Source organism: Vanessa cardui, chromosome 16 (assembly GCF_905220365.1).
Source record: "Vanessa cardui chromosome 16, ilVanCard2.1, whole genome shotgun sequence".
In the NCBI taxonomy this organism is placed as follows: domain Eukaryota; kingdom Metazoa; phylum Arthropoda; class Insecta; order Lepidoptera; family Nymphalidae; genus Vanessa; species Vanessa cardui.
The window spans coordinates 11,483,681-11,739,825 of NC_061138.1; the positions used below are offsets into that span (position 1 = coordinate 11,483,681).

A 256,145-nucleotide genomic window follows, 5' to 3' on the forward strand; every position below is an offset into this window, starting at 1 on the left:
AATTTAATTATTGTTTTTTGTTTTTGTCACGCGGTCTCGTTTTCAAGCTGAAATATGAGGGCGATAAAACCCCGTCTTCACCTAGTACTGATAGCTGGCGATCTATTTCGAACATTTTATTTGGTATAAAACTTTTTACATATGACGTCATAATATCAGGCTATACAACTATAATCCTAGAACTTGCCCAATCGGATAGAAATGGCGAAGAGGCACGCATACCGAGAAGGTTGGTGAAGGGTTCGTTGGCTTTGATTGACTTAAACAAGTCGAATTTAGCAACATACATGTCTCAGTATGTTGTGTTCTTATAGCAGTATTTAGGAGGCATAAGGGACATAGCAACTCAGTTTTTTGGTGGTGCATTGACAATTTTTTATGCTATAGGTTTGTGGACGAGCATATGGGCCACCTGATTGTAAGTGGTCACCGCTGTCCATAGACATTGACGGAGTCAGAAAAATTAATAATTACTTACATCGCCAATACGCCACCAACCTTGGGAACTAAGATGTTATGTCCCTGTAGTTCACACTGGCTCGCTTACTTTTCAAACCGGAACACAACAATACGAAGTACTGTTCTTTGGCGACGCTCAATGTCTCCAATAGATGACTTACCGCGAACCTACAAAAGCCTACTTGGATAAAGTATATTTTAATTTCGATTAATTGCCTAACTTAAAAGTCAAAATATAATTATATTTGGTCTTTAGTTACGTTTCATTTAGAAAAATAATAGTGAAAATATAGCACCGCATTGGCTTGCCAATGAGCTGCTCATTGGCCAAGCTTATTATTTTGTATTTTATGTGTAAAATTAATTAGTTGAGTGATGGCTGAATTTCCTTTAGATAATCACTATATAATTTATACAAGTTTCATGTAGCATCTGTTGGAGTAACGTGTGTTAAAACTAGTTTAATTTACGACAAAATCTCTTCAAAAATATTTGTAAATTGTTATGACAAATATCAGTAACACTTTATTATTGTTTCCATTAACAATAATTAACGATAATATAGATTTATTCTTCAACCGGTTTTTTGTTAGCAGGTCGGTTCAATTTGATAAATCTGATTAGTATGTAGCGGCATGCTGAGTTAATGTTCTTTATTTATATTTTGGAGTAATTAATAATGGCGTAAAAACATATATGACATATTGTATGTTACACTGCCTCGTTAGATTTTGAGCTTTTGAGGTGCAAATCCCAAGGTTCTGGGACTATTACTAGGGTTAACCTAGCGAAAAATTCTCGGTACTAGTTTTTTTGATATTTGGTGAGATGATTGTTTGATGAGTTTTCCTCGAAACTGGCCAAAATCAATAAGCAGGTCATCATCATCCCCGTGTATGAAGTAAGACTTGGAGTATATGAAAATTATTAACACAACATTACGGAGCAACGAGATAATAATTAGGTTAAAATTATATTTATGTAACGTTGCATCCCATTCAAATAATAATAATAAATAAATAAATATTGGACATCATCACATACATTACTCTGATCCTAAATATGTAGCTAAAGCACTTTTGTTATAGATAATCAGAAGTAAAGACGGTACCACAAATACCCAGATCCAAGACAACATAGAATATGAACTTTTTCAACATCGATTCCGCTGGTAATCGAACCCGGGACTTTGGAGTAGCTTACCCATGAAAACCGGTGTACACACTACTCGACCACGGAGGTCGCTCAATCACCTTAAAGGCTCAGAGCCTTGAGCTCAAGCAGTTTTTTAAAACATACACTTATAGTACATGTACCAAACAGTGTTAGTATGTAAATAAAAAAAATTAACCGCGTTTGTTTTTATTGTAGCCTTGCTAATATTTGAAGCCTTGCTAATATTTAATCGAGCTGATTTGGTCATGGAACCAGCACCTGTTGGACTGTAAACACGTTAGCGGTTATTAGTAAGTGCCAATTATAAAGTCGGGCTTGGAAGTTTTTGACGAGTACAATGCAATATATCACTGACAAAGTCTATATTCGTTTTTGAAACATAGTTTTATTTAATTAATTTTATAAGAACAATTTATAAAGTCAGCAATATTTGGTATTGTTCTGGTCTGAAAGGTGTTCAATGTCTCAATAATTTGTGATAGCTAATTATCATCATCATTATTTCATATCCCCTTGGTCTAATTAGCAGCCTGCCTAATTATTTTCAAGAAACCACTTATCTTGTAATATATTCGTGAACTTTGCTAAGAAGAGGATACCTAACGCAACAGAGGAATTAAGGACGGTGAAAGTTCAAGACGCAGCACAGGAACAAAAGCTCTTACTTGCTTCCTGAGATTCGGGAATTGAAAGGAACGGAGTGTCATTTATTATTTACATATTATAACCCCTAGTGACACTGTTCAAAAAGGTTCTAAAAGTTCTAAAAGGTATTTGAGCAGATGAAATACTTGACTAAGGAATCGGTGTATTTTTTTACCTACGCTGAGGCTATTTCTTTTTGGTCTTATAAAACCATAAACAAAGTCATCAAATTTTACAGTATATTATGGTCAACTCTCTGAACAAGAAAATTTTGACGATACCCACTATTATATTCTTCAACACAATTGTACTTAAGTCTCCAGTATAATAATTCATCATCACCCTCCTGCCCCGTCTTCTTGTTCTAACTGTTTGATGTCTTCTTCATCCCTATCTGACGTCATCTCATAAGTAACATTCTTTCCAGGTATTTCATCTTTCACATAAACCATCCATCGTTTCATTGATCGTGCCTTATATTTATATCAATACTAGCAGACCCGGCCACGCGTTGCTGTGGCTGAGTGATTAATTAAAATAAATCACAGTTTATCACCTTAAAGTTTACTGAAGAGCCAGTCGATGTTCAATATTTTTGGTCAACCTGTCTTTTGTTAGCACAAATAAACTTGATGGTCTTCCTACACGTGAACAGGCTACGTATAATTGCCCATGGGAGAAACATGGATTCTCTAAATCTAAGCCGCAAATAGACATTGTTTGGCCTTGTGACTTATTTATAGTCATCGCGAAAGCTAAACGAATAGGAAATTGCAGTATTTTAAATTGTATTGGAGAATATGACGGTATCATTGGAATGCGTGGTAACAGAACGATTTCTCCTTTAAACTTTCCTGTCAAAATAGTTGCTTCGAGAACATTTCCGGTGATTTTTTTTATTACCAAACGTGTACCGTTGCATAGTTTAGGGGGGTTCAAATTACGCAGAAGAATAATCGGTGATCCAATTTTGATTCGAAGATTGTGTGGAGGCATTCCTGTTATGTCTAAAGAATTTAAAAATTCAATTGGAAAATTCACTGCATCATTTTCATCAACAGTAGTGTCGATTGACTTGAACGACATCAAATCACCTAGTAATAGTTGTTGTATCTGGTAGTTAATTAGATCTACATCAACATTTTTCGCTGCCATAATAGCACGATTACTAAGCCAATTATGATTTAGATAGTTATTTATTATATCTGGGAATACACTTTCGATCAGTTCATTTTTAGTTTGAACAACAGTACAGAATTGTTCTGGTAATCTTATGCATTGGGTATCTTGATAAAATTATACTTCACCGTTTCCAATATCTAATAATTGCTGAGAAAATACTTGTGCTGCCGGATCATTTTGGAGTTGTACTCGCATGTTTTTTGACAATCTTAGAGTTTTGACGTTTCTCCATAAAAATGATTGTTTTAAACATGCTGATTTCATCGGCAAAAGTAGAGCGAGGAATGACAGGCAATTGGCATTGGCATCAATGACCCTATTTTATGGTACACTTGTCCTTGTATTTTAAATGTTGTTTCAAAATTACGACCATCAGTTGAGAGATCGCAAATTTTTGATGCTCCGAATGATGTCATTTGAAAGCAAGAATTAAACTTTCGTGTCTTACGCAAAAATAATTTTGAATCATTTGAAATGCCAGAAAAAAGAGATTTCAAAGGTTCAGGCGGAGTAGGGAGTGGTAATAATACAACTTTCCCTGAGGCACAACACATGCCAGGTGATTCATTCCGAAATTTTAACGCCTGACAATGTTTGCATATTTTGTTCATCGCACCGATAGTAACTTTGGGATCAGCTGAGTAATTAATGTCTGGTGCATAATTAAACCCAAGACGAACAAATGATTCACGTGTTAATGCACGACTGGTTCGCTGCCTTTCTCGGTCTCGTTCTTTAATTGAATCTATGTGTTGTCCACGTGCAGCTCTTGTTCTCAATAAATATTCTTGGAGACGATTATCACGCTGTTCTCTTGATTCATGCGCATGAATATCAGCTATGCGAATTCTTTGAGCTTCATTTCTTTCTGCTCTTTGTTCGACTGATTCGTGAGCTCTTTCAAGACGCCGTTGTCGAGCTTTTTTGCTACGGGCATTGTTGAGGTTAGATTATTTTAGTGGCATTTTACTGAAAATTTTATGTGAATAAATTCCTTGTACTATTATTTTGTTGTTCTTAAAGGCGATGTCACAGAGAGTATCGATCAAAAAATGGCCAGCACCACGTGTAGTGGAAAATGAAATCTAAAATTCAACGGTAGCGCCATCTATGATAAGTTAATGATAAACGGTCTGACAAATTTCTGTAAAAAATCCTATGTGAGGCGCCATCTGTTCGAAATTTTCGTAACTTACAATTAATAACAACAATCAACTTTGATAATCAGTTTATTGTTATTTATAAATCATTGAGGCCATTAATCGAAATGAAAGCTATCCTATCTCTTAAGTTGGACCAAATTACACATAAATGCCAAATTTCATCAATATCGGTTGAGTTGGTGAAGAGTTCACTGGGAACATACATTGTGACACTGGATTTTTATATATTAAGATATATCATAAAAATATAATATTTTGTCAAAGGAAATAAACCAAAATAAATTACACAGTTTAACCACGTATATTTAAGATTCACAACGCGTATACCCGGACGTAGTCCACAACCAATTCTGGCGAAGTCCAAGTTGGGTACCACGAGAGTGTAGATTGCCAAAATTTGTACATAGCCTTGCTGTTACTATTCTTCCAGGGCTTGAATGGGCTATCTACGAAATCATTGACTCCACCGACACGTACTCCAAGTGAAATGTAGAACTGATAAAAAATAAGACTAATTAGTGGTAGATCTTAGACTATCAATAACAAGTGTATCACTTCTATATTGAATAACGATTTTTGACTTTGACTTTGAACACAGACGATCAATGTGGCCAAATATGGGTACTTAGCATTGTTAGAAATATTAGCTGTGTTCCTTACATCTTCCTCGTTATCAGTGAGGACTAAGGGGGACTAAAATGTAATATCCTTTATTCCCGGCTAACTTACTTTCTATAGGAATGTTTTGGTGATAAAATTGAGCAGCACCTACACTTCAACTCCTAGTCAAAGAGGAATAGGGTGTCAAAAATATATTTTAGGGAAGATTACAATGTAAGGTAATACTAACCATGTTATTTGACGAGCTATAACGTGATTTGTAATTTAAGGATATATTAAGAGCTTACCAATTGATCCAAAGGTGCAATAGGCGTTCCTCTTGCCCAGCTTTCTGACTGCGGCGGCAATTTAAAAGAGGAGTTTCCATAGAGATCAGTATTTCTTATGAATGAGCCATAAGATATATTATCCACTAATAGTTGAATACTATCTGTATCATAAATAAGGAAAGAAGTTAGTTTGGAAAATAATCATAATATATAAAAAAAGAATTTTGTTATGTAACAATAGCAGAAGCTAAAACTAAGTAGAGAGCATGCTGAGGTTGGTAGAAATTGTGAGTTGATACCCTGACTGGCTTGTACAACAAAAACGGCTTGTATATTTCCCACTGCTCGGCTAAGGCCTTTCTCCTTTTGAGCAGAAGGTTTGGAACATATTCGAGTAAGCTGTTCCAATGGGTTAGTGGAATACACATTTAGCAAAATTTCTACAAGATTAACCACATGCAGGTTTCCTTCACCGCCGATCACGAGATAAGTTATAAAAGCACAAAGCCTTACGCTAATTCAAGTATAGGTATGTCTTACCAGGTTTCCAAATTAAGGAGTAAACATGAAAGTCGTTATTCCAATTAGCAGAACTGTAGTGTTTTTTTAAAGGCAACGATCTCAAAGGCTCGCTATCGCATAAAATTGGACCCCCATATAGTTCCTTTGAAAATTCCTGATTTCCTTTCACAAAGGCAATTCGCATGAGCCCTGAGGCATAGTGACGTTTTCCATATTCGTGGGTTAATGGTTCGAGATTGATTTCTAAAAATGGCTAAGTTATTATCATCAATATCGTGTAATCATGAAACTATTTGATCTTACACAATTGTTTTAAATTCAGTTATTATTAAGTGAACCAGTTATTGTAATATTTCAATGAATGTATTTTACCCGGTATCAACCAATCTCCAACTGGTAGCTTGGCACGCACATCAATTCGGCCAAATTTGAAACTAAATAATTTTTTTGTGGATATTTTTCCACTTGTAATTGGTGGGAGGATTTGAGCACCTGATGAACTTTGAATACACTCCCTGGTACCAACTTCACCAGTACATCTGAAAATGTTTCAATTATATCAATACCATACTCGACGGCCTAGTTGATACACAGGCTCGATGTGTCCATGATACCTAGTTCCTGAGTTAAAGCTCCAGGAGTACGATGAAACGTTATTGGGTTCTATTGAAAAATTCTCAACCAAGAGATTGGTATATAAGAGTGAAGGAGATAGATAGATAGTGCACCTGTGTTTGCTGCATCTTATATGTAATAGACTAAGCCTATTTAAGTCCCAGTGAATAGGGAACGACGGCTGTAAAAATGTTGCTGGCCAGTCAGAGAGCGGTATTACGGCTATTAATAAAAAAAAATTAAAAACGTGAAGTAAAGTAAATTCCAGTTTCAACTGAACAAAGTATATTATTTCATCATTTGGCGTCAATTGTGACTTGCAATTTAATGGTCTCCCTTGAGCTGTGAACGTGGCCGATATTGGCCATCACATCATCATCATCATCTTTATCACTACCAGCATCACCGTCACCATGATCATCAAGATACTCTAATCTTGTAAATACCAGTAGTTCTATTAGAACTCTCTTGTTAATTACTAAGTAAATTATGTAAGTCGATTTACGCTCATACGCTATTTTGATACGTGTTTCCTATAAACGTTATTTATCTACGTTTCGTCTTCCAACACTGCGTCAACGTTGTACCAATAAGGGAACAAACAGGAAAGTTCTCAAACATATACTATTATTTGAGAACTTTCCTGTTTCAATTAAATTTTGGATTTATACAATTTTATATATTAATATTCCTGACCCATAAACGTGCAAATACAATTTGTTCATTAAGACTAGATATTTTAATTAAATAAGTTTGGATTTATATCAAACTTACTTTGTTCATCAAGATTCAATATAAATTTGCATAGGTAAATATATTATGTGTACTTACGAACTACCCAGGTCCCATTGACTGTAATCGTTTTCTGTTCTGGCATATACAGAAATCTCGGGTTTTATAATTAGTGTTCCATTCTCAATGCGTATTGCTTTTGTTTCGTATGCGTTGAACGGATAGTCCTTTTAAACAAAGAAGTAAATAATTAGAATAAAGATTCAGATACAATAGATAGTAAAAATTCCACAGCTGGTGAAGATACCGTGAAATCAGACAAACGACTAGATGAACTATATTGTTCAGCTTTTGTCATACAACAAACAACAACAACAACTGCCTGTCAATTTCCCACTGCTGGGCTAAAGCCTCGTCTCCCTTTGAGAAGAAGGTTTCGATCATATTTCACCACGCTGTTCCAATGCGGGTTGGTGGAATACACATGTGGTAGAATTGATATGAAATTAGACACATGCAGGTTTTCTCACGATGTTTTCCTTCACCGCCGAGCACGGGATGAGTTATAAAGACAAATTAAGCACATGAATATTCAGTAGTGTTTGCCTGGGTTTGAACCCGCAATCATCGGTTAAGATGTACGCGTCCTAACCACTGGGTCATGTCGGCTTTCATCATAGCTAACAATTTATTCTGATACGTGTAGGTTTCGCCGTGATATTCTTTGATAATCATTACAGTTGAAATATTAAATTAAATTCTAGAAAATTGTGGCGATTGGTTATGTACATAGTATGTTTTTCAGTTTGTCATCATCAGGTCCATTCTGTTCCCATATTTAAATTGATATTGGTTTTAGTTTTTTGAACATACATAAGAGTAACAATATCTATTAAAGAAGTGCAGCGATTATATTATTTATGTTATAAAATTATTATTTCTCACTTTACAATTGATTTAGGCCACATCATAGTGATAATATAACATACAATTTATTGCATATACGAAATAAAAACGAGTAAAAAATCTTATGACTATTAACTAAAGTCGTTGTATTGAGAGATAAACAAAGGGCATTCAAAGATCCCTTATTGTTAGAATATTCTTGATTTGCTAGCATTTTAATAATCCTAATGACTTATCCAAAGTTAGTAGTAGTAGTTAGTTAATATTGAGGTTTTCGATTAATGACATCTATAATATTCTCAACTGGTTTGGTAAATTAGATTTGCAAGCAATCAGCATACAAGTGAAGACACTTAGATGAGATAGTAATAGACAATAGATGAGAGAAGATGGCAACAGTATTGATGAAGATAGAAAGCAAAAGAGTACAGAGAAGCCCTGAGGAATAACAGCACTGAGACCGTTTCTTAAACGGTTTCCAAACTGTTGATATATATTTATGTTTATACGCGTACAACTATTCTATCAATGGTAAATATCTCATTATGTTATTAAATATAAGACTTACAGGCTCCTGTGGAAACATGACCTCCTTTTTCCACGTCAACTTATCGTTATTGAATTCTTCGCTGAAGATCAAACTATTTTTACAAATTTGATTCGAGCATGGTGTACGCGTTTCGGAGATAACACAATTTGAATATTCTGTATCCGGCACCAATTCTACACAAATAGTTAATAATTAACATCAACAAACGAGGATAAATGTAGTCGAGCTAGTGATAAACAAAAAAATAACTTGGTACACAAATAGTGTAGAGCCTGAGAAAGGACATAGACGTTTTTGGTAACTAGTTCATATAAAGTCAGTAGGGCATTGTGGAAGACCATTTGCATATAATATAAGCATCACCTAATCTCATATATTCTACCGCTGTTTTTCCGATTTGAAGTATGAGGCCCACGATGAAACAGATACAAAAGATATAGCATCTTAGTTCCCAAGTGGTTCATAGGCCTCATAGAATTGTTCCAAGCCATCAATAATCTTAATGTACAAAATGTTTATGTTATTTTAAGTTATAATTATTGATGTATTGTATATATTACGTAAGAGATTAAGGAAAATTGTGTAAATTATGTACACTATCAACACGGATACTTGCCACGAACAGTCCATATTCTATTTTCTTGTATTTTGACATTTTTTTTGTAGACTATTATATTGCAATATACCACGTCTCCTAAGCGTAAATCGATATTTCGGTCTACGGAGGTCCAAAATCCATTTTTCGCCGATGGTATTGTATTTTTCCACTGTGTCGTATGAAGGCCCCGTCTGAGATTGGCAGTGATCGTGAATGATGAAAATCCAGCGTCTAAAATTTGAATAGGATTAAATATATTGTAACTACTTACCCTATAACCAATTTGAAATAAAACCGACCCAGGTATACCTAGTATTGTGAAGGCTATCTATAAGACCTCTTTTGAATAAATATACATTCATTTCATTAATATATTAATATATTAATAATAAAATCAACAAAGATTAATAATAAAATAAATATACGAATAAATGGACGCATTTTGTTGATAAGTCGAATAATTTTCTAAATTTATTTAAAAAAAAAGTATTAATGAAGTAACACATTTTTACGTAGTTTTTCATGTCAAGAAGAGTAAGCAGGGAATAATTTTTCATTTAAAAAAGCTAAGACAAATTTGAAAAAAAATATTGCCTACCTGGCATTCTAATTTTTATCCCTCTCGGACTCATTGCTTCAATCTTTAAGTCTGGTAGATTGCTCATCACAAATCCGAAGTACAAAGACGTGAAAACAATTAGCAACATTTGCCATCCCATGATGTGTGACGTCTATCTCACGAGACCCGTTTAAGAGGACTGAGGATTGGCTTAAGGATAGGATGTACGCACCTATTGTTTCAGGCTGATAACAGCTATCACACGTTACGAACCGGCAAAGTCTGTCATTTTATTCAATGATACATTCTGGGTTCAATTACACAATTAAAATATTCTGGTTTTAGGGCGCCCAGAGTTCTATGATTATATTTTTTATAAATAGTCTTTGCGTATGATATATGTACGTGTGTGTATGTAGTCTATGTATATTATTTATTACATGTTTTATATTATTAGTATTCATTCAAGTTTGACTTATTATAGATTAAAAATTAGCCACTAAATTCTCAAGCTGTTTCTATTAAATTGGTTTAAAAAGTTTGTAATCTCGGCAGCTCTGGTAACGATATTTTTTCACACCATCTGATTCTGTGATTATTTTTTTTTCATAAATAAATTATAATTATTTCTCTTAATTTACCAAGTAAAACTTTAAGAGGAGTTCGATTTCTTACAATAAAAAGAAGTGGCACACAGATGTGCCATTACATTAGTGTGCAGACGGACCCTGGTCAGCGTATGCTAAATGTGAGATTTCAATTATCGACAAATGAATCTGAAAAAAGTTCAATTAAAATTGAATCAGAGCGTAAACGTTTTTGAGAAACTAAGGTTTTACTGAAGGAAGTATTCATTAAAAATAATTGGTAGTGAAAACAAATAATTTTGCGGATTTTAGCCATTGGTATTAAATGTGTCAGATTCGCTTAGACGCTTAGCGTGAAATCTCGATAAAAGAATATTGAGAGTTACTTAAACATATTATGTCGGCCGAGATTCTTTCCTTTATTGAAAAGCTGATATCAATTGGAAGTAGGTATAGACATAAATAATTAAACAGTGTATTATAATTAAAGTCTATTATATTATCAAATTACAAAGCAAAAACTTTGACGGAGTCCACGAGCATTTCAGGCGAGAACCAAGTTGGGAACCAGGAATCTTTACTTTCCCAGAACTTAAAGAGCGCTTTGCTGTTACGATTCTTCCATGGTTTGTCAGGACCGTCAGGAAAGTCGTAGATACCCCCAACACGCACGCCAAGGGATATGTAGAACTGTAGATATAACATGATATAAATAAACAAGAAGGCAAGTCAAATTCCATTGCAAAATCCTTCATTCAAATTGGTGGAAGTATTTACATGTTAAATTAAATGGGATTTGTGAGATATGAAGGATTTTACCCGATACCTTCACCCTACTTGAAGAATCAGTGTGATCCTTCCGGATTTTAATTCGTGATCACGTATTCTAATCTCTAGAACAATGAATTTACATTCATATTCAATATAACTCCATTTTTCCGAGTCATAGGAGCGTAAATACGGATAATCTCCAAATTTATGAATATTACGCATTCCTTGATAGACAAACTTAGTGAGTTTTTATTCGCTCGATCTGGAGTTTTAATCCTGTAGCTTACATACAGCCAAATATGCAGTAACTTAAATTAGTTTAACCATAAACCAAAATAACTCAAGAAGATTTTTGGTAATGTGTTTAAAAACAATGAATGTAAGCCATTAAAATTGTATAAATGGAATAATGACCAAAGTAAGTCCCGAATCGAATATATATTTTTTTAACGATAGTATACCAGTTGATCGAGAGGTGCCATTACGGTTCCCTTGAGCCAAATAGAAGCATGAGGTACAGCATGGTCTCGGCCACTGGAGTAGAAACCTTCCCCTGGATTCACTTCGCCATATTGTTTACCATCTACAAAAAGTTGGATACCATCTGGAAAACAAAAATACGATCAGTATTAGTGATTTTTTGTGAATAATATTTGCTTAACGATTGTTTAAATTTACATTCAACCTGACAAATCAATTTATTATTGATAGACTTTCAACTGGTTGGTTCATTTTGTTATTATTTATCAAATCGCGGCGGTGTGATGTTGACGTTTATTTTCAACATGTTATGTAGTACATTGAATTGGAGAAATTTGGTTTTGAATTAATATATTTTATATGGGTTAAAATGTAAATCAAGCGTGTTTTTAATGCAAAGTGTTGGACAATTTTGAGTTGCTCATTTATCGTCAGTTGCAAATTAGACGCATTATTTATCATACCTGAAATGTTACCTTTTTAGAATAACCATGTTAATAAAACTATTTATAAGAAGTTGTGATTGAATTCATTGTAAACAAATGAACAAGACTTTTGGAATAAAGTACAAGTGAATTATAGTTTTGGTAATTTTCTACATAAAACCAAAGCAACATTTTTTATAAACCCACCATGAGGTGAATCCCAAGACCTCGGAATCTGCAGTCTTATAATAATCTCGCTATTAGATCTACGTGCCATTCAAACATTGGTATAAATGTAAAGTTTTGATATCTATAACTTACTTGGTTTCCAAATTAAAGTGTAAGTATGAAAGTCTTTGTTCCAGCTGTTAATACCAAGAGCTTCCTTCAAAAGAAACGTTCTGTAAGGATCGGTGTCTGATAAAATTGGTCCAGCGCTTAACTTCTTTGCAAATGCTGGATTTCCCTTGGCATACGCTACCCTGATAAGACCTGATTCATAGCGTTGATTTCCATACACGTTATCACGTGGCTCCAGGTTCAATTCTGAAAAGAAAATTATTACATTTAGTAGTTCTAGTTGCATAATTGATGATATAATTTTGACGACCTCCTTGGTCGAGTGGTGTGTATACCGGTTTTCATGGGTACGCCACGTTGAGGTCCCAGGTTCTATTCCCAGCCGCGTCAACGTAGAAAAAGTTCATTAGTTGGCTATGATATCTTGAGCCTGGGTGTTTGTGGTACCGTCGTTACTCCTGATTTACCATAACACAAGTGCTTAGCTACTTACATTAGGATCAGAGTAATGTATGTGATGTTGTCTCATATTTATTTATTTTATTATTTATAATTAAAGCTAAAGTTATATATCGATCTAAAGTCACAACCAATTCTCAATTAGTACCAAAATTGAAAGTTATTTCATAGGAAGTCAAGTGACGTAATTAGCGCGTGTGTATTTGAAGCGCTTTGACAAAGTTCGAGCACAACATGTTAATTAAAAGATAGACTAAGTGACCTGCATTCCAAACATCGCCCAAAGAGCAATAAAATGGATCCAATATTGTTTTCCTTTGATAATCGGTTTGATTGTTGTTCTTTTATTAAGCATTGTGCGAAAAACAATTAGATTCTCTGTTTTATTAGGTAATTGTTTTTCTGACCCTATAGTATTTTATTTTACTTGTCAAACGTCCAAACACATGTGAAAGAAAGAGGGTTCTGAACACAAAGCGGCTCTATTTATTCCCGTTAAAAGTACTTGACTTACTAATTCATAATTTTAATTAGCGTATGAGCTTGTTATGGAATATTTAATCAAGAAGACAAACAATCTATCAAAAGCTGTATATAGGCTTCTGTTGAGGTTCGAAGTAAGGTGAACGGTTCCGGTTGTCCTTCCAAATCCAGTCTTCATCTAAGACGCCGGCCTAACGGTCCACGGTATGTAGAATAAAATAGTTTTTACTAATTACCTGGTATTAACCAGCTACCAGAGGGTAATTTGGCACGGATTTCAATTTTTCCAAACTTAAAATTAAAGTGATTCCGAGTGTTGATCTTTCCGGTGATAACTGGAGGTAGAATTTGAGCCCCAGAAGCCGTTTGAGAGCATTCCTTCGTGCTTACTTTTCCTGTGCATCTGAAATATTATTACGTATAATGTATTTGCCATGAAAAAATACGGAAAATAGTAAACTTTCCAAAAACAAACATTGTTTAAAAATTTTTGTGTAGTAAGTACATCAAATTATAATTGAAGCATTTCCTTTAAATGTCTAACTGTCTGTCTAAATGTCTAAGATACATATATACCTACTGGAACAGATAAATCATTCATAATTTGGCTTGATAACTCCAAACTCCTGATACATTTAGCGTAGTTAAAAGAGTATATCATATCCTTAATGACATGAATATAATTTTACACGTACATTATACATTAACGTTTAAGCAATTAGTATGTGTAAGGACTTACGTGTTAGTCAAATCCCAGTCTTCGTTCAAGAATCCTTCATGAAACTGCGATTCGGTAAGTAGGGGGTTTATTTTTAAGCTTCCGCGATCTAAACTTAAAGTATTGTCGCTTACATAAGCGTTAAACGGATAGTCCTGAAAGTAAAAAATAGAAATATTATTGATATAATTTTTTGTATGCAAATTTTAAGAGTCGGTGTGATCTAGTGGTTGGAAAGCATGTATCTTAACCGATGATTACAGGTTGAAACCTAGGCAAATATAATTAAGAAATCTGCATGTTTATAGAGTCAATATAATTCGCCCCCATATATCCATCAATTCAAAGCAACGTGGTGAAATAATCTCCAAAACTATTTCCTCGAAAGAAAAGAAGCTTTTATTTTATGAAATTGACTAACATTGGCTAATCTTATAATTTCGCACATAAGCGACATGACAAGCTTGAAATAAAACCTTGTTTAATTTTCTTTGAATAAAGATATTAGGAGGTACACTGTCCATAATAAATATTTGAAATCATTTGAAATTTCCCACAGCAATTAGAAGAGAATTTGAAATTGAAATTTGAATCATTAGATTCAAGGTCAACACGCTTAATAAAATAATTAACTATGATCTTCTATTTCGACCTGTACTAAGATAAGGCATAAGTGATAAAGTAGATCGGGAAACTATTAACTATTTTCCTGATAACATAAGGAAAATAAACAACTCTAATGTTTAATTGCTATTGATATTTAAAAATAGAAATGATGTTTTAGATGAGTCAAATAGAATAAATGTGTAAGGATCTATTTGGGTTAAATGAACGCCAGCAGCATTTCATTGATTTTAAAACAATACGTCGTGTTATTGTGTCCCGTAAGTGACTCACTGTAACTAGACCAAAGGAACTTATAATCTTAGTTCCCAAGTTTGTTGGCAAATTATAAAAAGCAAAAAATGAATTTGGGCGTTGGTGACCACTCACATACCTATTTTGAAAAAGTCTTTTCTGTAGAGTTGTTTGCAATAACTTAAGACTTTTTGTGTTTGTTTACAAATATGTAACAAAGTGGTGATTTTGTAAATATTTCATTCAATAAAGAAGCACGAATATACATGGCACGGATGACCCAGTACGAGATACGATACAAGATGGGACACCAAAAATTGCGTAGTCTACGCACATTAATTTATAAAGGTCAGGATATACTGTTATACCAGATAACATTTTACTTATTGTGTCCAATGAATACCCGAGTAAGCTACCAAGAATTTACGAAACAATGCGAGCTGGCCCAGTGGTTAGAACGCATGCATCTTAACCGATGATTTTGGGTTAAAACCCAGGCAAGTACCACTATATATATGTGTTTATATATCATCTCATGCTCGGCGGTGAAGGAAAACATCGTGAGGAAACCTGCCTGTGTCTAATTTCATCAGGAAACAGCGTGGTGGAATATTTTCCAAACCCGTTCTAAACACTCAGCCATCTCGGCTCGGCATACAATTAAGATGAAATTGTGATTTTCCTTTCGTCTATCGATACTGTATTTTATGTCCCTATATAATATAGGTTCTGGAACTATATAGTAAGATGTGGGCTGATGTGGGCTGATGTGTGGTTTAACTTTAACTTTACGTTACTACACTAATGAGCAATTCAGGTAATCTGGCACATTATATGCTTGTTTAGCTATTTATGCGTTTGTTTAATAACTTTTACATTGCTAAACGTACACGATCACATAAATATACATTTGTGACACAAAGAGGCAAGTAAGCGTTCATAACAAAAGGAATTTATGTATTAATAGCTTTATAATTTGATAATAAAATAGCAATTATGACACAAACGCTAAACGAAAACGTGTAATTTTTATTAAGGGTTATTAAAGATGGTAATATGTTACCTATACAAGCTAGTCGTCACCGATATTATAGAATATTAACACTAAAAAAGTTTAACTTGTTTAAGTGGTCTCTTAAGCAAGTTTAAGCATTGCAAACATGTTTTTACTAACCGGTTCTTGAGGGAACATGACCTCTGGTTCCCAATTGCTTAACTCATTAATATTTTGTTGGTTAAAATCTTCAGAGAAGATAAGTGCTCCTTGGCAGACTTCGCCAAGGCCCTGCACAACGGTTACAGAAAGGTCGCATTTCGGACGAGTGGTTACTGGCACGGGGGCAGGAGTTGGACCAGAAGTAGGTCCAGGTGCTGGTCCAGATCCAGGTCTTGGTGGTGGTGCTGGGGATGGGCTGCCATCATCGGTGACAAATTCTGGAAATATTTTATTATACTGGTTAAAATGTGATTAACACGTCGTAACACTTGTGTGTAATTGAATCATAAAATTCACACGTATCCAAAATATTATAATGGCAATTTGCAGATAATACCTTTAGTTACTCGAGAGAAATGCTTTCCTAATATTTTTCTCCGGCATTATTTCTTATCTCATCTTAGTTCTATATAAGATTTTACATTAACATGGTTATTTTTATTACTAAAGTTATTAACTGCGGGATATTTACCATGTTTTTTATTTTTATTCGGTGAACTCGACTCGTTCGACATCTACGAATGTCTGACATTCGTAGATAATGTCTAAATATCGAGCTTCATCTTAGTTCGTTTTAATTCTTCTCTGTATATGTGTTAGTAACTTATAAATGTATAAATTCGTAATATTTGTAATGATTTTTTTTTGCTTTGTTTGACCAAGCACCTTGTATATTATGTTTCTGATGTAATCTTATTTTGTTTACTATTTTTTGCTATCAATGAAATACTGAGTCATATTTATGTAATAACATAAGTTTTAAATTAAATAAGCTTATCTTTAAGCGTCCCTTATCATGTAAACGGGACTTTTTTGGAGTGATAAATTTACAAACGTTGATTAATTCAAATGTGGTTTCAGAGAAACTAAGAAAAACATTTTTTTCTTTCTTATCATAAAATATTTTATAAATAGTGTTTTTTATTGTAATTTTATTAATATTCTATAATTCTAAGTTATAAGAAATAAGTTAGTTAAGTACCACATGAACATAAAATATATTGTCATAGATTATTTAAATTATGATTAAAAAATATGTTGGACAACATCCCATACATTACTCTGATCCCAGTGGAAGTAGCTAAAGTAACGACGGTACCACATATACCCAGACCCAAGGCAACATAAAAAATTTTCTACATAAACTCTGCCGGGAATCGAACCCGAGACCTCGGACACACACTACTCGACCACGGCGGTCGTCAAACTATCGATGTCGATTACCTAATTGAATTAAATTAATGCTGCTAAAATATTGATTGTGATATATCCATATAACATGTTCAATGTATCCATACTTTTATCGGTCACTGTAGGCATATACTGCCGCAGATACAGCTATTTAAACCAACTTTATATATAAGTTATATATAGCTTATTGTACGTAAGGTTCTTAATGGGTGAGAAAGTTCCTTAACCTTTAAATTTATTCTATCCTACCAAAAATGTGCTTAAACTACCATATGTAATATTCAAGAACCAATATTGAGAATTAGCTAGATATGAACCAGCACAGAAATGTAACCAGCGTGTGGAGATAAATCTCAAAACTTCTTAAAAGAAGAGGAGAACTAACCCTTATTAACTTACCAGTAACTGTCCATTCTCCGTCATCCTGTCTGTAACCCAGCCCATTTTTGATCACATAAGTCCAGAAGTAAATTTTGTCACCGATTTTTAGTTCAGCATTACGATCTCTGAAGATCCATGTTCCATTCTTGGGTTTGGTGATATCACGTGACCACTGACCTGCTTCTAACCCTTCCATTTCTTGGTTCAAGTTTCCATGGAATGCGAATAGTGAAAAGCCATCATCTGTAAAACATTTTTAGTTTAGATTTAGCAAGCAAGTCGTGACGTCATTTGTTATTCGATTGAGGGTTCAAATCAGGGCAAGAATTATAAAGCTTTGCATATTTAATTTGCAATTAATTCATCAGAAACCTGTATATATTGTGTGGCTGAAGTTATACGTAACCTGCCTGATAGAAAAATGTTTGAAACCTGTGGATAACATTGTAACCACTGACTTATCGAAATTAGCTTGAAATGACTTATTATTTATTTGGTCGTAGAGCTTTGTGCTACAATCCACTCGTCATATATAACTTACAGCAATACTTAGTATTTTTATGTTCTGAGTACAGGCTGAGTAAGCCAGTGTAACAACAGGCACTAGGAACATAACATCTTAGATCTCAAGGCTGGTTGCGGTCTATGGGCAGTAGTGACTTATCAACAAGTATGGCATGAAATCAGAAAGGATATACCTATAAGGATGCTGATTTGATTTCTTAGGCTATTAATATTATTAATATTATATATTTGAACAACAATTTTCAAACCGGGAATTATTCTAAATGATATCATACAATCCGATGATATATTTAGATAAAATAACAATTTCCTTACAATAATAACTACAGTTCATTGTACATCTCTTAATAGGTTTTGAATAAATTAAATTAAGTATCGCGAAGATTTTTTCTCTATGTAATATATTTAGTTTAGTCCGGCAATTACATATAATAATCATTTCCATGTTTTTATATTAGAACCAGTTTATGAGCAAAAGAACATTAACTCGCGGGTTAACGAACGTAACAGATGATAAAAAAGCTGTGTCATCAACCTATGCTTGCTAAGTTACACTACTTTTTTTTATAATCTGACAAAATTTAATCGTAAACCTTTTCGGTGTTCCGTTACACCATGACAAAAACTCTTATATGACCAATTATTTGGGCATCATTTTTTCCAAAGATGATTCTTGATTTGGAATATCGTTTTAGATATATGATTATAACAAGAATACATGACAATGTACCAGTTGGTAAGTCCTATTACAAGCACTTTTGAATCGTCATTTTACAATTAAGTGAAGCTACCACCGGTTCGGAAAGTAGATTCTACCGAGACGAACCGGCAAGAAACTCAGTAGTTACACTTTTTTAACATTTAAAAAATACAAAGTCATGTTAGTTAAATACAATTATTTCAATTAATATACTTTGCTTGGAAGTCAACAGGTATTAACTCAACGCTTTTTTATCGTCTATAAAATCTTGTATCGAATAATATGCAGCTCTCTGGGTAGGTTACTCAATCCATATTTTACCAGCAAATAATATGACAATATGTGTTAATTTTGGGGAATGGTATAAATTATGGCAGAAATAAATGAAAATAATTGTTAATATGTACAGTGTTTAGAGCTAGAGTTCAGTTAGAGAGCGTTTATCTGAACTGAGGATTGGCGGATGCAAGCCCTAGCAAGCACAACTGAATTTTCATTATTATTCTCGAGTTCGGCGGTGAAGGAAAACATCGAAAGGTGTCCAAGCCTGCATGTAGTTAATTTCATAGAGATTCTACCACATTTGTATTCCACCATGCGGGTGTATTGGAACAGCGTGGTGAAATATGTTCCAAACCTTCTCCTCAAAGTGAGACGAGGCCTTAGCCATGCAGTGGGAAATTTACAGGCTGTTGTTGTTGTTCAATATGCTATTTAATAATTGAATTACCAGACAAAATTATTTTGTGATATTATAACGACCCATAAAAAGACAAAAAATGTAAAGACTATAACTGTGACAGAAATAGCAAAGTTGTGTGTTTTGAGTAATCAAAAGTTTTATAAAAATACTAGCTGTGCCCGGTACTTACGCGTTGTAGCCTTAGATACTCCCTATTATCTGCCAGTGAAAGTTCCGTCAAAATCGGTCCAGCCTTTCCAGTGATTAGCCGGAACAAACAGACAGAACGACAAAAGTTGTAAAAAAAATTATTTTGGTATATGTACCGTGTAAAGGTACATATGCATTGAATAAAAAAGGGCTATTTTAATATTACAAACAGACCCACCAATTTTATTGTGTGTATAGATATAGATATCTTTGTGTGTCAATAATCGCATAGTTCAATTGATTGTGTGTATAGATCATCAAATATACATAATCGAACATATTCATTAAATTATTTTCCTTACTAATTACCATATCACTTGAATTAAACACTACTAAATAAATAATATGCCAAAGAAATAGCTTACAATTTATGATAACCTTGTATATTTGAAACAAAAAAAAACATTGAAATACTTAGAATATTTAAGTATCATTTGTATGTTTGGTAGACACGTAGAACAAATATATATTTAAGTACGAAGGCAGTGTACTGTGTAATATTTCTAATAGTGATGATGCTGGTAGTTATCAACAGACCCATTTGGAAGTAAAGACAACTACCTATATTTTATTATTAAAAAAAAAAAACTCTCCAAACTCTATACCGGTTAGAACTAATTTTAACCGGTAATGTGGTTGAAAGTTTCGTAATTTTGCTCTAACATTAAATAGTTTTTATACCTAACTGTACTAAAGTGGACATCGTACGTAGCTCTGACTATATTATTATGAATCTATCTATGTAGGCTTCATTAAGGCCTCAATAGATTAGCGATATGATATGATAAGTCGGGAGTTCGATCCTGTCAGTTGAAAAATGAAAAATGAGTACATTGGTTATTCTTTCAAAACAAAAAATCCTAAATTTTCAACCGACTTCAAAAAAGGTTATCAATTCGGCTCCAAATATAACAATAACTATAACTTCGTTATATAATCGTAAATCTACTTTTGAGTAGTTTAATATTTTTCATTTCATTTAACTTAGGAAGACTCTAAAATATATGTTGAATACGCAATTATTTTTATTACTCTTTAGTGATTGTTTTAAAATAGTGGTTTGTTTGAAGTCGGTTTTTCTTTTTGTTAAAATTTCTATTTATTTCTAAGGATATCCTGTTGAAATTAAGATCGACCAATTGATGGAATGACATAAATGACCAATTGTGTATATTTTTTTTTATGGTTGTTGATAAATTAAGCAGTTGGTTTTCCTCACACAAAAAACCAACACACAAAATTAATTGTTTTGGTATAAAATTTTATCGAATTTCAAATCTCATTGATAAAATTAATTGACAAAGTATTAAGAATTTACAAAATATTATTGCCAAAAAAAAATTGAAATTGTATTTTTTAAACGTTGAAAAAGATTAACTACTGAGTTTCTTGCCGGTTCTTCTCGGTATAATCTACTTTCCGAACCGGTGGTAGCTTCACTTAATTGTAAAATGACGATTCAAAAGTGCTTGTAAAAGCCTACTTGAATAAAGTTTATTTTGATTTTGATTTTGACAAAATATTAACTTTTAATTAGTATTTGAAAGTTCTGAATATAGGTGATAGATTTTCAACCGACGTGTATGTACGATATGTTATATAGGTGACTTAATATCAGAAGATAAGAGAGACAATAATTGTTTTAAGCAGTTTAATAAAGCTTCTGGGACTCGTATTTGAAAGGGATTTTATTTTGTAAAGAAAATGTAAGATACACGTTTGACACAATATATCACATACCGAGATATACTAATTGGATATAACAAAATATATTACGATTTCACTATAATTAGTATCAATAATTCTGAAGAAAGTAGTTCTAACTGGTATAGCTACTGCACTACGTAAACGAATCAAAATATATTTTTGTTTTAATTAAATTAAAGCTACCGTAAAGAGCCGAGATTGCCCAGTGGTTAGAACGCGTGCATCTTGTCCGATAAGCAGACAAAATGACAGACAAGCAGCACTATATGTGTTTAATTTGTGTTTATAATTCATCTCGTGCTCAACTATGAAGGAAAACATCGGTAGGAAACCTGCAATGTCTAATTTCATAAAAATTCTGTCACATGTGTATTTCACCAAACTACAATGGAACAGCGTGGTGGAATATGTTCCTAACATTATCTTCAAAGGGAGGAGGCCTTAGCCCAGCAGTGGGAAATTTATAGGATGTTGTAATGGTTGTGGTAATGGTGCTATTCCATGCCTCAAAGAACACGATAACTTGGTGTTGAATAATACTATTTTATATAAATATCAGTGACTTCCTTAAAACATATTAGAGGCAATGAAAATTGCAGCAAATATATGTATCAAAATCGCTCCATTTTACTATATAATTGAATAATACAACCACGTCAAAACTAAACTAACAAAAAAACAGTTTTATGACAAATACCGTAAAAACATTTTAACAAGAAGTAGTAAATATAATATTAAAATAAAGTAACTTTATTTTACTATAACTGAGTAATACGTATAAATTACATCTCGAAAATACTTATAAAACAATTACGTAGGTATTTGAACAATGTTATTGTTTTCTTGGGATAAAATTATAAAGTACTTACCTGGGACTGATACTTTGAGTCCTTTGGGATAAATGGCTTCTAGTTTAGCGGGTGGTACTGTGTATGCGCGTGTTCTTATGATGTATAAAGCTGACAATACTACGAATAATGTAATCTTCGCCATCGCGACGTCCAGTCGTCAACACAGTCCGTCGCAGACTGTATACAATGTATGACTGTATGCAATGACTCGAGACGCTCGCCCTGCGCGTGGGCATCTGAGGAAAAACATAGCTGTTAATAAATTTAGAAGTGACATTGTATTTTTTGTATAAATTACAATAAATCTGTAATCGCACCTACATTTTAACGGGTTTATTATTTTACGTATTATTGTATTATTACGTGATATAATAAACTATTTTTTTTTTAAATAAAATATATTCTCTGAAAACTGTAAGAAGTATTTATTAGAGTATTGTTTTCATTTCCGGTCAGTCGTTTGATTATTAATTGCGCTGTTAAATATTATTTTTTTGAGTTATTCTTTTATGAGTCTCAAGTCTATGGAAAATTCAGAATGATGGCCGCTGGTTTTACCGGTTACTATTTATGCTATTATTTTCACACACAAACACAAAGGTGATAAAGTTGACAAATATTTTCCTTAACTTTATATGTTTCTTTTTTATCCAATAAATTAAAGATATTAATTGTTTTTTTTTTAATGTAAAGTGCATTGCTCACAAACTATTTATATTAAATTATATATTAAAAATTAATACTCAAATAAAATATTATTTTATATAAAGTAATAACTTTATGCGAAGACGGTGGGCTTCGGAACAAGATCTTTTAAATTTTCATGTGATCAATTTGAGTTTACAATTCATCTCGTGCTTGGTGACGAAGAAAAAGAAAACATAATAAAACCTGCATATTTAAAAAAAATGTGTATCCACAATCCCACATTGGTGTAGTATGGTGGAATTTCCGAACATACATTTTGCCTTAACTAATTAAGTGGAAAATTAGGTAAGGTATCGGAGCATTTCAGAACGTTACTTAAAACTGTCTAAAGTAACAGGAAATTATGATTTCCTACCTTACCACTGGGCTTAGACTGCCTCTTTTGTTGGTGAGAACTTTAAATTGATATTTGTACCTGTGGTAGAATCTGACATTAATTTCTTCACGATATTTTGCGATATGTTTTTTTACATGTTTTCTTTCACCACCAAGAAAAAGATTCATATTAAATCGAACTTAAATCATCGTATTTGTACTGTTGAAAGTTACGTATGCGTCGAGTGGACAATCTTAATAAATTATATTTAAATACTTAGAAAATTAATAAAAATCTATCACGGAACCTTACGTATTCCTCGTTCAATCAATCGTTGATTATTTATTTCTGTTCAAAGACAGGTTTTCATTTTAGAAATAATTTTGCGTGTTTTTAAATGACCGAATCTTTTTAAAAGGTGGATAGTCTAGATCGACCGTGACAATTATCAATGTTACATTCCATAAAAATATAATAGAATTCGATGCGTCAATAGCGCAATGGTTTATCAGCGGCCTACCTATGTAAGAGTCTAGTATAGCCCAAGGGGTCAGGAGGACAATAATGTCGTACTCAATCCCAACACAAGTGATAAGTTTAAGGGGGGTAAATAGGAATATTAGTAATTTCTTAATTAATTTGTGGTATTGTCGTAAGGCCTTGTTTGACCCCTCGATCATCAGATATTCTACAGCAAAACAACAGTACTTAGTATTGTTGTGTTCGAATTTGAAGGGTGAGTGAGCCAGTGTAACTACAGACACAAAACATAACATTTTAGTTCCCACCGCGATTTCAATTTATAAGTCTATGAGTGGTGGTGACCACTTACCGTCCGGCCTATTTGCCCGCTTGCCTACCAATTAATTAATTATAAAAAAAAACAATAATATTCATACATAGTATGATTTAAAAATAATGCTCGTTCTTCCAAGAGATTATAGAGGGATCATAAATTTGAATTTCGAATAGGTTTTAGCGATAGGCGTTGCAGCTGGATTACTAAGGATTTCAAATATCAAAATTGCCTGTTGCAATACACATTACTGATTGGCGGAATAATAATTGGCGTTTTAGTTACACACTCAGATGCATAGACCGATTCTTACTTAAGAATATATTATAAGTCCCTTACTTATGAAATTTTACAACTGACATTTGAATTTTGTGTGAGAATTTTGTAAGGATATAGTAAAAACAACATATTTCGCGAAATCGAATTGTTCGATTGTTTAGCAAAGTAACAGCCTGTAAATTTCCCACTGCCGGGTTAATCCTCTCCCATTAAGGAGAGGGCTTGGAACATATTTCACCACGCTGTTCCAATGCGGGTTGGTGGAATGCACATGTGGCAGAATTTCAATGAAATTAGACATATACAAGTTTCCTCGCGATTTTTTCCTTCACCGCCGAGCACGAGATGCATTATAAACACAATTTAAGTACATATATACTCGTATATAGTGGAGCTTGCCTGGGTTTGAACCCGAAATCATCGGTTAAGATGCACGCGTTCTGGGCCACCTCAGCTCTCGATTCGATTGTTTAATAAAGATGAAATTATGATGTAATTTATCATCAAGTTCAAGATATCCAGGCGTATAAAATAAAAAAGAATACTTAAAGATATCCTGTTAATAAATTCATATTAATGTTGTGTAACATTGATTACAACAAGTTTGTTGATTGTTTATAGAAACAGTGACGAAAATTGTAAACATAAATACCAAACTCGACTCCGATAACTCAAAACATCCTTTATTTTGAAGAAATGTACTTTTTTATGATTCCGCAGATAATATTAGATAATTAGTAAAACAAATCTATTTAAGCTATCAACAGATTTGACAAGAAATTTAGATTATTATCATCAGCCCGTACATCCCACAGCTGGGCTAAGACGTCCTCTCCCTTTGAGGATAAGGAATTTCATTGGAATTTGACATGAAGGTTACTTCACGATGTTTTCCTTAACAACCAAGCATGAGAAAAACTATAAATACAAATTAAGCACTTCAAAATTTAGTAGTGCTTGCGTTTGAATCCGCAATCATCGGTTAAGATGCACGCGTTTTAACCACTGGGCCATCTCGGCCATAACAAGAAACTTTAGATTATAGAATATAATTATAAAATGTTAATAGCTTAGTTTTTCGTTACTTCTTGTCGGTTCACGCTACAACTAATAATGATATAATTGTTAATATATATACTATTATTATAATTGTTGATTGTTTCAGGATGAATATAGCGTATTTCATATGTTTATGTTGTGTGTTATATCACTGTAGTCTTAAATGAAACAGTCGTAGCTTTATTTTTTTTAAAGAAATAATATTCTATTATAAAGTCTCAGTATTTTTTATATTTAAATATAAGTTCCAAACATCATTGGTAAATGTTCTAAGTGACGCAATGCAAGCTTTGAATTCAATAGTAAATGGAATAACAAACTCCTTCAACGACTATGAATCGCCCCAGTCACCGCCATTCGATCTAACGAAAGAAAAATGTCGCAGAAAATGCTTCAAAGCGCTTGAAACGTTAATACGTCAAACATATCAGAAAACTACTAAAAAATATAAGAAAAAACACATCGCTAGCAAACAAACATCAAATAATAAAAAATCTCTATAAAAAATGTTTTTATAAATACGTGTAGTATTTTGTTACATCTGTTAAACTATTTTTTTTTTTTATTAGAAATATCACTTACATTTCTCTGTTTCAAGGTTAGTAGCTAAGCCATTTAACGACGGTACTACACACACCCAGACCCAAGACAACATAGAAAATTAATAAAGTTTTTGTACATCGACTCGGTCGGGAATCGAACCCGTGACCTCGGAGTAGCGTACCCATGAAAACCGGTGTACACACTACTCGACCACGGAGGTCAATTAATTAAATTACTTAAAATTAATCGATAGTGCATCTTAAATGTAGGTCGTACGAAATGTATAAAATAATGTTACATTACTAATTCACCAGAATCATCTCAATATAAAGAGTTCTCTAAGACATCAACAGCAATCTGAATTGGAAGAGAGATTCTAGATCCTAAAATAAATAGAAGTTAAATAAAGCATTATAAGACTTAGTAGGACGAAAATAGAAGTTTTTTTTTAATCGACAATACGAAACTCGTTTTTTATATTTGTATTTAGTTTGATGAATCGTTTATATTTTAATACGACGCATTTTTTATTCAATGAAATATTAATAAATTAATAAATAATATTTCGAAGCGCCTGCGAATCTTTAATAGCAACTGCAAAACGATTGATTGATTAGATACACTGTATCTCAATTCAACACCTGTGCTATTTTCCCGGAGAAAGAAAAAGAAAAGTTTGTTTATTGCCACAGTACCTATAGAATGAAACAAAACATTAAAATTTGTCTGTGGTTTTTAAATGTCACTTAGTATTTTACCTCGGAAATTGCGCCAATAAACTGTTGACTTATCTAGTACGCGCTCATTGGCTGAAATTTGACCGATATTCGTTAATGATAAAAGTACAGATACAAAATATAGGCTCTAAAGGTCGATACCTTGTCATTATTTCAATAAAAAACCCAAATGTCAAAAGAAGCCTGATTGATTTTATCTTTGAAATGACGTATGTATATCGTCATTAGTAGTGTGAGCGTAAATTGTTAATGTTTATTTTAAATATGAATCCATAGACATTCTATTCCAATATCAGGATTGTTTATGATAAGCGGGCGTATATTAAAATTATTGTTCACAAATTTAATTGGTTTTTTAATTGAACAAATCAATAACATACAAAATAAAACAGTGGTCATAAATAGCATTTCGATAAAATATAATATACACAAAAATATAAATCACTCAATCTATTATAAAAGAATAAAGAAAATCGGAAATTAGCGGAAAAGATACGTCGCATACGTAGTGCACGGGAAACTTTGAATGTAACTGCATCCAAGATGGCTGCCTCGCTACCATCGACGCGACGCTACACTAGAGCACCATTTAACTCCCATTGACACTCTTTTCCAAACAGTATGAAAACAAGATGGCGCACCATGCGCTGTCAAATATCTGTGTCTGTTGTCAAACACATTATAGGTATTGTATTTTTGAGCTTCGCTTGCGTTAGCTTTGGTTGACACACGTGTTAGTGAGATATCTGTGTTATTAAAATCATTTTGTGTTGTTCTTTCAATAATTTTTTAGTGCAAATAGTTAATTTATATGGTTTCTGGATTTTACTAACATTATTCGGTTTCGGTAAGTGTTAATTTTCTTTTATAGTTAACATATATTAGTTAGTAAGTTAAAGTAAGTAGTTACATAATTAACCTTAGTGATAAAGCTAAATGCGTCTATTTGAATTTAATTAATGCTTTTTTCTCAGCAGGAATCGTCCCGGAATCTTGGAAGTCCCAAATTATTAATATATCCCCATCCTCAAACCAGGAAAATGCCCTTTGGACCCAAGTTCTTATAGACCCATTGCTTTATCATCTACATTAGTAAAAGTAACTGAACATCTCCTGAAAAACCGCTTGGAATGGATAATGGAAAGCAGGAATATTCTCTCGCCCTCTCAATTTGGCTTTCGAAAGGGTTTGAGCACTCTTGATAGTCTCAGCATTCTTACGACAGACATTCGAATAGCCTTTTCTAACGGAGAGTACTTTGTGGGTGTTTTTCTAGATATTACTTCTGCATATGTTCTGCATGTTCTTCTTCCGGTACTCAGGCAAAAACTGCAACAGCTGAGTATCCCTCCGAGGATTACTCATTTCATATGTAATCTGCTTTTTTGCAGATCAATTTCTGTTAAATGCCAAAATTGTATTCTGCCCCCCCCCCCCCCCCCGATTAGTCTGGAAAGGTCTCCCGCAAGGCTCAGTCCTCAGCCCTCTGCTTTATAGCATTTATACTCACGATCTCGAGCTGTCTGTTAATAACTTTTGTAACATTCTTCAATATGTTGATGACATTGTATTATATCTTAGATCTCCTTCAGTCCAAAACTTAACATTGCAATTAAACTCTGCTTTGCATTATCTTGACCTATGGCTCTCTGACCATGGCTTATCTTTATCAGTAGATAAGACTCAGGCAGTTGCTTTTACACGAAAAAGGTTAATCCCCGTCTTTGATCTGTTTTGTGGGGATCAGCGTATCAACTTTGTCAATAAGGCGAAATTCTTAGGCATCATACTCGATAACAAGCTGAACGGAATTTGTCACTCTGAGCATATTATCAAAAAATGTGAAAAAGGCATTAACGTCCTTAGAGCAGTCTCAGGTGTCTGGTGGGGAGCTCACCCCTATTCTCTCAAACTACTGTACAATGCAATAGTTCGTAGTCATTTGGATTATGGACTATTTGTTTTAGATCCATTTAATAAATCTGCATCGGATAAACTCAATAAAATCCAACATATAATATATGCCTTAGAATAATTATAGGAACTATGAAGTCTTCTCCTACTAACGCCCTGCAAGTTGAATGTGTTGATTCTCCACTTCAACTGAGAAGACAATTTTTATGCGACCGCTTTGTGGTAAAATCATTACAGCTGTCCTCTCACCCTCTCTGGTCCCGTTTAAACATACTGTCCCAACTATATGATCACCCTAATAATCTTTGCTATTAGACAGTTTTTTAAAATTTACAAAACTCCCTCATCCTATATTAAGATTCAATCTTAATCCTCTTTTTTCCACTCCATTTAGAGCTCTTGTCCATAATCCTCCAATTGTCACAGACCTTGGTCTAACCAAAGGAGCCCCTGATACAAATGTTAAGTTTCAAAAAATTTTTCATCAAAACTGGTCAAACCACCTCCAGATATTTACTGATGCCTCTAAAATATCCCCTGATAGCTGTGTCGGTTCTGCCTGTTGGATACCCAAATTCAAAATTATCCTCCAATTTAAATCCCCTCCTGAAACATCATTTTTTTCCGGTTTAGCGATTGCTATTCTGGAAGCAATCCTATTTGCCCACTCACATAACTTAAGACAGACTGTAATTCTGACAGACTCTCTGAGCTGCCTGCTCGCAATTAGGGAAAATCCGTTTCGTAGCAGGCGAAGATTTTTTATCATCCTTAAGATCAGGGAAGCTTTGCTTGCCTGCCATCAAAAAGGGTTGGAAATATTATTAGTCTGGATACCAAGTCACTCTGGTATAACAGGCAATGACTCTGCAGACTCGTTCGCTAGATCTGCTATATCATCTGGTTTATCTAATCATTTTAAAAATTCTACTCAGGACTTGTGTGCTCTAGCGAAAACTCACCTCGATAAATCCTGGAACTCTCTTTGGAAAGCATCATCAAAATCGAAGGGTAAATTATTTTATGCTTCTCTTCAACCAGACATTCCAAGGCGACCTTGGTTTTCACTTCACAGGCAAGCTAATCGTTGGGTCACCACAACCATCTGTCGTATACGCCTTGGTCATGCATGTACTCCCATACATCTGCGAAAAATTAAAGTTAGAGATCATTCTTTGTGTGAATGTGGTCTAGACGAAGGTTCCTTATCCCATATACTGTTCTCCTGACCCAATCTCATATATCCTATGTACGACGTTCTCCCTCCTAAAGTCCCTCGTCCTATTAACGTTGAATGTTTGTTAATATTTGTGTTTAGTCCATTTTGTAAATTTCTATGTAAATATATTAAACGTAATAAGATTAAGTTGTAAATTATTTTGTGATTGTTGTTATGCATTTTAATAGTAGTTGCCTTATTTTATTAACTTTTTGTGTAATTATTATTGTTGTTGTTTTAGGTTATGGGTCTCCAATTCGTCTAGTGCTATTATGCCTTCAAAATTAATTTGAGCATGTAATCTCGACCGAACCGATCAATCTCCATCGTGTCTTCTCCATCGCACGTGACATTGGCGAAATAATCTGTGCCTTTTCGGCACTAATAAAAGCCATAAAAAAAAATTTATTAATCTAATAAACTGGTGTACGTTATACAAACAAATTGGACGTTGCATATATTATACAACATTTATGAATAAAAAAATTGGGAAATCGGTTTGGAGGATGTAGGTAAGGGAACACTCTGACTAAAAAAGGGAGCGCTGAAATAAAAATACTTTACTACTTTAAAAAATTGAATTAATATATTTGATTTCGTGTGTGGCTACAGCACAGTACAAGCCTAACATAAAATGAATTAATGAAAAGCTATTAATAAAACAACAACTTTTGAAACTGAAAATATTGAAAATTATTTTTATTGTGGCTTTCATTTGGGACGAGAGGGTACAGATTATTTCGACAATGTCATGTGGTTTAGTAGATATTTGAAAACTATGTTGAAATGTTCACAGATGACAAATCATTCCATGGGTCAGACTATTGCGTTTTGTCAATAACATGGAATAGCTTTCTACATCTAGTTTTATATATTTTGAAGTCTATAAATAAAATTTGAACAAAAAAATATTTCCAAATCAATCATTGGTTAATTCAAATAGTGTTTTGAATAATAATTAAACATGCTTATACATTGCTGGGTTAAGAGCATTAAGAGCTAAGATGGCCCAGTGGTTAGAACGCGTGCCTCTCAACCGATGATTGCGAGTTCAAATCCAGGCAAGAATCTCTATATAATATGTATGTGCTTAATTTGTGTTTATAATTCATCTCGTGCTCGGCGGTAATGGAAACCTGCATGTGTCTAATTTCATCGAAATTCTGCCATGTGTGCATTCCACCAACCCGCATTAGAACAGCCTGGTGGAATATGTTCCAAATCCTCTCCTTAATGGAAGAGGAGCCCTTATCCCAGCAGTGGGCAATTTACAGGCTGTTATGTTACTTTACTTTGCTTCTATATTTAACGTTGGAAGGCAGAATTATAAAACAGAAGCCGGCTCGGCGACTGATTTAAATACTTAGACCATTAAACCTCTTAAAATTAGAAGACATTAAAGTAAGTAACACTTAGTTAATGGACTAAAGTCTTATTTCGTTTAATTAAGATTAAATATCTGCGTACTGATCTGTAGGCTAATTGTTATATTATGTTATAACCAGAAGTATTTAAGTAAGATCAGAAGTAAGTTGAGTAAGATAATCAGAAGTAATCAGTAAGATCTTCTAGCTATCTATTCTACCGATGTGAGACCTACTACGAACTAATAATTGGTCAGCTCAGGTTCACGCGTTGTATTGAGGTAACTTTACAATTGTTGAGAGCCGAAATAGCCCAGTGGTTAGAACGCGCGCATCTAAACCGATGATTGCGGGTTCAGGCAAGCGCTACTGAATATTCATGTGCTTAATTTGTGTTTATAAATTCGTCTCGTTCTCGGCGTGAAGGAAAACAACGTGAGGAAACGTGCATGTGTCTAATTTCATAGAACTTCTGCTGCATGTGTTTTCCACCAACTCGCATTGGAAGAGCGTGGTGGAATATGTTCTAAGCCTCAAAGGGAGGGGAGGCGTTAGCCAGCAGTAGGAAATTTACATGTTGTTGTTGTTACAATTGTACATCCTCGTATTAAAGCTTTTTTTATGAGAATGAAATCAATTTGCCTCTAGACTTTATCAATTTTGTTTGTAATGCTGAGCACGTGATGAATTATGAACACAAATTAAACACATGAAGCTATCAAAATGACCGTGAAACTTTTCTTATTTCGTAATCTCCGTTGTTTTAATATTGTAATTGTATCTATCTATCACGTATGTGTCCCTGTTTAAATATATCTTCTTTATGTTATTATAATATATCTGATTGTCTTTTATCTTAATATGTGCTAAAAATGAACTAATAATTCATTGATTTATAGTTAATACATGAAACGCACGTCTTTTAAAAATGTTTAATGGGTCAAATTTTTCAACTCATCAGAGTCGGTAATTATAATGATATGTTCGGGTGATATTATTTATGGCCGAGAACATCCTGGTGATCCATTAAAAAAATAAAAATGTATCTAAAATGAAATGAAAATGTTTAGAATGAAATATAACACACATCCTGTGTTACGATTAGAAATAAACCTGAGGGCGTAATATGTTTGATACAAAATAAAGTTTTTTCATGTATATTTAAAAAAAGTGAAGATATAACATTTTATTATTATCTACATAAATGTCAGTGTTGCCAAACATTATACATGATACAGAAAATTCATCGTCCATTTAATTACTGATAAAACGGGGATAAAAAACCACTGGAATTTAGTTTGTTTGACAAAGTATTCTTGCATAATAAAAAATATTATAATAATTTTAAATGTTTCATATAAATAATTTTAAATAAATTTGCAATTAAATAATATTGCATTTTACGCTTTCCTATGCAATGTTGTTTTAGAAATATTACGAGATATATCCATTAGCACTTACACGGGGCCTGTTGTGTGTTGTTGCGGATTTAATTTCAGAGGTGTGTTTTAAATTGCATATTAGTTTTTGAAGAAAAAATACCCTGTGCTTGTGATCATCTCTCTGAGAGTCGTGATGAGACTGTGAGTTTCCCACTGTTGGGCTGAGGCCTCCTCTTCCACAAGACTGACTGCAACGTTTTTTTTTGACATTTATTATCGTCACATATTCACCGCTCGTCTAAGGGAAGCTGCTTTGAATTTCGTGAGAGTACTTCAAAGTTGAATTTAATGCAACTTGCAACAAGTAACTTTTCAGAAAATTTTATTTCATCATGTATCCCAAACTGTTAGTGTTAGAACGTGACTTTGAGGTCAGATTTGTGTGCAGCTTTCCCAGATATAACATTTTAAAACGAAACGCTTCTGAAACAAAGAGATTTCTGTCACGTGTACCGAGTTGCACGCTCTCTTTTTATTCGAAAAAGTTTTATGTTACGGAATTTCCTGGAAATTGGTTTTGCTCGGATTCCATGATGAAGGTAAACAAATGAAGGCAAGTATTAAAAAAAAACAAAAACATTCATAGCATAATTGAAAATTATTGTGTTTCATATTTCTATTCTATATATTAATCTATGTTACATGTATATACATATAGAACCAATACATGTGACGAAAGGTACCATAAACCAAGACGGTATAAGAAATCGTTAAAGCGCTTTTGGCACGGTATTCACGGATTGTTTGAGGCATATTCTCTCATCACTCGATATGTTTGGCAATTTAAAATACGCTGTTACACTTCGCTTTATTTAATACTTCTTTAAGCATTTGACTATAGAATTCATATGCGACTCACTGTACGTTAATGGAACTATACCATAAAGTCCCATACATTGGCATTGACAACTGTTCAAAGTTTTTACTCAAACGAATATAACAATGCGAAAACGCATATAAAACAATAATAATATGTTTTTTTTCTATGTAACAGGATATAAAAATTCTTGTTGGTGAATATTGATATATTGGTAAAAAATTAACATCCTTAATTTTATTTCAATAATATAATCGGAACGATTACCTAGTCTATACTAATATAAAAAGCTATAATTCTTTACTTACGTCTTTCTTAAAGTTAGCTACTCTCTTACGATCAAATGTGATAAAATTTTGTAAGACGCAAGAAGGAACAAAGTCTACACAACCCCATAAAACGCGAGCAAAGTCGTGAGCCAGTACTAGTACGTAAAAAGTGGTAAATACTAATTGCTCACGCTTTCATCAGCTTTAACATTTGCTAATTTGGTTTAATATTGTGAAAAGTACATGAAATTCAGAACTTTTCGCTGAATTGATATATCGTTCCGTTTTATTATAAACTCCACGCGTAACATACGATCCAGTATCTATCAAGAATGTCGCGTATGATCATATGAATATTCTCAGAACACTTTGCTTTTTATGAATTTTAGAAAATTTAATCTTGAATATTTTGAAGATTTATAAATATGTAAAAATACAATATGTGTCAACTGTCGATCATAAACCTACGTAATAAACTAGCTGTGCCCGCGACTTCGTGTGCGTTGTTTTAGATAGATTTGAAATTAACATGGTTTTTTTAATTATTATAGTTATTAACAACATGGGATATTTACCATCGGTATTTGGTCTTTTTCATATTACATGAAAATTTGTATAATAAATAGTTGATATAGTAGAGGTGGAGACAGGAGACTTTTAGCACTAGGCTACCTAGTTTGGGCGTCGTCTCCTGCACACAATTGTACTTATTATTAAGATACGTTTAAACTGTAATGTCTGTAATATGGGAGAGAATAAATAAATTATTATTATTATATCATGTTCTGTTACATTAAAAATTATTTTCATAATTTTAACTTTTGTTTATAATTATATAAAACGTCAAAAAAGTGTCAATTCGCTAAATTCCGTGCCATTGACCCATTTCCCACTTAATTTATGTCGGTGTTGCTAGTATAACGCTTCGACATGGCATTTTCTAAAATTTTAATTAATAAAATAAATTACATTTATTTTAAAGGTGCATTAAAACAATTATTAAAATAAGATTTTAATCATCTAATTCGTTTGCTGAATTTGATTAGAGGTCATTTCACATCGTTTCAAATTTATTTAATAGCTGTCTTCCAGTTTAAAGGTTAGTTCTTCGATCTAGGTGTCGGAGTCTAGTTATGATAAATTTACCTTGCCTCATATTTGGCTTTTCTTAATTTTAATAATTATTTCCTTGATTTAATTATGGATATAATTCCTTTTTCATTAAGGGTATTTTGGTAGTGATACTGGTCACACTCGCTAACCTTTCAAAGGTTCGTGAACTTTCGATTTCGTTCTTTTTGAATTTTGGAACTATCGGCTTCACACCGATTCCAAAATTCTAATTCGATATACTGAATATATCGATGAGTTGTCTTAATAATTGAGTTTCTTAATTTGTGGTTGTTTAGTATTCAGTGCTTTAATAGCAGTTATCTTTTCAGAATTTATATTAACAATGAAGTTTTGAAGTTTGACAGAACTTTATATCATGTTTACCGACTCGTAAAAAATTGTAAGTCTTTATTCTTGTTTTTGATTAAATGCATTGGTTTGCAATTCGATAAGTCGTAGTCATGTGTAAATTGTGGTTTCCAGTGACCCTTTGAAATGGTTCTCCGGAGTTGAGATCGTCAATTTGTGTAAGCAGGACTTTGAACCTCCAGAAGGTAAATTCGTGCTTACATCTCTCGTTAAAGGTATTTATCATTTGCTTATTAGCTTAACTTATTGAACCTGTATATTTCGTATTACAGGAGGTATTTTTTTTTTAATCGGATTTACCCACCACGTGGACTTCTTGAATGGAAATATTAAGAGTGAACGGCTCCAGGTTCCTGGTTGAGTGTGCCCAGATAGCGGCTGGTGCAACTCCAAGGACGGCAGGCCTGTTCCCTAAGCCGTTGTCGGTATCCACGTGTAGCTGGAAACTTTGGTGATGTACCCCCTTTGAATTATATTATAAATTTCGTTTACACCGGTCTGGCGAACGGTGTATTCTTTCAAACCACATCAAGTAATTCATTCGTCAGTGGCGCCTAATTTTCAACCTTACATTTTGGATTAGTAACATTGAATTTTCAAGCTTGCCTTTTATCCCAAGTGACCCACGCTGAGTCTAGCTGGCATAATTTTATATAATAATCATTATAAGAAGTAACATAAGTAATGAGTAAATTAAGTAATTGGTTGTTTATAATACTATGTTACTGTGCATTAAAAATTTTATAACCTAATATTGTTTCTTTATACCCACCACCAGAAAGGTAACAGTTCTTTATTTTTATTTGGATGGAGCTCGATATTCCGATATTATCTATGAATGTCTTGTTCAAGAGGACAAGACACGAAACAAGACATTAGTCTCGTAAATAATAAAAAAATATATTGTTCATGTGGCAGATTTTATTTTATCCTAATAATTCTGTAGTAGGCAGATTTCGTGACATCAAGTTGATGGTTGTGGTGGCATGCGGTACTGGACGGTATTTGTACAATGCAAGGGATTATTTTTGTTTTATATCTCATTCTAAAATATAGCCTTAAAGTCAAATTCGGTCCAGCAGTTCCAGCCGGAACACACAGACAGACAAAAATTGTTAAAAAGTGTTATTTTGGTATATGTACCATGTACTTATTATTATGTATTATGTATTGTATACTGTATTGAAAACGGTTAGTTAATATTAGAAACAGACACTCCGATTTTTTTAATTGTATGTAAGTAACAATGTACATCCCTGCACAGTTAAAATAAATTTTATTAAAAAAAACTTTCTTATATAATATCGTCATCCGACCTAAAAGTTTACTAATCTATCATCATCGGACTGAAATAAAATTAGAAATTGAAAATCATAATCATATAAATTGTAAAATATATTTTCTTGTTACATGATACCAATAATAATTACATAGCATGACATGCCGTCATAGTGACGTATTTATTAATTTTGACATAAATAAATTTATATTTAACTTTAAGCTGACAAAGGATACAATGTACCTGCCACTTAAATATAAACGACATATAGCTACATTGTTAGCTTACAATATATTTGATCCAATTGTAGACACTACAATTAAAAAAAATATTATACCCTTGATTAGTAGTTGTGCTACTAACAATAATAAATTAAAAAACTAAGCAATAAGACAACGGATAAGCACTGTAAATATATTATTAGTATTGTACATCAGAATATACAGAGCTTATCCAGCAAAGATAACGAAATTGAATTATTTTTAAAGTACTATAATATTGACATATTTTGTATTAGCGAACATTGGATCTTGTCACATCAGCTACCACCTAGTATTAACCCTTCGGGTGCCTGGTGGGTAAAACTTACATGGCGTGCCTGGTGGGTCTGTGGGACCCGGTAACAAAATGCTTGTTTTTTACTTATTTTATTAGTCAGAACGCCAAATAATGTGTTTATATTTATTTTAGAGCTGTTTAGCTATATGAATGAAAAATAAAATTATACTAAAGTTCTTCTACAAAGTTATATTAAAAAAATTAAAAAGTCTCTAATTTTACGTAATAAAAATAAACACTCATGTTTAAATCGACAATATTAATTTTTTTAATTGAGGTCAACAATCAAACTTTACATTATTTTTAAGGCACTAAATAATTAACTTACAAACTTTTATATTTTGATATAAAAGTAACAAAGGTATTGCTTGTAACTATTCTGTATTTACGTGCCAATTTTCACAATCAAAAATTTCGTGTTCCAAGCAAATATGACTTGTGCAAGACACATAGATCTATTTAGACTTGTGATCTTTTTGGTTAGGACATACATAACAACGCTTTTTCGTACCAGCATCATGTTTTTTGGGTGATGGCTCTGAGGGTTCCCCTAAATGAGAGCTGATTCTCTTACGTAAAGTAAGATAAGATTTTGCATCTTACAACTATTACGTCGTTCAGTCTGATGTAGAGCAGTCAATACTATGCCCATTTTTTTATAAAGTTCCTTCTAGTATCTGAATTGTTTAACATATGAATAACTTTTGCGTTTATGCCAGTAGTGTTGAGAATCCAGAAATAATAATCAAGGACTTTATATATTGATCTGTGACCAAAATTACTTAATGGCTGGGGCATATAAATCAATTTTGATGGTTGTATATATGATATCCCTGTTAATTGGTTCGTTATAGACTTTTACTTCTTCCTTGTCAACATCAGAATTATGTATCTGACTCATCTTCACTTTCATCAAAAACTACATCCTGATCTTCATTTTCTTCAAAATTTCTCTCTAAAGCTTGGCGAATTTCATCATTTATTAATCGCCCAGTCATTATAACTGCATCACTATTTTTTCCATAAATAATTTACCACCCAATATAAATTAAAGAGACAAAACAAAAATAATAGCTAAAAGATTAAAAGTTACGCCGCGTGCCTGATCGGGTCCCTGAGACCCGAGCGCACACAAAATGCGTGTTGTTCGGATGGGTGTACGTTGTGGACAGCGGGAGAGTAGTCAAAATAGCCGTTAGTTTGTATCGCGAAGCTACTCGGGAGTGCAGCGGGTTTGCTACAAAAATTTAAAAGCTATCGTTGATTTTTTGAAGTGACGGGTCTGTCAGACCCACCAGGCACCCGAAGGGTTAATAACTATAAATTGTCAAGTGCGTTCTTTAGAAAATTAACTAAACACGGAGGATCATTAATATACACAAAACAGAATATACATTGTAAAGAGCGAAAAGACATTGTGGATCTTTCAATAGAGCGCACTGTTGAACTGTCATGCGTGGAACTCGAGCATACTATAGCTATGTGCGTATACCGACCTCCACAATCGGATTTTAACCTTTTTGAATGTGTGATGGAGGACGCCCTTAAGCGAGTCTGTCCTGGGCGAAAGAATATAGTTATTTGTGGAGATTTTAACATTGACATTTTAGTGCAATCTTCCATAAGTACTAGGTTCATAAATTTATTTCAATCTTATAATCTAAATAACATATTTTGTGAACCTACAAGAATATCAGCGACTTCCGCAACCTGCATAGATAACGTGTTTTGTAGTTGTGAGGCCGTTAATAAGAAAATCTTATCAAACCTTACATCAGATCACTTTGGCCAAATGGTGTCAATAGGTATAAAAAAAAATCAAAAGAAACGAAAAATCACTTGTAGGCCAATTACTGTGAAAGGTTTAATCAACTTCAATAATGCTTTACACTGTAGCCTTCCAAAATTGAATCTCAGCTCAAATGATCCCAACTCTTTATATAATTCTCTTTTACAACTAATTAATAACGAATTCAATAAAATATTTCAGTTAAAAACCTTTTATCAAAACAATGAAATGCAGTTCTCAGACTGGGCCACTACCGGTATCTATATAAGTCGAAATAAATTGTATGAGCTATATGAACTTAAGAAATATAATCGTTATTGTAAATTTATCAATTTTGTTAAAAAATATTCCAAGTTATTTAAACAAGTTTGTCAAACAGCTCGTTCGTTGCATATTAAAAATAAAATCTTAAAATCTAATAATAAAATGAAAACTACTTGGGATATTATAAGTTCGGAAACAGGTAGGTTGAAGTTTGATGCAGGGCAGTTATCCCTTAGTATAAAAGGCAAAATTGTAGGCAAAGATCTAGATGTGGCCAATGAATTCGAAGAATATTTCTCTAATATTCCTCTGAATATTACTAAAGGACTTAATGCGTCTCCTAATGATGCTTTAGACCTACTCAAGTGTTATGTTCCCCAGAATGAGTTAGAATTTTCTTTTGAGAATATAACTCCGTACGAAATATTAAAAATATTTAAAACATTAAATCTGAAAAAAACCTGTGATCTTTGGGATTTATCAGTCACAATTATTAACAATGTAATTGTTGACTTGGCTCCTTATTTAGCTATAATCTTTAATAAATGCGTACAATCTGGCATTTTTCCTGATATGTTGAAATTAAGTAAAGTAATCCCATTATTTAAGTCCGGTGATAAAAATGATCCAAACAATTACAGACCGATCTCTATTTTGCCAGTATTAAGTAAAATTTTTGAGAAAGTCATGCTTAATCAATTGCTATTATACTTTAACTCGAATAAGCTATTGCATTCTCAACAGTTTGGTTTTACTAAGGATCGCTCGACTGCTGATGCGGGTGTAGCATTTGTTAAGCACATTTATGATGCATGGGAAAAGTCGCAAAACGCTATTGGAGTTTTTTGTGATTTATCAAAAGCTTTCGATTGCGTTAGGCATGATATTCTCCTAGAAAAGCTTAAATATTATGGTATCAGGGGCCCTGCATTGAAATTAATTTCCTCCTACCTTAGTGAAAGAGTTTTGAAGGTTGTGGTTAATGGTGCAAAATCAAATGGCGCTGTGGCGCAAATGGGTGTACCACAGGGTTCAATTTTGGGACCTCTCTTGTTCTTAATATATATAAATGATTTACCTTATTTCGTAAAAAATACTTGCGATATTGTACTGTTTGCAGATGATACATCCCTAATTTTTAAACTAGATAGAAAAATAAACAACTATGACGTTGTAAGCAGTGCCCTGTCGCGGGTTCTTGGTTGGTTTGACATAAATAATTTAGTACTAAATGCTAAAAAGACTAAATGTGTTTTGTTTTCCTTGCCAAATGTCAAATCAAATCCTTCTGCAATAACTTTGAAAAATGAAAGGCTTGAGTTTGTTGAGTCGACGGTCTTTTTAGGGATAACCCTTGACTCCAAACTGCAGTGGGGCACCCATTTGTATGCCCTGGCAAGAAAACTAAGTAGTGCCATTTATGCAATAAAAATAATTAGAAAACTTACGGACATAAGTACTGCTAGACTAGTTTATTTTAGTAATTTTCACAGTATTATGTCATATGGAATGTTGTTATGGGGTAATGCAGCAGAGATTGAAGTTGTTTTTATTCTACAGAAAAGAGCTATCCGATCTATTTACAATATTAGCTCCAGGACATCATTACGCGAAAAATTTAAAGAAATAGGTGTATTAACGGCTGTTTCACAATATATTTATGATAATATAATCTTTATACAAAAGAATATTAAAAATTATTCTATCAATGCTGATGTACATACTATTAATACAAGAAATAAGAATAAACTTGTAACCCCCAGTTTCCGTTTGCATACGGTAAATAGAACGTTTTTGGGCAATGGTATACGCATATATAATAAGATACCGGAAAATATAATCAATTTACCATTTTCAAAATTTAAAAATATTATTAAGACTAAATTAATAAATAAATCATACTATTCATTAAAAGAGTACTTTTTAGAAAGAAACGCCTGGAGTTAGGCTCGGGTTCCATCATAGGACGCTAATTACTGTCAATAACAGCATTGTAAATGTGTTTATTTGAAAAGAGCAACTATGCGAGTTTCTTGCCGTTTCTTCTCGCTAGAAGCTGCTTTCCGAAACGGTGGTAGTATTTGATTATTGACGATTCAAAAACGCTTCATTATGAAGTTTACTTGAATAAAATTGATTTGATTTGATTTGATTTGAAGATATATTCTACAATAGTTCAATTAGAAAAACTGTATTATACACTTTAAAAAAAATGATATACCGATGTACCAACTATATACAGCCTACCGTAAGTATTCCAAATTGTTTAAAATATCATTATTACATAGCATAAAACAAAGTAGCTTACAGCTTACCTATGTATTCTTAGATCTTTAAAATTACGGAACGGATTTTGATGTGGTTTTTTTTTAGATAGTGTGATTCGAGAAGAAGTTTTTCGTATATAATATATGTATAGTAAAGAAACAAGAAAAAATTTGTCGTAAATTTAGTATCAGTTTCGCATTGCCGCGCTAAGCTGGGGCGAGTAGCTAGTATATTATACAAAGTCGTTAAGAATATTTGTACACAAAAGTATATTTGTTTTAGGAATGACATTAAATAGTTATTTCACAAATAGTTCAGAAGGAATGGTGATTTTCGTACTTTGAAATAGTTTAGTACATTCTCGAATCGCCAACCCTTGAATATTAATTGCAGAACGAAATCCTCTGATTCACTCCGATACGAATACAAAGTTTAGGTACTTAAATAGGTATAATAAAACTATCAATTAATCCTACTTGTATAGCAGAAGTTTCATTAAGGTATTAGAAAAAGGTACAAATTATGTTACCAACAAAAGTAATAAAGTTATCAAAATCTTTTCCTAGTAAAATAAAAACCTGCAAAAATATCACAACATGACAAAAATACATATATGTATAAGACTTTCTTAGATAGCTAATCACGTTCCGCATGCAATGTTTCATCTAAATGAATTATGACATACGTTAAAAGTTTAACATATTTTAAAGGAACTGACACAAAAATATACTCATCTCAAATTTCACATTTTTACTTCGCATGAAATCATGTGGAACACAATAAAGAATAACCGAAAACACTCTAAATTGTGCAAATATAATAAATTAACTCATGAAAACAAACCGACGATGTAATGTAAGCAATTGTATGAGTTAAAGTTCCGCCCGCCCAAAACAAAAGCTAGTTGGAATTAGTGACATTTAAAAGTGCTCTAATCTTATAATCCCGATGCAACAAGTACCGCCCAAGCGGGAGGGGGCCGTGAGCAGTCAGTATCGTCGCGACCATGGCTACGGACGGACGCACGAAGCGCTCGCAATCGATATGCGCGCCCGCCTCCGCGAGTATGGAAGCCCTCGCCGCGCCGATGGAGACGACTCCGGCGCCTCGGCGCAGGCCGGCCACGCGTTCCCAGTCTGCCAGGATTACGGGTGGTCGATCTGTGAGACACAGGCGGCAACAACAGCAGCAACAGTTGGATCGGGAAACCCGAGCTAGATATAGTTCGGAGCCGCGTTTAGCCGAAGCGGAAACTCCTCCTCAAGTCAGGAGACAGGCGTCCGCTCGTCGGCGTCCTCCCGCCGGGCAGCACAGCCAGCCTCGACGCTCGAATGCCTTCCTCGACGTCCCGCGGACGACACATCAGCAGCCCGAAGAGGAGCCTGACGAAGACTCATATAGACTACGTACCTTCAACATCACACAGAAAGGAGGTCAGTGCTACGACGTTCATTAACCTCTCCTATATTTAAACGTGAGAGTTTTTCAATTCGAAATACAAAACTTGGCAGTCGTCCGGCTCCGATTTTATGTATTCAGTACTCCCTTCTTGTTTTCATGAAAGAATATTCTGTTATGAAAGAGAATAAAGCAGACGTCTGTATTACTATTCGTGCTAAAAATGATCATTAAAAGTCTTGCTGTCGTGAATCACGCTGGAACAGCGTTTACGAGGCCACTATAAATCAAGCAATACATGAACACACGTGTTTACTTTTGAGGTAAAAATAACTGGTATATTGGAAACGTAAAAGTTTATGATGATGCCTTTAATGCCAGATTCTAAAAGCAATTATATAAATGTTTTCTCTGCAATTAAATTAACTTTTATATATAATTGGCGCATATCGTTTCGTTAAACATACAGTCTTTATAAATACTTTTTGATTTAACGGTAATAACTCAATTATATATACATACAAATAAAGGTATGTCCTACATTAAGAAACTAATCAAACGTTTAAAAGTAGTTTGATATGTACAACACTTATATAAATAAGATCATGTTTAAAAAATTAAATCTGTTCAGATTGAAGTCAAATCGAATAAAAATATTTGTTTATTCAAGTAGATTCATAAAAGCAATTTAAGATTTTGAGTCATCATATTAGTATGGAATTAAAAATAAAGTTACCACAGATTCAAAAAGTATCAGTAAATGTAGTGTACTGAGAAAAACCGGCAACAAACTTGGTTATTACTCTTTTCCACCATTTTAATTACAGAGACTCTCGAAATACGACGAAATAAACAAATATTATGATGATATTAAGCTTCTGAAAAGTCACTCAATAAAAATTATTGATATGATGTTTTTCTCAAATTATTCATGCTCAATATATATAACGCAATGTTTAATGTAGGATAATGAAGTTAGAGGAACAAGTATTTATGAAAATAACAGTATAAATCCGTTTCGTATAATATAAGCTTATAAGCGGCGAAAATAAATTAAGGCACATTTCTTCGAGCAATTAAGCTACAGTAAATATTAATTTGATATTAAAATTTATCATCAATCATCAACATCTGATGGGCAGTGACCTTCTCTCCGATTGGGTCAAAATTAAGCAGAACATTCTGTGTATTCAAACAAAAGCAGTGCATACAATATAAACATATTTGATTAAATTGCGATGTTGGATTTATAGCAATAGCTAATTAACTTTGAATTTAATCAGATCTAAATATTCTCTGCTCAATTAAGCGCTTAGGAGTATTAATGAATCATTTTTGTTTTAGATTATTGTTAGATCAGAGCTTTAAGTCGTTTAAAATATAATTTCACATTAAGTGTCTTAGATAATAAAGACTTAAGTCGTATAAAAACTATTCAGTAACTCGTCATTCTATAAGTATCATCAGACGCTTGTCTCTTCTCCGTGGGTCGGTCCAGTTTGTAAACATCATTAATAATATTAGACAGAATTAAACTTCTCTGATGGGAATCATTATTATGTGTATTTATTTTATTCATACCTACGCATAAAAAAATTGTAGGCTCTCGTGGATGATATAGCTCTCATCTACGCTAGCTTAAATGCACTTCTAAGCTATGAACAATAATATCCTTATTATCATAATTAATAAACATCTTATAGCCCAGACAGACATACTTGCATAAGTCCTAGTGGACTTATATCTGTCTGGGCTATGCCTGTTATTGTCTGAGCTAGTAAGTACAACAAACATAGTTTATCTAGTTATTAAATATTATATAATATTCTCATTTCGTTCACCACTAATGCATCTCCGCAAACGAATATGTTATCTCCCATGTGCCTGTAGTTTTACGAGCTAACGAACCCTTCTAACAAGAACGCCAATCAGCAATGCAAAATAAGGATTGTTTAGACAATTATAATTAATTTAGAAGCGCCGATTGATAAATTCAAATCATGTATATTTTGTTGCATATTATTCAATACCAGATTAAATAATAATGATAAATAAGCGTGGAGTTAATACTTGTCAACTTCCAGGCGATATATTATATGCATAAAAAAATTAAATGGTAAAAAAACTATTGCGTTTTTTGACGATTATTCTCGGTAGAATAATTATTTTGAATCGGGGGTAGCTTCACTTAAGTAGTTTGTCATTTTGTAAAATGACGATCAAAACTACATCTACTTAAATAAAGTATATTTTGATTTGATTTGGTACTTAAACAAATCAGACAAATATCACTGTGTAACTAAACCAATACTTCAATTCAAATGTAAATAGTCTAAACAAATATCTATGAAAATAATACCACAAGATTGATAATCAGGAAATATTGCATTATAAAAAAATTGTATTCATTTCTTTGATCCAAACATTACATCATATTCAGTAATCAAACGTCCAATGAATGAAATCGCGAGGGAATCGTACAGCTATAGTAAAAAAAATCAGTTATAAATTCACAATAGCCAAAACGTTTGCCTAGAACCGGTAATAGCGTTTTGTTAAAAAAAGAATCGACGCTCGTGGAATGAAAAGCCATTCTATCTTTCAGAGTAATGAAAAAGAACGATAAGGCATCCCTGTGGATATTTAAATATTTGAATCGTTTGCTTCATAAATTGTTAAGCACCGAAATAAAGGTAAATACGTATCTAAGATTAGGAAATATATTGACAATTTAAAACACATTACATCCTCCTTAGTAAGCCATATTTGATACTACAATAAGGCTGAAGATTGTCTTTCATTTGCCTATTAATAGGTATTTTTAAAAAAAATGTCCCATTAGTATTTTGTTGGTCATCAAGGATGATCAAATTTTAATTAAAAACTATTTATTCCAATCAAATCCATACATCTCGGCGATTGATGGATATGACTCGAATAATTCAAAGTTATGACAATACTCATACAAACAGACATTCAAATTTCTATTTCGAATCGATGATGAAACTGAAACTCACTTAAATGAAAAGAAATATTCAGTAGTTTTTTTTTATGTTTACAATATAAATATATATAAATAATATATATACTATAAATAACGAAATATAGTAGAAATGAGATATAAATGAATGTGGGATTAGCAAGACGATTAGCAAACATGGTATACGAATGCATAAAAAAAGTTCAGACTCCAGGGCGCGACGCTTAGTGCTCAATATTACAAATCTTAAGAAAAACTTAGCGGTTAATCTTTTATGACTTCTAAGATTAACTTTATAACTATCGTAAGGTATAACTAATAAGTAAGCGAATCCTAGTGCCGTGGGTGTTGGAATTGAAGTATTTACAAGCAATTCCCAAAAACAGAATAAATAAAAGAAATCAATCTCTTCGGCAGGGGCCACGGAATCGCTTTTGCATACTACCGTGGCGCCTTTAACTTCTAGCGAGATTCCCGGGTATATATATCATCCAAATAGTTGAAAAGCTTGCTAATAGTGTAAGAATTATATAGTTTGGCGGCCGAGCATATGGGCCATGGTAAATGGTCACCATCACCCATAGACAATGGCGCTGTAAGAAATATTAACTATTCCTTACATCGTCAATGTGCCACCAACCTTGGGAACTAAGATGTTATGTCCCTTGTGCCTGTAGTTACACTGGCTTACTCACCCTTCAAACCGGAACCCAACAATACTGAGTACTGTTATTTGGCGGTAGAATAATACAGACGGGCTTGCACAAGGCCCTGCCAATATAAAAATTAACATTTTGCAAATCTATCAGTGAACATCGAAACAGTTATCTGTATTGAAATAGTTTCATCTGAAGCCTCATAAACACTGCGCTCAAACTGCTCTTACAAATCATATCCAAATTATGTTACTATACAAAAATGTTAATTTAAAAGAGCTATGCAATAACCACAAAAATAAATAAATAATTAAAATGTTGTACATTTTAAATACGCGATAAAATTTTATTATTAAAATAATTCATTAATTTTAATCGCTTGTATGTATTATTATAATTAATTAATTTCGAATTTATTTTATCAATTAATAAAAATTTTATACAAATATTTTATAAGTAAAGTAAACACTAGCGACCTACTCCGATTTTACTCGGGAGCAATGCTGATATTAAATATAAATTACAAAACGTTTCACAATTTTCATAGCTTTATTGTCATAAAACAATACAAACCCCAGTCTAAATATATTGTGCGTATATTATACATATAAATGTTCCTCATTGATCAATCTATTTATTAAAGAAACCGCATCAAAATCCGTTGTGTAATCTTAAACATCTAAGCATACATAGGGACAGTCAGTAAGCAACTTTGTTTTATACTAAGTAATGATAATGATAGGTATCAAACTTACTCATTGTAAGTGGTTCAAAAACACAAATACACTGAATGTTACTACTTAACAGTAGAATACTTGATTAATCCTCTACTGGTCATCATATTCTACTAAGTAGTATTTACTTAGATGGGTTTGCACAAAGCCATACTACCATGTGAGTCTTAAGCGAAGATTGCAGATGAAAGTCAGTAACTTACGTTTGTTTTAATTTGCTTAGTTTCTACTAACTTAGTGTTGGTTAAAATCGTGAGGAAACCTGCATACGACTGATGAATATATTTCTAGGTGTATCCATCAATCCGCATTGTACTAGCAAGGTAGGAGCTACAAACTTTTATTGTATTAATCCATTTATACCTCCGATATAAATCTAGTTTTTAGCTACAATTTATTTTAATTAAACTCTAGTGCCTCTACAGATGCACGATAAAAGCCTATATTGATATGAAAAAGGTTTTAATATTATATCTGTTAACAGTATTCCATATTCATAGTTTTAAAAGTACAATAAAAACAAAACTGGCGGTTCAAACTTACACTTGTTTTTCAATGAAAAACAATGTTTGCGACCGAATATTTAATTTCGAGATACTGTTTATTAAACCTTTGAACCTTTTTGTATAAGCCGTTTTATCAACATCGTCGGGTTTTATTGAGAGACCAGATAGAAAGTTATCAAAATCGTGTTATAACAGCTGTTTTGATTTCAAATTATAAGCAGACAAATAGGGAATCGAATATGTAGTAGCGTTATTTCAGATATTACTTTGACAAAAAAAAATAACAAAAAGAAAAACCGACTTCAAAGAAAACATTATATAAAAAAAATTAACATTGACTAAAATGTAATAAAAATTATTGCGTATTCAAAATATTCTTTAAAGTCCTTCTGAGTACAATGAAATGAAACATATTAGACTAATTAAAAGTCGATTTACGATTATATAATGTAGTTACAATTACTGTTAAATTTGGAGCCGGCACTAGCTTCAAAAACGAAAACAAATATTATCAAAATCGGTTTACCCACTGAGAAGTTATGAGATAACAAACATAAAAAAGTACAGATGAATTGATAACCTCTTACTTTTTGAAGTCGGTTGAAAACAACATATCAAAATTGATGATCAATGACCATCAACCAGTCAAGTAGGCTTTTGAATTGACATTCAAAAACTATATTAAGCTAGCACCTGTTAGCATCGGTTTGGAAAGTAGATTCGACCAGGAAGAATTGGCAAGTAACTCATTAGTTACTCTTTTTCAACATTTAAATATAGTCTTGTTATTTAATTACAAATATATATGTATGGAATTGATCCTGCTGGAAAGTCAACAAGTATTAATTCCACACTTTTTTGGCTAGCAAAATATATATAACCGTAGATTTAAGTGTCTTTTACAATCCTTTTTAGTTCCAAAGTGTTCGATTTATTATGTTTAATTTAGAGCTGTTTTTTAAAACTACATAGAAACTATATATTTATATGTCACAGTAAGATTACAAAATTCCTTAGAACTGTAGAAATGTTGTGTTGCGTTAAGTGAATTGTAAATTCTTATGAGAAATAAAGTTCTTTAACCACAAATGCTGTGAACCGTGTAAAATGATTGCAATTTAACGCATTGTTTTACGCTATACTGTAATCTATGTTAAACTGTTAGATTACAATCTGTCCCCCGTAAAATTTTCAATTCACGAAAGTTCTTTAAAAGCTCAAAGATTGACCATTTTATGGATAAAAGTACATGAAAATCAGGATGCCTTAATTGTACATATATATTGGTTTGGTAGGTCTTTTTTACAAGAGAAAAAAGTTTTTTCATTTATTAATGTAGATTATACAAAATATATAATTTATTCGTTGATAAAATATTTTTCATCCATCATCTAATGAAATAGAGTGATCTATTTTTAATTATGACATTATGGAAATTGTTCTTTATATTACAACCTTTTTAGAGACAAGAAGCAGATGTGGATACTTTTTTTATGATAATATCTTAATCAGCCTAAGTGGCCTAAGGGCTATGAAAATTCTAATGATATAAAATTTTGTTTAAACACTGGGATGATTGTTACGAAATATCACATTACTATTAATTAAATGTCATAGTTTATTTGAAATACATTTCTATCCACTAGCTTTGAAAGAACGGCATTCAATTGTGTCGATATCTACAAAAGATAAAAAAGTATTGATTATATTTCATTTATAAATACGAGATATTTATCTTCGATTTCGTGATCAGGACATTCGTGGATAATTTTGAAATATCGAACTCAACAACAGCCTGTAAATTCCCACTGCTGGGCTAAAGGCCTCCTCCACGTATTGAACATATTCCACTGCGGGTTGGTGGAATACACATGTGGCAGAATTTCTATGAAATTTGTCACATGCAGGTTTCCTCACGATGTTTTCCTTCACCGCTGAGCACGAGATGAATTATAAAGACAAATTAAGCACATGAATCAGCGGTGCTTGCCTGGGTTTGAACCCGCAATCATAGGTTAAGATGCACGCGTTTTAACCACTGGGTTATCTCGACTCAGATTCAGACTAAACAAAAATAAAAATAAACTTGGTAAATATCCCGTATTTAATAAATGTCATAAAAAATAACCATGTTAATTTAAAATCTTATTTATATTTTCCTAATTTGTCCCGGTAAATAATTTAATTGCTCTGATTATACTAATATTAAGCAGTGATCGGGACAAAACTAATCGAGAAAGCGGTAAGGATTAAACTTAAAACTCCTTAATGAGAAAACAAATTCTGTTAATTGTTTGTTTCGTGATTTCAAGTGTTTGTCGACGAGTGGTAGAATTGCTGCGGTTTCGGTAGATCAGAGCCGTTAATTTGATGACCTACTCACAATAGGAACTTCCAGAAACTTAAGACTTATGGGATAAATTCTTTTGAAAACTACGATTATAGGATTTTCGGATGGAATAAACTTCGATGAAATACGAGTCTAATCATCGTCTCAATAAATTCATACTTCTTACTTAGATTGAGGCACTATGTTCTGTGGACTAGGATTTTGAATTACGAACGCTTTTGCAGAAATTCTAAAAGGGGGCGGCTTGGACGGTCTCTCAAAGCTCATACCTAAGCCACCACTGGATAGGATTAATTAAACGTAGCATAAAACCGCATTTGATAGTAAAATACTTATGCGTATTCTTTTGACATCTGACAACTTATTTATTTGAATATTAAATGTTGCGTGTCACAAAGTCGCTTTCTCTGTCCTTATATTCCTATGTATGCTTAAATCTATAAAACTAAACAACGGATTTCGAAGCAATTTTTTAATTGATAGAGTGATTCGAGAGGAAGGTTTTTGTAAATATGGACAATATAGTAAAGAAATACAGATAATTTTAGAACACTCTAAAGTGATGCCGTGCGAAGTCGGGTCGGGTCGCTAGTTTTTTTATAAATCCGTAATGGAATAGTTTTATGGGACAAATTCCTTGTTACATACACAGTAAGATAAACGTTTTGATTCTGTCTGATTCTACGTCTTAGTCAGATTTATTTGTCTTAAATCTTTTTACCTTATTCTTTAAAAGAGATCATGCCTCATATTTTTAAGATTTCATGTTACACGTGGTTTGTACTCTTTGGAGTGATATGTTTATGGACAATCTTTTATCTCTCCAGAATAAGCGCCCGTACCTTTGTTTAATTTAATTGCTATAGCTATTTCTTAATGATAATGGCAGACAATTCAAAACTATTAATTAAAAAAATATATTAATTTAAATAATTGTATTTAACTAACATGACTTTGTATTTTGTAAATGTTAAAAAAGAGTAACTACTGAGTTTCTTGCCGGTTCTTCTCGATAGAACCTACTTTCCGAACCGGTGGTAGCTTCACTTAATTGTAAAATGACGATTCAAAAGTGCTTGTAAAAAGCCTACTTGAATAAAGTTTATTTTGATTTCATTTGAATAGTTTTCTCCTGTCACGCTTCTCAAATGCGTCTTATTAGATTCTTATCAGATACATGAAGGTTTTCCTATCTCACCGTCGAGCACGAGAAAAATCATAAACATGAAATACGCACATACAAGAACACTGATTCTTTCCCGGGTTCTAATCCGTAATATTCTATTATAAAATTCCGAAGACATTTTTAACTTTACCGTTTCGTAAATTCAAATCGTTTATAAAAAATAAATTGGTAAGAAATGCATATTATTCGATACAAGATTTTGTAGATGATAAAAAAGCTTGGAATTAATACCTGTTGACTTCCAGGCAGGATACATTACATTCATATATAATTGTATTTTTTAAATGTTGAAAAAGAGTAACTATTGCGAGAGTTTCTTGCGGGTTCTTCTCGGTAGAATATACTTTCCGAACCGGTGGTTAATAATACTTAATTGTTAAATGACAATTCAAAAGTGCTTGTAAAAGCCCACTTGAATAAAGTTTATTTTGATTTTGATAATCATCGGCCATCTCATCTCTTTAACAATTTACTGCAACTAAAAATATAAACACTCTTGTTCAAAGATTACCTGTGTCGGTGTAGCGCCGTAACTAGGGTCTTAACTAGCTTTTAACTAATGAAACATACTTAAAAACAATTAGCAGTGGTTTACACCTAAACGTCCAATCATTCTAAATATATCATTTTATTTTATATTTAATCAACAAATAATAAAGAAAATGAATACGTATTGCTGAATTAATTCCGTTTTATATATATTTTAGCGTTTGTCTTCAACCTATCTATACGTATAACAAATTTTTTTGTGTATACACAGCACATAATATGCCAAAATATTTTTTTTTACAATTTTTGTCTGTCTGTTTGTCTGTCTGTTTGTCTATCTCTCTGTTTGTTCCGGCTAATCTCTGGCATGCCTGGACCGATTTTGACGGGACTTTCACTGGCAGATAACTGATATAATATGGAGTAACTTAGGCTACAATAATATATATATTTTTAATTCAAACGCGTACAAGGTCGCGGGCACAGCTACTTTAAAATAAATTTAGTTAATCTTATAAATTTCAATAAGCTAATTGTTTAGATAAGAATCTATAAATAAGATGAAAGGAATGTTATAAGCGAAATGTTCTGCTAAACGCTCGTTAGTGATAACATGATTCATAGATCTTTATAAAAATCGTTTACTTTTGCCGAAGCATGATCGCTAAATATGGCCGGGCGGGATACCGCTCATCCGGCTTCGGTTCTGAATCTAATTTCTTAGATTGAAGGGAAACGAAATTTGTTAAAGGTCTTACGAAATTTATGGAGACCGATGTGAGCTGATGCGATTTGACGAGTTCGTGACGTATAAAAAGGGGTGAACATCAATGGGATCACGTCGTATTTGCATTGTTCAATCCGGCACGTCAATTAATTCAGACATTAAGTACTCCGTTTAAATCCAATCTGTCTTTCGCTAAGTATTTTGTTTACTAAAGATTGGATATCTTCCACTGAGATACATTTTCGGTGTGATGGGACACTCCAGATGTTCTAGGCAAGGACGATGAACGCCTCCCCCCCTTACTTAAAAAAAAACATGGAAAAATGCGTAAGTATATAGTCATTAATGCTGTGGTACTCTAGATGTTCTAGGCACCGAAAAACGCTACCTTACTTGAAAAAAAAAACAACTTGGTAAAACTGCGTTAGACTGTTTCCATTGACAAAAAAAAATAACAGCATTGATAAGAGTTGAAAAAATTAAATAGTATATAAATATTTTTTAGTAGAAATAAAAGAATCGAAATATATTAGACAACATCACATACATTACTCTGATCCCAATGTAAGTAGCTAAAGCACTTGCATTATGGAAATCAGAAGTAACGACGGTACCACAAACACCCAGACCCAAGACAACATAGAAAACTAATGATAATCTACATTGACTCGGCCGGGAATCGAACCCGGGACCTCGGAGTGGCGTAACCATGAAAACCCGTGTACACACTACTCGAACACGGAAGTCGTCATTATATATTACGTATATCATGGCTCTAAATTTAATAAAGATCGAAAGGTACTATCATCAGACATTAAAATAATCTTTAATTGTAAACAAATGAATATCGTCTAGTGAAAATCAATGCGACCGAGTCTTGAAACAGCTCAAGCAATTACATATTTGAACGATTTCAGGGAGCAGAATCAAAGGGTATTACGAATCGTTGATTGAAAATAACGTTTTGTTATTTATACGAAAACGTAAAACGCGTAAAAGCCATTCGTAAATTCGCGAATATATTCAGATAAGGAACACCTGATGTTTCTCATTTATAAAGCAATTTGCTTCTTCCATCTTCTCTCGTATTTAATAACGAAATATAGGAACAAACGCATTTACAAAGTCTACAGTTGGTTAAATATGTTTTTGAAAGACCACAGTCAAAACAAGTTATTACAATAAATAAATATTATTTTTAACCGCCGACAATAAAAAACGTTCTTGGTAGAATTTTTATCGGATTTTGAAATTTAATGAATGTCTTTTGTTGTTGAGCAGGACAGTTGTAAGTTCGTTTTATTTTTTTTTTTATATTAAAAAAAAATTAACAACAAACTTTATTAAAGTATTTATAATTAATGAACATAAATTATCTATATTAAGAATATAATAATTATAAGTACGCTTATAACTGTTAAGGATACGCTGGATATAGACAGATAATTAAAACATTTCATGCGCCGTAATATTATATGGGGCCATAACCTCGGCCATTCCTTTTTTATTTAGCCCGACGTTTCGACAAAGTTACTTCTGTCATTATCACGAGAACACGACACGCGAATCGCAGTTGTAATCCGTATATATGTTTTAACTAGCTTTTGCCCGTGGATTCGATCACGTGGAAGTTAAAGACATTTATAGATAAACTTAAAATATAACGTTAATTTAAAACCTCTTTGTGCACCACATTGGTGTGTATCCCCCCCTTAGGGTTAGAAAATCTGGAAACGCTTAAAGATGTATCTACTCATTTTAGCCAGTATTCCAAAAATATTTTTTTTGTATCTGACGTAAAAAATAAAACTCGTAAAGATATCTATACTTATTTTAGCCAGTATCCAAAAAATAAAATGTTATGTGTCTGACTTAAAAAATAGCGAATTTTGATGCATTTTTTTAATACATGGGCCTTATATTCATATGGGTTTATATGCATAATAAATGGACAATATACTACAAAACTGTTAATTTCAGAGGTTTCTTATTAGGTTTGATTTAATGATATTTAAAATAGGACGCTGATGGAAGCTGAGTTGGATGTTTCAGTTATGTTTTTCGAAATAAAAATTACAAACAGCATCCCTGAACCTGAAAGTGCTGAAACAAACAAAAATCCGAATTGAAAATGAAATATCACGAAATTGTACGAGGAAATACTTTCTCAAGTAGCACACGGAAATGGAGAATGGAAAAGTTTTACTGTTAATGTCATAATGATTGCCGGAAATTATTTCACTGAGACTTCGAGTTCGAAATTCTTCCAACATAATAGTAGATTAATTCACTCCGGAGTCGAGAGGGCCCTGCGGTTAGAACGCGTAAGATTATTGCAGGTTCAAATCTTGGCAATCACCACTGAATTTTCATGACCTTAATTTGTATTCACAGACCTCGTATTCGGAAGAGAATAACCACATCATGAGAACAAATGTATTTCATGTTAATGACATTCTGTATAATGTGTATCCACAACCTGAATTTGAGGAGCATAGAGGAATAAACTCCAAAACTTCTCCTCCAAAGAGATCTTAGTCCAAAAGTGGGATATATACAGGCTGTTACTAATAATTAAAAAAAAAAACTTTGTTCGAATATTTATTTGAGGAGGTAAAACAATTGAAAATGGAAGTATAATTACGAACAAGAATGGTTGAACCATAATCATAGCTATAAGAAATGACGCGACGTCTTAACGAGAGTTGCAGCAATTGCATTCCTATGCAGTCTGTCTGTCCAGCCAGAGCGAACAGTCATAATGACTAGAGATAAAGAGCTAAGTTTATATACTAGTTATCTGTTACCGTCTATGTTTCGCTCACGTACTTCAAAATTTCCTGATATTTATCGGTGTAATATATTGATAGCGAATTATTGTCTTTATGTTAAATACTAGTACTAAGGCATACTAATATATTATTAGTTATAACAGTAATTATTGCTTCAAGCTACTCGTTAAAGAGTACAATCGATTTAACAACATAAATTCCAAATCGTCCAAAATGTTTAATTACAAAAAGTAAGTTATGAATTAAATTTAGGGTCGAATAATTATTCGGCACTAAATGATTATAATCAGTCGTAGTACATTTATCTCAAGGACTAGATTCCACCCGGGGCTTTATTCTTATGGAATAAAACTGTTTAGATGCCCTTAAGGGACTACTCAAAATCATATAAAAAGTTAACGTCCATGCATATGGAAAGAATATGGGAAGAGTATTATTCAGCAGTTGCAAAAATATATCAAACCAAATCAAATAAATTTTATTCACAGTAAACTTTACAATGAAGCGTTTTCGAATCGTCGATAATTAAATACTACCACCGTTTCGAAAAGCCTCTCGCGAGAAAAAAACAGTAAGAAACTCGCATTGTTGCTCTTTTCTAATCAGATTTACAATGCTGTTCATTACAATAATGAGTGTCCTGTGATGGAACCCGAGCTTCATCACTACAGGCGTTTTTTTTCTAAAAATAACTCTTTTTAACCGACTTCAAAAAAGGAGGACAATTCTTTTTTTGTTTGAAAGGGCATGTTTTACAGGTGGTCCCATTGTCAGGAGATCAGGATCTGATGATGGGATCCTGGAGAAATCGAGGGAACTCCTCAAATTTTATAGGCACACCTATAGTGATTTCGGTTTTATTCAAAGTGCCTTGGTCATATGCTCACGAAAAGTGAGATTTGATGAAGTGGAACTGATGATGAAGACCACAACTGGTAATCAGAACCTATTAGTAAGTAACTATTTTACGGGTTTAGTTCTATTTCTTTTAGATAGTCGTCAAGCAATTGATGTTAGTAAACATGCCTATGATGAAGTCTAGCTGATGGTGGACTACCAGGAGAACTCCTCAATGATTAACGGCATTAAAGTGAATGACAAACACTACCAATTGTAATTATAAATAACAAAACAACACTGAAAAGCAGTAAATAAATTTTTATAAATAAAAAAAAACCGCCTTCAAAAATGAACTAAAAAGAAAAAAATAATCAGTTACATCCATATCCAATTTACGATTTTTTAATCACCTTTTGAAGGCGGTGCCAACAAAGTAAATAAATTCCTATATTGAAATCATTTAATTTGTATCGATAGTAAGGTTTGTCTAATGGTGTCATCAATACAATAAATAGATTTAGTTTTTGTATGTAGGTATGTATTATGTACCTATATTAGCAATGTTGGCACCGACTTTGAGAGGTGATTAAAAAATCGTTAATTGGATATGGATGTAACTGATTATTTTTTTCTTTTTGTTCATTTTTGAAGGCGGTTTTTTTTTATTTATAAAAATTTATAATATACATTATATAAAATAAGAAGTTTTTACTTTATTAATACGTGTTTACAAATAATATAATTAGTAACTTAGATCACGAGGATGATGTCTGAGACATGATCCTCTTGATTATTTTTACTACGTAACATATTTATGTACACATCAATACACAATAATACAACTGTAAAGTAACAACCTAAATTTCCCATTTCTGGCCTCTCCTATTAAGGAGAGGGTTTAGAACATTTTCCATCACGCTGTTCCAATGGGGGATGGTGGAAAGGACAAAGAAATGAAATTAGACACACGAGATTTCCTCACGATGTTTTCCTTCACCGCCGAGCACGAGATGAATTATAAACACAAATTAAACACATATATAGTGGTACTTGCCTGGGTTCAGATGCACGCGTTCTAACCACTGGGCCATCTCAGCTCTCATATTACAACTGAATTGATCCTTATTTTTATAAACAAGCGCTCGAGTTCAACTTCGTATAAATATTCACAGAGCTGAAAGTTATTGAGTCGTTGCCGTACATAGGAATCTTTTTAGAGACGGAATTTAAGGCTTTAAGTGCATTTTAACAACTTAGTGAGCCGTGAAGCACTGTTTTTATTTACTAACAGTTCTATAAAATAGTTGAATTTTAGATTATTGGGTAATTTTAAAGGATTTTTTGGCATTGCAAGCAGTGTGACAACTCTTTTGTGTTGTTTTCGGATTAAGTGAACACTGTACTGTAAAAGGTTGTGTAAATTTATATGGAAAGACATACTTTTGACTTTTTGACAAATTTATGGTACTTCTTGACAAAATAGTTCCATATAAGATTTCGAAATATCGAGCTCCAACGGACAAATATAAAACATGGTAAATATCCCGTAATGAATAACTGTAAAATAGTTCCATCCGATTAAATAAAATTAAAGTAAAGTGACAGCCTATAAATAGGCTATTACTGGACCTAAGCCATTCCCTACCTTTGATAAAAAAAATATTTTTAACTAATTTGAAGGCCGCAATTCATCATCACGACATTTTCCTTCACTATCGAGCAGGAGATGAATTGAAAACAAAAATTAAGCCCATATTAATTCAGTGTTGCTTGGTTAGGAACATAACTCTTAAATGATTTCATAGATAGTCGCTATTTTACTTCTGATGTAATCCTAAAGTAATAAGTATATAAGAACACAAGACAGCTTGTGTTGAAACAAAGCTTGCTGTTTTCGGTAATAACCACAAGTCCGCGAGTAATATTCGGAGCATCTGTGCCATAAATTGTGACGTTCCGATTATTTTACGAAAAAAGGGTCGGGAAAAATAACATTCCATATTATATTAACTAGTGACCCGCCCCGGCCTCGGACGGATCAATGATACGACATCACAGTAGAAACTTCTAAAATTATCAGTGTTTCTTTACTACATCACTCATCACAATCATCCATGTATCATATATAAAAGCCTTCTTCTCGAATCACTCTATCTTTTAAAAAAACCGCATCAAAATCCGTTGCGTAGTTTTAAAGTTTTAAGCATACATAGGGATATAGGGACAGAGACGACTTTGTTTCATACTATGTAGTGATAATTACGTGTAACTTCCCGAAAAAATCTCACTGATAAACCAAGTTATTTCTGATAACGAGAGGGTTAATTAAAACCTATTCCACTACGCTGCTTCAATTAGGTAGATATTTGGCCGATTTTCATCCAATATCTGGAATTTTGGCATTGTGTAATCATTATAAAAATCTAAAGAAAATAAATATAAAATGTATTGCATTATACAATAAATAATTGCAAATTTATATGTATATCTTTACTTTATTATAATTCTTCATAAACTAGTATAGTTATATACTTGTATGTTTGTTTTTTATATGTGCCTTCTATTGGCGCGCCTTGGGGGTAAGGCTGACTCGTTTGCTTAACGGGAAAGTGCTTACCTATGTTACTATAAATTCTTTTAAATTTCAAGACAAAACTCTAAGATGGAGTCACAGTGGAATACTAGAGGGACAGTAGAACATAACGGTTCTGTATACTACGCAAATGATTCTCGTTTGCCAGTACATATAAAATGAGTTTAAAAAAAGAAATAAATTTAAATATGGAAGCAATCATGTTATAAAATTATTCTTCAAATAATTGAAACTTTCCGACCATTTGTGTGTTCACTTATTTTGAGTTTGAATTTATTTTAAATTTCGAATTCTTTATGTTCGAATATCAAGTGTTGCCATAGCGGAAACTTTACAGACGTTTTCGATTTCTTGACGATTCCGGGAAGTGACCGAGTGTACGGATGTTGAGCAACATGGCAGCTCTATATTAAAATGCTGTTGGTATTACTGGATATCAAGAGTACAAGATGAATATATTCATTACTATATGTTTTTATAATATTGACGGCCAACACCGGCGAATAGACGTTTTAAGAAATAGTCACTATTTATAGAGTCAATGCCATCAACCTTGAGAGTTAAGACGTTTTACCCAAATCATTACTATTATCTATATCATGATAGATACTGGAACTATTAGAAAAAGTGAATGTTATGGGTTAAAACAGGGTAAGTACCACTGTTGCATTTGTCCAATTTGTGGTTGTAATTCTGTCTGGTGGGTGGCGTTAAAGATTGTATTTGGATGTTTGATGAAATTGCACCGGCTGAGTTCTCAGTTAATCTTTAAAGTTGAATTTCTTTAGGCTTTTCCAGATGAATTCTTCGTCTCGAATATTTAAGAAGAAAAAAACTGGTCTCTAAATTGACACAATCTTATAAGACCTGACAACCATTGCATAATTACATAAATGTGTATAAAGCAAAGTCACGTACCGCTGTCTGTCCCTTGTATGCTTAGATCTTTAAAGTTGCGCAACAGATTTTGATGCGGATTTTTTATTAGATAGGGTTTTTTGAGAAGAAGGTATAATATAATACATGGAAAATATCGTAAAGAAACACTGATAATCTTAGAAGTAATATATTTAATTTTAGGATCAGTATTTATCCGTGCGAAGCCGGGGCGGGTCGCGTAGCTTAATATAAACTTACATTTAGGACAAAATCGTAATTCGTCTACAAATTCAAAGTCGAAATGTCATAAGTGACGTTGCATGTAACCAGCATTCTTTACCTGTAACGGTCACTTCAAATGTCACGTACAGAAATTCCAATTCGAAATTCGAATTTATTGCAGCAGTCTGTCGTTCGAATTTCGTATCGAATAAAAATCGACTGACGTAGCGATAAAGATTACGATTCGAATTTTAAATTACAGTCCGTTGTCATAGCTATTCATTGACAGTTCTAAATTGTTAATATTGCACTATCGAACAGATACTTTTCAAGCTTATCAGATAGGGAAGCGAGTGAGAAGGTCGAAGCATGGCTCATTGGTTACTGATTTATTACGCTTGACAAAACAAAACGATATTGCGTCTAAACATTATCGACAATTTTAATCTGAAATGCTTTTAGTTGAAATTAATTGGGAGTGAATATCAAGGGAGTTAGCCATTGAACGGAATTTAATCGATTCTAATATTAACATCGATTAAACGAAATAAATTGGCTACTAAGCAAATCCGATTATTAGGAAAAGAAAAGTACTAAATACTAAAACTAGAAGTCACATTAGGAAAAAAAAATACAGTGTATTCATTTTAGTGTTTACGTGTATTAAAGTTTTTTTTTAATTTGATACACAAATATAAGTTCTATATATCGTTTTAAAATAATTTTCTAAGAGTTGATGACTGTATTCTATTAATATTATTTATTTAAATATTTGTTTTTCTTTTTTTTTATTTGATTACTATGACCGATCATTGCAACTTTGGCGTCCGTAAAATTAAAAAAAAAAATTATAATCAAACTAAAGGAAGTATCTACTGCATAGAATACATCATAAAAGTTTAAAGTGTACAAGATAAAACTTGGGCATTTGAGAAAATGAAACAGACACACGAGTGACAAAACTTTGTATGTAATTTATTGTTATCTCAAATATTTCTTTACAAAAGTTTACACCAACTTCTTGTTAAAACATATTTGTAACAATGACACAATAACAATTGATTATTAAATTACAATAAAGGAACAAGATATTTCAAAATTCCTTCAAAAATGATAAATTTACATTTTGTGTGCAATATTGTACCACCAAACACCAATATTATGTACTGTTAAGTTCCGATGTGAAGGATGACCCAGTATAATGATGTACCAAGGTTGGTGGTAGATTGATGATGAAAGGAATTGTTAATCTATATTATATTATTAATACGAAAGTAACTTTGTTTATTGCTCTTTCACAGCCAAATTACTGAACTGAATTTGATGAAATTTATTACGAAGCAAGTTTGAACTTCAAAGGACAAGCTTATTGCTAATACCTGATAACTAACCCTTAAAACGTAAACGCCGTATGAAAACTTTAATTTCAAATAGTGCATATCTCTATATCATATCCATAATTTGTCGCTGATAACCGTTGGGTAAAACGTTTTATAGAGTGAAGACCGCGTCTCGGCAAACGTAGTATAGGACGTCCTCGGGCACGGTGGAGTGACGACTTATGCAAGACGGCTGGCAGGAGCTGGATGCGAGTAGCCCAAGAACGATCAGTGGCGTGCAATTGGAGAGGCCTATGTCCAGCAGTGGACGGAAATGGGTTGATTAATTGATTGATTGATATGTCTATGGTATTACTATTAAATTAAATAAAAAATAAAAAACTTTTGTTACTAACGTTACATTACATCAATATGAATATTTCAATATATTTATAACATCTATTTATACATCGTAAAAGGACTATAGCAATCGAATGATGTTACTATATTAGATGAATATAAAAAGTGTCATTTCATACATTTCAAAATAATAGTTTTAATTGTATGTTATATTCCCGTTGTGCATTGCAGGTTTCTTAAACGTTTTTAATTAAATTCGAATAGTTTAATTTCAAATATTCCCGCAATAAGTTAACCTATTTCAATATTGGCCGGGCACCAAGTTTTCGTAACGACTCTAGGCTAGATTCTGGCCAAGCTTTTATACCTATTGTTTCTCAATTGTATAAATTTGTGGCTTAGGTATCGGTTACTTCATACACGTTAATTCCTTGAATTGTTTAAATTTATACTTATTACTATTATACGTATATATATAGAAACAATAATTGTTTAAACAAGAGAAGAAAAGTTAAATTCATAACACTGAGTTTCCTGCTCTAAAAAGTCAATAGTCAATACATCCTGCTTGGGGCCTTCTTAGGAAATCCGCAGATATTTTATAACTTTGCCTATCTAAAGAGAAAACAACGACACAAAATTATGTAGATGATAAAAAGCGTCTAGCTGTTTGTACTTATTTACTTTCAGTAGCATACATTATATAAATTAAATTATATTTAATTAACATTTGTATTTCGAAATTTTATACTACGTTGCGCATGAGATGTGTCTTTATAAACACGAATAGACACATAATTATCACTGTAGTTCTTGTAATGATTTTTAAACCTACAATGTTTGTATAAGATCAACGTGTTTTAACTTCTTTCAGCTCTTTGCTTAATTGACAATAATTACTAAAAACTAAAATAAATACGTCATTTGAAAAAGTTTAAGCAAGTTATTTATAATAATTTTCAGACAACAGTTGTCATTACTGCATGAAAACAAACTAAAATCAAAACTATAAGTTTTGTCAGAACTACATCTAATATTCAAAGATTGTCGCAAACTTCAGACAGTATTACCATACAGAATTATTATTTAGGTAAGACTGAGGCCGCCAAACGAAACTATAGATTGATAGGCACGTTTCGGACCCTCGTACAACCTACCCTCTACGTGTTCGTTACGTGCTTAGAATATACCATAACACTTTTCCCTTAAACTGTTGTAGCTTTCGCCCGAAGACGAATAAAATGTTGTTCGACGACCCTAATGAACTTGCCTTCCTAATAGAATTTACTTTAACTCTTGTTAATTTGTTAGCTATTCACAATCCACAAATAATCTGACTAAAATAAATATTTATATATCAATAGATTAGTTTGTAGTTGAGCTTTGAGTCTAAGACTCTTTTTAAATATGTAAGATCATCATGTATATTATATTTTATAAATTAACTAGCGACCCACCCACCCAGGCTTCGCACGGGTGCAATACTGATACTAAATATACTACAGACTTTTTTTATTTACGACATCACAAGAAACTTCTAAAATTATCAGTGTTTTATGTGTGTTGTTAACCTTTCTCTCGAATCACTATCTATTAAAAAAACCGCATCAAAATCCATTGCGTAGTTTTAAAGATTTAAGCATTCATAGGGACAGAGAAAGCGACTTTGTTTTATACTATGTAGCGATTTAAATATAATTAAGTAGTGTTTGTACACCGATGTTTGTTTGTACACTTAGTCTATATTTTTAGGCCAAAATTTTATCACCTCTATAATGTAAGTCGTCAATAAATTATGTTGGATGATTGATTGATGATTATTAATTTGATCACCTGTATTTTATAATTAGACTTATTTTGATATAGATATAGATGGTCCAGTGGTTAGACCGCGTCTTAACCGATGATTTTTGGGTTCAAACCCAGTAACTATAAATATGTTCTTAATTTGTGATTATAATTCATCTCGTGCTCGGCGGTGAAGGAAAACATTATGAGGAAACCTGCATGTGTCTAATTTCATCGTAATTCAGCCACATGTGCATTCCACTGACCCGCATTGGAACAGCGTGGTGGAATATGTTCCTAACCCTCTTCTTAATGGGAGAGGAGGCCTTAGCCCAGCAGTGGGAAATTTACCGGCTGTTACTTTACCTTTTACTTTATTAATAGTTTTATATATATATATATATATATATATATATATATAATAATCTAATAATCTAATATATATATATATATATATATATATATATATATATATATATATATATATATTAGATTATTAGTAGGGTAGAGTTTTGTAATCATACTTTCGCAAATATAAAGACTTCAAAACATCTTAATTCAAATTCACGCTAAGTCCCAAATAGTAAATCTACCAAAATTTACCAAAATACACGTCTACCAGATCCAGATTAGTGCTAAGAATTTAGAAAGCCAATTTAAATACCTCGAGCTCCGTAATATATGAAATTACGTACTACAGAGAAATCAAAATAAATTGGTATATATTCGTCATCGGGTAATCGTGATCAAGATTAATGATTAAATACACCAAACCATAATTTGCTTCATCTTATTTTTTTTTATGGAATAGTTTGGCGGACGAGCATATGGGCCACATGATGGTAAGTGGTCACCATCACCCAAAGACAATGACCAAGACAATGACTAGAAATAAGATAGACGTATAAATATTAACTATTCCTTACATCGTCAATGCGCCAACAACCTTGTGACTAAGATGTAATGTCCCTTGTGTCTGTAGTTACACTGGCGCACTCATTCTTCAAACCGGAACACAACAATACTGTGTAGATACTGTTGTAGCGGTAGAAATGTAATGTATGTGTATGTAATGTTGTCTTAAATTTTAGTCTACCCGTGACCACGAACGCTGTAAAGTGCTCGAAACGTCGGGATGCCAAAAATAATTAATATACGCGATTCAAATCAGTTATAACTAGTTTTATTTCAATCTGATGAGTGGGTGGTACCTACCCAGGCGAACTTGCACAAAGCCCTACCACCAAGTAATTTGCTTAGAAATAATTAGGTAGATTTTATAGCCTATCTGCGTGTATTATAAACATATTAATGACTAAATTATAATTTGTATTGAGCCACATTTACAATTTAACGCAACAGTCAAATTAATCGTTAATGAAATGATCGTTACGAAAACCGCTTATTAGCTTGAATTTGCGCAAATATTCATATTTATATTTAAATATTTTTAAATACTACTAAGAAATCATCACATTTTTGGTACCTAAATTTTTAAACAATATGTATATTTTTTATCTGTCAAATTAAATGTACTACGTCTTGAAAAAAATGTACTAATTTTACCTAAACTAACCTAAAATGATTATATCTCAAATTTTGCGGTATAATCATTTTGCTAACATTGTTGCCATTTATCATTATCGTTTGTTCAATCGATGTTTAATTAACATACAAATTCAACTATCTCACTCACACTAACTATGAAAGACAAGGAACATCGTGAATATATCTCAAGGAAAATTTACCCTTTAGCCGACTACAAAAAGGAAGCTCTTATTTTCATTTCTTAATTTAAAAGGTAATTTTTTTTTATTTTTGTTGTTAGATGATACCTGTGTAATTTATGGAGCGATTTAAAAAAATCCTTTTTACTAGAAATTTTCTTCTAACTTCAGATTAGTCTCATTCAAATTTAAAAGAAAATCCAACTCAAATGGTGACTTATTTTTTCATAGTTCGAAAGAAATAAGTTGATTATATAATCTTATTGGTTAGACCAAACTGCTGAGCCGATTTGACGAGATTTAGTATGAAGCAAACTTGAAATCCAAGAAAGAACATAGGATTATTTTTGCCTAAAACATGACAACCAATACTCTAAAACGCAAGCGAAGCCGCGGGCGACTACTAGTAGATATATTGATTCAGCGATTTAAACGTTAAGACAGAACAGTAACAAACATAATTTTCATTTATAATATTAATACATATGTAATATCGGCTTATATTTTTAAAGTCGGCCGCCTGCCTGATACTAACCCTCCTTGGGAATACTATCGTGGTGGTTTACCCGCCACTGTGCGGGTGGCCCAAGTGCAGGTGATTTGCACTGGGCCCTAATATAAACCCTCAGTCGCCTCTTACGACACCCACGGGTAGAGTTGAGGAGGTCCTATTCTAAATCGGGACCACACGGAAAATATAGAGGTAGAGGACGACCAAGGAAACGATGGATGGATTGTGTGAAAGACGATATGGCTAGAAAGAATGTTACTTGTGAGATGACGTCTGACAGAAAAGTATGGAAGGAGAAGACATGATGCGCCGACCCCAAATAAAATTGGAATAAGGGCCTGCCCTTATTCCAATTTTATTTATATCAATCTCCTGAGATTGAATGACATATGTAATATGTACTTATATACTCATATGCATTTCAATCATTCATATACACAATACACACAACATATGCTGTATATATGTAATCAAGACGTGAAAAATCGTGTAATGATTAATATTATTTTCTTAGTAATAGTAAGTCACCTTTTGTAATAGATCACAGGAATGGTTGGCATTTGGCACGTCTCTGGAATTGTCAAGTCTGCCAAATATGTGAGTTCAGATCATAAAACTTGAGTCAAGTGCGATTGGAACTCACATGCCAAAGATTTCGTACCTATTTCCGACTGTCAAAATATTTTTCTATTATTATTTGAATATAAAATTTAAATTTATTATAAAATTTTATAATAATCACTGAAGATGAAAAAGGAACAGCTTTTGCAATTAATTGGAAATATAATTAAAACGTAATTATTTAAATTTATTCCGATTTACATTTCCGTACTTCAAAAATTGTATTTCAAATGAAATTTTCACATACTATGGGATTAATAAATGTTTTTAAAATTATAAAGTCAATATGTACATACATGTAAAATTATGCACAAAGTATACGGATTAAGTGCTTAATCTTTATTTTATTTATATGTGTATATGTAGTTTCATCTGTTATATAATAAAGTTTTAATTAACCTTTATAACATATATATATTACTAAAGTTATTAATTTCGCGATATTTACCATGTTTTTTATTTTTATTCGGTGGAGCTCGATATTTCGACATTGTCTACGAATGTCTTGTTCACGAGACTGAAGTTTGCGGGTAGATGATAATGTTAAAAGTGTCCATATCGAACTACTTCGAATGTCGAGTGTACATAAAATAAATATAACTAGTGACAATGGTAGGGGTGAAAGTGACAATAGTAGTGGTGACCAGTGTTTACGCAGCAAACGCACGAGAAAGGAAATAACTTTAGTATTAAAAATAACCATGTTAATTTTAAAACCTATATATAGATATAAATATAATGCGCAAAAAACTAAAAGATACAGACAGAAATGACAAACGGATATAGGAAAAGTGCAGCGTTGGATTAAGAGAAAAAAATGCATCGCAGTTTTATTCAACAGTAAAAAAAACAAAGATTTATTTTTTTACGCGTGAGTGCGCGAAAACGCGTCGAAATAAATGACGAGTAGCTATTGGGGATGAACTTTTTTTTTACTTCTAGTTTTAATTTACATTTGGTATTGCTGACGATACAACGACAACAGCCTGTAAATTTCCCACAGCTGGGCTAAGGCCTCTCTCCTTTTGAGGAGAAGGTTTGGAACTTATTGCACCACGCCGGTCCAATGCGGTGTGTTGGAATACACATGTGGCAGAATTTCTATGAAGAAATTAGACACATGCAGGTTTCCTTACGATGTTTTCCTTCTTTTGATGAATTATAAACACAAATTAAGCAGTGCATATTCATTGGTACTTGCCCAGGCTTGAAACCGCAATCATCGGTTAAGATACACGCGTTCTAACCACTGGGCCATCTCGGTTCATTGCTGGCCATATTAACTAGCTATTTGCTCCGGTTTACACGTGTGCAAATTATTATTTACTGTCAATCAGTAACAATGTAGCTTCTTGTTAGCTTATTCCGGAGATTACCCCCTACATACAAACGAAAAAAATACTTGTTTATAATATAAAAGTATGGAATACGTAAACATAGCTTTCCCTTTTTGGCTACCCTACCCTAAGATCCTGGCTGTACTTGCGCACTGGACTGCCTAACACAATCATACGTTACTACGTTCCTGAATAATATAAGGTTAATGACTATACTTGTATATCTTCAAGTAAGATAAGGCATTATTTGTTGTTTTAAAAAAAATCTTACCTGCCTGCTGACGTCATTCGCTGCTAAGTGAATACTAATAGAGACAGGCGCTTGTAATTACATCTAACGAAGCTGTAATTACTAACGCCGTGTCTATTAATTCTTGTTAGTCTGCTTCTAATTAGTTTTAGGATTCCAGACCTAATTGAATTCTGAAATCTAGAATCATATCTAGATTGTTTTGCTTGTGTTTGTTTAAATGTTAATACATCCAGGAATATACAATAAAACCCCCTTGGTATTTTTCTTCCCTTTTTTCCGTTAAGGAAAAGGATCGTAGCTTAGTCTGTCAAGCTTTTGCATAGTGGTAGGGCTTTGTGCAATGCGACATTAACTTTGAATGCTCAGATGTTTTGTCTCTCGTGTCTGTAGTTCCACTTGCTCTCTCAACTTCAAATGGGAACGCAACAATACTAATTATTGCTGTTTGAGGTTAGAAAATTTGTTGAGTAAAAGTAAAGAGTAAAGTAACAGCCTGTAAATTAGCCAGTGCTGGGCTAAGGCCTCCTCTTCCATTAAAGAGAGGGTTTTGAACATATTCCACCACGCTGTTCCAATGTGGGTTGGTGGAATGCACGTGTGGCAGAATTTCGATGAAATTAGACACATGCAGGTTTCCTCACGATCTTTTCCTTCACCGCCGAGCACGAGATGAATTATAAACACAATATAAGCACATATATAGGGGTGCTTGCCTGGGTTTGAATCCGAAAACATTGATTAAGATGCACGTGTTGTAACCACGACCATCTCAGCTCTATTTGTTGAGTGGTATGGTTACTCAGGTTGATTTGCAACCAAATCCCCACCAAAGTCTTCAGAATGTATCTCATTTCACTGCTTCCCCCAACTTCAATTCCTTTTATTGAAATAAATAAAACTGACGTCATTGTCAAAATTTACTTGTATGTGAAACAATAAACTTGACCATCAAATAGAAATAAAAAACAATTCATATTACATAGGAAGCGTTCGATATGAACAGACAGACAGCTGACTAGTTGTGATGTCGATATTCGCATCTCAATAACCGAATACACGTCAGCTCCAAACGTTGGAATGCAAATAGAAACACGGTCAATTTTCATCGGCTTCTACCTTACATATATGTATACATATACATTACATTAACAGCCTGTAAATTTCCCACTTCTGGACTAATACCTGTTCCAATGCGGGTACGTAGAATACACATGTGGCAGAATTTCGTTGAAATGTGTTACATGCAGGTTACTCAAGATGTTTTCTTTCACCGCCGAGCACGAGATGAATTATAGATACAAATTAAGCACATGAATATTCAGTGTTGCTTGCCTGGGTTTGAACCCTCAATCGCCGGTTAAGATGCACGCGTTCCAAACACGCCCATCTCGCCTCGCTGTGACAACAATACTATAAAACTATACGAGACGAGAGAAGTGAAAAAGAAATACAATGCACGTGTTTTAACCACTGGGCCCTCTTCATTTATTTTGTATGAATTGATGTATTTTATTTAAACGAACAATAGTAAACATGATATCACATTAAAAACAAAATTACATTTCGAAATAAACTTTGTAAATGCTCTTATAATAACAGGTACTCTCGGCGTGCAGCTTCGCGATATACATAAACGGAACAATTAAAATTAACAATTCTCATACATTTTGTGAATCTGAAAACTTTAATAGTTGAATAATAAAATTTAGTAACATTAAGATAGAGAAGTTTTGTATGTAATTATGCTATCAACCTATGTAATTTTATATTTAGTTCTCATATCAACAGAATATATAATTATAATATATAATAGAGAATACGTAAAGCAGGTGAAACTGCGAAATTATACAAAATACGTAAATCTATATTAATATTATAAATGTGACAGTTACCCTGTCTATCTATCGTCGCTCTTTCACGAGTAAACCGTTGAACCGTATTTGATGTAATTGACATAGGCTACTTCTTATACCTAACCACGACAACCAACACCCTCAAACGCTAGAACGAAACCGCCGGCGACTACTAGTATGACATATATTAAAACCTTTTTGAAACGCGCTGCATGTTGTTGTATATTTTTTTAAATAAATTGGCCTAGTTTTTAGTTAGGTAGTACAAAAAAAACTTCTCGTCATTATTGATACTTCGCAAGAGATATCTGAGAGCACGAATGTTGGCAAATAGTTGATCACTCAAATGACCGGAAGGAGATGAAGCGTGGAACGAAAGTTTTAGTTGTATATATAAGCGAGAGTGTTAACTTCCAAGTTCGAAACGCTGAAGTACTTTTCACAGAGAAACCCAATAACCTTATAGGTTTGCAAACAAGAGGTCTGTAAATTTTTATTCTTACTATTAAATTAACGTATGTTACTAAAATAATAATTAGTAATTATGAAGTTTATTCCTCCAAACCTCTTGTATGAGATGAGTAATTTACATTAAACAGAATTCCAACTAATTTGGAAGAGTTTTTTTTTTACAATATGACTATTATATTCATATCTGACAACAAAACAAATATATGGCCCATCTGGGAAAAGAGTATACGTATGTGTTCTTAAGACTATGTTTTGTGCCATTTTAAAAATAAACTAAACTCATATATCTAAATTAAAAAATAAAAATCTATATAATAGTAATATTTCGTATAAAATGTTGATAAAAGTGCAATCGCTGTGCTTGACGTTTATAATTAAAATCAAATAAAATCGAGATGAAAATTGTATGTAAAATTGCAAGTCACCTGTCGCTTTCTTATATACGATAAATTCACACGTTAAAAAGAGACAGCGACATTCAATTAGACACTCTTTCAATTTTTAGTATCACACAAAAAAAGACTTTCGTAAATATCTCAAAAGCGATTGAATGTTATTGCCGTCACGATCACCACTTCCTGATTCAATCTTGAAATCGTTGTTCCTAAATATAAATCGGAATTTATTTTGGAATAGGGTCAAGTATCTTGTGCGATCGAGATGTGTATCCTCAAGTTCTTAGCGTACATCGATATATGATTTGAAATACTATTCTTGGATTTTTCTTGATTTATATTAATTTGGAACAGGAAGGCAGACTGACGAATGTGCCACTGAGTTTAAATGACATGACAATGACATGAAATTCAAAATATGAACACTTGAACAACAATAAATTATGCCATATGATTTTCTAGATCATAAAACAACAAAGGCAAGAATGAATGGGTATACTCTATTCAAGAGCAAGTGTGTGCTCCTTGGTTCGTATTCGTAAAAAATATTCATTTATTATTTTTGCATACCTTATAAAAATCAAATCTTTCACAAATGGGATATTCCAATCAGACCAAACCTTGCATCGCAAATAAGTCTTCTTACATCCGAAAAAGCCCAGGATTTATTCAATGAAGATGACGAATAAACAAAGCATAAAATTTCCTATTCGTTGCAGGGTATGTGATCAGAAGTATGAGCTATCATCAACAGCTATCCGAGTACACGGTGGATACGGATGTCATTTGTTTTTAATCCTGATTTACGCTTAGTAGAATATTATTTTGTGCCAAAGTAGACCTGGGTTTAGATAAGTGACATAAATAGTTTATTACTGTACTATTTTAATTTATATTTGAGTAATAAATAATTTCTTTTTCAATAAATGAGATGGAATGAGATTAAAATATAATAATAAGTCAACATATCATATTTAAATGTTGCATTTAATTCAATATGTCTTTTTTGTACTTGGACTATGTACACGCCTCTTAAGATCATAAAATATTCTACCGCCAGACCGCAATACTTGAGCCAAGTTCTGTTTTTAAAGGTAAGTGAGCCAGTATCACTACAGGTAACTTTTAGTTCCCAATATTGTTTGCGCTTTGGTAATATAAGCGATCGTTAAAACTTCTCACAGTGCCAATATCAATGTGCAATGCAGATCAATTAATATCAGCTTATTTGCAAGTCAGCCATCGCTTTGAATAAAATAAAAATGTATTTTTACGAATGAGCCGAGATGGCCGAGTGGTTATAATATTCATGTGCTTAATTTGTGAAAACATCGTGAGGAAACCTGCATGTGTGTAATTTCATAGAAATTATGCCACATGTATATTCCACCAACCCGCATTGCAACAGCGTGGTGGAATATGCTTCAAAACCTTCTCCTCAAAGAGACAAGCTTAGCCCAGCAGTGGGAAATTTAGAGGCTGTTGTTGTTGTGTATTTGCGATATTACTATTCCGTAATATTTTTGTTTATTTTATTCAATACATAATTCATTTTATTCTATCACTTTTTCTCAATACACTGAGATAAAGACACGTACACACAAGCGGTTATGAAAGCAATAAACCCTTTACGATGTATGTTCTAGAAACACCGTATTTTTTAGAAAAATTGGTTCTCTATTGATAGTTCATTTATATATTGCATACAAATTACCACAGCATCAATGATTGCATTATTATTTATTTATTGTGGAGACAATTTAAAAATGGAACTATTTTCTTGTTCAATGTGTTTTTATGGCATGTGTTATAACACAACCAATTCTTGTTTTCCATTATATTGACTATAAAGCTACATATATATATATATATATATATATATATATATATATATATATGTATGTGCGCCCACTTGGATTACTTGTATCTTATAAATAACGTAATTTCACATTTAACAACTGGATAAATTAGTTTTACAATCGTTAAATAATTATTAACATCGATTCAGTCGTCAAATTTTATCGATTACAAACAATCTTTTCTCTTCATCTATCTATCTATATATCTAAGGAAAAAAAGTTACCACAATGTATTCGATCGTAAAAATACTACAATACAAATATTGATTATATTCCAAAGTAATCAATCACCTCCCCAGCTCGTGTAATCATCATTCTGCCAAATAAAGCGATGTGTAATATATGATTAAATATTTTATCTGTAACGCGATCGACATTTTGTGTCTGTGACAGCTATCGGATTGCTGCGTTACCGCCAATAAAGTCGAATTACTGCGAATGAACGCCGCCATTTTGGGAACTTGCTTTGTGTATTACATGCATTTAATAAATGATTGGATTTATTTTTTGTTATTTAGAATTATATCAAATATATCTCATGTTAAGTGAGAACGTTCTAGTTAAATATAACATTACAATATTCTATAATATTCTCTATTATCCATACTTGTATTATAAATACGAAAGTAACTCTGTCTGTCCGTCTATCTTGCTTTCACGCTAAATTTATTGGATCGATTTAAATTGAAATTTATATTAGACATAGGCTATTTTTTGATAACAAAGAGGTAAGACTTCTCTGTATACCAATCATAATTGTAATATTTAAAGTCAAATTGTAAATATAACTAACGTAACGTAACTGCTAGTACGATTATAAATAAACTATACGACATACTTATAATATAGAATGTTGTACGAGGAACTTTTTTTAAAAATAATAGTTGTTACAACAAGTAAACTACAAGTTAAAACATACTATCGTGAGTAGTTTGAAAAGTTTATTTTTAAATATTTCTAGCATAGTACGCTAATATATGTACATACAATTGTACAAGTACAAATAATTGTATCGTAAAGATAGGCTTTGTCTAATTTCAGTACTGTTGAATTAGCAGTGATGATGAATAGTCTAACTTTTCTTAAGATTTTTCAAATTATTGGATTAGTGTGTTTAAATAAACTAAGGAAAAGCCTTCAACTTTATTTTAGTAGAACGGATTTATACGAGAAATGTCAAGATTGTGTCATTTTGACTTTTCGGTTTAATCCGCAGAGATCTTATGTTCTTACATTCGAATTTCAAACCTGACATTCATTCAAAATATTTATTAAAATATAATTTGTTTTAGACACCAAAGAGGTGTTAATGCAATGCTTTATTAAAAATAATTATTTCTGAACGTTCCTAAAAATAATATGAGTCTATTGAATTATTCTACAATACCTATTAAAACAAAAGGACAATAAAATACTGTTTCATACAAGGATGACATAAAAAAAACAAAATATAAATTACTTTATCCAAGTAGGCTTTTACAGGCATCATTTTACAATTAAGTGAAGCTACCACCGTTTCGGAAAGTAGATTCTAACAAGAAGAACCGGCAAGAAACTCAGTAGTTACTCTTTTTCAACATTTAAAAAAAAAACTTTGGTTATTCATTAAAGGAGAGAGAAATTTATTTCTACATAATTGTTTTACCCCACTGCCCTTTACAGCGTCACCGAGGGGCGAGTGCAGGACTCCACCTTGATATTTGAGCCGTCTCGGGCTCCGAATGACGTCTTCTTTGATATCACACATAGAACACACACGTAGAACTTAAAAGCAGACACAATCCCTTTTTCTTACATGATTAAATTTCAATATTTATCGGCTTAAGTAGTATAACGGATATCTTTATATGCAACAGCCTGTAAATTCCCACTGCTGGGTTAAAGGCCTCCTCGCCTTTTGAGGATAAGGTTGAGAAGGAAACATATTCCACCACGCTGTTCCAATGCCGGTTGGTGGAATACACATGTACAATACTACAATTAATACAATTTCTATGAAATTTGTCACATGCAGGTTGCCTCACGATGGTTTCCTTCACCGCTGAGCACGAGATGAATTATAAAGACAAATTAAGCACATGAATCAGCGGTTCTTGCCTGGGTTTGAACCCGCAATCATCGGTTAAGATGCACGCGTTCTAACCACTCGGCCATCTCCACTCTTGGGCCATCTCGACTCTTTATCTATACATATCTTTATATTTTCATGTTAATAAAGTAATGTAGTACAATACAGTAATAGCCTGTAAATTTCCCATTGCTGGGGTAAGGCTTCCTTTGAGGAGAAGGTTTGAAGCATATGCCCACGCTGCTCCAATGCGGGTTGGTGGATGCATATGTGGCAACGTTTAGTTGAAATTAGACATGCAGGTTGCATTACAATGGTTTCCTTTACCGCCTAGCACAAGATGAATTTTTATCTGGGTTTGAACTCGCGATCATCGGATAAGATGCACTCGTTCTAACACTGGGCCATCGCGGCACATAGTGTCAGTAATGTAGTGATAAAAACATTTGTGATAAATATAATTGTACTATAAACATATAACTTTTTTATGACATATATGTTTCACAGCTTTGATACCTAGTCTAGACGTTCAACCCTGGGATTTATTTTATGCTCTTGAACGTCATAGATCTCACTTGTGATATATATTCCTTTCTGAAATTTCATTTCATTTTGAGAGAGTTGAGATCTATATTACTGTTAACATACAAAATAATGTTGTAAACATATAGTGAAGCAACTGTAAGTACATTAACCCACTGTAATAAAAAAATCCCGATGCTAACGAAAAGAAAATGCCTTAAAATATTTACTCACTTCTGAGACATTACTAAAACGTAGTGATAAAATGTTTATGATATTTAAAAACATTGTCAAACGGTTCCGTGATATAAATAACCTACAACTTTACGATACGAAAGTCAAGTACATTTTGAATACAACATTACTTTACGTTTTTGTAACATAAATGTTATAATAATTAAAATTAAAATATTTATGACTTTGGATCTGAAGTTTGACAAGCACTTTAAAGTTTATTCTTGCCGTGTAATAAATATAACCTTTCTCAGGGGAAAGGGAATCTTGAGGCATGAGTTAAAGTGGGGATAGGCATATATTTTATAGATAAGCTTGGTAGGAAAATCAGATAGAACCTTTGTTCAACGAGAAATAACCGTAGGTTTATGTAACATGTAGGTATATTATAATTAGTGTCATTCAGCCAATGACCACAACACTTCGATCGATTTCGAGTACTGCATCCATTCTCAATGGAGTATAGGCAAGTGATATACGATAGAAAGTAACGTGTGATATTTATTTATTTATTTATAAGGATCTCTAAAATAAATCTATAAAATATTTATTATCTATATTAAATACGAGCGCAGTTTTTACATGCAACCCTAGTAAATTTAGAACGACCAGATTATCGTCGACAACATCATTTAAAATTGATTGAAAAAACTGAACTTATGAAAAAAGAAGGTATGATATTAATGATGAGGTTTTATTGTGTTATATGTAGTCGGTCCGATACTGTCCATCGACAATGTTAAAAAACTATGATGTTAAATTAATTGTGCTATCAGTAACTTTGTAGGTTCTTTGTACCTTTCAAACTAGAATTGGAAGCATTGCTGTTTTGCTGTAGAATGTCTTCCAACTACTCAGGTGGTGCCTTCCAACTACCCACCCTTAAAACAATTAAGACAATTGAATGATTTATTATAGTATTTTTTTAATAGAAATATAATGAAATCAATATTAAACGAGACAAATTAAAATTTTGTACCGCGGATCAAAATCTTGATTTTATGATCGCGTGCAGCGTTTAATTTTGAATGAAATACTTGGTAGTAAAACCTCGCCTCTTATCCAACCGCCACACACTTACAGCTTCTTTGAGACGAAATTTTGTGTGCCAATTTAATTTACCAACCTAACATTCCAGTCACATAGTTGGAATTGACATTGTCTGACTGCCTTAATTCCGTCTGTAACGTATTTTGTGAACAATCTACGTCTGACGTTCGGGTGTATTCGTATCATACCAGTATAATACGACTCAACTTAGATGTAGCATCGTCAAATTCAATAAAACCTACTGTCGATTCGTACAACCAATAGAAATAGCTCCCTATCGTGCCATTCGATGCTATACGTCGCTATAGATTCTCTCGTCAGTTCAACTCGAGAAAGTAAGTGCATATAAATCGACATATAAAGCGTTAAATTGATGAATATATGAGGCCATATGATATTAGAAGTTATTACGTTTTTGTAAAGATCATATTCACATTAGAAATATATATTGATAATTTGGGATAGCGTACTTAATTCACTTGTGATTGTGAAGTTGTGTCGTACTGTACATAATATCTAAGCAACTTTTATCAATTATATCCTGTAATATCAAGGTGTCATTTCTTACATCTCATAAAAGCTTATACGTCATATCAATACGCTCATCGAATATTATACTCTATTCTTCATTAGCTAAGACTCACTATCATAATATTACATCCAACTTGAATTCAATTGTTTGATTCCCTTCACGCAAATAGCATCGACGAATCAAAATCTTTCCCGAACATTCATATTACAAACGATCTTTATCAAAATCGGATTCAAGTTGCAAATATATTTCATAGTTTAAGTTTAGATATCATAAGACCACACACAATTCATACTTATAAATGTGAAAGTACGTCTGTCCTTTGAATCATTTAAGCGATCAAAGTACACTGTGTTCAAAGTTATTTGGTTATAACGCTTGCATTTAATTTGCTCGGCTTTGGAGGAAATTTTTTTTTAATGAAACCTGCTTTCGCCTAATTTCAATGAAATTCTACAGCTCGTGTATCTTGGTTAGATGCGTGTATTGGAATCAGCTTCAAACCTCTTTCTCGAAAGGAGGCTTTATCCCATCATTTTTATATTTACAGGCTATTGCTGTTCTTTAGTTAATTACACATTATAATTAAATTTGATTTATTTTTTGTTTAACATAACCTATTCTTAAGTTCTTATTTTAATTATCTCAATTATTAGTTATAATATTTTATACTAAGAGTCCGTTCTGACGTCGCACGGAGATTTTTTCTACATTTTTTATACTTTTATGTATGCATTTTTTGTTGTTTTTTTACGACATGCTTAATAATGGTCATTCTATTTTAATTTATTTACACAAAAACCTTTACAAATCATATACCCAGTGAACCCTTCCATCTATTAGTGAAAACCGTATGAAAATCCGCTCAGTAGTTTTCGAATTTATCGCTAACATACAGACAGACGCGGCCGGGGGACTTTGTTCCATAATTTGTAGCGATAGTACTAATATACTATAGTATAGTACCTTATGATATGGGATCGGTAAACAAAGCGCTGAAACAACTGTATTTTACTCATAAACAGATTCAGAACCGATTTACATAATTTAAATATTGTGATCCCCAATTCCACTCCCTTAAGAGATGACTTTCCAAATCTTATACTTGTACACATTATGCAAAGCACGATTTTCATATTTCGAACATTGAAATAACTTTTATCCTCAATTTCACGAGTTTGAATAAAATATTATCAAAATTATTGTAGCAGCTGTCTCATATATTCTATGCTGTATATATAATGCCCATACGTACATATGTTATTAATAATATTATCAAAAAAATATGTTTATTATTGCTAGAATATTTCCGTGAGCCATTACTTATTATTATTCTCATAATCCCATGAGGCTAAAAATCTGTCACAACCGGATAGAGTTCAAATGCAAGGCGGATGCCACGGTTTTCCTGCTTTCCGAGATACGGGAATAAACATACTACCAAATTACAAACTACTAAGACTAAGACTACGAAATTTATATAGAATAACTAAATAGTTTTTTATCCGTCCAACCAGCGGACATCTCCAATCCATCTTTACTGAACCTAATAAAATAGGAACAAGTCAAATTTATTTTGCATTTATATTCTGCACAACAACAACAGTCTTTAAATTTCCCACAGCTGGGCAAACGCCTCCTCTCCCGAGTAGAAGATTTGGAACATATTCCATCACGCTGTTCCAATGCGGGTTGTTATTCGGTTGGTATATTCTGTAACCAATCGTGAAATTTCGAAAACTTATAATGATGCTCTATTCTGATGCGTTGTTCCATCGAATATAAAAACTATTATTATAGTAAATGTCGTATAATATCACTTTCTGACATTTCACGATCGTTTTCGATGATGAGTTTCGAGTTTGTTTTTCAGAATAGCTCTATTATAATTGAGTTTTAATATACTTTTTAATATCTAATTAGGCTTATGTATAATATTGATTTTAGAAAACTTCAATCTTTTTATTTTGAAATAAAAATCATTTAAATTTACAAGAGAAATCAAAATTAAAAACACATTTTTATTTAGAAACAATAAAAAATATTTTAAACGTGGTGTCGTCACAAACAAATTTTTACTATTATAAAATTAGTTATGATTGAAACATGCTACTATTGAAAGCAAAAAGAACAAAGTATTCGTTCTCTCAAACAAGTTTCATAACGTTTTAAATTACTTAAAAAATCTATCACAAAGGGATCTATTGAATAAAAGTTCAAAGGAAATTTTATCTAAACACGCTCGAGATTAAAGACGAAATTCGCTTCGATTTCGAAGAACTGTCACAACTACGTATCATTTCCACTAGAAATTGTACGATTCATAAACAAAACGACGTAAAACGTTCGTGTAATTCTATTCTTACGCCTATTTTGCAATTGATAACTTTTTCTTTAAACTAGTTATTACTAGTTAGTATGACTGACGGATCTTTTTCACTTTGATAATATTATGACTGCAACCTTCACCTACGTGCCAAAAACTGTACAAAGTTTGACTCGATCAGACAAACATGTATAAAGGCATCAAATACAAACAAATTTATTCGCGTTTTTTATATGGCAAAATGTGTTTGCTGATTGTGTAATTGTTCACTGATATAACCCTTCCCAATTCTAAACCACTTAATAAAATAGGCTACCTAATTTTATTTTAATCAGGGGTTACCAACATTTTTAATCATTCCTTACATCGCTGAAGCACCACCAATTTTTGTATCTAAGCTGTTATGTCGCCTGTAGTTGAGTTTTAATCTCTTTTTTATAAGAACATTCCAGTTCATTAATTTTGTGATTACATAATGTTCACGTGGCACCACAAATGTACGTTATATTATGTGGTCAATGAAAAGTAATAAAAAAAATAATTTATAAAATGATTTTGAACAATAATTTTCGCTATAATGACTAAAACCTTTTTACGATATTTTTTTCGACTAACCGTCTCAAAAGCGTCAGAAAAATAATAACGACCGCAAATTAATATATTTCTTCCTCTTTAAGCAAAATACATTAATTTTGTACATTTTGACATGATATGATGGAAACATATTAATTTTAAATGAGTAGTTTAGCTTTTGATGTAGGAAAATACTGCGCAAATTAATATGGAAATTGAAGAAGGTACGTCACCGTTGCCTAATTATTTTAATTAAGGTCGAGAATATGTGAACACGTTTCATGTTATCATTCTAAGAATATTTTCATATTTGTTAATTCCGTTGGTTAATGATTATCCAAAAGAATTACTTTATCTTTACATTATATAAAACAAGCTCTTCAAAACGCAATGGATTTTGATGCGGATTTTTTAAAAAAGATGGAGTGTTTCGAGAAGAAGGTATAATATATGGACAATATGGATGAAACACTGATAATTTTGGAAGTTCCTAATATGATGTCGCAAATAAACAAATTATGTAGTATATTTAGCGTCAGTATTGCACCCGAGTGTTTGAATTTTATGATAAGGCAGATTTAAATTGATAAAAAAAAATACATATAGTCGAATATTTATTTTACGAATGTTAAGTGTGAGATCATCTCGAACGCAAAACGGCATGGTCCTTTTTTTGTCTTGCTCGAGAAACGGATTACGCGTTGCTCCTATAAAAAGCGGACGAGAGGTCACCATATCTATGTGATGCTCACCGGTGCCAGAAAGTGTATCCTAGGCCTAGAATATTCACTAAAAAACCAACGACACTCCGTCTCTTCAGAAAACGATCACGGGATCACTCGTGCATGCTACCGTGATGTGGAATATCTCTTTGAGAACAGATGTAGTCTAGCGGCGCCTTTTAAAATTGGCGATACTTTTTTAATATTATCAAATACTAAACCCGAGATTTACTCGCTAAAAATACAATCTAAGAATATTAATCTGTTTGTTGTAATTATGTAATTAAGAACCTAGATTGACAATAATTCGACTTTAAAATAGATGCTTATCAATTAGTCATGTATACCGTTACCCATATTTCTATATTATATATTTACTTGGTGGTAGGGCTTTAAGCAAGCTCTTCCGAGAAGTAGGTTATACATTCTATCGCCAAGCAGTAGGTAATAGTTAATATGGTAGTGCTCAAATTTGAAGGGTTGACGTAATATTTTGGGTCTCTAGGTTTGGATACTTAGGGCAATGGGTGGCCATGGCTATGGTGGCCAGGTACCATTTTGTTGTTGATGAAGTGAGTTTTATGGTTTAATGAAGTTATTTTTGTTAGAATGTAGTTTGCTTACTTTTACTAAAATTGATCAAGTTAATTAAAAATATAGCTACATAATTAATCGACTGATAATAATGCCTGATATTTAAAAAATGAAATACGATCTTGGAAATCCCAAGATTTACAACATAAATTATTTATTTAAAATTCAATAATATTGAGTTACCTGAAAACCTTAGATTAGCGGTGTAATTAATATCATAATATGATATCGAATGATCTTAAAATTGTTAAAAAAAACTTAAAAAATATTTAAGATATTTGTAACAATTTTCCACCAGAAAAGCTTTTGTTTGTTTGTCTTCTTATAAACGATAAAACAAAGCATATGTTTTAGATAAACGTCTTATGTAACAAATACAAATTATACCTAAAAGTAGTGTTAAAATTAAAGGTCGCTAATGGAGAAGGGGCGATCAATCCACTATCGCTACAAGTTGATTTGGCGGAATTTCAACGAACTTACGCTGGTTTACGAAAACACAGATTATCTTTACATGTAATAATGGGACATGTTCAGCTTTAGTCCCCAATCTTAAGATAGGATTTAAGTATTCCATCTCAGTTTCTGAATCGAGTAGTTTTCCTCTATGCGTCCTATAATCTGATTATGACATATCTATATAGAATAAAATTAGAGAGCCTGTTTATAATATTAAAATAAAAAATGTATCTATTCACATATTCCAATTTTTGTCTGTCTATCTGTTTGTATGTTCCAGCAAATCTCTAGAACGGGTAGTTCGATTTTGATGGGACTTCCCCTGGCAGATATCGGATTTAATAATGAGTAGCTAAGGCTAGACTAATAACTTTTTAGTTAAATTCTAAAGCGCACGAAGTCGCGAGCACAGCTAGTCTAATAATATATTCTTTTACGTTTTGGACCATTCCAAAGAGCTCTATTCATGTAGTTTTCCTCTCAGGTATGTAATGGTCAATTTTATTGCGGTACGGCAATGAAATAAAGTTGACCAAAGTCGTTTACTTGAAAATATAAGATCTTCAAACATTACTCGCCCTTGATATTATAATAGGATACTTTACAAGAAAACGTTTCGCCCGATTTATGTCATATAAGCTACTTATTCCATTGAGGCACAGATATATTTTCGGTATAACATAACTTTGTCCAGAATATTGGGAAAATCTATATTCCTCTGATAATTTATGCTTTTTTGTGGTTTCGTTTTTAGAAAAGTATAAACAACACGTTTTTTAATTCCAGTTTTCATTGATTTACTATACATTTTTGCATTCGGTTTTCAGCGTTTAATTAAAAACTAGTAGTCGCCCGCGGCGTCGCACGCGTTTTAGAGTGTTGGTTGTCATGTGTATTAAAAAATTAGGCTATGTCCTTGGAGTTCAATTTTGGATCAAACCAAATTTCATCAAAATCGTTTGAGTGGATTGGTCGTGAAAGAGCGACAGCCAGACAGACAAATATAGATTATATTTAAATTTCAGTTAGTAAATAAAGTTATTTATATCATCCGAAATATATCCATTAATGCTATTTGAAGCGTCGAGTATTTGACTTGGAAACATTATACACCTTGTGTAATCAACAACAACAGCCTGTAAATTTCCCACGTCTGGGTTAAGGCCTTCTCTCCCTTTGAGGAGAAGGGTTGGAACATATTCCACCACGCTGTTCCAATGGGGGTTGGTGGAATACACATGTGGCAGAATTTTTATAAATTTAGACACATGTTTCCTCACAATGTTTTCCTTTACCGCCGAGCACGAGATGAATTATAAACAAAAATGTATTTATATAATTATAGTGCATGTAAAACCTTTTTTTATAAACATCGCTCGTCGTTCGTGCTCTTTGTATCCGGAACCACAACATCGCACTGGGAGCCGTTAAGTTTGGCACGTATTTATTACAAATATTTGTATAGTCAGCTTGAACAGGGACAATATTTGTTTAGACCACACGAAGGGTTGCGGTATTTGCATGTACATATTATACATATCGGTATTTGTATTGTGTGTGTAAAGAACCAATACACTAGGAAAAACATTAAAGTGTAATACGTATATTTTAAGTACTTCTTATCTTTTACTTGATGGTAGGGCTTTGTGCAAGCCCGTCTTGGCAGGTATGGTACCTGCCAAGACGGGCCAATCATCAGATATTCTACTGCCAAACAACAGTACTTAGTATTGTTGTGTTCCGGTTTCAAGGGTGAGTAAGCCAGTGTAACTACAGGCACAAGGGACATAACACCTTAGTTCCCAAGGTTGGTAGCGCATTGGCGATGAAATGTAAGGTTAATGTTTCTTACAGCGCCATTGTATGTGGGCGGTGGTGACACTTACATCAGGTGGCCCCTATGCTCGTTCGTCGACCATTGTCATAAAAAAAAAATCTACCGCGGTTTTGTTCAGCTGTTTGGAGGGAGAGTTTTCGTTATAACCTTTTTTGTACCCTTGAAAAGTATATAAAGTAAATAAAATGTCTTGGGTCAGTTGTGTTGTTAAAACTTTAAGCGTAACAAACTAACTTTTACATTTTTAATATAAGTATATTGTATCGACTTACCTACTTGAACGTAAATTTATTAATCGATAATATTATTTAAAAAGAGCTACTAGACATTTTCTTTAAACAAAACGATACAAAACGTATAAGCGATTATTAATTTGTTTTGGAATTAAATTTTAATTAAAAGATTAAGGTAAAGATTTTGTAGCTTAAGGTTTCTTGTCATAAAGGAATATTATTTGAGAATATTTGACAATTTATTAATAACACACGTAGTATTATTATCAAACATATTTAATCGGAATTTGCTTCGTTTGTCCTTTTTGTGTTCTAAATTCAAAATTTAGCGAAAGAAAAAAAAACATAGAGTGTCGCGCTATAAAATAATTTAAAAAACTTAATGTTGTCTTAAATTTTCGCGATTATTACACATTTAAATAAAACTAGTTATAACGGATTTGAATCGCGTAAATTAATTATTTTTGGCATCGTTTCGAGCACTTTACAGCGTTCGTGGTCACGGGTAGACTAAGGTGGCATTTGTCTATTTGAGGAACAAAATAAATATTATTTACAACTATCGCCAACGATTTCTCAATTGGTATCTCGAGTAACGTTCCGGTTGCACGCAGAAGGCACTGACTGTATCTTTAGGTTTTGCAGTTTGTTGGATTTGGGATTTTAAATTTTTAATAAGTGGATCCCAGGTGTTAGAAAGTCTCCAACCATCTTCTCTATTGAAGTTCGGATGTTTTTGAATTTCAATAGCCTCGCGTATCATTCTAGGAATGAATCTGTGTTCTTTAGCGAGGATCTGTGGTTTATCAAATCGAATAAAACAGTTGGGTTTATCCAGAGCATGTTCACAGACTGCAGACTTTGAAGAACGCCTATTTTTGACATCTCCTAAATGTTCCTTAACCCTGGTACCGATAAACCTCTTTGTTTGGCATATGTAAGATAAACCACACTCACATTCGAGTTTATATACTCCCGCAGTTTGTAAAGGAATATTACTCTTGATAGGTTAATTAATATACGTTACTTAATATACGCGATTCAAATCCGTTATAACTAGTTTTATTTAAATTAAAAAAACGATCTTACTTTATTATCTCGGTGTGTCAGCTACGCTTGACATATAAACGTCAAACGTCATACTACTTTACTAATGTTTGTATCTTAATCAAGGTCAACAGTTGGCCACTTTTTATTTATAAGCGTTCTCTGTTTTGACAATTGAATCTACGTATGAATAATAAAAAGCATTGACAAAAGTATTTTTTTTAATATTACGCCGGTAAGCGATTTGCGAAAGGGACGTTGGGTTCGCGTAAACTAATTGTTTATATATCATTCAAGATTTTATTAATATTATATATATTAATAAAAGGCCTCTAGGCCTACCATATATATTATAAATCAAATGATTTTGTTAGTTAATATTTGTAATTCGCTATCATTTTCATTTTATAATTTTAATAAATTCCCAACCAAACATTAAAATTTCGAATACCCTAACTTTTCTATTTGATGTTATCAAAAAGGTTTTAATAATTTGGAATAATTAAAACCTCTTTGGAAACATCTTATGAAATTCAATTTATCGATTAATTTTATCGGCAACTCTAACGTATTACGTACCTGGATTTGAAGGAGTAATAAGGATTTATTAAAAGGGTACAAAAGATTCGGTTTTCGTTATCTGTGTCCGATTCAATATTCAGTTTCTATATTTGTTCGCATTTATTTAATTTCATTTCAATCGAGGTCATTAACCTCAACACGGAGTTAATGTTAAAAACGTTCATTTTCTTCGTTGATTTTAATTTTATGACGATCAAAGAAATCTTTTCATAGCGCTAATGAGCAATTATAAGTTTTCATAAAATGTATAAAAAAATATTGAGTAAGATTTTATTTAAAGAAACTAAGTAATAATATGAACAGAGCATATGTGTGTTTATATGTATATATTTATATACCCATACAAACAAATTGAACATATATAACAATATATAGTATATTTTACTCTTTATACTAATATTACAAATGCGAAAGTAACTCTGACTGTTTTTAATGTATCACGACCAAACCATTGCATCACATTGGATTTTTTTTATGATATGCGATGGTGGACGGTTAAGTAGGCCACCCGATGATGAGTGGTCACCATCGCTGATAGACAATAGCGCCGTAAGAAATATTAATCATTCATTTCATCACCATTACGTCATCAACTATGGCTGGTGGGGCATTGGTGATGAAGGCTGGCTCACTCATCCTTCAACACGATATACAACAGTACTGAGTACTGTTGTTTGAGTTATATCTGATAAGTAGGTAGTCACTACCCGGACGATCTTCTACCATTTATTACTAAGTAATATTGTAAAGATGTTTTTTTATGAAGCTAGCTTGCATTCCACGGAAGGCAAACACTTATTATATAGTATAGTATAAATAGTAGTTTATATGACATTATTAATTTCTTACGTCTATTGTTATTATTATCACTACATAGTATAAAACAATGTCGCTTTCTCTATCCCTATATCCCTATGTATGCTTAAATCTTTAAAGCTACGGAACGGATTTTGATGCGGTTTTCTTTAATAGATAGAGTGATTCGAGATGAAGGTTATTGTATATAATACATGGACAACATAGTTAAGAAGTTCTATAGTTTTAGAGGTTTGTAATGTGATGTCATAAATAAACAAACTCTGTATATTTAGTATCAGTATTGCCACTAATTAAATAATATAAAAATATATTTGGAATGTAGCGATCGATATAAATATTATATTAATCATTTTTATATGGATTAAAATACTCAATATCGAAAATGATATCACCGCACGCCTTTCTGTTATATTTTGTATTGATTTGCAGTTTGAAAGGTCAGTGAACTGTGGCACGGAACGCACTAATACAGACTTCTATACCATTAAAGTAGGAAATGTCATTTAGTTTCAAGTAGCTTAGTTTGTTTTATTTTCTTATATTATATTGGACAACATCACTTACTCTGATCCCAATGTAAGTAGCTAAAGCATTTGTGTTAAGTAAAATCAGTAGTAATGACGTTACCACCAACACCCACCAAGTCAACATAGAAAACCAATGAACTTTTTCGACATCGACTCGGCCGGGAACCGAACCTGGGACCTCGGTGTTGCGTACCCATGAAAACCGGTGTACATACTCTTCGACCACAGTCATCTACATACTAACTTTATTATGTCATAATATATAATAAAATAGTGAGCCAGTGTAACTGCAGGCGCAATGGACATATTTTCACCAAAAAAGGCATTTCATTTAGGATTCACTCCCTACTAATATTATAGGTTAAATTTTATCACGAAAATCATCTTAAGGGTGTGAAAAGGGGTTCGAAATTATTATGGAGAATCAATCAATGTACTTATAAATATAAAATGGGGTGTCAAGATTCGTGTGATATTACATATATTTATATATAGATTATTGTTTGTAGAAATTATTCTTTTAACTTAAAATAAGTCATTTTCAATTCTGCCCCATATGAATATATAGTTAAGTTAGTACTGTATAATGAGTATGAACGTGTTATAAATCTCTTTATTGCGGCAAATATCCGGTCACTAGCACTCTCGTTGAATACCTACATAGCGCTTTACTTGCAGTAATTAAGTAGCTAAATCACTTGCGTTATGGAAAATCAGAAGTAACGATGGCACCAGAAACACCCAGACTCAAGACAACATAGAAAGCTAATGAACTTTGTCTACATCGACTCGGCCGGAAATCGAAGCCTTCGAGAAGCCTCGGAGGGGTACCCATGAAAACCGGTGTACACCCAACTCGACCTCAGAGTTCGTAATAAACAGTTGATAAAATTAATTAAATAAAGTTTTGCAACGTATAAGTATAAATATAATAAATTTGTGGGTGAATTTTCGAATTTGACGTTTTCGAATTTAAGAGTATTTTTAGTAACGAAAAATATAGCTGATACAATTTAATACCTTTGACAGGTATTATGACATGATTCGGTTTTCGGTTTCGGAAGTTTACCCAAACTTGTTGCTAGGTGAGTAACGTGTTTATCGATCTAACTTCTAAGTTCGAAGTCTATTAATCTTACAGGATGATTTAAAATAAATGAAATACTTCTTGACTATCTATAAAAGTTATAACGTTTTTAGGATGAATTCTGATGTATTTGTACTAGTTTCTTTATTCCACCTTAACTTTTAAATGCACAAATTTAGATATAACTAGCTGTGCCCACGATCTTGCACGCGTTTGAATTAAACAAAAAATATATATCAGTTATCTGCGAGTGAAAGTTCCTTCAAAATCGGTCCAGCCGTTCCAGAGATTTGCCGGAACAAACAGACAGGCAGACCGACCAATATTGTAAAAAAATGCTATTTTGGTACCATGTATACATATGCGTGGAGTGAAAAAGAGCTTTTTTTAATGTTACAAACAGACACTCCAATTTTATTATATGTGTAGATATGTTATCGGTAGAATCCTCATGTTATTTCAAGTGACTCTGGCTGTAGATTAATCATTCATTAAATTAGTCATGTGTTTCGATGACTACGATATATTTCGGTATTTTTGTGTTCCGGTTTGAAGGGTGAGTGAGCCAGTGTAACTACAGGCACAAGGGACATAACATCTTAGTTCCCAAAGTTGGTGGCACATTGACGATGTAATGAATAGTTAATATTTTTTACATCGTCATTATCTATGGGTGATGGTGACCACTTACCATCAGGTGGCCCATATGCTCGCCCGCCAACCTATAACATAAAAACAATGGATATTTATTCATGATTAAAAAATAAAAAACCTCTTTTCGTAAAAAAAATATTATTTTATTAGTTTGACTTTATAAAATGAAACACACGCGTTGAAATATTTACGGAAACGTGGACGTTGAACTCTCTAAGTGATGCAACCTTCTTCCTAGTTGCAATCACACTAATTTAACCCTTCGACTTAAAATATAAAGACTATTTTAGCATACCTTAATGGGAATGTTTGATCGATATTCCATTCAAGAGCCATCTTCATACATTAAGTCACGTCAGTGTCAGGCTGACCCGGATCACAAATAAATGGTTGGCAAATCGATTCCTTTGTGCCAGTATCTACACTAATCCTCAATTTGAATATTTTATATCCCATTAAGCATGTTCGATTTTTAAAATTTCAATTTTTTTTTTTTCGTTTTAAATTGTATTCCGAACGTTTAGTCTAGAGGTTGTAGAGCTTTAAGTTTAAATAACTATGTTTAATTATATAATTATAATATGATTATCTGTATTTAATAAAATATCTTTCACGATACGTACGGCAGATGTAGTTTAAAATTGACGGGTATTAAAAGAATTAAAAAAAACACAATTAAGTAAAAGTGGAGTAACGTAAGTATATAGTTAGCCCTTTGTACTTAAAATTTTAATAAATTATACTTTTACACTATGTCAACAAAATTATATCGGTATCCTTTTGTGTTCAAAATTAAATTGAATTTGACCTATTTTACTTAACCATATCTCTTTCCCCCACTCTCTCTCTCTCTCTTCCTCTCTTTGCATATATCTATAGATAGATGTCTATCTATATATCTTCCTCTACCTATTTGTATAAGTTTAAAAAATAATAGGCCAAGTTCCGATATTTATGACACACATCAAATATATGTATGTATATGTTATTATATCTTTAATTAATTTCGCATTCCCTTTATTCCGTAATGTATTGTTCGCCTAAACAAAAACGTCGCATTGTAAACAAAACAATAATTTATTTGTCAAAAATATCTCAGTGCCTCAAAGGGAATTAAGAAAGCCAAACCTTAACGCATTATTTTTCATGAAATAATCTTTCATTCTCATAAAGTAAGTATACACGATGGAGAATGAATTTTTCCCGAGAAATGTAGCAATTTCCATTTGCCTTTAAACAATACGGTGCTTAAATTGTAATTGTACGACCAAAAAACGTCTTTTCATACTTATCCTTGGCCTTTCTAATAAAAGCTTCAAGTTCTTTTAGGGAATTTATAAAGTTATGATGCGAATTGGTATATATTTGTATATGAACGACTTTAATTAATTATTTTTATAACAATATTTAGTGAAAATTAAAGTATGTATACAATTTATTTATTTCATACGGTTACAAATTCTAAATTAAAAAAAATAAAAATGCGCCCAGCAAAAAAATATTAAGGACAAAACTGTAAAATAATATTATAATTATTTTTTACACTTACGTTACGACACTATTGTTGGAAAAATTATTTCAAAATGAAGATTCAAATTTGGATGAATGTTAATCATTTGTACTAGTTCCTCTTTAAATAATAATATAATCTATGTGTTGTTCGAGTTTTGTTCGAGTTTCCACGACGCAATTCAGAATTCGACATATATTTTTATATAAGAAGGTCTCTCTTCTAAAGACAACATAAATTTATAAATGAATGAAAAGTGTATGGAAAACTTTAAGTACGACTATACTGAAATTATTTCTCTTGAAAACGTACCTTTGTAGTTTCCTAGAACGCAGGTGTAAATAAAATTTATCGCAATAGTCATTTTGATAAATGAATGAAATTTAAATTTGTGACAATTGACTCAGATTAGTATACATATTGTAAGGTTAATTAGCCAAGATATTATATTATGATGTATTTATTTAATACTATGTAATATATACACTAATAAGTTTCAAATTCATAAGTTATAACTGGCCATAGTCACATAATTATAGTATGACACAAATTAGATGTAGCATCAGAAAATGCAATGTTAAGAAAATAAAACCGATTCCTGCCGATTTACACAACCAATAGAAATAGCTACCTATCGCGCCATTCGACGCTATTCGTCGCTATAGATTCTCGCGTCAGAGAAAGCAAGTGCATGTAAATCGACGTGTCAAATTGACGAATATATTAGGTCATATGATATTACGAGTTATTACGTTTGTGCAAAGATCACAATTGCATGAGAAATAAATATTGATAATTTGGGATAGCGTACTGAATTCGGATGTGATCGGTTTTACGAATTTTGCCGATGTGACATCTGAATTGTGTCGTACTATACTTTAATTATGTAACTATGGCAACGAAAAAATAAATAAGAGGACACTGGACATTTTTTGTTGAATATAATGGTGAATTATAAAATATTTCAATAACAAAATAATCTACTTTAATTTAAGATAAGCTTAGAAACTTTTAATTTTTTTTGGCAAGCAGAAACGTGAAGCACACGAAATCAAAATCACAATTAAAATATACTTTATTCAAGTTGGCTTATAATAGCACTTTTGAATCGTCATTTAACATTAACTGAAGCCACTGGTTCGTAAAGTAGATTCTAACGAAAATAACCGGCAACAAACTCAGTAGTTTCTCTTTTTTAACATTAAAAAATACAATCATGTTAGTTAATTACAATTATATATGTGTATAATAATAACGTTCACAAGGAAAAATAAACCTATAGTATATAATTACTCACTGCAGGATACCTTATTAGCCAGAATAACAGAGGTTAGGGGCCTGGGTGTACTTTTAGACCACAAGTTATCGTTTACTTGGATTCATCTTAAGATTGAGTAAAGAATTTACACATTGCTCCACCCTTATTCTTTTATTCAACGCATATGTTAGGTCCATACTTGAATATTGTTCCACAGTTTCGAATCCCAAATTTTTTTTTTTTTATTTATTTATTTACTAAGAAAAAAAGTAACAAATATTTCATATAATCAGTGCAGCATAAACCACAGTCGGTTTTACTGTGCTCTGACGATTCTTAAACAGTAGTAAGTAAAAAAAATAATAAAAGTTTACAAAAGACAAAACACACAATACAGCTGTTATAATTTTTTGCACAAAGAAGATTTGTATTACGAATAATAAAATATACTTATTATAAATATGTGGGTAAATTGATTTTATTTTTATACAAAAACAAGTTTGACGCTGTTTTGCTCTCCTATACAGGTTGATCTATAAAGTATTTTTTAAGTACATTTTTATAATTTTTATGATTTATTTTTTGTTTAATATTTCTGGGTAAATTGTTTAATAAGGTAGGAACAATATATTCCAGAACTCGTATACCGTACAAAATAGAATATCTGGGGATCTCCAATGTTTGATTTATAATGTTTCTAGTAAATTTATTATGACATTTTTTTTATTTGTAATTTTGAATTTAAGTATTGTTCTGATAATATTGTATATTTAATTTTAGTAGATATTGGCATTACTTTGCAAAAATTAAATAACTGGCTAGGGTCGTTTCGAAATTGGTTTTTATTTTTTTTGGGTACAATAGTTTTAATAGTCTTAGTTGAAGGTTGTAAATACGTTCGATATTTGTTTTAAAGGTTAGGCCATAGCTACTTAGTCCGTATGATATTATTGATTCACCAAGAGATCTGTATAGCATTAATAAAATTGAAAAGGGAATTTTAGTTTTAATTATTGTTAATTTAGCTAATAGGGCTCTTAATTTGTCGCATATACTATTGATATGATCCTTCCAATTTAAATTACTATCAATGATTACTCCAAGATAGCGTTGATTTTTAACTGTGTCAATGCAAGAACAGTTGCAGCAATCAACGTATGGTTTGTGAAAGCATTGATGACTATGAGCAATAATTTTTATATTTCCAGTGTGTCTGTTGTGACTTGAACTTAGGTACATTGCTTTTGTTTTTTCTTGATTGATTACAAGACCAACGTCATGAGACCATTTCGCCAATTGATTAAAATCGTGTTGTATTTGTTTCGTTGCTTCTTTTATATCGCGATGAGCTGACAAGAGACATGTATCATCAGCGAATTGGTACATTTCGCATTGCCTGATGACATTTCCGAGGTCGTTAACATAAGTTATATAGTGAAGGGGTCCTAATACTGAACCCTGCGCTGTTCCTTCTGTCTCTTGTATCTCGTCACTAATAGTGTCAGAAATTTTAACTCGGTACGTTCTGTCAGTTAGATAATTAAGGCACCAGTTTAACAGTGGACCTCTAATACCGTTGTCTTCCAATTTCTCAAGTAGTGTATTATGTCGCAATGTATCAAAAGCTTTCGTATAGTCAACAAAAACTACCAAAACGTGTTTTTCATTATTTAAATGTTTATTAACGGAATTTGTAAACATTGATAGTAGTTGTGTGGTACTTTTCTTGGGCTGAAAACCGAATTGATTATTATATAATATATTATTTTCTTTATAAAATGTGTATATTTGTTGGCTAATGAACTTTTCCATAATTTTATCGATTATGGGGAGAATAGTTATTGGTCTATAATTTTCAAATTTATTACCATCTCCTCGTTTGAATATAGGTCATACAATGCCAGATTTTAGATCTTTGGGATAAAGTCCTGATATGACACTATTATTAATAAACTTTACAAGAATAGAAGTAAATGTTTCATATAGTTTTTTGATATCAACTGCTCTAATATTATCTATTCCGGCCGTTTTATTGATGTTAAGTGATTTTATGATTTTTGAGACTTCATATTCGTTAGCTTTAACAAATCTACACGTGACATTTACTGATTTTTTATAATTATTTATGTTTAGTAGTGGAATCTTGCACGAAGGAATTTTATTTTTTACGCCGTTATCAAAAGATTTTGCGAATTGATTAGTTATATCTTGAATTGAAGTTGATATTTTATTAAAAGATTGTAATATTATTTTATCTAAGCTTTTTTTTATTCTACCTGTTAGTGAATTTAATAACTGCCACAATTGTCTATAATCTTTTCTATGTTTATGTATTTCTTTTTTATAGTATTTATTTTTAAAGTAATTAATTTTTTTATTTGCATAATTTCTTGCTTTATTATATTGAAGTTTTAGTATCATATTGTGAACATGCTTTTTCCATTTTTTGAATAGGTTATCTCTGAATTTACATGCCTTAATTATACTTTCATTTATCCAATTATTATTTATACGCCTAGGATTATTTTTGATTTTGATTTTTACTTTTGATTCGTTATAACAATAAATAGAAAGATTACAAAATAAGTTCTTAAAACATTTGCGATTTAGAGCTGGTTTATCTGATAACAAAGATATCTCTAGAATAGTCCCATTAACTGTGCGTAGACAATTAAGAGACCAAATATATTTGTATAAAATAATTAATAACATGCTCGACTCTAAATATCTTCTAAGTAACATATTATTTAAATCCTCGTCTTAGTGCTAGAAATAATTCTTTGTTCTTTGTACCCTCATGTAAAAATAATTATCATGTAAATTATAATAATAAGTTCCAAAACTTAGATATTTTTTGCTCAAAAATTGGTGTTTATAAAAGAGCAGTTCGTGATATCTTAAAATGCTAATTATTTTTATCCTAAAGTGATAATGTATTTGCTGTTTTTATTTTTGTTTTACTTTCAATTTTAATTTTATTTATTTCAATTTGTTATTTTTTTTTTGTGTATTAGCTTTAAGTGGAAACTTGATTAATTTGTGATTTTTGTTATTTTTGTTTTATATAACAGTGTTTTAAAAATGTTGGTTTCCCAAATAAATAAAATAAAAAAAATAATTTGCCTGGAAGTCAACAAGTATTAATTCCACGCTTTTTTATCGCCTTCATAATGTTGTATTGAATATCAAAAACCAATACTGCAAACATCAATAACTATATAATATTCACTAAAATCAAAATGGCTTACGTGACCTCAATCATGACCAAAACTCCTTCTAACACCATCGTGCGTACAATACCACCCATGACAAGCAAATGTCAAATTCCATATGAGTTAGTTTTCGTCGGAGGTTAATGACGATGCATGAATACTCCCCCCTACAATATATTAATAACAACAATGAAATCAGATGTTTGAAGTTTGCCTTTATCGTTACTATACCAAAATCCAAATGTACTGGAGCCTTGGATGAATCCAAGAAAGTTTTGGATTGATATTTTACACGACTGTATCAAAAGTAAATCTACCATCGGTTCGAAATGTAGAATGTATATTTTCTACCTTAATGTTCGAATATCCACTACATTGCGATTTTAAGACATTTTCTCCCTCGCACAATCACTCTGTGGAAAGCTTTCGCTGACGGTTTTTCCGGACCGATACAACTGGGAACCTTCAACAAAAGAACGTACTCCTTCCTTAAAGGCCGGCAACGCACCTGCAAAACCGTTTGCCCCGTATATCATAATAAAAAAAGAAAGATTCTTCCGAGAAGAACTGGCAAGAAACTCGAATTGCAATAATAATAAAAAGATGTTTATATCTATATATATAATTCTATAAATACGACATAATGTTATATATGTATCTGTACAGTATAATTATATTTATAAAGGGCAATATCTTCATTAATTGATTAGAATTCTATAGAAATTTAAATTTGAAGGAGATTTTTTGCGAGCTATTCAGAAAGGGTGAATATTTCGAAAATTAGAATTTCTTTTCGGACGCTTCGTTCTTTCAATCTTCAATTTCATTCACAGTTCATTTATTATTATTTCTAGCACAGATGGTAATCTATATATATTCTTCCAAGAAAAAGACGCATGTTTGTCTGTTATACATATAAACGAAAGCGTCGACGTATGGTGTATGGTTCATACTAAAACATGAAAAATATCGACCTTGAAATAATGGCGCTGTAAACTTCATTTTAGCGCAATTTGGCTTCAAACCAAGCGCAAACGCATCGGAAATATCGTTCTATTTATAAACGGACACGCCTCCCGAACTGATTATTATACACTGCGAGATGGAAATAAAATTTACGAAATATGTTTTACTATAGCTAGTGATGTTTTTAAGAGCCGAGCCGAGATGGCCCAGTGGGTAGAACGCGTGCATCTTAACCGATGATTGCGGATTAAACCCAGGCAAGCACCGCTGATTCATGTGCTTAATTTGTCTTTATAATTCATCTCGTGCTCAGCGGTGAAGGAAAACATCGTGAAGAAACCCGCATGTGACAAATTTCATAGAAATTCTGCCACATGTGATTTCCGCCAACCCGCATTGGAACAACACAAAAATGTGTACTCTTGTCTATGTGCCATTATACACACAATAGCGACCCACCTTTGCACGGGTGTATAGTTGATACCAATAATTTACTACAGATTTTTTCTTGTTACTTTGATATATTGTCCATGAAACATAAAAATAATATACACAGAAACCGCATCAAAATCCGTTGCGTCATTTTAAAGATCTAAGCATACATACGGATAGACGGCGTTAAGCGACTGTGTTTTACATCATGTATATTACCATTTATTTGTTGTAACTCGCTCAATACTGATAACCAATCGACAAGGGTATTGACTATACAAAAACAACGTCTGATGCGTCTGTAGTCACATACATATATATACACATAACTCTATACTTTTGTATGTGTGCGTGTGGTTGTATTCAGTTTGTAAAATTATTATTCGCATTTCTTTTGATTGCGTACAGACATTCTTTCCAGCAGTTCTTAAGATTGACTGACACACAGTTCTTCAAGAGTTTAGCGCTTATTAGTTGTCTAACAAGTTTATTTATAAAAACACAACCTCTAGACTATAGTACATGTTCTGTCGTGTATTGAATGAACTCAAACTTCATGTAGGAAATTATTCCAAACACGAGTTCTTGTAATACTCGTAAAACGTTTTATTATAATCATTTTGTTCTCCAACCAATTCTAGAACTATATCATACTCATAACTGTGAATCTGAATCTGTATCTATGTATGATATGATATGTATCTACATAAATTATATAAAAATTCTTTACGTAGTTTTTATTAAACAAGAAAACATACACTTTTTGTTTCGATTTATTATAATACGGACGGACTGTCACGACTGTCATGAAATGCCCTTTTATTGAACATTTGATTGTGTCTATATATTCATACATACTTGGTGGTAGAGCTTTGTGCAAGCCCGTCTGGGTAAGTACCACCCACTTATCAGTAATTCTACCGCCAAAAAGTACTCAGTAACTACAGGCACAAGGGACATAACATCTTAGTTCCCAAGGTTGATGGCGCATTGTCGATTTAAGGAATAGTTAATATTTCTTATAGCATTATTGTCTATGGGTAATGTTTATTACTTACCATCAGGTGGCCAAATACTCGTCCACCAACCTTTTCCACAAAATAAAAAAAATCCCCGTGAAAATTTTGTAACTATATAATAATAATATAAACTCTACTCTATATAATAATAATACAAATTATTGTGTGCAAAATAACACACATATCCTTACTATAATATAACCTTAAGGTTGAGGTATAATCTTGCAATTAACAAAAGAGGAAGGTAACAACTGTTACATACTGTATTCATGATCGATACTCGCACTGCTTCACATCACAATAATAATTAATACATCACAGAGTATCGTATCCAGGATTTTAGTCAGTAGGGAGGGCCTTGAGCCCGGCTAGGAACGTTTGAGTTTGAAAGTTACAATAACAAATGTCAAGTAAAATGAGATTATCGCTACATAGTTTAAAACAAGTCGCTTTCTCTGTCCCTATGTCCCTTTGTACTCTGAAATCTTTAAAACTACGCAACGGATTTTTATGCGTTTTTTTTAAATAGATTCAGTGATTCGAGAGGAAGGTTTTTGTATATAATACATGGAAAATGTAGTAAAGAATCGCTGAAGATTTTAGAAGTTTGTAATGTGATGTCGTAAATAAATAAGTTCTGTAGTATATTTAGTACCAGTATTGTACCCGTACGAAGCCAGGGCGGGCGCTAGTAATGTAATAAATCGTAGAAATCTTAAAATGTAATTTTTATTTGTTAAGGAAAAACTCCAAAGCCTTCGGTCAGCTTTGAAAACCTAACAATAAATATATAATGCTTCTATAAAAATCAAATAGTATACGTCACAATCTTATTTTAATTGTATTTAAATCCCTACCACTTAATTCCTTCTCATTTTCACCAAAAAAACCTTTCTTAATGACCGTCTACGTCACAAAAGAAGTAAATAGGCTAAATTTCATACTATCGAATCTAGAGTTTTGGGACATGTGATGAGTCAATGGTGGTATGATACATATACGTGTATAGAAGATTCCGTTGCGTTTAATTTAGTAGACAGTATTATTTTAACCAAGCAATACTTGCGGTGACGTCACAATACTATGTATGTCCACAGTAATGTTAATTATGTTTTGATAGAAACACGAATATCGTTGGATAAATACGAGAAGTGCTAGTATTCTGATAGGTAGAGACAGTGACCCATTATGGCATACTAAGTAAGTAATATTATTTATTATCAGTGTATACTGTCACAATAATTATGGCATTTAATTTCAACAAACATCAAATTAGAGCCATGAAATTAATTTAGTAGGATCATTTTATTGGGTAGACCCACTAAGAAAGGAATACCGGAAATTCTTTTAGGGGTCCAAAGGAGTGAAAAAGGAGTTGAATGTTTGTATGGAAGTCATTCTTTTTATTAAATTAGAAACATGAAACTTTCTTTTTGGGATAATGAGTAGACACGTTTTTAAGCTTTTCCGGAAATTCTACCTCTAAGGAGTGAAATACCGTCATTTTAAGTTTACCTGTAAAAGCATTAACTTGCACGCGAGCAAAGCCCCTGGTAACGGTTTGTGTAAATATATATTGAAGCGGCAATAGTCGTTAAACTATATTAAATGTACTTAAAAATAGCTCGAGTTCGTTCAGTATTACAAACAATATTATATTGATTTTCGACCCAGCCTTAATAAATTATGCATAGCTTACTAATATTTTGTACAATAAAATCATGTCGATACATTTTTATAATCTCATATAACAACATATATCCACCTGTCAACCCTGGAAAACTTTTTATTTTGATAAAGGTTTAAGCACCGGGTGTACTTAAACCTTTGTCAAAATAAAAAACAGTCTAAAAGTTCAGACTTTTTCGTGTAACTGTCATTTTCAATGTGTTGGAAAAATATGAGGTACTCGTTGAACCTGCGGCTTTATCCGCGCGAAAATTTTTAAACAAAGACTTCCAATCCCCGCATTACTCCCCCTAGGGGTGGAGTTTTATAATTTCTTTCTTAGCTGATGTCTACCCCTTTAAGGAAACTCTCTGCCAAATTTCAAGTTTGTAGGTGTTATAGTTTCTGAGAATTCGTGATTAATCAGTGGTAATCAGTGGTATTTCATTTATATGGGTGTATATAGATATCACCCTTATAATGTTTAATGTAAATACGAAGTGGGTTACATAGAATATGAGTTTGTCTTATAAACTAAAACTTGTATTGTATCAGCATTGACCAGAAGTAGTAAATTTAATTATGATTAAAAAAAATTTTTAAATTAACATCGTCATTTTATTATTACAGTTATTAATTTCGGGATAATTTTTTTTATTTTTGTTCGGTGAAGTTCGATATTTCGACATTATCTACGAATGTCTCGTTCACGAGACTGTCGACTGAGTCTCGTGATCAAGACAATAACAACTTTATTAAAAAAATAAATGTTTAAATTTGCCCTAACGCTTCGAATAAGTAAAATCCGATATAATTGAGACCGTATAAAATATTTTTTAAGATATACGGCTGGGGTGATATCTTTCATGTTTAGTCCAAACCACTCTCAAGTATTTAAACAAACCAAAACACAACTATACTGAGTATTGCTGTTTCAAGGTAAACGATATGAAGGGTTATTAGCTATCATCATGTAAATAAATGTCATATGCGCATTTAAATTTGATCGAGTGATCTATTCCTCGACTTATATATACAAGCTGTGCCCGCGTCTTCGTGTGCGCTTAAATACTTATTACATCAGCTATCTGCCAGTGGAAGTTCCAAAATTGGTCCAGCCGTTCCAGAGATTAGACCGAACAAACAGACAGAGAAAAATTTTAAAAATGCATTTAGTACAAAGCAATTATTTTAATATTGCAAACAGACATTTTATTATATGTATAAATCCGTTCCTATAATAAATTCAAATATATTTTAAAACGTTTAATCTCCTAACCTATGGCATGTTATGTTGGACCTCATAATTAACACTGGCTACCCGCGTAATTACATAGTGCCTAAACACACCATAGATTCGATCCCGCATACATAATTAAACCAAATAGCATTACTGGGCTAATAACATAGCATAATTAAGGGTAGATGCTAATTAGTATACAAAATTTGATAATTGATTCGTTAAATCCACTTTTATATTTTAATGTCTTTGAATGAGGAAAATGTTAAATTAGAAAAGCATTTTTTAATAAAATTGATTTTTTATTGTATTTATATTAGAAATATATTGGCACGCCTTGGGTTACCCCCAAGTGGTGGGGTTACGCTCTCTTTCCGTCATAACCCCTCGCAAACACCGCTTTGCGTCTTCAGATATAACATACAATATATGTACTATGTGATCTTGGATAGTTTTCAATTAACTAACTAATGTTATATCGAAAACATTTACATACAAAACGCCTTACTAACAATAATTGTGTTATAATATATTGCTTGTGTTTATAATTCATCTCGTGCTCGGCGGTGAAGGAAAACATCGTGAGGAAACCTGCATGTGTCTAATTTCATCGAAATTCTTACACATGTGCATTCCACTAACCCGCATTGGGACAGCGTGTTGGAATACGTTCCAAACTTCCTTAATGGAAGAGGAGGCCTTATCTTAGCAGTGGGAAATGTACAGGCTGTTACTTACTTTTATACTGCTTGTAAAGATAGGGTTATCAGAAAACTTATGTACTATCAAATGTCACATTACTGAGATGAAAATAAAACGACAAAAAGACCGCCATTTATCTGATAAACATTATTTATTAACATTATTATAAGACTAGATTCATTTCGAGTTTAGGTAGACTTTTATAAACAATCTATTAGTCTTAGCATTGTTCACGTTTTAGGGTGTTGGTTGTCATATGTTGGGCAAAAAAAGTAACCTATGTCCTTTATTGGAGCTCAAGTTTGCTTCATACCATATATACCTTACCATCATATTCTGTTCAGTGGTTTGGTAATGAACGACAGATCAACAGAGTTATTTTTATGTATAATAATAATATAGACAGATTTTTAACTGAATTCATTAATACCTCGTAACGTAAAACTTAAAAAAAAAGGACGTAATCGCCTGTCAGAGAGACTTGCGTTTACATTTTTGGCGCGAAGTTTGGATACTTTGACATACGATTTCTATTCGTTTTAGTTGGTTTTTATTATTAATTATAATTGAACGTAATACATGTGATTATTGATTGTTATTCGCTATTGTCTAATTATTTCAGTCCTTGTTGTACATCAAACTCATTAATCAAGTAAAATATTTAAATATGATGTCCCTTAGTTCTTTCGAAAAACAATAGAATGTATTGGTTTTTTAAAAATTAAAATATTGAATTTGTCATTTATAAACATTGATTAGACATGAAAAGCGTAGTTTTGGCGTTAACTTCGCCAATTTTCATTTTATATAAGATATCCGGCGAGCGTGAATTAGAAACGAGATTGTTACTGGACGAATCTTAATGACGATTCTGAGTTAAAACGAAAAATGAACAGAAAAAAAACGAAGTCATATCACGTAGATGCTTTCATTAATTCATAAGCTGACAAATCTTTAAATACTGTTGGCTATTCACCATTTGCACTTTATTAAGTTTTAGTTCTCACGTAGTCACTTCGCCGCCGGCTATACATTACAAATTTCTTCGATAAAAGGAGACCCGTACAAAGAAGGTCTTATAAAAAGTTTGTACACATTTTTAATAGAAAATAAAAACTTTTTAGAAGAACCTTTTAGAATATCTGAATTTATGTCAGTTTACATTCTCGTCGGTTACATATTTTCGCTTGGTTTTAGATAAGAAATAATGAACTAAATTGAAAATGATTTATATTATAACAGGAAGTGTAAAGTTTTTTAATGAATAAAATGATGACCGTGTACGGTAAATTTATTGAATGTATTAAATAAAGTTTGAAGATATCAATGTAATTTTTAAAACGTTCTTAACTCTCTTTTTATGGAATAGGTTTGCGGACGAGCACATGGGCCACTTGATGGTAAGTGGTCTCCATCACCCATAGACAATGACGTGAGAAATATTAACTATTCCTTACACCGTCAATGCGCCACCAACCTTGGGAACTAAGATGCCCTTATGCCTGTAGGTACACTGGCTTACTCACCCTTCAAACCGGAACGCAACAATACTGCGTACTGTTGTTTAGCGGTAGAATATCTGGTGGGCCCAGGTGGGCTTGCAAAAAGCCCTACCACACTTTTCGATTTGTGTGTCCTTAGTATTAAAAATATACCCGTGCTGGGATAGATAGCGATAGCTACGAAATAATATTACATAACGTTATCTTCGAAAACGTTACACAAGTTCAACAAGTCTGTAATGAATTATTCAGTAATTCAACTTGTTTCGGTGACAGTAATCAATTTGGGTCTGACGTCGATTAAACTGTTTCGAACAGTTTATATTTTGTTTAAGGTAATTGGAAGATACGAAATTGTTTTGACTAATTGATTAAAATTTATTGACTTTTAATTAGAAGTTGATAATTAAATCGTCTAAAAATATACATTTAAATGTATACAACCTGTAAGTGTCCTAGAGTTGGTTTCTCTTGTTGGTTTAAGGGTTGGCAGTTTAATCCATCATGATCCGATGTAAGTTCGTAGACACACATGGGAGCATTTCATTAAGCACATGTTAGCCTTGTCATGGCCTATTTCTTAAATGCTGAGCACTAAATTAATTAAAAACACCTAACTCATAACACGATAAGTAAATCTTCGAAAAATATTCTGGATTATGTGCACTTGCACTTGCACTACATCACTCTTGTGGATCTTAATATGACAGTTCAGACCTTAAATGACATAGAATATTTTATTGCATATGTCACATTAAAATTGTACTCCTAGATTATAACCTATCTCACAAGACTGTAAGCAGTCGAAAGATTGTAAACGGTGTTTCAACTACACTGAAACGTATAAATTTTGATGCTTTTCGTTTCGTTTACGTAAGGTTAAAGTTTTTTATTCATGAGGTTTCAACAGTTTATAATCTCGTGAAATAGATTGTAATCTAACGAATTTTTCTATACCTAACACATACTCATACAACTCTTCAGAAAGTCGAAGTTGAAAGAAACGCAAAAACAATATTATGCTTTTGGAAGATGAGGCTTAAAATCAAGTAAATAAACAACATTTCCCAGGAACATTATTTTGGCATATAAGCGTTTCTTCCTTTCAGATAACAAAGTATTTTTAAAACCCTAACTAACATTATAAATGTTAAGGTGAATTTGTTTTTTACCTTTTAACGTCGCAACTTCTCAAGCGACCATGAAATTTTGCATAAATGTCATAAGTACAAGAAAGATCTTAATCTAACCTACCCTTAGTCACACGTGGGTGAATTCGTGGTCGAAATATAGTCAAGCAAAAGAAAATAAATGTGTTCTTTTTTTAAATATTTATATCATTTTTTATTAAAAATACAAAGTGCGGTTTCAAATTACGCAGTATGCCTGGGGCTTACATGATTTTACTCCATGCGCACAAAAAATATTATTTGTCATTCTTTTGTTGCCGTTAATTTTATTAACTCCTATAATAGAATAATAATAGTAGCAGCCTGTCAATTTCTATGGCAAGGGAGGTTAGGAGCATATTCCACCACGCTGGTCCAATACGGGTTGGGTTGGTAAATTCATGAGGCAGAATTATGTTGAAATTAGACACATGCATTTTTCCTCACGAAGTTCCTTCACCGCCGGGCTCGAGGTCAATTATAAACACAAATTAATCCCAAATTCAGTGATGCTTGCCAGGGTTTTAACCCGTAATCATCTGTAAGATGTACGCCCTCTAAACAATGGTCCAACTCCGCTCGTACGTAGTGTAATGTTATAAATTTTATATATTTTCTTATTAAATGAGAAATACATGCTGCAATTTACGAAGACGTGACTCTTTTTCCAATCGCTGCAGTGCATGTGCACTATTTAAATTACTGGATGTTATTTTATATGTAGCAGATCGTAATTCTAGTTGAAGAATTCTTTTTTGTATAGTATAGTACTACTATTAACACTACTAACGAATGAACATATATGTCATGTTTACATTTTCAGGGAGTTGGTTGTCATGTGTCCGGCAAAAAAGTCAAACAGACAGACAGTTAATTTCACGTAATATTTATATAGATAATATAGCTAGCGGTGGCCACCGGGCGAACCAATTTACTCAAGGAAGCACCACTGACGCGCACGTTACGTACTCTCAATATCATAGTAAACAGGGTAGATTTGTTTTCAGTCTGAGTGAACTCACAATAATTATTGCTTGGAATATATCATATACAACTTAGATAGTATTATATTATAAAATAGATATATATCTATACAGGTTGATACAAATACATATTTAATACAAGATATGTATACAGTTTGACTATAAATAAATAAATAAATATATATTTCAAAAACTACCAATTTCTAAGAACTTCATCTATCAAACTTTCCGTAGCTGCCTCATTATTTTTTTTAATCAAACTGAAATTCTTATGAGTAATTATATTAATAAAAACTTTTTTAAAATGTTCACGACGATTATTTTTAGAAATGAAGACGAATTTCATTTCGGCCGCAGGTGTTCTCTACCGTATACTTTATTACCCATTTCAGTTTAGATCTCATTCCCATTCCTCTAAAAGCCATTACACCGATCTAATGGATGATTTGACGCAAACTAAATTATACTCTATGTGTATAGAAGTAAATAATATTCTCGTATAGTTATGATTCGTATACAAATCAGATTCTCCGTACAATAGCGAGTTTCATTGTTCAATGGACCGACAATACCCTGTTCTGAGTGGACTGAAAAATGTATTTTACGTAGTACGAAGTTTTATATACAGCGTTCTTTGTTCAAATAGTATCTGGTTCGATAGGTAAAAATCTCCAATCAACTTATGATCGCCTGGTACTTTTAACTGTGACTTTTGACGTTAATACATTATAAACTTGAGTAACAACGGTTAATTAATACTGTAATGGTTGGTACTTTAGGTATAGTGCTTATTAAATAAAATGGAAGATGTACCTGTTCTTCTCAATGGATGATTTTGATTGGTTGGTAGGTCTTGGAAAATGCATGAAAACTGCTATACTCACTACTCGACCACGGAGGTTGGCATATTTTAAATAGTAGTAAAAAAAAAGTAACAGCCTCTCCCATTAAGGAGAGGGCCACTACGCTTTTCCAATGTGGTTTGGTGGAATACACATGTGGCAGAATTTCTATGAAATTAAACACATGCAGGTTTCCTCACGATGTTTTCCTCACGAGATGAATTATAAACACAAATTAAGCAATATAGTGGTGCTTGTCTGGGCTTGAACCCGAAATTATCGGTTAAGATGCACTCGTTCTAACTACTGGGTCATCTCGGCTCAAATTTAAATAATATATATATTTTTTTTAATTTATTTTAAATTTTAATTTTTACAATAATGTTAACAATTTTGTTTGTTCTCACCAAGCTATTAGGCTTGACGGTGAGACGCGCTCATTTTGTTTAAAATACAAAAATAATGGTTCACAATAAAATTAAAAAAAAAATAATAAAACATAACATCTTCTTAAAAACATAAAAGTAAATCAACACTATAACTTATTTTTAATATTATAAAGTTCACTGCAGTCTTGTTTCACGATGACGACAGGTTTTCGTCATTGAGTAACAAGTCCCTAAGTTTTATTTTTAACATTTGTTTACTTATTTTATCATTTTTCCTTAACAATCTTAATCTCAATATTTCAATATATTTTGTACAATAAATAGTTTCATATATTTACGGGTAATTTCTGTGAAATTGCTTAACCTAGCTTTAAATATGAATTAAGCTATTCAAAATGCAACATCCCTTGAAAGCCGTCATCCACAGTACAAATCTCTCGTTGAGAGGCAACGTCGACCGGCGTGGCGTTTGATCGTAAACAACAAATACGAATGTAGCGCGTTGCATTTGTATCCCGAATTTGACGTAGGTAAACGTGTTTAAATAAATGATTGGCAAGCTTAGCCTACATTTTAAAAATAAGCAAATTATCTTTTGCGTGCGTCCACATTGATTACTTTGATAGAATCTTTTAACGCCAAGTTTTTGACTCCGCAAAGTCAATAAATCTATGCTGGGATAAGGCCACCTCTTCCATTAAGGAATGGGTTCGGAACATATTCTACCACGCTGTTCCAATGCGAGTTGGTGGAATGCACATGTGGTAGAATTTCTATAAAATTACCACATGTGGAATTTATAATTCTATCTAATTTTATAGAAATCTACCACATGTAGAATTTCTATAAAATTAGACACATGCAGGTTTCCTCAGGATGTTTTCCTTCGCCGCTGAACACGAGATGAATTATAAACACAAATTAAGCAAATATGTAGTGTAATAAAAATATCGGTTAAGACGCACGCGTTCTAACCACTGGGCCATCTCGGTTCATAATTGTGTAATTTTGATAATAGTACATTTAATTTTCTCGTCTAATATATAATTATATGCACATATTTATGGGTTGCGAGTTCCTATTATATCTCAACGAAATTAACAAGCGTATAATATGACCTTAGACCGCCCATGCGAACTTTAAACGTCGCTTCCATCAAATAACATTAATCAACAACGTATTCAGTTAAAACTCGTTTCGAACTTGCAATTACTAAGGTATAAATTTAGAAACTATTAAATTAATTTTAGATTTTCAGTTCAGTAAATTCAGTACATCTACCATTTTATTCTGATTTATGCAAATTTCATTAATATTGATGTTTAACTGGTGATGTTTTACAACACGTAGATATCTCGAGGCGGACGATTCTCGGGAATGCTCAGAGTTTTCGATAAGTAATAAGCAGTGGATAAATCGTATACAAAAACCTACTATTGTATCTGCGGTTTTATAAAACTACTTATATCTTAAAGAAAAACAAGAAAATACCTAGATATTACCTACATCTGTACTAATAATATAAAGAGATATATTTTGTTTGTTTGTAAGTAGGGGATAATCTTCGAACCTAATCTTCCTAGTCTAAGATTCTTGACACTAGTAGAGAGCAACATTATTTCTAAGTGCCATAGATCATAAACTATATTTACAGTATATCATTTTCTTTGTTTAGCTTCACTTAATTGTAAAATTACGATTCAAAAGTGCTTGTAAAAGCCTACTTGACTAAGTTTATTTTGATTTGATTTCCAAGAAATATTTTAAACATCGACGTCTAAATCTAAAACGTCAACAACCTTGGATACTCATATTCGATATGTCAATAGTTACTCTGACTCACTCTCAACACAAAAATCAGGTTTTATTACCACCTGTTGTAAAGAGTACTTACCAATCAAGTATATTTACCATCTTAGGCAAAGGATTTGTTACTTTAAACATTACTTTAGCTCAACTTTATTAATAACCCGATTTAATAAAAATGATATAAATTTTAATGACATAATTCTAAGACGGTAGAGCGTGATGGATTCCGGACAATCTGTAATGGTACTTAATACTGTTTATTTAATCAAATGGAAGATGTACCTATTCTTCTCAATGGATGATTTTTGATTGGTTGGTAGTTCTTGGAAATGCATGAAAACTCACTACTCGACCACGGAGGTTGGCATGTTTTAAATAATAGTAAAAAAAAAGTAACAGCCTCTCCCATTAAGGAGAGGGCTTGGAACATATTCCACCACGCTGTTCCAATGCGGGTTGGTGGAATACATATGTGACAGAATTTCTATGAAATTAGACATATGCAGGTTTCCTCGCGATGTTTTCCTTCACCGCCGACCACGAGATGAATTATAAACACAAATTAAGCACATATATATAGTCGTGCTTGTCTGGGCTTGAACCCGAAATCATCGGTTAAGATGCACGCGTTCTAACCACTGGGCCATCTCGGCTCAAATTTAAATAATAATAATCTGAATATTTCAATATATTATTACGTACAATAAATAGTTTCATATATTTACGGGTAATTTCTGTGAAATTGCTTAACTTAGTTTAAATATGAATTAAGCTATTCAATATGCAACATCCCTTGAAAGCCGTCATCCACAGTACAAATCTCTCGTTGAGAGGCAACGTCGACCGGCGTGGCGTTTGATCGTAAACAACAAATACGAATGTAGCGCGTTGCATTTGTATCCCGAATTTGACGTAGGTAAACGTGTTTAAATAAATGATTGGCAAGCTTAGCCTACATTATAAAAATAAGCAAATAAACTTTTTTTCGTGCGTCAAAATTGATTACTTTGATATAATCTTTTAAGGCCAAGTTTCTGACTCCAAAGAGTCAATAAATCTATCTTGGGGTAATAAAACTCTACACATATTTTTAGCTTTGCAGTTTCATAAATTATAAAGAAAGTAATTTATCATATATATCTTACTTACACATGAGTAATGCAACTTTCTAACCGTAAAACAAGATAACCTTTACATACAAACGAATTTTAAATCTTTATAGGTATGTAATAATTGTGATAATTGAAAATTTAATTTTATTCTCTAATATTTATATAATTTATACATATAATAAAATTGGAGTGTCTGTCTGTCATATTAAAATAGACTTTTTTACTCAATGCACTTGTATCTGTAGTTGAGTAACTTAGGCTACAACAAAAAATTGTTAATTTCAAACGCGTACAAGGTCGCGGGCACAGCTAGTGTGTTATAATTGTGATTATAGTAAATTTAATTTTCACGTCTAATATATATAATTATATGTACATATTTGTGGGTTGCGCGTTCCTATTATTTCTCAACGAAATTAACAAGCGTATAATATGACCTTAGACCGCCCATGCGAACTTTAAACGTCGCTTCCATCAAATAACATTAATTAACAACGTATTCAGTTAAAACTCGTTTCGAACTTGCAATTACTAAGGTATAAATTTAGAAACTATTAAATTTAATTTCAGACTTTCAGTTCAGCAAATTCAGTACATCTGCCATTTTATTCTGATTTATGCAAATTTAATTAATATTGACGTTTAACTGGAGATGTTTGACAACACGTAGATGCCTCGAGGCGGACGATTCTCGGGAATGCTCAGAGTTTTCGATAAATAATAAGCAGTGGATAAATCGTATACCAAAACCTACTATTTTATCTGCGGTTTTATAAAACTACTTATATCTTAAAGAAAAATTTGAAAATAGCGAGATATTACCTACATCTGTACTAATAATATAAAGAGATACATTTTGTTTGTTTGTAAGTAGGGGATAATCTTCGAACCTAATCTTCTACGTCTAAGATTCTTGTGACTAGTAGAGAGCAACATTATATCTAAGTGTCATAGATTATAAACTATATTTACAGTTTATCATTTTCTTTCTTTAGCTTCACTTAATTGTAAAATGACGATTCAAAAGTGCTTGTAAAAGCCTACTTGACTAAGTTTATTTTGATTTGATTTCCAAGAAATATTTTAAACATCGACGACTAAATCTAAAACGTCAACAAACTTGGATACTCATATTCGATATGTCAATAGTTACTCTGACTCACTCACTCTCAACACAAAAATCAGGTTTTATTACCACCTGTTGTAAAGAGTACTTACCAATCAAGTATATTTACCATCTTAGGCAAAGATTTGTTACTTTAAACATTACTTTAGCTCAACTTTATTAATAACCCGATTTAATAAAATTGATATAAATTTTAATGACATAATTCTAAGACGGTAGAGCGTGATGGATTCCGGACAATCACCGCTAAATAAATATCGTGTTAAACGCTGACGAAAATCAACGTGAAATCTAAATTTGTTGATTGAAATTCAACCTTACCTACATATAATTAACTATTAATTTGCATTGGAGTATTGTGAATTGATTCTTATCAATAGATGGGCATTCAATTATAGTCAGGGTGCTAACGATCAATATTTCTGTTTGATTTGAATTGGCAGGGATTATTAATTGGAATAATTGTGTCGTAGGAAATATTAAAGACCATAGTTTGTACCATTGCAGTGATGCCTTAATTGAAAATGTATTGAAAATATATAATCTGCTAATAAGCTATTATTAGATTTTTGTTTAAAATAATTCTCTTAACGTACGAAACCAACAAGGCAGACATCCTGACAGCTGATCTTTTCTAGTATGAGATTATAAGCTCAATTTAATGAATGAAAAAAAATAATAATTCAAATCAGCAAATATATTATCTGCGAAAAAAAAATTATCGTTTGTGGGAAGTCAACATGAATATTTATATCTTCCTGAATACGAATCCACTTGAATAAATCGATTCGTTTTATTCGAATTTTAAATTTAATCCGAATTTCATCCTATCGATATGAAACATGATCAAATCATGTATCGAAATGATCGCCATCGTCCCAATCCTAATCCACGATGAAAAGAATTTCAAGAGATTAACAGGGATAGAACTGCGACTTTTTTACTTTTTTGAATTTAACACTTTCAAAAATTAAAGTAGCCTAAGTTATTCCTTATGCATTCAGCTATCTGCCCGTGAAAATACCGCCAAAATCGGGCTAGCCATTTCAGAGATTAGCCGGAACAAAGAAACAATAAAAAATTGTTAAAAAATGATATTTTGGTATAAGTACCATGCATACTTACGTATTAATTTAGTAAAACGCTGTTATTATATTACAAACATACTCTACAATTTTATTATATGTATAGATTTTTATTGCGTACCGAAACTTAAGGCTAAAATACAAATAAAGATTTATAAAAGGAGGTCGTAAGGTAAAACAGGTAGTCTTATCGCATCTAAATCAATGACCTCGTTTTGAAAATTTTTGGGCACAGGTTCGTGGTTTGTTTATGGTACAGGTTGGCGAACGAAATGGGCCACCTGATGGTATGTGGTCACCATCACCCATATACATTGATGCTGTAAGAATCATCGTCAATGTACCACCAACCTTGGGAACTAAGATGTTATGTCCCTTTTGTCTGTAGTTACACTGGCTCACTCACCCTTCAAACCGGAACACAACAATACTGAATACTGTTATTTGGCGGTACATATCTGAGGAGGGGGTGGTACCTACCCAGACGGGCTTGCACAAAGTCCTACCACCAAGTAATAGGACTAATTAAATACTTCATATACTTTATATACACTTGAACTTACGACTTTTACCGTGATAATTATTTTAAATATTTACACGTAAAGCCCATTTAAGAGAAGAGTTAAATTAAATATACGAGACTATGTCCACCTGAATGTATCAAACTATCTATTTTATTATTATCATCTAAAAAGATTAAGCGGTTTAAGCGTGATGAGGTAATAGACAGAATAACTTTCGGATTTATAATATTAGTAGATAGATATATAGATAACATAATACATTTTAAAGACGACAACAAGTGCTTGATAAGCTTAACATATAGTATATAATAGCTTTTTATGAATATTATAAGACGATATAATATTTCATTTTACGTTACTGAAATAGAAAATTTTATACTATGTGCACCGTGTCTAACACTCTTCATATTTTATGAGCTAATTAAAGAAGGGTAATTTTAAATTAAGGATAGTTGTCATTTCGACTTAAATTACTACCTAACTTCAGATACCTACAAACATCAAACGCTAACCTTTTTAATTTCAGGCTCGTTATACATTAATTATATCCACTTAACTTATAGTTAAAACCATAAACCGCTTCACTATAATACTAATAAACTAAAATGGCCTGCGATAAGAGTGCTCATTACGAACGCACTTTGACATTAATTATTATCCATTAGTGTCCCAAATTTGATTAATTAATTAATGTATATTAGTATCAAATGTTCTTAGAAATATTACGAATTTTGGCCAAAAATATACGTTATCCGAAAGGAAATTCTTTTCGAGTTACACTACAATATCGGAAGTTGAAAGGCCAGCGAAAGGGAGGCTCAAAAGGTCAACCAACCCTAGATGACGTACTAAATATCAGCATTTTCCTTAAATCACAGGCCTATGCTCGACACACCTTTTCCTTGACCAAAACAGTAAGTATTCTTTCGATCACTACTTGTGACGTAGGCATGATTTTTGCTTTTATTATTACTATTATTAAATTTCAAAAATAATACATACATATTTTTTTCATTTAGTTTTGTTAGAAGACATACAAGTAGTTTTGAGCGATTTATAGAATCACCTTATAATATTTAAGCTTTCGCATATAACACTGCAATTTAAATGAGCGTTTGATTGTTTCATTTTAATAAAACGTTTTAAGAAATCGATCACACAAATAAATATAATATTAAAGTATGTCAAATGTTAAAAAAATAACAGTCATGCTTTTATTAATGTAACGGATTTGTCTAATTACTTATTACATTATTAATACCATATATTATCAACATATTTTTTAAAAATATAAATATCCATTTTCGTTGTATGTATTGCTTTCACGAATACGTTACACTAAAATCTGTGATTATAATTTTCGCGAACAGTGACTACGAGCTAGTGTTGAATGCAGAGATAAATTGACGTCATAAAATAGCCAACATGCATGATATTACGTTAAAGGAACAATATTCCACAGCGGCACAATAACGTGTCATGTCCAATGACATTAAGCCTTTAAAGGTTATTCAGCGTGATAGTTCGTAGCATCGTAGCGTTCGTAGCCGCTACGTCTCTCGTAGGCGATAACTTTGTAAGCTACGTCATGTTGAGCGTCAGGCATTCACTTTTAGATGATAAAATTAGCAGGAACATTTTTTAGTGAATTAAAAATAGTTTATACTTACTAAACCTTTTTTTAATGGATAACTAAATATGAAATAAATTATATTGCATTACATTAAGTAAAAGATTCTTAAAACACATACTCTTAAATTAATATGATTTGAGTATTCGTTATAATTATACACATAGAATTTCAAATTGACAATATGAGAAAATAACACCGTCCGTTAACTGTACCTAAGCGTTAATATTTCATTAAAATTCCGTGAACAGATCTTCATAATCAACTTAAACAATCTCTAAGCTTTTAAACGCCGACGTAAATTTTATACTCCCTTAATTAATTTATCGAATGTCTAAATACGGAGGCCATTAAAGTTTTATTTACTTCGATAACTTTGTAAAGAAAAACTTTTTATGTAAGTATCTTATTGTACTCGGGAGTATCTTACAATATTTATCCATAATTAAACATTACACGTACCGAAACTTTGCGTAATCTTATTCTTGTTACATCTTATCAATTATATTTTTAAAATTAAATTCCCAAACTCACTTTCTTTACACAGAAAGTTTTGTACGAACATGTACGAGTACGAAAAGCGTGGAGTTAATACCTGTTGACTTCCAGGCCGAATATATTACATGCAGATTTAATTGTATTTAACTAACATGACTGTATTTTTTAAATATTGAAAAAGAGTAACCACTAAATTTCTTGCCGGTTCTTCTCGTTAGAATCTACTTTCCGAACCAGTGGTAACTTCACTTAATTGTAAAGTGCCGATATAAAAGTGCTTGTAAAAGCCTACTTGAATAAAGTTTACTTTGAATTGATTTGATTTGGGTTGTAATTAAATATAGTCTACAAAATCGACAGTTCGTGAGTGGATTTCATGATTCTATTTGGCTTACCACACTTACAGAATACTTGTTTGACCCAAACAGGTTTGAACAAGTCCTTATCAAGTAATTTCAATTCCAAATGTAATAATTTCAATTTAAACACTGTTTGTTGATATTTGTACCCTAATTGACGTGAAATTGAATTCCTTTCACGCGAATCCGTCGCGATTATGCCTCCTTAGCTAAATCTTATATAATAATCTCTCGAAAAACCTTCACATAATATCATGAGAATGTCTTAAAGGCGTATAACTGTTCAACAAGTGTTTGTTCATTTCACTTAGGGTTGCTGTCTATTAAAAACGTAACACAAATCAGCTACACAAAAAGTACACTGGCTTTATCAGAAATAAACCTTCCAATTCGCTTACTTTATTATTTTAATATAAAAATTAATCTGTTTAATAAAATAGAATTGTTTTCATAGGATACTTATTTTTTGTAGTCGCACAAGTGTTGTCGAAACTAATCGCAAACAATTTAATTGTTAACTGATAGTTAATACTGCTATAGCGCCGCGTTTAAATGCAATGTGTTTAAATAATTCGATATTATTATTTCGAAAATCGATAGATAAATTATTAGCCAACAACAACAGCATGTAATTTTCCCACTGCTGGGCTAAGGCCTCCTCTCCCTTTGAGGAAAAGGTTTGAAATATGTGGAATACACATGTGACAGAATTTCTATGAAATTAGACACATGCAGGTTTCCTCATGATGATTTCCTTCACCGCCGAGCACGAAATGAATTACAAACACAAATTAAGCACATGAATATAAAGAGGTACTTGCCTGAGTTTGGACCCGCAGTCATCGATTAAGATGCAGGCGTTCTAACCACTGGGCCGAGATCTCATGGATAAGCAAATATAAAACAAATTCAAAGAAAATTTAGTTGAATGGCAACCCTCGCTGCTCTTCAACGAATACGTTGGTGACAGGCCTCGCGTTACTTAAAAGCGATTCATTGAACCGGACACGTGCGGGCTTACTGTCACAAACTCTTTAAATTTGTAAAACCTCTTAAAGTGATAAATTCTATGTAATAATACCTTTTAACTCGGACTCAAATTTTATTAAACGTTTTGCGGCGGAATTTATTTTAAAGATTCTAATTCATTATTTTTATACCGACTATTCTTAAAAATCTTACGCCTTACAATGAAGAAAATTACTAAAAATATTACGCTTGAGTATTACGAAGCAATTATGGCTAAGTTTAATAAAGTTTCGTGTACTGATAAGTAGTAGAATATAAATGGAAATTATAATCATGAAGGGCACTGGCAACATTTAAAAATATTGGCTTTGATTTTGTCTGTTGTTTAGGCCAATGACCATACTCATGAGAGACTACACATGAAAGCAGAATTTATTTTGTTGCTCAAATAAGTGCACACATGCAAGTCTGCTGGTCAATATATCCATAAACAGATTTTTTTAGGCACGTGACCACCTTTTTAACTTACTTCCCGAGGCAAGGTAATGTAAAAAAAAATTTATTCAGTATTTGAAAGTTAGAGTCTACGGCCTTGTACTGGAAACCAGCAAATAAACAAATGATTCATCGATAATGATCAATGTATTGATGAAATGTATTGAAATAGGCTGTCAGAATTTTTAACACGAATAAAAGTTCAACTATCAAAAATTAAAACAAAACCACAAATGTGTAGGTTTTAAAACAAAATGGAAACGTCATGTTTGAATATTAATTGAACGTCAAACAACAATCAATTTGGAATTTAGAATCTACTGAAAATAATTGGCAATACAAGTCAGCTGCATTTACATATACATATATATACAAACCACCCAAAAGGAGAGCAGGTCATTTTATATAATATCTATACTAATATAATAAATGCAACAGTAACACTGCCTGTCTTTTATATAAAAACGATTTGGTATGAGATAAGCGTCATCCAAGTAAGGATACACCTACACAAGCTACATTTAACGACCAACCCCAAAAACCCAAACAAAGCATCCAATAAACAACTATTTATTATATTAAAACTTACCTATAATTACTGCCTAACAAATACAACCCCCCGGTGTGACAGTATCTTTATAAACATTTCACAAAACGTAAACTTTCTATGAAACGTATTCATCATTAAACATAAAACCCTTTTCTATACTCTATGGTCGTTTAATATGAATGTTCCGAACACGTAAACGTTACCTGTTCGTAATTATTCGGCCTAATGAGCCTCGCTCGATTCTGTCGGGAACTGACATCTGTCCACTTTCATCTTGCCGCTCAGCGAGCGATCTGTATTTAGACTGTCACTTTTATAGCGCTTTATAGTTGTTGTAATGACCTATTTCAAAGGTTAATTAAAACTGAATAAACAGTCCTTGAATTACGTCGTAAGTTTTTTTTATTATTATTTTGACATTGAATTATTTTGAATTAGCTATGGCATTTTATAAATTGATTAAAATCGTTTAATTTAAATGGAAACTGAGGAATTTGGATTATTGTAATATTTTAAAAAAAGTTGTCGTGAAAGTGCGATAGACAGACAGAAAAACAGCGTTATTTACACATTTATAATATTAATATAGTATATTATACAACACCACACTAAACATTAATTTCAGATTCAAAGTTCTGATAACAACTCCTTCAATGTTAAAAACGCCATTATATCGTAAATTCTTATTAGGATTATTTTTTAAGAGTAAATAATAATTAATAAGAATGTAACGGAGCCATGATATTAATAAATTAAAAATTTTAATAAAAAACGCTAAAAAATATTTTAAAAGTCTCAGTGAATAATATAGGTACCCACTTTTTAAAAACTATACGCTCATTTAGAAGGAAAAAGAGTTAGAACTATATAATGTCTAAATTAGCAATATCTAAAAAAATATAAATATTGCTAATTTTGTTTAACAGTTTCAAAGTGAATTTTGAGACATTTTAATATCTATATTATTGATTAATCGTACGACAGAAGTAGTAATTTATTTATATATATATATATATATATATATATATATATATATATATATATATATATATATATATATATATATAAAATTCAGGTCGATCTTCTCGAAATATCGTAATGAAAAAATCTTGATTCGACAGTTGAAGCCACATGATCGAGAGGCGAGCGGTTAATTAAAACAAGAGTTGATTTACTTGAAGCTCTAGCGTAACAGAAAAAAATATCGTCAATAAATCAAGATTTTAATATTGAAGGAGTTTATTATAGATATGAGAGCTGACATGGCCCAGTGGTTAGAACGCGTGTATCTTAACCGATGATTGCGAATTCAAACCCAGGGAAGCACCACTATATATTATATATGTGCTTAATTTGTGTTTATAATTCATCTCGTGCTCGGCGGTGAAGGAAAACATCGTGAGGAAACCTGCATGTGTCTTATTTCATCGAAATTCTGCCACATCTACATTCCAACAACCCACATTGGAACATCGTGGTGGAATATGTTCCAAACCTTCTCCTTAATGGAAGAGGAGGCCTTATCCCAGCAGTGGGAAATTTACAGGCTGTTAATTGACTTTACTTTTATTATAGATATTTATTGTTGAATAAAGCCTAGAATTTTTTCTTTTATACCCCAATAAAAATCATGATTCAAACTATATAATTCGTATACACATTTTTTTTACACGTGTGAAGCAGGGTCGAATTGTTAGTTTAATATTAACTAATCACGAATACACTCGTATCAATAACCGAACAAAAAGATCATCGCTGTAAGAAGTCATTATTAAACGTCGAAGTAATACGTCATCCTGCTGATTTGATGATCACAGAATTTCCTTTACATTTCGGAATTACTTAACATTGATGCTCATTCTGATTAATTTTTTAAATCTATTCTTATATTATAAATGTGAAAGTAACTTATTTTGTCTCTCTATCACTATTTCACTACCAAACCAATGAACCGAATTTGATGAAATTTGTTATGAAGCCAACTCGGACTCCAAGGAAGGACACGAGACAAACAACCCCCAAAGCGCAAGCAAAGCCGCGGGTACCAACTAGTTATTATCTAAGATGCAGTTCTATTCCATGAGAACTCACTTCACATCTAGATCGTGAAATGTTAACGTCTGTTTACAATAACTATCCCTAATTTCAGTAACTAAAGACAGCCAAATCTGTTTTTCTGCTCATACTTTCTTTACTATTGTAATCGATCATCTGTGATGAAACGCTATATTGGTTTCTGTATCATCGATGACATTTCACAATCGTGTTCTCCCGTGAGTTTCGAGTTTTTTCTTACAGAATAAATACTTATTTGTATCTTCCGGCGATTGAGATAAAAGGCTGTTGAATATGTGACGTTCCCAAATACGAGATGAATATGTAAAAAGGTTTTTATTCATGATGTTGTATTATTGTCATACAAAGTAAAGATTCTCTTTTGTTTACAATATATATCTCTTTGAAAGAAACAGCAGAAATATATCATCATTACATAATATAAAACAAAGTCCCTTACAGTGGTATGTCTATGTATGCGTAGGTCTTCAAAATTACTCAACTGAATTTGATGTGGTTTTTTTAATTGATAGTAATTCATGAGGAAGATTTTTGAAGTATATGGGCAATATAGTAAAAAGACGCTAGTAATAGGTATTATAAATGCGAAAGTAACTTTTACTTCTTCACGTTTAAACCGCTGAAACGATTTAGATAAAATTTCGTTTGAAGATAGATTGAGTATCAGGGAAGGAAGTAAAATGGGGGTAACAGTTAGTATGTTATAGATAAATTTTCATAGATTTCACACGGAAAAACCCACAGTTTTAGCTAGTCATTGCATAAACATAAAGAGTGAAGGTAAACTTATAAACACCTATTTTCCCACTTCGCAAAGTCAATTCAACTGGGGTGTATTCTCCAGCATTGTGTCTATAATAAGATACTACAGCTATTTTTAACTTGGCCTATTAATACATTTAAATATCACGTCATTAAAAAGTGAACAGCTTACTACTCTTTACAGTACTATATAGATTAGTTGTCGTTCGCGTTTTAGTTGATTTTAATGAAAATCAGTTAAGTAATTTTGCCATTAAAATATTAGTAAAAATAAACAGAAGTATCAATTATGTATTCGTTGATCTTCATACATGTTACCCTATGTAATATATTATAATGTCATTTATTTAACATACCTCTTTATCGGTTTTCTCAGTAGAATCTTTCCGAACTGGTGCTAGCTTCAATTAATATATTTGTTAAATGACGATTGCTGATAAGCTTGTAAGAGCCTACTTGTATAAAGTATATTTTGATTTTGATTGTTACAGTTTTACGTTTTTGATTTCGTCAATAATTTGTTACAAATACATATTATAAAAACTCCTGCTACTGGGCTCAGACCATCCAGCGGGTGAGCGTTCCTCTGCGTCTATATATGTATGTCTAGATTTTCTTCCAACACATATGTGTTTTTAACCCCCTACGCAAAAACGACGGGTGATAAATTTGACGTGTCAGTGTAAATATGTATGTGTCTGTCTGTGGCATCGTAGCTCCCAAACGAAGGATCCGATTTTAAAGCGGTTTTTTTTGTTTGAAAGGTATATCAGTCGAGAGTGTTCTTAGTTATGTTTGGTAGAAATCGGTTCTTCAAGGTCATCAGGTCGTTTGTTAGGTGTGATAGGAATGTTAAAAGCTCAGTTTGTTTGCAAGCATATGTGGGATCTGACATTTGAAACACTAATGTCTTCTGGAACCACTAAGCTGGTCTGCTGTTACGGCTCAAAGATAGGAGACGTAACCCTGGATTGCCTTTTAGTAAATCCCATCCAGTTTTTGCTCGTTGGATTTGTCTTAACTAGTTCTCTATATGTTTCTAATTGACGAGGACCTGACGCTGGAAATCTGGAACCTCTGAGCTGGTCTGATGATAGGGCTCGAAGGTAGGAGAATTAACCCTGCTCTACCTTTTAGTAAATCCATCGAGTTTGGGTTCATTGAATTTGTCTTGATAGGTCGGGGGTATTTTTGAATTTTTAATTTAATTTTGGTTATGTATAATGAAGTGTATGTATAAATACACATATGGTACTACTAGCTGTTACCCGCGGCTTTGCCCGCTTAGAATATGTATATATTTACAAATTAACTAAAAAAATTACGTTGATGATTTGCTTTACCCTCCTTCTCTCCTCATCTCCTTTCTTCGGCTCTAGACTATATGTATACCAAATTTCATTTAAATCGATCCAGTAGCTTTAAACATAGACAGACAAACAAAATTACTTTCGCATTCATAATATTAGTAGGGATTTCATCGGATATATGCAAACCGGACCGGATCATAAATAATGATTTTCGTATATTCGCACATTTCTTTAATAAAAATATTCTGAGAACAGTGCCCACAAGTCTACGTAAGCTATAAATTATTATCCGTGTCGAAATATCAAATTTCATATGCATGATCGAACATGTTAAGCAGATTCAATATATATCGTTCTACATAATAAACAGAAATACGTTAAAAAAAGCATATTATTCGATACAAGATTTTATAGATGATAAAAAAGCGTGGAGTTAATATCTGTTGACTTATAAACATGATATATTAATTTAAATAATTGTATTTAACTAAATGAATTTGTTCTTTTTAAATGTTGAAAATGAGTAACTACTGAATTTCTTGCCGGTTCTTCTCGTTAGAATCTACTTTCCGAACCGCTGGTAGCTTCACTTAAATGTAAAATGACGATTCAAAACTGCTCGTAAAAGCCTACTTGGATAAAGTTTATTTTGATTTTGATTCTGTTTCACAGACATTATATTATAAATTCATAAAAATGTTATTAATTTACAAGCTATTTTAAATATACTTAAATTCGTTGGCGTGGCTGATTAATCCATCAACGCGATATATATAAAGCGCTGTTCGAAAAGATAAGCGGTGCTGTGCACATTAATTTGATTCACTTCGCACCTGAGAGCTCACGTGTATTGAAAACCGCTGTAATCTCGATGTTTTTCCCACCCAGTGTTACTGAATCGAATATTACGTGATCGCGTTGTGGTTTTAATCATTCAAGTAAATAAAGAAAAGAGTTTGTTCTGGTATATTTCATCAATTTCATATCTCTAAAATTATCAGTGTTTCTCTACTAAATTTTGCATGTAATATACATATAAATCTTCCTCATGAATCAATCTATCTCATCAGACCCCATACATTCTGTTTTATTACCAATAACACACTTAACTGTTGCTTGTATCTCCAATTCATTATTTATATATTATTATACTATATTATGTTAGTGTGATAGAGTTGAGTGTGTGCGTGAGATATACATATAAACGCAACAGATTGTTCAGCTTCTGTGGTTGACAGTGTCTATATGCGGATGTGAAAACTATCATATGGCCTATTTGCGTTTGTTTCATGTTATAAATACATATACGTATAAATAAGTAAAGTAACAGCCTGTAAATTTCCCACTGCTGAGATGGCCTCCTCTTCCATTAAGGAGAGGGTTTGGAACATATTCCACCACGCAGTTCCAAAGCGGATTGGTGGAATGCACATGTGGCAGAATTTCGATAAAATTAGACACATGCAGGTTTCCTCACGATGTTTTCCTTCACCGCCGAGCACGAGATGAATTATAAACACAAATTAAGCACATATATATAACCACTGGGCTATCTCAGCTCCACAAATTAATAATAAGTTAATTAAAATTATAAATTAATTACTAGAAAAATGAGATATAAGTACATATGTATATCAGACACTTTAATAAACGTTTACGAAGGATTAAACTACCTTGGGCCGGTTCGATAACGAATTCTTGTTTATCATAATAATTTATCATTATTGTTTCATTCTTTACCTCTACAAGCAACAAAAGAACCCTTATAAGTTAGCGTTATTGTCTATCTGTCCGTACATCAAAACTCATTTTCTCAAGGTTTAATGGTATCTATCGTATAAATTTACATTGATATTACATTGTACTCAATTGCTTGGAAGATAGTAACAAATTAAATTTACTAAGCACCGTATAACACTACATCTCTCTCACAGTCATGGAATCAAAATCTATAGGGAACTCCCGTTTAGGAGCTAGTTAAGTGGCCTAGAATCTTGGAATTTGACAAGAAGCAATGTCTTATAGCATAAGAAAAGCGGAAAATTTAAAAACCGTAATTTTTTTCGTCACATCACAAAAGACTTTGTCTGCGTGAAATCAAAATTAAAAAGATAACTTTTATCAAGTAATTAATTAAAATCTTAAAATAACCCAGTAAATCTTTCAGTATTTTTATGATACGGAACCCTCACTGCACTAATCCGACTTGAGCTTGCCCAGTTTTCTTTTGTTTAGATATGTTACTTAACAGTTTTAAATTACGTCTTCCAATTGTGATGATAATAATTAAAATACAATACTGTCACTATCACAGATTAAAAAATAATTATACACAACAATGAAGCGATCGCAACACTTTTCTTAATGAATACAATATAAAAATCACTGGCTCTATCTCGATACTACACGGAAATAAGGTAGAGCTAATGTTTGCTTCCAACAACGTAACGAGTGAGTCTCAAATTTCGTTTATGGACCTTTTTAAGGCACTTTACTTTAACTGTAAAAATGTGAGCACATCGTATTTTCTTACAGACTAAAAGAGCGAAATGAATGAAATGAAAAAAGAACGTCTGATTCCACATTTATCGGATGTGTATGTCCGTTCTCGATGGACACTTGCAATTGTGCAGGAAATGTTTTATCGTAGAGTTTGTGTTTCAAAGCGTAATGGATGTGTTAATGTGTAATTCTCTTAACTTATCTGAGGATTTCTTGGTAATAATCGAATTACTGTAATTGTATATTAGTAGGTGACTTATTAGATTTTTTTTTGTTTCAGGTAAGCTGAAAGGTCAACATTTGAAGGTAAAAATGAATTTTTAAATGTATAAAGTGTTATTTTTATTCTCTGATATAGACGACCTCTGTGGTCGAGTAGTGTGTGCACCAGTTTTCATGGGTACGCCACTCCGAGGCCCCGGGTTAGATTCCCGGCCGAGAAAAATTTAATTAGTTTTCTAATGTTTATTATTGTCTTGGGTTGTGGTGTTTGTGGTACTGTCGTTACATCTGATTTTCCATAACACAAGTGCTTTAGCTACTTACTTAGGGATCAGAGTAATGTATGTGATGTTCTCCTGTATTTATTTATTTAGATATTTAATATTGTAAATGCACTGCTCTTGTTCTGTTTCTAAGTTGCACAAATTTAAAGATATGTTAAATAAATCTTAATTAAAACACTTTTAATACAATCCTTATCTTAAATGTAAGTATTGAACATCACTGTTTATTTTGGAAAAATAAGGGCAATAAAACGGGGTAGGAACGATTCCAAAAGGAAACGGATGTTTGTTTTACAAGTGCTCCAAGAGTTGTATCTATCTATCTATCTATCCATACAAATATATATCTATCTGTTTGTATCGTTCGCGTGACAGTCCAACCCTACAAAGCCAATGAAACCCATCAATTTTAGGGTTCAACAAACTTACGCGACCTAATGATCGTGGAGTTCGTTCGTGAAGATAAGTACAAATTTAAAATAGACGACCTCTGTGGACGAGTGGTGTGTACACTAGTTTTCATGAGTACGCCACTCCGAGTTCCCGGTTTCGATTCCCGGCCGAGTCTATGTAGATTTTGTCATTACATTTCTATGTTGTCTTGGGTCTGGGTGTTTGTGTTACCGACGTTACTTCTGATTTTCCATAACACATAGAGCTTTAGCTACTTACATTGGGATCAAAGTAATGTATGTGATGTAGTCTCATATTTATTTATTTAAAATAAATTAAAATACATAGCAGTTGTATTGCTGTCTCTCTCTTTTTGAGGATACGATTTGGAGTAGTTTCCACCACATTAATCCAATGCCAGTAGGTGAAACGTGTGGTAGATTTTGTGTCATGCAGATATCTCATGATCATTTCTTTCACCGTCGAGCAGAAAATTAATTATAAACATAAATCAAGCTCGTGAAAATTCGAATTTAGATTCGAGTTTTCTAATTTCAGAACCGAGTCGGCTATTAGGCCCTTCATATATCACGGTGATTATTATATGTCGAGTGCAAAACCGTAAGACTATAAGAGGAATTGAATAAATATATTTTTAGTAAACTTTGCACAACCGGAAACCTGTTTTTCTCAACCCGCATGAAGTGGGAACCTTGAAGAAAACCCTATACATTAAAGGCCGGCAAAGCAACTGCATGCCCACCAGTTTTGCAGATTTCCATGGGCAGAGATAGTCACCCACCACATAATAAAAAATAAATTAACATCGCCGAAATAATCTGTGCCATTTCGGCACCAAAAAAAAACTCTCTATTCTGAAATTTATGGCTAAAGATATTAAAAAAATAATTTTCATTTACACTTGATTCAGCTCTAAAGTACTGAAGCATTTATAATTTACATACAGATTCGACATGCACGATTAATCAACGGTTTTAATTACTTTATTATGACTTTTAAAAAAAAGATATTACACAGTTCAAATCTACTATACCAAATCTACCTACAGTTTAGCGACAACTAATATTGAATACAAACTCGTTGAGTACAGTGTATAAAAATCAGTATATCATTTATTTTATTAATATTGTATTATTATTATTTATTTGAATTTAAAAACGTTATAATATGACTATGCATAATTCTCCTGCATTTAATTTCTCATAACAAGAGCAATTTGGAAATTACATAGATAAATAGAAAAAAATTTAATGCACGTTTTTGAACCCGCAATGTATCGCAGCTCTTTTATGTACCGCATATTATTCAAAATAAAGTGACAGTGACCATTAATTTAAGTAGTCACTGGATTTAATTAGCTCGAAGATACAAACCACCACTAAAATGAGTGGATAATCTAAATAAGGTTGCGGAACCAATTAAACGCACTTTGCTTCGTAGCGGACAGGAATTCAGTTTTTTTTAGTATGTCCATAGTAAGTCTACTAGACCCTTTAGCAAACATATGTAAGAATATATTTAAAACAAAAATTTAACGTTCGAAATAGTTCAAATATTTTTGCAAGTTTCATGTTTCTAGTTCGTTGGTCGGATCGCAGCCAAATGAAGTGTGAACCCAGTCGTGGATCACACTTGACTGACCACGTGACATGGTTGGCAGTTTATAAAGACTCCAAAGGTTTCGCCTAAGCTTTAACCCTTTTCTACAAATCGATCTTTAAAGCAAAGTGACAGCCTGTAAATTTCCCACTGCTGGGATAAGGCCTCCTCTTCCATTAAGGAGAGGGTAAGGTAATCGATCTTTAATATTATTGATTTAAAATCACTTTCTCGCCATCGTTGATATATAATAATAATAATTAAGATATATTGAACAACATCACATATATTACTCTGATCCCAATGCAAGTAGCTAAAAACCTTGTGTTATGGAAGATTAGAAGTAACGACAATACCACAAACACCATAAGGAGAAACAGGACTTTTTCTACATCGACTCGGCCGGAAATCGAACCCGGGACCTAGGAGTGGCGTATCCATAATAACCGGTGTACACACTGTTCAACCAGGAAGGGCGTCAGGACGTCGTTTATATATAAATAGTTTTAACGATAATGTAACCAGTTAACACAGCCTTAATAGCAAGTCTGCTAACATCAATTTTGTGAAAAACTATTCTTTTCATTTTCACTATACCATAATTTATTATTATACCTAAATAGGTCAGCAAGCTACGAAATAAATTATTAAAATAGGCTTGAAAAGAACACAAAAATGTTATTATATAATACAGTTTTATCGTTCCACGGTCTCCAAAAATCCCTATTTACTGGAATGTTTAAAAGAGGTATTATTAAAAGATTTATTCAGAAGCTTACAGCTACTTTGACTCAATTTAAATAATATATAGTTTACCGTGGCGGCGAATTACCTGTTCATAATTTTGAAATAAGCAAATTTAGTATTTTTTAAGCACTGTCTCTATTCAATCGAATAAATAAAAAAGAGATAGCAATATTTTAGGCCTCTGAAATTCAAATCCAATAATATGAAAATATACTTCATTCAAATAGGCTTCTACAAACATTTTTGAATCGTCATTTAACAACAATATTTAGTGACGCTACCATGTAAAAAAACCAGAAAGAAAGCTTAGTAGTTAGTTAAATAAAATTATACATGTATGTAATATATCCGGCCTGGAAATCAACAAGTATTAATTCCACGCTTTTTTATTGTTTATATAAACTTGTATTGAGTTAGCTTTAGGTATCATCTACATAATCACATCTTTACAAGTAAATGTAGGAATTTATATAGCATATAAAAATCAAAATAAAGTTTATTCAAGTAGGCTTTTACAAGCACTTTGAATCGTCATTTAACAATTAAGTGAGGCTACCACGGGTTCGGAAAGTATATTCTACCGAGAAGAACCGGCAAGAAACTCAGTAATTATTCTTTTTCAACATTTCAAAATACAGTCAAATTAGTTAAAAATACAATTATAAATGAAAGTAATATATCCTGCCTGGAAGTCAACAAGTATTAATTGGACGCTTTTTTATAGTTTGCGTAATTTTGTATTGGGTTAGCTTTAGGTATCTATCTTTAGAAGTATACATAGGAAGTTATATAGCATATATAATACTTTCTAAATTGTAGATTTCATCACACATAAAGGCGGTGCCATGGCTGCCTCTATTATGAGATGTGACGTCATTGCGTACAACATTTGTTTCACATCAAAGCCGAAACTAAGTGTTTTCCAATTTTAAACCGACCAACCCGAACTGGAGACGCGTCCGAAAATAGCCGAACTGAACCGAAAGGTTCCGAAAATAAACGAACGCACGCTACCGCACCGCCGACGTAATTCTTGACCCTATTTCAAAAATGTCTTAATATCTAAAGTTAGAAAATGGTGACCACGAATGAATTATATTACAGACCAAAATATATTTCACTGATTATAGTTTAATAACTCTCATACATACATAAATATTTTTTTTACTAAAATGTGATTTTTTTTTATCATATAATAAACATTAACGTTTAAGGTATGAACATTTTATTATAAATTTACAGGGAACACTTGGCCCTACAACTGAATTTCAGAAAAAAACAAACATACTGTACATGGCATACGTACATCTATTCCATTTTCAAAGGACATGAAGAAAAAATGCACAACTTTTTTTTCTAATTTACTCGCGTGTATCTATGCTTAAAAATATTCTGCCAGTGTGACGTGTAAAAGAAATGTCATGTGAGATTAATCACTTTCAAATTAGAAGTGTTTAAAAATGTACACCAGTCTTAACATTTGACAAATACATGTCATGTTATACAAACTTGACGTAGATATTTAAATGTGTATAACGAAAACCAACGCTAATATAATTTCCATCCAATATTTGCCGTTTGTACTTGACAAAGCGTTGTCTGCCATTCGTACTCCCTGTTACTCTCTCATTAATATTAATGATTCGGTGTCGTAACGAGAAAGGTTTTATGACGCAATAACTATATGTTATACAGAGTGTAACATAATTGCTTGTTAATTGTTTAAAAATTTTAGCTTTTATTTTAAAAATGATTTTCGTTGTAAAAAAAATAATTTAGAGGTTTACCGTAGACGTAACAGAACCATTAATAAAGTAAAATAAACCACGTTGCTTCAGAGGGACTCAGATCACAAAACTTAATATAATTTGAGCACTGGGCTTTGTTAGCATTTTCAGAGCTTAGGTTTATGGACGAGAGTTACTTATTAAGATATTTATACATTAATATTAGTCTCTTATTTCAAAGTACGTCTTGGTCCCAAGCGTTGTGGAAATGCTTGGAATTATAGTTGCAAAATCTTTAATAAATTTTAATGAACTCGCCAAATTGCCTGTATTGGTGAAGGACTGGTTTCTTTGTTGTCCATAGTATTGGCATTGCCATTCAAGAGGGAAATACTGCTAGCGTTCTCGACACATTTTCACGAGGCCATACAGTAACTATTTTTATTTATTTTTTGTAATTAAAACAATGTTAATAAACGTTATAAGATACTAAAATCGTATGTTATTGTAAAAGAAAACAAAATAATCCACGATATTTCTTGATAAAATCCTAAATTTAAAATAAATAATTGCTATCCTACACTATTTGTAAGAGTGACGCGTGCGTGCGCGTGCGCCGCGAAAACGCACGAATATTTCAAAGTAACATCGCGTAAACACACGTCTTATCAAAATAAATTGTTCTAATTTACTGCTGTTTATATGTAATCATTGTAATGACCATTTTGTCTCAAGTATTATATAAATCTTTAAAACTGAACACTTTTTATTAAACACATTCAACAGTCATTTCCGTTGGGTTATTGTGAAGGTTTATTTTAAAATCGTATTCGTATTAAAAAATAATCATAATCTGCGATGAATGAACACGTCGTTGTATCGATACGCTTGGTTTGAGATGAAATAATTTTGCTCACAAATAAAGTTTCGTATGTACTTTTCTTTTTAAAATGTATGTAAACATTACGTGTGCCAACTCTTGAAAGCTGAAATTTTGCACACACTTAAGGTTTCACTATACAAGTGTACTTAATTTTATTCATTTTAATATACATTTAAATAAAAATTCGTTTACATAAATGTTTTATTTTGACGACCTAAGTGGTCGAGTGGGGTTTACACTGGTTTTCATGGGTACGCCACTCCGAGGTCCCGGGTCGATTCCCGGCCGAGTCAATGTTGATTATCACTATTTGTCTATGTTGTCTTGGGTCTGGTTGTTTGTGGTACCGTCGTTACTTCTGATCTGATTATTTCCATAACACAAGTTCTTTAGCTACTTACATTGGGATCAGAGTAATGTATGTGATATTGTCTCATATTTATTTTGAATTATTTTAGTGTAATATTATTGTGCTTGAATGTTTATTTAAATGGATAGAGCGACTCTTTGGTGGAGTTATCTGTGCAGTTTTTAGAGAACAAAAAAAAGTAAATGAACGTTTGACAAAACATTTATATATTTATTTAAAACACTTTACGCAACACGACACAACAATTAGGTATTATTAGAGAATTTAATATTGTAACATTAACAATGAAAATGACAATTCAAAAGTGCTTGTAAAAGCCTACACAAATAAAGTATATTTTGATTTTTGGTCTAGTATATGTCATGTATCAAGATTAGACTCACTTTGTTCTAGCGCGAGTCGCCTGACCCGACTCCGTAAGGGTAAAATTCACAAGAATATACCCCACTTTCACCCCTTGAAATCCTTTCTTAATGAGCGACTAAGTCTCGAAAGTACTAGCTATGCTCAAGTCTATGCTAATGGCCTATGGTTTTACGATGACATATATATTTCTATGCGTGTATACAAATACATATACATATATAAAACCACTACAGAGATTACCAAAGAGTTTTTATATTTGGATAAAAATAAATCGTGACAAAGCAGTTACACCGAAGTCACTGACACGCTGAATTACAGAAATATTAATAATACATAACACTAACACAGTAGTACAGTAACAGCCAGTCAATCTGCCACTGCATTTTCCATTTTTTCAGTTTGGAACATATTCCACCACGCTGTTTCAATGCGGATCGATGGAATGCACATGTGACAAAATTTAGATGAAATTAGACATATGCAGGTTGCCTTACGATGTTTTCCTTCACCGCCCAGCACGAGATGTATTATAAACACAAATTAAGCACATACATAAAGCTTACCTGGATTTGAATCCGCAATCATCGTTTAAGATGCAGGCGTTCTAACCACTGGGTCATATCAGCTCATAATACATAAAATATTTAATTAACACCTACGTCTAAATCTGTTCAAAACGATCTATTTTTCTAATTAAAATGCAAATTGTTCCCTCCGTCTGTGTTTTCTTTCGCATACATTAACACGACGAGCGTGAATAATCGAGTTTCACTCGAAATAAGTTTAATTTATATTGAAATAGATTAAATCCTTGTAAAAACGTTATGAATTTCATTTTAAATTCAAGGATTACATTTATCTTCTTCCGTCAAGCGTTTGTTTTTTGAGAGTTTTTTTAATGTCTAAGCCACCTCATCTACATTTAAATGTTTCGTCGAACTAGACAACCTTCTAGGCATGTAGATGCCGAATTCGAATTTCAAATAGAATACAATTTCATTTTTTATTCTTTCTTTAAGGTTTTATTATATATATTATTAAATTGGTTAACCTATTATTAAAATTTTATTTTATTATTTATTAATTAAATAATTAGATAAATGCTACTTTCAATATGTTCACAATATATTGTTACGTTAATAATACAACTGCCCCGGCTTTGCACGGGTTTACTGGAACTAAATATACAAAATATACAGAATTTGTTTATTTACGACATCAAGTTAGAAACTTCTAAAATTATTAGTGTTTCTTTCCTATATTGTCCATGTATTATATACAAAAATCTTCCCCTCGAATCACTTTATCTATTAAAAAAAACCGCATCAAAATCCGTTGAGTAATTTTAAAGATCTAAGCATACATAGGGACAGGGATAAAGGGCTTTGTTTTATTATGTAATAATATTGCAAAAAAATAATATTTTATTACAATAATGTTTTATTAAACTACATACACACGTAACTAAATTTAGTACAAATATATGGTGATGGGTGGTTACCACTTACCATCAGATGGCCATTTGCCAGCGACATATATCATAAAAATAAAATAAACTAACGGCCCTCACTAACCGCTAAAATACAATAACATATTATTATAAATCAATCAAACTAACGTGTGTCACAAAATCAACTACAAACGTCCAATTCAGACCAATCCTATTAACACAGTAAATGTAACATATGTGATTTAATGTATGTCTCTCATTTATTTCCAATGATTAAATCCTGAACAATTCGATTTATCTCCGTGTCCCATGCAGACACATCTGGGTTGGTTTAACTCGTACGTCATTCTATAGCCGAATGCTCAATAGTCTTGTATTCTTGAGATATGTTATATTACATGATGACAGTTATAAAGGACGTAACAGCCTTGTGATGGACGCGCATTATTTAAATGATAATACGTAGTCATTCAAGCCAAACAGTTTTAGGTATTCAAACTTAAAGTGACTTTTATTTTCATTTGCATAAGAGTTATTACACTTTGTACCAAATAATGCAAACGGAATTGTATGAAATTTGGAAATATTAAAGGTTGTGGATAAGCAATCAGAAAGCAACTGTTTTTATAAAATATACATGAAAACAATTAAAAAATAAAACATTACACTCACAACGATACGTTACACACATACACATTTATCTACATAATATTTAATACGAAACATTCATTTTTGTACATATATAGTACCTAGAACAACGCGCATCATATCAAAGATGAAAAACATTGACTTTTTTTATAAGGAATTATCCAGTTGAGCCTCATTTTGGTTACATATTTTTCGAGTCAACACATTTTATATTTTATTAGCAATGAATTAAGATCAAATTTCGACCTATCGGTTACCAATAGTGGCCGTAATGATGGTGATATACAAATATGAATTCGAAATTGTTGCCGTACAATTTTTTTACGAGTATATATTCTTGCCACCATTCCACGTAGAATTGTTGCATTCATATATGATGGTCGTCACTTACTCACGTCAAAAGCCATACTACCAAATAAGTTTCCGCAGAAATAATTCAAAGACTGAAAAAGCTTATTAATTAAATCAAATACAAGGTAATAATAATTTCAATAACGGAAATACTAATGAAATAATGGAATTGAAATTTTAAAATTAAAATTATTTAAATATTTTAATTTGATTTTAAAACTTCTGTAGCGAATATGAAATATTTTAACCAACAAAAATAACCTTAAAATATATTTTTACGCTAGTCTTTTTCAAACGAGATGTTACATTGTATATTTCACGAAGATTCTTTATTTCTCATGTAAAATTTTCCCTCAATATGAAATGAAAAAAAAACCTCTGTCTTTTGACTGGCAAGCAACGACATTTTATATTGTCATATACGATGAAAGCCAGTCTAATTTCGACGAGTTTCCGCGTGACGAGTGAGTCATAAGAGACATTACATCTTTTCTCTTGTTATATATTTCCACTTTGAGAAATTTCTCTTGGAATCAGAATTCATTATTAAAGCTACGCACAAGTATGAACAGTCTTGTGTTCTTTGGAACAATGACCGGCAGAGCTAGTTCATTCATTGATTCCACGAGAAAACACTGGCGCAACCGTTAAGATCCATAGTTTTTATGTAAATTAAAAATATATAAAAACTTTGGTACAAATTATGTGTACGTATATTACAAGCCATTTCACTAAAGTTAAACCTACATCAAAGCAAACAAATTAAAAATATCTTTATTAAAAATAATTAACAAATACCACAGTATTCGTTTATTTAACACTAATAGTATAATATATATAACTAGCGACGGCTTTGCACGGGTGCAATTCTAATACTAAATAGAGTATCAAATTCGTTTATTTACGACATCACATTAGAAACTCCTAACAATAGTGTTAGTGTTTCTTTACTATATTGTCAATGTATTATACAAAAACCTTCCTCTCGAGTCATTCTCTCTATTAAAAACCGCATCAAAATTCGTCGTGTTTTCAAAGATCTAAGCATACACAGGGACAGACAGCAATAAGCAACGTTGTTGTATGTAATGATAATGATATTTGAAAGTTTTAGTAATTCCTAAAAGGCCGGACAAGTTTTGATTTTTTTTATGGTATAGGTTGGCGGACGAGCATATGGGCCACCTGATGGTAAGTGGTCACCATCACTCATAGACAATGACGCTGTCAGAAATATTAACTATTCCTTACATCGTCAATGTGCCACCAACCTTGGGAACTAAGATGTTACGTCCCCTGTACCTGTAGTTACACTGACTCAGTCACCCTTCAAACCGGAACACAACAATACTGAGTACTGTTATTTGGCGGTAGAATAACTGATGAGTGGCTGGTACCTACCCAGACGGGCTTGCACAAAGCCCTACCAAGAAACTGTTGCAATGTCCTTTCTGTGGTAGATATATTCCATCAAATGAGCCTCTAGTTACCACCTTTTATTTTAAAATATATATATCATTCGTAGCAGGAACATTACAGAGAGAAAGAAAATCGTTTCAATAATGATTTTGTTTATGTGGTCGTTAAAACAACCAGAGAGAAATTTAAGAGCGCTTTCCTCGAATTCTTTCTTTAGGTATTTTTTTTTTCTTTTTTTGATTCCTTTTTTCTCAGTAATTGTTACAAGAAAATCTTTTTAAAAAATAACAGTTATGATCTACATCAAACAAATGACTACACAATACAATAACGTATAAAATAAACAAAAATTAAATAAAAAATGAGAAATAAACCTTTTATGATAAATAGTATCCAAAGAATTTGTTTTATATTGGAATATTAAGTAATATAACAATGGAGAATCTTTGGCTTATTTCTTGGGATATATTTTTAATTATTTGTTTTAATGTAATCAATACGTACAAATATCAAATTTATATTGAAAGCGCTCTATATTATAAAGTGTAGTTCATCGAAACGCTAAATCTTTTAGTATAATTAAAAAAAAAAAGTAATTGGTAATGATATGAAATCAACAAATATTTAAATCAATCAATAAATATTTTTTCTTTGACACATATTTATTTCATTGAATATTGTAAATTTAAATTTGACGTGATCGATGAGTGCCACTAAGACATTGATTAATTTGAATATTCTTATATTCTGTTAAGTGAAAATATAAATCATGAAGATTGGATTAATAAACTCGTAAAGCCAGAGAAAAAATAACACTTTTAAAACAAAAGTTTGACGAATAAACAAAATTACTTACACGCGGTTTTAGGACACATTTTTATCTGAATATTTAATACATAATCAGAATAAGTAGTGGCTTTGTCGTCGCCGCCATGTAAATAATAAATGTATTTTACAGCCAGGCTTTCTTCTCGTCGTCTGCTAAACATGAGGTTGATAGACAGCATCCTTACAAGCTTATAATAAAGACTATATACAAGAACAACTACCAACTTATTGTTGAGATTTAGCTGAGAAAATAATCAAATTGTTTTTTTTTTTTTAATTTATTTAAAACAGGCAGAGTGTCAAATGGTCACATACCGAATGGTCAGTGATCACCACCGTCTTTAGATGCTATATGAAATATCAACCATTACTAATATCTCCAATGCGTTATCATACTTGAAAATTAAGCTAATAATAATATAATATTAATGTCCTTTGTAACAGAAGTGACACGTATACTCCGTGATATGTCCACTTTATAATATTCATTTATAAAAATTTACAAAATAGATAGATAACAAAAGATTTCTTTATTTTTAATTTATTTTATATATTTATAATACAAAACTGTATGTATATAATAACAGGATATGGTCCTGTTGTCGATATTACAGCACGTTTAATGATAATATTTAAAATAAGTATTTACGTTATATAGGAAATTTGGTGGCAATCCTTGCGACCTCTTTCAAGCACCAAAATAATTCCACGTTGGACTGTAGGCTATCACGTTGATAGTACGTAGTAAATTGTAACAACAACTAGAGAATACTCATTTAATCAAGAGTTAAGTCTATTAATATGATTTCCAGCATATCAGATTTCCCTTGACGTCATATAGCTATATTAAGAAATTACTACAACTCTTATCGTACCTACCTATCATTCATATTAATTGGTAAATGTTTACGTTTTCAAAATAAAGCTCATGTCACATTTAGCCGCTGTCATATATTTTATAACACTCGGGAAATTTATTACGCTCCATAAATCATTGACCATAAATACGACCACATTTAACACAAATAGTTAAGGAGTTTAAATGTTAAGTGTCCATCATATTACATTTCTGTTAATGTCATATACGTAACATATTATTTGTCGTTATCAATTGATGTGTTTATAAGTTTCTTTTTATGGTATAGGTTGGCGGACGAGCATATGGACCACCTGATGATAAGGGGTCACCATCATCCATAGACAATGGCGCTGTAAGAAATATTAATTATTCCTTACATCGTCAATGTGCCACCAACCTTGGGAACTAAGATTTTATGTCCCTTGTGCCTGTAGTGACACTGGCTCACTCACCCTTCAAACCGGAACACAACAATACTGAGTACTGTTATTCGGCTTTAGAATAACTGATGAGTGGGTGGTACCTACCCAGACGGGCTTGCACAAAGCTCTACAACCAAGAAAATATTATGTGACAGCCATATTATATTTATAACTAACGACCCATTATATACAAAATCCTTCTTCTCCAAACACTCTATCTATTAAAAAGAACCGAATCAAAATCCGTTGCGTAGTAAGATTTAAGCATACAAAGGGAAGAGCCAGAGACAGCGACTTTGTTTTATACTATATAGTTATGACGTACATATTAGAACTCTAGAAACTTAGGTAATAAATGGATCTTATATATTTTTTATTATTTTTATTTGGTGTAAACATTACGCAAGACCAGTTCAATTTATATTACTGACAGTTTTGCATGAAATTTGTAATTCGAGTTGGAGAGTCGCCAAAGCTATGAATTTGTGTCTAAGCTTCATTTCAAGAACATTATTTAAAACCTACTTGATATATACTTAAGATGATATCGCAAATATGTTATCGAATTAACAGAGTAAGCAGTATTGCCCATTATTCAATAACTTTAATATAAAATTCAGACATAATTATTTTGACCAATTTGTTCGCAAGATACAATAAAAGAGGAAGGCTTGTTGGTGCACGAAAAACTTCTTTTCAATCGGGATAAAAAACTTCTTTATAATCGAAATAATAACGAATAAACATAAAAAACCCATTTTCACATATATATACTACACATATTAAGTAAATTTGTCTGTCCATCTGTCAGTTACGCTTTCATAGCTCAACCACTACGCCATTTTTTTCCCAAAAACGCACGTAGGATACTTTTTAACCTTTTACGGGATAATGTGAAGCATTTTCGTCATAAGCTGAATTGGAAGCAGCGGAAAGCATAGCCGCGGTATCGTAAAATATTGGTTAACATAAAGGCTTTGCTTTCGTTTTCTATGCTTTCTCGCATTGTTCATCCGATTAAGTTAAAACTTTGAACATTTCTTTTTGGCACTTGCGTATAATTTTATGGCATTCTATGAGCATATAACAGTCGCATATGAATCGTCAAATGCGTAAAGAAGCTGGTATTATAGAAAGCGAAGTGTAACAGCATATTTTGAGTTGCCAATCGTATCGAGTGCTTACAGAATATGCCTCAAACAATCCGTGAATACCGTGCCAAAAGCGCTTTAGCGATTTCTTATGCCGTCATGCTATAATGTTTACGCTCTCTTTCGTCATATATAGTTTATATAGGTATATATATTTATCTACATATAAGAAATGTATGTAGATAAATATTTATCTACATATATTTCTTTATTTTGTATCCGGAATGAAGAAATGAAACGGGATAATATGTTAGAAATGATTCAATCTGTATTATCGTAGCTATGTATATTAATATTATAAATGTGAAAGTAACTCGAGTAAATGAGTAGAGATGGCCCAGTGGTTAGAACGCGTGCATCTTAACCGATGATTGCGGGTTCAAACCCAGGCAAGCACCGCTGTTTCATGTGCTTAATTTGTCTATATATTTCATCTCGTGCTCAGCGTGAAGGAAAACATCGTGAGGAAACCTGCATGTGACAAATTTCATAGAAATTCTGCCACATGTGTATTCCAACAACCTCATTGGAACAGCGTGGTGGAACCTTCCAAACCTTTTCCTCAAAGGGAGAGGAGGCCTTTAGCCCAGCAGTGGGAATTTACAGGCTGCTGTTGTTGTTATTGTTGTTGAAAGTAACTCTGTCTGTCTGTCGCTCTTTCAAGACTAAAACGCGTAACCGAATTTGATGAAATTTAGTATGAAGCAAAGTTGAACTCCAAGAAAGGCTACTTTTTTTATCTAACACATGACAACAAACATCCAAAAGCGCGAACGAAGCCGCGGGCGTCGACTAGTGATTGATAAGAGGACGAAATTTCAAAGTAAAATTTGACGACCTCCGTGGTCGAGTGGTGTGTACACCGGTTTTCATGGGTACGCCACTCTGAGGTCCCGGGTTCGATTCCCGGCCGAGTCGATGTAGATTACCATTAGTTTTCTATGTTGTCTTGGGTCTGGGTGTTTGTGGTACCGTCGTTACTTCTGATTTCCATAACACAAGTGCTTCAGCAACTTACATTGGGATCAGAGTAATGTATATGATGTTGTCTCATATTTATATTATTATTATTATTATTAAAAAATCTAATAAAAATTGTAAAACAAATGTGGAATTTAATTTTTTAGTAGGTTTTTCAGTTTTGTAAAGACTTCTTATATTTAAAAAAAAAACGTAACTGCGCGTAGATAATATTCAGCGAATTCCGTAAAACAAAAGTTTTCAAATAAAAAAGAGCGAGTGCAACTCAGTACCTACGCATAACAGAAATATCATTGTTTCAGAATTGTTTCATTTTTAAATGTTATATGTAGGGAATTGCACTCAAATCTGACATCAAGATTTTAGTCTGATCACGCCCAAAACCGTTTTACTTCAAAAATGAGCAATTTAGAACACGCGGTGAAATAAAATTGTTAGAAACATTTTTGAAATGATTTCACCAAATTATAGTAGTCGGTCTTTGTGCAAGACCTGGGTAGGTTACCTCACCATATATTATACCACCAAAAACAAAAGGTACTTTGTATTATTGTGTTCCAGTTTTGAGTGAGGTAAGGGCCAGTTTAACTTCAGGCACAAGGGACAAAACATCTTTGTACCCAAAGTTGTTGACACATTTGCGATTTAAGGGATGGTTGATATTTCTTACGGTGCTATTGTCTATGATCTATAAGGGCCTGTGGTGACCACTCACCGTCAGATTACTGGGGATGTATGCGCAAACAAGTTACCTTACCTTACTCTATAATAATAAACTTTTGTTAAGGACATATAGTTTTAGTAAGACAACGTTTTCTTAAAACTCTAGAATTAATACAATTACAAAATTTAAAAACAAACCAATAACACCTTTACTTTACAATATATAAGATTTTAAATTAACATGGTTATTATTTTTTTTTTATTTGTTTTCATTCATATATAGTTACATTTTTAAATATAAAATACGAACATAAAATATATTTAAAAATATAAAATACAGAGGCCAACCAGTGGCGGGAACAGGGTCCAAGCCACCGGTGGTCAGGGCTCCAGCGAGAGGAACTTCCTCACAATACGCGCCGTGCCGAGGAGTACTGCCTTCTGCATCAGGCCCTTGACCCAGCTACCTAACGAGAGCCTCTTAAGGTGTTGGTCGAGGCTCTTGGCCATTAGGCCATTCGCTGAAACAACTATCGGCACAATAACTGCTGTATCCACATCCCACATGTCGACAACCTCGTGAGCTAAGTCAAGATATTTTATTTGTTTATCTTTCTCAGCCTTCACGAGATTCTCGTCATGAGGGATGGTGATGTCAACAATTATCGTGCGGCGCTCTGACCGGTCTATCACCACTATATCAGGCTGGTTGGCGACAACAGTCCTGTCAGTGATTATAGATCGGTCCCAGTACAGTGTGATATGACCATTCTCGAGAACTGGGTCCGGCACATACCTGTAGTACGGTACCTCTGATACCACAAGACCGTATCGAAGTGCAAGTTGTTGATGGATAATGGTTATGGATAATAATATTTATCAAAACCTTAAAATAACTAAATAATTAAATTTTACATTTTTGTCATACAATAAAGTATTATTTATTTATTGTTATTATATGTTTATACTTTATCGTACACCACAAAGAGAAAAAAATACAACACGGATACTGCCTTAATAAAAGAGGTGTACAATTTTGGCAACCTTATCATACATACATACATACATAGGCAATCAACGGCATAGGATAGCTCATAGAATAAGCGTTCAATAAAAGTTAATAGTAGTAAAAAAATAATGATTTAAAATTAGAACACGTGGCAGTTACAAGTGACAGAAGCGTTACAATAATAAACGTTACATTTAAAAATGGAATTAAATATTTATCTTATTTTTGTAAAGAAGTTGATATTGATATACAAATATTACTCGTATCACAATTGATATTGATTCATCGAAATCATATCATTCGTATTTTATTTACACTTTATATACCATAGCGACAACAACTAATACTTTGACGTGTTTAATCGACATGGAACTATCTAGGTTTCGATGTCAGAAAAATCAATGACATATTGTAAACAATGGTTTGATATTGAGTTTATTATAAAATTCCTGTTAATCTAGAAATATAATCTAAGTGTTCTCTAAATTTTTTTTTATTATCTATGGTAATCTAAGTATAAAATTACATAACAATATTTTATCGTATCCAATTAATGAGTTCCATAAAAATTAAATATTTAATCACAGACCAGAATAAACATTGAAAGAATAGGTCTTTTGCGCCTATAGTTACAAAGGTTTATTGACCCTTGAAAGGCAAAACAATAAATATTGTTTGGTGATAGAATATTCATCCAAATCAACTTACATAAATTTCTGCCAAAAAGCACTTTTCTATAACACAATTAAATGCCTAAAAAACGTAATAAGTGGCAAAATCCGGACCGATTACTAGAATATAATAAATTAATATCTTTATACTTCCTGTTAATAAGGCTTTTATCAGTAATGAAAAAAAGTAGCTTTCGTATGTGTGAGTTTTGATAATTACGCAATATTAAATCTAATCTATATATTATAAATGTGAAAGTAACTCTGTCTGTCTGTCGCACTTTCACGACTAAACCGCTGAACCGAATTTAATAAAATTTCTATGAAGCAAACTCGAAGTCCAAAAAAAGAAATAGGCTACTTTTTTGCCTAAAAAATGACAACCAACACTCTGAAACGCTAGCAAAACCGCGGGCGTTTATTAGTATTTATATATGTATATAAGCATGATGCACATTATTTCAAGAGTTTTCATTCTTATTAATTTTAGAGTATGTATATACATAACAGGCGGATATATCTTTCATGAAATATACTGGCATGGTTATTCATTCACTGCGTAGGGTCGTAGTGTAAAGCTTTGTAACCTATTAGCTATCCTTTACTATTTTAAACCACGCATTTATTTTAAACGACGATATAAATATAAACGTCAATTGGTCTAATTACGCATTATGCACAAACAATATGTATTATTTATTCTTTATTTATCTTGTATATTTATAAAATAAATAAATGTTGACTTTGATAATATTTAATAATCAATAAAATTGAACTATAGAACTATAGATCGTATGGCCCTTTTCATATGATATAGTGTTGCGAAAATATCTGATTCCATTTAAAACCTTTTGGTTATAATGTTTTTATGTATGTCACAGTTTTGGCGTTTTAAACTAACCCTGCTCCTCTAAAGTCTGAACCGTATATATTAAAACCGTAATTTATAAATCACAAAAAATATGAAACTGACTATATATATATATATATATATATATATATATATATAGTAACTTGCATATTTCCGATCTCAAAGTAGAATCTAAAATTACACAATATGATATTTTCCTATTTTTTTAAATTCAGATCAGATTTTTAGCTTTACGCGTAAAAGTAAAAATAAATAAATAAAACTTACTTCGATTTTATATGTGAATGATAAGCTTTAAAAGGATTTTCGCATTAATGTTACAATAACACGTTATGTGTTATACAAATTATTTTGCATTTTTATTTAAGTTAGTTTTACTTATATCAACTCTTCTAAGAGCTAAACGATAGCTAAAAAAGTTCTTTCAGAACGTTATTGATAAGACATGCCCTTCAATAACTGTCAAACAAAAGAAGGAAATAGTTGGACAAACGAAAAAACTTTTTGAAGAGAAAAAGAAACCGAACCTTTGTGTATTTATTTACATAGATATTACAACGAAACTTTTTTATATTAAACTACACTATATTAAACTACCACAATGCCAGTATATCTCGACGCGTGCACGTTTCCTCACGATGTTTGAATAGGAATTATAACCACAGATTAAACACAAGAAAACTCACATTTCAGATTAAATCGGTTTCGACTACGAGTTTTATCCACTAGGGTATTACGATTGAGAGGTTTATGTAAAACGTCAATAATAAATTCTTATGAAGTTATATTCAAAATTGCGACTCAATTCTCGGGTCCTGGCTTTAAGAGCGGTCCCTCAACGGATATTTGGGTTACGACAGGTCTGACTCAGCATTATATAAGCGTGTGAGAAAAAAGCGGAATGCTTTTTTCAAGGGTGCACCTTGTAACAGAACTAATTTGTAGAAGTCTGTTTGTAATATTAAAATGCACGGTACATATACCAAAATAACATTTATTACAATTTTTGTCAGTCTGTCTGTCTTTCTGTCTGTCTCTCTGTTTGTTCCGGCTAATCTCTGGAACAGCTGGACCGATATTGACTGACAAAAACTTTCACCGGACTGGACTTTCACTGGCAGATAACTGATATAATAGGAACTAACTTAGGCTACAATATTATTTTTTGTTAAATTCAAACGCATACAAGGTCGCGGGCATAGCTAGTTTAATAATAATACTTCATGATGGAGTGATTGAAAATTGTTATGTTTATAAAGTTGGTTCCAAATTTCTTTCAATTCAGTAGGTAAAGTTTTGATTCTTAGATTATAAGATATTTATTAAGGAGCAGTGCTGTTCTTCTTTTTATACGCTGCAAAAAATATGTACAATAATATTCTAAATAAAAAGAAATGAAGCTGTATAAGCATGCTCGTCTCAGTGCATGACCGCGAATGATCGAAATTGAATTAGATTAGATTGTGTGGCAGACCAGTGCTATTTAGTAAAGATACCAAACGAATACCAAATTTATTATTATCTAACTATATTTAACGTAAAAAACTTACAATTTATAATCATATCTACGAATTATAAATTTTCTATAAATATATAATATACTAATTATACAATGCATTGTATAATTAAATGCATTTTCACGCACACAAAGATATCTAGTAAACAAAAGCTTACATACATATGAATGCACATCAGTAATACTTGAAAGAGACGCGCCTTGTGAGGGATACATTTTTTTTATGGTATAGGTTGGCGGACGAGCATATGTATCACCTGATGATAAGTGGTCACCATCACCCATGGACAATGACGCTGTAAGAAATATTAACTATTTCTTACATCGTCAATATGCCACCAACCTTGTAAACTATGATGTTATGTCCCTTGTGCCTGTAGTTACACTGGCTCACCCTTCAGACCGGAACACAACAATACTAAGTACTGTTATTTTGCGGTAGAATAACTGATGAGCGGGTGGTACCTACCCAGACGGGCTTGCACAAAGCCCTACCACCACATTTATACTCGATCTGTAAATTCATCTGAAAAACAACGATCAAAAGCGTAATAAAATATACTCGATTCATAAGTTACATTTCATTCGCGAAATGGAAGAATAAATCTTTTACAATATGTAACTTGTCAACGCTTACCGAACAAACTCTGACCCGAGCTCTTATTAAGTTAGTACATTTATCACACCCTTCGTATTCCTTCCGACAGGAGGCTGGTGTTTTACAAGCGTTATTTCGGGGGAGTATTTTGGTATACGACTAATATCATATATTTATAAAATAAAACAAAAGAAGTTATATAAAAATTTTACAACTGATCATGTGTACGTCATATGACGACCTCCGTGGTCGAGGAGTGTGTACACCGGTTTTCATGGTTACGCCACTCCGAGATCCCGGGTTCGATTCCCGGCCGAGTCGATGTAGAAAAAATTCATTAGTTTTCTATGTTGTCTTGGATCTGGGTGTTTGTGGTACCGTTGTTACTTCAGATTTTCCATAACATAAGTGCTCTAGCTACTTACTTTGAAATCAGAGTAATCTATATGATGTTGTCCTATATATTTTTTGTATTATTTTTAATGTTCAAATTTATTATTTTCAATATTCATTCACTAAACTATTCTTCTGCCAAATATAATTTGTATTGCAGTGTTCAAGTTTTGAGCGCTAAGTGATGGTGATAGATTACAATGAAATTTAACCAAAGTTTACTTGAAGCTCGGGAAACCAATGAGTTTGCAAGTGCTTAATTACTGTTTATAAATTCGTAATTGAAAATCTCATGCTCGACGATGAAGAAAATCATCGCAATGAAATGTTTATTGGAGTGGCATGGTGGTTAATTTGAATCTTAATCTATGACTAAGTTCAAAGCCAGACAAATATAAATGTATGCTTAAATTATTTTTCAAAGTAGTAAAGTATACTGCAAATCTTCTCCTCAAAAAAGAAGCTGGATTGGTCTTTAGTCCAGCTGTGGGGAATTGGAATGCTAAGAATTAACTTTATTAATATGATGGTATCAGCTCCAACTCATCTCTACAAAGAAAAGAAAACAACAACAAAAACAACAGCCTGTAATATCCCACAGCTGGGGCCTCCTCTCCCTTTTGAAAGAAGGTTTGGAACATATTCCAAGGCGGGTGGATGGAATACACATGTGTCAGAATTTCTATGAAATAAGACACATGCAGGTTTCCTCACGATGTTTCCCTTCACCGTCGAGCACAGCTGTCACTTCACTACTTTTTATTTTAAAATTATTATTCAGATTATACGAGCATAACTAATTTATTTCAGTGTCTGCCTGAACTTCGCCAATTTCGTATCTTCAAGTCCGTTTTATTTTTCATGAACTTTCACTAAACTTCCCAGTCAGCTCGTAGAACGGCTAGTTAAGTAGAGATCTCACCTGTCACCCGTTACAGAGAAACAGCCGCCTTTGTTAAGAAATGTTTGAAATTTCCTCAGATACGAGTCGTTTGATGAAACTTGTGCTGTTCATTCAATGTTTTAATGCGACAAGACTTGTATGAAAATTTTCTTAATTTTATTATCTGTATAATCTTTTAGCAAGAATGCTTATAGCTTTTATTAATTTTATTAATAGGTTACATTGAAATCTCTTAGGTAATTTTTTTATACCTTGTTAAAATAACAATGAGTCGAGATGGCCCAGTGGTAAGAACGCGTGCATCTTAACCGATGATTGCGGGTTCAAACCCAGGCAAGCACCGCTGATTCATGTGCTTAATTTGTCTTTATAATTCATCTCGTGCTCAGCGGTGAAGGAAAACATCGTGAGGACAAACAACCTGCATGTGACAAATTTCATAGAAATTCTGCCACATGTGTATTCCACCAACCCGCATTGGAACAGCGTTATGGAATATGTTCCATACCTCTTCCTCAAAAAGGGAGAGGATGCCTTTAGCCCAGCAGTGGGAATTTACAGGCTGTTGTTGTTGTTGTTGTTGTAAAATAACAAAAACACTGAAATTATTGTTGTAATTTCAACAAATATTATAACGAGCTCATTCTAACGAGCTAAGAGTTAGTTTCACTTGTCCTGTATGTAATCAATACTTATAAGTTACATTTGAAGTACTTCCGGATGCCATAAAATGGCGATTAATTATTCCATAGTGTCTTCTATGATAACGATATCAAATTAAAGAGTTTAATAAACCAAGTGCGATAAAAATATTGCCGGGTGTCTTTTTATTATTATCCATAATACTAAAAGGTAAACAATACACAAGTGTTATTTATTTTTTTCACAAGTTTTAAAGTTATTAAAAATAATTACAGAATTAACAATACATACTTTGATTAGAATTAACGTGTTATATTTGACAAGAAGAGAGCTAAGGTGTTTTTTAATGTTTAATTTAATTATTTATGTAAGATATATATAATAAGCTGTAGAGTAGTGTGGTGAATGATAATCCTTCACAACAAAGAGGTATTTATATTTATTGCGCGGGTTAGGCACAAAAACTAACTTATGTTTCCCTAAATAATCTATATCTATTCATTCAGATCCATTCATTCATTCGACCTGACGTGACTGAATTACTAATACTTATTCATCCATTCGTTCCAATTACAGATTATTATTACTTTGAGCTCAGATGGCCCTGTGGTTAGAATACGTGAATCCTAACCTATGATTTTGACCAGGCAAGCACCACTGAATATTTACGTGCTTAATTTGTCCTTATAATTTTATTCATCTCGTGCTCGGCGGTGAAGAAAAACATCGTGAGAAAACCTGCATGTTTATAATTTCATCGACATTCTGCCACATATCCATTCCACCATTGGAAGAGCGTGGTGGAATATGTTCCAAACCCTTCCCTTAGTGGAAGAGGAGGCCTTAGTCCAGCAGTGGGAAATTCACAGGCTGTTTCTGTTTATTACTATTCAAAAGACTTAAAATTACCCGCGTCATCACGAGTTACGTTACATCCGAGATAAGAACGCTTAGTAAATGGAACGAGACGGAAAACGTCAAACGCTATCCGAAGTAGATCAAAGGTGTTGAGCGTTCGACGGCAGGCTTTGTTTTATCGGAGACAGACATTATCTTGAAATCGAAATCGCAGTAAGAAAATTCGATATCGCGTTATTATTAGCAATTCATATGATTTGTTACAAGATTTTGTGGATTTATTGGTATTTAGACAAGAATTAAAAAATATGTGTGTCGCGGAAACTGGTTTAATTATCAGTCTCGCGTTACTAAATGACATCCTTCAAATTATATCAAATCAAAATAAACTTCATTCAAGTAGGCTTTAACAAGCACTTTTGAATCGGCATTTTACAATTTATTGAAGCTACCGCGGTTTCGGAAAGTAGATTCTACCGAGAAGAACCGGCAAGTCATTAGTTACTTTTTTTCAACATTTAAAAAATACAAAGTCAAATTAGTTAAATACAATTATTTAAATTGATATATCCTGCTTAGAAGTCAACAGGTATTAACTTCAACCAGCGACCTTATTGATACCCAAACAAGACCAACTCATCTTCCGCTTATAAAATAAAACTTTCAATTTTACTTTATGTAAATCTATACTTCTATACTTATATCATAAATGTGAAAGTAACTCTGTCTGACCGTCGCTCTTTCAGTGTCAATCCACCGAACCGAGTTTGATGAAATTTGGTATGAAGCTAACTTAAACTCCAAGAAAGGTTATAGGCTACTTTTTTGTCATGTTTAATACATGACAACGCACAAGCCGCGGGCAACAACTAGTAAAAATATTTTCACAAAGCCGACACTGTTAACTTTAACTATATATAAGCTATCATTATACCTATGTATCGGTCTTACCCCTAGAGTCTTTTTTAAGCGAAACGTAAAAAAAAACACATTGAACATAGTAATTTTAAGGTTATAACGACAACATTTATTTTAGCTTTAGGTGTGAGGTATTTTAGGCCAGTGTTCAGACCTAAAAGACCAAATAGAGTTAGAGAGTTGGGCTTTTTGACTAGTAAGAATAGGAGAGTCTAAAGTTACCTATTCCATGAATGGAAGACAAATTGGCTGAGTATGATTCCGGCTGCTTGCTGAACAGCACCGCTTAGTAAAGTGGCTAGCCGCTTAATTGGATGGCTAATTAAGTTAGTTCCCTTTGACATGCACATTGTGAAAAGAATTTGAACAAGGTCGTTTAAAACTACTATGCATAGTAAGTAATCAATAACCAAATAGCAGTTCTTCTGTCCTCTATCTTAAATTAAATGATTACAAACTAAAATGCATTATGACACAGTTGCATAGTTTTAATTAATAATTTGTATTATTATACAATTGGAAAACTATTTACCTAATTCAATTCAATGCTCATTCGTAATTTGATATTAAAATTTGAGTTTGTAGAGCCTTATTAAATATAATAACATTTATAACATTTCATAATAAGAAGATTAGATCAAGTTAATTATTGATTAATGTAGCTAGAAATGTGTCCCGCGTGGAACTTGGAGATTCAGATCTTGGACAGTGAGGTTGAACGAGACCTCTGCCAGGAGTAATCGTGTCGGCGATGTTCTCTAGTTAGTCGGCGTAGAGGGCTGTAGTCTCCTTCTGTGAGACCGTCATGGTACAGCGGAGCAGGAACGGGGAGGGGCCGATCCTGCTCGGCGGAGACGATGAAGGTGTCTTGCGAAGGTTTTCACTGCGAGAAAAAATGAGAAAGATCAGATATAAAAAGGATAAAAACATTACTATTTCATATGTATATAATTAGTACCTGAAAAGAAAGTATGAGAAGCCAAAAATAATAATGAGTAACGTACTGAAATACCAGGTATGTATCATCATCAGGTATGTATATATACATTAAGTCATAATTTATAATAAAAAAATATATATATGGAAAAAAAAATACCTACAAAAATATTCCCATCAAGATGAAACCGGAAATATATTAAATGGCCAGGATACGGGTTAAATAGGTTACTTATGTCCTCAGAATTTAATAATCCCCATACGGTATACGTTAACGAATTTTTACGTAACTTTTACCTTCTATAATTTCTCCGACGCATAACGCTTACTTGAGCGTTTACGTTATTCATCCAAGCACTCTAGGGATCACTAAGGCAGGTTACAATATTACCTTAAACGTTTCACTGAAGCATGTTAACAGCTATACATTCTTGCCAGCTTGAAGTAACTTACGAGCATGAGGTACACTTCCCTGAAGGATGTTGACTAGTTCTAAGCGTCAAGTATTTAGATAAATGAGAGGAATTTTCGAGTATAGTCTTTGAAATTTTTATACCCAAAGAACAATTTATCCTTATGAAGTTCTTTTACAAAGTTTATATCAGTAAACTAGCTGATATGATCACGTAAGGTAAAGCGTTGTGCTGTTCATTCCCTTCGTCTTTTTCTCTGTATTTTTTAGTGTACAAGGTTTTATATATATATATTAAAACTATTTTTTAGATTTTATTGCAATTCCCTTTGTTTAATAACTATATATGTATATTTCTTGTCATTTAAATTATTTATATTATATATTGATTTTAAATAGGTGTAATTACTTAGTATTTTATGAAAAACGTTTATATTTAATAATATAGACTTTCGAGTCGTATATTAATAAACGAGCGCGAATAGGACTCGCGGACGAAATGTTCCATACCATTATCTATAAAAATGTTAAAAAAATCAAATCAGGGGTATGGGAGTCTCCTTAAATAATTAATTTATATTGATTATTAGTTATTAAAACGGCAACAGAAATACATCGTCTGTGAAAATTAGAATTGTCTAACTATATTATTCTTGAGATAAGCCTGGTGACAGACGAACATATGAAAAGAGAGCGGCGTCTTAATAATAGGAACTGTTTTACCCTTTGAGTACCCAAAAGGTTCCGTACGGAACCCTAAAAAAGTCACTTCACAATTTATTTATCTTATTTATAATGACTCAATATAAGTAGATCTAATATTAGTTAAAATATTGCTATGTATTACAACTCTGCAAGTGCTAAATAATATTATTCTCACTTAGTAAAAGATCATCCAGTTCATGAAAGCGCCATTATATATTAACACTAAGACATTACCCCGCTGTGCCCGTAATTACCAGTCTCACCTCTAGTCCGAACCGCTGATCAAAGTCAAACTAATTCGGCTTAAACCTAAATGATCATTGGTTGAACGCAGCCAATGACGACATAACTGACCAATGAGCATTCAGATTTAAGCCAAATTGGTTTAATTAAACTATAGCTTCAGAATTTGGATGTCAATTGCTATTAATTTTAAATACTGCATACCGAATGATTGATTGATTGATGTTTTACACGCACAGGGTTTGTATGTATATATTTTATGTTCCATGTTTGAATTACCTACAACGTACATACATAGATATTTTTTTCAAGTAGAAGGTTTTTATTCAACCCACTTGTACAGTTGCAAGTCTTTCTTAGCTCTCGAACAGGATAAATACTAAATTTAATGAACTTACCTATTTCAAACGTAGAAAAGAATAACTACGGAGTTTCTTGCTGATAATTCTCGATAAAATATAGATGCCAAAATAACAAACTAGTAAAAGCATTACATTTAATTCAATACTGTAACATGATGACTTTAAAGTGCATTATATGAGCATGCTTTAAATTAAAATTATTTTGTGTTTTTTCTTGTGGACGCTGTAGCACATCAACTTATATACCATTAAAATGACCATGACAATCGGGATAGTACAGACATAGACAGAATATACAAAAATACGCCTGTCGTATATTGCAATACAAATATTGATTATGAATATGATGAAGCAAGTATTAAGGTCATTTGGATAGATATGAGACAGTACATGACCTGCCACAATCGTTATGGAAATCCACAATGGGAAATGGTTCGGGCTATTGGAAGTTACCCAAGATTTAAACGACCAAGTTCAAGACGTATGACAATACCATTGCATAAGGGGTAAATAATCGTACACTTTATTAACGATTATTTTCTTGGTCGAATATGATGATGACTTTAAATAGTGGTGTATGTTAATACTTAGTCCACCGAGTACAAAAAAATGTTATATCTGTAAGGTCTTTTTTCGTGTGCTCAGTATAAGCGATAATTATTTACCGATCGCGAATTACATATTGCGTCGCAATGATTTGATGTTTAGATTCAAAAGGTACTAAGAGTTTAAGATTTGATAAGGGAATGAATTTGAAAACTGACGAAGAGTTGGTAATTGACGAGTAATGAGATTTAGAGTATTTGTAAGATGTCTATTAGAAATATTCTTCATGTTTTCTTGGAAAAACTAAATCAAAGAGTATCTAAACGGATAATGATTTTATGAGAAGCGCTTTACCACGACTTCAGCTTTAAAGTATCAATAATGAAAACCATATTTTTTACTACATGATTAAATTTGACATCTTATCCTGAGTAATAAGTTATTACCCCGTCATAAGTTGGCGGAACTTTGAGTCAAAGTAAGTCTAGTCAGCTTATAAAAATCTCAATTTAAAACATTAACATTTCAACATCACGGTACATGCGTACGTGACTCGCAATCAATTTCCTCATTTTCTGTACCCGTCGCTTGCCAAAAAATTATACCTGAATTAAAACTTAATTTTAAAGCAGATAAATTTTAAATTCATCAAACGATCGAGACCAGACGAACGATTTTACTGGTTCGTGTACAATATTCCAGCATCGGTATGTGTCTATACCAAATACCAATGATACCGATATATAGGCATACATTGATAGCATACTTGATTACTTATTAATTAAATTATATTCGCTTGCTAATGTTGTCACCAGTATTATAAATAATTCTTGGTGGTAAGGCTTTGTGCAAGCCTGTCTACCCAGACAGGCTTGCACAAAGCCTGAGAGAGATGAGATGAGAGATGAGTGTGTGGTACCTACCCAGGTACCGCCCACTCATCATTTATTCTACCGCCAAGTAACAGTACTTAATATTGTTGTCTTCCGGTTTGAAGAGTGAGTGCGCCAGTGTAACTACAGGCACAAGGAACATAACATAGTTCCCAAGGTTGGTGGCACATTGGTGATGTAAGGAATACTTAATATTTCTTACAGCATCTTTGTCTATGGGTGATGGTGATCACTTACCATCAGGTGGCCATATGCTCGTCAGCCAACCTATACCATAAAAAATCGTAATATCAGAGAACACCTTAATCAAGTAGAATATACCAGCGTTTACGCGTTGTTATTTTACAAGGTTTTTATTATGAAGCTACCGCCAATTAGAATTATCGAATCTTCTAAGAAAATGTTATTGATCTGTCTACTTATGAAGGCGGCTCCTTCATGTTTAATTATCGGCGTTGATTAACAAATACAATCTAATTAATTTTTGATATCTTATTTCTTATATTAGTTGCCTAACGCACACTAACATATCTTGTGTGTCACTGATACTCATACTAATGTATGGCAATAATTTAGTAGGGAGCGGTGGCCTTTTGTGATTGAATAAATACAAACTCACCAGTCTCAACTTTTCGTCAGTCATATTCATGTAGTATATCGCATAGTATGCCAACATATCCGTAGCAGCTTACAACAACAACAACAACAGCCTGTAAATACCCGCTGCTGGGCTAAAGGCCTCCTCTCCCTTTGAGGAGAAGGTTTGGAACATATTCCACTACGCTGTTCCAATGCAGCTTGGCGAGGCCTTTTTCTCTCTAAATAAAAGTTTCAAGGTCAGTTAATGACTACGTATAAGAAATGCAATGATGATAGACATCAATTTATCTTGTGACTGTCGTTAAATTGCCTACCCTTTAAACTGAAATACAAAATTGCTCATTTCCAGTCGAAGTGGTAAATGAATTGTACGCACCTAAACTAATTAGTGCGATATCCGATCACAAATATCATAAAATATTGGCGTGTAATATCAACTCGGTGGACATTGACCTACCCGTGTAAACAAACTATCGTGGATTACCACGTAGTTAAACAGAACGAAACGCGATCGACTGCTGCGACACTTTATTACACACAATAATTATAAAAACCGTATGTATAATTTACATAATATTTCAAATTTTCCTGATCCCTCAAATTATGCCGAAATCTATTAATCTTATTAATATACCAATAGAGAACGCATACCGAATATCCATTTTTATATACATACGTATCAAATCAAATCAAAATAAACTTTATTCAAGTAGCCTTTACAAGCACTTTTGAATCGTCATTTTACAATTAAGTGAAGCTACCACCGGTTCGGAGAGTAGATTCTACCGAGAAGTATAATTTTTTAACATTTAAAAAAATACAAAGTCATGTTAGTTAAATTATTTAAATTAATATATCCTGCATGGAAGTCAACAGGTATTAACTCCACGCTTTTTTATCATCTATAAAATCTTGTATCGAATAATATGCTTTTTCTACCAATGTTTATTTTTTACAAACGATTCAAATTTACGAAACGGCAAAATTAAAAATTTCTGCGGAATTTTATTATAGAAGCGGATACCTTGCCCCAAGATGGATTTATTGACTTTGCGGAGTATCATCATCATAATCATCATATCAGCCGTAAGACGTCCTCTGCTGAACACATGCCTCTCCATAAAGTTAAATCAAATCTTTGTTCATAAAATTTAACATGATTAATCATAAGCTTCACTGTGAACATTTTATTTAATAACCACCAAAACCAAAACGACCTGTAAATAATACAACTAATTCAGAGAGTTGTTTGTTGTTTGGTGTAATTAAACAAATAAATGAAATCAAACATGATATTGAATTTGATGAAGTGACAACATTTTATTCGCATTGAAATACGAATGTGTTCTGTAAACATTTATCTAGACGAAAATACTGTAGCCGGCTTGATTTATTAGTAATATTTTTATGTGATTTATATTATTCTGCGTCTTGATGTTACCATCAGATATATCGCTCATGGCCGCTACGTCAGCAATAAAACACTAGCGTAACGAATACGCTTTAAATTTATTTATACGTTACCTGTGCGAAATGGTGACGTTATCTAGGAAAATTTTTACTATAACAAATTTCATCAGAACTAATGCCACTGATTGGTGATTTTTTTTTTATCGCTGATGGTTTTTTAAGCTCTTCCTATAAAGAGTTACATGGGAATATGAAGTTATCTTAAGATAAATATTTTGATAACTTCTTTTAAGAAGTTATCAAAATGACTACCTAGAAAATAAAAATATCTAATAGTGATGATGACGACGTCATAACCGATTTCGTAAGTCAATCTCAACAAAAATCAAGCAACGCAGGAAAAAATATTATAGTATATAGCGCAAAAACACAGGTGTTCTCGTGTATGCTCATGGCATGCCTGAAAATTGTTCAGGCTAAAAACCAACTCAGGACCAACAGATTCTACGTGCTTGCTAAGGCATATACATAATTTTTTTAAAAGAAAAATCAAATTACTTTAAGATCTGCAGCCTTCTAGCGACTAGACCATCGAAGCTGTCAAAATCATTATAAACCCAATACGAAAACTGTGTAACTCTATGAAGACAACGTGTGATTGTTTGGAAATAATAAAATTTAGTGAGCGAATGTATTCGAACGAAATAATTGATAACGATGTCGAGATAATTTTACATTTACTAAAAATATCTGACCAAGATTATTTAGACGGTAAAAATATTGGTGCTTATAAAGATTTACTTTACTGTAAATACGAAGTTTCTTTCCGATTCTTCTGAGCAGAATCCATGATCAGAACCGACTTGATTTTAACCTGTTTTTAATTCAACGTACTTGAATAACGTATTAAATGTTTGTTTTTGGTTTTGAAGCTATTTTAATTGCTTGTCCATTTTGCCGCAGAGCTAATATTGTTTCAACAATCTAATATCCAGTGCTACACAAATGGAGACACGAACACGCAATGTTGTACGTGTAACGGCAGCCAAACGCACGACAGACAAACAGACCTGATTGTACAATAGACTCATGTTTATTCACAGTACATATTGCTCAAGCAAAAAGGTCGAAAAACTGTTAATCAAGAATCTGAACACAATGATGTAACTCTATGAAAGAAATGTCTAAATATTTATTATTTTATTCATGGTTGAATCATGTGATTCTTATCTCATTGAATCTTCGAACCTGGGCGGGTACTGTTGAATTATTTTGCGCATAACCTATACATTTAATTAAATTGGTGTGTCTGTTTGTAATAAAATAGCCCTTAATTACTCAATTATGTATTTATACACGGCACATATACCAAAGTAACATTTTCTAAAATTTTTGTTTGTCTGTATGTTTGTTCCCGCTAATCTCTGGAATGGCTGGACCGATTTTAACAGGAATTTCACTATCAGATAACTGATATAACATGGAGTAACTTGGGCAATATAATATAATACAATAACATTTTTTTTTTGGTAAATTCAAACGCGTACAACGTACAAGGCCGCGGGTACTTGTTTGTATTTAATATTCATTTGATGCAATGGCAAAGGAAAACATCGTGAGGGAAACGTACAGGTGTTAGATAAAGAAACTTCATACCATCTCCTGCAGATAAGAGGAGGTATTAATTAGTTATAGGCTGTTACATTAATTTATTTACTTATAACGTCACGGAAGATCTTGTTCATTCATATGATTCACTCAAACAAACTCTTAGAAAAAAAGCCAGCAAAGTAAACTTTGGATTTTGTTAAATTTGATGATTTTCAACTTTTAAGAATTTGTCTGGAGACAGATATTTTTTTCTCCAAGTATACATCATCATCGTCATTTATAATCTAATTTGAAGGCATTTGAAAGCAAACAAACATCCATTTATTATTATTTTTTTATAATCAATAAGTGTAACTTTCGGAGAAAGTCCTGAACTTTCATGGTATGTTATTCGTTCTTCCATTAAAAAAGGAATCGCCGCTTAAAATTCTTTCACTGTTCACCCGCATTGCAGGTGTTTGGTACGTGTCTAGAATATGCCAACACATCAAGTTCATTTCAAATTATATATCAGAAAAAGTTTAAATTCGCCAAGAAACTTTTACCGCCACTTTGCGACCTGAAACACGCATAACAGTTTGGTATCAGCCAAACTGTCAGAATCTCGTCTACATTAATTTTAATGTAAATTATTATTCATAACTTGGACTAGAAATTTGTTATCTTTACATTAATTATATATGTATGTAATGAAACAGGTAAAAAATGTAAAGACTATGGGTCTATCTACTTTTCGCTGAACTCATCGTCCGGTCCTTTCTTTAAAATACTTATAAGCTGTAATTAATTAGAAAATGAAGGTTCATGGATTTTAATAATGATTCTTTACTCATTCATACTTATTCTTGTCATCCAAAAAGGGTTTATTTTTCATATATTATATTTATTTTAGAAAGGTGTATCAAAAAATTGGTTACCTGAGGTATGTGGTTATTTCTGCCCTTATTATTCTGGAATTATAAGGATAAACTTCCACTGCCTAAGTGTCACGAACCACAAAATCTGAGATCTATTATAGCTGTATAAAATATATTACTGTTTGATTATAGAAGAATTAGTGAAGTGCCATTAGTGCTAAAATAAATTTCCCTCGTTGAATTTCGAATTTTGTCCTTTAGACCCAATTTTTTCAGAATGGTTTGTAATATATATAATCCTACGCTAATTCTTTAATCCAATGATTTACTTCAAGTATGCTTTGGTTAATTATAGGTATAACACTGCAGGTTAACCTTTGCAGGTTTTCTCACAATGTTTCCATTAAAATTCGATGATGGGTGCTTGATTTTGATGCGCTGATCTTCTAGAACCTTCTTATCCATACTTCCATTCTGCCAGTCATCATATCGTTTAAAATTGCAAAAACAGAATTGAAAAGCAATATTTAAATTCCCTTACAGAAGTTAGTCGGTCTAGCCAATTTAAGTCGATTAATTAAGGCGGAAAGTTTAATCCAATGTTCGCAGCCACAGTAAACTTAATTGAATAAATATTTGTCTATTGTCCCTTTTTAATTTACCCCAATAGCTTGCGATAAAGCGGTAATAAAACGTTTACCAAGCAATTCTAATTTAATTTAATAATCACGAAAAAAGAATGCCAATAATAAAAGTATTGTCTTACATATGTGTAGTTGTCAGAAGAATATTCCTACTAACGATTTTGGTCACGTCATCTGCTCAGGAAACATTGTACGCCAGTGTGTGTGCGCAAACACACAGTTAAGAAAGTTAGGAACAGTTTTTTTTTATGGTAGAACTTTTTCCAAACCTCTCTGGGTAGGTCCCACCGACACATCACATAATCTACCAATATTTAGTATTGATTGGTTCCAGTTCAAATAGTTAACACCATTTTAGTTCCCAAGGTGGTTCGTACATTGGGGATGTAAGAAATATTTAATTTCTCTTTCACCGCAAATGTCTACGATCAGTGTTAACCACTTACTGCCATGAGACTAGATTTTGGGACCAAATCTTTAACGTGGTTTTTGATAACAGTATTAATGCTGCTGGCACAATTGAAGTCGCTATGAAGAATTTCTTAACAAATGTTTCAAAAACTATTACTGGTTCGACCTCAGACTTAAACCGAGAACCTCTATATCTATATCCTTATCAGTTCGCAACTAAACCAATAAAGCAGAGAGAAATATATTTAAATTCTAAGGCATCAGCCACACCTCTGAAATCGCATTCGATCATGAAACACTTGTAAATCTGCATTAAAAGTATGACGTCAATACCTCGGACTTGCTTGTTTTAGCCTTTGGTTTGTGTTTGTGCTATATTCGATCCCATCAGGCCAAACAGTCTGCTACGCATTTGTATGTAAGCATACGGTTTGCAATTATAATTGTTACATTATTGTTCGGTGTTTTGTTAAGCCTACATTGTAAGAAACACAATGAGGTTATAAGTTATTTTGTAGTTAACTCCTTTGTAAACTATTTTCGAGGAATATAGCGATGGACTATTTTGAATAATGATTTCCTCTTGAACTTGAATAATTCATCAAAGCTGCTTTGTTTGGATTTTAATTTATTTGCAATTCAATTATTGTTAACCTTTGTAGTTTTGTAGATATAGAAGAGATTTGTAATTATGACAATCTTTGACAATCGTCTTAATAACACTTCGTCTATATTATACGCACAGCGCCTTTTGCGAGCTCATCTGGGTAGGCACCACTCATCAGATATTCTACTGCGAAACAACAGTATAGTTGTGTTCCAATTTGAAGGGTAAGAGACCCAGTGTAATTACAGGCACAAAGGACATCTTAGTTCCCTACGTTGATGGAGATAATGATGTAAGTAATGGTTAATATTTCTTACAGCGCCATTGTCTACGGGCGATAGTGACGATTTACCATTAGGTGGACCATATGCTACAACATATGCCATAAAAAATAGATAGGCTGATTCATGACGTAGATTAAAGGTACGTAGTTTATGAATGCTATGAGAAAATTAGCTAATGGTATGATTTATCGATTAAGTCGAAAAATAACGTACAACGTACTTCCTTAGAGCATTCATGGCGTTCATTATGTAAATCGATTTTCTATCAATTTATTGCCTCAACTAAAATAATGATATGATTGAAATTACTTAATATTATAACTCAACATTAGAAACAGCATGTTATCTGACTTCAGCTATTAAATTACGCACATTTTAAATATTTCATTCGTAAAAAAGCAATTCGGGCAGAATGTCTTTGTAAAACGTAATCAGAATTTTATTAGGTTTCATAACGAAATGAAAGTCTTTGAATTTTTTCATACATTCTTATTTATATTATTTATAATTGCAATTTCAATATCTCAATACGGAATCCATTCGTGCGTTACGTCAATTGATTCTCATCATATTCTCTCGCGTCTGTTTCTTTAAATAGTTGAATGATGGACTGTCTGGAGAATTCGTATTCGTATTGCTTTCTGTGTAAATCGATAGCTTTGCTATGTATGGCTGTTATAATATTTAGCGTGTTTAAGAACTAAAATGTCCATGTCCCATATACTGTACTGGTTGAGTCAACTTACAAACTGGAAAATAACCATACAAAATATTTGGCCGCGGAATATATGTTATATATCCGCTTTGATAGCTATCTCCAATAGCTATCCAGACTTTAAAGACATCAGACAGACAAAGCTCTTTCATCAAGTACTAATTACAAATTGCGCACAAAAAATCCCGCTGATAATCTGACTGTGTGATGCATTTCTTTCTTTACAAACGGGCAGTAGATTTTCCTCAATCAATAAGCAATATATGCTTTATTGTTATATATTGAGCATCGATTTCGAGTCAAATAACTGCAAAATTTTTACTGTAATTTTAGTAAAACCGATTCGAGATGGCCCAGTGGTTAGAACGCGTGCATCTTAACCGATGATTGCGGGTTCGAACCCAGGCAAGCACCGCTGATTCATGTGCTTAATTTGTCTTTGTAATTCATCTCGTGCTCAGCGGTGAAGGAAAACATCGTGAGGAAACCTGCATGTGACAAATTTCATAGAAATTCTGCCACATGTGTATTCCACCAACCCGCATTGGAACAGCGTGGTGGAATATGTTCCAAACCTTCTCCTCAAAGGGAGAGGAGGCCTTTAGCCCAGCAGTGGGAATTTACAGGCTGTTGTTGTTGTTGTTGTTGTTTAGTAAAACCAACTAAGCTAACCAAGCAGTATATATTGTATCAAAATTCCAGTCGACGCAAGTTGGTTTTTATACGATTTTTATTCTTCTAAAACTTTCACTGTGGGAAATTTATTTTCAGTGGTACATTAACAGGTTTCTTTACTTTACTTTTAACAAACAAAAAAACAAAAGAAAGCTGATTATCTTATCAACCGGTAAAAACTTTATTCCGAGGCTATGGTAGCCTTACGTTGAAAACAAAACTGTATAATAAAAAGTATATTTTAATTGAGTAATAAGAGTACCTTAATTGACTCCTAATCAAATAAAATATCTACCAATATCACTTATCCATTAGAACATACTCATATAAATTTATTTTTGATACAGACTCATAGCATGGCGTCTCAAGTATGACGTCATATATAACTCAGTATGCGGAAACTATTATTTACTCTTCGAGACAAATTTATAATGTGCGCAAATAACAGAAAATCTCTTACGAAAATAAATCTTAAAATGCGAATTATTTGTAAATTGTAAGTTTCTTTTATTTGAAATTTTCGTTAAGCAAAATCCTTGTAATTAAGCTGCAATTTGCCTTTGGGCGAAATATTATCCCATGATTTCGATGAACGACAGCGATGACCGATAGTATGCATCTTATTACAGTTATTAAATACGGGATATTTAGCATGTTTTTATATTTAGTTGGTGGAGTGGAGTTACGAATGTCTTGTTCTCGAGAACCATCTCATATTTATTAAATATAATAATAAAAATAACGATGTTAATTTAAAATATAGTATGCATCTTGTCACGCGATTGATTCTGTTCTAGATCTTTCTTTTGTTCGTTCCGTCTCTACTTCATCAAATTCAAATTTATTTATTGATTTTTAAAGGTAACATTAAAATATTATCGAGTAAAATTTTCTTTGAATTTATATATTTCTCCATTATATATACCAAGAAATCTTAAAACGTAGCTTACATTAAAATCTTGTTATTACGTAGTAGGTATAATGTACATAGAAACTAATTATAATTAAAATATATTATGTTTAAAATTCGAATGCAACAAATATAAACATGAGTAACGGACGCGTGAAAGTTTGTATACTGAAGCTGCGCGGGCGCAATCGGTCGGGATTGACGTCATCAACATTTCACAACAATGAATCTGACATCACATGTCGAAACTGTTCGTTTCCGATACTGTTCTGATGGTTACGTTGAAATATAGTACTGATTTATGACTTAGTTTTGCATAGCAAAACTAATAAATATCACAATTGACTTTAAAAAAAATTACTTACATAGACAAATACCTAATGGTTACCACTATACACCCATAGCTATTCACACTGTAGAAAATACTTACCAAATTATGATCTTTAATGTGCCACCAACCTTAGGAACCTCAATTATTATTTCTTGAGTAATCCTAGCTATCACAATCTTCAAAACACATAGGAATATACGTATTCCTGTCTGTAGAAATTCAGGTGGAGTTTGTAAAAATTAAGTGGTTTCTATCCAACCTGAAAATATCAGAATTAAAAAAAAGTTTGAATTTTGCACCACCATCAAGTTTTTGGGGGAGGGGGTCGGGCCTCTGGCAATTTAACTTACCTGACGAATCGCGGTAGCATGGCTACCACTTCACGCCGATTTTAAGTGATAGAATGGTACTACCCGTGCGTGCCGGCCCATTCGGCTGTAACCAATATAATGTAATTTTGCGACACTATATTCATATTACATTTCAACCAATGATGTTTTCATTTATTTTTCATTAACTTACGAACAACAATAATTATTGTTGTGTTTCGGTTAAAGGCAAAAATCTTGACAATCTTTGTTCCCATGCCTGGTGACGCTTTGGCGTTGTAAGAATGATTTTATATTTCTGAATTACTTAACGTCAGTTGGTCCACTTGCCCGTACGCCTACAAATTACATAAATATTTATATATATATACCATTATTAATTTATTTTATAACTTATAAACTATTTATACACATTTGTAGTGTTAAATCAACTAAAGAATAATTTACTGATGCTGAATATTCATGTTTTAAATACGAAATCTGCCTGATTAGTCTTTTCACGTTTTACAAAAGTAGAGCGTTAGACACTTGCATCACATGAATAGCATAATTAGCGATATAATCCCTGTCGTAAGACTCTTACATTAGAATAAAAAAAGTATGACTTAAAATATATAAGCGACGCATAAAGAGTTTAATCTTCAGTTTCTGAAACGCTGATTAGGATAAAATTAATTTATATGAATTCAATATGAGCGCTAATTGGTTGGTTATAGTCCGCAGATATTTTTTATTTTGCCTGTCATACATTTAAATAATTTTTAAAAAATACATAAAAAATTTATTCAATACAAGATTATACAGATGAGAACAAAAGCGTCGAGCTAATACTTGTTGACTTTCAAGCAGGACGTATTTATAGTAAAATTGTTTATTATTACAAATGTGAACTAAAACTAGTTAGTATATAAATCTTGGAATGGTGGCAAGAATGCTAGCAGCATTTGTCCGTTGAATCGCAATTCCGATCCTCTTGGCAAAAAAACGAACCAGCCCTCCTGTCACCAGTGGAGGCAATGAGGCGAGGTGTTATACTTTTGATGAAGCTTTTTGCACCACTACTCCAAGGGCCAAGCTTTTCGACAGCGATTGGAACAAAAAAGTAATTTGTATTTATTATATGCATATATAATTGTTTTTAACTAAAATTTTATTTTAAATGTTGAAAAAGAGTAACTACTGACTTTCTTGCCGGTTCTTCTCGGCAAAATCTGTATTCTGAACCCGTAGCTTCACTTAATATAGTTTGGTAAACGACCATTCAAAAGTGCTTGTAAAAATCTACTTCAATTAAGTTTATTTTGATTTTGATACGCGTCACCGTTCAAATTAAAACCAAACCAGTTAATCTGACTATGAGTTTTATCATATACTATGTTAGGGAACCTTATACAAGCACTTTTTAATTAATTAACAAGAGATAATTAATATAAAGCTACCATGAGTTTTGGTGTGTAGATTTAAGAGAGAAAAAAATAACAAGAATCTTAGTAGTTTACCAATTTATATTCATACATAATATATATATAAGTATATATTGCGAACGTTTTAATTTTTTTATAATTTTATTTTTATTAACAAAATAATTATACTAAGTGAACATAATGTATTCAAAAAGGTTTTAAGATAAATGTTATTCAAAATAATCAATAATGCTGTCACCAGAATATCTCATAGTTGCATATAAAATATTAAACCTTGTTTTATTCTTCCATCAGGCATAGTGAACCGAGGTGATTCGTTCCGAAGACGCCGATCACGCTCAGGCAGCCTGGCACCATCATCGCCCGCACAATCAGCACCAGAGTCCCAAGAACGCCGTCCAGTGGCGTGCCATCGTGTTGCGATGGTCGGCGCTCCCGGAGTTGGCAAAACTGCGCTCATCAGCCAGTTTCAGACCAGCGAATGTATAAACGCTTACGACAGGCAAAGAGGTAATATATATATTTTTTATTATTTCGTTTAATATAACAAAACAAATACATTTGTAACAAAAAAATTAAGCTTATGACATATCTTACGTCCTTTGATAAAACGTAAGAAGTTACTGGAAAGACATACTAGACAAAATATTTTTGTTTTTAAATAACAAAATGTTTATTAGGTTAAAATTACATCACACATAACATATTTTACAATTTTTAATTTTTGTTCTGACTAATCTTTGAAGCGGATGGACTGATTTTGACTTTTACTAGTAGATAGCTGATGTATTAAGGAGTTACTCAGGCTAAAAAGTAAAATGTTTTGTTAAATTCAAACACGCGCGAAGTCGCGTCTTCAGATATTATATTTAATATATATATACATATTTATTCAACGAATTCATTATAGAGAAATGGCTAAACGTTCTTTTGGAGACAGGGAAACACTGTCACTTTCAAAAAGTTTACTTAAAATTACTCATCAAGTAATTCTAGGGTCATCGTATTCGCAGCCTTAAAAGCTATCCACTAGTCCAAAGGGCAGTTAACTTATAACACTGCCATGAGCTTAGTTAGTAATTAACGTGCCTAGATATTAAGCCACAAAGCGTAAGCCTTGTATCCGAGTAATGCATTAGGTTTCCCAGTTCATCACTTAAGAAATTATAATCCGCCGTAATGGTGTGTACATTATAAAATGGTAGTGAATTAAACTGTGACGTCAGAAAAAACATTATTCCCTATGGTTTTTAAAACCTATCGACATTTAGAAATATATTTATTATTAATGATAAAAAAAAATGAGAGATGGTTATTTTCATTATGATATTGGTCGGTGGACGAGCAAATATGCCATGCGATGGTAAGTGGTCACCATCATCCATAGACTAATAGCGTTGTAAGAAATAATTCATTTCCACTCAAGGTTGATTAAATTTCGTCGAAACATAAGAGAAAAATGGAAAATGCTCTAATTTTGTTTGAATTGTGACTTATGGCTTTCTATAAGTTGATACAGTAAAAACCAGAAGAATGTTTGCATTAAATTTAAAATAAAACATTACTCATCATCGTTTCTATTATGTTGAGATAAACTTACCATTTAAAAAAAAAATTTAAAATAAAAATTTAAAAAAAATTTAAATCAACTACAAATATTTTTAATGTTGTTCAACAAAAAAAAAAATATAATCGAACTTTATTCGATCATTTTATGTACGTAACGAATCCATTGTGTCTAAGACAAAATGCTGACTTCACTTATTAATACAAAACTATAATACTACTAATATTACTTTCGTTAGTAAAAATTTAAGTAGAAATCTTTGTTAATGCAGCTATCAATTTTATTTTCTATCAAAAATCTACCACCAGTTCTGAAATAAACACGTCAGATCAAGAAAAACCAAAGAAAGAAAAATTGTACACAACATATTTTAACATTTATAACATTTTTCCAAAATGGCGTCTTTATAGTCTTGCTTGCTTGAAAGAAGTAAAATAATTAACGCGATAATAATTTATAAGCACCTTACAAGGTATTTTCTCAATTAAAAAACTTAAAGGCAAAGAAGAAATATAACATACAATCTAAATATTCTCTAATTATAAAAATCACAGGGAAAAAAAGCAACACAAAGCGGTTAATTATTCCAGCGCGTTTGAAAAATACAAAAGAATTTTTCTTTTATTCCGCTCCTCAGCCACAATAACATTAACGCTAGATCTAGACGAGATAGAGGAAGTCAGATTGTCGGCATTATATCACCTTATTGGATAACTTTTATATTGAAACGTACTTTTATTATATATGGTCACATAAAGCGTATATTCAATACTACTTTTAGGTAAAGGTTTAATATTTTAATGTAAAAAAAGATCATACTAGGTGACCCAGGCAAGCACCACTATATATATCTGCTTAATTTGTGCTTACAATTCATCTCGTGCTCGGCGGTGAAGGAAAACATCGTGAGGAAACCTGCATGTGTGTGCATGGATTCACCAACCCGCATTGGAACAGCGTGGTGGAATATGTTTCAAAACCGTCTCCATAATGGGAGAGGAGGCCTTAGTCCAGCAGTGGTTAATTTACAGGCTGTTACTGCACTGTTTACTGATATCTTCTGTCTCGCTTTCCTGTGAATTCGTAAAAAGGGACGGACGCGCGTTTTTTGATTTGACCAATGATCGCGCGCCATAGGCTATTTGACAATGGGAAAAATAAATTGTAAATTATTGTAATCGGTGTAGATTATGAGTTTAAGCATTTTTTCAAACGTTTGTCACGTGACACAAAACGCTCCTGATTGGCCGGGCTTATGATGAAGTCACGTAAAGTCTTGTAAACCTTGCTTTTCTACTATATGTACCACAGATTAAAAAACAGCAAAGTGACGTCACAGACCCCATTGCAACGCCATATTGTCCAAGTAGCGCTTTCGCGCGTTATTTAAATATGGATGATATTTTTCGGCAAATATGTACAATAATTAAAAAAATCAACTTTTACTGGTTTCCTTAACCTCTACTAAATGATATAAAATGGATTTTAAAAACTAGTCAAATAGCCTATTCTTGAGTAAGTTGTTAGTTAGTAAGAATACTTTTTTAGAGTATATATATATATACAATGACAATGTTGCTAATTACCAAGGTGAGATTTCAGATTCGTCTGCTGTAGGGCTCTAAATATTTTTAGATTATCACTACATATATATATAAAACAAAGTATCCCAGCCGCGTCTGTCGTCGTCTTATAGACAAGGATTTATATGAAAGATTTAAGTATATAATTTATTATGGTAGTGAAATAAAGGTTTTTGTGTAAATAGGTTGAAATATAACGACAATCTCTAGGAATTAGAACAAATTAAACCAATAAAGGTGTATTAAGTTCTTCAACATTCATTCGCATTCTAAATTTAAAAAATGATTAAGTGTAAAGCTATCATTGAAATGTAGATTCTACCGAAAATGAGCAACGAACTCAAACAAACTCAACAGAATTATTCTTCTTCATTAATTATATTCGCGCCTGTTTCGCTGGCCATTAAATACAAAGGGGTAATGATCAACTGAATCCAAAAATTAACAGCCTTTTTAATTATTAAATCGCGCCCCTTCACATTAAATTGTTGAAAGAATAGATCTACAGTCATCTTTAGACGATACTACGTCGATTGACCATAGTATAAAGAACGTTCCTTCAAGCGATCAACGCATTAAGACTTTTTTTTAATTTAATCTATATAATTAAGACATTTGCATAAATACAAAAAAAATAGATACGTTTATAAAATTACTTTGATATATTTTTTGGCACTATACTATACGACCATTGCCATTCTGAAACTCGACGATTAAAAAAAACAAACGTCATTAAAGAACGTTTAAAAATCAATATGTCATTCGAACAACGGAAATTACCAGGAAAAGGACGTATGTACCACAAGAAACCATAATAACGCTGGTTTTAACATAATACGAATATAAAGAATTACGTCGAGGCAATTACAAAGCGTAATCAATGTCGAATTGGACACTGTACATAAATCAGTGTTTAAATAAATCTTCACTGTGGAAATTTTATTTGGAAATTTACGTGAAATCTTTTATCGCCGACGATCTTGAATTCAATTAATAAAATAGAATGTATATTTTTTCCTCATTTCACAAATAACGAACAAAGATATATATAATAAAAAGATATAAGAATACAAATAGAGAAAAAAATAAAATAAAAATCACATTTAAAAAAACACTTTGATTAAAAAGACTCGATAAAACATTGTATAGTTTTAGAGATACTTATTCATGCTGTTATATTTGTATTATATATAATTATTATATTAAACAAAAATAAGTGTAATAGATTTAAGAACGTCATTCGTTAGGCTCTATAAAATAATACAAGATGTTTTCCCGCGCAAAATTAGAAATTAAAAATTCACGGACACTCATGGAATGTGAAGAGGAAATATTTGTCAGTTGGGTTTTATTTTGACTTCAGAATTATGAGATTAATAAAATTAAACAAATCTTCTTAATCTTGTTAGAATCGCCTACTTGAATATAGTATACTTTCGATTTTTTTTTTTATTTAAACAAAATCTAAATATTTATTATCAAACAAATTCCAATAACACTTCTGTGTCTTCTTTACATGGTATAAAACAAAGTCGATTACTGTATGTCTGTCCGTATATGAATACGGACTTTGCATAGATAGATCTTTAAAATTACGCAACGAATTTTGATGCGGTTTTTTTTAATAGATAGAGTGATTCGAGAGGAAAGTTTTTGTTTCCATGTATTGGACAATATAGTAAATAAACGCTGTCGATTTTAGAATTTTCTAATGTGATGCTGTTAATAAACAAATAATGTTGTATATTTAGTATCAGTATTGCACCGAAGCCGGGGTGGATCGGTAGTAACTAGACATATAAATAACTGTAATTGAGACTCCAGCATTATTTGGTAGGAAAGACACGTTTGGAGTAAGATTCTTTGTTTTACTACTTAAAACTTAAGTAAATTATGATATCTAAACAAACATTCACCATAAGATAAATAAAAATATTTTATTTATTAAATCCTAAATATATAAATAGTCATAAATACTTATAAATTTGCAATCAATCTGAGCGAAACATATTTAAGATCAAAGTCGAAAATATAATCTGGATAAGCAGTTAAGGCCAAAATCGGTCGATGGATTTACACAACATTATTACACGAAAATATGTTTACGCATCTGATCTTAGATTAGAGATTATTCTATATAAACGTTTCTAAGACGTCTCAATAACATACCTGTCAATATTTTTATTTATTTTTTATTTTATCCAGGTGGGCATATAACTTAAATCAACCTGATGGTAAGTGGATGGTGCTCGTTTGCCACATATGGCGTATGTGGCAAACGAGCAGGAGGCTCACCTGATGGAAAGTGACTACCACCGCCCATGGTCATCTGCAACAGCAGGGGGCTTGCGGGTGCGTTGGCGGCCTTTAAGAAAGGAGTACGCTCTTTTCTTGAAGGTTCCCATGTCGTATCGATTCGGAAAAACCGCCGGCGAAGGTGGTTCCACACAGTGGTTGTGCGAGGCAGAAAATATCTAAGAAATCGCGCTGTTGTGGATTTTCGGACATCAAGGTGGTGCGGGTAGTAGAAGACTAGGACTAGTACGGACAGCAAGAATGAGCTGCACTAATCACCCTCGCCATGCCTCTTCACGTTTGAAGACACCCAGGTTATAAGAGAAAGGGAACACGTGTGCTGGTAAATTTAACGTTTAAGGGTAAACACTTCTTTACAAATTTAATTAATCAATATTCGTAATTATGTCATCACGGATTTTCTTAAGCTCAAAGCCTTTTTATCCATACGTAACTTTAATTTTAGTTAACACTTCATTACGCTTACTAAAAAAAGTAAGTACATACGACGTACTTACAATTTAACACCAAAAGACAACTAACGATAAGTGTAATAAAAGACATACGTATCCTTTGAATATAATTCTTCCAACGCCCGAGAAGGAAATAAAAGATTTAGATGGACAGATAAATTAGACCCACGTACAAACCACCTATAATACTTAATTTTACTTCATATCTTATTCATGTCATAGAAAAAAATCATTTCATTAACTGTATAATTTTATTCAAATTCAGAAATCTATATACCATAAAAATGTGTAAAAATTCCTTATTAAAAAACGCTGAATAAAACCCGCAATATTAGATCGATCAACCAATCAATCATGCAGGATAAGTGGCCATTGAATCGTCTGAGATGCGGCTCATCCACTTTTAATTACTCTTGATAACAAAGGGCAACTAATTAAAAACGCAGATTGAGTTCTCGAATATTTCGAAAGCTCTAGACTCGACTACGCTTCTTTTCGAAACACACCTTCAAATTTATTGCTAATTAATTCAAAGAATAAAAAAATCGGCTTAATACATTCGATTTTTAAACATTCAGTAAAATACCTTGAGGCTTCGCTTGCTTGTATGGGCGTTGTAGCTCTGACAAATAATCTTGAGACGCGAAATAATCAAATTCACGTTCGTATTTATAATGTTCTTATCTGTTTATTTGTAATACTATATTTAGAGTTATGGTTAATATAACAATATAATGATAGAGTTATTACATAATTTTGGTAAAAGAAAAATGAATGCAATAGGAATTAGACCAATAATAAATAGAACTTATTTTGTATGCATCTTAGTGTGTATTGTGTTTGCTTATGCGTGTGTGTGAGAAAAAGTGTGTTTATACAGGGTTATTGGTAACTCGACGTACATCCGCTAAGAGGTGATAGGGGTGACTATTGACAATAATTTGAACCCCCATATGCATAATCCAAAAGTGAACCATTTTTGAGTTACCACGTTTTTTAGATTTTTTCAAAATTTGTCAAAAATGCAATTTCAAAAATTTATTTCGACAAAAATATTAATAAAAATCTATTTTTTGCCTCTGATTTATAAAAACGAACAAACAGTGGATATTTGTCAATATTTAAACCATCATTATCAGCCCAAATTTAAAAGTTGGAGACGGAAAACGATATTATTTAAATTAAAAAAAAAATATCCTCAAAAATGCCTTAAAAACTAAAAAAAATATTGTGGAACTTGTTCTGCAGATTATTTTAAAAACATAACCGTTTTCTTAGCTTTCCAAAAATGTATAAAAACTAAGAATTTATTTCAAAGCAGCCGAAATAAAATAACCAGAAAGGACGCTGGTGGGAATTCACATTCGAACATGAACGAATTTGTACTATAAGCCGCTCTTTAAAATTCCCACAAAAATAAATAAAAATAATATCCTACGTAAAAAATCTTACTTACTCACTTAACTTACTTACTTAATACAAGTTTAAAATAAAATTGTAGATTATGTCACCGGAAGATTACAAAATTCGTTAGATTACAATCTGACGAGACAGATTGTAAACTGTTGAAACATTGTGAACTATGAAATGTGATTGCAATTTAACGTATTATTTTTCGCTATATTGTAATCTATCGAAGTCAAACTGTTAGATTACAATCTACCACGCGTCAAATTGACAACTGTCAAAAGCTCTTCCTCATTGGCCGATTCACAATATTTCGACTGATTGCAATTTGTCTCATGTATATATATTTTTTTTGAATTAATTAAAAGCGTTAAAGTACTGAAGATATCGTTATTGTGATGCATGTTTTATTTGTTTTTATTTTAATAAGTTTCAGATTCATATTGTTTTTGTTATAAACTCGTTAGGATAGCGAAAAATCAACACGGAATATTCTTTATCAAAACTGTACAAACATTTACTGTATTTTCTCAGTTGCAAAAAACTTCTAAGCGGAAATACATTTTAGTATTCGAATCGATTCGTTTTTTATGTTTATTTATGACTAGAGAGCTCGGTTATTCTATACGTCGCCCTGTGTGTATAATATTTAAATAAATTTTAAATACACGTTTCGTCATATTAATTTGATAAATATATTTTTTTAATGGTATAGGTTTGCGGACGAGCATATGTGCCACCTGATGGTAAGGCCCATCACCCATAGACAATGGCGCTGTAATAAATATTAACTATTCCTTACATCGTCAATGCGCTTGGGAACTAAGATGCTATGTCCCTTGTGCCTGTAGTTACACTGGCTCATTCACCCTTCAAACCGGAACACAACAATATTGCGTACTGTTGTTTAGTATTAGAATATCTGTTGAGTGGGTGGTACCTACCAAGGCGGGCTTGCACAAAGTCCTACCACCAAGTAAGATTTAACTGCAATCTATATAACGAGTTAGGGATAAACTCTTTATCAGACTTGATGATATTCAAAATATAAGTCTAGTCGTTCACGTCTGCAAAATCTCTCGTTTTTTTATTCCCTGAAAAACTTTTTACGCTGTCATGTGTTCTACGTCATACTGACTTCGCAAACAGGTACGATAAAAAAAGATCCTAATTAAAGTTTTTGGTGCTTCGACATATATCTATACTGTTGGAATAAACAAGCAACATCTGCGTCAAGTCACACAACTTCCCTTAAAAAAAAGAAAGGCGGGAGATTTGCGGCTGACACATTGGGATCGCTATTATGATTATTACTGTGAAGTGTGATTATTGATGGTTATTTGTGTTGTTTACTAAATGGTTTTATTTTGTGGTAGGTTGATTGTTATTGTAAATTAAAGATAATTGTTTTAGAGGTTAGCCTACTTCCTACTTCTGGTTCTAAAAATATTATATATATAAACACACCTTGTTGTTTTGCGTGAGTCTTAAGCTCTATAACTTTACTTAAGAAAACATTCGTATTTTATTATACATATTTTAGTATGAAGGCAGCGTTAATAAGACACGCAATCGCTCAACATTTTCGTCGACTTACCTTCCAAAATTGGCACTTGTGACTGACCCTTTCATTTTAATTTAAACCTTTAATATTGACCCTATATCCCCAAATTGGTGCGATCATATTTAAAATGATAATATAGAATATTATCATTTTAATATATATAGAATATATATATATATAGAATATAGAGGTTTCGCGGACCAGCGGGTCGCCCGCGAAACCTCTATATTCTATATCAAGGGATATTTTAGTAATTCCGAAACCTCTAATAGGTTTTGTTTTGATTCCATTTAATTGTTTAGTACAAGTCACTCATCTACATTTGGCAACAAAGTGATGAAACTTATTTTAAATAGACGTTAATTTTTTTTTTAAATTTCCTTATTTAGCTGTAGCACCACGAGCGGCCACTACCTATTAAAAATTAATTCTTTGTTATTAATAATTTAATTGTTATTAAAAATAATAATTCTTAAGGTTGATATTTTATGTGTAGCTATCGTTCCATGATCACTGGAATAGAAATCTGCTTACGTTATTGGTATATGGGAGACTTCGATGATAACCTTCCGAAATCCAAACTCAAATATCAAATATTTATAATATAGACTATCAGTGGCACTCTGCGTATTAGGCTGTTGATTGTCATGTGTTAGGCAAAAAAGTATCCTATGTCCTTTTTTGATGTTCTAATTTGCTTCATACCAAATTTCGTCAAATTCGGTCGAGCGGTTTGGTCGTGAAAGAGCGACAGAACAGATAGACATGAGTTACTTTCTACTCTACTTTTTTTTTTATTAACTCCGTTTACACACACAAAATCCCTTTACACGATAAAAATTTATACAAAATAAATTTTCATATTTTTGCGTCCTTTAAATGAATAGTCTTACTACTTTGACCACATCCCCAGGCTGTTTGCATTAGTACGTAGAGATCAACCAGACGTTTTAATGTAAAATATTACACAGTGTTGCTAGTGCTACGGTAATTGAAACACAAACATCTATACATATAATAAAATTGGAGTGTCTGTTTGTAATATTAAAATAGCCCTTTTTTGCTCAATGCATATATATGTATGTATACACGGCACATATACCAAACCATTATTTACACTATTGTGTGTCGGTTTATTCCGGCTAATCTCTGGAACGGCTGAACCAATTTTTACGGGACTTTCCCTGGCAGAACTGATGTAATAAGGACTAACTTATTTTTTTTCTGTTAAATTCATACGCGTACAAGGTCACGGGCACAACTAGTAAATAAATAAAAGCCCCTTGAACAACTAGCAACCTTATGCCAAAGTGAACCCTGAGTAGTTCGATATTTCAAAAATGGAACGAAACTTTTTTAAATGATTTTTTTATTAATATTTTATGACTCATGTCGTCAGACAGTCATTCAAATAAAATCAAAATTTATGATGAATATGTTCAACGGCAAAAATTGCATCTTAACCGATGATTGCGTGTTCAAACCCAGGCAAGCACCACTGAATTCTCATGTGCTTAATTTGTGTTTACAATTTACCTCGTACAAAACATCGTAAGGAAACCTCCATGTGACTAATTTCATAATAATTCTGCCACATGTGTATTCCACCAACCCGCATCGGATCGAGCGTGGTGGAATAGGCTCCAAACCTTCTCCACAAAGGGAGAGTAGACCTTAGCCCAGCTGTGGGAAATTTACAAACCATTGTTGTTGTTGTTCAACAATAGTGTTATTGCCCTTCCTACAGTGGATTACTAAAAATTAAGATTAAAATATGAAAACTGCATATTTGTGTATATGTATATAGACATTTATTAAGAATGGAAAAAAGGGTGAAATTACATAGCTATACACATAATTATTATTCTGTTGTAAAGTACACATATGTATATACATAAGTACACATACATTTACACACAAAATTTACATAAGCACAATAGGAGCTGTTAGTGCAAATTACCACTGAAATAATTTTGACAGAACACAAGTTATCGCTATCTCTTTCTCCCATATGGGATAAACAAGGACAGTAATACTTCTAGTATTGTTAAATTAATTTGTTTAGGAGTGGATATTATGTCTTAGATTAAAGAAAAGATATTATTTGTAAACTTTGCTTTATTTCCTGTATCTTTGTATTGTCTACTAGATAATATTTGATAATGTGGTGTATTCTCGGAAAAGGACTAACCGCATACAGCGGAGACATTCTACGGTCAAACCACAATGGTGGTTGGTTATGGAGTTTCATCTGCAACACGTCAACTTTTATAGATAGATAGATCGGTATATTGTTATATAAGTTTCAAGAAAGACATCTTAAAAGACTTATATATAAAAATTTATACAAGTCTTTGTCAAGATTTTGATGAGGTTTTTTTTATAGATAGAGTAATTCAAGAGGTCTTTGTAAGGAGGTTTTTGTATATAATGCATAGACAATATATGTATTTAAGTAACACTGATAATTAATTTTTAAAGTTTCTTATGTGATGTCGTATTTTTTTTAATTTTATTGCGCTTACATTGTAAAGACTGGCTGAACCCTACTAGATAGACCAAAATATATAGTACAGAATTGTACACCACATTAATGTCTAAAAAACGTCCACGATGGTATATGTCCATCTCTACAGATAACCTACAATATACAATACTTTCGAAGCGATTTTAAGCAATATAGCATTAATCCTTAACAAATTAGGTACATTAAATAAATTGTGCATTCAATATAGACAAATACGGCTCTTTACAGCATGTATTTTAAATGAATATTTTCGAAGATATTACAGTTTTAAAACGCAGAAACTACTTCGAGGACAATTTTAAATAAAACTTGCGAATAAAGCAAAAATAGACTTTCCAAAAAGCGGCTTTAATACATTATGCGGCATAAACTACAAGGTACCACCCTCGAAAGAGCTGTAATCGACCTCAGTAAAAAAACTTTGCAAATATATCGTACATCATATGACATCACATCACATTCACAAAAATTCATTAAAGACAGTAAGAAATTCTGCCCCATATCGCACCCTAACTGTGAGCCGTTTAGGAGTTCCATCACTGCAGTATAAAACAAAGTCGCTTTCTATATCTCTATATCTTTAAAATTACGCAACGGATTTTGATGCGGTATTTTTTAATAGATAGTGTGATTCGAGAGGAAGGTTTGTTTATATAATACATGAACAATATAGTAAAAAAATACTGATAATTTTAGAAGTTTGCAATGTGTCATCGTGAATAAAAAAATCTGTAGTATATTGCATCCGTGCAAAGCCGGGGCGGGTTGCTAGTTCAATATTAAAAAAAAAAAAAAAAACATTCTGCTCAAAAAAATTGAATTCTATTTTATTAAAAACTTACTTAGCAAAGTCGAGGAATATGGTTGGTTATAATACAAAGTGACTTTACATTACATTAATTAACTTACATCAAAGCAAACTGCATTTTCACGGTAAAATTTTTGAGTCTATGGTAAATACGAGTTTCATTCCGCAAGAAAACAAATTGGATTGATAAAAGTTACATGCGAGGCGGAAACAAAATACCCGCAAGATTTTCCAACCCTATTATTAGTGATATTCATTTCCACAAACGTAAAAGTAATTGTTATATTTCGCTCTATACATTGAGTTGTATATGTGTGGTCATAACAGGTCAATTATAATATGACATAAATATAATTTATGCTCTTGACACTCAAAAATAATGACCAATTTTTAATTGGAATATTAGTTCCGGAGATTAGATTATAAAGAAACTTATTTTTTTTTATATCATGATTTATTAGATGCTAGCTAAATAGAAATGATGTACTAATAGTTGTGGTCTTTAAGAAAAGAGTACGCTCTTTTATTGAAGGCTAGTCGTATCGGCTCGGAAATACCGCCGGCAAAAGCTAGTTCCACAGAGTTGTTGTGCGAGGCAGAAAATATCTTAAAAATAAAGATGTTGTTGAGTTTCTGACATCTAGGTGGTGCGGGTGAAATTCAGCAGCCGAGATTAGTCCAACAATTCCTCGAAACATCCCCGGTAAAAATCAAAATCAAAATAAACTTTATTCAAATGGGCTTTTACAAGCACTTTTGAATCGTCATTTAACAATTAAGTGAAACTACCACCGGTTCTGAAAGTAGATTCTACCGAGAAGAACCGGCAAGAAACTCAGTAGTTACTCTTTTTCAACATTTAAAAAAATACAATCATATAGGTAAATACAATTATATATGTATGTAATGTATCCTGCCTGGAAGTCAACGGGTATTAATTCCAAGTTTTATCATCTACAAAATTTGTTGTCGATTTATTATTAAAAAATCAAAATCATATAATAAAAGCCACTGACATAAAAATTACATCAATACACTTTCTTCAAAGCCTGTATCACTAACAATTCAAAAAGTTTTATCAATGACAGACTATAAAAGACCACGATACAAGTATAATAAACTCGATTAGACCTCATCATAAGGCCGTCTCGGGAGATTTAGATTGTCGGGAAAATGTCACTGAACGTAAAAGAAGTTGATTGAATTTTGGCAACCTCTATGAACGCGTATCAATCCTTATTGTGTTACTGTTAAGGTTTATAATAGGATGTATTTAATCCTATAGAATAGAGTCAATTTTGTCTATTCATTTCTGTAGTTTAAGTCTCGAATTAGATACAAAATACTGTGCCTTCATATGTTGCAGAAAAAACCTCTATTCTTTTCTGGGAATTTTTAGTACTATTGAAATTTTTTATAGTACTGAGAGATGTATTAAATATTGCTTATGAAAATAGAATTAAATTTCGAAGCAGATTTAGGTTTTGATTCATTATTTTAAAATAAATTCCACTTAAGGGATTAATATTGGTACACATATTCTAAGCGATAAATTTTAATATTTCGGTTGCGTGCAGGGACAGTCATGAGCTTTATTTATTTATACTTTACTTTAATAACAATAAGCCTGTAATTTTGATTATGATTTACATCAAAATGCCATGTTTGAAAAAGGTCATATATTGAAGTACTACAAAAAGCAAGAACAATACCGCCATCAATAATGACTGTTAAAAACGATTTTAATTTTTAAAAGCATATTTTGCAAATTTCATACAATCCCTAGTTTATTTCCTACATTTTTTACTTGACTTAAGAATACTTAAAAATGTTAGTGTTGGAATGTTACAAAAATCCAAGTCTCCACAGATACTAAATAATTAATTAGTTATTTGATTACATGTTTACATTCATTCAATCTTTCACTCACTCAATGATTGTTAAGATACTCGGTTACTTTGTGTCACATTAAATTAAACTGTCGAACAGTGCAGACGTGTCTTTCTTTCTACCTGCGACCCATTTCACAACAGGTTATGGGCCCAGGCTACGTGCCATAATTTTATTAGTTTATTCGAAGTAGTCAATCTAAATTCCGTTATTTTAAATTCAAAAATGGATTCACGAAATAAAAGGAATATATAACAATTTAATGGTGACCGTTACAGTACTTGGAAGTTTCGTATTAGATCACTTTTAGGAGAATTGCAAGTATTATCCGTGATTGACGAAGAACCGCCACATATACCGAACGAAGAGTGGAATAAGAAGAATATGATTGCAAAAGGTTCTGCCGGTGCGAAATTGGATGAGATGGACAAAGTATCGCACTTGTTATTAACACTACCCACATCTTACGACGGTGTTATAACGGCGCTAGAAACGCTAGGAGAAGAACAATTGCATCTTACTTTCGTTAAGACCCGTCTTTTCGATCATGAAGTGAAATTAAAAGCTGATACAACGACTGAAAATTTAGTTTTACATACATTTACGAAGAAGAATACCTTAAAAAATAAACCCGGATTAGATAAAAATAAATCACATTATTATAATTACAATAAAAAATATACAGGAAACACGACACATAAGATATCAAAATTGTATTGCGATAATTGTGGACGACGAAATCATGTGAAGAAGGATTGCCGTTATTTCAAGACGATGCAACAAAATGGCGGTAGTAGCAACAATCAAACGCCAACTGCAAATACATTACAAATATCCAATAACGAGGAGAGTTTCGCTTTTATGTTATCAAATTGTAAGTTGTCTAATTCTTATCACAATTCTTATAATAATACAATTGTTTTTCTTTTAGATTCGGGTGCAACTGACCACATTGTAAATAGTAAAGATTTCATTTCATCATACTCAGATTTAATCTCTCCGATAAAAATTGGTTTCGCTAAAAACAACGCTAGCATTCGAGCTCTTGGTAAAGGCCAGATTCACGTCACTACTAATTTAGGTTTTCAAGGATCAATTGATAATGTCTTATACTCGCCTGAGGTACCGTATAATTTACTTTCCGTAAATCGTATTCAGCAAGCAGGTATGTCTGTTATTTTTAAAAGTAATAGTGTTTATATTTACAAAGATAACAAGTTATTAATGACTGGTGTTAGCTATAATAATTTATTTAAGTTAGACTTTCAAGTAACGCGATGTCAATATAATTTAAATTTATCTCAGACTTCTAAATCTTATGAACTGTGGCATAAACGTCTTGGCCATTTAAATAAACAAAAATTTAATATTCTTAAAGGTTTAATTGATGATAATAATGTAATTAATTATATTACTCCTAGTGATGCATTGTGTGAATCATTTATCATGTATCACTACCATTTGCCAAATCAAAACAAAAATCGGATAACAATAAGCCACTTATTATAATTCATTCGAACATCTGTGGTCCTATTACACCAACTATATTTAATGACAAAAATTACTTTATAACTTTTGTTGACGATTTTACTCACTAAACAGTTACGTATTTAATGAATTCTAAGGCGGAAACATATAAATGTTTTAAAGATTATGTATCTAAAAGTGAAAATTTGTTTAATTTTAATGTTGTTAATTTGTATTGTGATACCTAACGGTCGCGAATATCTTTCAAATTAATTCAAAGAATTTTGTGTTGACAAATGGATAATGTATCATTTAACGGTTCCCTATACTCCGCAACAAAATGGTTTATCAGAAAGAATGAATCGTACATTGACCGAAATGGCAAGATCCATGGTTATAAGTGCGAAATTAGACAAAATATTTTGGGGTGAAGCTGTTTTAGCAGCTACATATTTAACAAATATTTTACCCACTAAAAGTCTAATAAATAAAACACCATATGAGTTGTGGCATAGTAAAAAACCGAAAATAAATCTAAAAAAAACTAGAAAAACTAAATTTGACGAGAAATCTATTAAATCAATATTAGTTGGTTATAATGCAAACGGATATAGATTATTTAACGTTGAAAACAATGAAGTGTTTGTAGCCCGCGATGTTATATTTGACGAGTTAAATTTTGAACAAACACGACCAATTCGATGCAGTAGTGACAACAATAATAAAGTGATTCCCTCAAAAATTAGTAAGCCCGAAAATGATTCGGCAAAACTAATAAGTCAACAACAAGATTCTTTGAATGAAACTTCTTTTGAAAATCAGCCAAGTAATATAAGGCGCAGTGAAAGAATTCGCAATCTACCCCCCAAAGATTACAAACAAATGAATGATCCTGATTTAATGCTATCTCTAATTACTATGCAATCTTTACCTTCATGTTATAAGAATATTTTTAATAAGCATGATTCCGACAAATGGTTAGAAGCTGTAAAAAATGAAATTGAATCACTTCGCAGCAACCAAACGTGGTCTTTAGTTGAAAAACCAAAAAATGTTAATATTATTAGTTGCAAGTGGGTATTTACTATTAAAAACAATGAATTAGGCGAACCTATACGCTATAAAGTTCGATTGGTTGCTCGAGGTTTTACTCAGGAGTATTTACAAGACTACGATGAAACGTTCGCACCAGTAGCACGGATAACTACTTTTAGATTTATTTTAGCTTTGGCAAATCAATATAATTTACATGTCCATCATATGGACGTTAAAACAGCATTTCTTAACGGTATATTAAAAGAAAATATCTATATGGAAGTACCAGAAGGTATTATAGCTAATAATAATCAGGTGTGTAAATTAAATAAAACATTATATGGCCTGAAGCAGTCATCCAGGTGTTGGTACGAACGTTTTGATCTTGCTCTTAAAGATATGGGTCTTAAAAACTCCGAAGTTGATCCTTGTCTTTACATATTAAATAAAAATTGCATAGATAAAAACGTTTATATTGTTCTGTATATTGATGACTTAATAATTTCTACTAAAAATTCTGATTCATTACAAATGTATAAAAATAGTCTTATGCAAAAATTTCAAATGTCAGATTTAAAAGAAATACAATTATTTCTTGGAATTAGAGTTCAAAGAACAAATAATACAATTTCTTTAGATCAATCTACATATTAACAAAATGTTTTAAATAAATTTTCTATGAATGATTGTAATCCGTCAAAATCACCTTTTCCATGTAAATTAAATTATTTAGCTTTAAATTCGGATGCATACTACGATGCACCTTGTAAAAATGTCATAGGCTGCCTTATGTATGCAATGCTTTGCACAAGGCCAGATATTTGTGCTTGTATTAATATTATAATATATTATAATAAATATATATTAAAATATGAAGCAGATATCAGTCTAAAAATAACAAGGAATTGTGGAAAAATTTAAAACACCTTTTACGTTACATAAAAGGAACAGTTGGGTTAAAATTAGTGTATAATAAATGTGATTTTAAAGAAATAATATGTGGGTATGCAGATTCTGATTGGGGAGGCGATCAAAACGACAGAAAAAGTACAACAGGCTATTTGTTTAAAGCTTTTGATAATTGTACAATATCTTGGAAAACACAAAAACAAGCTACTGTCGCCGTCTCCTCAACGGAAGCTGAGTACATGGCTCTTTTCGAAGCTGTAAAAGAAGCAGTGTGGATAAAATCACTGCTAAACAGTATTTCTATCCAAATAAAAGAGCCTATTATAATATTTGAAGATAACAATAGCTGTATTTGTATTGCAATAACCCCGGACCATAAAAGGTCCAAACATATAGACATAAAGTACCACTTTATTAGGGAAAAAATCGCCGACGATATAATAAAGTTAGAATTTATTTCCACAGGAAATCAACTAGCTGATATATTTACTAAGGCGATGCCCTCGAACAGATTTCTAGAATTAAGAAAGAATTTAAAATTAAATTAATTCAAAACTTATGTGAATTTTCTAAATTAACTTGAATGTGTACTTGTATTTTTGAGGGGGACTGTTGGAATATTACAAAAATCCAAGTCTCCACAGATACTAAATAATTAATTAGTTATTTGATTACATGTTTACATTCATTCAATCTTTCACTCACTCAATTATTGTTAAGATACTCGGTTACTTTGTGTCACATTAAATTAAACTGTCGAACAGTGCAGACGTGTCTTTCTTTCTACCTGCGACCCATTTCACAACAGTTAGTAACACTATGGTAAATAGAAATTTACAACTTATGGGTATCGGAAATTATCGGAATCTTGGAAAATATTTGCCTATACTGATGCAAGGCAATCTCGTTTCAAAAATACCTTATGCAATAGTTATAACGTATAAATTCCTCTGAATTCCTGTTTCACGGGAATAGACATAGCTTCATAAGTAGACATTCCTTGAACCGAATTCTTAAAAACACATTTTAAATTCTGTTGATTCTACTAGTTGCTTAAAAATATTTCCGAAACAGGAAGTCTCCGATAAACTCAAAATAGTAAAATGTATTTTTAATAGTGGGCTTAGAATCCAGACCAAAGAAAGTATTGGGTAATGGGCAGATTAATAAGCTTGCTGTAGGTGTAAGCATTACATATTAAATTATAAACCAATTAAGTTATCAATTCGTCTGTATATATATATTTTTTTTATGTTTGTTACCTCATAACTTTATACTGGGTGGACCGATTTTGATAATTATTTTAATTTTATTTTTTCCGATGATGGTATCCGTATGAAAACGACATAAGCCTTAAATTTGCATTATGTATATGCGCGACAAATAGGTGAATAACTGAAAATCACGTGAAACAATTTTGATGATTCTCTTTTTATTATACAAGATATACTTCAAGGGTAGTTTGCTGAAAGTTTGGTAAGGTTCTGAGCATAGAATCCATGAAACCGTACTCAAAATATAACAATAACTATAACTACGTTATATAATCGCAAATAGACTATTAAGTAGTCTAATACTTTTCATTTATTTTTACTTAGGAGGGACTCTAAAAAACATGTTAAATACGCAATTATTTTTATTACTTTTTTGTGCATATTCATTTGTGTTAAAATAGTGTTTTGTTTAAAGTCGGTTTTTCTTTTTGTAAAATTTTTTATTTATTAAATTTTTGTATCCCAGTCCTAATAAATGTACATGCGTAGTTTTGACTATAAGATGAAAACGTAAAAAGAATAAAGATAAACAAACGTAATCTTAGGTACTCCATGGAATTAGCTAATAGCTCAGCTGAATTGTATGATGCTAAAAGTCCTTGAGTCCTACATTATTCCACTTAACTGCTTATATCCACTTTAATTATACTTCCAAAATTCCGATAACAGCTACGTCAACGTTTAAAACGATCGCAGATTCATATTAAATATCGAATATTATTTATTTGTCCCCTTGTGGTCAAAATAGAGAATACAATTATATTTAACTAATATAGGGATTATTGTTGGCTGTAATTGCAGTACCAAAGAACATCTGAGACATGTTTGAGTTTTCACAATTTTAATATTTAAAAAAATATTTTTAAGTAAAATAGGTAATATACATCAAATTTATGTTTAAAATTAGAGAGTCGAGATGGCCCAGTGGTTAGAACGCGTGTATCTTAACCGATGATTGCGGGTTCAAACCCAGGCAAGCACCGCTGATTCATGTGCTTTATTTGTCTTTATAATTCATCTCGTGCTCAGTGGTGAAGGAAAGCATCGTGAGGAAACCTGCATGTAACAAATTTCATAGAAATTCTGCCACATGTGTATTCCACCAACCCACATTGGAACAGCGTGGTGGAATATGTTCTCCTCAAAGGGAGAGGAGGACTTTAGCCCAGCCGTGGGAATTTACAGGCTGCTGTTGTTGTTGTTTAAAATTAGAACGTTTCGAGAGATAAGGATAATTTGACAAAGATATCGAAAATAGCAACACATAAATTATCATTAAATATTTCAAAAAAATTACATCAAAAGCCAATTCTTTCTTTACTAGAATTGATTTGAAGCAAGAAAAGCTAAATCATAAATCTATTTTACTAAAGTCGTCCAAGGCAATTTACCAGACAGGACAAGACCCAAGGGGCAGAACCGACTTATTAATTAAGGCAAGATTTTCTCTATATTTTTAATATTCTATTCAATTTGTAACGAAAATTGAGCGTGCTTACATGTCATTCATTAAAATAATGCTGATATAAATACATCCATTTTATTTATTATTTTCTTAAAATATAATCATGATTACGTTAAGTGCTGTGATTTTGAAACAATATCATTGGTTAATGTTTATATTATGATTGGAAAATAAAGTTGCCATTTAAAAAATATATTGTATTCATAAAACGGTCTACTGACGTTACTTTATCGTATATTTTTTTAAACATTAAAATAAAAGCGTAAAGTTTAATTAACTTTTAGCGATACTGGCATAAAGGTACTGAAATTTTGTAAATATTGAAGACAAATCCGTCACTTAAAAAACTATCCGTTTGTCTATTCTAGTTTTCAGAGCGTTCGCTTTTAAATCACTTGGACAGCCGTTTTTTTTACGACTAAGGACTATGTCCAAGCAGAAACTATAAACGAATAATATCAAAGTTACACATGAATAATAAAAGTGTTTTTACATAAAATTCAAACGAACAATCAAACAAAAATTTTCCTTTTTATAATATATGTATACATCAGTAAAGTAACAGTCTGTAAATTACCCACTGCTGGGCTAAGCCTCCTCTTCCATTAATGAGAGGGCTTGCAACATATTCCACTACGCTGTTCCAATGCGGGTTAGTGGAATGCACTTGTGGCAGAATTTCGATGAAATTAGACACATGCAGGTTTCCTCACGATTTTTTCTTTCCCCGCCGATCACGAGATAAATTAAGCACATATATATAGTGGTGCTTGCCTGGGTTTGAACTCGAAATCATCGATTAAGATGCACGCGTTCTAACTACTGGGCCACCTCAGCTCATATTAGATTATACTGATATATAATATATATTAAGTCAATTGTATATGTAATTATGGTCAATATGACAGTTTCCCTTGCTATTTACAATTGTTTATATCTTAATGTTATAAGCTAATATTCTAACATTCTTCTCGAAGCAATATTGATAATAGCCCATCTATTTAATATTTCTTCATCAAAACTATCAACTGACACTCATTTATCGCTATGAATGCCTTTTAAATTGATGTTATCACCACTATAATACATAAAAGTGATAAAACTTCGATAAAATAATTTACTCATTTTTACATATAATTTTTCTACATTTGTGTGTAAGTGTATTGTCGCCAGAGACAAGACGGCCATTGAGAACGAGTGCATCTTAAACGATGATTACGGGTTCAAACCCAGACATGCACCACGGAATTTTCATGTGCTTTTTTGTATGTAATTCGTCTTGTGTCTTGCTCGGCGGTGAAGAAAAACATAGTGAGGAAACCTGCATGTGACTAATTACGACGAAATTCTGCCACATCTATATCCACCAACCAGGAGCAAAGTGGTGGAATATTTTCTAAAACTTACCCTTAAAGGGAGAGAAGGCCTTAGCCCAGCAGTGGGAAATTTGATGATGATGATGATGATGACGATCTTGATAAAATGATGGGTGTGGTGTGTATTAGTAATTCTTTTCCTAAAGGGCGTTATCGATTCTGTTTTTTTTTAGTAAATAGTATAATATAATCCTTAAAAAGCCTACCGCCTTAATCGATATTTAAAAAATAATTTCATGTATTCCTGGCTTCAGAGAAAATATTTATAATTTAACGTAAGAATTCGGAACGGGCAGCCGAAATATAAAAACGCAATCATAATATTCATTCGACACTTAACACGAACAAAATATTCGTATTTGAAAACGGACTACTGAATATTCGGTGAAGCAATTTTTTGGCGCGATATTCCATCCTGTGATTGCAAAATCTTTAAACGAGGTTTTATATTATTTCGTAACACAATTTTTTAATCATTTACTGGGTAAATTTTACGACGAGTAATTTAAAAAACATGATTTCCTAGGTTTAAATTTTCGAACATTTATTGCAATAATTATTTTGTTAATTAAGATCACAAACATATTATTATGATTACCACTGTCAATTACTTTCAGAATATAAAAATATATTTTTAAAAAATCAACTCAAAAGTATTGAAAATAATAAAGCACACCAAACACAAATCCTTTTACTCTTAAGATGAAGACTTAATAACATAAACAACACAAACACAAATTAAACAGGCACATGAAAATTCCAATCGTCATGAACCCACCTTTGGTTATGATTCACGTCTGTCTAAGTTAATACTTCTGTTCTGTTGCCGAATTAAAAAATGTTAAGAAATGCTTGTGTGCGAAAAGTATTCAATTAGTGAGTTTATGATTGATATCACACCTTGGGAAAAAGACGATCGCCTCCTGGCAAATTGCCAGGAGGCGATCGTCTTTGACAAAAAAAAGAGCAACTGAGTTTCTTTCGCCGATTTTTTTCGGTTCAAAGTGTTACTTTTTAATTTGACTATAAATAAGTAAGTGCAATGCTTCTATATTGACTAAAGAAAGTTGAATTTTAGTTTGAGTTTAATTATTAAAAAAAAAATTGTAAGTAAATGCAAAAATATTGAACAACATATGTAAGTCTTTTAAATCACAGTAAAAAGTTAAATTGTAAGCGATATCCTTCCAATTTCAGAATGACATTTATAAATAGAAGTATATACATACATATGTCATAGAGATTAATATTAATATTCAAAGGGACAAATTGAATTAACCCAATCAGAAGAGGTTGGGAGAAATTACATGAGTCTTCGTTATCCAGCACACGTGCTCATTACGCCGTATTCAAATAGAATTTAATAAACCAACATTATAATTCGTAAGTTAAACATCTGTGAAAATCTTTCGACCTTTGGATTTAATTAAATACGAATATAATAAAAACTTTTTGGTCGTTTTTAATAAAATAATCATCGTCATAAGATTATCAATTCAGAAAAAGTTTCTTAGAATTTAAATTAGTAGATGTCAACTCAAAACATATCAAATTATACTTCGTTAATCAAGTTGGGTCTTACGAGCATTTAAGAACTGCTACCGATGATTTGTGGGTGGTATATATAAATATTAAATCATTTTATTTTTATGTTTTTCTTAGTCAATCTTAATCTTTTATTCTTATAAATATACTTCATAATTGTCTCATGCTAACTTCTGGTGAAAAATTCAACTCTTAATAATCAATAATCAACTTATTTTTATTATAATGGTAAGCGGACCGTCATAAATGCGGCTAGGTGCAAGTGATCGCCTCAGCACGTATGCATTGCAATAAGAAATAGTAACTTTATCTGACATCGCCGTCAACCTAAATCTCCCACACACCCTTTAAACCGGAACACAACACTATAATCTGTATTGATATATAATTATTAGAACGTGTAATTCTTAAACAATGATAAGCGAGCGATCTCAAAATAATCCCCACAGCACAGACACAGAATTGCCATATTTGTAATCAAAAAAACCAACTGTGATAAAACTTGCATACGTCGAACATAAATTCACCACAGATTTATCTGTCAACCCAGATGGGAGCAGTGTGGAACTTCCAAAATTTTTCTAAAGAAGACCAGCTGTGATACAATTACAGGCATTACTGACTATTTCACTGAAAAGGTCACGAAATCACAGAGTTATTCCTGTTATCTCTTCCTTGTTACATGAAAATATGAGTGAATCATTTGTTGAATTTAGAAGTTCGTAAATTGGCCTTTGTAAGAATCCTTATAAGTTTTATTGCTTACATATTTCCTTGTCTTTTGTATCGTATGTTTTCCATACGAACGTATCGGATTATTATTAGATTCACAAGTGTATTTCCAAATACGTAAAAGAAAACCAAGTAAAAAACTTGTATGCGTGCAAATTATGACCTAGCGGAATGCTGGCAAAAATGCTAATAGCATTTCTTCGTTGGATCGCAATTCCGATTGTGTAGTCGAAAAATGTCCCTGAAAGCAGTGGATGAACAATCAGGTATTTGTTTTTTTTTTTAACTGCTCTATTTGTTGTCTAAGAGTTTTAATTATAAACGGCATAAAAACATAATTTCAAATGTTATTGGTAACAAATTTAAACTTAGTTTTAAATTTGGAAGAATATATAGTTTCTTTTTTTTAAGTCGATCTTGACAGTGTAACCTCTTTTGGTAAGAACAGCGTCATTAAATTATTTGAAAAGGCGTAAGAGGTAAATTGCTTTTCGTTGTACGGTTTGAAAGTTTAAGAGTTAAGGTAATAATTATGAGACGTAGCGAATTTTATTTCTTACAAACGAAATCTCAATAGCTCTGGGTAGAATTTATCCAAGAGTTATTTCTACTATAAAGCGTGTTGTCGAGTTTAATTATAAAATAAAAATAATAAGTGCTATGTAGGTATAAAACTGTTAATGTTTTATACGTATTCGTTTCCGATATTATTAGTCCAAGTTATAAGGAATTGAATATCTTTAGCACGTAAATATTAAATGCTAAAAAAAAATTCAAAGTATGTTCCGCCAGCAGCTATGTTCATTGAAGTTCAAAATTGCTTCATAGCAAATTTCATAAATCATAGGTTCAGTTGGAAACGTTACTTTTCCATTTATATTGACAATAAGAAAACTAAAGACGCATTACAATATATTTTACTTAAAAAAAAACTAATGACTAAAGTACAAAGGTTTTTAAGCTTTAAATCCCATCGGTATTTAACACCTAACAATCTTAAACTTTCCTTTTATTTGCCTAACTACACCAGCAAGCAATACCATAAAGTTACATAACGGAACTACATAAAAAATGTAAAATAATTAATAAAATAACAGCACTAGTGGACATAATTGCGTTTACTTTAAGCCTTACAGTTGATAAATTATAAGTCACGCCAACATTTTGATTAATCGCTGATCGATAAGGTGACTAATTGAGGAAAAACCTGTTACTAGGTACGAAGATTAACATATACTTTTTTTACAAATACTGTCGATTTTAAATGGTCCATTACGTTTTGTCACATGAAAGTTTCTTATTAGTTAACCGTATTGAATACATCAGTACATAGAATCTTATTTATTTTTTTCTTTTATTTTATAAATATACTAGCGATCCAATGATGCAATCCTGATACCAAGTATACTACAGAATGTCTCACCACGTTCACAGTTTTTGATTCATTAGATAATACAAACGCTATGTATTACGACATCACTTTAGAAAATAAAATTATCTGTTTTTCTCTACTGTATTGATCATATTTTATACATAGAAACCCTCCTTTTAAATCAATCTATCTATTAAAAAAAACATCACAATCCGTTGCGTAATTTTAAAGATATAACCATACATGGGTACTGATAGCGACTTTGTTTTATATTTTTATATAAGCGAGTGTATGTTCAAAGTATTGTTCAGAAATTCATTAAAGTTTTAATTAAACAAATAATTACGCAGTAGTTTAAAATATCGTATATAGAAAAAAATATAAATCATTGAATATATTAGAAAAAGATAAATAAGCTGTCGGAAATTACCGATTCGTAGCAAACGTGGTGCGCGGAAAATGTTGAAAGTAACTGTCCATGCAAGATGGCTGCCTCGCTACCATCGACGCGACGCTTCACTAGAACGCCGTTCAACTCCCATTGACACTCTTTTTCAACCAGTATCAATAAACAACATGGCGCACCATATGCCGTCAACTATTATAGTCCTGAAGTTAAAAATCCAATAAGCAAAAAATCTCCTATTGTCATTCTATCTGCGATTCTTTTGTTTTTTTTTTATTTTTAATAATTATGTTGCGCGGGAAAACATCTTGTATTATTTTTTAAAGCCAAACGAATGACGTTCTAAAATTTATTACACTTGTATGAATTCGAATACAATAACAGAATATTATTGTTAAATATATGATTTTAGTATAAATGTATCTACATAAAGAATTTATTAACGTATGTATATATATATATATATATATATATATATTTGTAAGAATTATTTTAGTATACCCAACTGTAGCCCAAACGAGCAGGAGGCACAAATCATTGCAGCTCTCTACAGGGAACTATTTAAAGTATTACCAACTTATTTGGAGCCCTTGGTTGTCCATAAGCACGTATCTTTAGTGACGCTATCAACGGCATAAAGTATAGCATAATTAGCTATATCTGGCAGCATAATACCCGCTTCATCTCACCCTGTGGGTGTCATAAAAACAGATTATTTATTTTTGATAAGCGCATCGTAAACTGTTATGGGGTTGATCATTAGCAAAGTATACCCAAGGAGGTTTGTTATAACGTAGAAGGCAGTTTTTTTTTTTTAAATTGAAGCTGTTGGTTGACTGTCAACATACTTTACAATTGTGTGATATATTCTTCTATTATTAGATGTGATATTTAATAAAAAAAATATCTATTTGTTTAGTTTTATTTCATGAGTGGTCACCATCATTCCTTACAGTACGAAACTGTCACCAACTTTGGTAGCCAATATGTTATGGCACATATGTCTGTAGTTATACCGACTCACTCAGATTTCAAAGGTACTTGTAAGGAAAAAGCATTATTAGAACCCAACCAACCAACCCAATTCAGTTAAGGCAACCAGGAGACCAGCCAAATACTCTGCAAAGTTTATAGTTCACAAGTGCTTGTGTGTTTATAGTTCTTCCTCTCATAATAATTCGATGAGACAGCAAATCTGACATGATCGGAAAGAGTTCAACCAACGGCTTTACGTCCTTTCCGAGGCATGGGAGTTCACCCAAGAAATCCCCAATGACCTCGTAACGTCTCGACCTAAAATTTAATCAAAAGAACAACGTTAGCAATGATATGTATACATAAATTTTGTTTCTCAAACTTGACATTTCCTTCGCTCCATAAATGGATACGACCAGAAGTTTCCATCGGAGTCACAGTAGTTTCGACTCTCCAGACATTTACCTGTCAAGCACACTTCGTTTGTTTTACGTGGGAACTGTTTAAACGTACGACACAACTTAAATGTAGCATCGGCAAATTTAATAAAACCGATTATTGTCCATTTACACAACCAATAGAAATTGCACGCTATCGCGCCATTCGACGCTATTCGTCTTTATAGATTCTCGCGGCAGTTGAACCTGAGAAAGCAAGTCCATTAAAATCAACGTGTCAAATTGACGCATACATTAGTTCATATGATATTACAAGTTATTAAATTTGCGTAAAGATCATATTCTCATAAATAATAAATATTGATAATTTGGGATAACGTCCTTAATTCGGATGTGATCGGTTTTACGAATTTGCCGATGCTACATCTAAGTTGTGTCGTACTATACATGTTTAAATTACTTTGATTTCAAACTCGGTTAAATGCAAGCGAAAACTGTAGCTCGTGGATGCTCAAACTCTGATACTAAGGAGCATTTTCGCGTTCTTAATTCATCTCGTAAATTGTAATATGGTCGAATGAACTCTTCAACGTCTTCCTAACAATATTGGACGACGGCAAAGTAACGAGGTCTTGAAGAACTGGTACTATTTATATAATGCTGAAATAACTTGCTTTGAAAAGACTCCTAGTTGGTTCATAATAACATTTAATATTATATCATATTTCGTAACAACTTTTCTACGTAAATTTTAATACACTACTCGTATAAATTCTGAAACCAACAAAAAGGACTTTGTTTTAGTATTTTTGGCTAGGTACCAAAGATAAGTCACAGTAATAGGTTCATTTTTGAAGCATGTGTAAGCCACTGCTACTACATACACAAGGGGCATAACATCTTAGATCTCAAGGTTAATAGCCCACTGGCGATATAAGGATTATTTGATATTTATGCAGCGCCATTGATATTAGACGGTGGTGACCACTTACTAATAGGTCGCCCATTTCCTCGTCCGCCTACCTTTGTCATAAAAAAGGGTTTATTTATTCCCTAATAATTTCCCAGTATATTTAGAAATATATTTTTTAATTTAAGTTCTCAAGGCAATGCTTTAATAATTCATAACAACCACAAATGTCTGCAAGTCCGCAGCGCGACATCTGCTTCTTCCAAGCGGAAATAAAAAATACCGCGCCACACATAGGGAAGCGTATTTTATATTATAATACTTTAATAAGTCAAAAGAAAATCGCCTGCTTAATATTAGATAACTTTATTTAATTCTAGTGTTTATTTTAATTTATTTTTTTAGGTTCGAATCTTAATAAATATTATTTTGATAGATTTACTTTTTTTTAAATTTGACAACGCTTTGAACATGGCTTAATTATATTCGGCTCCAAAGCTTCCTTGGAATTAAATGAAAACATATGTAAATATCTATCGACCCACTCCGGCTATGCAGGGCTGTAGCTTCTTAACAAGTAAAATTATATTTTAAATGTAAATACAATTTAATATATTAGCACTCAGAAATAATATAGCTTTCTACCAAAGAGGTCAGTTCCAAAGACTGCAAGCATCCGCTCCCTCCCCTTTTCTATATAAAGTAAAAAAAGTAAAAGTAAAGTAAAGTAACAGCCTGTACATTTCCCACTGCTGAGATAAGGCCTCCTCTTCCATTAAGGAGAGGGTTTGGAACATATTCCACCACGCTGTTCCAATGCGGGTTGGTGGAATGCAAATGTGGCAGAATTTCGATGAAATTACACACATGCAGGTTTCCTCACGATGTTTTCCTTCACCGCCGAGCACGAGATGAATTATAATCACAAATTAAGCACATATATATAGTGGTGCTTGCCTGGGTTTGAACCCGCAATCATCGGTTAAGATGCATGCGTTCTAACCACTGGGCCATCTCAGCTCGTCTTTTTTATATTAACAATTTTATTTCTCTATTAGATATTAATATAGATAGGCACCTCAAACAAGGATAGCGATTAATCTTTGCGACACATTTATGTACAAACATTTTTCGTCTTCAGTATCGCTGAAATTGACACCCAAGAATTATAGTTCGATGATCCTGTATCCTTTTTATTACAGTGGCCTTGGTGGTATATATATTTAAGACGATGGTTGACGCAAATAAAGTATTTAGTACTTTAGATATAATATAGATATAATAAATAATCATGTAAAAAAAATAAGATTTTATTTGTATTTACATTAATTGATAAATATATATATGCTTAATTTGTGTTTATAATTCTTCTCGTGCTCAGTGGTAAAGGAAAACATCGGTTGTGGTTCGAATAAACGATTTGCTAGTTTCTTGTTGTTCTCCTAGCTAAAAATGACTTTCTAAAATGGCGATAGAGTTGTAATATTAATAATTTTAAAATGCTCTATTTTAAATTTTACATCGCACCACTATCGCCCATACATTGGCGCTGATATTAATAACACTTTATCACTCACCCTTCAAATTGAGGCAAAACAATATTAAATTTTGTTTAGCGGTAGGTTAAGTGATAACCTGCCAATAATATAATTCATCAGTAATACATAAGTTCGTTATTCATCCATTCATATTCCGAAAATTGCCGACAAAAACAATCAGAACATTTTTTTTTTAAATTTTGCTTTAATTTGTGCCAAGAGGGCACAGATTTTTTCGCCAATGTCACGTACCAAAAAATATAACAATTTCCTGGCTGGCTAAAAGTACCATTCGATGCTGTCAAACTTTTTACCGCCTTTTCCACGTTAAGGAAGTCTACTAACGCCATCTATAGGTGACAAGCATCGTCTAACACGAAGTTATTTAAACGGTTATCTAGGATAAGTCGATTATTTATGATTTGATAATATTTAGGTATTAAATTTGGTTTTAATTGACATATGTACACATATAAAACAAAATCAAATAGTTTACATGATTTATTCAAAGAAATATTGTTGTTATTAGTGCTAATTCAATTTAATCTTTTACAGATATCGACAGTTCAGAACAGAAAGTATCTATAATGCTGAATGGTGAAGAATCAGAACTATACTTTGTGAACTGTACAAGCACTAAGGTAAGCAAAATTAAATGATAATCACTAAATACAAGACCCCAAAACAAAACCGAGTAATATTCACGAGAAAAGTTTAAGTGTATAATACATTGCGCTTTTTTGTAAATAAGTTGGCATATTATACTGGTCAATCGAGATGTATTTTATGTAAACCACCACGCTACATCAAAGTATTTATAAATGTCGTAAAATTTTATCAAGTGCCCTTCACCGCTGAGTTCCAGATGAATTACTTATAAAAGGACTTGTTGCTTGCCCGAGTTTGAACCGATAGCAATACTTTTTTATTGTAATTATAAATATATAAATAAATACATACATACCTACATACATATTGGACAACATCACATACATTCCTCTGATGTAAATATATAAGTACTTGTGTTATGAAAAATTACCTCGGTACCAGAAACACCCAGACCCAAGGCAACATAAAAAAAACCAATGAACTTTTTCTAAATCGACTCGACTGGGAATCGAACCCAGGATCTGGTGCACTCACTACTCGACCACGGATGTAGTCATTATTATATATATTTTTAAATATAGCTGTATCTTTTATACCTATTTTAATTATTATATCAAAGTCATTAAACTAAATATACGTAACAATTCACTTTAAATACATACTTTATTGAATAAAGTTCAACAAATATGCTTGTTATATTAACAAACTCCAGTAACGCCAAGATTTGTTAAGCCACACTCCTATGTCTTCTTATATGAGATACTTCTTCGAAACTTACGTACTATAACTTTCAACATATCTTGTTACTTTCAACACACAGAGTTACTATATTTGTTTTCATTTATTTTGTAATTATTTGAAACGCTAATTTTATTTATTTTTTTTTCTTTTGTAAGGAATACACACAAAATTGTTATAATCTTCTTGTAAATGGTCAAATAATTTAAGCGATTTTGCTTAGATCCAAAATGTATTTTGTAGTGAAATAAAATAAATGAAGCTGTTGCTTGTTAACAACAAAAGTATTTGATCAGTTTGTGATATGATATTGGGACTCTTGAATGTTAAAATAATATTTTTTACAGTTCTAAATTATAATTATAACAACGTTTAAATCGAATACATTTAAAAAGTAGTTAGTCCCATTAAATATCGGATACAGAGCTTCTCAATCACCAAGGCGATAATATAACGATATATTATCGGTGAGCACTAGTGTGAATGAGGAACATATTGTGAGGAAGGCCTTGAGCATGGATGTGGATGGATATAGAGGTAGAGGACGACCAAGAAAACGATGGATGGACTGTGTGAAAGACGATATGGTTAGAAAGAATGTTACTTGTGAGATGACGTCTGACAGAGAAGTATGGAAAGAGAAGACATGCTGTGCCGCCCCAAATAAAATAAAATTGGGAAAAGGGCAAGAGGATGATGATAGTGTGAATGACGCTTGTAAGCACAAGATGTCTTAGTGTGCGTGAGGTGAATAATATAAGAAATAAGACGTTAAAAAACTAATTAGATTATATTTATTAATAAAAGCCGATAGCTAAATGTAAAGGGGCCGCCTTAAGTGAACAGATCTATAACTTCGTCTTCTCAGAAGATGAGACATTTGGAATTGGGGGTAGTTTTACATTAAAATCTTGTAAAACGATGCATAGGTTTACTTTGATATTACGATTATTAGCTATAATACTGGTGACAACATTAGCAAGCGAAAATCCTGTATTTAACAAATAATCAAACATGCTATCAATGTATGTCTACATACCAGTATCATTGGTATTTGGTATAGACACTATACTGACATCAGGTGTAAGATGAAATTCCTCAATGATGCAGACTGCATTAACGATGCTGGAATATTGTACACGAACCAATAAAATCTTCGTCTGGTCTCGATCGTTTGATGAATTTTAAATTTATCTGCTTTAAAATTAAATTTTAATTCAGGTAATTTTTTGGCAAGCGACGGGTACAGAAAATGAGGAAATTGATTGCGAGTCACGTACGCATGTATGTTGAAATATTAATGTTATAAATCGAGCTTTTTATAAGATGACTAGACTTACTTTGATTCCGCAAATTTGCGCCCACGTATAAAATGGGAGGACCTATCACAATTGTTTTAATTATTATCAAAATAATAACAATAATAACAACGCCATATAGTGTGATACAAAGTACACCTTTATATTTGTGATTTATTATCTATAAACTATTCAGTAATTATATTTTTAATCTGTATACAAAAGCATTCGTCGTTTTTTAAAATAAAGTCAGTTCAGTATTTGCACACCAACTATCAAATTGTTTATGCATTATCATTAAAACAGACGTTAAAATAAATGTGTAAATTGTTATAGTTAAAATACGAAGTGCTTTTCATAGTCGTTACCTATTTCTGTGTGATAGTTTTCGGCTACAGTTTTGTAAAGGAACTTAAAGAACATAATTCACATCTCTCAATTTAATTACCTATAAATAACTAGCGACCCACCCCGTCTTCGCACGGGTGCAATGCTGATACTAAATAGTAAATATACTATGTACAGAATGTCTTACGACTAACACAGTTAGGTAATGTTGTCTTAGATTTTCGCGATTATTACACATTGAAATAAATCTAGTTTTAACGCATTTAAATTGCGTATAATTGTTTTAACGGATTTAAATATCATCCCGACGTTTCGAGCACTTTACAGCGTTCGTGGTCACGGGTAGACTGAGGTGACATTTGTATATTTTATGTACAAAAGAAATATTATTTACAAATACCGCCAACGATTTCTTAATTGGTATCTTGAGTAACGTTCCGGTTGCACGCAGAAGGCACTAACTGTATCTTCAGGTCTTGCAGTCTGTTGGATTTGGGATTTTAAATTTTTAATAAGTGGATCCCAGGTGTTAGAAAGTTTCCAACCGTTGTCAGTTTTCGACAATACAAACCGCTTTGTCTTACGACATCACTTTAGAGACTCAAATTATCTATTTCTCTATTATATTGGGTATGTATTATACATATAAAAGGGTTACGTAGCCATAAGATGGAAATTTAGCAATCTCTATTTCTACCCTTGCCCACTTCTGTATGTAGGTATGTAACATTCCTACTTATTTTCCTGGTTTGTAGGTAATTATTTCCATACATTATATCATTTAGTTAGGGCACCTGCACATCATAAGTTGGTCGAGTTGTATAAAAATAACTGTGTATGATACAGAGTCCGCTATAGTTTTCATTGAAATTACTTAGTTGGAGGTATACAGCACATTTTTTTTTCAGAATTATTGTAATAGTATTTCAAAAGTTAAGGTTATGCTCTAATTTTAACTTTGTATTAGTATATCTCGAGACTGGGGGGTTTGATCCACATGGTTTCAAGGCAATTTTTGTTGTATTTAAAGATACCTTTTTAACGATACCCCAAAATCGTTTTTTTTTTTTCGAATTAAATTTTCGCTGTATAAAAATAATTTTTCGTTAATTTTTAAAACCAATTTGTGGATTATCAGCATACATCTCTCCACCAATTTTTGTAGCAATCGGTGCAGAAACGGCGGAGAACGAGCCAGGACAGACAGGCGGACAGACAGACATAACGAAACTATAAGGGTTCCTTGTACTCTACGGAGCCCTAAAAACCGCATCAAAATTCGTTGTGTATTTTTAAAGATCTAAGCATATATAGAGCTGAGATGGCCCAGTGGTTAGAACGCGTGCATCTTAACCGATGATTGCGGGTTCAAACCCAGGCAAGCACCACTATATATATGTGCTTAATTTATGTTTATAATTCATCTCGTGCTCGGCGGTGAAGGAAAACATCGTGAGGAAACCTAAAATGTGCGATTGGTATTCCTCTATGCAATGGTTTTGCCACGCCTTTTGAATTTAGTCGTTTAAATCTTGGGTAACTTCCAATATTCCGAACCATTACCCATTATTAACGTTTGCGATAAAATCAAAAAATCAAAATCAAAGTATACTTTATTCAAGTGGGCTTTAACAAGCATTTTTGAATCGTCATTTAACAATTAAGTGAAGCTACCACCGGTTCGGAAAGTAGATTCTACCGAGAAGAACCGGCAAGAAACTCAGTAGTTACTCTTTTTCAACATTTAAAAAAATACAGTCATGTTAGTTAATTTTTAAGTTAATACAATTATTAAATTAATATATCCTGCCTGGAAGTCAACAGGTATTAATTCCACGCTTTTTTATCATCTACAAAATCTTGTATCGAATAATACGCCTTTTTCACCAATGTATTTTTTATAAACGATTTGAATTTACGAGACGGCAAAGTTAAAAATGTCTGTGGAATTTTATTATAGAAATGGATACCTTGCCCCAAGAAAGATTTATTGACTTTGCGGAGTCGGAAACTTGGCGTTATAAGCTCTAGTGCATATACAATGATTATCACTGATTTTATCAAAGTGATCAATGTTACTGTGAACATACATGATATTGTTGTAAATATATTGCGACGCAACAGTGAGTATTCCTACTCTGTTAAAAACATCCCGAAGAGAGTCTCTAGCTCCAAGATTATAAATAAACCGAATTGCTCTCTTTTGTAAAACAAAGACAGATTCAATGTCTGCAGCGTTACCCCAAAGTAATATGCCATATGACATAATACTGTGAAAATAACCAAAATAAACTAAACGAGCGGTATCAATATCAGTTAGTTGTCTAACATTTCTAACCGCGTATGCTGCGGAGCTGAGTCTCCCTGTTAGGGACGACAAATGGGGACTCCACTGAAGTCTGGAATCCAATTCTATTCCCAAGAACACGGTAGTATCGGCTACATCAAGCGGGCCACCGCTTAAAGATATATTATAATTTTGCTTCCTAACATTGAGTAAGGTAAAAACTACACATTTTGTTTTTTGAGTATTCAAAACCAAATTATTTACATTAAACCAATCTTGTATCTGTGATAAGGCACCGTTCACATCGTCATAGTCAGTTTTTTTCCTGTCAACCTTAAAATTCAGTGAAGTATCGTCAGCAAACAATACTATATCACAAATACCTTTAACAAAGAAAGGAAGGTCATTTATATATACTAGGACTATTCCTAGACCCAGAAAGGGACCCAAAATTGAACCTTATGGAACACCCATTTTAGCGTAGATCCAGTAGACTTTATTCCATTAATGAAAACTTGCTGGATTCTTTGACTTAAGTATGAAGCAATGAGATCAAGAGCCCTACCTTTAACGCCGTAATATTTGAGCTTATAAAGAAGCGTCTCGTGTTCTACACAATCAAATGCTTTAGATAAATCACAGAATACTCCAATAGCATTCTGTGATTTCTCCCAAGCATCGTAAATATGCTTAAGAAGCGCAATTCCCGCATCAGTTGTTGATCGACCTCTTGCAAAACCAAATTGCTCACTATGAAAAATTTTATTTGTACCAAAATGGATAAGAAGTTGATTTAAAATAATTTTTTCGAAAATTTTGCTTAAAGATGGGAGTATTGAAATAGGCCTGTAATTACTGGGATCGCTCCTATTTCCATTCTTAAAAAGTGGTAAGACTTTACAACATTTTAACAAGTCAGGAAATGAACCCGTGTCCAAACTCTTGTTAAAAATTCCTGCTATATACGGAGCAATATCGTGTATGATGTTATTTATGAATTTTATCGAAATGCCCCATACGTCGTTAGTTTTTTTAATATTGAGTGTTTTAAATACTTTTATAACATCTATTGCAGAAACTGTTTCAAAAGAAAAATCAATAACGCATTTAGAAACATGTTTATTTAATAATCTAGCTGCATCTAATGTAGATGATTTTAAATGAGATGTTATTTTATTAGGTATGTTATCAAAAAATGTTTCAAATAAATTTGCAACTTCCAAATCAGAATTTGTGTATTTACTGCCTGTGTTTAATTTGATAGGTATACTTTCCTTTTTAGGTTTTCCTCTAACACTTCCAATAATGTCCCAAGTGGCCTTTATTCTATTATCGGAAGTCAAAATTTTGTTCTTTATGTATAAATACTTAGCATAAATACATACTGTTTTAAATATTTTGGAATATTTATTGACATATCCTAGAAAGGCTTCGTTTTGATTCCACTGCTTCATACCATATAGGTCGTATAATTTATTTCTATTTTTATGTATACCAATAGTAGCCCAGTCACTAAACTTCAATTTTGTATTATTATAAAATGATTTCATTTTGAATATTTTATTAAATTCTATTAATATTAATTCAAAAAATGAATTATAAAGTTCATTTGGATCTTGTGTCGTTAGATCTAAATAAGCTAATTTACACGCCACAATATCTTTAAAACAGTTTACTTTATGAGCCTAACTTTATGAATTTCTTTGTGTTCTAAAGAAAACTTCTGATCACAGTGATCAGAAGTTAAATTATTTATAATTGATTATTGATGATTATTTTGATAGGTCATGTACTGTCTCATATTAATGTCCAAATGACCTTAAGACTTGCATATAAAGAAGAACCTGTAAGATATATAATCTATAACACTGTCATGGTGGTTTCAAAGATATAGAAGTTGATGTGCTACAGTGACAATAAAATCAGAACAAAACGATATCGAAATTATGCCCATAAATACACGTTAGATATTCCTTATCTTACAGTATTGAAATAAAAGGAAATACTTTTACTTAAGTCAGAACAAAGGAAGCAAAAAGTCAAATTAGATTATATTTATTAATGCACCCCAATAATTTAACTTGGAGGGGTGCGCCTTCGTTAGTGAACAGATTTATAACATATAAGTGACAAATGAATCTTTAAACCATCTCCTTCTTTCGAATGTCAAATCAACTACGTCAGAAAGAGAAATTAGAGTAATCAAAGCACCTGCTAAAACACATTTTATAAAGAAGTTCGTATACGTAACGCTGTTAAACTATCAGTTTATATGAGTACATTAACACACAAACGACCATACACTCACGACAGTACATAATAGAATTCCTTTGTATTATTCAACGTTTCCTTTTCGAATGTACAGTCAGAGTAAAAAACCTTCGTCAGTTTTCAAATTAATTCCTTTATCAAGTCGTCAACTCTTAGTACCTTATGAAAGTAAAGCACTAAACTAATAACTGCATATAAAATTAAACTTATATAGTTTGATAACTTTACTGCGTCTAGTATTATATCAACATGAAATCTTTTTAATGGCGTAATTATTCATTAACAATTTCAATAAGATATTATATCTTGTACTTAATTGTCAAAATATGTCTGTTAGTGTCATATATTCTCAATCGGTAAAACAGATTCAAAAATTAAAATCAAAAGAAACTTTATTCATCTATGCTTTTACAAGCACTTTTGAATCGTCATTTAACAATTAAGCGAAGCTGCCACCGGTTCGGAAAGTAGATTCTACCGAGAAGAAACTCAGTAGTTAATCTTTTTCAACATTTTTCAACTATCTTTTCGCTCAAAATAGATCTTAAGGTGACGAACCTTTTCTCACCGCGACTGTACTTGCACTTCAAAACTGTGGAAAATAATCAAAGCAATACAAAGCTTCGTCGATTCAATCAAAACAGCTGAGGAATGACCAATAAAAACAAAGCGGTTTGAAATGATATTGAATCGTCTATATTGAATTTATTTCCAGTTGTTTGAGTCAAAATTATAATTGAATTTTATTTATTTATTTATAGTATATCAATAACACCCGCATGCAACAGAATGTAAGAAGATCGTTTTAGAGTTTTAGGTAGCCGGTTCGTTATGTCAGGACGTAAGCTATCTCTAATTTTTGTGTGAGAGTATCAAATATTAATCGATCCATCATCACACGCTACAAAAAAATAAGCAGTTGTGATAAGCAAACAAAATACGCAACTTATTTACGCTGAAATCTTTGATACCTTAATAATATTATAAACTTAAACTAAATCTGTCTCTTGTCGCTTGTCTGTCGCCATTTTTTTTAAATACAACATTTTATAGCATACAGAGATTTACAGTAGTTACTATTCTTCACGACCAAACCACTGAACCTAATTTGATGAAATTTGATATGAAGCGAAATCCAAGAAAGGACATAGGCAATAGGAACAGGGAAAGATAACGCGTTAAATGACAATCACATATCACGATTCTCAATATTTTGTAATCCTACGGTGACAGGTGTACTGGCTAAGTATTGTTGTTTAGCAGTAGGATATTTGGTTACTTATCTGTATGTGTGCAGGCGTGAAGCGTTGTCGCACACAAACTTACAAACTAGTAAATGCTCAAAAAATATATGTGTAAAACAAAACAGAATTATCTTAATAATATTATAAGAGCTAACGCATTTTTTCGTATTTCTATGTTGGTTAATCAATCTCGTAGGCGGTGCTGATTATAATTCATTTAACCAAACGCGTCGATTATGGCCCGGGGAGCAATTCTACTAAATAATAACAATACAATCCCTTTTCTATTCCGTACTACCTTCAAGCGAACCTCAACTGGATGTTTAATAGAATTGGTACATAGCTAAACGATTTCCGTTTTGACAATCGATTCGATGACGATAAAGCGACAACTTTTTAGTAGAATCATCCCCCTGGAATATGCAATGAGCGCTTATATTTTCATATGCTTTGAATGATTAATATAGTATTTACATTAACCGAAGCGGTCAACCTCTGTTTAATAAATATTGGTTCAAACAAATACAAATTATAATTAAAATTTGCCAATATGACGCTTTAAATATTCGAAATATGCATTTGTTAAAATTATACAGATTTTATTATAATAGTATTTGTACCTCAGTGTTTCATCCGCGTTAATATCTGGATTATACGAATAGGCTATTTCATTTGGTTTTGGTGTATGTTTATGCTTAATAAACCAGAAGGCTGTGTGAAATTAACTATATATATAAACTTGAGGTATCTGTTTGTAATATTAAAATAACCGCTTTTTACTAAATGCATATATGCATGTGTACAGGGCGCATATGCTAAAATAACATTTTTTTACAATTTTTGTCTTACTGTGTCTGACTGTTTGATCCGGTTTATCACTGGAAAGGCTGGACCGATTTTGACGGGACTTTCGCTGACAGATTGCTGATTAATAAAGAGTAACATAGGCTACTTTTATTTTAGAAATATATATAAAATTTTAGTTTAATTCGAACGCTCACGAAGTGGCAGGCACAGCTTCAGCATATATTTGATATAGTAAACAGTGAACGCAAATTAAGCATAAAGTATATTTCAATTAAGAGCAATTAATTACATTTATTTATAAACACTGATCATAATTAACTCGATATAAAGTAATGAACTTAAACTAGAGTATTATACAGAATATATATTTATTAACCAATAAGTATTGTAACAATTTTGTTACTAGTTTTATTTCCTAATGGTAATATTAGTTGACAGCGGCAAAGTTAAGTTAATCGAATACCTATCTTTTATAAATTGGTATTTGTAAGTGTGCCAGTAAGTTCTCGTATTGCAAGTTTATTCGAATATGAGTATGTGTGTAGAATAACATTATTAACATAATACATACAGATATACGCTAAACCGCTTTATTACGAAATGAATAGTTCAGAGTATTGTTGGTGCGCTATTCCGCACCAAGGTTTTTCTGATCTGTTGCCAGATATCACAGCCTTACATGAAGACTTGTGTCATAATATCAGTTAGTATTAAAATGTATGAGCCGATGTGGCCCAGTAGTCAGAACGCATGCATCTTAACCCATGATTGCGGGTTCAAACCCAGGCAAGCACCACTAAATATGAATGTGCTTAATTTGTCTTTACAATTCATCTCCTGCTCGGAAATCATCGTGAGGAAACTTGCATGTGTCTTATTTCATAGAAATTTTGCCACATGTGTACACCAACGCGCATGGGAACATCGTTGTAGATTATGTACCAAACCTTCTCCTCAAAGGGAGAGGAGACCTTAGCCCAGCAAAGGGAAATCTACAGGCGTTTGTTGTTGTTGTTGAATATATTCTCCCAAATAACCTATTTAAATAAATAAATTATCTCACTGGAATGTTTTTTCAATCAATTCGTATTTAACCACAGATAAATTTCAATTAATTTATGTTATTTGTAGATTTAATGGAGTTACGGTTTTTGTAGAACGTATTTTTAATTGCATTTTAGTGGAAAAGACTTTATTTTTGATACTTGTTAAAGGTTTTAATTACATTTAAAAGGTTTTTAAAAAACTTTTTTTTTAACATTTTTTGTTTTAGACACTATAAAAGTAATCTTGGAACTTCTGCTTCTGGCATAATCAAAGAATTTTAATGTATTTTATTTATGGAGATATTAATAGAGATATAATAATACATATACTTTATACCGTCTTAAAGATTCGTTTTATCGATTAGTGAAAATATTCAACCCGGTATAAAATAGTTAATAATAGTATATTATTACAAATATGGATTTGACTGGACTGGACTATGTAATATACACATACATATGCTATATTTCATTAATTTCAATACAACATTTATATTTTTTCAGATTAAAATAATATAAAGCAACCAATGTTTTTTGAATGACTTGTATAAACTTATTAAGTATATATACTTACACTTTTTCATCAATGTTCATGAAATAATTCAGAATTTTTTAACGTTGTCGTTTCGTAAATTCAAACCGTTTATAAAAAATACATTAGTAAAAAAGGCATATTATTCGATACAAGATTTTGTAGATGATAAAAAAGCTTGGAATTAATACCTGTTGACTTCCAGGCAGGGTACATTACATACATTTATATTAGTAGTAGTATTTAACTAATATGATTGTATTTTTTAAATGTTGAAAAAGAGTAACTACTGAGTTTCTTGCCGGTTTTTCTCGGCAGAATTTACTTTCCGAACCGATGGTAGCTTCATTTAATTGTTAAATGACGATTCAAAAGTGCTTGTAAAAAAAGGCCCACTTGAATAAAGTTTATTTTGATTTTTGATTTCATACATAAGTGTACATAAATTCACTTATTTTATTTATGAAAATCAACAAATATCAACTCCATACTCTTTAATCATCGACATTTTATATAACAAATCTGTTAACGTATAAAACTCATTTTTTATTAATTTTTAAAAGTTTATTTAACAAAAAATATGAAAAAAATCTCTTTCACATAAATTTAACCTAAAACCTTGTATAAAAGAAATGCTTAATTGTTTGTGTCACTTTCCACACCAGAGAAACCTTTAAATGTCTAAAGACTGCATTTTGCAGAAGGGTCAAGGTAAATTGGTTTTCATTAGCACAGTATTTCATGCGGATACGCGAGCGAAGGATAGTAATTAACGAAGCTAATTTTCACTCGAGTGAAAATGAAAACTCTAAGTGAGTAAAGAAAATTAAAAGAACATTAGAGTAAAAAAGTCATAACGAAACGTTAACGTTTTTAATTTATTTTAAACGGTAAGGCTTTCTAATTAGATAAACTTTTGTAACAAATCTTTATCTGTGAGTTACGTCTTTTTTTCAAATTTCTCTATCGTATTTTATTTTAAATATAATTTAAATCTTTACAGAAGAGTTGTATTCTATGGGATTTTCGGTAAAAATATTTCTTTATATTATGTTATATTCGGTTCACGACTTTATAGTAGTTTGTTATACTACACTAAATTTAGAAGATTAATTTATTTTCAAAGCGAACTACGAGCTAGACGAACGAAGCGAACAGAAAACCAATTAGTTTTATATACATAAGATACTCGGACTCTATAATATTTAATAAAAGTATATAAAAATGTATCCCAATAAAAAAGTAGTCGTTTACAATTCTGCACATGTAATACTTATTAATAGTAAAATTTCACTAGAAATATTGGTAAGAGATGAGTATACTTAGTATTTTTTTGAGATAAATAAAAGTGAGATAAGTAAAAGTAATTTTTTTAGTAAATTCAAATCGTTTGTAAAAAATACATTGGTAGAAAAAGCATTTTATATGATACAAGATTTTATAGATGATAAAAAAGCGTGGAGTTAATACCTGTTGACTTCCAAGTAGGATACATCAATTTAAATAATTGTATTATTTAACATGACGTTGTATTTTTTAAATGTTAAAAAAGAGTAACTACTGAGTTTCTTGCCGGTTCTTCTCGGTAGAATCTACTTTCCGAACCGGTGGTAGCTTCACTTAATTGTAAAATGACGATTAAAAGTGCTTATAAAAGCTTACCTGAATAAAGTTTATTTTGATTTTTGATTTTGATTTTACAATACCAGATAAAAACCAGACTTTGCTCTTGTGAAATAAAACTAAAACAATATTTTCATATTCATCATATCACTATATCATGTATAAAGTTTCGATCGGATCTATCATAGATAAAGATTGTTAATTTATCCTGCATGAAAATCGACTATCCTTATATATTTTTTAAATAATATATCTATTATTAATAAGTTTTTTAATTGATTACAATCCTTTAATTATTATATAGTAAACGTAACAGTTATTAAAAAATCCCCTATATTTTAATAAATATTTTAATGACCATAATAAACATAATTTTACTAATCAAATACAGATCGACAGGTATTCTTTTCCATACTCATATTTCACGTCTAAATGATTTTCCAATATAAACCCGCACACTTGCTTACTGTTTATCATTACGAGTCATGCTTTTCCATCGTGTCAGAATATATTTTTACATCAGTCGCATTCAGTAAGAACTCATGTCGTATCTCACCCGTGATGTGTTATAAATCGACTTACGATAACTCGCTATAAACGTCGCGTCAATATTGCGTATAAAATTTGACATGTGACGATCGTGTTCTTAAATGAGTTTCTAATTTTATTCTGCTTGAAGATCCAACCCGCATTGGAACACTGTGATTCCAACCTTTTACCTCAAAAGGGAAAGAAGGCATTAGCCCAGCAGTGGGAAATTTACAGGCTGTTGTTGTTTGTTGAAGAAATTTTTTTTTATGGTATAGGTTGGCGCAAGAGCATTTGGATCACCTGATGGTAAGTGGTCACCATCACCCATAGACAATGACGCTGTAAGAAATATTAACTATTCCTTACATTGTCAATGTGCCAACAACCTTGGGAACTAAGATGTTATATCCCTTGTGCCAGTAGTTACACTGGCTCACGCACGCTTCAAATCAGAACACAACAATACTGAGTATTATTATTTGGTGGTAGAAAAACTGATGAGTGGATGGGACCTACTCAGACGGGCTTGCACAAAGACATACCACCAAGTGTCTTAATTTATCTTAAGGTGTATTTTTTTTCTTTTCGTAGGAAGAAATCGATCGTTCAGAGCCACCAGATGCATTCGTGGTTATCTACTCTGTGGTGGACAAGGCTTCGTTCCAGAAGGCAGAACAGGAACTGGCGAGGCTTATTGACTTCGACATGCTGAGGGCCCGACCGGCGCTCCTCGTTGGCAACAAAATCGACCTGGCCAGGAGTAGAGCTGTTTCTACTCAAGGTATTACTCCAAACAATTATATTCTTTATTTCTAATTTAACCGACTTCAAAGGAGGTTTGATATGTATGTAACATTGTTAGAATTTTATTATATTTCAGTATGATGATCCATTTAGCCTTAGAAGCACGTGTGCTTAGTTTCGTAAGTGTATGTTTTGTATGTTTTTTCACGAATTTCTCGAAAACTAAAAGTCGTATTGAGATGATCATTTTGAATCTAAATTAAGTACACTTCAACTAAATGAACAGTGTAAATTTCATTAAAATCGGTCAAAACGTTTCATAGATTTTTCTTTATTATCTTTAGTTCACTGGCTGTTTCTAATTTTGAAGTCAATTTTTTTTATAAATTATTTATAAATACTATTGATGTGTATTCATATATAATGTTGAAGTTTTATGCCATATTCCAAAAACAGCATTGGTATGAATAAAGTAAGCTATAGCTAAAGGCGACAACTTCATAGTGCACAAGATTAGACGCCAGTCTAAACTGCCAACTAGAGCTTCTAACCAGAAAACTTTTACTGGCCTGACTTTGGATTAAAACCCAATATCTTAAGTTCAAAAGCCTTATAAACTCGCTCACATATTACACCGTCAATATATTAAGGAAAATAGCGGACGAGTTTATCAAAGATTGACAATGTTCAATTAGGTTTTATCAAAATAGTTGTACAAAGTTTATAATTTTACGTTAAATGAAATTTGATGTATCTTATGAAACACAATAAAGACCTCAAAAAAGATATTTCAAGTGCTTAAATAAATAAAGCTTTTCGATGTAATAAAATGTGAATTAAATAAAGAAACCGAAAACCGGCTTAATGTTTCTTAAAATAACATGACAAATCCAATCTCAACGAAAACTGTAATTGACAATCTTGCCCAAAAATGTTTCCAACTTTATACAACATATTCTATCTAAAAAAACCCTTAGGGAATTCTCTAGATCGAATCGTAACTTTGTTATCCCTATTATTATGTCAATTGATTTGACCATATCTTGACCTTGAAATTGTTACCAATCTGATAACAACGTTGCTTTAGGAATAAGCCTTTTTTAGTTAAAATCACAGCTGGTACAAATATTTGATTGTTGTGTGTAGGAAAACCTCCGGAACTTACGATGGAATTCTAAAAACACTTTCTCCGGTAGAAAGGTATATTATTACCTCTGAATACGATACGATATAAATGACATTTATATCTTTATTAATTGTACTCGAGTAATCAATAAAAAATTCAAAATTTAGAACCGAGAAACCTCCACCCAGGCTTCCACATATATTGTTACATTGTGGCAGAACAGTTTGTGCCCAACTACTGTAAAAATACTTACGGAAAAGAAAAAAGTCATTAAAAGTATATCTGTTTAATTTTTATTTACATTGTTCTATATTTAAAAGATTAAATCTTGTCATAGATTTTTACGTCATTTTTAAATATTATTTATAAATTACTTCCTTATAATAAATCCACGAAACCTGAAAGACAAATTTCGTATTCTGACAATCCCCTTTAAATGAGTAAAAGCCCTTGCACTTATTGTCACTAGATTAAAATCTCGAAATGTAACATATGTTTGACTTGTGATACGTTATTCTTTACTTTTAAAATTATATTTCATCATTGCAATAGAGTAATACTTAGCAAACTAATAATATATTTAATTAAAACTTTAAAAATATATGCCCTGGAAACTTACAGAATTTAATTTAATACGAACTCGTTTTCTATTAAAATAACTTCTACAACTTAATAGCGTCCGTACAACATGCAGAAAGTTACTATTTAATGTTGACAACATTTATTCCCAGTGACTCCGAAGTTTTTTCGATGGAATTTTTGTTCATATGATTTATTTGTTCACAGACGGCAAATGTCTCGCGTGCACGTATAAAGCGAAGTTCATAGAAGTCTCTGTTGGGATCAACCACAACGTCGACGAGTTACTCGTGGGTATTCTCAATCAAATACGACTAAAGAGGCAGCAATATTCAGCCGACGGAGGCAGAGAATCATCCCCTGCACATTGGTACAAATCGAGGGGTGTAGTACGAGCGAGTATGAAAGCCAGGCAGATGTTAACATGGATTTTCGGCAAAGAGGATTCGAAATTCAAAAACTGTGAAAATTTACATGTCCTGTGAGTGGAAAGTGAAGGGCCCGTGTTTGTATAACGGACAATTGACCGCGGGCTTCGACATACAATTGATTATTATGTAATATTAGGTTAGTTTTGGTGCTGTGTTGTTTGGTATGTATAAGATCACATAGCAGGGACGTTTTATTAGATCCAAAACGAAATATAATCCATATTCTGTTACTAAAACATCAGTCATTACGTAAATAAAAGCGACATGGCACCCGATTTATATCGTATTTTAATGCCAAATAATACTATGTAATATTAGATGTATGTGCCAAGTTTTTGAAGGAATTTAATCGTATTCGTCTCATATAAGATATATATGTAAGTGAAAGTATTTTCCCCAACTATCTATAGTTATATATGTATGTTTGACGTCGTTTTACAACAATCAGCAATACTATGTATCATAAATTAATGATTTAAGTAACTATAATATATATTTTACGAATTTCATGTAAAAATATCATAAATCAGTAAATTTACAATATTATTGGACCATTATAATCTATAATTAAAAAAAAAAAAAACAAATGTGTATAACTTCAAAGAAACTATAACTTATTTCTTAAAACTTATTAATGGGATTAAAGATTAATATCTTGTACACTTACCTTTAAAAAAAAAACCTTAGTCCCTTTTACATCGTCCAGTTTAAATATAGAATTATAATAAATAACAATAATTAATATTTCGATATCGTAATTATTGTCTTGACGGTTTAAATGAACTAATTTTTAAAAGCTAATTTAATACAGTTACCATAGTTATTTAATATCGAAACGATATCGTCTCGGACGATGTAAAAATAATTTGATCTTTCATTGAAATTATATAACCTAATAAAAATTAGGAATTATAAAACCACAACAGATGCAAAATAAAAAAAAGTAATAATAATTCGATACTATATACTTTAATTAATAATATTAAGTAAGAAATTTATTTAATTTAGTATTTTAAATATAAGTGATATCAACTATTTGATATTAATATAAATGTATATACTATACGATGCATACGCACTTAAGGATTTGATTAAATAATCTAATTACATAATTGATGTGTAGTAGTCATGTCCTGATAGCTATTTATAATACCTGTGTTTATAATCCGTATAAAATCGTTACGCAGTGAAAACATTGTAATTGCGCAGAATAATCTGTCAAATTTTAGAACGAAAATCCATTCGGGTAAAAGATTAGTAGAGAAGTTATTTAATATACTGGATAAAGGTTTACTTACTCAAAGCGAAGATTAGAGCTCATTCGATACTGGTTAGTACAGATATCTCACCGTAAGATTAAAACATTCATTAGATTACAATCTATCTCGTGAGATTGTAAACTGTCGAAATATTGCAAACCGTGAAATATGATTGCAATTTAACGCATTATTTTTCGCTATATTGTAATCTATCGAAGTTAAACTGTTAGATGACAATCTGTCCCGTGTCAAAATGTCAACTGTCGAAAGCTCGTCCTGATTGGCCGGGCTTATTGTAAGAGCGACCAATCACATGTCACCGTTATTATTCGGCATAACAAGTCGAAAAAGAAAAAAACTAAATCTTTGATTAATATCAAGATATATTCTATTCAAATAAGCTTTTGTAGGCTTGAATTGTCAATTTACAAAGATACAATTTTTACATTTAAAACACAAATTAATATATAAATGCTTAAGGCATAGTCTAATAGAAACTAAACCATCATGGCTCTGATCTTCAAAATAATCTTTAAATATTAAATGAATCAGTAACGTTTCCCAAAGTTCTCATTATTATTAATAGCATTAAACATATATCTCTCATTTCGTTTATCCAACGATTAAATACAAAATGCAATTATTTTTCGCTTTACGTGTTTTCACTGCAACGATATAATTTACTTGTTATTTATACGTTGTTTAATTCGATTTAATCGAATTGATTGAAACACCAATTCCGTGATAGTTTACTGCGTTAAAACCCGAAAATATTTGAACCAGTCAGCGCAGACTTTCTATATAATAACTTTAAACAATAATGTCAATAAATGTACTGGATACATTATAACCTTTTTTACATTTTAAAATAATATGAATATTAAAATGATTAATAAAATTGAAGAAAATCAATACAGTTCAGTCTCTTATGTCTTGAATCCTTTTCCAAATAGTTACTCTTAGACAACAACAGGAAAATATGTATATGTCCAATTGAGTTATTACCTGTCTGTCTGTCTGCGCCGACTAATTATAATTTATGTACAGAACTCCAATAATAATGATTGTAATTAAATTTTTAGAAACAGTGCCTTTTATTGTTAAAATTAATATATTATAAACCTACACCAATGCTTCGATATATTCACTTGTGTAATATATTTAAGCTTAAGGATTCCCACAGACTACATACTTTTGGGATACTGGATTTATTATTGTAGTTAATTACAATAAATTCATATTAGTATACGTATACACTATGTTTGTAAAGCTATATCATCCCGTATACCTTTGACTGTCCGAAAAGAACCTTTTTGATGTTTTTAATTTTGGTTAACTTGGTTTTTTGAAACTTGGTAATTTGTGTGCAAAGTCTAAAGGTGAGAGCACACTGTCTGTTAAGTGAGTCAATTGTTAATAAGTCGAATTGTTAAGTCTTTAGTCTGTGGGAGTTCTAAATGTGTTCTTGTTTAAGTAAAATGAATGAATGACCATATAAGTATGTCCCTAGTACTTTTGTTATATAACCTTTACATATTTTCTTTAGAATATATTACATAGATTTAAGAGTCATATAACTAAATTAATTTAAGAGTATATGTTATATATAATCATTGATTTGAAATACATTTACATTTTTATTTATGTACACTATTGTGTATCAATTCGAATGACGTTATTGTGTAAAATACGCTACGGTCTACGAGGCTACGAATATACGCGTAGACAGAGCTACGCCTTTTAGTTAGTGGAGAATATCGTTAACAAATGTATTATCTTTTCGTTTATTTTGTAATATATAATATAGCGCAAATTTTAATTAAAAACTATTATCGCTGGAAATTATAATTAAAATGGATTACGAAGAGATTAATTATTAGGCTTTGTCGTGGATTCTATGTTAAAACTTAGTCTCAAACCAGGATTAATTTAACGTAGATTCAACATTAAGGATTAAATTACGGATTCAGCTTGTCATAATAAAATGCTTTAAATTAATTCGAATTGAAATCTATATGGACCGCATTTTACAATTTAACATTTTTATAATTAAAATCAAGTATGTCAAAAAGTTTTTGCCGGCGCATTTGCTCGCGTTTGATAAGTTGGTTTTTCATGTATTTACATAATATCTTTATAAAACATAGACTATATTTTTTCTGATGAACTGTATAATTGTAAAGTTTCATTAAAATCTATTCAGTAGTTTCCATCCATCCTTTATAAATATTAGTAAGGATTTAGCTATAAATTTAAAAAATGTAAATAGTATTTATAATCAATGATTATACAGCTTTGCTATGTATAATAATTTGTATCGTATATTAGATATAATTTGTATAACAAAATATTGTAATAAGTAAAATTATACGCATTTACACTATACGTTAATGTGTAAACAAAATCATATCTCAACTATTTTGGTAAATAATGAAGACCAAATAATACATACATAGATAATAAATAAATGTTTATAGGTAATATGTTAAATAAAAGTACACGTAACGATAAAAAGTTCAAATATGAAAAAAATATTAAAACTAATTGAAATTGTTTTATTAATAAATCGAATTAAATTAAAAATATATCTTTAATTTGATTTTGTCAAAATATAGCTTCAGAATTGATTTCTTTTAATTATTTATATATCTAGATGTCACTACAAAAGAACTAAACAGAGCGTGGCAACTTTGTTATATAATGTTGTCTTAAATTTTCGCGATGATTACACATTTAAATAAAACTATTTATAACGGATGAATCGCGTATATTAATTATTTTTAAACATCCCGACGTTTCGAGCACTTTGCAGTATTCGTCTGCCCGTGACCACGAACACTGCAAAGTGCTCGAAACGTCGGGATGTTTAAAAATAATTAATATACGCGATTCATCCGTTATAAATAGTTTTATTTAAACTTTGTTATATTACGACACAAATCAGATGTAGCTTTGCAAAATGCGTAAAACCGATCACATCCGAATTAAATACGCCTTCCCAAATTATCAATATTTAATTTATAATATTTCTTATGCGAATATGATCTTTACACAAACGTAATAACTTGTAATATCAAATGACCTGATATATTCGTCAATTCGACCCGTCGATTTACATGCACTTGCTTTCTCGGGTTGAACTGACGCGAGAATCAATGACTAGCGTCAAATGGCGCGACAGGTAGCTATTTCTATTGGTTGTAAAAATCGGCGGTATCGGTGTTATTGAATTTGCCGATGTTACATCTAAGTTGTGTCGTACTATATCTTTGTTTGTGACAGATACGCTTGACATCAACGTACATACAACTTTATTATTGGCGTGAATGTAACTAACTGTCATCCAATATTTCTTTCGTATTAGTTTTGACTATCTAGATCTATATCTAATTATATACTATAATTAGATATAGATAAATATCTATGAAATCGATATATTTTAATTGTATGCGTCTTAAAAATAATGAAGTATAATTTCTAAGTTTTTGTATTAACTAAATTTAATAAATAAACTAGTTTATGAAAATTGTATGTAACTATAAAATAATAGCATTGTATAGCTTCGTCGATGAAATACGACAAAACGTGATATACATACAGAAGGATCACGAGAGATTAGATATTGTGAATATTTTAATTTACTTTACACTCCTCGCTAACTTACCATCCTATTCTTGATACCGTTGAGATACGCTGTCATTGATACATGTAGCTAGTGTTTATTGTAAATAAACAGATTGACAATAAAATTTGATTACTGTACATGAGTTGTGTTTATTTCCTTGCCAAAATGCGAAGGCTACCACATAAGTTTTAAATTACTTTTAATATTTGAATGAGATATCCCTCCTAGTATATTGTTCATGTATTATTTATATATACACAAAGAAAAAACTGTAGAAAAACAGTAACAGCCTGTAAATTCCCACTGCCGGACTAAGGCCTCCTCTTCAATTAAGGAGTATGTTTGGAAAATATTCCACCACGCTGTTCCAATGCGGGTTGGTGGATTGCACATGTGGCCGAATTTCGATAAATTTAGACGCACGTAGGTTTCCTCACGATGTTTTCCTTCACCGCCGAGCATAAGATGAATTATAAACACAAATTAAGCACATATTTATAGTGTTGATTGTCTGGGTTTGAACCCGAAATCATCGGTTAAGATGGACGTGTTCTAACCATAGGGACATCTGAGCTTACACAAAGAGAAGGATAAGTAAATTATTTGTCCATTTAATATAAAACTAAGGTGTCCCTTGTTACACTGACAGACAATCGAAACTCAACAATGTAATATTGTTATTGCATAGCTCTTTATCGGTAGAAAAAGTACTCAAATCAAATCAAAATAAACTTTATTCAAGTAGGCTTTTACAAGCACTTTTGAATCGTCATTTTACAATTAAGTGAAGCTACCACCAGTTCGGAAAGTAGATTCTACCGAGAAGAACCGGCAAGAAACTCAGTAGTTACTCTTATTTAATATTTAAAAAATACAAAGTCATATTAATTAAATACAATTATTTAATTTAATATATCCTGCTTGGAAGTCAACAGATATTAACTCCACGCTTTTTTATCACCTATAAAATCTTGTGTCGAGTAATATGCTTTATCTACCAATTTATTATTTACTAATAATTTGAATTTACCAAACGGCAAAGTTAAAAATGTCTGCGGAATTTTATTATAGAAGCGAAAGTGTGGGTAGTACCTACTCAGACTGGTTGCACAAATCCCCAATGAGCGTCGCCCCTGCTGTAATATAATTTTATCGATGCTTTGATAATCATTCAATGAGAATGTAAAACATCCCTTTTGCCTAGAATCACGCTTGCTCACTAACCCGTTGAACGTGCAAACGGTATTACACAATTAGTGATTTCATAGTTGACAGCACACCTTAGAAATGATACGATTGTCATCTGGATATTTCTTGATTACATTAATAATTATTAATGTAATCAATATTAAATTATTATAATACTTAACAAGAACGCCGATGACTTTCTTCTGTCAGATTATCTTGGGTCGTTTATTGTCTCTTTTTTAAATAAACTAGTTTGAATTAGGAATACATCATTTATATTTTTAACGCTATATTTTAATAGGTCGATCGAATAAAATCATATTCCTTCATTTAATATTAAACACACAGTTCGGCAAAGATAAATACTTGTTGTTTCATTTCCAGGTTTAAATTCTTTTAGTTTTAGTTTTCTTATGTAATACACAGATGGGCCGACAAATGGTACCTAACTATAAGTGATCACATTGACCATAAATATTGGCGCTGTAAGAAATATTAAGCATTTTGCAATCGCCAACGGAATGATTAATATCTCGTGAATTACCAAAATAACAGTGACAACTCATCAAGTGGTCCATTTTCTGGTCCCTCTGTGTATATTACAAAATAAAAACTGAAAGAAATAAAAGTTACATTGTTTTTTAACATAGTTCGTAGCTTATACTCGCTTACACAACGTAACGTACGTACATACATACGATGATGACCAATGCATCTTGAGAAAACGCCCCTTTCCATTTGTTAATCGGATTATAATCCTTAGAAAAACATGACTGCAAATAGAGAGTAGAGATTTTCAGAAGAGTGTTTTTTTTACATTAGTAAAGAGTACGGAAAAACGTAAGGCTTTATGACGAGAAGGCTTGGAAGTTTCCCTTATTCGTACACGTTGCTCCAATACGAGTTGGTGGCAGAAACACATATGTGGCAGAATTTAATCAAAATTAGTCATGCAGGATGTCGAGCACAAGATTGCTTATAAACAAAAAACAAACCGATGAAACATTTTTAAATGAATTTTTAATGTCAAATGCATTCTTTTTCAATAATTGTACGTTTTTTGTCTGCCTCTGCCTCGAATTAATTCTTTATTAAATTATATAATAAAATAGTTCTGTAAAATGACGATTCCAAAGTTTATGTAAAAGCTTAATTCGATATAGTATATTTTAATTTGGACTGTATTATCTCTGTAACCTAACAAACAGATAACATTTTTAATCTGTCTCGTATAAAAATTACATTTAATTGAATTCGTGTATGTTGATGTTGTAAATTCATTTCACCGAAAATTTTAAATCACTAAGGATTTCACACTAATTCTTGGAATTAAGGCATATTCACACTGATTCTATACAACTCTCGGCGGGTATATGCCGTTGAAAAACTTTAAGGATTTACTAAATTCGATAGAGCTTTCCTCGAATGAAATACTCTAGTAGTATTGATTTTCAACCAACTTCAATGAATACGTACGATAAATAGAGTATCTATATTAATATTAGATCTAGATTATCTATAATCTATATTCTATATAAATATTAGAAAATGTGAAAGTAACTCTGTCAGTCTGTCGCCCTTTCACGACCAAACCGCAGAACCGAATTTGATGAAATTTGTTATGACTCCAAGGAAGGTCGTAGTCTGTTTTCTGTCTTTTTTTGCCTAACACATAACTACATGGACTTGCAGAACGCCTTACGAAAAATAAGGTTCATTTATGCAGTCATTTAAATTTTTAACAACCGACATAAAATTACCACCTTGATGTCCGAAAATCCACAACAGCGCTATTTCTTAGACATTTTCTGATTCGTACAACCACTTTGTGGAACCAGCTTTCGCCGGTTTTTCTGAACCGATACGACATGGGAACCTTCAAGAAAAGAGCGTACTCCTTTCTTAAAGGCCGGCAGCTCACCTGCAAGCCCCCTGGTGTTGCAGCTGTCCATGGGCGGTGGTAGTCACTTCCCATCAGGTGAGCCTCCTGCTCGTTTACATCGAAGCTAAATCAGTATTATTCTAGTGTCAAAAAGGATGACATTTCACAATGAGAGCGTCGCACGCAACTACTTAATTAAAAATTAACTCGTGTAGTTGTTTACAAATTCAACAAAACCTCGCGAGTGAGTCATCAAAACCTCCATTACCTGAAGCCTCGTTACGATACGGGTTGTTTACTCCATTTTAATTAGAACACCCTTGTGACTTGAAATTAAACGATATTCCTAAATTATAACGTATACGCTTTAAGTAATGGATATCTTAAATTAATTTGCTTTACTAAAATTGTATCGTTCGATTCGAAATTTGATATTTAATTGAATGAGATTCCACAGAATCGTTTGATCCTAAGGCCTCAAGTCAGAATAAGTGATGAGATAGCCGTTGTTAACTGTAAAATTTATTTTTTACTAGCTGTGCTCGCGAATTCGACCGCGTTTGAATTAAACTGTAAAGTAGTCTATTTACTCCTTATTTTATCAGCTATCTGCCAGTAAAAGTCTCGTCAAAATCCAAGCAAAAATCTAGCTGTTCCAGAGAGCCGGAACTAACAGACAGTTAGACAAAAAATCATAGTGGTAGCAGATAGCAGTATAGTGGGTACTTTAATGTTACAAACTATACCGGTTCCGTTTCGGTTGTACCGAGAAGAACCGGCAAGAAAATAGCTCTTCTTCTAGCAATAGTTACTCTTTTTCATTTGAAAATAATCAATCCAAATCATAATAAACTTTATTCGAGTAGGCTTTTTACAAGCACTATTGAATCGTCATTTAACAATTAAGTGAAGCTACCACCGGTTCGGAAAGCAGATTCTACCGAGAAGAACCGGCAAGAAACTTTATAGTTACTCTTTTTTATCATTTAAAAAATATAAAGTCATGTTAGTTAAATGCAATTATTTAAATTAATATATCCTGCTTGGAAGTCAACAGGTACTAACTCCACGCTTTTTTATCATCTATAAAATCTTGTATCGAATAATATGCTTTTTCTACCAATGTTATTTTTACAAACGATTTGAATTTACGAAACGGCAAAGGTAAAAATGTCTGCGGAATTTTATTATAGAAACGGATACCTTGACCCAAGAAGGATTTATTGATATTGCAAAGTCGGAAACTTGGCGTTATAAGCTTTTCCTTAGTCCTAGTGCACATACAATTATTATAACTGATTTTATCAAAGTGATCAATGTTACTTTGAATATACATAATATTGTTTTAAATATACTATGACGCAACAGTGAGAATTACTACTTTTTTTTAAAAACATCCCGAAGAGAGTCTCTAGCTCCAAGATTATAAAATACAAAGTCTTATTAGTTAAATACAATTATTCCTTTACCTATATTCAGACTAGCTAAGATTAATAAGGGGGACGCCAATTCCTTTCTCCAAATCTCACCACAGATTTGGCCTTCAAAAAGATAACAAGTTCCGTTCCTCTATTAATATGTAAGCCAAGAATCGTAGTAATTATAAGACGTGAATCTCAAACCATAAACTTTGATGTAAAACATTTATGCCGAGCGTTGAAGGTAGCACCGAGTCGTATGCCGCGATGAAATGTTCCCTAACGCCGTCATATCTCATCTCAGGTGTTGTGTGTGACGAGTATGCATTATATTTTGGTTTGTAGATTTTTAAAAAGCAAAAATTACATTTTAAAAATATCTGTGTTATTTATTATTAATCTGTACAACAACAAACAACAGCAACAACAGCCTGTAAATTCCCACTGCTGGGCTAAAGGCCTCCTCTCCCTTTGAGGAGAAGGTTTTTGGAACATATTCCACCACGCTGTTCCAATGCGGGTTAGTGGAATACACATGTGACAGAATCTCTATGAAATTTGTCACATGCAGGTTTCCTCACGATGTTTTCTTTCACCGCTGAGCACGAGATGAATTATAAAGACAAATTAAACACATGAATCAGCGGTGCTTGCCTGAGTTTGAACCCGCAATCATCGGTTAAGATGCACGAGTTCTAACCACTGGGCCATCTCGACTCTTAATCTGTACATATAATAAAATTAGAGTGTCTATTTGTAAAATTAAAATACCCCTTTTCTACTCAATGCATATGTATGTGTACACAGTATTTATTTATATTTATATATTCTTTATTGCACACCAATATGAAAATATAAAAATAATAGGAGTAAAACAAAAACAAAGAAAAGAAAAATGTACAATAGGCGGCCTTATCGCTAAAACAGCGATCTCTTCCAGGCAACCTTTGGTAGAGGAGAGAGATAGGATGTGATATGTATCGTATATATACATACATACATATATATATATATATATATATATATATATATATATATATATATATATATATATATATATATATATATATATATATATATATATATATATATATATATGTATATATACGATACATAAATAAATATTCCATAAATATGTAATAATGTAATATACATACACATTATAAATATATACATTTACATACTATAGATACTTACATAATAAATAAAATATTTAATTGCAGTATTTCTCCATGAAGTAAGATAGTGCTAGAAGCAAAATGAGTCACTATAAAAATATGTTTTATGGGGTGGTATTTTTAACACCAAATTCTCTTCAGAACGAAGATTGTGGCTATGTGAAGAACTAAGAAATTGAAAACGTTCTTTTAGATATGAAGAATCTTTTAGATAAGACGGATTGAACAAAATACAGTAAAGAAGTTGAAGGATGTGAGTATTCCTGCGAAGCCGGATTGGGAGCCACTTGAGCTTTTTACGAAATTCAGAGACGTAATCATATTTACGAAGACCAAATATGAATCGGATGCAAAGATTTTGGAGACGCTCAAGTTTATTAAGTTGCTCCTCTTTTAGATCAAGATAACATGCGTCAGCATTGTCGAGAATTGGTAATAGGAGTGACTGTGCTATCATAATTTTGGTAGGGATAGGTAGAAAGTTGCGTAATCTTCGGAGGGAGCCAAGGGCTGAAAAAAATTTTTTAATAGCCTCACTTATATCTGTGGTTCCCAAGATAGGTGCTGGTCAAAGGTAATTTCCAAATTAATAGCTGTAACACTGAATGGTATGTTAACACCATTAAAGTGTACAACCGGGAGATCCGAAAAAGATATCCGTGAAATTAATTTTGAACTACCAATAATCAGCACCTGTGTTTTATTTGGGTTTACTCGTAATCCATATATAGTAGACCACTTAGAAATATTTAATAAATCATTATTAACTAAATGTATAGTTTCAGGAAGGTTCGCAAAATGTTGTCTTAAATTTTCGCGATTATTACACATTTAAATAAAACTAATTATAACGGATGAATCGCTGTTCGTGGTCACGGGTAGACTAAGATGTCTACCCGTGACCACGAACACTGCAAAGTGCTCGAAACGTCGGGATGTTTAAAAATAATTAATATACGCGATTCATCCGTTATAATTAGTTTTATTTAAAAGGTTCGCAAATTTACTTTGTGAATAGATCTGAAGATCATCTGCATACAGGTGGTAGAGAGAAGATATATGAGAAGTGATGGTACTTATAAAGACCGAAAACAAGAGGGGAGACAACACGCCACATTGTGGGACGCCAGCAGTTATAGGAGCCCATTCTGAGAAAGAATGTTGAACTCTTATCCGTTGCCGGCGCCCATACAAGTAAGAATGAAACCAGTCAATTACTTTAGAATATCTGTTAAGAGAACACAAAATAGCAAGAAGAATATCAAAGTCTACAGTGTTGAAAGCATTACTAAAATCTAATAATATCAACACAGTAACCTGTTGATTATCCATTCCTAATCTAATGTCATCAGTTATTTTGATCAGAGCCGTAGTCGTACTATGACCAGGATGAAAGCCAGATTGTAAAGGATTCAATAGGACATTTTTTGAAAGGTATTGGCTTAATTGATTGTGAATAAGGCGCTCAAGTACTTTAGTCAGGAAAGGGAGAATGGATATAGGACGATAATCAGTGTAAGATGAAGGATTTGTTTTTTTGGGTAGGGGGATGACTTGTGCGTCTTTCCAGGATTCAGGGAATTCACAAAGGATAATGGATTGGTTTAAAATATGTGTGACTACAGGAATTATGATATCTAGGATTGGGAGGATCATCTTACGACTAATGCAATCCGAACCAATGGCATCAGAATTTTGTGTGAATATTGTGAGTTTATGTTTTTAGATGATTTTCCAACTCCTAAGGACTTGAGAAATTTATATTCATTGTGGTTGTGACAGATAATTATACTATCTTAAACCATATATAAGAATATAAATTAAATTTAAACAAAGAAAAGCTGACCGTATAAAACGTTATTTTATAGACTGATATTTTTTAGCTCGATATTTCACTGCAGCCCATAGAGGGCAATTAGGGGCGCTGGTAACATTAATAAATGTCTCGCGGCAAAATGAAAGGAATGCCATTTGTTAAGCACTAAAAAGAATTGAAAAAGTAACTTGAATAATTGTACGCGTATTGAATATGGTGCAGATTTCGGAAGTCAACGTCGCAGGTCATGTTATGATGGACGAGAACACGAGCACAAATAAACTCTTTTTTTACTCTCTACATTTTGACGTTATAGAGTACACGTATTTGCAATCACAGTATTCTGTAATAATATATTAATTAACAGCCTGAAAATATCTCACTAAGGCTAAGGCCTCCTCTTTCTTTGAGGATAATTTAGGACCATATTCCTCCAATGCAGGTTGATGGATTCGCATAATTTCGTTGAAATTAGACGCATGCAGGTTTTCTTACGATGTTTTCTTTGATCGCCGAGCTCGAGATGAATTATAAACATAAATTTACCACATGAAAATTCAGTGATGCTTTCCTGAGTTTGAACCAGCAATCATCTCGGCTATGTATTCTGTAATGAAAACGTATTCCGACGAAAGATGATGGTCGATCGATCCTGGGTCGATGATTTTACAAGAATATTTCTGAGGATTCCAGAAAAACCTCAAAACTTTTTTTAGTAACCCAATTGAACTTCGAAATTTAAATCTTTGACCACTGAACTTAGACCTTTATAGGCTGCCACTAGACGAGACAGTTAAATATAAACGATCCTGGTAAATGTTTTGGCTACGCGGAAGGAATCTCTAATAGTCTAATTAAAGAAGTAAAAAATCCAGAAAACGTTGGAAATGCTTATTTTGTAAAATTAAAAAGAAAGAAACGTTTGTTTGTTAAAGGTTGGTATATAATTACCAACTTTATACAAAATAGGAAATGAAAAAATTGCCTCTGGGCTTTTTCATTTCGAAACAAAAAAAAACGTAAAAACATTTCGGCTAAAAATATGCTTCGCTGTTTTATGTCAGTTTATTTTTATCGCTGTTTTATACTGAAAACTATTGTTTGTAAAATAAAAATTGAAGTTCAATATTGATTATCACAATTCAGATATATTTGAATTTACATACATATTATTAATATCACCGCTACCACGGTTATCCATCAAGATGTGTCATCCATTTGCTGTCGAAACGCTTGGCCCTTGGAGTAGTGGTGCAAAAAGCTTCATCAAAAGTATAACACCGCGCCTCATTGCCTCCACTGGTGACAGGAGGGCTGGTTCGTTTTTTGCCCAGAGGATCGGAATTGCGATTCAACGGGGAAATGCTGCTAGCATTCTTGCCACCATTCCACGCGGTCAAGATTTATACAGTAACTAGTTTTATTGTTATTTTAGTTAGATTAGTTTTATCATATTTGTATGTATATATTTAAGCATTTAATGTTGCTAATTCTTATGTTAATAAATTATCTTAAATTGGGGTGTATCAAGATGTGACGTACGTTATAAGGTTATAATAGATAAAAGAAAAATAATGTCAGATGTCATTTTCATGTCATGGAAATTTATAATTATAATATAAAGTTAGTGGAAATAACAATAATAATGATTCACGGTGTTTTATATCGAGAATAGATTTCTACTTCGTTTAATATAGTGTTGTTTGAAGTGTACAAGAATATAAATCATACACAATAATTATTTTCATTTTATGTACCAATAAATGAGACATATTTAATTAAACGTATTCGTACAACTTATAACGAATCTAAAATCCTTGTATTAGTGTTACAGGTTTTTGTTTTTTCCAGTCAGGCATCATAAAAACCCAATGACCATTTAGAGACCTGATCCTAAGAATGCTTCACGATACTACTGTCATTAATAAAACTAATAGATGCCCCTATTAACCATGTTTATTGAAAAGTAATCTTTTTTTATGTGTGTAGTATTGCTGTAGGCCCTACTGGCCTTTGCAGCGTCACCGGTCTTTCGGGCGAGAACTAATGTCCCCTGCCCTGAGGTTGAGCGTGGGGCTCAAGTTTAAATTTAAAGTTCGTCCTGAGGGTGTCTCCTATGAGATCGCACCTCGGCTCAGAACGAAGTCGGTGGGGAGTGAATCTAGCACTGAGTGAATTTACTGCTGAGTGAATTTCTCGGAGGCGGCCGAGACGTCGCATATCTGGGTCCTCGTTTCCGCCGGCGGGAAAAATAATCATAGCATTATGTGTATATATACTACAGTTCGCGAATCTTGCCACCGCGATGTAGAAATTTCTACAATTTGACACAACGCCATCTAGTAATTGTAAGCTGCATTAATTACGTGTACACCCTCCTGGGTGGGATCCTTCCCACGAAAACTAATAACACTAGAGGAATCTCCATCTCTACAAAGACGAAATCCGAGTCAATGAAGGAGTCACCGTTGTCGAATTCAGTGCAAACTATAAATCAATTTGCAATCCAATCATTTAGATAGTAATGCAATAAAATATGGGCAAATTAAATAACATAATTTAAATTATGAATATTATATATAAGACCTCTTTGGAGACATTAAAAAAACTTATACACAAACTTCTATGGAGATACAGAACGTTTCGGAGAAGGTTTCATATAACTCGTATAATGTTATTAAATAAGAAAATGAGCTTCACAATTTCATCCTCTTTAAACTATTGACGTGACAGCGTGTATCTTATACTCTACATTACGTCTTTGCAAGGGTTTGTATGTGTGACACAGGTTACACACAAGCTCACGTGTTTTGTTAAATTAATAATTTTGAACTCAAACGAGATCTTAACAACCTCTTTATCTGCATTAGAGCACAATATGAGATTGTATCCTCTCATAAAGTCAATGTAAGCCAATGCTTTGTACCCGTTAACAATTAAAATGTATGTTAAAAAAAAAACGAAAAAAAAATCGTAATTAATTTTTTCACGCTCCGATTACAAAACCCATAAATGTACTAATATTATTGTAATATAAAAAATATTTTATAGAAATTAGAAGTTAGTCAAAGAAATAAACTAAAACAGAACAACTAAAAATTTTTATTTTATATTACTCAAACGAACCTAGTTAGATTTTTTAAATAAAATATTTTAGTAAGATCTATGGTTTGAAGTTAGTGGCCGTAACGGGAAAACAAATTCATTGAAACGAGGCGGGTGTGGGCAAACGGGCGTGATTGTGAAATAAATATAAAGATTACTTCTAAAAATACGTGTAGGAAATGAAGGCAAGTCGAAACGAAAATATAATGTTATACAAAAGACAGCACAAGACTAAATACAGTTGAAGTAAAGCATCAAGCGCTATTTATTTGAAAACGTTCCTTTCCTTTATTATTTTATGGCATAGGTTGGCGGAAGAGCATATGGGCCACCTGATGGTAAGTGGTCACCATCACCCATAGAGAATGACGCTGTAAGAAATATTAACTATTCCTTACATCGTCAATGCGCCACCAACCTTGGGAACTAAGATGCTATGTCCCTTGTGCCTGTAGTTACACTGTCTCCCTTCAAACCGGAACACAACAATACTCCTTACTTTTGTTTAGCGGTAGAATATCTGATGAGTGGGTGATACATACCCAGGCGTGCTTGCACAAAGCCCTACCACCAAGTTATTTTATTTTTAACTATTATATTTCACTCTTAAGGCAAATAAAGAAGTTTCAATAGTTTAAATCTATATTTATATTATAAATGTGAAAGTAACTCTGTCAGATTGTCTGTCGCACTTTCACGAGTAAACCGCCGAGCCAATTTTGATGCGTGTGTAACAAATTTACACAAGAAAGGACATAGGCTACTACATGCCTCACACGTGATGACCAACAGCCTAAACACGCGACTTCAGAACTTAAGACCTAGAATACTATGTCCCCTGTGCCTATAGTTACTGGCTCACTCAATAAATAATTAGTCTCATACTTTGTAAATTATTTTGTGACACACTTGAATCTGTATTAATATTATTAATGCAAGCTGGTATTCCGCTTTCAAGGCTTAACCACTAAACCGATTTTAATTAAATTTGGTACGGAGTATGCTTGAACCCCAAGGATACGCTACTTTTCAATTCACCCCACGAAAGGATGGATTAGGGGATGAGATTTGAGTGCAATTTCTTCAATTCATTTTTAAGTTTAAATGGTTTAAATTGCTGAATAGGCTATTGAGAAATTTTAGAAAATATTAAAATTATACAGGTGTTTTGGAAATTTAATTCATAGTAGTAGTAGTACTATTAGTAGTAATATGGTTTTTAATACAGTCGAGTTTTTTTATGGTATAGGTTGGCGGACGAGCATATGGGCCACCTGATGGTAAGTGGTCACCATCACCCATAGACAATGACGCTGCAAGAAATATTAACTATTCCTTACATCGTCAATGTGCCACCAACCTTGGGAACTAAGTTGTTATGTCCCTTGTGCCTGTAGTTACTTTGACTCACTCCTGTACCTACCCAAACAGGTTTACACAAAGCCCTTTTTTATACCCGAACTCCTGGGGGGAGGCCGGGTTATGTGAGATTGTACTCACTAAAACCCCCTGCGATGGCCGCCACAGCACGGAAAACGGAGAGGCTACGGGATCCTTGGCAGCACGTCCGCGGCCTCTCCCGTGCGTTGCTCCGCTCGTGGCTGGCGGAGCCCTTCTCAGGAGGGCGAAGATGGTCTCGCCCTCCCCGCACCCCTCGCTGGTGCGTACACCGGCAGTCCGGGGCCATACCGGACTGCGGTCCTCCTCTCGGCCGTATGAAAACGGATGCGTGAGACCCCCATCTCACGCACCCACGGCCGGAGGGATTGCCCTATTTATTCCGCCCCGTACACTGGGGCTTGGAGGCCGTGAAGGCGACCCGCAGGTCGCCTCCGCCGGGCAGGATCGGCCCTCTCCCGAGCCCGCCCCGCAGTCTCCTTCTGGACCATGACGGTCTCACAGAAGTTGACTACGGCCTCCCACGCCGATTCCCTGCGTAGCATCGCCGACACGACTGCTCGCAGGGAGAGATTTCGCCCGATTCACTGGACCAAGACTTGCCTTTCCGCGGTCCACGCGGGACACGCCTCTAGCGTGTGTTGTGCATCGTCTTGGTCCGCCCCGCAGTGGTGGCAAACCGCCGTTGCCTCGCGTCCGATCCTACACAGGTACTCTCCAAAGCAACCGTGACCGGTCAGCACCTGTGTAAGTCGGAAGGTGACTCGTCGCTTCCGCCGCATCCAGGCCTCGAAGGCTGGCAGGATCGCACTCACGACGCGTTTGTGCACGTACCGATCTCCGCGGAGACGGGCGTACCACGTCGTGTGTGCCCTTCTCTGCTCCTGCCGCCTGAGCGCTTCGAGGACGCTGGCAGGGTAGGACGCACTTCCGCCGCTTTGACGGAGGGCGCGAGTCTGGTCGTAGACCCTCGCGTCCCTCTCCGCCAGGATGTCCAACGGTGGAAAGCACGCCAGAAGGGTCGCCGCCTCGAAGGATATCGTGCGATATCCCCGCACCATGCGGATGGCCACTCTCCGCTGCAGACTCAGGATCTTAGTCTTGCAGCGACGGGTGCCCGTCAGTCGGTGTGACCAAACGGGTGCCCCAGAGAGGCCCCACCGGCCACTTGTGGAACCATAGCGCCTCCGTCTTATGCGGCGCTATCCGAAGACCCAGTTCGCAGATTTTCGCGACAACGAGTTCGACTCCGAGCTCGGCTCGCCATCTGGTCATCTCAAAGCTCAACCCGCATGCCAGCACCAGCGTGTCATCTGCGTAGCAAATCACGCTGACGCCTGCGGGGAGCTCGACACGCAGAACCGCGTCGTACGCGAGATTCCACAGGAGTGGACCTAGGACCGATCCCTGCGGGACCCCGCAGTACACTTCCCTCCGGGTCCTCGTACCGTCCTGGCCCACGTACACAATGTACCTGTCGCGCAAGTAGCTCCCGACGATCGCCTGCAGGTAGAGAGGCACACGGTGGTACACCAGGGCCTCCCTGATGGCAACCCAGGGTAGAGCGTTAAAGGCGTTGACGATATCCAGGCTTATCGTCAGCGCCACGCCCCCCTGAGCCACCGCCTGCTCCGTCAGGGACCGGACGCGCATGATCGCGTCAACGGTCGAACGACCCTGACGGAAGCCGAACTGGCTGTCGGCCAGGTGGGGACCGACGCACGACAGATGCTCGCTGAGACGAGAAGCGACAATCCGCTCGAAGAGCTTGCCAGCCTCGTCCAGCAGACATATGGGACGATACGCAGAGGGAGAGTCCGCGTCTCTGCCGTCTTTCCTCAAGAGGACCAGACTTGCCTCCTTCCAGGCCTTGGGAAACGTGGCGTTACGGAGACAGCTGTCGAACAGCCGCCTCAGCCTATCCTCCAAGTGAGCCGAAGCCAACACCCACGCCCGTCCCGGAATCCCATCGGGACCGGGCGCTGTGTTCCGGGCACTCAGGCGACCAAGTGCTCGGTCAAACTCCTGCTCTGTAACCCTCAACTCGTCGGTCCAAGTGACCGGCGGTAGCGAGGGATACAGGGGACTTGACCGGATCACCGGGAAGAGCGAATCTATCACTCTCCTCAGTAGATCCGGATCTAAGGTCTCCGTCAACGGGGGCATCCACGGGCGTAACTTGCCTAGCACCATGCGGTACGGGCGCCCCCACGGATCCCTGTCGAGTCCCTCGAGGAGCTCGTTCCAGGACCGAGCGCCGGCGTCCGAGATGGCGTCTCGCAACGCCTTCTTGGCCTCCTGGAAAGCCCTGCAGGCTTCGTCTTTCTCCTCTGGAGTTGCTCGCCTTCTTCTCCGGGTTCTGCTGGACTGGCGGTGAACGCGCAAGCATGCGGTTCGCAGCTGCGCGATCTCCTCCGACCACCAGTGCATCGCCCGGCGCTCGAAGCGGCCTGCCCGGGGCATCGATGCATCGCAGATCGACGTCATCGTGCCCCTGAACCAGACCGACTCACCCTCGGGGTCGGGCGAAATCTCCTCGGCGTTTTGTGGCCAAGCCGCGACGATGGCGGTGGCTTCGAGATGATCTCGGTTTAGCCGCTTGAGGGCCCATCGTCGCGGCAGGGTGTCTCCCTGACGACGGCTGGATCGGTCGGGATGGCGGATAGCCACATAGAAAAAGATGTGGCGGTGGTCGGATAGTGTGACCACCTCCTCAGCGACACGCCATCCCGAGAGCATGCGAATCGCAGGAGGAGTCGCCCATGTAAGTTCCACGACCGACTCCCCCTGCCACCGCACGCATGTACTCTCCAACCCGACGTTAATGAGCCGGAGGTCCAAACCAGCCGCCCAGTCGAGAAGCGTCACTCCCTTCGGATCGTCCCTAGAGTTACCCCAAGCCCTGGCGTGGGCATTGAAGTCCCCCAGGACGATCAGCGGACGGGGTAGGCATCTGCGCACCGCCCACCCAATGGATGACCACGGTGCCAGCGGCGTCCCCAAACCAGCGAGGTTGTTCGGGGACGCGATAGGGCTCCGCCACGACCGCGAGGCCTATGGACCACTCCGCAATGGTCTGCATCAGAAGTTGCTGAGCACTGCGGCAGTGGTTCAAGTTCGTCTGCAGCACCCTTACTCCCGCGAATGGCCTCCATGGCCTCCTGCGGAGCAGAGTCCGGTGCTGAGGCGGGAGCCTCGGCGGTCGTATGAGCCGGGGTGGGAGGAGCGGTCTTTTTACCCTTCTTCCTCCCACCCGCCGTCTGGCAGCATGTCTTTGCGCCCAGACGATGGGCCGACGGGCGACCCACATCTGAGCACAAGGGGCACCTAAGCGACTTGGCCGTGCATTGGCTCGCTCTGTGTCCGCGCTCTCCACAGGCGAAGCACCGGTCGCTCCGGTCTGCCCCATTCGGACACGTCTGCCCAACGTGGCCCTTCTCGAGGCACCGGAAGCAATATAGCGGCCTTGCTTCCAGCACCTCGACCCTAGCGGAGCCCCATCCCACGAGGTCGTCGCCAGCTTGCGCACGGCGGCGAGAGGGCACCTCACATATGCCGTGCCGAGCGCCATGGGTGACCGACGGATATTGCCAACAGTGACATTCTCCGTCGAACACCCACTCGCCTCTGCGATGGCCGACGCCACCTCCTCCGGTGTCGTGGCGTCGTCCAGATCGAGCACACGTAGCTCGCCCGTTTTAATTGGACGAGCCACCCTCACATTGAGGTCCTTGAGGACCTTTATAATAGCTTATTAAGGACTAACTATAAATCTATATTTGAATATTAACATTAAATTAATATTATAAAAATTGGTGAACATGTTTTTTGTCACGAAACGAGATCGCAATTTTAAATGTCCGTTAGAATAACAATGAGCGTATTAAAGTCAATTTCCAGCACAGTATCAGTGATCACAAAAAAGACCCATCTGTTCGGCTGTTGCCTGTCATGTTTAAAAAAAAGTGATCTCCCGCTCTCTGCTTGGGAACAAAAATTATACGATAATAATTTTAATTTATTATCTGTATATAATTACTTACTTTATTTTGTAATTTAAATTTCGAACGTATTCTAAAAAAAATTGTGTAAACAACAAATTGCATTCGATAACGTCGTGAAAACATCATTACTTCCAATTAATCAGCAATAGCTCTGACATCTATGGAAATTACCTAACGACGTCAATTTGCTGGCAAATAACTGTGAAGCCATATATCCCGATTGATTTCCGAAATCAGTGCGACGTCACCCCACCCCTTGAATAGGGTTGATGACTGGACTTTATTTTATAGCATTATTATACTTATATGAATTTACAATAAGTATTTGTGCTTCTTCTTCCGTGATATATCTATAATGCCGTTATTCTACCTAAACTCAAATATGAGCTATGAGCAAATTACCTATGTAAGAGCTGAGATGGCCCAGGGATTAGAAACGCGTGCATCGTAACCGATGATTGCGGATTCAAACCCAGGCAAGCACCACTATATATATGTGCTTAATGTGTAATCTCGTGCTCTGCGGTGAAGGAAAACATCGTGAGGAAGCTTGCATGTGTCCAATTTCATCAAAATTCTGCCACATGTGCATTCCACCAACCCGCATTGGAACAGTGTGGTGGAATATGTTCCAAACCCACTACTTAATGGAAGAGGAGGCCTTATCCCAGCAGTGGGAAATTAACAGGCTGTTACTTTACTTTACGTAACTACTGATGATAAGACCATAAAATTATTTCCAAAAATTATCAAGATTAAAAAAACCCCTTATATATGTCGATAGAGATTGTTTTTTTTTATTATTATTATGCCATCAAAAGTGAAAATCAATCTGATGTCAGTTAACAGTATTTTTGTATATTATACCACGGCGGAATAGCGATCATGACGAAAGTATATCTATATATTAACATTAAAGCACTTGTGTCATGGAAAATCAGAAGTAACGAAGGTACCACAAACACCCAGACCTAAGACTGAGAAAATCGACTCGGCCGGGAATGACGGACGCTCAGAGTGACGTACCCATGAAAACCGGTGTACACACAACTCGACCACGGAGGTCGTCAAATGTCCTGTAATCAAATATCTGTATATCCTTGTCGAATAACCACCGAAATTTACTTACATAATACTGGTATATCTTTTTTGCTGTCTTTATTCATATATCGTCTCACGCTCACTAAAACTTCTCTTTAGATATTATAAGCAAGAGCGTCAGTAATGCACACCAATAATTTAAAGAGTAGGGGCGCGCCTTCATTAGTGAATAGATTTAAGTCTGTTGATCTGCAATTATAAAATGTATAAGATTTTTTAAAAATGAAATTATAAACGATGTATTCTAAGAGGCTTAGTCGACTAAAATTTGAGTTTTAAAATCGCATATAAATTGGATAAAACACTTGATAAAGTATAATTGACAGTATATTTAATCGTATATTATTAAAAAAAAAAAACAGGAACTATCTCATATATGTATATCATTTAAATGATGATAAAGATTAACTATTCGATTCGAGTAACGAGAGTTTCTTGATGGTTCCTCTCGGTAGGTTCTTAATACAGTTGTTTTTCTAAAGTGTAGTTAAGTGTAGTAAGTTTAGCAGTTATATTCCACTGATTTAAAAAAATGTATACATATCAAACATGAGCTAAAGACCCAGAGTGCGCTGCAATGTTTCTTTAAATTATTTATTCGTAAATAATTATAAGATACAATTTGCGCGTCACTTATAAAACGTTGGTTGATATATTTCAGATACCATCACGCAACGTATCAACAACGGCTATATAAAGTTGGAACTAAACTATATATAAAACACATAAACACAATTATTTATCTACATATGTATAAAATAAATTGTATACATATACATATGTGTAACTGAACTTCTAAACGATTAGACCGATTTTGATGATTTTTTTTATTGTGTGTGAGAGAGTTGGTTCATCCTGCTTGGCCTAGGTGAAGCGGGGTACGGGCCTCGAGGCGTACCCCCTTGCCCAGGCATGTCCGCAACCGTAGTCTACAACTGCCGTGTCAATGTATTTTAGCCCAATGGGTCTGGGTCCCATGGGCCCAGTTGAATGTCCTGTCCGGTTGAGATTATCCGATCCTTCAATTCTTGTGGTTGTCTTCTCCGTGTGGTTGTTAAATGTGTAGTTACATATCTTTCTGGTTTAGATTAGGCTCGGTAGATGGCGTTACAATCGAAAAAAAATAAAAATCTTATTGAAGTCATACAAAATGAACAAGGGTAGGTAATAAAGGTATAAAATATAATATACAAACCTATATAATATGGCTGGTTTCATTTTATTTCAAATTGTAAATAGGCTTATGACTCAGTAATTACTGTACTATAATATTTTTATATGAACATATCCCCTCAACTGCAAAAAGAGTTTGACTATAAATCAACCTCTTTTAAAGCTATTAATAAATTTGTTAATGCATTTTGTACAACCCTAATTTATTCCCAATATCACATACTATGTTCTAAGGGAAGGGTAGGGTGTGTGAAACGAACGTAATTAATAAGTACACTTAATAATGAATAATCTGACCGCGCCTCGTTGTGGATTTATTACGGGTTTCATTATAAACTTTAGTGTTATGATATTTTATTATAATTATCTTGTAAAACTTTTGTGCTTTTGCAACTGTGAGCTACTGTTCGAAATTTAAATTTATTTATTTAAGATAGTGTTAGATTTTTTTCATCCTACAACATTATGCATCCTACTTTGTTGAAAGTTTGTGAGACTGGATATATGTATATTTGTTACTCTTTCACGAAAAAAATATTGATCGGATTTGGATGAAATTTAAAGTAATGTAGTTTATACATCAGAAAAACACATAGACTACAATTTACAATGACTTTATTACATTTGGTCATAATATAACGATACATACCAAGTATCCGGTCAAAGCTGGGGCGGGGCGCTAGTTGTGCATAAAACCTTATTTAAATTACTTTTCTTTCGTATTGCTTTTTGCTTTCGTCATGTCACGCACACTAAGATGTCTTGTAAATACAAACGTCACTTCTACTAATGCATGCCGATTATTTAGCCTAGAGGGGCGCTTCATGACTAAACAGATTTATAAAATAATTCTGACTTCTAACAAAAAAATTACAATATTTTATGCGAATATAATATCAACGAAGCTTTAAAACAGTTAGATGGCAGGAAGATCTGGGGTCACCCACGACGGGCCTAGCGACAGTGGAGGCGATCCGTCCCGTCTGAGTCGCTGGGTCGAAAGGAAACACGGCACATTGACGTACAGAATGACGCAGGTACTTACCGGGCACAGGTGCTTCGGTAAGTAACTGCATGGGATAGCGCGGCAGGAGGAGACACCCTCCTGCCACGAGTGTGGTTCGCCAGTGGACACGGCATACCACACCCTATACTAGTGTGCTGCGTGGGGTCCCCAGAGGCACATCCTTGCGGCGACTATGGGCGGAGACCTCTCGCTGCCGAGCGTTATCAACGCCATGCTCGGTAGTGAGATGTGCTGGTCAGAGATGCGCTCCTTCTGCGAAAGTGTTATGTCGCAGAAGGAAGCTGCGGAGCGGGAGCGGGAAAATAATGCCGCCGCTTCCTCGCTCCGCAGAAGACGACCGAAGAGGAGGAAAAGGCGCCACGCGCACCATCTCCCTCCGCCTCAATAGGCGCCACAGGGACCAGGGAAGTCCCAGTACCCCGGGAATCCCGACCGACCGTCAGGACGTCACTTTAGCATGCGTAAGCGATCCCGTGGCGTCCGCCGTAAGACGGAGAGGGTACCGCTGTTTTTCTAGTGTAGTGTAGTAAACCCAGCGTACCTGGGTGCACTCGGCGTCCAGGGCTCCGGGGAGTCCCACACGCCCCCACACTTTCCATCACGTGGGGGAAGCGCGTAAAGCGTTTTCGCAACGAGAAAAAAAAAGCTTTAAAACAGTTTAATTTCAATTTCATTATAAGATTGATAGTCACATAAAGCCATATAAAAGTTCTAACCAACTAATTTGGGTAAAAAGAGAACATACCGTAGATTTCTAGTTGGATGAGGATTAAAATTGCTAGAATTGTTTCTCTTAGTGAGAAAGCATCTACGGGCGCACAACCGTCAAGTGTATACTAGGCTGCTCACCATCAACAAGAACAGAGCGGATCATATTTAATTCAATATTGACGAAATTCTCCTCAAAACATAATATAAACAAACGTGACATACGACATTGTTCTTTTTTGTATGCGACCAGAGCAATTGCGTTTGAAGGGTTAGTCAGATAACCAAATTGGCTCTCCAGTAAACTACATACGGACAGAGGCTTGAGACGTTAGCAAGATCTTCCTAGAACTGATTACAATGGCACGCTAGTTCGCTTATAACATAATCTCATTTATCATAGAGTTTTAGAGCTTGACACATTAGGAGCATAGTAATAAGTGATTGATTAAATTATTTTGATGTTGACACATAGCAATGTTTAATACCAAACCATGACTGTTATCACACATACTAATATTTACAGGATTTTTTTAAGAACAACTTCTTTGCTTAATAAATAAAATTGGGTATATCCCTAACGAATAACACTATAGCAGTTATTATCATTCACATCTTGTTAATGGTAGAATATGATTGTTAATAAATTATTAGTGTTATAAAAATGAATTAATTTTAAATATACAAAAATAAAATACCACTAAGTATACAAAAATAAAACTTATTATATAATGTATTAGAACAAAACATGAGCCGGATTCGTTGTTTAACCAAATTTCAATAAAATCTTGGAAAACAGTGCGATATCCTCCTTATAGAAGACACTGTCTTCAAAAATTTTAACGTTAACGAATTTAAATTTGAATATTTAAATAAAAGACGATCGTTCCACCGTCAGCTCGATTTTGCTTTTTACTTCGGTTCCGGTTAATGGCATTTTTATTTGTTAAACGAATTTATTTCCCGTTTCCCGGGAAGTAGGGATCAGTTCATTAAATGTAATGAAGGCAATAGGAGCACATACTTTGGTATTTACAGATTTACTTTGACGAACGATTATTAAAAAGCATCAATTTCAAATAGACTACTTGAAGTAAAGGGTAAGTTATACTAAGTATTCTCGAAAATATGCCAGTGCATCTTGGTGGTAGGGCTTTGTGCTATCCCCTCTGGGTAGGTACCACCCACTCATCAGTTATTCTTCCACCTAATAACAGTACTCAGTATTGTTGTGTTCCGGTTTGAAGGGTGAGGGAGCCAGTGTAACTACAGGCACAAGGGACATAACATCTTAGTTCCCAAGGTTGGTTGGTAGGTGGGCACATTGACGATGTAAAGAATAGTTAATATTTCTTTCAGCGTCTTTGTCTATGGGTGATGGTGACCACTTACCATCAGGTGGCCCATCTGCTCGTCCGCCAACCTATACCATAAAAAATGTGCCAGTGTAATAAGAGCACAATATCTAAACATAACGCAATAATTAGTTGCATGTGCCAAATTTATGTTTATACTGAAAACTTCAATACGTTATAAACAACATTTTGGCACGTAACCGACGTCACAATGAGCCTCATTAAAGTATGCCTGCGAGCAGCCATCTTGCCTCTGCCAACTGTCGTATCCGCTTCCGTTCCAATTTTAAATTCCAAACAAGTCGTATGAAATTGGTAGCCATTACTGAAATCCTCATCATATGTTTTTAAATTACTGTGAATTAAATATTGCGTCTTCAATTTTAATGGAGTTTTCAATACAAATATGTCTTGGAGATTTTAGAACGCATGCAAACATTGCTATCAATATACGAGTACATTCAGTTGAATAAAAGAGTATTGTAGTTAAGCCGTTTTGGAATTCTTTTTAAATGTGACGTCATTAATGTTCGCCATTTGAATGTGTGAGTGTATTTTACAAAGTGTGTGTGTCTTGCAAATTTATACTATAATATTCTTTATTTTAAGATGCTAAGCTAAGTTATTTATAACATTATTTTATTTTGGAAAACACGATTCAGACCACCCAGTCCGGTAAACTTCATATGGCTATACCTAATCGGATCAGAAGCGATATGCTTCTATGGCAGAGAAAAATAAAAGGTTGGGGAAAAAGTTTCTTCGCATTTTATATGAAAATTCAAAAAGTTTTTTTTATAGTTTATTTACATTTGACTGAAGTATATAGGTGCCATTTTGTTCCATAACTTTTTGCCATCTTGTTGGTAGTGACATGATCCCATTGCTGAAAAAATTTTGGGACTTCTGATCGAAAAACTGCGACAAGTGGTTTTGGCAGTCCTCTCGTGATGTTAACCTGACACTACCTAAGGAATTCTGCAGAGACCGAAACAGATGAAAATCTGAAGGTGCAAGGTCAGGACTATACGGCGGATGCATTAATACCTCCCAGCCAAACTCTCGTAATTTTTGTTGAGTGGCTAAAGATGTGTGAGGTCTAGCGTTGTCATGGTGAAAAACCACACCCCTTCTGTTGATCAATTCTGGCCGCTTTCTCTCAATTTCTTGCTTCAATCTCATCAATTGTTCGCAATACAGTTCTGAATCGATGGTCCTGCCGGGCGGTAACAGCTCATAATGAATGATGCCCTTCCAATCCCACCATACACACAGCATTACCTTGTTGCGAGTTAATCCGGGTTTTGCCACAGTCTGTGAAGCTTGACCGGCCTTTGACCACGATCTTTTTCGCACGTTCTTGTCGTATGTGATCCACTTTTCATCACCAGTTATCAGCTTCTTCAAAAATGGTTCGGTTTCATTACGTCGTAATAAAGAATCACAAATGAGTACACGGGTCATTAGGTTTCTTTCAGTGAGTTCATGAGGCACCCATATATCGAGCTTTTTTGTGTACCCAGCTTTACTCAAATGAGTCAAAACCGTTTTGTGGTTTGCCAGTTCTTCAGCTACATCGTAACTACTAATATGCCGATCTTGCTCCACTTTTTCAAAAATGGCATCAATTTTGTCCGTAACAGGGCGACCAGAGCGAGATGCATCTTTGATATCAAAATTTCCGGCTTGAAAACGCTTAAACCAAACTTGCGCTACTCTCACAGATACTGCATTAGGTCCATAAACATCACAAATTTTTTTCGCGGCTTGAGTTGCTTTTTTACCTTTTTTATAGTAAAATTTTAAAATGTATCGAATTTCTTCTTTAGATTCACTCATTTTAACAACAACAAAAACAAATGAAAATCACCCAAATTCCTAATTTGAATTTGGAAGTGCGTTCTTTAAAATTAAAACTTTTTAATGATACCAAAACCAGCCAGATACAAATGGTATAGCCAAAGAGATTTTATTACAAGTTCATACATACTATATGCGAAAAGACTTTTTCCCCAACCTAATATATTTGTAGTACATTTAAAGATTTTTTTTTATCGTATCACAGACTTCACTCTCTAAGACGGTTACAAAAAGGGTCTACTTGAAGTTTCCCATCAATAAATCAAAACATATCGGTTGTTTCCTGAAGGGAACTGTTGCCTATTAAAGGGAGATGTAGCGAAATTAACGGTACGTTAAAAAGAGATAGCACAATACAATCATTCTTTATAGGTTAGGGTATACCATCAAGACGAATTTTGCTTTATTATCATGATCGAGCACCGAAAGGTTCTTAAATGTCCATAATCACTCAACGCCTTATTACCTATTTAAACTAAAAGAAAAGCAGTTAATATTATTGGGTAAAAATTATACTCACAAAAACTATTATTTATTTAACAATTTCAGACTGCTATTGCCACCCCCTATAGACTTAAACTTGTCTAACTGACAAGCAAGGTTCATTTTAGCTTCAATAATTTATCGGAAATGCAATCCTGCGGGGAAATACTGTTAGCATTGTTGCCAGAAGTAGAATGAAAAATTTATTTGTTTATTCAAAAAAAATACTTGACTTTTTAACATATAATATTTATAATGTAGGTACAACTACTCAAAATATATGCATATTAATTTATCGTCTTAAATGTATAACACAAGGACATACATTTAACCTTATCACGTCCTTATGATCATACCCTCATCCCAATTTTAATTAGGATCAGGGCTGCATGTCTTCCTTGTCTATACTTCTCTATCTGATGTCATCTCACTAGTAACATTCTCGTTCACATAATCCATCCATGGTTTCTATATTCGTCCCCTTTCTCTATGTAAAATGTTATATATATTCCGAACCGGTTGATTTTTGACTATCAATAACTAAGTGAAAACTTTGACTATTTATAATGTAGGTACAACTACTTTAAATATATGCATATTAATTTATCGTCTTAAATGTATAATACAAGGACATACATTTAACCTTGTCACGTCCTTACCATCCTCCTACCCTTATCCCAATTTTATTCCAGTACTGTCGGACGTCATCTCATTAGTAACACTATTTCCAGCCATACATTTCACACAATTCACCCATACTTTCTATGTTCGTCCCCTTCCTCAATATAAAATGATAAATTCCGAACCGGTTGTAGATTTTTGTCTATCAATGAGCAAATGTAAACACTTCTATTTTGAATAAAGATTTTTTACTTCGATTCTGACTAAAGGTCATATCAATCCACGTCTATGCTCAAGACCTTCCTCGTCATATCCTCATTCCTTCGCATAACAGGCGACCGTGCAAGCTGGTTTCGAGGCAGATTCTCGGTTACAGTTACATTTTCAAACTTGATCTTATGTACTCATTCCTTATTTTATCCATTCGCGTAATTCCTCTCAACATTCTCATCTCCGCTACATACAGTTGTCTTTCATTCATCCGTGACGCCAACGCTTATCACGTGAGTAATCTAGATTAAAAGCTAGATCTCCTCCGAAACTCCAAAGCGTAGTTTCGTTCTCGTAATGTTCATTATAATGTACTAAAATATTTTTACCATTTATTTATATTTTTTTGCTTTTTCCGACATGTTTAATAATTGTCTTACAATTTCAACTTATTTACACAAAAACCTTTATAAATTCTATACCTAAACCTTCCTCATGAATCATTCTGTATACTAGTGAAAACCGCATGAAAGTCCGTTCAGTAGTTTTGGAGTTTATCGCGAACATACAGACAGCGGACGCGGCCTGGGAACTTTATTTTATAATATGTAGTAAAGAAACGATACTCTTTATCTTGACGCTATATATTCCTATAAATATCCAATACAAAAAACATTAATTTTAAAGCGATCGCTTGTGTGTGATACTGCATCTATTAACACATCACACTTAAGTGAAATCGTAGAACACATCACTAGACATCTAACCACAGAATATATTTTAAATCTCAATTGAAAATAAACCTTATCCTTATTGGAATAAAGTTTATATTCTTATTACGTATTCGTATTGCTTGAATACTCTATTTTACTTTAAAAGATAAAAGCTGTGGCAATTTAAACTCTAAGATAGATGGTTACAGTTGTTTTTGGAATGGCAAATTAATTATGTTGGATATGGAAAGAAAGTTAGTAGTGAATTGTGGAACTATCTCTTCTTTTAGGGTTGTCGATTTTTGTTTCATGCAAAATAGTTTAAAAAAAACAATGAATTTTATTTTAGCGAGGCGAGGCGTATTAGACCACGCTCCTCATTGAACGTGTTAAAGAACAAAATATTATGTACAATATATGTTTAACAGTACTTAGTATTGTTGTGTTCCGGTTTGAAAGGTGAGTGAGCCAGTGTAACTACAGGCACAAGGGACATAACATCTTACTTCCCAAGGTTGGTGGCACATTGACAAGATAAGAAATAGTTAATATTTCTAACAGCTTCATTGTCTATGGGTGATGGTGATCACTTACCATCAGGTGGCCCATATGCTAGGTATTCTTAAGAATCCACCTCAAAAATTTAATCATACTTGAATAAAAAACATCAAGATTTTTAAAAGAAATACGTCGATAGAAATCAGCATTGCTGTTATACGTTTGCTTATTAGCATAATGTTAAGAAGTCAAAATTGCTTTTCGCTGACTAGAAAATACGAAAGACTAAATATTAATTTTTCATGACTAACATATTGTTCAGTTTACACGAAATACATGACTTTTATCCCGGTTCATGCTTCATTTACTATTCTATGTAGCCCGACCTTTCGACAAAATTGCATTGATATGTCATTTCTATTGAAATACGAATTATCGAAAATTTCATATTACATCTGGCATGGGATCTTCTTACATTTGAAATATTTATTCCGAAAGATAAGTAAGTTTTAGACCAACAATAAGCAAATATAACGATTATATGGAATTAAAAATGACTTTACAAATATGTTGCATCAAACAATTATAATTAACAATATTATATTGAATAAAGTAAGTGACCGTAAATCTCACTACCCAAAACCAAATTATAATTTACTATTTGTTGCCCACGGCTTCGCTCATGTTTTAGGGGTCTGGTTGTCATGTGTTAGGCAAGAAATGTCCTTTCTTGGAGTTAAAATTTGCTTCATACCATATTTCATGAAATTCGGTTCAGCAGTTTGGTAGTTAAAGAGCGGCAGACAGACAGACAGATAGAGTTACTTTACATTTATAATATTAGTACAGATTTAATGAGGCTCTTACAAGTATTTTTGTATTGTTGTTTTACAGAACTAAACGTTGTATTATGTTGTTACTGGATTGAATTGTAAAAACTGTCTGAACTGACTAAAAAATCAATAGCTACTTATTTTCGCGGATTACATATGATATTTATGCACAAGAAAAAAATGTATAAGTCTTTCTAGTCTTCATCGTCTATGCAGGTATTTTCGAAATATGGAAATAGACAACCCTAACGTAGTATCGTAGTAAATTAGAACATAACGTCTTGTAGTTCTTTGACAGTGAATGCAGTCCATGCAGAACCTAACAGTTATACACTGGATCCTCTAATTTAGACGTTATTTTGCACTGAAATACGTAAAGGTACAGGCAGCACTTACGGCATTTTAGGTTCTCGTAATAAAGTAAAGTAAAGTAAAGTAACAGCCTGTAAATTTCCCACTGCTGAGATAAGGCCTCCTCTTCCATTAAGGAGAGAGATTGGAACATATTCCACCACGCTGTTCCAATGCGGGTTAGTGGAATGCACATGTGACAGAATTTCGATGAAATTAGACACATGCAGGTTTCCTCACGATGTTTTCCTTCACCGCCGAGCACGAGATGAATTATAAACACAATTAAGCACATATATATAGTGGTGCTTGCCTGGGTTTGAACCCGCAATCATCGGTTAAGATGCACGCGTTATAACCACTGGGCTTAGATTAAATTCTCGTAATGCGCGACGTAAATCGAAACGACGTAAGAGACATATTAGATTGCTTCGTTTTTTTCTTTTTGCTATTACATTGACCTCACGACAAGAGAAGTCTCCTGTGCTTGACGTATGCTTGAAGAATAGTGTCAAAACATTTTGCGACGTAACTTGAAACTTAAGTCGAGGAGTGCCTGTACTAAAGTGTGTTACACCCTAATATCCACGTATATATACTACGTGTATCTGCGTATAGAAATAACTGAGAATAATCATTCAATAATCGGTAAAATATGCTGCTGCTATCGAGCTAATGGCCCAGTGATTGCGGGTTCAAACCCAGGCAAGCAGCACTACTTATATGTGCTTAATTTGTGTTTATAATTCATCTCGTGCTCGGCGGTGAAGGAGAACATCGTGAGGAAACCTGCATGTATCTAATTTCACGGAAATTCTACCACATGTGCATTCCACCAACCCGCATTGGAACAGCGTGGTGGGATATGTTCCAAACCCTCGCCTTAATGGAAGAGGAGGCCTTATCTCAACAGTGGGAAATCTACAAGCTGTTACATTACTTTACTTTTTTACGGTAAAATATGAAGTTGACAACCCTAATGTGCAATATCGTAGTAAGTTTAAACATTGCTTGAATTTCTTTGACGGTACGTGCAGTTGGTGTCGAATTCATTGCTCTTATAATTGCAATAATGTATATTAATTATTAATAATATTTATTTATCGTTAATGTATATTGAATTTTTAAATTTTATCATTCGATTCATCGAGATCACAATTACATGATTAAAAAACCTGGAAATATTTAACTTTTAATTTAAATTTTGATTAATGGACTTTTCATATGGCAACACACGATATAAATAAAGGTTACAATACAAGGTGGCAATATAACAAAATTAACTTGAAAGTTCCAAATATTTTTGGTATACTTGTTCTAACCCTGCCCTTGCGTTATAGGAATCGGTGGTGATGTGTTAGGCATAAAACGTGCCTTAAGTAAGGAGATATCCTTCAAGCTTACTAAACTATCAACCTAAACCTAGAAACTTACCAAATTTCATCGAATTTGTTTCATAGGCTTATCAGCAAAAGAGCAGTTTGACAAATGAAGTTCGCATTTATAATATTATTATATATAAAATTGCTGTATACAGGACTGTTTGTCGAAGATCCTGGATATGATCAGTCAAGACAGATTGAAGACTGTACGTTAGGTTTCTGGTAGCAGCAAAACTTTCATGGATTAAAACTGGATCTCTTGCATCGAATCAAAATTTTGAACCTTTGAGTGATAACCCAGTTGTAACCAGTTGAAACCAGTTGTTTTCTTATTGACTAATGAAAGCTATAAAACATTAAGTAATATTGTAAACGCTTCAAAAACTTTAATTCCATGACCAATTTAAATGCCGCGATTGCAATTTATTAACGAAAAAAGGTGTTATCCAAATCAAATACATTTGCCACTAACATCATGTAAATTTTCTGCTATCTCACGCGTCCGTGATAATACGAGGCAAGGTTGAAAATATATTTAATAATTGCAGCTTTCCGATTTCCGACCTTATTTTGCTTGTGTAGGGTATATTTTTCAGTGAAGTTCGTGATCAGTTATATCATTTGGGAAGTGACAGAGTTGCACTCAATCCTCCGACCGCGTGTTCGGTTCAATGACATCGATCTTTGTTGTAGAAATAAATATGTCGACAATATTACCTTTGTCTCTGATCGATGTTGAATATTAGGGATAAATGGCTGAATTGGCCTGTTTGAATTCAATTTGTAACAAATCTAACCTCACTTATGAAAAAACCTCTGTTACTAAAATGTAACATGTAACAAAACTAAAATACATGTCACATACGTCGAAAGGAATCGTACATTGATATATATATAATTAAAGAGCCGAGATGTCACAGTGGGGTCACGTAAATAGTAACCATTGATTATGGGTTCAAACCCAGGCAAGCACCGTGCTTATGGTGAATCAAAACATCGTTAGTTTGTCCATTCACTATTTGTTACCGTGGTGGATTTAGCTCCAAACTTTCTCCTCAATAGAAAAGGAGCCTAGCAAAGATTTACAGGCTTCTAGCAAAGATTTACAAGCTGTTATTTGGCCTTTTTAATATAACATCTTACTTTAAGCATGGAATAAACATTAACATAGCACAAAAGAACGCTTAGTTCCATTTGAGTTTTATGGAGTATACAAAATGAAGGGCTTCAAAAAAGCACGCCACTTTACGTGAACTAAAATTCCTCGTTTAAAATTTAAATGTGTGTAGCAATTAAATACTTTTTAATAGCGTGTAGTGTTGTAAACAAAATAATTCTCTTCCAAACATATTAGAGTTACATTTTAAACGCTATTAAAATCCATGAAATAAAACCCGAAGTACGTACATTATTTATATAATATAATTACTAGTTATCTGTGTCTTCGTTCACATTTTAGAATTTGGTTGTCGCACATAAAAGCCTAGGTCCTTAAACGCGTAAGGGCATAGTCTTTTTGTGTTTTATTACCAAATTTAACTTAGCCTTAAAAAAACGACGATAGCTTGTGTTACTTTCGTATTTATAATATCCACACATAAATAATATCCAAAAACGTTGAGCCAAAATTAAATCAAATTTATCGGTGTAAACAATTTATACCCATACATAATCGAGATCAAATTCAGTATCGGCGCAGCCATACACGCTCCAATTGTTCCAAGCTGCTTCCAGCCTTTGATGTTATTCCAATAGGCATGCTTCAGATTGGAGCTTATTTCCGGCCTTATTTATATATCGCACCCTATTACCTTTGGAATAAACTACGTGCATTTTATTTTCATACATTATATTTCTTGTTTTCAGTTAATTTATTTTTAACTAGCGACCCGCCCCGGCTTTGTACGGGTGTAATGCGGATACTAAATATACTTTATTTATTAACGACATCACATTCTAAAATTATAAGTGGTTATTTACTATATTATCCAAGTATTATATACAAAAACCTTCCTCTTGAATCACTATATCCATTAAAAAAACCGCATCAAAATCTTAAACGATTTAAGCATGCAAAGGAACATACGGACAAAGAAAGCAACTTCATATTATATACTATTAGACCGGGAGATGATAATGACAAAATATTTGGTCATTTGTACCAGTATGGCGTTCTTCAGGGGTCTAATCACGTAAAGGCAAAAAGGAAAATGATGGTCATAGTCATCATCTCCCGGTCTATATGTAGTCATTGAAATTCAAACGAGTTAGTTGATGAACTGTTGGAAAATAATCACTACCCTCCCAAGGTATACGTATCTTTTACAGTAGAGGATAGTACTCTAAGTAATACAACCTCCTCGCCCTAGTAACAAGCCGCCATTACTGGCCCGCAACATTCAAACCGAAACACAACTATACATGTCAATATTTGAGCATTGAAAGGGTGTACTAAGGCATACCATCTGTAAAAATATGATAAAGATATCCAATTAGATAGATAGGTAGGAGTTTCGTTTCAACTTCTTTGTTTTCGCTTCAAACGCTAGTATAGCTTTGATATATCCTATCTTTTATTGGTGGTTTATACATATACACAATTCATTTTTATTTACTAAGCAACCAGTTGTTTAAGGCCAGAGTAAAAGAAGGAACCAAATCAAACGTTAAGTACTTTCACTGTTCATAAACTTCAGTAAATATTATCATAGCATAATATATTATATTATTTCAAAAAAATCGGAAAAAACATAATTTGGAACATGGAAAAAGAAATCAATATAAATCAATGACAAGACTGTCAGACTTTCACTGGCAGAAATCTGATATAATAAGAAGTAACTTAGGCGACAACAATATTTTATATTATATATATTTTCAAAAAATCAATTCAACGTGATTTAAAAAAAATTGAAAATAAATCAACGCCATCTAGTGACAAAATGTGTAAAAACGTGATTTGCTCTTAACAAAACTAAAAACGTATAACACATAATTTAAAACATTAATTTACTCCAGAATGTATAGTTTCATAAGGAATTAAACATTATCTTGGTGATAATATGGAGTCTTGACTTCATTCGGCCAAGTACGGGCATTCTAAATGAAGATTGCAGGGTATATAGTACACAAGTCACAACTTCAAGAGACCGCAAACAGATACAATAAAGAGCAGGATAGCCTTTGCGAGGTTCAAAACACATGTAAGGTCCAGTGCTACAAATTAATTTCAAATCCTAGAGCATTACGAAATAAGCACTCAACAACATCAGCCTGTAAATTTCCCACTGCTGGGCTAAGGCCTCCTACCCCTTTGAGGAGAAGGTTTGGAACATATTCCACCACGCTGTTACAATGCGGTTTGGTAGAATACACATGTGGCTGAATTTCCATTGAATTAGACACATGCAGGTTTCCTTACGATGTTTTCCTTCATCGCCGAGCACGAGATGAATTATAAACACAAATTAACACACATTAACATTCTACGGTGCTTGCCTGGGTTTGAACCCGCAATCATCGGTTAAGATGCATGTATACTAACCACTGGGCCATCTCGACTCAATATGCACTCGTACATCAAAAATATAACGGCTAAAGTGGATTTTACACTAATTAAATACGAGATATTTTAAATTTTTTCGTGAAAGTGAGTCTTGTGAAAAAGACATTCGTATTTAATATCTGTATTATTAAAAAAAATATGTTAATTTAAAATCTTATGTGGATGTTACACATTCATTATCTTATCCTGTAATTATTTGAAACGTACACAATAAGAATAAGAAACTTTTTTGATTGAATTTATTAAAACATTAAAGTCGTTAATAGGATTGGTATACGTATCTCTCCTTTTAATGATCTTCCCTTTATTGAATATAGAGATCAAAGAGTATTCAGTTTTATGTGATCTTTGGTGTTGCAACTGTTCTAAGGGAAGTTCGATTTTTACATAAAAGGGGACTAAGAAATACACCAGTGTTGTTAATATGTTGTATATCTATATGCACGAGAGTGTAGGGACAAACTTTTTTTTCTATTATAAAGAGGTTAAAATTGTCCATAGGTAAGGTGTTATCTCCGAAACTAACGATCCAGTACTTTATTATTTCACTATTTAATTCAATTTTTATTAAATTCCTGCCTGCTATAAGGTGAAAATCATATTTAAATATAATTTTCTTTATTAATAATTTTCACCTGTGCGATAACGTATGAATGTTTATATAGACGCTTATTATATCGAGAGAAGACGGGTTCCCTCCTCCCCCATTAAGGAGAATTGGAATTTATTGTACCACGCTGCTCCAATACACCCTGCATCAAAGGTACACATGCCGCCAAACTTCTTTGAAATTTCGACACTTGAATGTTATGATGTTTCTTCACGATGCTATCCTTCAACGCCGAGCACGAGACGAATTATTTTAAACACAAATAAACCACATGGAAGTTTAGTGGTCCTTGTCTGCCTTTGCATAAGTCATCATCGTTTTTGACACGCGTTCAAACCAAAGGTCATTAAGGCTCTTATCAAATAAAAATATATATAAATGTTAGCTACTTGAAAATAAAACCCATATCAAATGTTAGTAAGATACGTAGGTATGTCAAGGTAAAATGGTCAAGAAATGTAAGAAATATATCCAGAACAAGGGATTATTCGAGAGAAACCCTTATGTAAGGCTTAAGTAAAAAACAAATACACGTTTCAATCGTCATAGTCGTACATCAGAGGATCAAACAAAAGCGCTCGCTTCGTATTAAGTCTGAGATTCTCGAAACCGGATTTTCCTAATAAAATAAAATATATATTTTATATTATATATGTTATATTATATGTCAAGTGCCGGTTGCTGGTTAACGAACGCTTAGAATAAGGGTTTTCATCTCTATTGGTTCGCAATTTTTTTGTAATAACTTCAACAATCATCATCGTATTTTAGCCAATCAAATACTTTCTCAAGAATAATGAAAAACGTTTAATCCGTTTGGTATATTTTGAATTTATCTAGTACAGACGCAGCGTGAGGACTTTATGTTATATTAGATTTAGATATTGTTTTATTTTTATTTTTTAATAACATTCCGTCAAAGGAATCACATAAAATTGAAAAAGGTTTTACTACGGTTTCATACCAAGTAAAAATCGCAAATTATTATAAGTTATATTTTTTTTTAATTCATTTTTCTTCAAAACAAATATTAAAATATGTTTTTCAAAGAACCCTATTTCTTCATCAAGAGTAAACTGTCAACGACATCACTCAAACTTCAATATAATAATCGAAAAGTTTTAATTGTGCTAATTAAAAGTCGACTTGCTTTGTAACTTTAAACCATAACGCTGTTAGCATTAGAGTTGTTTTATCTCGATGACAAAATCTGTATTTGTGACTTTTAACAAATAAATATGACTATCCTCTGATTATAAAACAAAAGACAGTCGGAGCTCACGGAACATTAAAATAAAGCAACAAAACAAAATAAAAATCAACGCAAAACGACACATAATTTAATTAGAACGTCAAAATTACTGTAAATTTATTTATAAATTATTAGCTGAAGCTACAGGTTTTAACTTTATAATTAATAATTACTCCCATTCCCATCCAATCATTTTACTCCCTGTAAAATAGGGGACTCTAACTCTCAGTTAAACTTCCATAGATTACAATATAGCGAAAATAATGCGTTAAATTACAATCATATTTCACGGCTTCAATATTTCGACAGTTTACAATCTCACGAGATAGATTGTAATCTAACGATGTTTGTAATCTTACGGTGACATATGTATAGTATAGATTGACGTATTGAATAATTCTTTATTGCTACATACTTCTTTACAATATTAATCTCTCCATCCGGCTTTTGAATCTGAGCCTATTTAATCCATTCATTCAAAATTAAAAAGTGAAGCATAGTATATTACAACGTGTTGGACACTTCATTTTAAATTTAGAGTTTAATAATCTTTCCAGCTGCCGAGTTCAAGAGTAGACTCAGTTAGAGTTTCCCTTTGACAAGATCCATTTTATTGTTAACTACTGGCAACAGTAGTTAAAGTTAGGAATCTCGTATAAATGAAGTATAAAACTCTTGCTAGAATAATTATTAAATCTGAAAAAATAATATATTTTATAACAACATTCGTGCAGACATTTTAAATTAGTGATAACGTCATATGTGTAAATGGTAAAGATATAGCTTGCAATGGTTTTTAATAGTTTGTTTTTTTTTTTCAGAAATAAAATATTTTAATAAAAGTTTAAAGTGTAAGTGGTAGATAGGGATATTTCCAGAAAACCTTTAGACTATAAAAAAGTATAATATCAATTTATAAATCCTTATTGCAATAATATAAAGTTTAAAAATAAAAAGTAACAAAACTTCCAAAAAAATTTAAGAATAATACTACTACTATTAGTAAATCCTAATTGAAGAATGCGAATTCCGAATCCAGTTAATCACTGCTTCATTTTCATATAATTCAAATCGTAGTGAAGGGAAGTATAGGAAAGAAAATGCAAAATACGATACCACGTATCTCCAATGCGTTAAACCAGTGTGGCGGCATAACATCCCACCTCCAGAAAAAGGTTTTAACCCAGCAGTAAAACATTTACGGGCTGTATACCTTTTGTCCTTTACCTTAGAATGCTTCTACAAATAATAAAATGGAGCCGTCTAAAAAGTGACGTGTGCTATTTGTAGAGTCAATTAAATCATAACTACTTAGTAACACCAGGTATTGTACTATCAGCTTTGTTTATTTTTTGACAGTGTTAGATATACCTACTTTATTTGTTCAATTGTTATAGTTAATTTCGTGTCCCAAAGGTTGCCAAGAAGAGATCGCTATAGCAACGCCATCTTAGACCGCTTTTCATCCAACTTTATCTTGTGCTTATGAAATTAATCCTAACTAATATTGTAAATGGTAAAGTGATTTTGTTTGTTTATTATCGTTTTTTCACGACCGACGATTATGACATTTTTTTGCACATCAGGGGTCAAAAAAGAACATAGGGTACTTAACACCTGTCTCATATCGTGAGGAGAAACCATGGGTGGAAAGTAATAAATAAGCAATATTGTCCATATACATTTATTATATTATCCGGGTAGGCATATAACTCCACACCACCTGATGGTAAGTGAAAATGGAGTCCAAACACGAAGACGTCTAGTACTCACAGCAAGAATGAGCTGCACTAGTCACCCTCGCCAAGCCGGCCCGCAAGATGCATCTTCACGCCTCGTTTGATGGCACACAGGTTATAAGAGGAGGGGAACACGTGTGCTGGTAAAGAGTTCCATTTTTGGACGGTGCGACAAAGAAAAGAGTTGCCAAATTTATTTGTGCGCGTTGGGATAGACACAGTATATATGAGATTCAACGTTCGGACGTCTTAGACGGAGGTTGTGTTGAATATTGCTTGTTATTAAATATTATTGATTAAAATAATATTACGACTTGAGGAATTTAAACGACATCTGGCTTGAAAACTGGTTTTCGTTATCTCTGACGTCACATCTCGACTATTTGCTTTGTTTATCGGACACTTGTTTTGCTTACGGATTGGTTTTGTTGTTGTTAAGTGGTCTTTTTAGACCATATTTATTGTTACAGATTTATGCATTTATATTGATATAAATACATATATTGTTTGTTTCGTTGTTTTTTTTATGTTGTTTGTTCTTGGCGATGGAAGTCGATACTGAATTATCGTCCGATGCCCTAATTCGCCGAAAAAGGCCATATGAGGGCCTTGTTATTTTTAACTCCGATTCCGATACGGAGACGGAGATGAGGATGGCTGCAAAAAGCAAGCCTGCTATTCGCGGCAAAACTGCTAAAGGTCGTGGAAGTGGTCTTGCTCGGGCTAAGGCTGAGCTGAAGGCCAAGGCCAATGAGGCTAGAGAGGAGGCCTTCGAACGATCGCTTCGTAGTCGAGCGTTTCGAAAGGAACCTCCTCAGGCTGTCTTGGACTCCGAGGAATCTTCTTCCTCGGATGTCCACACCAAGGATCCTACAAAAATGGGCGCCGAGGAACTTCGCGCACAGGCTGGTCGAAGCGCAGCCCTCATTTTGGAGGTGGCACAAAAGTCCTCCAACTTAAAAGGAGGATTTGGCAAAAAGCTGAAGGAGTCGGCGGCTGCACTACAGGCCATTGTAGATGCCTTAGCGTCTCGGACGGAAGCCGAGGAGACTCGAAAGCTCCGCGCTGATAATGGACGCCTGCGCAAAGAGGTGGATAGCCTCAAGGCCGAGGTGAAGGCTCACCGTCGCGATTTTGCGGAGATGCGGTCCAAGGTCGCTGTGGTCAGTGAGGCATCCACCAGCTCTGCACAGGATGCTATGGCGGTGGAGAATATAAAAGCCTCAATTATATCGTCGATAGGCGTTATGATTAACGCCCGATTTGCCGAATTGGAGGAACGCCTTCCTCCGGCTAAAATACAGCGCCCACCATTAGCTGCTGATAAGAGGCGGGAATCAGCACAGCAAATTGCTGTGTCCCGAGCGCAGGCAGTCAACTCGGCTCCACCGCTGACTTCTGCACCCCTACCCAAGCGGGTTCCACCAGCTGCCCCACCGGCACCTGTTGCTGGCTGTTCAAGCGCCTCGCTCGAGTCGGAGACAATTCCGCCTCAGGTGGTCCAGGAAATGTCCTGGTCCACTGTAGTAAAAAAGGGGAAGAAGGGGAAACAGGCTCACTCTCCGGCTGGAACAAATGCCACGGTGGCGAACACGGTGCTTAAGACACCTCAAGCGGCCAAGCCTAAGCTGACTGCTCCTCGTACAGCTGCAGTAGTGGTTACGCTGCAGCCAGAAGCGGAGCAGAAAGGTGTCACATATGCTCAGGTCTTGGAGCGCGCTGAGCAAGGCATTAAGCTGCAAGAACTCGGCATCAATGGAGGTCTAAAAGTCCGACGCTCCGCGACGGGAGCCAGGGTGCTGGAGCTGCCAAGAGCACAGTTGAACCAGGCAGAAAAACTAGCCGATAAGCTCCGCACAGTGTTGGATGGGGTGGCCAGCGTCGTTCATCCCGTAAAAAAAGTGGACATTAAGGTGACGGGGCTAGATGACTCCGTCACCAAAGATAAGATTATCGCCGCAGTCGCCCGCGAGGGGCATTGCGCCATTGAAGACCTAAGATGTGGAGAAATTGCGCGTGGGCCCGGTTACATGGGTATGGTCCGCGTGACATGTCCAATAGCTGCGGCGAAGAAACTGTCTGACGCCGGTCGTCTCTTGGTTGGGTGGAGCTCGGCCAGGGTATGCGTGCTAGAGCAGCGCCCTTTGCGCTGCTACAAGTGCATGGGCCTTGGCCATACAAGGATATTATGCCCATTCAATGCGGATCGAGGGAGCCTTTGCTTCCGGTGCGGCGTTGAAGGTCATAAATCGGCTGAATGCACCGGGAAGCTGCGCTGCGCGGTGTGCGCAGAAGCCGGAAAGCCCTCCGGGCACGTGATGGGGTCGAAAGAATGTAACCCCCCCATCACGAAAGGTAAGGTGGTCCTCGCTACCCAGACCACCAACAACGTCGGACGGCGCCAGGCCGAGGAGGAAGCTGCAATGTCAACATGAGTACCGACTTCAGCTTCCTTCAGACTAATCTCAACCACTGCGCCGGGGCTCAGGATCTACTGCTGCAGTCCATGGCGGAGTGGGGGATTGACCTGGCTGTGGCCTGCGAGCCCTATTACGTTCCTCCCTTAACTCATTGGGTAGGGGACGTGGACGGCACCGTGGCGGTCCTCGCGAGGAGTGGAACGGGGCCCCCCCTCTCACTCATCGAGAGGGGCTCGGGCTACGTAGTGGTGGGATGGGGGAAGTACGTCATCGTCGGTACGTACTTCTCCCCTAACCGCAGCCTGGCTGAGTTCGAGACATATCTCGGCTTTGTCAGAGCTGCGGTGGCCAGGCAGTCACCGAAACCAACACTGGTTCTCGGTGACTTAAATGCGAAATCGCGTGCCTGGGGCAACCCCGCCACGAATCCGCGAGGGAGGGCCGTTCAAGTGTGGGCCCTGCTCTCCAACCTGTCCCTTCTCAACAGGGGGCAGGTTCACACCTGCGTTCGCCAACAGGGGGGTTCCGTGGTGGACGTATCGTTTGCCACCCCTGTGGTGGCTCGCATAGTGCGGAACTGGAGAGTAGAGGAGGAGGCGGAGACTCTATCGGATCACCGCTACATCCGATTTGAGATCTCCACCTCTCGCAGGCCGGCGGAACCCCAGAGGGTGCCGACCACGCTGCCGAGATGGTCTCTCGGCCAGGTCGATCGAGAGCTGGTCAAGGAGGCCGCCATCGTGCAGCGGTGGGGTTCCACAGGAAGGAGGGAGGGCGCAAACGCAGAGGAACTGGCGGGCCGTATGCGCAGTTCACTCAAGAAGATCTGTGATGCGGCCATGCCTCGGACCCGGCGCAGAGTAAAGCGCCGGCACGTCTATTGGTGGTCGCCCGAAATCGCCGACCTTCGGGCGACGTGCTGCCGGGCGCGGAGGGCCTATGTCCGCTGTCGAAGGCGCAACGGCCTTGACACGGATCTGGAGGGACAGTTGCTAGACATTTATCGCCAGTTGAAAAAAGATCTACAGCTGGCGATAAGGAAGGCTAAAGAGGAGGCCAGGGAGGAGCTTCTGGCGGGTCTCAATCGAGACCCGTGGGGGCGTCCGTACCGCGGTGTGCGCGGGAAGTTCCGCACCCAAGGCGCCCCTCTCACCGAGACGCTGCCGCCGGAACTCCTTCTGCGCCTGGTCGGGGAACTGTTTCCCCACCCAGGCGAGCATGTCCCTCCACAGATGGCCCCCAGCTCCGTGACCGAAGACGCAGTGGCTTCACCATTGATCACGGAGCGGGAAATGGAGATGGCCCTCGGTCGCTTGAAGGCCAAGAAGACGGCGCCGGGTCCGGACGGGGTTCCTGGGCGTGTTCTATGCGACGCCCTGGAATACCTAGGTGCAAGGCTTCGGGAGCTGTTTGACGAGTGTCTGTGCAGTGGACAGTTTCCGAAGCCTTGGAAAGAAGGGAAGTTGGTCCTGTTGCCGAAGGAAGGTCGGCCGTTGGATTCCCCTTCGGCATACAGGCCAATCGTGCTGCTGAACGGGACTGGAAAACTCTTCGAGAAGATCCTCGCAGCCCGTCTCGTTCAGCACCTCGAGGAGGTCGGTCCGGGTCTCTCGCAGGCTCAGTACGGGTTCAGGGCAGGCCGGTCGACGGTCGACGCCCTGGACGCCCTGAAGACTCGGACCACGGAAGCGGTGGCCCAGGGGCAAGTCGTCTTGGCGGTTTCGCTCGACGTGGCTAACGCCTTCAACAGTCTCCCCTTTGAGACTATACGGGAGGCACTTCGATACCATGAGGTGCCGTCCTATCTCAGGAGGCTGTTGGAGGCGTACCTCCAGGACAGGGAGATCCTCTGGGCGGGGGTCGATGGGAGGCTCATCCGGCATCGAGTGAGCTGCGGCGTTCCACAGGGGTCGGTTCTCGGCCCAATTCTGTGGAATGTCGGTTTCGACTGGCTCCTGCGGGCTCCCGTCCTTCCCGGGATGGGGGTGTTGTGTTACGCTGACGACACCCTCGTCACGGCGATTGGGCGGGACTTCCGGGAGGCGGCTCGCCTCGCCGAAGTCGGAACGGCTCTCACCGTGGACCGCATGGAAATGCTGGGCTTGAGGGTCTCCATATCCAAAACGGAGGCCCTCCTCTTCCACGGTCCACGGAAAGGACCCCCACGAGGTGCGAGTATCACCGTCCACGGGACGGTGATCAAGGTGCAGGCCCAGATGAAGTATCTGGGCCTGATCCTGGACGGTCGATGGAGCTTCGGGCAGCATTTTATCCAACTCGGCCCGAGGCTCATCAACGCCGCCGCCGCTCTTGGTCGCCTCCTTCCGAATGTGGGGGGGCCGGGGTCACTATGCCGGCGTCTCTATTCCGGCGTAGTGAGGTCGATGGCGCTTTACGGTGCCCCGATCTGGATAGATGCCCTCACCACTAAAAATCGGGCCCTGCTGCGCAAGCCGCAGAGGGTCATAGCGGTGAGAGGCATCAGAGGGTACCGTACGGTGTCGTGGACTGCGGCGACACTTCTCGCGGGCGATCCGCCCTGGGAGCTCCAGGCGGAGGTGCTCGCGGAGGTGTACCGGTTCCGAGTCGAGGCGAGGGACCGCGGCGAACGTCCAGGGTCGGCGGAGATCGGGCGGATCAGGGCTCTAGCCCAGCAAGCCCTGATCGTCCGATGGCAGGAAGATCTGGGGTCACCCACGGCGGGCCTAGCGACAGTGGAGGCGATCCGTCCCCACTTGAGTCGCTGGGTCGAGAGGAAGTACGGCACACTGTCGTACAGAATGACGCAGGTACTTACTGGACACGGATGCTTCGGTAAGTACCTGCACGGGATAGCGCGGCGGGAGGAGTCACCCTGCTGCCACGAGTGTGGTGCGCCAGTGGATTCGGCGTACCACACCCTGTACGAGTGTGCTGCGTGGGGGCCCCAGAGGCACACCCTTGCGGCGACTATGGGCGGAGACCTTTCGCTGCCGAGCATCATCAACGCCATGCTCGGTAGCGAGATGTGCTGGTCAGAGATGCGCTCCTTCTGCGAAAGTGTCATGTCGCAGAAGGAAGCCGCGGAGCGGGAGCGGGAAGAGAGTGCCGCCGCTGACTCGCTCCGCAGAAGACGACCGGGGAGGAGGAAAAGGCGCTACGCGCACCTTCTCCCACCGCCTCAATAGGCGCCGCAGGGACTAGGGGGGTCCCAGTACCCCGGGAATCACCCCTAGGTGTTAGAGGCCCGCATAGGTGGGCCGACCGTCAGGGCGTCACGGTAGCATGCGTAAGCGATCCCGTGGCGTCCATCGAAAGACGGAGAGGGTACCGCTGGTTTTTTAGTGGGTAAACCCGGCGTACTTGGGCGCACTCGGCGTCCAGGGTTCCGGGGAGTCCCACACACCCCCCCACTTTCCATCACGTGGGGGAAGCGCGTAACGCGTTTTTCCAGCGAGAAAAAAAAAAAAAAAAAAAAAAAAAAGACACAGTATATATATTAATCTCCACGAACGGTGGTAGTCAATTTCCATCCGGTGAGCTCGTTTGCCCCCTATAAAAAAATAGTAAGTCCTAGTACATACAAAGGGTAAAAATACGAACCAATTTTACAATAGTAGAAACATCAGATCAGTGAGTGTCTTTAGGCTGAGTGCTCGTAGCGCGCAACAAAGACAATATCGTTGTATAACAATCGCTGGGAAGCTAACCCGTGATTAAATTCCGCTATCAACTGAACCACGGTCAGTCTGAGCTTTGGGACAGGTTTCAAGTGATAAACTTCTCTCTCTATTATACAATCGAATTGCATAAGTTTTTTTTTGACGTTTTATTCTTACTAGCAAACCGCTCCGGCTACGAATGCAATACCGATACTTAATATATACTACAGAATTTGTTTATTTACAATATCACATTAGATACTTTTTAAGTTATCAGTCGTATTATATTGTTCATGTTTTATATACGACAAAAACCTTACTCTCGAATCATCCTCTGTTAAAAAAACGGCATCAAAATCCGTTGCATAATTTTATAGATCTAGGCACACATAGACAGCGGTAAGCAACTTTGTTTTATACTATGATAATTATTAAGTGTATTTTATTGGTCTAATAACAAAACATTAGATATTCAACCACGAAAGAGCAACACTTAATATTGATGAGTTCCAATTTGTAGAAGTGGTTCAATGATCCAAAGTTAGTGGTGCATTGGCAATGAAAGGAATGGCTAATATTTCTTCTTGTGATGATTACTTACTGTCAGGTGGCCCATTTGCGCCTCCACCTGCCTATTTTTAAAGAAGTAAGAAATACAAATTACCAGTGTTCAAAATTAAAAAACCCAAATCGGGTGATCACTCATGCGTATTTAAAGATATTACACATGTATTCCTTGGTTGTGATAATTAAGTTATGGTCATTAAATTGGTATCAGATCGAAGATATCGGTTCGATCTTAACTAGGACTTTTCTCCCAACTGTTAGCCATGTTATAGGTTTAATAGGGGGGCTGGGTAAATAGGTATTTTAGAAATTACTCAAAACTAAGCACTCTTTAAAAAAAGGAAATACATACATTTTATTCATAAACATAAAATATATGAAATTAATATTACCTGGGTACAACCAACTGTTACTTGGGTATATCCACTTTGCACATTCACTCCGTCAAGCACCAGAAAGCACTTCCATCACTGTCAAGATCCTGCCACATATAGCCATTTTGATCATCCAATTCCTTATCTCTCTTATGGCTCAATCGACTATTTTGACTTTAACGCATTGACTATTCAAAATGTAGTTTAACTTGTTTTACAATTAAAATGAAGATGGTTCGTTTTCTGGACCGAGGATCTAAATTGCGATTCAACGGGGAAGTGCTGTTTGCATTCTTGCCACCATTCCACTGATTTATACGGTCACTATATTAGTTCATAATTAAGTAAATTAAAGGCCTTAATGTTAATAGAATTCTTATGTAATATATTTAGATAGAAGACCATGTTAAGAATAAGTTGATATACCAAAATTTCCTGACTTGTACCACACACAAACAATCAGGACTAAGCGTAACCACTTCTGCGAGTCACTCTCGCTTGCAGTTTAAATTACGTGACTGACGAACGGACCGACCATTATCAATATTGGCTGCTGACTTTTGTTCTTTTTCGAAAAGCACTTAAAAGTATTTGGAAGAAAAAGCAAGTAAAAATTTACGAAATTCACTTCTGAACGATTCCAGTTACAACGAAGACTTGAGTGTAAAAAATATGCGCAAATACAGGTGCATTCTCTATTCCTCTACTGTAGTACTGTAATTCTCAATATTTGGAATGATAACCCACCAGATAATTCTGGCGCAGAACCAAGATAAGCTTCTATATATATATGACGAAATTGTTTCGGAAAAACATCGAAACATTTTTCTTCGACAATGGCTGTAGCCCAATATTAGTAGCAATTAAGTGCCAATTCAGTTCTGCGTAATATGTTCTTAAACATATATATCTCTATTTATTTTTGGTGTACGGGTTCAAAGTCAGATAGTTTAGATTGTTTACAGGTAACACATACTTTATAAATTCTAAACGTTTATTAAATTAATCCTTGTCATTGTTAGTCGTCAGATGTAAGTTTTAAAAAGTAGCCAGTCCTTCTTTAGAGTTCTTTGCTTCAAACCAAATTTCATCGAATTTGATGATTTAGTCGTTCAATACTACATATGTATCTATGTTTTAAAATGTATAACCCTTAAAAATAAAGAATATATTTGTGAATGAATATCAACTACATGCGATGTAACTTCGTAACACTCACAGCTGTTTCTGAGTATTACAAATGTTGGGGCAAAGTTGAATTTATTATTTTCATATTACGTACACATCATATGCAAACAAAATTTGTATCGCATATAAAATTCTCTTTTGACTACCTCACAGTGAACCGTGATATGTATTACTGTGCCCCTAACAACGGTTTCAGATTTTAAACGATTGGTAAAATGGTAATTCCATTTTTAAAATGAAAACGTCAAACGTAATTAGCTAGACCAGACCAAGTCGGTATAGCTTATTATTTTTGGTAGTCAATTTCAACGGAAACCAGTCAACTACATATTATAGCCTACAACTGCTTGTTCAGATGAACGTTACATATCTTTCAGATATCCCTTCATTCTACCGCAAAACCTTTCTAGGTACCCGGTCGTAAGTCTTTTCCGAATCTATAAGTAGTATGTGAAGGTTTTATGGATAATTCTGTCAAAGACTATTCTCTTTCTTTCTTAATTTCCACCTAGTTTCCTGCAAACATGGTTCATATATTCTTCTTATATTTCATGACTCCGCTAACTCTTCAGCTTAATTATCGTTCCTATATTCCAACCAGCATACCTCATTCTCACCTCCAACCTTCGTGCTCACTTCTTACTTTGCAATCGCCCGTGTTGTTGCAACACAATACACTTCCCACGAAGGCCGGGTTCTACCCCTGCCCATTGTCTGAGGGGTGCACCCTAGCCAAAAAGGGTTTGTAAATATGTTTAGGGCTGGCCGACTGCCTGACACCTTGGAACATTTTTGATGACAACTTTTTTCATTTATCCGCCATAGCTCGGGGGACCTAAGACGCGATGATCTGTAGAGATCCCAAAATCCCTTAGTAGCCTTCTACAACACCTAAGGGCCTATTCTAAGCACCTATTCTAAGCCGGCTCTAGATTGCTTAATAAATAATACTTAGTTTTGACCATATAAATTAATATATTACTTTCGGAATAGAGCTTTTCGAATTAATTTACGTATAAGTAGAAGCAGTATTGCTTCAGTAAGCCATTTGAAGTACCCACTCAAACGACGACTTTCCACTTACCTTGTTTGACAAATTTAAATCCACCGTTTGTCGGTATTGCAAAAGTCATTTTGCATGTAATAC

The 256,145-nt window shown here is 33.4% G+C and overlaps 5 protein-coding genes across 5 annotated transcripts; 2 read left to right on the plus strand and 3 right to left on the minus strand.

The window, feature by feature from the left end:
- Positions 1 to 4,907: 4,907 nt before the first annotated feature.
- On the minus strand, positions 4,908 to 10,218 carry LOC124536480 (beta-1,3-glucan-binding protein 2-like). The gene is made up of 8 exons (XM_047113032.1): positions 10,037 to 10,218; positions 9,457 to 9,669; positions 8,859 to 9,013; positions 7,484 to 7,611; positions 6,410 to 6,576; positions 6,056 to 6,280; positions 5,534 to 5,676; positions 4,908 to 5,120 (listed from the first exon to the last, which is right to left on the minus strand). The coding sequence occupies exons 1-8, from the start codon at positions 10,155 to 10,157 to the stop codon at positions 4,938 to 4,940; spliced, it is 1,335 nt and encodes a 444-aa protein (XP_046968988.1). The 5' UTR covers positions 10,158 to 10,218; the 3' UTR covers positions 4,908 to 4,937.
- An 842-nt stretch (positions 10,219 to 11,060) lies between these two features.
- On the minus strand, positions 11,061 to 22,743 carry LOC124536477 (beta-1,3-glucan-binding protein-like). Its single transcript, XM_047113028.1, has 8 exons — positions 22,560 to 22,743; positions 17,885 to 18,109; positions 16,253 to 16,512; positions 14,242 to 14,375; positions 13,739 to 13,905; positions 12,582 to 12,806; positions 11,817 to 11,959; positions 11,061 to 11,274 (listed from the first exon to the last, which is right to left on the minus strand). The coding sequence occupies exons 1-8, from the start codon at positions 22,681 to 22,683 to the stop codon at positions 11,092 to 11,094; spliced, it is 1,461 nt and encodes a 486-aa protein (XP_046968984.1). The 5' UTR covers positions 22,684 to 22,743; the 3' UTR covers positions 11,061 to 11,091.
- A 19,920-nt stretch (positions 22,744 to 42,663) lies between these two features.
- Positions 42,664 to 210,406, plus strand: LOC124536424 (GTP-binding protein REM 1). The gene is made up of 5 exons (XM_047112965.1): positions 42,664 to 43,077; positions 161,019 to 161,234; positions 190,796 to 190,881; positions 204,166 to 204,355; positions 206,231 to 210,406. Exons 1-5 carry the CDS (start codon positions 42,711 to 42,713, stop codon positions 206,506 to 206,508), a joined length of 1,137 nt encoding a protein of 378 aa, XP_046968921.1. The 5' UTR covers positions 42,664 to 42,710; the 3' UTR covers positions 206,509 to 210,406.
- Positions 210,407 to 223,696: 13,290 nt separating this feature from the next.
- Positions 223,697 to 224,384, minus strand: LOC124536396. The gene is made up of 2 exons (XM_047112928.1): positions 223,927 to 224,384; positions 223,697 to 223,805 (listed from the first exon to the last, which is right to left on the minus strand). The coding sequence occupies exons 1-2, from the start codon at positions 224,382 to 224,384 to the stop codon at positions 223,697 to 223,699; spliced, it is 567 nt and encodes a 188-aa protein (XP_046968884.1).
- Positions 224,385 to 247,353: 22,969 nt separating this feature from the next.
- On the plus strand, positions 247,354 to 250,060 carry LOC124536397. The gene is made up of 3 exons (XM_047112929.1): positions 247,354 to 249,228; positions 249,312 to 249,609; positions 249,975 to 250,060. The coding sequence occupies exons 1-3, from the start codon at positions 247,354 to 247,356 to the stop codon at positions 250,058 to 250,060; spliced, it is 2,259 nt and encodes a 752-aa protein (XP_046968885.1).
- Positions 250,061 to 256,145: the final 6,085 nt, after the last annotated feature.

What these genes read in the sequence shown, in the direction of transcription:
- LOC124536397 (XM_047112929.1), top strand. Translation starts at nt 247,354, where the DNA reads ATGGAAGTCGATACTGAATTATCGTCCGATGCCCTAATTCGCCGAAAA. An exon ending in GCCAGGCCGAGGAGGAAGCT is followed by an intron (nt 249,229 to 249,311) that starts GCAATGTCAACA and finishes CTACTGCTGCAG; the next exon opens with TCCATGGCGGAGTGGGGGAT. An exon ending in GAAACCAACACTGGTTCTCG is followed by an intron (nt 249,610 to 249,974) that starts GTGACTTAAATG and finishes GCCATCGTGCAG; the next exon opens with CGGTGGGGTTCCACAGGAAG.
- LOC124536480 (XM_047113032.1), bottom strand. Translation starts at nt 10,157, where the DNA reads ATGGGATGGCAAATGTTGCTAATTGTTTTCACGTCTTTGTACTTCGGA. An exon ending in GATAAAAATTAGAATGCCAG is followed by an intron (nt 9,670 to 10,036) that starts GTAGGCAATATT and finishes TTCAAATTTTAG; the next exon opens with ACGCTGGATTTTCATCATTC. An exon ending in TTGCACCTTTGGATCAATTG is followed by an intron (nt 5,121 to 5,533) that starts GTAAGCTCTTAA and finishes ATTTTTTATCAG; the next exon opens with TTCTACATTTCACTTGGAGT.
- LOC124536424 (XM_047112965.1), top strand. Translation starts at nt 42,711, where the DNA reads ATGGAAGCCCTCGCCGCGCCGATGGAGACGACTCCGGCGCCTCGGCGC. An exon ending in CAACATCACACAGAAAGGAG is followed by an intron (nt 43,078 to 161,018) that starts GTCAGTGCTACG and finishes TTCTTCCATCAG; the next exon opens with GCATAGTGAACCGAGGTGAT. An exon ending in CGCTTACGACAGGCAAAGAG is followed by an intron (nt 161,235 to 190,795) that starts GTAATATATATA and finishes AATCTTTTACAG; the next exon opens with ATATCGACAGTTCAGAACAG.
- LOC124536396 (XM_047112928.1), bottom strand. Translation starts at nt 224,384, where the DNA reads ATGGTGCGGGGATATCGCACGATATCCTTCGAGGCGGCGACCCTTCTG. An exon ending in CCCGCGTGGACCGCGGAAAG is followed by an intron (nt 223,806 to 223,926) that starts GCAAGTCTTGGT and finishes GTCATGGTCCAG; the next exon opens with AAGGAGACTGCGGGGCGGGC.
- LOC124536477 (XM_047113028.1), bottom strand. Translation starts at nt 22,683, where the DNA reads ATGGCGAAGATTACATTATTCGTAGTATTGTCAGCTTTATACATCATA. An exon ending in TGGTAGCTGGTTAATACCAG is followed by an intron (nt 12,807 to 13,738) that starts GTAATTAGTAAA and finishes TTTTCTTTTCAG; the next exon opens with AATTGAACCTGGAGCCACGT. An exon ending in CACTTTAATTTGGAAACCAA is followed by an intron (nt 11,960 to 12,581) that starts GTAAGTTATAGA and finishes TTTGTTTTCCAG; the next exon opens with ATGGTATCCAACTTTTTGTA.